The sequence below is a fragment of the Sarcophilus harrisii genome, chromosome 2 (genome assembly GCF_902635505.1).
Source record: "Sarcophilus harrisii chromosome 2, mSarHar1.11, whole genome shotgun sequence".
In the NCBI taxonomy this organism is placed as follows: domain Eukaryota; kingdom Metazoa; phylum Chordata; class Mammalia; order Dasyuromorphia; family Dasyuridae; genus Sarcophilus; species Sarcophilus harrisii.
Window position 1 is genome coordinate 560,165,073 of NC_045427.1, and position 221,565 is coordinate 560,386,637.

Consider the following 221,565-nt stretch of genomic DNA (forward strand, 5'->3'; position numbering starts at 1 on the left):
TCAGAATTATTTGAAGAGGGTGAAAGCTAAACCCCAAAGTAGTCATGAATGATCCTCTAGGCCGTGATATATTTGTAGTTTATATTTAAAATGCTGAGATGTCCTTCAGGAATTCTGGGATGCTGGAAGGGATAGACAGATTGCAATAGCATGCACTTATGGAAGGTCTGCTCTGGGCTGTAATGAGCACTGAGTATCAGCTCTGATCCATTTTGGCACCAGAAAAAGCTGCTAGACCCTTCCCAAGTCTTGGTTATTTTATCTCTAAAATGAAAATAGTGATACTTGCACATGGCTATTGTGAAAACCAAATAAGAAAATGTATGAGAAGTGCAGTTCCAAACTTTACAATGCTATGTAAATGTAAGTTTTTATTATTGTTATCATTATTAATTTCCCTATTAGACAATTGACCTAAAGCTTTCAGAAAAACATTACTACAAACCTAGAAACAGAATTCAGTCTCATTGAATCACAGAATCTTGGAGCTAGAAGGACAAGGGAATCCAAATGGTGTCTCAACAAGAATCCTTTCTGCAATCTTCCCCACAAGCAGGCATCTAGCCTTTGTTGGACGCTCCCTGCTCTCCGAGGCAAGCCAAACAGTGCTCATAATTAGGAAGGTTTTCCTACATGCACCAAATCCGCCTCTTCGCAACCAGCACTTCTAGTTCCTCTGGGACAGATAGAACAGGACTGATCCATCTTCCACAAGACAGCTTATTGCTTCCCTTTTTTGTCTCCCAGATGTTTGTCTCTACAGAATAAACAGAATCAGTTCATTGTAGAATTTTAGAGTAGGAAGGAACCTCAGCAGGCATGGCTTCCAACCAGACGCCAAAGGAGATAGTCACTAAAACTTAGTGTTGAAGTGTTGAAGACCTTCAGTAGAGGAACAGAACCGACTGCTTCCTGATTCTCCACATACCTTTTATGGACAGCTGTAATGATTGAAATGTTTTTCCTTGAATTGAGCTTAAATTGGTTTCTTTGCTGCTTTCAGTGTTCTTCTCTTTCGATAGCTGTTTAAAAACTCTTAGACAGCTTATGTTCCTCTGGAATATTTCATTTCATTTAGCATCCTCTGTTCCTTCAAATCATTCTCATGTGGCAACTTTCTGTGTCTCTTCCTCTTTCCTTTGGTAGATGTCAAGGTGGGAACAATTGGCTTCTGTGTTCCCTCCTTACCAGGTCATTAATAAAATAATTAAGTAAAGCGCTCTGCAAACTTCAGAGTACTGTAGAAATGTCAGTGGTCACTATGATCTTTAGGGCAACACAGAGGAGAAACATTGGTGTTATAATATGGGGAACCCATCGGCACCTCCCAGGTTTTAGGGCCAGAATCTGGGTTTATTATCTATCTGTACTCCTGGTTTCTTCCTCCTTTTCTTCCTCTTTTTCTCACCAGAAGCTTGAGTAATGCCCATGGGTTGATGGGCTTTGATAGACAAGCTTTTGCCATATCTTGTCTAGCAGCAGGCCTCCACTTCAATTCCCAACCATTTCAAAACTGTTCTGCCAGAGCAGGTACCCTGAACCTTCTCTGACTCCCCTTTATATGTTGTCTTACTGAATTAGAATATAAACTCCTTTGAGGGTAGAGACTGGCCTCTTGTATTTGTTTCCCCAGCACGTCACACAGTGGTTGGCACATAGTGTTTGATAAATGCTTTATTTTGTTGTGGAATATTACTGCTATATTATAAGAAATGATAAGCAAGTTGATTTGATTTTTTGATTTTTTTGTTTTATTTTGTTTTTTGAGCAGGGTGGTTTTAGAAAAAACAGAAAGATGAGTGAAATAATGAAGAGTGAAATGAGCAGAACTAAGAGAAGAACACAATACAGCAAAAACAATATTTTTCAAAGAATAATTGTGGACTAAGTTATTCTGAATACTATAAGTATTCAAATCAATTACAAAGGATCTTTAAAGGAAGATGCTATTCACCTTCAGAGAAAACTGACAAACAGAAGGATGCATAGTATAGTTTTACACACATTACATTCGCTCTCTCAAAACACTTCTGTATTTCTATATATATCTATGATAGATGGTGGCCTTGCTAGTGCAGGGGAGGGAGTGAGGAAGATAGCTTGGATTTTAAAATGTAACAAAAAATAAATAAAATCAAATTTTAAAAACTACACCCTTTATCATTCAGTATTCAACGTGGAGCTTTGATGGATTTGTGATTTTAGCAGATTTGTAATTTCAGCAGTGAGCATACTTCCCTCCATTTACCATCTCCTACTAGAGATTCTTGTTTGTGTTTTCTCATAAATTGCCACTGGAGGACATATCCAACATGCTGAAGGTCTTTCTGTGACTTTTATTATCACAGTGTTGCCAACTGCCAGTTGGACTGTCCCTTTTTTGTCAGTCTATAAAGTACTTTGTAAACTTTAACGCCTTCTAGTAAAAGTAAATGATTATGTCTTGGGTACAAACTTCAATCTGTTTAATTCACTATGTGACTTTCCATTGTCACCCGAGATGTAATTTTAATTCTTCTGAGATTATGATGAACCATGATTTATATAGAGACGTACACCTTCCAGGAGAGAATATTAGTGTCAAACAGATGGTATTTTATAATAGCTAATATCATGTTTATAATAAAGTTAAGTGTTTTACATTGATTGTCTCTTGATTCTCACAACAACCCTGGAAGGTAGCTGCTATCATTTCCATTTTTCAGATGAGGAAGCAAATAGGCTAAGTGACTTGTCCAAAGTATTGAAAAGCTAGAAAGTATTGAACTCAGGTCCTCCTGATTCCAGGCCCAAGGCTCTCTTTACGATTACTCCCATCTGGAAGCACAGCCCCGTTTCCCATATGTAATCCAGACCACCCCCTTTCCTGACTAATTACAACTCCACTGATTATTACTGACCTGCTGAATCTATTCAAGATACATCTACCCATGAGCTAAACATTTTTGTCTCCCAGGAAGCCCTGGACCAACTTGTACTGGAAGGTTCAATTTTTGAGCCTGAGAAAAAGCTACCTTTTGGGGAAAGGAGATTTGGAGATTATAGATTTAGAACTGAAAGAGACCTCTCGACATCTAGTCCAACTTCAGGGACAGGATTTGAACCTACTTCACTGACTCCAGAGCCAGTATTCTTTCCATCCTATCATGGTTCCTCTGAGAGAGAATGACTATGTCGTGGCTGGAGTAAGTAAGATTCCATGCCATAAGAAGCCAGAAGAGTTCCTGAGCTAATCATATTCAAGAGGCTGGGCAGGAGGCAGGAAAGGAGATCCAGTAGCTGCTCAATATTGAACAAATTAGCCACAAAGGGGAATAGTGGCCATCAGTGACACCACAATTTACCTTATACAATCTCTTTATTTACTAAGTAGCGTTCTTTGGTCAGAGCATCCTAGTCAGGCTCCAGTCTCCTGGCCCTATTGTCCCAGAGGCCATTCCCCTCCTCAGGGCTCCTCTCTAGAACTTGAGGCTGTTCGGTTTTGCACCAGATCATTCTCTGTCTGCATTGATGACTCTAGATCTATACACTAATGTGCTAAATCAGCAGGCTGCCTATCTAGCTGCAGCAAATAGTCCAAACCACAGGCTTTCCATGATACTAGGATTTTCTGGTATTATCAGGTCTGTTTCTTTTGAGCGTTTGTAAATCGTCTACAGGAGGATTTGGGAATATTCTGACTGCATCAGGGGAGGACCCTTCCACTTGAATCTGAGTAGGAAGTCTTTCCTGATAATAGTTACTACCTCCAGTAAGCATATTTCTCTATTTTATTTCTCCTTTGACTCTCATAACCTGAGGGCTGTGAAATAGAATTATCTCTGTGGCTGCACTAATCAAGGATTTGAGTATGAGAGTATGTATGAGTGACTTTTTGTTAAAGGAAAGCCCTGAAGGCTGTGTTCTGTTCTATCAGGTGAAATGCTTTTCTTAAATCGACTTACAGTAAACACAGCAGGAAGTATCCCTGTCATTCACATGACACTAAAGATGTGATCTAGGGTAGGAAATAGGAAAAACACTTGCTAAAACTTGAGTATTCTGTTCTCATATATTCATCAGGGAAACTCTCAATATGTGTATTTTTCCGACATTTTCAGTCATGTCTGAATGAATGTTTGTGACTCAATTTACACTTTTCTTGGCAAAGATTTGGAGGTGATTTATCATTTCCTTCTCCAGCTCATTTGACAGATGAGGAAACTGAGGCACACAGGGTTAAGTGATTTGCCCACAGACACACAGTTATTAAGTTATTAATCTGAGACCAGATTTGAATTCAGGAAGATGAGTTTCCTGACTCCAGGCCTAGCTATCTACTCTATTATCTGCTCTATTTACTCTGTCTAATCTCTCTACTGTGTTATTGTACTACCCACAATGCATGTTATATCCTTGTCATAAAGATTTTATGAGAAAGCAGGTATATGGGCAGTGATTGATTTTTTTCTCAAAAGCCTCTTTTGAATAATAATATTTTCTATGACATTTTCTCCTCTCTGAACTATCTTAGAAAGAAATGTTTTCAAATTTTTGTCACTTCCTCTCTATTTGATCAGTACTGAATATAGTAAGAGTGAGATAAGTTTATTTTTGAAGACTATATATTAATAATAGCAAAATGTCCAATTGTTTCTCAGTCCCTTTCTGAATTCTTTATTCTGTGAGGTCTTTCAGTTTTTGTTGCTCAATTATTTTTCAACATTATTATATTCACTATATATTGTTACCACTTCATATGTCTTCCTTTTTCTTTGTATTCTTTATGTTTGCCATTTCTTATTATGTAATGGTATTCCATTATACTCATATTCTCATATTATTGGACACACGGGTTATATACAGTTAGGTTTTTGCAATTAAAAACATTGCTGTACAAATAAGCTTTTTAAAAACATATTTAGGTAGCATCCTTAGAATACCACTTCAAAGAATATGAGTGGCTTTGGTCACATGAGTTATTTATTTTTTTCTGATCTCAGTATACATATTTCTTTAGATTTACATTCAGTTATATTCAAGCAAATTTGATATATATTCAATTATTGTGTTTAATTAGTACAGAGACGTTGGACTAAATCACTCTAGCACATTTTCTAGCTCTCTCAGGTTCTACAGTGGTAAGTGAAGTCCACTTGTGTTCACTTTGCTACATAAAGAAAGTTACTGTATTATAAACTGGAGGGTAATGTATAGCTGAATAAAGCAAGGTATCTTATGACCAAGGAAATAAGAAAAAGTCTCATAGGTAAATTAAGACTTTGCCAGTTACAAATTATAGAAAATACATATGAAAAGTCCGGCATTATATATCTATCTATATATCAGAGGAGAGAAAGATCTCTCTCTCCCTGTAAAATGAGGTTAATTATGGCCTTAATATCCACCTTGCAGGAAAGTGCTTTATAAACCTTAAAAAAGTACGGGTGTGATTTATCATTATTAATAAATTTTAAAGTCCACTCTGTTCCAATGGTATTGTTAGTATGTTAAATTTATGTTTATAAGAAGTTTGGAAAGAAAGATCTCAGAAAAACAACTACAAGAGCAACAAAGCACCACAAAAATGGATTTGGGAAATGGCAATGACTAAGATACCGGAAAGGTGGTTCTTCCTTTTTGAATGAGGAGCTGTGCTGATGAGTCACATTCACCAGTTTTTGACTGATGGCCGGAAGGAAGATTTCTTTAAAAGGCAATCCGGGGTGAAATATCTACCCAATGGTGTGTCGGAATCAGCTTGGGGACGACTTTAGGGAAGGGCTGTCTGTGGAATCTGTGAGCCATCTTCAGAGTCTTTGCCTCCAAGGTATTGCTCACGTGGAGCTCGGCTTGGTAGCATGAGACTAAAAGTTTTCCTTTTTATGGGGCAAAGTGAACACAGGTGAACGTCAATTGACATGATAGGAGAATGAGAACAGAGAGTCAGAGGTAGAAAGAATGATAGAGATCATCCGGTCCAATCCCCTTACGTTCTAGCTTGGAAGCAGAGGCTTAGAGAGGGGTAACGCCTTGCCCAGGATTACACAGTCAGTAAGTGGCAAGGTGGAGATTTAAACCAAGGCTTGTGACTTCAGATCCAAAGCCCTTTTCACCTCAGAACAGATCATAGCTTTAGAGCAGGGAGAAACAACACAAGGGGTCATCTTCTTTTACAGATGAGGAAACACACAGGGGTGTGAAATGACTGGGACATAGAGATTAACTAGAACAGGTCATTTGACTAAACCCCCTATGCTTTCCAATGCACGGATGCAGAGTTGCAAAATAAATTGAATTGGACTCCCCCCAAAAAACTTGTGATCCAAAATTTGGTTATTAAAGTATATTTTTAATGTTGAAGAAGATAGTTTTTTTAAAATCTTATGGAGAATTTTTTTGTAAAGTGAAGAATTATCACCAATTCAACTATTTTTTAGTAAACCCATCTCCTTACTCCACCCCCAGCCCCCACCCCAATGTTAATTAGACTTAAATAAAGTATACATCAAATAGATTTCTATCCTTCCCACAAGTCATCATTATCACTGTTGGTACTTATGGAAAAGTAGTTTTGGCCAGAGCCTTTTCAGCTCTGGGATTAAACTTTAGCCTTTCTTTTCCCAATAGTCAATGGGAGCTAACTCATCTTCCTGGTTTCAAATCTGGTCTCTGACTCTTACTTGCTGTGTGACCCCGGGCAAGTCACTTAATACTGTTTGCCTCAGTTTCCTCATCTGTAAAATGAACTGGAGAAGAAAATGGCAAATCACTCTGACATCTTTCACAAAAAACAAAAACAAAGACAAATGGATTATGAAGAGTTGGACATAACTGAAATGATTGAACAAGAAAGATGAAAGGAAATAGGTTGAAAAAAAAATTTGCCTGATTTTTTTTTTCCCTATGTAATGAGAAAACCTTATGATCCAAGATAGTCATTCCAATATTTTGAGTGGTTGGTAAATATACTAGGACTTTAAAAATGAATAGGCTTAATTATATGAACTAATAAAGATAATATCCATACTTGTATGTTAAAAGGTAAGAGACATTATTGATAATGGATACACTTTTCATTAAAGTAGATCACTACTTTTCTATTTGATAACTGCTTATTAAGCATCTACTTTGCAAAAGGCTTTTGTGAATGATAAAAAACCTAATGATGAATCCTACTAAATGTACTAGTTTGATACTCCAATGACAGGCACACAATCCCTCAACAGACCTATATGTTGGTCATCAAGTCAACAAGACAAAATGTAAACAATTATAGTTAACATATATATAGTGCTTCTGTATCTGGCACCATGTAAGTGCTTTACAATCCTCACAACAACTCTGGGCTATTATTATCCACATTTTACAAACTAGGAAACTGAGGCAAACAGGGTTAAGTGACTTACTCAGGGTCACACAGTAAATATCTGAGGCTGGATTTGAACTTAGTTCTTTCTGATTTTAGGGCAGGAATAACCATTGTACCACCCAAAACAATGAGATAGATATAAAATATTTAGAGCAGATGGAAGGACTGAGAAATTCCTCCTGCAGAAGATGGAATTTGACCTGAATATTGCAGGAAATCAAAGAAACTAAGAGGCGAGGTGAGAGGAAAGCACTTTGGATGTGGAGAATAGTGCAAAAGATGGGAGATGGAGTATTATTCAGGAGGAACTATTAGCAGGTCAGTGTTGCTGGAAGCACATAGTAGTTAGAGTCCTGGGTCTGCAGTCAGGAATTTTCTAAGGGCAAACCACCAGGATGTGACAAGGGTTGTTATCTGGTTGTCTAACCTCAGAAAATCCAGAACTGCTCTTGTCAGTCAAAATCCAACTTTAATAGCACACTGGAAGAAAGACAAATAGAAAGCATCAGTTCCTCACTGCTGTTTCCTGCCACAGATCTGAAACCAAAAGACACCACTGCTCCCACCTTTGCTCAGGTGTCCTCTTATAATAATAATAGCCTGCATTGTCATAGAACCTTAGAGTTTGCTAAGGATTTTATGTACATGGTATCATGGAAGCCTCATAGCAATCTCATGAGGTAAGCATTATAGGATTATTAAGTGTGTCTTGCAGGTGAAGAGATTGTGAATTTACATTCATATCACTTTTAAGTATCAGAAATAAAAGGTACATTTAGGGAACAGCATATGTAAGACTAGAAATCTAAGTTGGACTCAATTTATGAAAAATCTTTTACATTAAGTTAAGGACTTTAGCTTTGATTCTATATATAATAGATTATTTCATAGCTATGTATTTCATAGCTTATTATCAAATAAGATGATATCTCTAAATCTCTTAGTACGCTACCTGGAACATAGGTGCTTGAAATATGATTATTACCTTCTCTCTCCTTTCCCAACAGGGAGCCATTATAGGTTCTTAAGCTGGATATGCGTCAAGATTATTCTGGCAATGGCATGTGGGATGAATCAGGTATGAGGGAGACCGGAGGTGGGAAAAGCAGATACCAGGCAATTGTAGAAGTTCAGATTTGGTTGATAAGAGCCTGTGCTAAGCAAAAGGTGGGAGAAAATAGAAAGCAGAGGTGATACAGAGCAGATATCGTTCAGGAAATTGATAATATCTTTTTACTAATTTGATATAGGGAACAAAAGAGAGGAAGAAATCAGGGACAATTCTAAGGTCATATTATACTGTATCTTGAGGCCAAAATTATTCCTTGCCCAGCAATTTTTTTGAAAGCCCAAATGTTGGGAAAAATCATTCTTAGTAGATGACTAGATGGCACAGTGAATAGTATGCTGATGCTGGAGTCAGGAAGATCAGAGATAAAACTCAGCCTCAGACACTTCCTAGCTGTGTGACCCTGGGTAAATCACTGCTTGCCTCAGTTCCCTCTTCTGTAAAATTAGCTGAAGAGGGAAATGGTAAACCACTCTGGTATCTTTCCCAAAGAAACCCTAAAAGAGGTTAAGAAAAATCAGACATATTTGACAATTACTAATCAACTTAAGATGACATAAAAAGATTGTTTTCTGTATGTTTCCTTGTATTATTTTGTTCTTTTTCCCCTTTTATTCTGAGGGAGTAGGGAAATTTTCTGTCCTTGATACTGTTAATATCATAAATGGGATGTTCTTTATAATAGTCCATATTTCTTTGTTAATAAACCTATCCTATCCCTAGTTACCTATCCAACTTTATTATATTATTCATTATTCTTCTGCATTCTACACATTAGTCACATTGGTCTTCTTGGTTCCTCCCATATAACATTCCATCTCTCATCCCACTTCCCACTGACTGTCCCCCATGCCCAGAGAGCATTCTCCTTATCTTGACCTCTTGAAATCTTTTGTTCCCTTCAAAACACTAAAACACGCTCTACATGAAGTTTTTGCCAATCTCCTCAAGTAGGCTAGTGTCTTCTTGCTCAAAAATATGTTTTGTGTGCATTGATGTACATGTTTTCTCTTCCAGTAGAATGCAACCTTCTTGGTGATAGAAACTCCTTCATTTTTATTTCTATCTGTCCAGTATCTATCTTACAGGAGGAGCTTAATACACGTTTGTTGAGTGACTTATCTTGAAAAGTAATTAATAAGGATTCATGACAATACAATACAGCTAGGACCCGTTGCTTATAAATTTGACGTCTGTGTTTAACATTACCTGAAAACAACAAAGAATAAAAGAAAGGGATAGGAAGTGGTATCCTGTATTCACTCATAATTGCCAAACACATATGTCCACCAAGTTACCAAATTACTAAATACACACACACACACACACACAAATCTTCTAGATTCCAAGGGATTTTCCTAAAGAATGTCTGGAGGGGAAATTTACATTACTAAATTTGGGAATGTTTACCCCTAGCCCTGGAAGTATTCAGCCTCTCTAAAAAGTGGGTGGGTCAACTTGTTTGATTATGAGAAAAATATGGATGTCATCCAGGAGAGGAAAAACTCAATTTTTCCCACAGAAAAGTGTTGGAATCAAAGTTAGAAATGATCCAGTTATGTTCTGGGATCACCACCTGCTTTTGATCTTGCTCTTTGTGGGCTTAAAGGCAATTGATATGTAGGGAATTTAATTTAAGGCAATACAGTTTAAGAACAAACACACAAACAAATATTGGAAATAAATCCTAGGAAACAGGCCATACTATGGTTTGGTTCTTTGCAAAGAGCAATGTGTCTTTGGGCTAAGAGGTGGCTTATAGGCCAGAAAGCTGAAAAGTCTGGTCTCCTTGGGAATAATTTTCTTTGGGCTGTGTAGACCATGATTCAGGATAGCCTTGGTTTTCATTTAACATGTTTGTACAAAGACTACATGCATTTCATTTTTTTAGGAAGATCACACCCAACTTTTGTGTGGAGAGTACATCTTTCATGGGCATATCTAATACTCAACCCAACCTTTTAAATCAGATCAGATCCCAGTGGTTGACTAATTCATTGACTCAGTCTTCCCTTGAACCCAGCACTTACTCTAGAGACTGTGAAGTATTCATTGATGACCAAGACTCACAAATATAGTAACTATATACGAGTCAATACTTTCAGCATAATTTCATGGATCCATTTATACAAGTGACAATAAATTTATAATTAAATGAATGATCTTTGAGAAATTCTCTAACCCAAACTTATTTATAATTTCATCTTCAACCAGGCAATGAGCCTCTCAGAAATTAGCCTCCTCCTTCAACAATAGAAAAATAGTCCATCACCAAGCTTGTATTCAAAGCATTTGCAATTTAGTAGGACCTTTTAGAGTTTGTGTTCTGTGAGTATGGTCTTTGAGAGTTTAGAGTCACTTCCATGCCCCATTGAAAGTAATAGCAAAATTCTAGTGGGCTCAATATTCCCAGGAATGGCAGGAAAGTTTGAGGAGCATTTGATATCCAGAGAATTTTTCTTGGGTTTAAATTCTTGGATTTAAAACTATTCTATTATGGAATATTATTGTTCGGTAAGAAATGACCAACAGGATGATTTCAGAAAGGCCTGGAGAGACTTACATGAATTGATGCTGAGTGAAATGAGCAGGACCAGGAGATCATTATATACTTCAACAACAAATACTATATGATGACCAGTTCTGATGGACCAGGCCATCCTCAGCAAGGAGATCAACCAAATCATTTCTAATGGAGCAGTAATGAACTGAACTAGCTATACCCAGAAAAAGAACTCTGGGAGATGACTAAAAACCATTACATTGAATTCCCAATCCCTATATCTATGCCCACCTGCATTTTTGATTTCCTTCACAGGCTAATTGTACAATATTTCAGAGTCTGATTCTTTTTGTACAGCAAAATAACGTTTTGGTCATGTATACTTATTGTATATCTAATTTATATTTTAATATATTAAACATCTACTGGTCATCCTGCCATCTAGGGGAGGGGGTGGGGGGTAAGAGGTGAAAAATTGGAACAAGAGGTTTGGCAATTGTCAATGCTGTAAAGTTACCCATGCATATAACCTGTAAATAAAAGGCTATTAAATTAAAAATAAATAAATAAAACTATTCTAATCTTAGTAATGTAGGATAATAAAAATGTAAAACTCCTGCTTTTGTTGTGCTTTGAAGTTCAAAGTTTTATTTCAATCAACAATCCTGAAATATAGGTAATGTAAGCATTATTATTCCCATTTTACAGATGAAGAGCCTGAGGCACCCCTGTAATGAGTTGTGGATCTGGAATCAAACCAAATCTTTTGACTTCAGATGCAGAGCTCTCAATGAATACTAAGCTACTCATGTGGTAAAGAAAATGCAAGAATAAAAGGGTAGGATAATGGTGTTATAGAATACATTTTCTTTAGTCTTATATGCTAGATAGTATCTCAGCAACACTAATAAACAAATAATACCAAGAACAAAGATGAATTTCTAAAAGTTAGAAGAAAAGAGAATAATATCTGATGACTCAAAGATCATGAGATTCAATCAGAAGATGTGAGTTTTAATCCCATTTCTGTTATTACCTGTGTGACATTAGCCAGGTCACTTGACCTGTTTCAGCTTTAGTTTCCACATCTGTAAAATGAGGATAATAATAGTAACCCATCTCATAGAGTTATTATGAGTATCAAATGAGATAAATATAAAGCACTGTGCAAATCTTAAAGTGTTAAATGTTAGGTATTATTAACTTATTTGGACACCAAATTCTTATTTGTAAAACAGGATTGAATTAGGTGGCCTCTAAAGTCCTTCTGATTGTAAATCTATGATCCTATGATTTATTTCTTTGAATAATATCCTGAAATTTAGTAATTAAAATCTAGCAGAAACCTTCTCCATTTTCCAAACTGACAGAACTTTCAATCACAAATCGGAGACAGATATTTTACAATAATTCTGAGAACACTGAGACTATGAAAATTAAAGTTCAAGGTGGTATTAATGAATCTGAATAATACTGAGATCTTGTGTAATTTTCATAGATAACCCTAGAAGAAAATAAGACAAATGAATGAAAATCATAAAGAATAACATGGTTCAGTAGAAAGATAACTAGATTTATTGTCAGAGGGACTGAGTTCAGATCTCAACTTTGTCACAGCTGCCTATGAGTCACCCACATTTTGGGCTTGAGTTTCCTCATGTGTAATATGGGAGGGTTGGAATAACCAACCTTGAAGGTTCCTTCCATTAGCCCTATCCAGAAATAGAATTCTTAAGAGTTAGAAATGATCATTAAAAAAACCCGAAAATTTTAATTACACAAAATTTTAAAAAGAATAATCAATGAAGATAAAATTAGAAGAGAGATGGTAGAGGGGAAAATATTTGCATTAAATGTCATTGATAAAAACATGGTGTGAATGAGTAAAGTATTGATTAAGAGCTTAGTGTTTGTAAGGTACTATGGTAATCACTGGGGATTCCCCAGTTCTTGGGCTTGCCTGCCAGATGATTACAGTTGATCAGTGGTTGACTTTGAGGATTGTGAATCTATTCTCCTCCTTTGATGTTGGCTATATATGTAGGGTTTACATCAGAAGCAGAGGTGGTAGTCTGAGAGTAACTGCTATTTCCAGGACTTGGATGTTAGGGCTCTGGCTGTCTCAATTGGTATTTGCAGAAAGGTGGTGGACTAAGGTATTGGTTGTGCTTTAACTGGTGTGACAGAGCCCTCCACTTGTTCCCCCAGGGTGATATTTAAACTATATAGGGAAGAGGAACACAGATATAATATCTAGAGCCATTCCTCAATAGACAAGTGGTCAAAGTATATGGACAAATAATTTTCATTTTTTTTTTTTTTTGCAATCTAAAATGATCACAAAAACTCCTAATTACCAGTAGCAGGAGAAATGCAAATAGAAACAACTTTAAGGTATCACCTCACACCATACTAATTGACAAAAATTTACAAAAGAAGAAAATAGCTGATTTTTTATTGGAAATGCTATTATATGACAATCAATTTAGTAATGAATCTGTAAGTTCTTAATGTGTACCAAGCACTGTGCTAGTTTCTGGGGATGTGCTAGGAAAAGGAAGAGTTCAGAGGCCGCACTTTGCCCAGTGCTCTCTGCCATTCAGGGGGAACTTTGCTGAAACATCCCTCTTTAAGCCTGAGACACAACATTAAAAATAATATCAGAGCTTTTTCTTCCGAAATATGTATTCATAATTTTTTTTTTTTTTTTTGCTTTCTTCTTTTTTGCCTTGAGTAAATGAATGGACAAGATCTTGCTTGTATTTCTGGTACTGTCATGTGTGTGTGTGTGTGTGTGTTTTCCTTCCTTGCAAGTCCCAGCAATCCTAAACAAATGGGAACTTAACTCATCTTCAGGGCTCTGTATATAAAATGAACCATGGGTACTCAATATGCTAAACGTTTTCTTTGGGGGAGGGAAGGAATGTGTTCCATTGCTAGCTCACTTCTAGTTTGAATCTCCAAGCTCTTTGTGTGCTGATATGTCATAATTGTAACCCTAAGTCATTTTTTTTTCAGGCAAAGACAAGATGTAGGCACTCCTTAATTTTATTTGTGGGAGGTGTAATCTAGCCTGCAGGGAAAGAAGGCGCTGAATGTATTTGATTGCTGTGATGGTTTGGGTACAACTGCAGCTGGATCTGCTTACTTTGGTGTTCAGGATGTGTGGGGGAAGAGAAGAAATCTATAATGAAAAGAATATTTTGCAGAGAAATAATTTTTTTGAATACTGATTTTTAAAAAAAGCCTTAGTTACTGCTTCCCCTTGAGGCATCTGTTCCTACTTGTTGAGTATGAGTGTCTCCTCCCAGCTCTATTCCACCCCATTTTGAGACACTCCTCAGGAAGAGATTATACCATAGGAACAGAGAAAGCCTGCCATTAGTGAATGGGAAAGAATCTGTGAATATGCTCTCCCACTTAGTACAAAGGATAGGATATCACCTTCTTTTCTGTGGGTCTTTAGACTACCTAAGCCTTTGAGATATGCTTTTGGACTGATCACCTTTCTTGTTATATGATTTTCATGTTATTTTAAATTATATAATCTATTATATATTTAATAATCAACACAATATAACTTATTAAACTTGCCTTGCAATTTTTTCCTTCTCCTCTTCCTTTTTCTCCTTCTTCTTTTACTCCTCCTCCTCCTTTCTTCCTTCCTCCTCCTCCTCCTTTTTTCCCTCCTCCTTCTACTTCTCTTTTCCTCTTCCTCCTATTTTCCTCCTCCTCCTCCAAAATCCATTTGGGAGTTTTCTTGGCAAAGATACTCAATTGTTTTACTATTTCCTTTTCCAGATCAATTTTACAGATGATGCAAATAGGGTGAAGTGACTTGCCCAAAGTCTTCAAGTGAAGAGACTTGCCCAATAGCAGGTGTCTGAAGCCAGATTTGAACTCAGGAAGAGAAGTCTTCCTGACTCTAGTGCTGGTACTCTATCCATTGAGCCATCCAGCTGCCTGGAAAGAAAATTAAGGATTGTCTAATCCAACCCCTTCATTTTACAGATGAAGAAACTAATATCTAGAGAAGTTAAGTCACTTCCCCATTGTTGGTCAAGTAATAAATGGGTTTGAAACTGGTAGCTTTGTTTCCAAATAACCTTAATAATATATAATTTCTTTGGGTTTAGAATTATAATCTGTTCCTTTAGGCTTTGAAAACAAATTTAGCTATGATTGTATAGTATTTCCAGGCCAACTCAACTGGAGAAACAAGAGAGATTGTAAGCAGAAAGAATTTAATAATTTAAATCTAAAGTGAATCAAAAATCCCTAGATCAGGGACAGGTTCTTAATCATTTTAAAAATGTAACTTCACTTACATTTTTGAGAAGCTTCACTTCTCAAAACAATATTTTTAAATGCAAAACCCCCCAAAGAAAACAAAACAACCCTCTCTGCCCAAACCCAAAGGATTACAAAAGAAACCAATTTTATTAATATATAGTTATCAAAAATATTTTTAAAAAGCAGACCTGATCTCAGGTTAAGAGTCCCTGCCATAGACTACTGAAGATAAGCCCAACAAGGATGGCAGTAGAGAAGTTTAGCACTATGTGGATTCTTCACAGGTATAGAGAGGTATATTCCCTTCATCACTCATTTCTGGTCCCCTACTTCTCTTGTAGACAATAGAACATAAGGAGTCAACTCCTACCACATTACAATTTATCTGTGGGTGGAGATTTACTCCACCCAACTAGTCTTGATTTGTGGCAAACAATGGATTCAAGAAGGGTGGTCTTTCACTTCATGAAGGGGCTTCCAACACCTCTGAATCATCCCTAACCCGCTACCAATACTTAGACATCTATATATTACATAGCATTAATTCTACAATTTTATAACTATCTGCATTGCTATCAATAATAATAACAATACCTAGCATTTATATAGTGATTTAAGGTTCACAAAGAATGTTATAAATATTTCATTCTCACGACAACCCCCAGAGGTGGATGCTATCATTATCCCCATTTCAAGGACGAGGACACTGAGTTAAAGAGAGTGATTTGCCCAGGGTCATACAACTAGTAAGTGTCTAGAGGTCACATTTGAATGTGGGCCTTCTTGACTCCAGATCCAATGTTCTATTCATTGCACCACGGTTAGGATTTCTCTGAAATATTGCTAGATCTTGTCTACTCTGGAAAGATTATTGATTAATTATATCTTCAAATCAAACTTTTTTCCTACTACCTTCTTAATGTACAACCTTATTAGGGATTTAAGCAAGATTCATCAGAAAAATTAGTGGGAAGAGGGGATCTTGCTGTTAGCCCTCCCAAAACATATCTCTACAACTCCTTTTTCCCAATTCGGGATTGTCTTTGAGATTTATGTCAAGATTTTCACACATATAGGTAAAAGGTGACAAGATCAAGATAATAATGTAGATGTTAAGTAAATACAGGACATCTTTAGGAGTAAGACAATGTGCTTTTTTTCTTACTTTAGGAAAAGCATCCATCTATACACAGAAAAACAAATAAATACATACAAATTCTGTCCATGTAAGTCCAGAGCCAGGAATGCTAGGTCATAAATTACACAGGTATAAAGAAATTGAGGTTTAAGGTCACTCAACTAGTAAATACCTGGAACTCAGGTCCTTTCACTCTTAACAATTCCCCCACTGGAATTGGGGGAGCAAGGAAGGTACAAAGAATTATAAATAGAAAACAGAAGAGAACTGGGTGAGAATGAGGTTGGTTGGCCAGTGCCAGTCACCTTCAGTGCTGATGGTGGTTAACAACCATGGTGGGGCTGCCCAGCCAAGAGGCACATTTGGGGAAGTTCACCGGACAGGGATAGGAAGGTAGCCCAGACTGGTTCCCTATGGGAGTGATTGGGAATTAATAAAACTCAGAATCTGGAATTCCCCAGCTCAGTCAGCCAGCTCATAGCTCATGATTTTAGGTATATGCTGAATCCCAACACCAATCATCCTGGAGACATTTTGGCATTTGAAGGGAGTGACAATAAGCTCTGGTAGTCAGTCAATAAAGTATTTTTCACAAATGTGAGATCTGAGCTGCAAGTGGTCTCTGGATGGAAAATAGTTTCCTTATTCATACTTATAAAATAAATAAGTATAGTAGTTTTGTAATTATTGGTGATATTGTATCATGGTTATATATTCAGTGAAAGTCACTTTGAGAAACAAAATTAAACCATTAAATAAATATTTGCTTGTATCTTTGGGTCTTTACTAGAAGATTTCCTTTAAAACTGAGACAAATATGTCAATGAACACTAAACTGCAGTTTAGTGAAGAACACTAAAAATAGTGTTGGATTTTTTTTTTTACTTTAAACAAAACTTTTAAAATATTATTATATTACTGAGTTTTATTATCTATGAAGAAAACTTATTAAGTAAAACAAAATAAAACAAATTCTATCCTATCCAATTATTTAAATTAGTAAAACAAAGCTTCTTAAAAATATGATTATACTACTGATTTATATCATCTATGAAGAAAGCTCTTATTAAGTAAAACAAAATGAAGCAAAACCCAGTCCCTATCCAATTATTTGAATGAGTGAAAGAAACAAAGCTTCACAAAATGTGATTACATTGCTGACTTTTATCTACAAAGAAGGAACTAATTAATTGAATAAAATAAAGCAAAATTCAGCTCCCGTCCAATTATTTGAATAAATGAAACCTGAAATGTCTGAGGTTGTGCAAGAGTTGTTAAGAGTTGTTAGAGTTGTTTCAGCCATCCTCTCTATTTAGCAATAGAGATCTTCTTGGACCTTTGTATTACTTTTGCTATTTTCTATCATCCACCTCTGACTTTTTATCATGCCCCATTTCAAAGTTGAGCTCATTTGAGAATGGATTCCTTTTAAATCATATTTCACATTTATATATATATATATATATATATATACTTTTTTTCTTATTCTAACACAAAATAGCCAGCTGTCTCTATTCTTCCTTTTATTTTTCCCTGCAGAGAAAAGTAGGCTAATTTCCTAGCCCCAAGCCCATAATTATATAGTAAGGGAAAATCACTTTAAGAAATAAAATGGAACTATTAAGTATTTGCTTTAGATCTTTATTGGAAGCAACAGATTTCCTTCTTCAGAAAAGAAATAGGTAAGAGTAACCTCCCCTTCTTGTGTTAATGTTTAAGTCACGTCAGCTGCTTCAGAGAAAAAATGCATTGAAGGGAATAAAAATAAAACAAAACAAAACAAAACAAAAAGCACCAGTCTGTCTGCATGATTCTAAACTCCACAATTCCTGCCTCCTAATCTTCTCTCTTTGTCTCTTCAGCTGTAAACCTGTTCTTTCTTTTTATCATGATCTCTGGTCCCCACCCCTATCCCCCCAAATCTGGTCTTGTAGCCTAGCATTTAAAGCTCTCCACAATTGGCTTCCACTTACCTTAAAACAAAACCTCTCATTCCAAGTTCCTCATAATCTGGTCTCTTCTTCCCAGTCTTTTTGTATCTTAGCACCAAGTAAGATCTGGTGACATTGGCCCTCTTGCTTCACTTCCTGACTCCTTGCACTTTCCCTGGAAGTCCCCCAGACCTGGACCTCTTTTCCCTCTTGGCTTTCCTGACTTCCTTTAAGTCCCCACCTTCTGCAAGAAGCCTTTCCCAGTCATCCTCAATGTCAGTGCCTTCCCTCTGCTGTTAATCTCCAATTTACCCTAAATATTGCTTGTTGGTATGGGGTTATTATCATGTTGTCTTCCCTTTCAGATGGTGGGCTCCTTGATGGTGTGTTGTGTCTTGCCTTTCTTTGCATCTCCAGGGCTTTGCACAGCACCTGGTACAATAGTAGGTACTTATGGAAGGCTTGTTCCCTGAAGGAGGAGAAAGAAGAGACAGAAAAGGAAAACAGGAAGGAACAAAGCGTTTATTAATTACTTAGCATGTGCAAAGAAGTGTGCCAGATACTAAAGACACAAAAATAAAAACTAATAAATAGTCCCTGCCCTCAAGGAGCTTATGCTCTAAATTCTTTGAGGGAAACTATTGCTCTTTATTTCATATTTAGATCCCCAGTGCTTACCATACTATCATGTACATAATAGATGCTTATTAAATTCATAATCTTTGTGTTACAAGTACTCATATAACATTAAGTATTTGGATATATGTTGGGGGATTTCTTCACTATTTGGTTCATTGTATCTACCTAGAAAATCTGAGAACTTTATTATATCAATTAAAAATGGCTAGCATTTATAAACTACTTTAAGATATGTATATATACATATATATATATATATATATATATATCTTTTGTTCTTTACAATAACCTGAGTAGATAGATGTGTTATTATTGCCTACATTTTAAAGATGAGGAAACTGAGAATGAGAGAAGTAAAGAGATTTGATCAGAATTACATAGCTGATGAGATTTACCCATTGTACCACTTAGCTGCCCAAAGAATCAACAAGTACTTATTAAACTCTTACTATGGACTATGTAATACAACTTAATGGGTTGTTATTCTTTGCCAGTTCACAATTCACAGTGCTAAAAATAAAATAATTTCTTGGTCAAAGAAAGCAAATAGTCACCCACTAATGAACTGTCCTTTCACAAAGATCTGCCAAGCTTCAGTCACTTGAAATCATGAAGGGCTTCTAAAAGACCAATTGCTTTTTGAAATACCTCAGAGTGTGAGGCTTCCTGTGGCTCTTCATAATTCACTAGAGGGGATGTCTATTGTCCCTTCTCCAACAGTTTTCAGCTAGTTGAGTTGATGATTATTTCTTCTTACTGTTCTCCAGTTCAATTCCCTCACATTATTTATAAGTGGTATCTTCTGTGGCTCCAAATAGTTGGTGATGACAGCCTATTTCCCAAAGGAAAAGCTTCTCTGCAGTGGTCTCTCTCAGCAGGGCAGAGAAAAGTTACGGAGCTTACAAGTCTTGGCAGTCTTCTGACTCACATGCCAATCAGTCATCCGACTCCAGTCTGAAACTCTTCATTGCAGTATATATGGTTTTTTATTATCTTTGGATCCATATTGAAAAAGAACAGCTTTTGGTAATATAGCCTCTTTCCTCTCATGTGTAAATGAATTTTGTCATGGATACCAGGTTGGATCAGGATAAATGCAAAGTTGGATATTCTCTTCTCTGTTTCTGTATGATAAGTTACTGCCAGTGTTAGGGCCTCTCATGAGTATATATATAAGTTTGATAGTTTTTTTTCCCAATTATCTTCCAAATTTTGCAAGTCCATCTGCATCCATCTAGGTTGAGGTTATTCCTAAGGCTGCTTTCTGATGAGAATGAGAAACAAGATTAAGCTTCTGCCATAAATATTCTTTGAATTAATAAACTAATTATATTTAGCTTTATTCTTTGTAGAAATATTCTGCGGATCAAAGTTTTTTTTCTAGCTATATAAAAGCTCAGTTAATTATGAAAGATCAAGGTTTTCTAGGGAATTTTTCTTTCTGGTAGTTGTAGGAGGATAGTATACAAATTCTTTTTTTTCTTTTGGATTAATATCAACTATTATGTAATAGTTCAATCATATGAAACAATGTAGGAAGAAATTAAAATATAGGATCTTATGTCAGATTCAAAGTCAGAAGTTCAAATCAACAAATTTAGACAAAACAATTTAAGAATATAAAAGCAATTAATCCCTTGTTAAGAAAGTAAAAGCAAGATAAACATTACTCCTTGAATAAAAGGTCTTATTGATGACTACAGGGTTATTGATTGGGGGCTAAATGGTACTTTAGAGGATATCCAGTCCAACTCTCTCATCTTATAGAGGAAGAAACTGAAGTTGAGAAAAGCAAAACTACTTTTTCAAGGTCACATTGGTAACAGGTGGCAGAGTCAGGTGCTGTGATTCCAAATTTAGCATCTTTCTTTTGCATCAGAAATTTTTCTGTTTGCTCTAACAAGGAAGATGAAATCTACAAAACTTCCCTGACATTTTTCAGGAACCTCCAGTTTTCAGATTCACACATAATGCTATGGAACCTTTTGCCTGGATGCAAAGGTTTTGTTGTTATTGTTGTTGTTGTTGTTGTTTTGGGGGGGAGGCAGGGAATGGCAAAATCCTTTTGCCTGGGTATAGTATTTTTGGAAATCTATATGTAACTCCTTTAATGAGTATGAAAATGGTATTTGGATAAACCTCACGAAGGTGGTACCAAACTGAACCATGAGTCAAAATCTCATCAAGAAAGGATGCTCAGGGCTCCTAGACAGGAGCAGTCATTCCTGCCATCATCATGGAACAGTCACGTCGATCAATCTCTAGCAATGCTAGAATCACTGAGTAGGAATAAGCTATGGACAAGTTGCTCCAAGATTCTTCTGAAAGGAAGGTGAGTCAGAGCTTAATCATCCATATTTCCCAAAGGTTGAACATTCAGTTTATTGTGGTGATTACTAACACTCTTTTCTTGTCCATAACAGAGCTATAACAGGACATGGTAAAAGCAGCGCATATTTCCTTAACTTCTTCTATTTCCTTCTAATACCAATTCATCCAACTTAGTCACCTCACTGGTATCCTCAGAAATACAATAGTCTATACATCTTTATCTCTATCTTTCATTCATGGTTTACTCCATCCTGAAGAAACCCAACGTGAGATGGTATCAAAAGAAATGTGGTTTCCCAGAAGATACCTGCTTTCCATAAAGAAGCATTTCCTTAATTTGGATGGAGTTTAAGTGATTCAAAGGAACTCCTTCAGATTAGTGTGGTACAAGGGAAAGAGGCCTTGAAGGAGAGTAAGAGATTCTATTTCTTGCTCCTAATGTGCTGTATAGCTTTAGTTTCCTCTTCTATCAAATGAGGAGTTTCATTTAAAGCATTTTTAAAGTCCTTTCCAGTTCTAAAGTTACGAACTTCCTATAAAACCATGCATATACTTTGACCTAGCAATAGCACTACTAGATTTATATCCCCAAAGAGATAAAAAACAAAAAGGAAAAGGATATATATGTATGTGTGTATGTATATATATATACACAAACATACACACACATACACACACACACACACACACACACACACACACATACACACAAAAAATATTTAAAACAGCTCTTTTCCAGGGGCAAAGACTTGGAAATCTAGGGGATGTCCATCAATCGGGGAATGGTTGAACAGGTTGTGGTACATGATTGTGGTAGAATACTATTGTGCTCTAAGAAATGATGAGCTAGATGCTCTCAGAAAAAAAACTAGGAAGTCTTACATGAACTAATGCAAAGTGACATGAGTAGAGACAGGAGAAAATTGTACACAATAACAGCAATATTGTAAGATAATCAGCTATGAATGATTTTGCTCTTCTTAATAACACAATTATCTAAGACAACTCTGAAGGACTTATAATGAAAATTCTATTCATTCCCAGAGAAAGAATTGATGGGATCTGAATCTAGATCAAAGCATATTTTAAAAAAAATTTTTCTTTATAATTTTGGACTATATTTTCTTTTACAAAATGACTTATATGGAATTATGTTTTACATGACTACATATGTATAATCTTTATCTAATTGCTTGCTTTCTCAGTGAAGGGGGATGAGGAGAGAGGAAGAGAATTTGGAACTCAATTTTAAAAACAAATGTTGGGAATTTTTTTACGTATCATTGGGGAAAAATAAAAGACTAAATAGAAATTTTAAAAAGATAAAGTTATATGCCTAATATATTATTTGGTTATTTGGTAGTGGTAGTAGTTTTCCAGGAGAGAAAAGGATGATGTGAACCATTTTTACTCACCAAATAAGTTCTTCCCTCCCCAAACACTCCCCTTTTAATTTTTAAGGTCATCTGTGCTGAGAAGGAGATGAATGATGAGTATTTTATGGGGAGGGGTGAAATGCAGCATCAGGGGATATGGGAGCCCTCAGGTGGCCATAGGGAGAAAACAATTTAAAAATCATTGCCATTAAGGAAAAATGTCATGAAGGAAAGATTTATTTTATGACCAATATATGATAGAAAGGGTAGAAAGATAATACTACATGTTAATTACACGTCTATCAGTTATTTAGTTAGGATTTAAAAACTGTTCTAACATTAAATTTATTACTACATTAATCCAAGAGAGATTTGTAGGCCATTACCAAGTTAATAACCTTTCTGATATAGAGTTCACATAATTTATTTTATTGCTTCTAATTCTGTTGAAGGATTCTTCAAGGATTATCATTAATGTGGGATGCATCTTTCACTCAATAATCATTTATTTATTAAATGTCTACCACATGAAAAGTGTTATACGAGGCTCTGAAAGAGGAACATAATTCTCGTCATCAAAGAACTTACAGTTTAGTAAAATGTAAGAATGCAATACTAGGTAATGCATATCTAATAATTACATGGAGACCATAATGGGAGCTTAAGAGAAATACAAAGTGAGATGTATAGTCCAAAAAAGGAATTGAGGAACAATAAAGGGAGGTGGTGACATTTGAACTTGGTATTGTAGAATAGCAGGATTTCAATAGGTAGAGATGGGGAGGACAGCATTCCAGATAAAGAGAATAGTAAAAGCAAAGGAATGAAAATGGGAAAGACCTGGACGTATGTGAGACTACAGCAGTCCAGTTTATTTGGATCATTACTATTTGAGATAAGATTGAAGTTATTGGGAGATGCTGGCTCTGTATGACTTGGAATGAAAGAACTAGAAGTCAGGATTTTTTTCAATAAGCAGTGAGGAGCTATGAAAACTTTCAATCAGAGACATGATATGATCAAATTTATATGTAAGGAATTATAATCTAGCAACAGGATGAAGACTGGGTTGGGGGAAAGTGAGACCAAGGACAGGAGAGTTTAGGAGGCTGTCAGTATCATCTAGATATTTGGTAAAGTCATCCTGTATCAAATGAACTAATAGGAAGCTATTAGCAGAATGCAAACAAAAAATCTTATTTCAATTTAACAAATAAAATTTAAAAATATTTGTAGCCTCAAAAACTTTTATTGCTGTTTCCATGGACTCTAATAACCAAATTTTTAGTTTTTTCCTCTTATCTTTGTTAATTATTTATACAAATAAAAAAGTGCCAATGCATTTTTTTGATATTATGGAAAGTACTTAGCAAACTTCATATTTATATAGCTTTTTAATATTTACAAAGTACTGTATGTAATTTTATTTGACCCTCAGATAACCCAGTGGGTATTATTATCATCCATCCCCATTTTGCAGATAAAGAAACTGAAGTTCATAGAAATTAAGTGACTTGAGCAGTGTCACCCAGCTAACTGGTGTGTTCCAGACTCTAGATTCAACCCTATCTCTTTTCTAACTCCAAGCTTAGCACTTCTTTTACTATACTACAAGTTATATAAATGTGAATTCTTATTGTTACTGTTACTATTATTATATTATATAAAGCCTAATCTTTAGCTTTTCAGTCAATTAGCTTTTACAAAGGGATATTTACTTTAGATATGACTATAGGCTGGGCATGATGTTGTGTACCCATAATCCCAGATACTAGGGAGGCTGATGGGTCTCTTGAGCTTGGGGATTCTGAGGTGCAGTAGGATTAAAGCTGATTGGGTGTCTACAGTAAGTCTAGCACCAATATGGTGAGCCCTTGGTAGTGCGATGGGCCACGCTATACCTATAATTTGGTTCAGGTTAAAAATGGAACAGGGCAAAGCTTTTGAGACAATTGGTTAATGGGATTGGGCCCACAAGTAGACATCATAGTTCCAGTTTGAGTGAGATAGAGTGACCCAATCTTTAAAAATGATTATAACAATAATGAAGGAATAAATATCTCCCCCCAGCATCTCAAGGGACATACTCTACCATAATCTACCTCAGTCTCTAGGGAGGGTACATTCAGAATTAGCTGAATCTTTATATTTCATTGGTCCCATCAAACTTGTATTCAAATATGACATGGATCCAGCTAAATCTTTTTCTTCTACCACTGGGCTACATACTAAAAGTCCATTTTTTTTTTTTTTTTTTTTTTTTTTTTTTTTTTGGTAAATAGGTGCTGAGCTGGCTATAAACCCTGGAATGTACTTATTTCTGCACTCCCCAACTTTGTGACACTATGACTTTGGGGTGATGTAATACTCCTAAATGTCTAGAAGTTCCACTTTCTTGATATTTTGAAACTCAAAAGATTACAGTTTCCAATCTCATTCCATATAATGAAAGTCACCGAGGCAGACAAAGAACCAAGACCTAGATAAAAAAATCTGTCTGACAGCATGAGAGGGAGTGAGCTTAAGGTGTCTCCCCTACGGAATTGTCTCTTATCAAATGTCATCACCAAAAAAGTCAGAGCAAGAGCAGAGATTCGCTGGTGTTATCAAAGAGAAAGGGGCTTTTTGAAGGTGCCCCTAGTCCTAGTTCCATACCTGCACCAATGACAAAGGTTACTATCTTCCATGTGGTCAGCAGACCAGGACCAGTGATGGGGATCTCTGTGTATCCCATCACACTTCATCATGGCCTTCCCAGGAGCAGGCTGCCCTCCCTTCTTCCATGGAGGGAATTTGCATCAGAGACACTACAAGTGTGCAGCCCTTAATTATTCATGAAGTGAGTTGTTTGGGATAGTGACTTCTAGGTCTGGTCTAGTTCTCACCTTTTGTGCAAGGCAGTATCATGAAATACAAAGAACACTGAACTCAGAGTCAGAACACCCAGATTTTGGGTCCATATTTACTCCTTATTAATTGTAGGATCTTGAGTAACTCATTTCTCCGAATCTCAGTTTTCTTAGCTTTAAAATGGGGAGAAAGCTACTTGCATTGCCTATCCCACAATTTTGTCATCATTTTCTGATGAGATAATATATTTAAATGTATTAAATTAATGTATTAAAAAGTAGTCACTAAGTATTATGTAAATAGCAAGAGTTTGCATTTATGTATAATACTTTATACTTCACAGTTTTACTCACAACTATAGCTACATATTATTAAGTTAAATGTTCTAAATATGATCCAGTTATTACCTATAAATGATATAACCTTGGAGAGATCATTATAACTGTCACATTTATACTTAAGGAAAAGATAATTTTCTAGGTGGCGCAGTGCATAGAGTGCCAGGTCTAGAATCAGAAGACTCATCTTTCTGAATTCAAATCTGACTTCAGACACTTTCTTCTCGTATATTCCTGCTCAAGTCACTTCCTCCTGTTTGCCTCAGTTTCCTCAAATGTAAAATGGGCATGATGAAAGAAATGGCAAACCTACTGTCTTTGTCAAGAAACCCCAAATGGGTTTGTGAAGAAATGGACATGACTGAAACAACTCAACAACAACAAAGATGAGTATAATCATTATTAATAAAAAAGTGGCAGTGTGGAGTAGTAGATAAAGAGCTAGCCTTGAAGTCAGGAAAACTTATAATCAAGCCCTGACTGACATATTCCCTGTAGGATTGTAGTCAAATACTTAGTCCTCTAGTGCCCAAGGCAACTTCCTAAAACCAGTCTTTTCTGAGTAGTCAGAGGAAGTTTTCATCTAGTAGTTTCTTATGTCAATGAAACTATAGGTCCAATCCCCTGTAATAATATAATCCCCTATTCCCTCTAAACATCATAAATAAAATAAGCCTTCTTTTCAACTGGCCCATCATATATGTCTATAGACCCCTACATGATTTACATATCTGAATTTGTATAACTGATTTTCCTTTTAACTCTGTGGGTCATAAAACTACATATTTAGGTTTCTCTACTTCTGGTTCAATGCCCTTTGAGTTAAGCGGCAACGATGATTTATTTTTAAACTGTCTCAGAGATGGCTCTAATTCGAACTAAATTCTTAATATCTGCCAGTATTTTGGCTATCTCTCTTAGATTACAATTCTCTAAAATATATTACATATAAATTTAACAAATTTTCTATAGGTCAAATGAGATAGTATATAAAAAGTACTTTTTAACCGTGAAAGCATTATATGAATTTCAACTACAATAGTGCTCATCAAAATGGTGATCTCTACAAAAATATTTTACTGAATATTATTGAAAAGTCTCAGTAGGAAGAGATCGTTTCAGAAGGCAGACTAAAAAGAAACCCTCACTATGCCTACAAGGAACAGAAAGGCATTCCAGTATATCATCAAAAGATCAAAGTAGATCATCATTCATGAAAGTGGGGGAAGGTTTAAGTGAATTTCAATATAAAATGCCTCAGGAAGAATTCCCTAGTATCTAATCTGCACAGACAAATGTTCAGAGTAGGGAGTGTTTAAAATATATAGAGTGGGAATAATAAAAGCTGCTTTGGAGGTTGCTTCTGGGAGAATTATGTGATAAATAGAAACCATGGAACATGTGGAAATTCATTTGGGTAATAGTTTCTTTTGGCTAATTATGAGGAAAATTAGACTTTTTTTGTTCACTATGCAGACATTTAAAATACTTTAGATGTCTTCATTTAACATTTGGATATGGTATGAATTTAGCTCCTCAGGGAGCAAGATGATGTAGGGTATAGTATGCCCCAAGAGATGCAATGATCCAGGGACTCATGATGAAAAAATGCTATCCACCTTCAGAGAGAGGACTGATGAATTCTGAGTGCAAAGTAAAGTATAATTTTCTTACTTTATTTTTCTTCCCTTTTTGGGCCTTTTGGGCCTAGTTTAAAATTGTTTTTTACAGTGTTTGGACCAGTTCACTACTTCACCAACACTTCATTAATGCATCTAGTTTTCCCTCTTCTCTTCTAGCATTCATCATTTCTGATATGTGTGAAGTAGTGCCTGAGAGTTGTTCTAATTTTCCTTTCTCTAATCAACAGTAATTTAGGGCATTTTTTCATATAACTAAAGATAGTTTTGATTTCTTCTTCTGAATACTGCCTATTTATACACCTTGACCATTTATTAATTAGGGAATGGCTCTAATTTTTATAAATTTGCCTTAGTTCTATACTCAGTATATATTTCAGAAATGAGTTCAGAGAAACTTGCTAGAATTTTTTTTTGATATTCCTTCATTGTCTATGGTACCATTTTAGCAAAGTATGGTTTTCCTGATTATTCTTTTTAATTAGTTCTACCTTTTGTTTTTGTTTTGTCTTATATCATGATTACTACTTGTGCCTTTTTTTTTTTTAAGTTCAATGGAAACATATCAGATTCTGCTCTAGCTCTTTATGTAACTCTGTGTATCTTTTTCTGTTTCAAGTATGTCTCTTGTAAACAGCACATTGCTGGATTCTGATTTCAAATCCATTCTGCTGGGGCAGCTAGGTGGCATAGTGGGTAGAGCACCAGCCCTGAAGTCAAGAGGACCTGAGTTAAAATCTGGTCTCAGACACTTAATATTCCTGGCTATGTGATCCTGGGCAAGTCACTTAACCCCAATTGCCTCAGTTAAAAAAAAAAAATCCATTCTGCTATCCATTTCCATTTTATGCATAAGTCCATCCCATTCACATTCATAATTATAATTACTGTATTTCCTTGCATCACATTTTCTTGTTTCTTTCTTTCCTTCCCCCTCTCCTCCTCTTCCTCTCCTTTTCCTTCCTTCCCTCCTTCCTTCCCTTCCTCTATTCCTCCCCTCACCACTGTCTCCCTTAATCTGTCCTTACTTCTATCACCCCCTTCACTTTTCTTTTATCCCCTTCCTCTCCTATTTCCCTTTTGGAAAAGTTACATTTCTATATAAAACTGAGTGTGTGTATATATCCTTCCCTCTTTGAACCAATTCCATTGAGAGTGAAGTTCAAGCATTTCCTTCACTCTTCTTTGCACAACTCATTCATGTGAGAAAATGTTTGCTATTCTACTTCTCTCTCACTCCTTTTTCCTGCATATCTCTCTCACCTCTTCACTTTTTTTGAGAACATTCCCACATAATTAACTCATACCCATGCCCTCTGACTATAAAAAAATGGGAGGAAAATTGACCAAATGGAAAAAGTGGTGCAAAATCACACTGAAGAAAATAATTCCCTAAAAACTAGAATTGGACTATCCTAATTATGATAAGATTCTTAGGAGTTACACATATCATCTACCCATATAGGAATGTGAGCAATTTAACCTGTTATGCTTATTCTTTCATGCTTACCTTTTTGAGCTTCTCTTGAATTTTATGTTTGAAGGTCAAAATTTATATTTAGCTCTGGTCTTTTCATAAGGAATACTTAAATATATAATATATATAATATATTTATATAATAAAAACATACTTAAAAGCTTCTGTTTCATTAAATTTAATTTTTTTCTCCTGAAGGATTATATAATCATTTTTTTGGGTAAGTTATTCTTGGTTGTTTCCTTCCAGAATATTATCTCCCAAGACCTTTGTATCTTTAACATAGAAGCTGCTAAATCTTGTGTGAGCCTGACTGTGGCTACACAATGTTTAAATTATTTCTTTCTGGTGGCTTAAAATACTGTCTCTTTGACCTAGAGCTCTGGAATTTGGCTATAATATTCCTGGGAGTTTTTTACTTTAGAATTTCTTTCAGAAGGTTATTGGCAGATTCTTTTAATCTCCTTTTTATACTCAGAGTCTAAGCTATTAAAACAGCTTTCCTTGATAATTTCTTGAAATATGGTGTCTAGGCTTTTTCTTTGATAATAGATTTCAGGTAGGTCAGCAATTCTCAAATTATTTCTTCTGGATCTATTTTCTAGTTCAGTTGTGAGATATTTCCCATTTTCTTCTATTTTTTTCATTCTTTTGATTTTGTTTTATTGTTGTCTCATAGAGCATTTGCTTCCATAGTGCAATTCTAGTTTTTAGGGAATTATTTTCTTCAGTGTCATTTTGCACCACTTTTTCCATTTGATCAATTTCCCTCCCATTTTTTTTATTCCATTTTCTTTTTAGGTAATTCATAATATTTTCTTTTTCTAATTATACTTAAAGATAATTTTCAACGTTCATTTTTGTAAGATTTTGAGTTCCAAATTTTTTTCCCTGTTCCCTTCCTTCCCTTCTCCATAAGACAGTAAGCAATCTAATATAGGTTATACATGTACAATCATGTTAAGCATATTTCCATATTAGTCATGTTGTGGAAGAAGAACCAAAACAACAGAGAAAAACTACAAGAAAGAAAAAACAAGCAAAAAATGTGAAAATAATGAGCTTCAATCTGCATTCAGACTCCATAGTTCTTCCTCTGGATGTGAATAGCATTTTCCATAATGAGACTTTTGGAATTGTGTTGTATCATTGTATTGCTGAGAAGAGCTAAGTCTATCATAGTTGATCATTGCACAATGTTGCTGATACTGTGTACAATGTTCTCCTGTTTCTGCTCACTCACATCAGTTCATGGAAGTTTTTCCAGATTTTTCTGAAATCCATTTGCTTTCTTACAGAACAAGAGTTCATTACATTCATATACCACAGCTTGTTTGGCCATTCCCCAATTGATGGGCAACCCCATCATTTCCAATTCTTTGTTACTGCAAACTATGATAAATATTTCTGTACATGTGGGTCCTTTTCTTTTCTTTTTTTTATGATTTCTTTGGGATATAGAATCTAGCAGTGATCCAATAAGGAGTTCTTTTCTTTGGTGAATTTTTGTGCCTCCTTTTCCATCTGGCTTATTCTGTTTTTTGTTTGTTTGTTTTTTTGCTGATGCAGTTGGGGTTAAGTGACTTGCCCCAGGGTCACACAGCTAGGAAGTGATTTGAACTCAGCTCCTCCTGACTTCAGGGCTGGTGCTCTACCCACTGTGCCACCTAGCTGCCACACCTATTCTGTTTTTTAAGGAAAGCTTTTCTTCAATGAATTTTTATGCCTCTTTTACCATTAGAAAAATTCTGATTTTTAAGATGTTATTTTCTTCAGTATTTTTTGTGCTTCTTTTACCAAGCTCTCAGTTCTTTCCATAATTTTCTTACATCACTTTCATCTTCTCCCACCTTTCCCCCCAGCAATTTTTCCATGCTCTCTTTAACTCTCTCAGGAATTCTTGTTGGGTTTAGGTCTAATGTAAATTTTTCTTTGAAACTTTCTTTGTGGCTTATTTTAAATCATTATCTTCTTCTGGATTTATTTTTTGGTCTTCCCTGCTACCATAGTAGTTTTTTATGATTAAATTCTTCTTGTTGTTGTTTGCTTATTTCCCAAGTCTGTTTCTTGACTTTGACTATTATGTTAAAGTTGGGCTCTGCTCAATTGAGAGTGGGGAAACACTGTCCTCTGTTTCCAAAGAGGTATGATGGGGGAGAGGTATATGGTGATCTTCTCTTCTGGTCTTCAATCTAGTCTTTACTCAAGAAATGTTCCTGGTCCACAGAAGCCATAAGAGCTAGTGTTCTCTTTTTGCTTTGGAATTATAATCAGGGCCCCAGCTCCCACAACTCCTACCCCCCAGGACTTCTATATCTTCTAGCACTATGACCCAGAACTGTGTATGGGCAATAGTTACCAGCCATTGCCAGTTGTGCTCAGTGCCAGCAAAGGGTTCCATGTAATCTCTTAGCAATTGTCCAACTGCCCCATCTCTCTCTAGACTGCTGCTACTGCTGTCACATGTGCGGGTTTTTGTAAGATTTCTACCCTGATGTCACAAAACTCTCCTGCCAACCTCCTAAGTTTTTTTTTTTTAACCTCCTAAATTTTTTAAAGCCAGAAATGAGTCTTTTTGACCCTTTGTTGATTCTCCCACTCCAAAATTAAATTCAAGATGTTATTTTAGTTTTTTTGTTTTTTTGTTTTTTTTTTTGCAGAGGAATGTTGAGGAAGTTCAGTGGGGTCATCTGTAATCTGCCATTTTGGTGCTGCCCCCTCCAAGAATCAAAAAAAAAAAAAAAATCAAATGAGTAAAGTCTTTGACCTTACTTTAAATTTGCAAAATTATTCATTTAAAATTTATTTCAGTTCAACAAATATATTTATTATAAGTTTACTGTGTACTATATACTAGAAATATTGTGTAAGGTGCTATCACTTTATATAGAATATAACTTTTTTGAATGAAAAATAAATATGTAGTTATTATATATTTATTACTATTACTACAGTACTTTACTTTATAAGTATATTTCATCCCATGAAAGTCTTTCCACTTAATAATAAAGCTTTCAACTTCTGTTATCATTTTCATATTAAGTTTAGATTACCTTAGGAGCACACTCAAATCAAACAGATCTGGTACTCTCTTTGCATCCTGGAATACAAATACATAATAGCATCATGGCTGATTGGAAGGAATAAACAGAGTTATGACTTTAATAGGATAACCTTTTTTTTGGTATGATTTCATATGTCTGTGCAGCATCCCTCTACCTCTGTAAGGAAGGAAACTCCGTCTATCAATGCAGATGAGCAATTATTTTGCCATTTATTGGCCCAAGATCACACAGTCAGTATGTGTCAGAGGTAAGGACTTGACCTGACCCCAAGGATGTCTCTCATTTCACTATGCCGATCTGCTTGTCAAAAAACACCCATTTTATAATCCATATTTTTGGAAGCATGTTTCCCTAACCCCCTTTCCCCACAACAACAAAGGAATGGTAAAGAAAAAAGGTTTCTACATCTCTATTTCTAATTGACTTTCTCCCCTTTCTCTAGGCATTTATGTTGCTAGGGCAGAAATGTTTGAACAACTTAATTAGGCTGACTTTAATTACTAATATGATGACTAGAAAGTGAGTGATCTTCCTGGCATTCCAGATGAATTGGTTATTACTATGCAAATGTTTAATTTTAGCATGCTAAGGACTTTCAGTGAGCATGATCTTTAACTGTGGTCTTTGAAACCTCTGATAGATAACAGACTACCTTCATCTAAATCAAGCCCCCTCAGGCTCTCCTTGGATTTGCATACTGTTACATTTCTTCTCCTATAATAATTTCTTTTTAATGTCTAGAATCACTGAAGCAATGCCATTTCCACCTTAGTAGGAGGATATATTTTTCTTGCAACTTGGAATAATACTGCTCAGACTGAGGAAGTTTGATGAGACCAGGGACTGATTTTTTGCAAGTAATCATAATTAAAGGTATTGATAGGAGACTTGGTCACTTTGCTGGCTTTAGTGGCTGGACTCATACCACAAACTATTTCCTGAAAATAAATAGTTGTTCATATAATCATCTAACAGAAAGAAAGAAACTTGGTATTAAGACTCTAAATCCTTAGAAGAAAAGCTTTGAGGGGAAAATATAAACTAAAATGAATTGATTTTAGTTTAAGAAGCAAAAGAAAATCTTGCCAAAGATTTCAACTTCATTCCTTTCTGGAATGGCTTAATTGCACAAGGCTTTGTGCTAATTACTGTTTCGATATTAAAGCTTTGGCAGTCTTACAAAAATATCAAACTTGTGCTTACAGGTTCCAAATACCCTGCTTCAATGGCCCAAGGGTTGACTATGAAAGCGTTACAGACTAAGCCAAACTGTTGTAATGCTCATTTTCCTTATTTTTGGATAGCTTTTAACTTAAAACTTCGTGAATGTTTGCTTAACAAATGTGAACATGATTTATTGTCAACTCTTTAAAAACCAAACCTGTGTTCTTTGTGGGTCTTATATCATGGAGTACTGTCTGCCAAATAGCAAGGACTGCCAATTCTTAGGAAGATCCTTTCAGCTGATGGATGTTGATTTCCCACTGTTTTTGAATTCTGTACCCAGCAGATTCCCCAAGATGGCATACAGCAATGATGAGATTGGCCTCTGCCTCCAGTTCTCATAACAGGTGAGAACTAGAAATTCCCAGGTTTTTAACAAGCTTCAACAAGTAATATTGTAATCAAATGTAAGAAAGAGAAACTGGGAGGGCAAAAAGATGAAATGGAACAAACCCTTATTCTTACACTTCAGGGTGTATGGCAAAATCGGAATTGTTAAAGACTTAGGCAGTTATGTGGTTCACATGATGCTCGAATAAAAGAATCCACACACATCCTTGTAGTAGAAGTTGGCCAGGTTCTCTTATGGTCCCCAGTAAATCCCAGTTGTGAAAGGAGACCAGGGCAATAGAAACATATGCTGAATCTGATAAAACAAGATTATTAAGACAAAAAGGCAGAAAGTCCAGTGATGGGGAACATAAGGACATATAATACACTATTTTAATGACTATGTTTAGACCATTCCCAAGGCTTCTGGGAGATTGGGAACCTGAGGGGTATAAAAGCAATTGCTTGCCCCAAGGGATATCTACTCAGGTTGAGCAACCTGACAGGAATCTCAATTCCATGCTGGCTATTGTGACATGGATTGCAAGAATATCCATGAAGCGTAGTGAGGCATTTTGGATTACCACTCAATTTTCATCATACATCCTTAAATGTCCACGATTCTTTTATACTGACGATAAAAGGGATAATAATAGATTGTAAGTGCTCATTTTCTCCAAATCTAACATTTAGTGGGCCTTCGTGTCTAATCCAATTCCAGAGTAGTGGGCATCCTACCTTTGCTTGAAATATTCTTATAATGAAGAGATCATATCTTGGGCCAGTACATTCTATTTTTGAATAACAATTATTCTTAGGAATTTTTCTTTTAATCAACACTAAATTTTCCTTTTTGCAACTTCTACCTACTAATCTAGTTTTGCCTTTTGAAGTCAAAAAGAACAAATTTAATCTCTTCTCCTTATGACAGTCCTTTAAATACTTGAAAGCAGCAATTATTTCCCTCCTAAGCCTTCTCTCTTCTTTGCCAAATACTCTTAAAGAGCATTTGATGCATTATTTTCTTGTCTATTTCTAAATATTTTTTGTCCATTTTTGTAATGAAAAACCCCTCAAACTCTGTAGATTTGCAATAAGTGAGATAATATTAACCAATGTTATACAAAAGAGGAAGAAAACTGAAAGGAATTTGATTTAAAGATTCATATCAACAAAGGAAATATCTTCCACATTCTAATTGTTTACTGAACAATTACAAGTAACTGGGTACAGTAATCCTGTATCATTCATGAGTCCTGTTACATTCTCATTGTCCCTATCTATGCCAGCAGGTTTCCACTGCTCAGGAATAAAACATCATTTTTACTATTAAGGACCATAGTCACCATTATTATTAAATACATACAATACTAATTGAGCATTTATGCAGATATAATATCTGATTAGGAACTCCATAATGTTGGAATCATTAATAATTAGTCTAATAAGTTTGGGTAAAAATGTGCTAAGTATAACCCTGGAAACTGATGATACAGATAACTTTTCTCAGGACCATCAACCACCTTTTGTATATCATATCTCTCTCCACTAGTCCATTGGTTAGGCATTCTATTTTGGGGTACTATATCTTAGAAAAGATATGTACTATCTGGAATACATTAGAGGATGATGGTTTGGATGATGAGGTGACCAGATACTTTATAAGAAAAGCCTTAGTTATAAGAAGTGATATTCAGCATGCAGAAGAGAAGCAGGTAGACACTTATTACATGCAAGAGGGATCAGTTTTGTTCTCTTTGGCCTCAGAGGATAGAACTGAGAGTAATGGATGAAAGATTTTGAGATTCATATTTGGGCTCATTTAAAAACAAAACAAAACAAAACTTTTCAACAACGATCTCTGTCCAAGAGAAATGGATTGCTTTAAGAAGTAATGGGCTCATGTCCAGGGGTGGTTTTCAAGCCTCTGTCTAATAAACTCTTGATGTGTTTACTAGGGAGAAAATTCTTTTTCCAAGTATGGAATGGATTATGTGACTCCAATGACATCTCTTTATTGTGAGATCACAATATGTATCACCACTATGATGAAGTTCTTCCCTGAAATCCCGAAGGATAAATGGCTTTGTTATCTTTTTGTATGGAATTCCATCTCATATCTGTTGTTTTTTGTTTGTTTGTTTGTTTGTTTGTTGCATTAGATTTGTGATTTTACAAATAGGGAACTTCCAGTGAGGAAATTTAATCTACCAAAGTAGAGAAGCAGATCAGCACATGCTATGAAACTTATAGTTTTAGAGAGTTGTTTGGGTCATTGAAAAATTGAGTGATGAGCCAATGGTCACATAGGCAATATATGCCAGAGGTGAGATTTGAAACTGGGTCTTTCTGACTTTAAAGTCTACTTTTCATCCATTAAAACATGCCATCTTTTCTACTATCGTGCTCCATACACAATGGCTTTTAGGAAATACCGATAGCACAGGAGTTCAGGATTCCTTATTTAATTTTAGGGAGTGGGAGAAGTATTATCTATTGTTTGGTTCTGTGAATTCAGGAATGATGGTGAATAGTGTCCATTTATTATTTATTGACTGGGCTCTGGAATTCTTAGCAATGTAAGTCACTGACATTCTCTCATCCCATCCTAACTCTCTAGACAAAATCAAGAAATAGAAGTGGAGTCAATAATATTCTAGGACATGACATGATGTTTATTTGTATAAAGCTTTGTAGGCTATACATATCAGTAGGCTTCATTCCTCCACTTATCAGAAAGTTTAGGAACCAAAGAAAATCTTTTAAAAAACACCCTAATACTCATGGGTAGATACAATTTGTTTTGGGATCCTTCAAGTTTAAGACATGTTTTGTTTAATCACCTTTTTATCTCCTGCATAGTCTAGCAAAAACATTGCATAGAATACGTGCTCAATAATAACTTGTTGAATTTAAAAACTGGGATAGAAGACTAATTTTATTTTTTTCAGGGGCTCTAGATAGGAACAGGTGAGTTCTAGCAGCCATAAAATATCATGGGAGTACTTGTCTTCAAAAATTCAAGATAATTGATCACAGGATTGGTTCTATGTTTAGCCTTAGTTTCCTCATCTGCAAAATGAAAGAAATAAAATCTTAACCTACTAACTTACAGGGTTGCTTTGCATGAATTCACTTTGTAAAACATAAAGGATTAAATAAATGAATGATCATTATTTTTAAGTGATATGATCCTGAACAGTATTTTTTACATTTTTTTATTGCCCTATCACTGTTATATTTTGAATCACTCTATTTTATGATATTTACCCAGTAACAAGAGGTTTAGGTAAGGGGAATTGATCAGGCTCTTGCTTAATATCCCACCCTAAAACTTTGATTTATGATACGTCATATTTCCAGTTTGCCTCATATAGAAGGGTTCATTCATGAACAAACAATCTTTTCCCCATCTCCTTATGATGACTGTCCCACCCAGAGAATATAGCAGGAAATGATATCTTGTGGTAAAAGTTCCTCATTTTGGAACTGTGAATCAAATCTCCTAGCTTAGATTGAATAAAGAGATCCAAAAGTCTACTCATAAAAGAGATGCTTCAATAACATGCTTTCAAGAGGCCCCTGAAGGCAGAGCTGTAACTAGGGTCAGGTGGTAGGTTTTGTTCTGGAACCCAGAGCACTGCCTATATTTATTTATACTCCTTTAGCAGGTAGAAACAATAGAGTTTAGTACCATGTTATCAAGAATATTGTAGGAATCCTCAGAAGCTGTATCTCAATTAAAACTGTTCTATCTTTTTCCTTTCCATGAGGCAGCCTTTCCAGTAGAGACTAAGATGTCTTGTGTATCATCCTCCATAGTGTCTTGTATCTCACATTTTTGGGACTTCCCTCTTTTCTTAAATAAATTTATCTTTAAAAACAGATTCATTTTGAGGGCACTTTTTGTATTGCTTGTCCCAGAGGCCATAATCGCTAGTTATGGTTCTGCCTATAGGAGAGAGGCTTGATATGTAATACAAGTGAAAATATTTATACATACAATGATATATAAGATTTGTAGACTACAAATCAACAAAATACATTGGATCAATGACTCTTCTTTGAATGGGAAAGACTGCAAAATGGAATATGATCTGGGATTTCAGTAGAACCTTGAGAAGAGCTTTGAAGGGTAACATCTATCTGAAGTTTGGGTATGTGTAATGGGGATGAGGGGACATGAATTTGTGGGGAATGATTGAAATGCACAAATAAAAGAGGACTGACAAGATATAAAATACATAGAAGGAAGAAAAGAATAGCAATTTCATTACTATTCAATTGAATATATATGGTTAAAAAGCTAACAGAATTTAATAGTTTCATATATAATCTACCTTTTTGTTCTTTGTATATGGAAATGCTTGTGTTTGTTGATAATAAATTCAATGATAAAAAATACAATTAAGAAGGGAAGCAAGAGATATGTGCATAAGTGACACAGCCAGAATTATATGTAGCAAGTGTGAAGAATATAATAAATTCTTCCATGATTGTGCATAAAAACATTGTCAAATGGAGCCAATTTGTTATGGTTATAACAGTATCAACTTAAAGATGGGGTCCTTAGAAGCAACTTCAAAGATCAGTTACTTTTTTTATTTTTATTTATATTAAATATTTATTATAAATATTTATTTATATTATTATAATAACTTTCTTATTTTACAAAAGGGGAAACTGAAGCCCAGAGTCTAAATTACTTGCTCCAGATAATATAGGCAGTTATTGATATAGCCATAATTAGCCCTTCTAGACTAGATAGGGCAATTTTTAAAAATGTGAAAAATACTGCTTAGAGCCACATTACTTAAAAATAATGATGGTTCATTTATTTAATCCTTTATGGTTTACAAAATGAATTCATGTAAAACAACCCTGTGAATTAGTAGGTTAAGATTTTATTTCCTTCATTTTGCAGATGAGGAAACTAAGACTGAACATAGAACCAATCCTGTGATCAATTACCTCGAATTTTTGAAGACAGGTACTCCTATGATATTTTACAGCTACTAGAACTCAACTGTTCCTATCTAGAGCCCCTGAAAAGAAATTAGTCTTCTGCCTCAGTTTCTAAATTCAAGAAATTATTATTGAGCATATATTCCATGCAATGCTTTTGCTAGACTAAATTTTATTCCAAATCTAATATTCTCTCTATTCCACCACACAATCATTAGCTTCTCTAGAGAAAAGAAGACAATCATTTAATTAAATCATGATTATAAGAGTAGATAATCCTAACCAGTGGAATTTGGAAGAGATTAGGAAAAAAAACTTTTATATTCTTAAATCTTCAACTGAACATTTCATTTCCTTACTTCACTTGAGTGTGTCCTAACACAACTTAAGAAATTTCCAATTTCAGTAGTTAAAGGCTTTTATTAAGATTAAAAACAAAGCAATGTTAGAATTTTCTTTAAAAAAAAATCCAAACTAAACCCTAATTGCCTAGTAGGGTCATAAGTAAAGAAACTTATAAGAACTACTCATTATGTTCTTCTATCCTTTTTTTATACTACTTTTCATGAAGGCATTTAGGCCTATGTCATCATTGTACCAGCAATGATCATAGACATGAAGGAAAAGAATTTTGCCACTCCCTGTTAAATAACATAGTGTCCTACACTAATCCACCTAGTTAGCTTTGTGTGTAAGAAAAATTAAAAAAAAAAAAAAAAGCCTGACTTAGGTTGATATGAATTACTATTATCATTAGAATTATATTACATAATTTTTGTTCTCTTTATAATTAGGAATCTTTGCCTGCCCCCAACTGCTAATGGTTTTTTCCCCCTATAAAAATGTTAAGAAGCAGTATAGTATAATGGAAGGAAAAGAGAGGGGAATAGACATTTATAGAGCACTGATGATGGGCCAGGCAGAGTGCTAAATGTTTTTATAAATATTTTATTTGGTCCTCACAACAGTCTTGCAAGATAGGTGCTGTTAATTATCTTCATTTTACAGTTGAAATTAAGACAGAGAGAGGTGAAGTGACTTGCCCCGGATCACAGATCTAGTAAGTATCTGAGGTTAGATTTGAAGTCATATCTCCCAGATTCCATTCCCACTGCTCAATCTATTATAGTACCCAACTGGCTTAAAAGCTGTCTTGAGAGCCAGGAAAGCTTACATTCCTATGTCTAGGAAGCTGAATGCACTTGACCACAGTGACAAAATCATTATGTGTCCTGTAGGACTATAATTCAAGATTTTCTGACTCTAAGGCCAACTTTTAAGCCATTAGGTGGTAAAGTGGAATGAAATCTGGAACTGGAATTGCCACGACTTCTCTTCTTGAGTTTAAATCCAGTCTCGAATACTTACTAGCTGTGTGATCCTGGGCAAGTCAATTAATCTCTATCTGCCTCATGATTCTGATGATTCCCCATATCAATGACATCACAAGTCTGCTTCCTATGAAAAAGTTATTTTAGCTTATAAAAACAAAATTAAGACCATTCCATACATTTCAGTCTACCAGTCTATGGAAGTATGCCCAAAATATTTTATGTAAATAAACATACTCTAAAAACTATAGGTTCTGGCTAAAATCCCAGCATTTGTAGGGTTATAGATTCAGAACAGAAAGGAAACTTATAAATGATCAACTCCAATTCTCTAATTTTTCTAGATGAAAGGTTTAGTGATCTGTTCAGGGTCACACAGTTAACATGTTTGTAAGACGAGACTTGAAATCACGTCTCCTTGATTTCAGGTCCAACAGCATAGCTACCTTAGTAGCACACTAATTATTCCCATATCTGGGATATGTCACAAAAGGGAGTGATGGGAAAGGTCATTTTCTATCTGGCAAGATCTCTGAAAATCTAAGTTTTATTAATAATATAATTTCAGTTAATTTGTTCCTAAACTTTCCTTCCCTCATAGGTGAAGATAATGAGAGAATCCTGTACTGAGATATGGAAAGAAACGATGCAGACTTTTGAAAGGCAGCACTCAGTTTCAGTAGTGTAGAGAAGTAGGTCCAAACATGCGAATCTTTATGAAATACAGGTTTTTCCAGCTACATTTTCTGAAAAGCTTTGAAAATTTGGCCAACAAACTGAAGTTTATATACCCGCTCACACAATAACAAGCATGTCAGAACACTTGTTTGGAACAAAATGCTATTTTCCCTGGTGCAGCCAGCAAAAACACAGCCTTAGGCCTAGGCTACAATGTTAAGGATTTTGCAGCAGCTGCTTTTGGGAAGCATAAAAACAATCCACCTTTCTGCCCTAGGCTAGAAAAATATGCAGAGTTTGCATTGTGCTTATGTGTCAGTATAAATCACGCTGTTTTTTCATTGAGATCAACTGATGTCACTGGATGAGTCAAGGGAGAAATAAATGCAAATACTCAGTTGGATCTGTGGGCTCAGTGAGTGAATCAGATCTGTATCACAGATTCAGAAGTTTGACTTGTGGGGACAAAAAAAAATCTAATTTTTCACATGATAATTATAAAGCTAGTGAATATTTTAGAGGGAGTAGAATCTGAAATAATAATCGTATAGACTTTAAAACTCAAACTCACACCAGGTTTGAGACAAAGCAAGTTTATAACTAAACTTGGGTCCCCTGCTATTTGAGGCTTAACTTTCAAGAGATTCCAAAAATTCCCCATATTCTGATTTAAACAAAATTTGGTACTTTTGGGGGATGGGATTGAGGTCAGAAAAAAAGAGGAAATTGGCAAGAAAGTTATTAGATGATAGATTCCTCCAAGCAAAAGAAAAAATAAGAATTTATTTTTGCCTAGTAGCATGAACTGCTGTTCAGTCTTGTTTGACTTTTCATGACCCCAAGGAGTTTTCTTGGCAAAGACAGTGGAGTGATTTGCTTTCCTTCTTCAGTGTGGTCCCACTTCACAGTTGAGTAATTGAGGCAAATAGGGGTTAACTGGCTTACCTAGGATCATATAGCTAGTATCTGAGAGTGGAGTTGAACTCAGATCTTCCTGACTCCAGCTACAGCGTTCACTACACTACACCATTAACTGCCCCCAAAGGGTCGGTTACCCTTTATTTTATTTTTTTTTGGTTACTAATGCCATTTAACTTTGGGATCCTTTCTCACAGAGAGTGAAACATTCATTGGTAAAGAATTTGCAGTAAAAGTATCAATATCAGTCTCATATTTTGCCTTAAACACCAGATGAACCAGAGTTATTAAAGAGCTAGATGCTAGCAAAAGGAGATTGTCAGAGGTTTATATAGGAATGGGAACTTCTGCTGGCCCTTCATTTTAGGAGAATGAAAACACTGTTCCCTTAACTTCCACGTGACTTAAGTATTACTCAGCTTTGTCAACTCATATCCCCACCCATTTGAGACCTAAGTCTGTAAGTCCAATAAGTTGAATGTTTTCTCTTCTGTATTGCATAGCAATAAAGCATCATCATTAAGACAGGAGGTACCAAAGTTTATTGGTGCTGACTAGGGATGCTGATGCCCTAAGAACAATTATATCTGGATTTTTTTTTTCACCTACAGAACATGAAAACACAAGCATTTAGGGTTGTTTTCATTTCACTAAATTAAAATAAATATGAACTTAATAAATACCAAATAAAATAATACTTTTCATATACAAAATAGAACAGGAAAGAATTGCATACAAAACTGCACATTTCTTTTAAGTATAGCTTACTTTTCTTTTTAAGTATATATAACTTTCAAAATTCTTCTGCTAATCTGTATTTCCTTTGAGCTTTCTTTTGTGCTCTCTCTCTCTCTCTCTTTCTCTCTCTCTCTCTCTCTCACATTTCACTAATAATTTTTTCCTTCCTTTCCCCTCTCTTCTTTCCCCTTCTCTTCCCTTCCCTTCCCTTTCCTTTTTTGATAATACATTGTTAGACTCCCTTTTCTTCTCCCATTCTTTCCAAAAAAAGAAAGCAAAAACCCTTGTAACAAATATGTGTAGTTAAAAGCAAATAAATTACCACCTTGGCCATTTTTGAAAAAAAAAAATCAAAAAGGAAAGGTGCACACATAATAGACATTAATAATAAAAGCCATGTGATTATAAATCTATCTACAAAGCTTTATACCCATTTTAAAACACCTAAAACATAGGAATACATTGATTATATTTTAAGTATTTATTTCATCTAAGATATCAATTTTGTTGTCATATCACACACAATAGTTACTAGTTGTTTAATCATCTTCAATTTTAGCTACTTTTGTGTTTTTTTTTTCAATTTTCATACTGTCAATTTGTTTTTCCCTTTTTTTTTAAAGCAATTGTTCATATTCATTATTACAGAAAACAAACAAACCAGTTACTACTTTTATTTGCCAATTCAATGGGGCTTTTATGCTTTACTTCTGTTAATCTCTTCTTTGATTTTGAGAATTTCTTATTTAGTGTTTAGTGGGGATTTTTTGCTTAGTTGTTTTTCTAGTTTTTTCCTTTTTTTTTTTTTTTTTTTTTTAAGACTTGCATGCCCAGTTCATTGATGTGTTTTTTCCCCTCTTTTGCTGATAAATTCAATATTTTTTTCAGGATTGTTTTAGCAGCATCCACAAAATTTAAATATATTATATTATTGTCATTTTTTGATGAAATTTTCTATTGTCTATATAATTTTTTATAATGTCTTCTTTAACTCTATAAATGTTTCTATAATGTCTTCTTTGACTCACTATTTCTTTAGGATTTACTTATTAAATTTCCAAATAACTTTTAATCCTTTCTTCAAAGCACTATTTTTGAATATGATATTTATTGCAGTGTGGTGAAGAGAATATGTTTAATATTTATGGATTTTTGCATTTATTTTTTAGGTTTTTATGCCTTAATACATGATCAATTTTTTGTAAAAATGCTATATGTAGCTAAGAAATAGCTCTATTCCTTTACATTCCCATTCACATCTAACTTTTCTAAAATTCTATTCATGTCCTTAACTTTTTTCCTATATATCTTTTTGTTACATTTGTCTGGACTTGAAGGACACTTTGAAATATTTCTTCCTTTGTCAAATGAAAGGGTGGGGCTAAATGACTTCTGTAACCTTCTAACTCAAAGGATAATATCCTATGAAACTGAAATCTGAGAGATGAAGTGATTTGCCCATGATCTCATAGCAAGTAAATTTCAGATTTGGGCTTTAAATAATGTTCTCCCAACTCTAGATACAACACTCTTTTCATTATACCCAGTTACTTCTCACTTGAAATAATTTTCCATTTTATTCTTCTGTGACATACACTACATAATATACATATGTATAGTACATATATGCACACTATACATGTATGCACATATGCATATGCATATATATGTATGCACATATGTGTTCATTGTTTGGTATGTTATAGTGGAGATTCCTTTTTTGTGGGCTCTACTGGTCACTGAAGTCCATTCCAATACTTAAATTTTGTGATTCTACAGACTCTACAATCCCTTCCAGTTCAGCCCTAATATTCTATTTCATCTCTTTCAGTCATAAGTACTCTCTCTCCTTTAGAAAATGAAAAGACTCTTAGCACTATTGATTTTGAATTGTAAGAGATCTTAGAAGTGATCTAGACTAAATTCCTTACTTTATTGAGAGGGAAATTGAGGTCCGGAGCTCTGTAAACCTTCTTAGTAAGCACTGTTATACCCCTTCTCTCTCATACTTTCCCTCAGCCTTTTAGCTAGCTCCAGCAATGCCTGTATCAACCTCATTCTGTATGTTTGCATCTCTGGAAAGTGCATTGCCAAGGTACGTGAACTTATCTGCAACATTCAACATTTCTCCATTTGCTGAAACCAATGATTCCATATAAAGATGGTGTGATGCTGACTGATGGAGGAGCTCTTCTTGGTGTTGTCAGGCCAAAATTTGTACAAGCAGCAGAGAAATGATCTGTACTTTGCTACGTCTCAGCCTCAGAGGCTGCATTGAATACATAATCACCTGTGAACAAAAGATCATGTGCTGATTCTCTCTTCACTTTAGTCTTCACTTGTATCAAGTTAAATAACTTGGTGTAATAGCTGACGATGCCATTTTTATTTTCTTTGAAGATAGCTGACAACACTGCTGAAAACATCATGCAAAAAAGCTTAGGAGCAAACATAGAACCTCGCTTCATTCCATTGGTGACTGGGAAAGTGTGCGAGCATCATCCCTTATCCAGAACCCAAACACAAATGCCTCTATGGTACTGCCATACAATACCGATGAACTTCTCCAGCAACCTGTTTTTTGCTAGGATCTTCCACAAGTCCCTGACTGACAGCACTTGGTCAGAAAGATGTAAGTTGTGTACAAAGCTCTGTATACACAGACTACACACACATGTACATATGTACATATACACACTTATGTATACACAACACACATGACTATAGTATATATTAACATATGTATAAATATATGCTATATACATAAGGGTGGTGTGCCTTTTAGAGCCCCCAGGCTGGGGTGCCAAATTACACTGTCCAGACTAGGGAGGACCTCAGGACCAGCCCGAGTCCTTAGTCTTGTGGAGTGTAGAGGGCTGGAACTCTGGAAAGATGTACTTGAATCAAGGACATCAGGGTGCTTATAGTACCCTGTCATTGAAGGGATAATGGTTCTCTAGTTAAACAAGAAAAGACTCCAGACTTCAAACTCCCGACTCCATCTTTGACCAGCCTTGTGGTGGCTCTCATGCCTTCATCACTTCTCCACCTAACTGTCCAGAGGTCCTCCAGAAAGCTAGCCCGGACATTACATTTTGGCGCCTAAATATGAGGCACTGAAAGAAACACATGACATTTTGAAGCTCTGGACATAAGGACCTACACTTAGCTCAGTGGAGTAGTCGCTATGACCTGGAAATAGGGTGAGTATAAAACTAGAGAAGTGGGAAACTTTGGTAAGGGCTAAACTAGTCACTTTTGTTTTTTAGCTGAAATGGGGCAAATATCAAGAAAAGAGCCTCCCCCATCCTGAGGGGAGTATGTAGCATGCATAGTTAGGTTAATAGAGAAGCAAGATTTGTTGGTAACTCAGAGGCAGATTGCTGGGCTCTTAAATATATTAGAATGCACGTCTCCTTGACTCTCTAAGGAAGAAAAATTAGGGCCAGATATGTGGGAAATAGTGGGAGAGAAACTAATTGAAGATTACGAAGCTCTGGTTCCTGATTCAATTCCTAAGGAAACATTCCTTATGTACAATATAATACAATTGTCTTTAAAGAATCCCAGAAGTTCTAAAAAAAGGAAAAGTTTTAAGGTGGACAGCCAGACAAGGAAGTGTGAGGAGAAAGAGCAGGAGGGGGATGGTACTGACAAAGCAGCTGAAAAGCACGGAGAATTGGACAAAAACAGTGCTGATGAACTTAAGGGTTGTGGTGCTTCTCACTTTTACAACTCAGGTATACCCAAGCAGGCACCCTAAGGGTATTCCCCATCTCCTGACCTTCCTCCCTCAATTTGGCCTTCATGGGTGAAGGGAGGAGGAGGAGGGAGAAGGGCAGTGACACCATCAACACCAACCATGCAGCAGACTTGTCCATCTGACACGATTACAAATCGTGTCCAATGACACAATTACAAAAGGCACTAATTAAAGACAAAGAGGAAGGACAGGATACATCTGATTTGAGAATAGAAGCATACCATGTGATTGAAGAGCTTGACTCTTCAGGTCAAGAAAGAAGATACACTCCTTTTAATCAGGAAATTATCAAAGATCTGAAAGATCTGAAAAAGGCTTGCACTCTTTATGGGTCTACATTGTCTTATGTTAAGATGTTATTAGAGAATTTGGCTTATGAAGTTCTAACCCCTAATGATTGGAAATCTATAGCAAGGACATGCTTAGAACCAGGACAAAACTTGTTGGGGCTGAGTATAGTGAACTCTATAGAATACAAGCTCAACAAAATAGACAACCTGGAGTTGATATACCAGTCACCTTTGATCAGCTAACAGGTTTAGGTCCTTACGTAGACACTTTAGCACAGATTAATTATCCTTTGACAGCATATGAACAAATTGCTTCTGCTGCTATCAAAACATGGAGCACCCTCCCAGGAAGACAAGATAGAGGGGAGGACTTCACGAAAATAGCACAAAGTCCAAATGAACGCTTTGCTGATTTTGTGGGACTTCTGCAGACAGCTGTCATACGAACTATTGGTGAAAATGCAGCAACAGCAATAATGATAAAACAACTTGCTAGAGAAAATGCTAATGAGGTTTGTAGAAGAATTTTACTAGAACTACACAGGTATGCTCCTTTAGAGGAGATCATAAGACACTGTGCCACAGTGGACACAAATGCCTTTTATACCCAGGCTATGATACAGACTTCCCAAGATCTGAACATGGGAAGATAGGAGCCCTTTTGACAAGGGACTTCCAGAGAGACTCGTCAATGCTTTCAATGTGGTAAAGTAGGACATTTGAAAGCTCAATGTTGACAGAGAAGACAGGGTGGGAGAACAAGACCCAAAATCCTATGTCCAAAATACAACAGAGACTTCCATTGAGCATCAGAATGTAGATTGACTCAGGGAAATGGGACTCAGGGCTCTGCTCCAGGGCCCTAGGCAAAAAACACTTGGGGCATGATGGCAGCCACTGTTATACCCAGAGAGTCTTTAGAAGTTCAGTATTCAGACATGACCAATCGGCCAAGAAACAATCTGATGGAAGAAAGGGTTTACAGAGGATAGAGTTGTATGCATCTGGGACTGAGATATCTCCTGGAGAGGTGAAATCTGTCCTGTCTGGCCTATGGATCCCTTGCCTCCAGGCACAGTAGGCTTAACTATTTCACCTCCTGAGAGTGCTTACAAAACAGTGTCTATCCATACACTGATTTGGGAAACTGGGGAATGTGTAGATAATATCCCAGTCACTAATACAGGTAGACAATGTGTGACTTATCAATCAGGAGAAATAGTAGCATCAGGTTTACTGATACAGACTCCTAATAGGCAATTTGGTGATATTTGCCCAGATTTTGACTCCTAACAACAGAATTCAGGAATATTTTGGACTGCAACAGTTACAGCTAATCGACCTATGCTCCCTATCTATGTAAATGGCATACCATTGGAAGGATTGGTAGACATGGGTACAGATCGTATATCCATTAGAGGTGCCAGTTGGACCAGTCATTGGCCAAAGATTAAGGCAGACACCTACATGTCTGGCATAGTAGGATCAATAGCAGCTGAAATTAGTGCTACCCTTTTGAAATGGATATTTGAAGGTGAAACAGTAGTTTTTACTCCTTTTGTAGTTGAAAAAATCCCCATCAATCTATGGGGAAGAGACATCTTACAACAGTTAGGATTACAATTGAGTACTTCGGATTTTTAGGCAGGGCTGTTGTTGAAAGCCTGCCAACATTTTCACCTATTCCCATTCAATGGAAAACTGATACACCAGAGTGGATAGAACAGTGGCTCTTAGGTAGCAATAAAATTCAGGCCTTATTAGATATAGTACAGGAGCAACTTGACCAAGGACACTTACAACCTTCTCTAAGTCCTTGGAATTCCCCAGTATTTGTTGCAAGAAAGAAATCGGGAAAATGGAGGATGTTGACTGATTTAAGAAAGGTAAATGAACAGATGGAAACCATGGGAACTCTTCAGCCTGGGTTCCCATCTCCTACTCAATTGCCTAGAAAATCGCCCCTGGGTTATAGACATTAGGGATTGTTTCTATTCTATCCCTCTAGATAAGGAGGATATGAAAAGATTTGCCTTTTCAGTGCCCGGTGTTAACTTAGCTGAGCCTTATAAAAGATATGAATGGACAGTTTTGCCACAGAGAATGAAAAATAGCCCTACTATGTGTCAAAGTATGTGGCTGCTGCTCTTACTCCAGTAAGAAAAGCATTTCTAAAAGTTATGTTATTACATTACATGGATGATATATTGGGATGTGCACCTGAGGAACAAATGTTAGAAGCATGTCTACAAAAGACCATGGAAACACTAAGATACTACAAATTGCATATAGCTCCAGAAAAAATTCAAAGCTCCAGAAAAAATTCTTTTTATTTTTTTTTTTATTTTTTAATTTTTTAAATTTTATTTATTTATTTATTTTTTATTTAATAGCCTTTTATTTACAGGATATATACATGGGTAACTTTACAGCATTAACAATTGCCAAACCTCTTGTTCCAATCCAGAAAAAATTCAATGAAGTATATTCATAAGGTGCTCACAGTACAAAAACTTTCCTTAAGAACAGAGAAGTTAAACATCTTAAATGACTTTCAGAAATTGATAGGAGATATCCAATGGATGCTACCAGTGTTAGGCTTGACTACCTATCAATTGCAACTGTTATATGACATTTTAAGGAGAGATAGTGCTTTAAACTCACCACGTCAGCTTACAAAAGAAGCTCAAGAGGCTTTGAGAAAAGTTGAAGTGGCTTTATCCAATGTGGTTGAAAGAGTCACTCAAAAACCCTTGGAAATATTAGTTTTTGCTACACAAGAGGCACCCACAGCAGTCCTTCATCAAGGAGACAGTGTGATAGAGTGGGTGAACCTCCCGGCACAACCAGAACAAAGCCTTACTCCTTACCCAGTGCTTGTGGCTAGAATTTTATTAAAGGCCATTAAGCAAGCAGTACAATTATTTGGTATAAGACCTGACAAGATATACACCTTTTATACTAATGCACAAATTAATGTATGCTGTGAAACCATCCCAGAGTGGCAAATTTTATTGGCCACAGCTCCAAATCTTACACATGAGTCTCCATTAAAGATAACCCCACTATTACATAATTGTCAATGGATTCTTGAAGAAAACATTTCTAAGATTCCTCTTAAAGGACCAACTATCTTTAGAGATGCATCCAAATATAACATTTGTGCTGTATACTCTCATGACTTAACTATAAAGAGAGTAGTCAGAACTCCTTTTCAATCCATTCAGCAGAATGAATTATATGCAATCATTCTAGTTCTTACTTATTATCCAGGAGATGTAGATATAATATCTGATTCAGTAGATGTGGTACAACGAACTGCCACAGCCCAAATAAAATTTGTAGCTTCCAATATATATCAGCTCCTTAAGGAATTTCAAGAGCAAGTGAGAAAGCATCCAGGTAAGATTTATAACATGCAAGTTGCATGTCCACTCTCATAGTGAACTTCCAGGTCCTATTTTTGATGGAAATTCAAAGGCAGATAGCCTTCTAACTATGTTGGTCAATACTCCTTTATTTCAGGCAGCCCAAGAATCTCATTCTAAATATCATCAGGCTGCTCGAGCTTTATGTTTGCAATTTGGGATAACAAAAAAGGAAGTTAGGAGCATAGCTTGTCTTCCTTTCCGCACTCCTATGCTCCCTTCAGAGAAGAACCCTTGTGGTTTGAGACCCAATGAAATTTGGCAAATGGATGTGACCCATTATAAATCTTTTGGTTGTCTGTCTTTTATCCATGTTGTAGTAGACACCTTTTCAGGATTTACTTTTGCAATACCAGCAGCAAAAGAGACAACCTGAAAAGTCACTGAATTCCTTAAACAAGCTTTTGCAATTATTGCCATTTGCTTGCAAACACAAGCAATAAAAACAGATAATGGACCTGCATGCACTTCTAAACATTTTGCACACTTTTGCACTTTTGTACACAGTATCAGATTTCACACACCACTGGCCTACCCTTTAATCCTCAAGGAAACAGAGACATCAAGACGCTCCTCCAAAAACAAAAGGGGAGCCTCAGGTAACCTTAGAGAACTTTTAAACTTAGCTCTTTATACTATTAACTTCTTGATTTTTGACAGAGATGCCACTGGCTCCAGCAGACAAGTTTTATAACCCACCGGAAGGGCAGTGTCCAGTGCGAGCAGCTCCAGAAAGTGGTGAATGAAAGGGACCAGATAGGCTAACTGCTTGGGGGAGAGGGTTTATTTGTATCTCTACAGATGGAGAAAGAATCAGATGGGTGCCAACGAGCCATATTTGCCTTGTCCATCGGAGAAAGATGGAGCAGACTCTTGAAAAGAAGGAGAAGGCCCAAAAACCATTTGGTGGTACCATCTCTGACTACAAGTGCCACTGAAAGAGCCTGGCAGTTAACCCTATGTGTATGGCAACTGACTCATGAACATAAAAAATTGTTGATGAGACTGTTGCAGGACTTCACAACCTGCAGAAATCATTGGATTCCCTGATATGTGAAGCAACGGACAATAGATTGGTTTTGGACTATCTCTTGCTGCTGAAGGAGGCTTTTGTGTGATTGTTGTTTACATACCCTCCTTCTAGGACTTATGGACATGCAAAATTCCTCATGTTGATTCATGTTGTTTGTTACGTCACTATGAGCCTGTGAGTTATTACTATGTGCTTGTGTAATACCTCCCTTGCCAATGGATTCATGTATACCTACCTGTTTCAAGTAAGACCCTTCAGCCCAAAGGAAACCTGCTAACAATACCTAGTTTCACTCCCCATTTCCCTTTGGTGTTCTCACCTCCTTTCCTGAGAAGTCAGAGAAGTTGTGATCACCTCCTTTTTGGGGTTCTCACCTCCCTGAGAAGTCAGGGTGCTTATAATTAAGCACCTACTCCGTGTGATTGATGGGATAATGGGTTTCTAGTTAAACATATGCTTAATGTGATGTAATGAGGTAATTACTCTAGCTGGCATATACTTTTGTGTGATTTGATGATGTAATAGCTACAGTTGGCACATGCTCAGTTGCTGTAGTGATGTAATTTAGGTATTTAAGGGCTGAGAGGCCTGGGAACTGAGAGTCTCAGACGCAGACACAAGAGAAGACTCCAGAATCCAGACTCCAGACTCCATCTTTGACCAGCCTCGTGGTGACTCTCCTGCCCTCATCACTTCTTCGCCCGGACATTATAGTAGAGGAGTGAAGGAGGCAGGAGAATTACCAGGATGGTCAAAGATGGAGTCTGTTTATTTCAAGTCCTCTCAGCCCTTAAATACCTAAATTACATCACTACAGCACACTGAGCATGTGCCAGCTGTAGAACCATTACATCACACAGCACACAGCAAGGCTAACTCTAAGCCCCCTGCTACTGATATGTCAGTTCCTCTTAGTGCAAGTCTCCCTTGCTTCCAGTAGAACACGGGCGGTGAAGCCCTCCTTGAGTTCTCAGGCAGGGGCAGAGACACCACGGGGAGGTGGGGAGCCAGACCAGACGTTGTCAGCAGGCTCCCTCCGATACCTTATCCAGAGTTCCCCCACTATCTGCGGCCCTCTACACACACACACGTCTATCTATTTATATATCATGGCCAAAGTAGAAATTGCTTTTTCCTGATTTGTAACAGGGTTATCCTCTTTTCATTCTTCCTTATTTGGGGAAGGCAGGCAGGCAGATTTTTGCTGACTGAAAATAATTTTTAAAGGAGGAAAATCAACTAGAGGTACAGAAACCACCCATGAGAGGCTTATTTTCAGAAAGATCTGGAGCTTTAGGGATGGTGGCTTGCACTCAAAACAATCTTTGGACCCACATAAGGTGTGTGCGCGTCGGCTCTGCGATCGCGCACGCACGCCTGGGAGGGTTATGGCGTTTGGAAATGAATGTTCTCGGCTATACCCCACCCCCACCCCCAACCTCCCCCACCCCACCCCCCCCCAACCTCCCCCACCCCCCCCCGCGCGCCGGCGCCTCTCAGGGAGGAGTCCTTAACGGCCACCATTGCGCGCGTGCGCACAGCGAACCGCCTCTTAGGTCTGGAGTCCAGGAGGAAGGGGGTGGGCGGGGCGGACTTTTCTTCCCGGACCCGCGCTCCCTGGAAGCGGCGCCTCTGGCTCAGGTGCGGACCTCGGTCTCTAGGGGGAGCGCGCAGCCTGGCCCAACCCCGGCCGAAAGCCCTAAATCGCCGGGGTTGGGGATGTAGGAGTCCCGGAGAATCCTCTCGCGCTGGGCTCTGCCTTCGGGGTAGGAAGATGTGTGTCAAAAACAGAGCAGCTCCGGGCCGAGTCCTGAAGACGCGCCGCCCAGCGTTCAAATTAACACCTCAGACGCTTGCTGGCCGCCCCTTAATGTATTAGCCTCGTTTCCTCCTCTGTAAAACAACTACAGAAGGAAGTGGCAAATCCGCAGTGCTTCCGGGTCGCGCAGGCGCCGCTCGCTGAACAAGGAACGGGGCCTGGACTTGTCATTTCCCGGCGTCGCGCTGGGGCACGTGCGCCTTTTAGATGGCCGCCTGCCCCGCTGAGGGCCGCTGGACGCCCTGGGCCCGGGCCTCTTGCGGCGCGCGGGCACTGCTAGTCCAGGCCGCCTCCCAGTTATCGTAGTCCTTCGTTTATCAGCGATCTATTTTTGTTTTCTCTTTGTTTCTACAGCAAACGTGTCGTTCTCAAAGGGGACTGCCGACAGAATGGCTAGTTATTACCTGTCTCCTTCCCACGGCCTGCGGAACTTCTCAGAGCTCGGGGAAGCAGGTATGGCCGTCTCAGTGGGCTATGATAGATCGATTCCTCGCGCCCTCGGGTAGGGGCGGTGCTACAAAGGCATGACGCCGAAAAAGTTAGCTTCCCAATAAACTGGGAAAATATTTTTACAGTCAAAGGTTCTGATGAAGGCCTCATTTCCAAAATATATAGAGAATTAACTCTAATTTATAAAAAATCAAGCCATTCTCCAATTGAAAAATGGTCAAAGGATATGAACAGACAATTCTCAGATGAAGAAATTGAAACTATTTCTAGTCATATGAAAAGATGCTCCAAGTCATTATTAATCAGAGAAATGCAAATTAAGACAATTCTAAGATACCACTACACACCTGTCAGATTGGCTGAGATGGCAGGAAAAAATAATGATGATTGTTGGAGGGGATGCGGGAAAACTGGGACATTGATGCATTGTTGGTGGAGTTGTGAAGGAATCCAACCATTCTGGAGAGTAGTTTGGAACTATGCTCAAAAAGTTATCAAAGTGTGCATACCCTTTGATCCAGCAGTGTTACTACTGGGATTATATCCCAAAGAGATTATAAAGAAGGGAAAGGGACCTGTATGTGCACGAATGTTTGTGGCAGCCCTTTTTGTAGTGGCTAGAAACTGGAAACTGAATGGATGTCCATCAGTTGGAGAATGGCTGAATAAATTGTGGTATATGAATATTATGGAATATTACTGTTCTGTAAGAAATGACCAACAGGATGATTTCAGAAAGGCCTGGAGAGACTTACATGAACTGATGCTGAGTGAAATGAGCAGGACCAGGAGATCATTATATACTTCAACAACAATACTATATGATGACCAGTTCTGATGGATCAGGCCATCCTCAGCAACGAGATCAACCAAATCATTTCTAATGGAGCAGTAATGAACTGAACTAGCTATGCCCAGAAAAAGAACTCTGGGAGATGACTAAAAACCATTACATTGAATTCCCAATCCCTATATTTATGCCCACCTGCATTTTTGATTTCCTTCACAAGCTAATTGTACAATAATTCAGAGTCTGATTCTTTTTGTACAGCCAAATAATGTTTTGGTCATGTATACTTATTGTGTATCTAAGTTATATTTTAATATATTTAACATCTACTGGTCATCCTGCCATTTAGGGAGGGGTGGGGGTAAGAGGTGAAAATTGGAACAAGAGGTTTGGCAATTGTTAATGCTGTAAAGTTACCATGTATATATCCTGTAAATAAAAGGCTATTAAATAAAAAAAAAAAAAAAGGAAAAAAAAAAAAAAGAAAAAGAAAAAGTTAGCTTCCTACTGAATCCAAGCACAAAACAAGCCTGATAGTCAAGGCTTTCCGCCCTCTGGCTTCAGCCCGCCTCCCCATCTTTACACCGCTTCCGTTCTAAGACGCGTAGGTTGTCTGAGACCCAGTTTCTTAAACGGGGTTTTGTGACTGAATATGGAGCTTGGGAAATTGATTTATTATCAGCAAATGTTTGGTTTATATATCTATTTTATATACCTGAAGTCATGTGAAAATTTCTTGGGCAAAAAGAGGTTGTGAGTCTGGAAAATTTCAGATTCCCTGGTCAAAATGCGGGAAAGCTGAACTATTCCCGAGGAAAGGAGAGCCAGAATGACAAATTTGGCGGGGAGGGGGGAGCAAGAGCAGGCGTCTCCCCAGAATTGCTATGTCCAGTTTCAGACAGAGGTCCTAGATCAGATTTATATTAATCCCCTAAATATTGCTGATGTAGGGGTATAGTAAGTTCAAAATAAAAAAATTCCTGTCTTTTAAAAAGGAATATATACTAATGGCTTGGATCCTTCCTAACAAATTCTGGTTATACAAAAGGCCATTACAAATGATTAGTAAAACTATCAAAACATACAATAATAAACAGAGAAGGGACATAAATTGGAATATATCTGAAAATACACAAAGGATCTTTTTAGATGAGAGAGAGGTAAGATTTAGTTCATTCAAGAGACAGTTAATATGACCAAGGGAAAATTCCCCTAAATCTCTTGGGACACATTGAAAAGTCTGTTTTCCTTGTTGGTTTGCAGCTCCCAGAGTATCATTCTCATATTACATGTCTGGAGTGGTCCTAAAGATAATTATCTTTAAACTCCATAAGTCTCCTGGAAAAAGGAATCAAGAAGATCTCTCCTCTCCAAAGTTTTAGCATCAGTTCCTTTGTTTCCTCTCTTCTTTTGCTCTGTGTACTCTTGATAATAATCTGGTGTCACTCATACTCAGGATGCAATATGCTTCTAGCTTGTATTGAAACTGTATTATACACCTTCCTATGTGCAAGTTTTAAAGGTGTGGCACCCTCGATCTGGAAAATTCACATAAAATTTTGTGGCCTTTTCTTACCAGTGAATAAATATGAATTATTATGGTATTAAAAAGATAAAATGTGTTGATATTATACAATGCTACATATACATATATGTGTATATAGTGCATTTCTGATTTTCTGAACTTATTTCTTTGTTGTCTGCTTCCTCAAAACTCCAAAATCCCTATTTGCTTTCTTATGCTGATCCACATTATATCAAAAGTATGATAGGGTGAGAAAGGGATAACCATATATATCCTTATGTGATAGTAGATCTAGATTTGCAAGGGAATTTCAAAGGCTATTTAGTTTAACTCTTGTTATTCTGCTGGTGGAGAAAGCAAAGCACCAGGAAATAAATGACTTTTCAGGATTGTATAGGTAGTAGCAGCAGAGGTAAGATTTGAACCCAGTGTGTCTGAATGGTTCCTATAAATTCTGTGTTCCTACAAGACTGTTTTCCTCTTTGACATGGCTCTTGTCCTAGTCTTCTATGACCATTTTTGAACAGTCTCCCATATCTGGACAATTGTATTTAAGGCCCTTCCCCCCCTTCAAGGAGGCTTTATTGGCATTTTTCCAAGGAAATAATTTCAGATAGAAGAACCTAACTCCCATTCCTCCTTCCCAATATTCTTTCATTCTAATTTCCAAGAGCCACAAATATTTTTGTAAATTCCTAGGTTGTGGTGGTTTTCTGGAGGCAGCCTTATTGAAATAAATAATTACTCCAAAATCGTAGCCAGCCAAATTAGCCTGGTTAGTTGAGGCCTATCTCTCTGCCTGGCTCCAAGAGATCTTGCAGCTTTGTCCTTGGCTTCTGCCGTTGCTTTCTTCAGCCTCCAGCCAGCACCAAGTTGGAAGATGCAATGGATCTCTCTTGCCTCCAGGATAGGGCTTGTGGGCTTTCTTCCAGAGTCTCTCTCTCCTCGGTCCCACAAGAAGAACTAAGCCCAAGCTTCAAAAGCTCCCTATATATGTGATCTCCCAAAGGTTAACTCCGCCTTCTGGAGGGAGAGGGATTCTGGGTTATCTCCCAGAGTGCTCTCTGGCCATAAGAACTTCAAGGGAGGTGTGAATTCGGACTAAGCCCTACACATGTGAACTCCATTGAGTACTTATGAGCTCTCTAAAGGTGTGAACACAAGCATTATTCAATCAGTTCCACTTAGTACCTTGTTTCAAGTTCTGGCCCAAAATATCTTCTTCTAAGATCAAATCAACTCCAGTGTCTTAACACTTTGTAAAGAAATGTCTTAACACTTTGTAAAGATTCCAACACTAGGTTTCAAAACTGTTCTCTCCCTTAATCTACCCTTCCTATAATTTCCTCTTCTCCCTTCTCTTTTCTCTCATTTCACTGTTGAATGAAATGTTTTTCTGTACCCAACTGTGTGTATAGAATTCTTCCCTTCTTTGACCAGTGTAGATGAGAGTGAGGTTTGAGTGTCAGCTGCTCCCATCACTCCTCCCTCTTTGTCTAATTGTCTGTCGTTATGTGAGAAAATTTTCCCTTCCTTTTCTCCCTCTTTCTCCCCCAGTATTCCTTGCCCCCTCCATTTCCCTCCTTTTTAAGATCATCAAGGTATAACAGAATCACTTACATATCTTCTGATTAAACTCCCTCTATGATGCTAGATGATTCAGAAAAGATATCTCTCCATATTTGAATGTAAACAGAATCATGGCTTCTAAATTTTATGTGATCCTGTGACTTCTCAATACTTGAATTCTTAATGTCTTGCAGTTTTGCTTTCTTTTTTCTGTTCTTCCCTCCCACCCTTCCTTCCTCCCTTTCTTCTTTTCTTCCTCCCTTCTTTTCTTTCTTCCTTCCTTCCTCCCACCCTTCCTTCCTCCCTTTCTTCTTTTCTTCCTCCCTTCTTTTCTTCCTTTCTTCCTTCCTCCCACCCTTCCTTCCCTTCCTCCCTTCCTTCCTTCTCTCCCTCCTTCTCTCCCTCCTTCTCTCCCTCTCCCCCTTTCCCTCCCTCCCTCCTCCCTTTACTTTCCTCCCTCCCTCATTCCCTCCCTTCCTTCCTTCCTTTCTTCCTTCCCTTCCTTCCTTCCTTCCTTCCTTCCTTCCTTCCTTCCTTCCTTCCTTCCTTTCATTAATTAGCACTTCTTGGTCTCATGGGAGAAGAATGGGGGGTTGTTGCTAGCCCCCATTACCAAACTTCTAATCAATCATGTTATTTTCTGTGCCTCATCTTTGTAATCAATCATGTTGCCTTCAGTCCCAGGATAGATGTTATCTACCCTGTTCTGTTCTTTGTTCTACACTCCTTTAACCCTGTAAAACCCTGTAAAAGGGGAACTGTCTTTTGGTTCAGAAATTTTGTCATAGAGGCAGCAGATAGCTTGCCCCTATTAATAAATATTATCTTGCATAAAGATTTATCTCAGTTTACCCTTTTGCCAAATTTCATTTGGCACATTACCCAGACCATGGAATGAAGCAGCCAAACTCTTATTTTAGGGGTGATAGGAATGTTTTCTTGGGTATCTGCCAGGTGTACTTCACCAGAAGAGAACTCCAAAAAGCTCATTTTGTAAGCCTTTTCCTCTCAGGCATGGATTTCCCCTTCTTTCCAATTGACTCTGTTCACAGTATCTTCTCTGCCCCTTCCTTATTTTCTACCTAACGTACTTTTTCTCCCTGCCAGAATAGCAGAGTAAAAAAATTGTCTATTTCACTTCCATGATGTGACAGTTTAGAAGTCATTAATTCTAGCTCTTTAAATACAGGCTTATCAGGTAATTTGCAGTGGGCTTGTGGGCAACTCAGAGTGGTTAAAAAAGTGGGATTTCAATTCTGTGATTATTTCAGAAAGATTCACCTAATGTGGAGGTTTGCTTCTTTTATTTCTGTTGCTATTTCAGTCAATAAAGATTTGTTATGTTTCTTGCTGTTTTAAGGAATAGGGATGTTATTCTGAAAATAGCTACAATGTCATCTTCCCAACTGTGAACTATCCAGGTCATGATAGCTTTACCAGCTTATAAGTAGACTCTCAACTGGCTAAGAGCTCAACATTCCTTTAATTTAAGCTGTGTCAGAGAAACATAAATCCCCTTCTCAGGTGCCAACTTTTTAATCACTTATTCACTCAGACATTTTTCTTTCATTGTTAATTCCATCTTCATTTGGCTTTGGCATCACTAATGAAAACACTACCATTATCCCTAAGTCTCCACCTTCATTATCCCTATCAATGCTTCTGGGGGTATGATTTGTCCTCTTCTTGAATTGCCAGTCTTGGGAAGTACACCATCATCTTTTGGATTCTTGCTTCAGTAAGACTACATGTGAATGCCTCTGTTGTAAATGCTAGGTTTATAGAAGGCTCCTTTAGAAATGAAATATCAACCACCATTATTCATCAGTGCTTTTTAATCTAACACATATTTATTAAGTGCTCATTATGTGCCAGGCTTTGTGCTAAACACTGGGAATACAATGAATTAAAAGACATTCTAGCTTCCAGTGTAAAAGAAGAAAACAGCAGGGAAAAAGAAATTGGAAAGTGGGCAGGAAGCATAGAATGACACACTAAGTGGTACTGTTGGGGAGGTATCTTTTTCTATGGAGTTGAAAGAAGTCAGGGCAATGGATGAAGAGAGGAGTGAATTTCTTCCTATATTTGCTATATTTGTCAAGGTCTAAAAAGGTACACTCAGGACCCTTACTACAATAGTGTTAATATTTATTTTCCCCTCTAATTGAATAAATTTTTCCTTTAACTATTTAAAATGCTATGCTATTTGGTAATACATTAAATATTATCTGTGATGCCTTTAAGCATAATGTAATAATTTTCCTGTTTGTCTTTTTTTATCACGTCTATTTTTACTAAAACTTTATATGAAATCATGTTAATACCCCCATATTATTGCAATTTCTGCCTCCCATAAAGGAAGGCATTGAGAGGAATTTGGTACAATACTTTCCAACCCTTCAATCAAGAGGAAGAGGAGGCTGAGTGATGAGGTGATGTCAGTCAAGCCTTGGGTTGGCAGGATAGTGAGATTAGAGGTCCAATTCCAAAGTTGAAAGGACCTTCTCTTGCTTTGTTGAGCAATTGGTATGTAATGCTTAATTGATAAACTTGAAAGTATGAATCTTTGTTTCCTCAGTCATTTCATCTTTCACTTACTACAAACCTCACAATAGCTTGTGAGGTAGGTGCTATTATTATCCCCATTTTAGGCAAGCATAGGTTAAATGATCTGGCCCAGATCACCCAGTTAGTAAGAATAGAAGGACAATTTTGAACTTGGGTCTTCCTGACTCCAGGCCCAGAACTGTTATTGGTTGCACTATCTACCTACCATGGGAGCAAAGAGAGGAAAAAGTATAAAAAGAAAAGGTGGAATGAAATACACAATCAACAATTATAGCCATGAATCTTAATGGCATAAACTCACCTAGAAAATGAAAAATGATTGCAGAATGTATTAGGAAACAGAATCCAAAAGTATTATAGATTCACATAGAGTTAAAAAAAAGAGGGGTTATAGCAATTTCCCTGAATTGAAAAATATGGGAGTATTAACATGATTTCATATAAAGTTTTAGTAAAAATAGACGTGATAAAAAAAGACAAACAGGAAAATTATTACATTATGCTTAAAGGCATCATAGATAATATTTAATGTATTATCAAATAGCATAGCATTTTAAATAGTTAAAGGAAAAATTTATTCAATTAGAGGGGAAAATAAATATTAACACTATTGTAGTAAGGGTCCTGAGTGTACCTTTTTAGACCTTGACAAATATAGCTAAAAGATAAGGCCCTGAATAGAATTTTAGAAAAATTATAAATGATAGTTTTTTGGTGCTTCTTGAATGGAGACAGGCAGTGGTGGCACCACTTCTTCAGCCTCCTGACAGATAGGTTCCCTCTAAATTTTCTGTGCAAGCCCAAGATCAAGAGCAGGACCTCAAGAACTTGGGGAAGGCTAGTAGACTACATACATAGTCTACAAGTGGATCCCTGGGTCCTGCAGGACTTAGGAGATTTTTTTTTTCTATACAGGGCCAACAGGTAGTTATCTTCATTCAATCTAATAATAATAGAGTTGCACTGGAGTTTGAGCAAGAATGACAGACCTGACTGCATTTTAAGAAAATAATTTTGTCAGTTTTTGGTAAATTGGAGTAGAATGAAGAGGGAATAAATAGGGGCATCATGTGAGAGGCGATTACAGTAATCAAAAGGAACAATTGTCAAAGCCTGAATTAGGATGGTGACTAAGTGAGCACTGACAAGACTTGGTAACTGATAGGTGAAATGAGTGTAAATAGTTGAGGATATTGCACTGAGATTGCCCACAGAGGTAATTGGAAAGGTGGTTGTGCTCTCAACAAAAAAATGAAAGTTGAGAAAGAAGGGTATGGGTTTTTTGAGGGGGCATGGGAGATATAAAAAACATCCTGTTTTAGACTTGTTGAGTTTCTGATATTTCTGAAATGTCTAGTTAAGAAGTGTCTAGCAGGCAGATGGTGGTATGGATTTAAAAACTCTGAAGAGAGACTAATATTGGATATTTATTTATATTTGAAAATCGGTAGCATACATATAATAATTAAAACCATGGGACCTGAAGAGGTCACCAATAGAGAAGGAAGAAGGCCCACATATATTTAATGCTTTATTTAAAAAAAAAACAAATATTGTCAAATCTATGGGTAAATTAATAAAACAGACCTTTTTTTAAATTTTTATCAGCATATAACACTTTTATTTGTGCAGGACAAAACTTAATATTTCTATAACTTTTTGGGAGGGGCCAAAGAGTTTCAATTAAGAGACAGTGACAGGGGAGAGTAAATTAAGAGTATTTAAGTTTTCTGTCACTGGAGAAAACAAATCTTAAGAAAATGAGAACAGAGTTTAAAATATGTGATGTGGTATGTGATGTCTTCATGTTTTCTATCAGTGTTTTTACATTTGAATAAGTGCAGGAAACGTTTTCATTCTTAATCTTTCAACTTCTGCCTCTAAAATTACAATCTCTTCAGCTTGACTTCTTGAAATATCTGTTAGCTTTTGTTGTTGCAACATGGCCTCATATCGTTCCTTGGCAATCCTTTCATAAGTCAACTTAGATCCTATTAAAAAAAAAACCCAGAAAATTAGTGGGACCACTGTCTAAAAGTATTGAAGAAACATAATTTATCTTAAATGGATTAATAAAACCATTGAATTAGGGAAAACATTTTAAATGCTAAGAGTTTTGTGAATTGTTGTACTAAAATTTTTTGATATGCAATTTCTGCCAACTTTTTAATTGTACAAATATAAATTGGCTTACCAAGTGAATTACAGATTTCTCGCCTTTCATTAACAGTCACCAGCTCGTCTTGTAGTTCACAACTTAGAGTATAATTTGCTAACTCTCTTTGATGGACAAACTTTCCTAGTTGCTTGAGTAATTTTTTGAAGGCTTCCACCTCTCTTTTATGAGTCTGGCAATTATATAATTTCAAAAAAAAATTGATCATTAAAGATGCTATTAAAAATGAACAATTCCTAGATGTATGAATTATTATTTTTGATAACAAAAATGACCAGAACACTTTATATGACTATGGATATAGCAAAAAGAAAAAAAAAAGATGGTTTTTATCAGCCCAAAATAAATTTGTTGTAATGAACTTAATTTTCTAATTAATCATCAAAAACTTAGCATTTACTTAGTGCAATACATATAGAAGAAACTACAAATATTTCATTAAACAGATAACTGATTGGTGTTTTCTAAATTAGCAAATTTATGTGACCCATTTAGTAACCTCTGAAGATATAAATTATAGTTGCAGAGAGCTGCTAAGGGACTATAGTTTGTTAGTGTTTTCTCATATTGGTAATGCACTATAATTGCAGATTTCTAAGATTTTTTTCTGATCATAATCTCCTGTTCTTCAATCCTTCCATTAGCTACAGCTCCTCTCAGATATATTCTTTATCCTTGCTGTGAATTTCACTCCTTTCTTCCTGATCGCTTCTCCCATTTCATCAACTCTGCTCCAGCTTTGTGACTATCCTTTCTTACATTTGATTACAATTAATCCAGTTCAACTCTGCATGGTTTCCCCTCACTCAGTGCTTTATAATTATGCAATTCTTTTTTGTTTTTCATTCCTTGCTAATGTTCCAACCTGTGGCTGCACAAGATTCTTCTTTTTTGTTATTCTTCCTGATAACTTGAACCTTGCTGGTAGAAGATTTGCAATATTCCTGAAAATTCATAGTGTTCTCAATTGGACCCTCAATGATCTCACTTTTATTCTTCAGACTGATTTTTTATCGTGCTTTAACTTTCTTTTTAAAAGCTTTTCTTTAAAAAAAAAAAAAAAAAAAAAAAAAAGCTTTTCTTGCGTTAAACCCCTAAAGTAGTATTACTAAAAAAAAAAAAAAATCAGCCTTTTTTGCCAAATCCTTCTACCCTAATCTACATCTCAAATTCTACTTATTTATCCATCCTCTGCTCCTTTTCTCAAGAAAAATGTAGCTCTTTCCAAAGATAATCTTTCTCTTTGTGACCTTGATTTCTTTCTTCTCTGTCACTTCTAGTAATTTTCCCCGTCATTCATCTTATCTAGAACCTTTTCTTATCAAGTAGCTCTTCCCTGCTGCTTATAGCATGCCATCCATTCCCTCCTAAATGTGGGTGTCAACAAAGTTCTACCTTGGATTCTTTTATTTTCTCTCTCTGTATCTCTCTTTTGGTTTTCCCATGTCCTTCAGACTTCTCAATTTTTGTGGAGCATGCTGCCATCCTTCCTGTCAATCAGGTTAATCTTCTCTTGGGAATTCTGTTTCTACTCCACCCTCTTTATGAGAATTATCAAAATAATCTTCCTTAGGCACAGATCTAATGATGTCATTCCCATACTTAAAAGCCATCAGGACTTATTATTTCTGGGACAAAATATAAACTCCTCAGTCTGTGCTAACCTGTCTTTCCAATTCAACTTAAAATTATTTCCTTTCATATAGACTATTCTAGCCAAATTGGATTCTTTGACAAAATTGATAATCAACTTTCCTTCTATGAATTTATATATTTTCCATGTCTAGAATGCATTCTTTAAAAAAAAATCTCTGTGACTACTCACATACTCAAGGCTTCATTCAATTGTTCTTCCACAAAGCCTTTACTTTTCCTTGAAGTTGTTGGAACTCTTTCTTTTTGCAAATTACTTTGTTATTTTCTGTATATATATTCTGTTGCCTACTTCTACCTTAATGCCAGTGGAATATAGACTCCTTGAAGGACTATTTGAGTTTTTTTCTCCCCATTCTTGTCTTCCTAGCACTTAAGACAGAACTTTATGCATAAAAAGTGTTTAATATATATATTGTTGAATGAATTGAAATTTCAGATAATTAAAACCATTAATTTTACCCAGAAACTTACCTGAAACATTTTAGAACTTTGATGTTAGATAGATTTGGGATAGAAGTAATGGATCTGTAATTTTACTGACATAGGAAACTCCAGCTATTGATGCAGGTTTGCATTTTCCCTGCTATTTACACTCTTAACCCTGGTTGGGGACAAGTCCTGCCTTTGACACATATGTTACACTGGGCAAGTTACTTAAAATTCTTGGTGCTGTAGGCAATTTTTTGAAATTATAACACTTTGATTAATAAGACTGAAGCTTACTTTGTCCATAATAGCAATATTCTGTTCCATCATAGCCATATGGTAGCCAATCAGAATCTCATAGTTTGGTTCATTTAGGAACTAGGGAAGAAAGATAAGATTAATATATATGAAATCTCCCATTATTTTGTTATTTTGACTAATAAATTGTTAGCATTTCATTTACTTTATTTATACACACCAGTGCTAAATCATTAATTTGACTAGTGTTTGTCATTTATGTAATTAGTATACTACAAATTTTTATCATCCGATCATTTCCTGTACCTTATGCTCTTTCCAAACTTATTCTTTGTCCTCATTGTGATCTCTAATTTCTTCACAAGTCAATACTTTTCCAAGCAATCACCCCTGCTGTGGTTTCAAATTACCCTCTTCCCTATACTTCCTTTAGGTAATCAGTTAAATCAGTTTAACTCTTCTTTATCCTCTGCTTTCAAGTTATTTCCTTTGTCCTACTGCTGCTCATACTTTGCCAAACTCTCACTCTGTATCCCTCCCACCATCTTCCTTTTTTCCTCCTAATCAATCACATGTTGCTGAATGGAGCTGGAGAAAGTCACACATCTGAACTGAAGCAAGTCCAATACAAATTTGTGTTATCTAATTTCAACTCTATACCTTCTCTTTCCTATGCAATATTCTATTGGTATCCCTCTTCACCCTTTCAGCTAATAACCTGAATTTATAATCTGAGAAAATAGAGGATGTTTATCTCTTTTCTCCTTTTCATTTTACAAGCCTTTGGCATTATTCTCATTCTCTCTTCCTTTATTCCATTATCTCTGATGATGAGATGGTACTTCTCTTTGTCAAGGACAATGCCTATATTGTTTCCTTGATCCCATCCTTTTCTGTCTTTTCCCCCCACACTGCCCCCACAATCCTTCTCCCTTTCCCGGTTAATCCCTTTTAATCGATGAATTTGATGACTTTTGGAATCCTCTTTCTTCTTAACATTTGTACAGCCTTTGGCAGTGTTGAGTACTCTTTCCTTCAAGATATGATCTCCTCTCTGAGATTTTTGTTGACTGTTTTTTCCTGGATCTCTTCCTGCTACTCTGACTATTTTGCTGGCTTATCAACATGATATGTCTACCTCAAGTCTTTCCCACTTATCTTTTCTATCTTCCATAGAGCTTCCAGAATACTTTACTAAAGTTCAGGTCTGACCATGTCATTTCTCTTCTCAGTAAACTCTAATAGCTTCCTATTACCTTTAGGATAAATTATGTAAACTTTTATGGCATTTAAATGCTTTCACAACTTACCTCGATCTGTATACGTTTCTACTCTTCTCTTCTTTATATTCCTTTTGGCACATTCAACCTAATCTCTTTCTTGTTCCTCATATGTAATATTATATTCTCTCTTGTCTTGCCATGCCTAAAAGACACTTCCCTCCTCATTTTAGCCTCTTGGAACACTTAGTAGTTTCCTTCAAAATCCTGCTCAGGTATCCTTTCTAGAAGAAACCTTTCTGATCTCCCTAGCATTAGTGCCATCAAAATGTTCTATTTGATATATATTTCCATTTATTTTTTTCTGATTCTCCTGATAGAACATGAGTTCTTTGTGGGCAGAGATTGTTTGACTTTGCACTTTGTATGTCTACCTACCAAACTCACTGCCTGCCATATAGTAGGCACTTAATGCTTATTGATATGTGTCAGTGTCATTTATATTCAAAGATAATTTTCAATGACAGATTTCTACCTACTTTAGATGTTAACTTGTATGTATAATGATGATGGTTTACATTTAATACCAACTCACACTATCCCATAGACCAGGGATTTGTAGAATGAAGTTATATAATCAGAAAATGTTTTGTAAAATGATATTGACTCTACATGGATGGTGAAAAACACCATATGTGCAAAAGAATAGTTACCTTTTGACGATCTCTTGAAAAAAACAGCATTTGAATATCCCAAGCCTTCTGGTTTAAATCTTCCATTTCCATTTCCATTTTCTTATGTTCCCATTCAATCTGATATATTCCTTTGTGGACATCTTTACTTTCTATCATTCTTGTAACTTTCTTTTGACCTTGGAACTTATATAAAACAACAACCAAAAACATAATCCAATATTTGGCATACATATTTATGCAGATCATAGAAGTTATTTCTTATTGTTAAAATGTTATAAAACTTTAAAAATGTAACTTTTTGTGAAAAAGCTCTAATCAATATTATAATACAATAATCATTACAAAAACAGATACCCTTAGAAACAGTATTGCAGTTCACATAGTACTATTGCTCTCAATTATACAGCAGATCCCTTTTGGATTGGTATACTAAATATGAATATAAAATGCTGAAAATTTTTCCTGAGACTTCACATTATTCACAGTATTTTAGTTTCTCTAATCAGGATCATACATCAAAAAAAAAAAAAAAAAAAAGCCCAACAAAAAAAACCTATTCCTGTCCAGACCACTTTATTATGTCATCTCACCTTTTCTTATACCTCAATCTGAGGGAAAAAAAAGATAGAAAAAAAGGAGAGGCAAGCAAAAGGTAAGACAGAAGGGAGGACAAGGACCAGGGAGGGAATTCTTGAATAGCTTTCATGAGAAGTAGTGAAGACCTTCTGGAAAGAATGGAATACTTTTTTGATGGTTCTACCAATTCTACCTCAAGCCTTAGATCCTAGACCTATAATTGTTATCACCTATTTAGAAAAAATTGTCATATGAGACTTAAATTCAGTTTTCCTGATAATATAAAAAACCTTTCCTTCAGTGACAAAAAGAATAATTGAAGGAAAGAAAACATGAATCTTAAGGGTTTGGAGTAGTTCTTGCTTTCCTAAAAGCATAGACATATCATGTCTTCATATCATCCCAAATAGGCTGACCCAGAGGGACACGTATGTAAAACAAGTTGAAGGGTGGTAGATTTAAAGAGTTAAAGAAGCCAGGCTTTTCACATATGTACAAAAGAAACATTCTTTCCCCCCCCCCAAAAAAAAAAAAACTTAACAGAAATTCTATGGAGAACAAAAACATGATTTTAAAAACACACCTTAAAAAAATCCCAAATTTTAATATGAGTAGGTCAAGAATTTGGTTACTATTATTAATAATACTCTAGAATAGATGAATAAGCTAAAGTTTCAGAAGCAATAAAAAAAGAAATTATGTAAGATATCCTGAGAGAATTTAACATGTCATATTCAAAGAAATGAAAGAATCAGTATTACTCTTAAAAAAATAACCTCAAGTAAAAGAAGAGATTATAGAAAGTAAAAAAAGAATGCATAAAGAATTCAAGAAAGATGAAAAGATACTAAGAACATGACCAAGAAAAACATAAGAAAAATATGATAGAAAACTTAAGGAAGTCCACAGAAGCAATGAACAGATATACTATAGCAGAAAAATAAATTATGTCCAAAGCAACATGACTTTTAAAACTCAAAAAATTGTCTAAGTTATTGGAAAGCCACAGAATCAATGACAGATCCAGAGAACAGATCTTGATATAGCAGTCTTCAAGTTAGTTATAGCTAAGAGAAACAAAAAAACCAAAAGAATCTAGAAAGAATTATTTATGAAGTCATTAAAGAAAAAATTCTAGAATTAATATGCAGCAAAATATAAATGGTAGTCATAGGATACTGAAAAGGAAGGACTCAAGATTCAACTCTCTTATTATTTCAAAATTATAATAAGAGAAAATAATACAAATTGCTAGAAGTAGTTTAAAAATCACTTACCAAGGAATAACATAATCATATAAAAGAATTTTCAAGGCATATTGAATGTACAAAGGAGCATAGGCAGTGGCTCCAAAATGGTCTACTCAGCAAAATCTCTTCCTGATATTCTTGTCTATTTTGCTGGCTTATCATCCATGATGTCTCTGCCTCAAGTGTTTCCCACTTTTCTTTTCTATCTTCTATAGAGCTGCCAGAGTACTTTCCTAAAATTCAGTTCTGACCATGTCATTTCTCTTCTCAGTAAACTCTAATACTCCCTATTACCTTTAGGATAAATTATGTAAACTCCTATAGCATTTAAATGTTTTCACAACTAACTTAGGTCTGTGTACTTTTCTACTCTCCTCCTCTTTATATTCCTTTTGGCACATTCAACCTAATCTCTAATCTCAATTCCTCATATCTAGTACTATACTCTCTTAAGACCTTACACTGGCTTGTCTTTCCTTGCCTAAAAGGCACACTTCCCCCCTCATTTTAGCCTCTTGGAATAGAATACTTAGTTTCCTTCAAGATCTTGCTCAGGTATCCCTTCTAAATGAGACATGATTTATGATTTATCATAATAGGAGATAAAATACTTGAGAAGCAAACAGACTTTGTAGATTTACAGAGATACATTGGATAAAAGGAAGTTTTCATGGAACAAACAAGCATCCCAGCCAAAAACAGAAGTATTTCAAACAATCACTGTCAAATAGTTGCTAACAGCATATGAAAATTCTCAGAACACTTTGTTTTTTGGATTAGGGGCTGTCACTAAGTTTTTTTTTTAAAAAGTTATTCGGAGAAATGAATGGGGGTAGGAGGGGAGAAGGCTAAAAACAACATTAGGAAGATGAAAGAGAATATAATTCCAAAGCAAAGTTTCTATTCTTTGATAAAAGGGGTGGCTCAATGGATAGATTGTCAGGCCTAAAATCATAAAGACTCATCTTCCTGAGTTCATATCTAGATTCAGATACTTACTAGCTGGGTGACCCTGGGCAAGTCACTTACTTTAAATTGGTTTGCTCTCAATTTCCTCATCTGTAAAATAAGCTGGAGAAGGAAATGCCAAACCATTCTAGGCTCTTTGCTAAGACTTCAAATTGGGTGACAAAAGAGTTGGATACAACTGAAATGACTGAACAACTATGTAATTGATTATTACTTTAAGAAGAACTTTATTTAGAATGGTTTTATTAAGTTGAGGTTAGTACTATAAGAAAATGTATTTTTCCTTCGAAAATAATGACTAAAGAACAAGCATAACAATTAAAATTCTAAATGCAAAATAATTAAACCTACCAATAAAATGCTAAAGTCACTAAATAAAAAAGATACTCTTAAGAGTAAACATTTCATAGAGAAAGACTTAAATTGGCTAAAATGAAAGTGTGTTCTAAAATTACTATACTACTGCCAAACTATAGGAAGTAAAAGAGATATTGATGTAAGCCAAAATTTAATTCAAAACAAAGTGTTAAAGATGACTGACATGTATATTTTATTACTAAATTGGTCTATACAAAATGAAAATATATCAATCTTAAGTATATGTATAATAATTCTGTTGCAAAATTTATAAAAGTAAATCTTTCTTTCAAGGAAGAAATTGAGAACAATTTTAGCATCCTAAATATAGCATTACTGTATACTAAAACAAAAAGAACACAATTAAAAGTATTAAACAAGATAGATATAACAGATTAGCAGAAAAAACTTAGTGGGAAAGCAAAGACTAGGTCTATTTTCTTGCTTAAGTACCTATATTGAGTACAAGAAAACATGGATAAATGTTGAAAGCAAAAATTCTGTTCCCGAAATATGGAAACCATATTGTAACAGAGTTAGAACTGAACCAATGATTTCATTTATATAGGAAGCTTCTGAATGAGGAAAGTCTGTACATAGGTCAGAATTCTCTTTACAACTTATAGAAAGTTGCCTATAACACCAAGACATTTGCCCAGGATCACACAGCCAGTATGTGTCCAAGGGAAAATTTGAAATATAAGTGATCTTGACTCCAAGGCTAGCTCTCTTCATTACCATCCCACACTGTGGATCATTGCAACAAAAATGATAGTTAATTATGATTTGATGAAAAGGAGGTATAAAAGAACTGAACAGTGATTATTAAATATTTGGGTAAAAGAAAAACTACAAAAACTAGACAAAGATAATGATAATAGATAACACTATGTTTCAAAACGTATGAAATTCATCTTTGAGGCAAATTCATAGTACTTATTAAATGCCTATGTAAAATGGAAAGAGAAAAAATTAATAACCTGAAGCTATATTGAAAGAACTTAGTATAGAAACAAATCAATAGAAAATACAAAAAAGACCAAAATTAGAAAAAAGATTAATAAAATTAAAAACCTGCGAGTTATAAGGTAAATGCATTTAATTATTAGGGACAAAAGTATACATTTAATTATTAGGGATAAAAGTAGAGGTTCAGGCTGGTAGAAAAATAAGATGCTCTTCTTTTTCCTTTTTTTGTGAATTTCTGGAGTACATCTCCTAAATTACTAATGATCATCCACCTTCCTATGCTAAATTGCTCATATTAAGAACAACCTCACTCAGATGTCTCATGGAGGTAAACAGGTAACTATGAATATTTGAAGAATATATCAGTAGAGCACAAGCTCTGAGAAGCTCTACTATTTCAGAAAGTGTTCAAATATTTTCACTAGCAAATGATTCTGTTTTCTTTGGGGGGGGGAGTGGTTTGACTAAATATGGAGAAATTTATTATCAGAAGGCTGATTAACTTAGTCATAGTAACCCATTAAAGAAAGGAAATTACAGAATAATTGTCAGTGCTGCTCTTGCTTTTGACAGAGTAGTGAGGAGAAAAAAAGTCATTAATTTAGCTGTTCTTTCTCTGAGATCCCTGACAAGTTCTTAGTGAGTGAACAACATATGAATTATGTCAATTAGTGGTCTCCCTATAAATGAAACCAAAAGATAAGAAAATTGTAGCTAAATGGAAGGAATAGATCATAAGTTATTCTTGAAGAGGAAAATAAAGAAGTTGGCAGTGTTAGCTTAATTGTGTCCAAAGAAGCATTTCAGGGTATACTTGGTCATGTTGTATTATAGTGCTCATGATAAAAATGACTAATAAGAATTTAATTTTACCCTATATGTCATTAAATTGCAGAAGATAAGGAAGGGAAGAAATTCAGAAAGAAATCCAAATTAAGGTCTTCTAAATTGAATTAGCATATATTTGAATATATTTCAATTTCAAATTTACATTAAACATAGGGAGAGGATAGATTATCTGAAGGCATTTCAAATTCAACATGCCCAAAACAATTTTTATCTCCCTTTCAGCTCCTCTTTCAGCTTACCTGTGACCATCAAAGGCAAGTTACCTAAATTTGCCATCATAATGTTAGCTTTTTCCTGATTGTCCCCAGTTCTTAGCTCTCTCTTCCAAACTACCTTGTATTTAAATACTTTGTGGATTTTGCATTTATTAATTTTATCTTTGGGTTGTAAAATCACTGTCCGTGGGGATTTTTTCATTATATTTCTATCTCTAGCTCCTAGTATAGTGTCTGGTGTATATAACAAGTACTTAATAAATGTTTGTTTACTATTTAATCCTTCACTTTCACTTATAGCACATATTAGTTACAAAATCTTGAAATTTCTGTGTTCAAAATATCTCTCACATAGGTTTCCTTTTCTTCATTCACATAACCATCATGGTAGATCAGACCCTCTTTACTTCTCAGTGATTGCAGTAGCCTTTTAAATTGTTCTCCCTGCCTTCAGTATCTCTCCACTATGCCCCCATGCAACTGCCAAAGGGGGTTTTCTCAAGTTCATTTCTGACTGTTTCATCCACTTATTCAAACTCTTATTGTCTCTAGGGTTAAATGAATATAACCTGCATTTTTGTCTTGCTCATGGATAGTGTTGAAAAAATATTGAGACATATTGCTACTTGAACTTATGGATGCTTACTTTTCATTCCTTAGACTTCTGGGTTCTTGCCCTTGTCCTTGAACTTGAGTGTGCTTTTGTCAGAGAAGCCCTTACGTTGGTCTGGCCCAGGGAAGTCATATTATAGTTGCTGGTGGCAGAGGAGTAGCCATCACCTCAAGGGTACTCTCAGATAAGTCTCCATCAATTCCTTTATCTTCACAGAAATAGTCATACTACAGTGGCTTCTCCTCAGCCATTCTCCTCAGCGATTTCCCTAAATTTGAGTATCTCAGATTTCTCTTGAACTACTGCAATTCTACCTCATTGAGCATAACACTTTTTTTTTTTTTTTTGATGCTGACATACCATGGTGGATGGTCTTTTGACAGTCTTCCATGTCACACCTAAAGTTCTTCAGAAAGACCTTGAGACTGTCCTCTAATTCTTTCTAAGGTTCCCCGTAGTTGACTGCATGATTTCTACTTTCTTTCTCAGAAAGCTGTTTAAACTCAAGATCAGGGCAAGAACCCCAGAATTTAGGGAATACTAGATAAATGCCTGTCAAATTGATTTTCTTAAAATATCAATCTATGTCACTTTCCTGTGCAATAAACTCAAGAGACTATTACCTCTGAGATCAAATATACAAAATCTTTTCTTTAAAACTCTTTACAACCTAGCTTTTTAAAAATTTTTTCCTAGTCTTCCTACACATTATTCCCCTCCTCACATTCCACAGTCTAGCAAAAGAAAAGCAGGCCAATATACTTGTTGGTGGAGCTATGAATTGATCTGGCCATTCCAGAAAGCAATTTAGAATTTTTTAAAAATAAAATATCTTTACTTTTTGATTCTGAGACCTCAAAGAAGTCAAAGATAGAAAGAAAGGTCCTGTATATAATCAAATATAGCAAGTCTTTTTGTGCTAGCAAGGAATTGGAAACAAATTAGAGGCCCTTCAATTAGCTAAACAAATTGTGGTAAATGAGAGCAGTATTATTCTGTAGGAACTAGTATGAACATTTCAGAGAAACATGGAAAGACTTATATAATAGCTGATGAAGAGTGAAATAATTAGACCAGAAAAACTGTATCCATAATTACTATAACAATGTTAAAGGAAAGAACACAAAACGAAACTGAATGTTATATAATTATGATGATCAAGAATAAAAAGAATCGAAAAGAATGTACCTTGTTTTACATAGGTGAACAGTGCATATATTTGTTAAACTTGGTTAATGTGTAGTGAATAAACTTCTCTTATTTCCTTTTTTCCCTTATTCTTTGTTACAAAAGATGCCTATGCCTCACTAGGTCAGGGAAGGAAATAATATGAAAATAGAGGTGACGTACAAACAAGTAAAAAAAAATTTTAGTGGAAAATGGGTGGGTATTAAACAATGGAAAATATACTTTTACCCTTATTTTTTATAGCAGTTACTATGTTTTTTCTTTTTGAAAATTCATAATTACCCGGATTATACTATTAATATCTTCAATTATAACTCTGTTAATGAGAATGGAGTCTGCAAAATCCAATAAAAATTGATAATTTTCCACTTCTACTTGCCCTTGTGTAAGCAAGAGTTGAATTGTCAAATTCAGCTGATAATTCATTTTCTCTTCTTGAAATCTAAATTGAAAAACAATGAGAAGCTTAATTGTACTCTATGTATTTTATATTTTGTTAATTTAATATATTAAAAAATTCTAAAAAGCAACTCATACTAAAACACTTCAAAAAATTATACACTAAATGATATATATATGTATATATATATATGTGAAACTTTTTCTAATGACCAACTTTACATGGAAATAGATACAATATTTCTTCTAATTATACTCATTCTGGTTAAAGTATTGTATAGAGAAAAATAAGTTCACAGGATTTTGCTCTAGGATTAAAAAAATTAGTAATTCAATTGTATCATCACATGAAAATAAGGTTAACCTGAAGAATAGAAAAAAATGCTATGAAGTATAAATAGAAAAAAATGCTATGAAGTATAAAGTATACTGAAAGCTTTGCTTTTATGTTTTTTCCAATATATAATATTACTGATAACTGCAAAATCTGGCTAATTGAATTATTTTTCTTATAGTGAAGCATGAATAATTAATTTGGGGATCTCACATTAGTATAATAATTAGAATTATGTTTACAGATAAAAAAGGAAGAAGGAAGTTGAGATAATAATCATTAATAATTCAGGTCCACAAATTTATTTTAAAAAGAAGCTAATTTGACTTTAATTCTATTGGCAGTCTACATTAAATTAACTAAGCATCTAACTATTTACTGTATTTTGTAAATATAGATTGTTATTGTCTGTAAAATAGGAATGATAATACTTGTGCTACTTACTGCAGAGAATTGTTTTGAGAAAAATGCTTTAAAGTGCTATTTAAAATGTCATCCCTCCCTTAAAAATCTCTCATAAGACCCTGTCATCTCAACATATATCTTATATCTCTCCTTCTTTTCAAAGTCAAATTCGATTGAAAAAATCAGATTCATTGTTTAGTTTGATAGTTTTTCCCCTTTAAAAACCCATTGCCTATAGTTTTATTTTTAAAATAAATTGTATTTTTGTTTTCATTTTTTCTTTGTTTTTCAAAATTCCTGCTTTGGTGTTTACTTGAATTTTTTAATGTGTTGCTTTTCTAGTTGTTTTAGTTGCATGCCCAATTCATTGATAATATATTTTTATTGATAAAAATAAAAATAAATTTCCTCCCTAAGACTGCTTTGACTATATCTCAAAAAATTTTGGTATGTTGTGTTGTTGCTATTTCATGTAACAGAATTTGGTATTGTTTTTATGATTTTTACTTTGAACCACCAATTCTTAAAATATTGATTAGTCTCCAATTTTCATTCCTTTCTTAAAAGACTTTTTAATAAATATAGTGAGCTATTTACCAGTTATCTTGACTTTTGTCTTGACACTGGATTTCAAAGACTCTGGATGAGTGAGGCTGATGACTTTGTATAGTATTGCCTTGTTTAAATTCAATCCACAAGCAAGTCAAGACATCATCCTTGTGATTTCATTGGACCTCTTTGAGAATGAAGGGTGAACAACAATAATTGTATTGTGTTCAATAAAGGATGTATTTAATATATATGGGTTTTCTACATTTGTTTGTGATGTTTTCAGGCCCCAGTAATTGGTCAATTTTTTAAAAGTTTCTTTGTATAGCTAAGATATTCATTTCTATTTCAATTCAGAGCTCTAACATATCCAACTTAGCATTTTATTCAGGTTTTTCTTTCTGATTTATATTTTTATTAAATTTGACCAAGATTGAAAAAGATATGTTGAGATTTTGTTATCTGTGTAAGCATAATATAGTTTTTCTGTTTATCATTTTCTATAATCATTTCTAATTTTTTTTTTACTACTGGGTTGGATGCACTTATGATTGCTACCTCTGAAATTTTTTTTTAGATCTGAAGCATTTTTTTACTTCAGCTTCTTATTTTGTAAATTTCTTGCACACAGCATATATTCTGTTTTTTAATCTCTTCTGCTATTTTTTAAATAATTGAGTTGGTGCCATTCACATTCATGGTTATGATTGTTAATTGTGTATTTTCCTTCATCTTATCCTCTTACACATTTTTCTCCACTTCTCCCTTTCTACTATCCTCTTTACAAAGGAGGTGGTAAGAGATGAATATGCTCGACACTAAGGCATCTGTTTCTGCTCTACTGTTTCTGTTCTTGCCCAAATCTTAATTACAGGTTTTTACACTTTATTTCTTCATGAACTACTCTCCCTAGTTGAAGTTATTTTGCTTTTGATTATTCCTTTTTATTCTTCTCAATCTCCTCTTTCCTTCTTTCAGTTCCTGTTTCCTTTGTTGAATTTTATGTTTTTCTGCAATAACTTAATATGTTCATTTCATGGGATGTCTACTTCGGCTCCTTCCTCCCAGTTCATATAGTCTTTGTTCCATAAACCTCAATCATGTGAACTAGACTAGCTCTATTCCCTTTCTCTTTGTTGGTTGTTGTCCATAATTCTCAGAGAGGGCCAAAATTACATTACTATGTTGGAGTTAAGTATAGTGTGTCTAGCTGTGATTGATCAGACCAGAATGATCTCAGAAGCCTCTACCACAGGTCAGGCACATATAGTTTATATGAACATTTGGAGTGGCAATTTCCCTAAATTTGAGTATCTCAGATTTCTCTTGAACTACTGCAATTCTACCTCATTGAGCATAACACTTTTTTTTTTTTTTGATGCTGACATACCATGGTGTATTGTCTTTTGACAGTCTTTTGACAGTCTTCCATGTCACACAGTTCTAAAGTTCTTCAGAAAGACCTTGAGACTGTCCTCTAATTCTTTCTTCAGACTATCATGTGATTATTTGCTTTGTGTAAGTTAGCCATAAAATAGTCTTTTGGGTAAATGCATGTTTGGTATTTGAACAGTTCATCAGAGTTGTGCTTTCTGCAGTAGAGTCTGAATGCTTGCAAGTTCAGCCTGAGAAGGGATCTCAGTATCTAGTACTCTATCTTGCTAGGTGATCTTCAGAATCTTAAACAATTCAAATGAAAGTAATTCAGTTTCCTGTCATAGCACTGGTATACTGTCTCAGCTTTTAGGAATACAACAATAAGATTAGTGCAATGGTTTTGTAGATCTTCAGTTTGGTAGGCAGCTTAATACTTCTTCTCTTCCATACTTTTATTTGGAATGTTCTAGACACTGAGTTAGCTCCTGCAATGTTAGTGGAAACTTCATGACCTATGTGTACATCCCTGGAATATTCTAAGATAAGTGCACTTTCCACATCATTCAGTATTTCTTCATTTGCTGTAACTAATGGTGCCATAGATGGACCAATGGTATAATGCTGCCTGGTGGAGAAGCTGTGTTTTCTTGGTGGTGTTAGGCCAACATTAGCATAAATAGCAGACAATCCACACTTTGTTGCATCTCAGCCTCAGAGGCTGCATTGATTGCACAATCAATTGTGAACAAAAAATCATGTACTAACTCTCCTTCCATTTTAATCTTGGCTTTTAACCTTTTCAAGCTAAATAATTTACCACTAGTGTGGGTAACTGACCTCGTTGCTATTTTCATCTTTTTTGAAGTAAACTGACAACATGGCTGAAAATATCATGCCAAAAACTTAGACGCAAACCCAAAGCCTTGCTTTATTCCATTGTGAAGAAGAAAGCACAAGAGCATCACCCATTATCCAAATTCGTGCCAGCATGCTATCATGAAACTGATGTATAATACTAATGAACTTCTTTGGGCATCTGGCTTCTTTGGGCACCTGAATTTTCCCATATTTTCCCATAATTCCTCAAGACTGATAGTATCAAAGCTCTAAATTAGATTGATGAATGTTATATACACACCTTTGTTTTGAGCCTGGCATTTCTCCTGGAATTTTCAGGTTACAAATACCATATTAATAATTTCTTTGCTCTTTCTTAAGCCATACTAGCTTAAAGATAGATGTTCATCTCCTAGGTGAAGGATAAGCCTATTAAGAACAACTCTGGCAAGAATCTTGCCAGCAATGACTGAGAGAGACAACTTCCTATGGTTGTTACAGGAGATAATCTGTTTACTTTTCCTTTACCTTTATAAAGATGGATAGTGGCGGTATCCTTCAACTCCTGAAGGACAACCTCCTCTTTCCATATAACATAGAAAATGTATGTCAGCTTTTATATGAAAAAAGGAACATCCTGCTTTGTAAATCTCTTCTGGAACAGAATCAGGACCAGGTGCTTTGTCACATGAAAGGAGCCGAATAACATTCAAAATCTCTTTAGTTGAAAATTTGACTAGAGAGTGATTGACTCCAACCTAAGTATACAGGCAGTAACTTCAGCATTAACTAATTAGATTAATGAGATATTCTATTGAGAGAACTCTCCAGCATCATGTCCTTATTACTAAACAAAGTGGCTCCATCAACACTGAGTAGTTGAGATATGCCATAGATCTTTGGCCAATAAATAGCTTTCAGAAAATTATAAAAATGCTTTGGATTTTTACTAGTAGTATAAAACTGAATTTCATCTGTCTGCTGAGCCAAGATTCTGCATCTTTCTAATCTTTGATTGTACTTTACTTTTAATATATTTAGATAGTGCCTTCTTAGAGATGAATATCCTGCTGTCAAACCCTGTGGAGTCCTCATTTTTCATTTAAGTAGCTTCTGAATTTCTCTATCATTTTTGACAAACCAGTCTTAATGTTTATGTTGTTCCAGAAGAGTAAATGCAGTGCTGTACTCCAAACTCTCAAAATGACCTCATTCTTTTCTGCTCCACTATTGCCAACTGTATGTATCCACGTTAGCAATAACAAATGCACTCGCTGAGGGTAGCTCCCTTCTGTGACATTCAGTGTTCTGGAGATCCTACTGTCTTGGGGCTGCTGCTTTTGTTGAGTGTGAATATTCAGCTTAGAGAGGCTAAGTCTACTGTCAGTTTGGCCCTCTGCAGCACACATTGTCTTTGTTGCTCTCCTCTGTCTCTCCTCCTTACAATGACCTGTATATTAAACGCCAATGATTGCTATGAGGGGACTTCCCCGAGATTGTATTGTATTGCAGTGGGTGGGTGTCGAAGTGGCCATGAGGTGTAGTAAGTGACCTTGGTTGTTTGTTTCTAAATGCTTTCTTCCCGGGACTCCCAGCCCTGTCTGGTAGTCTGGGTCTACTCTTGAATTACCGTCACCCAGAATTATAAGATTGTCCTCTTTTGGCACTGATCATGAGGGTCTCCAGATCTTCACAAAATTTTTCTTTAATCTCATCAAGGTTCATGATAGTGAGAGCATACATGTTGATGACAGTGACAGAACACTTTCCCTGCAAATGGCAGTTGCATGGTCACGAGCCTACTGTTCACTCCTTTTAGTAGGCATACAGACTTGTTGAATAGATTAATTTGATTGCATATCCTACACCAGCTTCACGGTGCTCTCTTTCACTGCAGTCACTACAGAAGAATGTGTATCCAGTTCTGACTACTATAAGCTGGCTTTTATTTTCCAGTTTGTCTTATTTCACTCAGGGCTGCTATTTGGGTGCAGTATCTGCTGAGTTGTCTTGCAACAAGAGCCATTCTTTCAGGTTTATTGGATTTTGTTGTTTATAAGTGTGAGCACATCTTTGCAAAAGTTTTTGCACTTTTCTGTTTTGACCTCAAAGTGGGATGCTTACCTGCCATGGTAAACAAGCCAGGGTTGGGTAATGCAGAGAATTTTTAGGGCATCTTTTCTATTCCCTTCCTCATGCTAGATGGTGAGTAGTGCGGTTCTTCAAGGTTGCTCAGACACCCAGGCGACTGCTGAATCCCACTCCTGCTTTAGTCCAGTAAGTAAGAAGATGACCCTGTTGCCTGGGCTATCTGTGTGCAGGGTTGTGATTACAGTTCCCAAGGCATCCACACCTCCTGCTTTGTCATTTGCCTGTTACCACAGGATTTTGAGGTAGGGAAAAATGGTAAAATGGGATGGGTGATGTTATTTGATTTGCGCATAAATCAGACTTAGGGAAGGCAGAGTTGTGGGAAGTTGTCTGCTGCACTCTTCCAGAGTAAGAGTCCAGTGGCAAAACAAAGTCAAGATGACTGATACTGACTTGGGATGAAATGGATGATCTTGGCATCTGTGATGTGTAACCAAGCTCTAAGCACCCCACAACACATGCTTCCACTGCTTTCATGACTGTTAAAACAAATTGTTCTCATATACCAATATACCCCCCCCCCCCAACTAGTTTTAGTTCATGTTTTAAAATGGTTTTCCAGGATGTGGCTCCTATACATGTTGTAGTTTTTTTGGAGCCACAGGTGAGTGTTGGGTCAATCAGATGGATCCCAAGGTGGAAAGCAGCCTTGAAAAAGGCTTGGCAGCCTTTATGTCAGAATTAAAATCTTCCTTGAACGTATCTTACATTTCCTAAAGGGACAAGTGGCATTCAGCCATTCTAGCTTCAGCAACATTTCTGTAATGTCCTTAGATTTTCAGGGCTGTACATGTACTACATTGACTGTCTCATCATTGCCTACCTAGCTGGGCAGATATCTCATTTAACCCTGTTTGTGATGGGGATTGGGGATTGCAATTATTCCTTATGAAGTGAGGTATTCCTAATAAGCGTATTAATAAGTTTCTCTTGATTAAGTCCTGTCCTAGTTAGTAAACATTGCCTGTCTACCCAATATGAAATCCTCATATTGGTACTACCAGTTTGGCTCATGGCCTTGGGAAAATGTTGAGAAGATGTTCCACCTTAGGTATATAGAAGAAATAAAAATTGTAAAAGGGTTTCCATAGATGGACCTGTAGAAGGATCATTTTAATTCCCTTTCTCCTACGTTGTTCCCAAATATTTTCATTTTCTTCCCTTTTCTTGCTTTACTTGAGATCCTAAAAACAAGGCAAAATTACCTTTAAGTTCTCTTTGTTATATTTAATTTCCTTGAGAAATCAAGATTCTGCTTCTTTCCCCCCCAACAGAATGTAAACACATCCTTACAGTCTTTTTCAGTTATTTATATCTTTCTTAGTTTCACTTAGCTCCTATGTTTGACTTTCAAAGTGTCTGCTCAACTCTGAGCTTTTTATTAAGAATGGTTGGAAAATATTCTATTTTATTAATTGTCCATTTTTCTTTTAGAATTATACTCGGTTTTTCCAGGTGAAGTATTTTTGTTTATCTTTATCTTTTGTATTTTGGATTATTATATTTCTAGATCTTTTCTCCTTGGTAATACTAGCTGCCAAGTCTTCTGTTAGCCTAATTGATTCTTTTCTACTTTAACTTCCTAGCTATTTAAAATATTTTAAAATTTTGACCTGAAAGCTCTGAATTTTGGCTGTTACCGGAAGTTTTCATTCTAAGTTGGGTTTTTTTTTTTCAGAATATAACCAATAGATTATTTCTGCTTTTACTATACATTCTATTATTAATAGGTCTGGTCAGTTTTCATTTATGATATTTTGAAATATTGTGTCCAGTCTATTTTTTTTGGGGGGGGCAGGTGTCTTAATTTGCAGGTATCAGATGAGTCTTAGATTCTGTTTTCTAGTTCAGATCTTATTTACAAGAGATAAATGCCTCTATACAAAAACATCCATCATTTTCTCAATACTTTGCTAACTCAGATTAGAACCTGGACTACCTGATCTTTTATAATAACATACCCCAGTTAGTTTTCCTGCCTCAAATCTCTTCCATCTCTTATCTTCCTTACAGTTGCCTAAATAATATTCTTGAAAAATTAATTCCTGGAGATTGAGGAGAATATTGTCACAAAATCCAGACTGTAGTTAGTACCCAAGAGAAAAGAATGATTAGTATTGTCAAATGCTGCAGAGAGGTAGAGAGGAAAAAAGATCTTTGGATTAGGTAAGTAGGAGGACAATGGAAACTTTGGAGAAAGCATTTTCAGTTGATTGATGAGAGTGGCAATCAAGATTGCCAGAGGCTTAAAGGAGTTAGCACTCTCTTTGTCTCACTCCCCTGCTCAGTAAATTCTATTGTCTATTACCTCTAGGATCACATACTAATTTTTCTGATTGGCATTTATAGCCCTTTATCTCTGGCTGCCTTTCCAGCCCTATTTTATTTTACTTCCTTTATGCACTCTGTGGCCCACCAAACTGGCCTTCTTGCTGTATATTACACATGATGTATTCTATTTTGTCACTATGCCTTTGATCAGGCTGTCCCTAATAATTAGTATATACTCGCTCCTTACCTTGACCTTTTAAAATTTCCAGTTTGCTTCAAAGTTTGGGTCAACAGTTCTGATGGACCTGGCCATCCTCAGCAATGAGAGCAACCAAATAATTTTCAATGGAGCAGTAATGAACTGAACTAGCTATGCCCAGAGAAAGAACTCTGGGAGATGACTAAAAACCATTACATTGAATTCCCAATCCCTATATTTATGCCCACTTGCATTTTTGATTTCCTTCACAAGCTAATTGTACAACAGAGTCTGATTCTTTTTGTACAGCAAAATAACAGTTTGGTCATGTATACTTACTGTGTATCTAATTTATATTTTAATATATTTAACATCTACTGGTCATTCTGCCATCTGGGGGAGGGGGTGGGAGGTAAGAGGTGAAAAATTGGAACAAGAGGTTTGGCAATTGTTAATGCTGTAATGTTACCCATACATATAACCTGTAAATAAAAGGCTATTAAATAAAACAACAACAACAACAACAACAACAAAAACAAAGTTTGGGTCAAAACTCAACCTTCCATATATGATCTTTCCTGATCACCACAAAATTATCATATATTACTTTTGCATATAACTTCTTTATGTACATTTTATCTCCTCAAAAGAATCTTTTTCAAAAGTTACTTTTTCCAGGTACTATTTCATTTTTGTTTTTGTTTTCCCAGCACTTGAACAGTGCCAGGTATATAATAGATTCTTAATAAGTGCTTATAGATTGATTATTAGTTTTATGAACCAAAAAATGTAGGCAGGGAAATTTCATTTCCTTCTATAAAGAACAGAGGTGGGCATTTGGGAAAGTTTCTAATAGTCTCTATCTACTAAAAAACAGAAGAGGAACAAAAGAAAAAGTCTTGACCTTGTACATATGATTTGTTTTGTTTTTTACAATGGGGTCTCAGGTTTTAGAATTTTCAAAACATTCCCATAATGATGAGGGATAGTTCAAGAATAAGCCTATTGTAAGCTGCTGTCAGTCTCCTTTATATTAGAGACTTTCCCTCAGTTTAAAAACCCTGGATTAGATTGCAAATAAGACATAAATGAAAGTAAATTAAAATAGTGATATTACACGTAGATTTCCTGGCAAATTTTTTCAATGTCCACTTGCAACTTCTCATCATCCTCAGTTCTCTTCCGGATGAAGGCCTGCATTTCCAGCATAATAAGGGATTTTTGCTTTACCTGAACAAATCAAAGCATAACCTCTTAGATTATAAGGAGAAACATTAGAACAAACCTGTTTCCATGATTTAAAAGACATAATTTTCACCAAAAGAACCCAGTTCATCAAAGATCAATCACCCAGTAATATCAGGCATAAAAAGGAACTTAATCCAGTACTTTAGAATATAAAAGTTCCTTACTATTGAAAATGAAATATGCGGGCTCCTGATTTTTAGATTTGTTAATAATAAATTGTTAGTTGAATAGAAACATAAATTTCAGGATGCTAGGTCATATGTTGGTGGCACTGCATTTAAAGATATGGGGGAAATTTTTTTTTTTGAGGCAATGAAAAAGGAGATGTGTCCTTTCAGTGTGTCTCAAGTAAAGTACAGTACTGTGCTTCTCATTTGTCTTACCCTTTAAAAGATACAATCCAGCTATAGAATAAGTCTGGGTATGCTGAAGTAAGTCATAGTTTTATTCTTTGTTGCTTCCCGTGAAGAAAGGGAAGAGACAGATATTGTATTGTATAGCTGCAGACCTACCCTGTTCCCCACTACCATGAAAATTAGAATTAAAAAAGAAAATAAAATTTTAGAGGTCAAAGGGAACTCAATGGCCAAGTAGTCCAATTTACACTTGAAAAAGAGTCCCTTGTATAGCATATATGTCAAGTGGTCATATAATAACTTAGTGCATAAATATCTCAAATTAGGGGGAATTCACACTCCCCTTATATAGCTCATTTTAATTTTGTATAGCCCTAATTTTTAGAATGTTTCTCTTTGCAAAAAGCTTCAACTTGCTTTTCTACATACAACTTGTAGTCTTTATTCCTAGTTCTGCTCTTTGGAGCCACTCAGAATAAGTCTGATGCCAGTTCTCTCTTGCAGTCTTCCAAATACTTGAAGAAAGCCATCCCCAATTATATCAGCTGATGCTCCTAAGTCATTCCCTCCATCATGCCCTCTGGTGGTGATTATCATCCCCAGGAGGATGGTTTCCTGCTTATCAAATATGATTCCCTAGATCTGAATATATTCCAGATGTGGTCTGACCAGGGCAGAAAGAGCAGTATTTTGATCTTTTTATTCCTAAAAATTATGCCTCTCTCAAAGCAGTATTTTGGCTACTTATTACACTCATTGTTCAACAAAACACACAGATCTGTATTTACAAAATTGAAAGTCTAAGGCTTTACATTTATGCTGATTAAATTTTATTTTATTAGATTTTGCCTAGCATTTCAGACTGGTAAAATCTTTTTTTTGGATTCTGACTTTAATATCCAGTGTTTTGGTTATCTCTCCCAGAGCAGGTTTTAAGACTCAATATCCAATATAATACTCTATTACTGCCAACATTTGTTACATAATTAGAAAAACAGAGTATGTTTATCCTAAAAAACCTTTCTAAGCTTATTCAACTTGTAATTTATTTGTAAAATTTTCAGATTTTTTTTGTTTTTACATCTTGTATATATAAATCCACTCATTGATCTATCCCTCATAACAAACATTAAAAAGAGAAAAAAGCATTTTATCCCAACCAGCCAACCCTCTATATTTAAAATTAAGAAAAAAACCATTACTCTTTGTTCACTTTCTATTTTTGTTCTTCTTAGAGCACAAAAATGTGTCCAGGATGGAAGTTCTAAGCCTTCTGGCATATTATTTGGATTATCCATTTCTTCCATGGCATTCATTACTTCAGCAAAGTACTCCTCCTGCATTTGGGCAGATCCTTTACGTTCCCCAAAAGGGCCAGGAACCTCTTCTTGCTTAGGCTTCAGCTGCCTAGCATTATCCAAAAAAAAAAAAAAAAAAAAAAAAAAAAAAACCTCAATTTTCCTGGACAAGTTAAGATCAAATTATCATTTGTTAAAAAGTATCAATATTAATTTAAACAAGATATTTGATGTAGCTTCTTTTGCCAGAAGAGCTCAAGAACATAACGCTTCTGAACTTGATTCTCTGCAGAATAAACAAATAACAGTCTCTAAACGAGACAGCTGTTGCTAAGAAGACTCCTTTGCTCCCATTCCTTTGCAATAGCTTGGCTGGTCCAGAAACTACTTAGATTTCAAATTCAAATAACATCTATAAAACATTTAGTATAGGACCCTGCACAAAGCAGGTATCTAATAAAATGCTTATCTTCTGACTCTATCATTAATTAGTACCTAGGAAGATAGCTGGGACCCTCTCTTTTTTGAGTACATACACAATTATATTGATATTTAAAATAAATATAAGATAAAATTCCCCTAGGGAAGAGGAGGAAGCACTGTTTTGTAGGCGTTCAGCCTGAGAAAAATTCTATAGCTTCAGACATTCTATCTTACTGAGAAAACTGAGGCCATCCAGCATGACTTCCTTCTTTTCCCCTTATTTTCATCTCACAACTCTCTCATCTGCTCCCTCTTCACCCCCATTTTCTTTTTCATTCTTGGTTGAGGAAGTAACCTTTTAACACGTCAAATATTCTGTAAATTCTCATTATCCCTTCTCCCATCTTTGGTAGGTTGCCCTCATAGTAATCTCAATCTCCAATCCTCCTATTGTTCAGGCTCTTATTTACTGGTTTCTCCTTTGTTGCTTATAAAAATGCCCTAGTCTTACCCATTTTCAAGAAACCCTCACTAGAATCTAAGAGATTCCCTCAATTTATCATTCTTTATCTCTCCTCCCCCTTTCAGCCAAAATTCTTGAAAAAGCTATCGTATATTCAAATATGATCTCAACATCCTCTCCTCACTCTCATTTCTATACCCTTTACAATCTGGCTTTCATTCTCACTCAACTGAAACTTTAAAATTGTAAATGATTTATATTAATTACTAAATCTAATGGCCTTTCCTCGATAATAATTCTTCATCTTTTTATAACATTCAACACTTTTGATAATTTTTTTCTTGAATATTCTTTCTTTTCTAGGATTTTCATGACATTTTTCTTTTTGTTCTCTTACCTGATTAGTCCTTCTTGGTTTTTTATTCTGTCTTTATCCTGCTTCCTAATTTTAGATAAATCCCAATCCTTTTTTCTATTTATCATCTCTATGCAGATGACACTCAGATCTATGTATCCACTCTAGTTTTTACCCCTGTGCTCCAGACCTGCCTTGCAAACTGATTATTAAACATTTTGTACTGGACTATCTTTAAGCATCTCAAACTCATTATGTCCAAAACAGAACTTTCTTTCCAAACTTGCTCCTTTTCTGAACTTGCTTTTTTTTGTTGTTGTTGTTGGGGACATCACTATTCTTCCAGTCATGCAGGTTTGTGAACTTAATGCTATTTTCTACCTTCGTTTTCATTCCACAAAACTAAGTAGATGCAAATCTTGTTTGACTGCATCTTCACAAGAACCTCTTCCAACTACTCCATTTCTCCATTCACATAGCTACTGCGCCTTCACAATCTCTCATAGAGAACATTGTAATAGCTTGCAACTTTGTTTCTTCACGTCCTCACTCCCCTTTCTAATCACCCTTTAAAATGTTGCCAGTGATTTTCCATGTCACTTCCCTTATTTAAAAAAACTTTAGTGGCTCCCTGTCACTTAAAACAGTGAATCAAATTGAAATTCCCTTTTCAAATCAGACTGTTTACCTTCTCATCCTTTATGTATGTTTACCTATAATACACACTGTAGTAAAGACAAACTGATTTCCTTATTATTCTTATATGTGACATTCTGTCTCCCATATCTGTATCTTTGAATTTACTGTCTCCCATCCCTGGCATATTCTCCCTTCCTCTTCTATCAGAATTCTTAGTTTTTCCTATGATTCATATGAGAGACATCATCTACATCAAGCTTTTTAGCTACTAGTGCAACCCTCCACATTCCCTGATATTAATTTAAATATACTGAGATACCTACTTACCTATCTATCTATCCAGACATTCATATGTCCCCTAATAAAATGTAAGTTCTTTGAATCAGGGATATCACCTAGTTCCTGGTACATGATAAAGGTCTCAAAAATGTTTGTAGATTGAATGATTTCTACTTTGACTGTTCTCCCTTGTTATACCCAATATAGTGCTTTCTACTTTATTGCTGAGTCAATTTGGGATATTTGTACAGTGCTATGTGTGGGGAGGGAGGAGTGATGCTACTTATCATTTTGGCATATTCTTATATTTTTCCAATTCCTCTTCTTAAAGGAAGAGAAAATTGACCTCATCAGTTAATTGGAGGAAAAAATATTCTTTCAGAAGTGGTTTTACTATGTGTTATATGTATGTGATTCCATTTTATACAACAAATTTATTATAGCACTAGAAGTGAATTTCTAGACCCCTAGAACCTATAATCATTAGATCATATTCATTTTGATTTAAAAATAATGGTAATTAGATTTAATAATTACAGAAATTAGTAACAGGTACATTCAATGCACCTTTCCTTAACGCAAAATTAGACTTACTTTTATGATTATTATTTTCAATAATTTCTTAATCTGTAGTGGAACCTTATATATAACTTGAAAGAAGGAAAGGTTAACACACAGAATTGAACATAAATATGTAATGTACATAAATATGTGATTATCAGGTTTTAATGATTAAAAGAATTAACAATCTATACTTTTACTCAAGATTTTGATGTAATTTCAAGATGCATGTTAGATTATTATATTTTATCTGAATGTAATAGTAATAATAATGATAGCTAACTAACATTTATATAGTGCTTACTCTGTGCCAGGTACTGTGCTAAGGCTTTTACAATTACTATCTCATTTAATCTTCATAACAACACTAGAAAGTAGGGCCTATTATTATCCCTATTTTGCAGAGAAGGAAATTGAGGCAAACAGAAATCAAGTGACTTACAGCTAGTAAGTATGTAAGGCTGGATTTGAATTTAGGTCTTCCTGACCACAGGCCTAACACTCTTATATGTTCTGCCTCCTGTCTGCCCCAATCCCAAATTGCTTTACCTACTATGTGTTTTACTATAAATTTCTCTTATGTACTTAGCCTATTGACCAAAATGGGGTTTTTGTATTAATATTTTGGCTAAAGAGTGTTATACTGGTTTTTTTTAATTCTTTTTTTTTCTTTGCTGAGGCAATTGGGATTAAGTGACTTGCCCCGAGTCTCACAGCTAGGAAGTATTAAGTGTCTGAGGCCAAATTTGAACTTGGGTCTTCCTGACTTCAGGTCTGGTGCTCTATCCACTGCGCTACTTAGCTTGCCCCTGTTTTGGTTTTTTTTTTGTTTTGTTTTTATATATTGGGAAAAGAAATCCTGAAATTTCTTTATTTTATAAATAAAAAGTAATCAGGAATCACCTGTCCTTGATCTTGCCATCACTCAAAGATCCACTACTCCTATATTCAGGAATTCTGCAATCCCTTTTTTGATCATAATTTATTGACTTTCTACCTTTTCCTTCTCTTTCCACACTGTTCTTCATTTTCCACACTATTCTTCATTCCGTAACCACCAATTCCTTGACCTTTCGTTTTTCTTCCAGGGTATCACTTCTACAAAAGTTTCCCCAACTGAACCCCTTTGTCAACCAGTTCAGCTCTACATTCTTCTCTTTTATTGAATCCCTGGCCCTTTCGTCATATTTTTCATTGCACCTATACTTTCTCTTATGTTAATTTGACTATACTGAGATACCTACTTAACTATCTATCTGTCTATCCAGACATTCATATGTCCCCTAATAAAATGTAAGTTCTTTGAGTCAGGGATAATTTTACTTTTGTCTTTTATATCCCTATCACTTAGTTCCTGATACATGATAAAGGTCTCAAAAATGTTTGTAGATTGAATGATTTCTACTTTGACTGTTCTCCTTTGTTATACCCAGTATAGTGCTAGGTATATAGTGCTTCATTCAGCTGTGGATCACTGCTGCCTTTGTTCCAAACACGGCTGAACAAAGTTTGGAGAAAATCATGTGACTATTTTGATTGGGCCCATTACAAATTTATTTTGCACAACTTCATTTAGACCCTCAGTGCTGCTAGACAACCTTATATACTTCCATGATCCATTTACTATTTCATTCCCCACAGTAAGTCTTCCAAATTCTTTTATTCCTTCTCATATCTTTTATTCCTTTTCAAAACTCCCACAAATCACTGCTATGATCCTTTTATCTTTTCTTCCCTAAGTGGCTAAACTCCTTTAGAAGACCATCCACAATAGCTTCCTTCACCTTTCTTTCTCTCTCTTTTTAAAAACCTCTTACAAGTTAGCTAATGATCAGTCATTACACTGAGAGTTCATAATTATCTCCTAAAGGCCAAATCCAATGACCTTCACCTTTGCTACCATTGACAATATTGGTGACCCTTTTTTTCCTTTTGATATTCTCTTCTCTCTAGGTTTTTGGAGCGTCATTCTTGACAAACCTCCTGCTGTCTATCTGACCTTTCCTTCTAGGACTCCAGGACTCATCTGGACCATGCCCACTAACTTCAGGTGTTTCACAGGGCTCTTATCTATACTATTTCAGCTGGTATACTCACCAGCGTTTTTATGCTAATAATTCTCAAATTTGCCTTTCCAACCCTAATCTCTCTGCTAACCTCCAGTCTCACATCTGTGACCTTCGGACATTTTGAACTGCACTGCTAGCACACATCTTAAATTTAGGAAAGCAACTCATTATATTTCTCCCTAAAACCTTCCCATGCTGTACTTTTCCTATTACTATTGAGGGCCACACTATCTTTCCAGTCCCCCAGGCCTGAACTCTAGAAACGATTTTTCACCTTCCATATCCAGCATGTTTGACTTTTGGAACATCTCTTGCATCTATTCGATTCTCTGACACTGCTACCACCCTAGTAGGGCCCTCATTAATTCACTCTTGGACTACTGCATTACATTAGTCTGTGGCTAGGTCTGCCAGTTGCAAGTCTCTCCCAACTTTAAACCATTCTCCTGGACTCAACTCTAGTGGCTCCCTATCACATATAGGATCAAATACAAAATTTCCTGTGAGACCTTCAAAAGTTCTTTATTATATTTCCAGCCCCACCTTTCCAGTTTTCATTACTCTTCCTACTTACACTTTTTGATCTAGTGATTTGTCCTCTTTGCTGTTCATGAACTTCATTGCTTGTTCTGTTTGAGCATTTTCTCTGGCTGTCTCCCATACTTGGAATATTCTTCTTCATCTCTGTCTAGTGCCTTCTCTATTTTTCTTCAAGTGGCAGCCTCTTGTGACCCTTCTTAATTTTAGTGACTTCCCTCTTAATTATTTTCTATTTATCCTGTATGTATTTTGTTTGTACATATTTATTTGTTGTTGTCTTCCCTATTAGATTGTGAGCTACTTTGGGTCAGGGACTATCTTCTTCTTCCTTTTGTATTCTCAGTGTTTAGCACAGTGCCTGGTACATAGTAAGTATTTAACAAATGTTTATTGACTTATTGAGTGATAATAATAAAGAGATATTGTCTAAATAAAAGTGAAATCAACCTGGGTCGACGCTTGAACAATTTGTGGAGTATGTCAGTCAGATGACTCTGAAGATCAGTAAACTCTTTTTTAAATCCCCGCTCAAGAACCTATAGGAAAAACATGCTATCACTAGAACTATAACTTGATTTTGAAACATTTTGTTTATTGACATCTCTGCTTCAAAATTCTGTTGGGTCCCATTTTGAGAAATAACTATAAGAAATGTATTAAGAGTTTAACTGTGTAGGAGTGCTAATTCATATTGCAAAAGGAGTCACTAAAGTTTCCAACTGGTCAACTACTCAGTGCATTAAAGTAGTTCTTGGTAAAATTATACATCTTAGGACTTTTTGTGATCATTTCATGTAGTGGTTCCAACATAGTGGTTTGCAAATCACTTGGGACTTTGTGGTAATGGATCAAGGGGTTTGCACTAATATTACTTTAATGGCTTCTTAAGCAGTAAATAATTGCAGAATATAATAGTATACTAAATTGCTCACCAGATTCACAACATATTTTTGTTGAAAAGGGTTTGTAGAACAAAAAAAGTTGAGAACCATTAATCTGCTCCAACTCTTTCATTTTAAAGAGGAGGGCCTTGAAGGCAAGACAAAGGCAGCAATTTCCCAAAATTCTGTTTATGTCCACTTTTTGAGGAATGCATAGTGGCATAAAGTTAGATGGACATATATTTAAGAATCAGAGTAAAAAACTAGCCATAAAAGAAAATCTATGAGGAAATTCTACTTCTTTAGGTTCTTTCCAACTCTAGATATTCAGAGATAATTACTTATATACATACATAGATAGATAGATATAATGCACACATATTCACACAAATAGTCAAGAATAGATTACTCTTACTTTGTCATCTGAAAGGAAGCTGTCATAATGTTCTCTATATGATTCAAGTTCGTCACGAGCCTTGTAAATTTCATATGCCGCAAATTTCTGTAACAAAATCAAGATTAGCAGAACAGAACAAGAAATACTTTGAAGACAAGCACACATTTGGGGAACATTATTTTTACTGTTTCCTAAATGTGTCATTGGAGCATTTTTTTCTTTTTTTTGCTGAGGCAATTGGGGTTAAGTGACTTGCCCAGGGTCATACAGCTAGGAAGTGTTAAGTGTCTGAGGTCAGATTTGAACTCAGGTCCTCCTGATTTCAGGGCTAGTGCTCTATCCACTGTACCACCTAGCTACCCCAACTGGAACATTTTTTAAACACTGATGAGATAACATAAATCAAAAACAATTTTCTGAAATGAGTCTTTTAATAGTTGTCTTAACATTTCAACAAAGCCAGGAATCTACAAAGAGTCTGAAATGTACCACATATAAGTTCATATTCAGATCTAATCTCTATTGTAGAGAAACTGCAAAAGTTTTCCTATTCCAAAAAATTAGCCAGTCTATCTAATTCCTGTTCTTATTTACATGTTTAGGAAAACCTGAAGATGTTAAGTGATATGAATAGGCAAAATGTCTGCTGGTGAAGAATTACTCTTCTAGAAGCGTTAATGCAGCACCATGGGCAGGATCAGTTCAGTACATAGATATTATTTAAGGCGGTGCCAAAATTCTGGAAATTTATTATTTTGCCTGAAGACATTGTGTTTGAAAAAGGCCCTTGTTTAGTTGAATTTTATAATTTAGGATTATCAGGAAGCCTAGAAATCTGTTTTATGTGGAAAGAACAGTATCATAGGTTATTATCAGTAACGCAATCATGCTTAGAGTACATATAACTCAGTTTAAACTGCAGTTTACAAGGCTTTTCATTTCTGTGTTATGTCATTTTATGTATCATGTCTTATCACCTCAGAGTAGTGGACAAGTAATCTTATATCTCATTTGCTTAATAGTAATTGCAAACATGATCCAGTCACAGAATTGTGGAAACTATTATATTATTACATAGATGGGTGCTGTCATGTATCATAAAGAAAAGTCTAAAGGCTATGGATTATAGATTCAAAGAATTTAGAGCTTGAAGATACTGAAGAAATATTATAAATCCACTGTTGTTATTTGATAGATGAGGAATGTGAAGTCTAGAGATATCAAATGATTTGAGATGAGATACAGATTGGTACATGGGGAAAGAAGCATAGAGTGAAAGGTTTGGAACATTTAAGTGAGTATAGATTGTGGTGACATTTCAGTAAGAAGGTGGCTGTTATGATTACTTTTTCTTTTTTTTTTTTTTCAAGGAAGTCATTCAGTTCTATTTCTCTTGTTTGTAGTTCTTCATCTAGCAGTAAAGAGAAAGTAAGGTTGGCTATTTTTAATTCCTCCTGTGGAAAAATTACAATGGAAAATAGATTAATACTACTACTCAAGGAAACCTCTCAATCCTTAGATAAAATAAACCAAGAACCAAATAAAATTAAAATATTTTATTGTAAGAAATGGGTAAAAAATACTCCAGTAGTTTTTTTAAAATGGGGAACTAAGCACTTAAAACCATGTTCACTATAATATAAAGAATTTATTTCTATATTAGCACAATTAGGGGTAGTTTATAGAATAGATGGGAGGAAGAAGAATTAGAGGGAACTATCACTTGGAATACCCTTTCCTGTGCTTCTTTTCAAGGATTTAAATTCTACCCAAACTTCAAGCTCTAATTTAAGGTTAGCATCTTCCATGAAACCTACATTCCGTCAGATCTTATTATTCATTCAGAGCTTCTACATCATTTTATTTTAGGCACATCCATGGGAGTGGGAATATACTTTACATTTCTTTATCATCCATAACTATGCCTCTTCTATGATCTTGACTTCTAGTATTCTCTTCTTTGGTTAAAATCTGTCCTGTTTTTCCCATGTCTCTATTCTTTCTTCACCAGTCCTTTATCCTCCCTGTGACTGCCAGTCTCTTCATCCCTGGTTCAATTCATCTCATTTTCCTTCCTTCCCAATTTTGATTTTAGAGATGATTAGCTGAAGCATAATAGTGCTCCTTCCTTTTGAATCCTTTATTTCCTTGTTTTAATACCACACATGTCTGGCCAGTCCATAACCCTGGTTAATCTCCACCAATTGCTGTGTTGTGTCATGGTGCTAAAGAGAGTCAAACAACTGTGTCAGCTACATTCACAACAATTTTATGATGACTAACCTCCACTGGGCCCTCATTGCTTCAAAGCAATCCTTTCTTTCCTCATTCCCCACCTCTTTTCATCTAACAGAATCCATCATGCATGCTGTTTTATCTGTTTCAATCTTCATCTCTTCTCAGCATTTTCTGCCAACCTAATCCTCTGTTTCTCAGTGAAGGATTTTGTCTTCCACTTTATCATCAAAGCCATCTGCTTTAACATTTTTTCGTCTCCTGTTCATATTATTACTCAATGAGTAGAGGTTGCTCTTTTCTTTGTCAAGGCTAACTTGTCTATTGATAATATCTTAGCCAGCATATGTATCCTTTTAAGTTTTACAAAGTATTTTATAAATTATAGATCACTTAATCTTCAAAACAACCCTAGATGATAAGCTATGTTATCCTGATTTTATGCAGAAAAATGGGTGACAGAGAGGTTAAATGAGTTGACCATGATCAAACAGCTATCAAGTGTCTGAGGCAGTATTTAAACTCAAGTCTGCTCTATCTACTCTATCACCCACAGCCTTTATCTCTCATACAGCTTGCAGCCAAAAAAAAATGCTCATTTATTCCAAGTTTTCACTTGTCCCTGCCATTTCTTCAAACTACATTTCTTTTCACAGACAAATTCCTAAAAAGTTGGCTATTCTCATTACCTCCACGTTTTAAAAACTACTCCATCCTTTTTCAACCCATCAAAAGTACCTCTTTTCCCCCTTACCACTTGACTAAATGTTACCAAGTGATGCTACCAGTGATCTTTAAAATGCTAAATTCCGTGGCACTGTTCCCAGGTTCTGATATTGTTATGAGATCCCTTAATAAGTTTTCCCTTAAGAGAGATTGCAAACTTATAGAAAATACTCATGGAAAAAATGTTGACAACATTTTTGAAGGTTGGTACAGCTATGTCTCCCAAAAATCATCAGCTTGCTTTCCTCTCTGGTAACAAGCTCCCCCTTCCCCCAATAATATTTTGCCCAATATGCACATTGACCAACTTTAGGGAGGCCATCCAATGTGATAATTCTCCTCTTAGAGCACTTTGGAACATATCATCCCCGTCAGTAGGAGTCCCCTGATTTCTGCTGAATGGGTCCATTTCTCTGTGCTCCCCAACACAGCCCAATCCTCTATGAGTTATGATCCATTAGTGTGTGTCTTGAGTTTTGTGTTGTACTTTTTCTTTTTGCTTTCACTGAAGCTTTGTGTTCAACTAGCTCCTGTTGTTTTACATGTTACTTTCAGCACCCTAATTTATGAAGGGGTTGTTTTCTCCTATATCTCTGGCAGACACATCTTTCCTTAGACATAAGCTGGGTACCAGCATAAGGACTTAACTTATTTATATTATTTATAACTGTACCTCCACTGGGGCAGTATGGCACTGTGAACCCAGTTGTAAAAAGCAAGGATCAGTGGAGGAAACCTATGTCTTTCTCATCCCTCCAAGCAAGAGGATTGCCACCTGCCCTATTTGCTTGTCCACATAGACACACACACACAGACACACACACACTATTTTGGTCCCATTAACTCCCATGATTTCGGTTATCATTTCTTCTCAGTTGACAAATCTATATATCTAAATAAAAAGTTATATCTATATATAAAGGTATATCTACTCGAACTATGATCCTGTAACACCAATCACTTGCTAGCTATCTCCAACAAACTATCCCATAAGTATCTTAAAAGTCAATATCTCCAAAACAGAATTTATCTTTCCCCCTAATCTGTTCCTTTTCCAAACTTCCTGTATCTATTGAGGCTATTTTCATCTCTCTATTATCTTGTTTACAACCTTGGAGTCACTTGACTTTTCCCTCTTAATCCCTATCTTTATTTTTTTTCAGTGTTTTATTTTTTCAAACACATGTAAAGATAGTTTTTAACATTCATTTTTGTAAGACTTTGTTCAGCTGCTATTTTTAATCAAATCTAATGCCGAGTCTTGTTATTTCTACCTCCACAATAGTATTTTAAAAACCCAGTCCCTTTTTCTCCATTCACAGCCTCCATTGTAGTACATGACTTATTCTTATTTTTCTGGACTATTATAATAATTTCCTAATTTTTCTTCCAGGCACTCTTCTTTGCAATCCATCTTCTTCACAACTGCCAAAATAATCTTAAGGTACAGGTCTGAGCATGTTTCTTAATTCTTCAAAAATGAGTCCCTGTTGTGTCCAAGATAAAATATAACTCCCTGCCTTGGATATTAAAGCCATTCATATCCTGTCAGGTAATTCTAAATTTATCCCATATCATCTCCTACACACTTTTTGAATCTGGTGAAACTAGCCTCCTAATTGTTTTCTGAAGTCAAGCATTCTTTTTATCTTTTTTGTTTTTGACTTTGCATTCCTAAACTTGGAATTAAGCCTCTTCCTTTCCTTTCCATTATAGAATACTAGTTTTCTTCAAGGCTCACTTCAGAGGTCTCTTTTTATTGTACATGTTACGTTATGCAAATATAATTTAAATATTTAAGAACAGGGACTGTTTTAATTGTGCCTTTGTATCCTCAGCATCTTTAATTAAGTACTAGTAGTGGCATACACACATATATGTGTAAATTAATTAAATTTGCTAAAAAATTGAATTAGTGCTCATTTCTCTACTTCAGACATCTGGATGAAAGGAATTAAGTTAGTGTAACATAACTACATGTAGTTTATGGTTAAGATTCCCTGTCCTTGGTTTGAGGCTTACATGCATGCATCAACTTTTACTTTACCTGGAAGATAACGTTATCACATTTCATCTTTGATTTAAAGAGTGTTTTTAAACGATCATCAAAAAGTTGTGTTGTTTCTTGAATAGAGTTCTGAATCTTCCTTAATTCAGCATCCAATGACTAAAATAAAGATATCAATAAGGTTAAATTCTAGCAATTTACTTGTCATAAGATAACAAGAGCCCCCTCTCATAGTCAGCTTTAGCTTAGTCTTCTAAATGGACAATGTTGACTGAACTGCCATGGTGATTGATTTATTACAATTGAACATTACTAAGGCTAACTTTTGGACTTGGAACGTCTGATTTTTTTTCTCTCAAAGCATAAAATAACAATTCAGTTTTATAACTTTACAATTTGCAAAGTGCTCGCAAATGTTACTGTATTTTCAGGTTATCAGCAAGTATTTATTAGGTATCTACTATGGGAAACCAAAAAAGGTCAAAATATCATTTGGTCTTATTTAATGAACCAGTTTTGAGAAGTTGTTTTGGATTTTATGAAAAAGTTATGCATGCACATATACCTATAAATATCTTGCATTAATTCATAGAATGCTTTGTAATTATTCTCTAGTTGTTTCATGCTATCATTCTATCTAGCTTGTAAGTTCCTTTAGGACAAGAAATAAAATATCTTTTAAATCTCTGGCACCTCCTATTACATAACTGAGCACCATGTAGTGAATAAATGACCAAGACCGATACAAAAACCAAAAATTTTGCTTTTATAAAGCCACAGACTAATCATAGTGGGTTTTGAAAGTGTTGTTACTCAAAAAGGATGTAATCTCATCAATTGAAATCAATATCTCTCATTTTACTTACTACAAAAATAAAAATTCACATTCATGATTACATTTGAGAGGATAAAAATCTCTTCTAATATATTATAAACTTCTTCAAGACAAGAACTATTTCATTTGTCTCTTGAATATTGAATGTCTAGTCCATTGGCTTTTACAAAGTAGACACTAGATAAATGCTTACTGATTGATTGATAAATTAGCTAGACATATTTACATAACAATGATCTCTACTCTAGTATTTCTTCCATAGTAACAGAAAATTCATGTGACAAATGTGTTATGAGTGCAAATTCTTTTGTAGTCTGTTACAAATATCTCCTCTATCAAAAAGAGTAAGCATTTACCCTGGACGGATTTTTTAATCTGCCAATCCATCCATTAGGAGAAAAGACAGTAAGAAATGGATGGTGCTGATAGTAATTTTTCTTATGTTGAGATATAAATTTATTTTATAACATTGTTTTATTGCTCATAAAATTATTTTATTGCTTATAACTTGATTTTGGATACCCATAAAGAGGTTTCAGTTCTTTTACTTCTGGATTTAAGTGGTATTGTGCCTGAACAAAGATTTACAGAAAGAAAAAGAACCATGGTCTTCAATGGAGTTTCAGAGGATTTCAGTTTTTAAGGTGGGAAGGTTCTTTATTTCTTCATATCAGGAGTTTTCTATAATATAGAACTGTGCAATACTCCTTTTCTTCAAATGTACCTAAGTACAGTTATAATTCTGAGTATAAAAATTTCTGTTAAGATCTTGATGTCATGTTAATCAATAGCCAACAGAAACTAGTAGTGGGATCATATGGCTTTAGCTTGCAAGAGCTAATAAGATTATTCTGAATGCCACCAAAACGACTTTTAGATACCCACCAGGTGTGTCATGGTAACTGCCTCCATTTTTTGTCATTTAGACTCTCACTTACTATTTTCAATGATCATTGCTGCCCTAAACTGTTGTTTATCTTTTAACTTCATTACAAGCATCATCTTATGATCAGATACATCAAAGTAACGTCAGAATGATAGAAAATATAGAACAAAATTAGATCAGTTGTTCCTAATATGCATTAGCTTAAAGCTGACAACTTGGCATACCCTATTGGGATAGTTCTTTTATTTTACTACTTTCTTTTTTTCTTTTAAATGGCATTTTATTTTGTTCCCCCCATCCATCCTGAAGCAATTGGGGTTAAGTGATTGCTTAGGATCACAGGGCTAGGAAGTGTTAAGTGTCTGAGGTCAGATTTGAACTCAGGTACTCCTGACTTCAGGGCTGGTGCTCTATCCACTGTGCCACCTAGCTGCCCCAAGCATTTTATTTATTTTACTACTTTCACAAAAGAATGAACACTTGCTATTATTTCTGATTAACCTCTGGTATTCAGTGTTAAACATTTTCATTGTCAGCATGTGTATTTCATTCGGAAGGAAGGAAATAAAGCCAGTCCCATTTGTATTGCAAAAAATATCATCATCATCATTATCAACAAAAACATTTAAATTCAAGCCATATAGAGCGCTTGGTTCAGTGGATATATTCCTTTTTCTGCTTGTTTTTAGTTGTATTCTCCTTCTTCTTTTCCTCCCCTCCCAAAAGCAGTAAATAGGGTATAAAGTAAAATAAATATTTTATTTTCCTAACTTTTGCCTATATACTTTTAGGTAACTTTGTTATAAATAATCTAAGTTGTCAAATTTTTTCTCATAAAAGATATTTAACTTCTAATTTTCAAAGGATAAATATAAAATATCTCTAGAGTGCTAAATAACGCTAAAGTTATTAAAGTTTACAATCTGGAAGACTGCTAAAAAAAAAGACAATACATTTCTAATTTATTCTTTTTTCCTCCTGACCCTTTTATACTTCTCTTTTTCATCATTTAAATCTTTGACTTTTTTCTCATATTCTTTGATTTGTTTCTTGTCTTCTTCATTCCATAAAGTATCAGGTTTAGCCATGCAGGCAGGCTGAGGAATTACCTAAAAATAGAAAAGAGAAACACACAATACACTAAACATAGTACAGTGATGTCATTATAGCAATAAGAAAAAAATTAATAACAAAAAACTCAATCTCTAATTATTGCTGAGGCTGGCAGGCAAAATGGCACAGAACTTATATTAACAAAAACTCAAATTTCAAAGGGAATTTTCAGTGGAAACTTATTAGTAGAACTCTCCTCAATGCTGCTAAAACACATATACTTCTTTTTGTTAAAAAAATTTCTATTAGTTTGAAAAGCAGTGCCAAAGTAAATATGTTGGAAGTTGCTAAGTTATAAAGGAATGTTTTCTATTTTTTTAAAAGTAATTTATTCTCTTTCCTCAATTTATTTGTTTTTTGGGTTCATGACCTAGGCATAAAGAATGAAATTATTAATAAATTAGAGGAACACAGGATAGTTTACCTCTCAGATCTGTGGAAGGGGAAGGACTTTATGACCAAAGCAGAACTAGAGATCATTACTGATCACAAAATAGAAAATTTTGATTATACCAAACTGAAAAGTTTTTGTACAAACAAAACTAATGCAGACAAGATTAGAAGGGAAGCAATAAACTGGGAAAATATTTTTACAGTCAAAGGTTCTGATAAAGGCCTCATTTCCAAAATATATAGAGAATTAACTCTAATTTATAAAAAATCAAGCCATTCTTCAATTGAAAAATGGTCAAAAGATATGAACAGACAATTCTCAGATAAAGAAATTGAAACTATTTCTAGTCATATGAAAAGATGCTCCAAGTCATTATTAATCAGAGAAATGCAAATTAAGACAACTCTAAGATACCACTACACACCTGTCAGATTGGCTAAGATGACAGGAAAAAATAATGATGATTGTTGGAGGGGATGTGGGAAAACTGGGACATTGATGCATTGTTGGTGGAGTTGTGAATGAATCCAACCATTTTGGAGAGTAGTTTGGAACTATGCTCAAAAAGTTATCAAACTGTGCATACCCTTTGATCCAGCAGTGTTACTACTGGGATTATATCCCAAAGAGATTATAAAGAAGGGAAAGGGACCTGTATGTGCACGAATGTTTGTGGCAGCCCTTTTTGTAGTGGCTAGAAACTGGAAACTGAATGGATGTCCATCAGTTGGAGAATGGCTGAATAAATTGTGGTATATGAAAATTATGGAATATTACTGTTCTGTAAGAAATGACCAACAGGATGATTTCAGAAAGGCCTGGAGAGACTTACACGAACTGATGCTGAGTGAAATGAGCAGGACCAGGAGATCATTATATACTTCAACAACAATACTATATGATGACCAGTTCTGATGTACCAGGCCATCCTCAGCAACGAGATCAACCAAATCATTTCTAATGGAGCAGTAATGAACTGAACTAGCTATACCCAGAAAAAGAACTCTGGGAGATGACTAAAAACCATTACATTGAATTCCCAATCCCTATATTTATGCACACCTGCATTTTTGATTTCCTTCACAAGCTAATTGTACAATATTTCAGAGTCTGATTCTTTTTGTACAGCAAAATAACGTTTTGGTCATGTATACTTATTGTGTATCTAATTTATATTTTAATGTATTTAACATCTACTGGTCATCCTGCCATCTAGGGGAGGGGGTGGGGGGTAAGAGGTGAAAAATTGGAACAAGAGGAATTACAGGTCTGGAACCTGTAAATAAAAGGCTATTAAATTTAAAAAAATTATTTATTTTTGACTTAAATTTAAAAAAAAATTTAGTTCTAAATTTTTCCTCTTCCTTCAGGCCCTCTTCCATCTAGTGAGAACACAAGCAATATATCAATTATATATGTAAAATCATACAAAACATATTTCCATATTAGCCATATTGCAAAAAAAGCCAAGAAATATAAAATGAAAAAAATACATTCAATTTGTTCTCAGAGTTCAGTAGTTCTCTTTCTGAAAATAGTTTTTTTCATCATGAGCTTTTTTTGTCATAAGTCTTTTGAAATTGTCTTGGATGATTGTATCGAGTATAGTAGTATATATAGTATATTTAAGTCTTTTAAAGTTGATCATCATTACAATATTGCTTTTATTATATATAATGATCTAGTTCTGTTCACTTCACTTTGTGTCAATTCATATAAGTCTTACCAAGCTTTCTGAAATCATCTCCATCATTTGTTATAACACAATAGTATTCCATCACTATCATATACCAAAACTTGTTCCCAATTGATAAGACATCCCCTCAGTTTCTAATTCCAATTCTTTGCCACGATAAAAAGATACACTATAAATGTTTTTTGTACATATAGATCCTTTCCCCTTTTCTTTGATCTCTTTGGGAGACAAACATAGTAGTGATATTGCTGGGTCAAATGGTATGTATAGTTTAGTAGCCCTTTGGGCATTGTTGCAAATTGTTCTCTAGAATGGTTGGATCAGTTCACAAGTCTGTCAACAGTGTACATGTCCCTATTTTGTCCATATCGCATCCAACATTTTTTATTTTCTTTTTTGTTGTATTAGCCAATCTGATAGATGTGAAGTAATAGCTCAGTTATTTTAATTTTTACATTTCTCTAACCAATAATGATTTAGATAATTTCTTCATATGAATTGATAGTTTTAATGTCATCCCTTGAAAGTCTAGAAGAAGAAAGCATTCTTTTGCTTCTTCATATTCTTTGATTATTTGTCTATTGGGGAATGACTCATATTCTTATAAATTTGGCTCAGTTTCCTATCTATTTGAGAAATGAAGCCTCTTTTGAGGAATATTTACTTTTGAAGAATTTCCTAAAATTCAGGCTTATCCAGGATAATAGTTAATTTTCTATTTTTCTCACTCTCATCCTTCCTATTCTACTTTCCAATGTTAGATAAAAATATTACCATCCTCAAAATATCTTCTCTCCTGACTTCTAGAACTCCACCCATCATGTCCATCAATGCGCGACGTCTTGCATTATCCCTCTGGAAAAATAACCCAAAATTAGAGGAAATGGTAGCTAGAGGTTAAAGTATTAAGAGTCCATCAGTATTACTCAAGACCACAGATCTAAAATGTTGTTGGGAAGATACCAGGAACAAGCTATAATAGTAATGATGGTGAAGGCAGAGGGCATGTGCATATTTATATTTGTGTGTACATATGTGCTTGTATGTGTGTAATTAGACTCATCTCTTAAATGTTTCTCATTGATTACAAAGGAACATGTTTCTGTAATATAAAAATACAACTAATAAATGTAAGAACAAATGTATTTATATAAATATATATCAAGATTTAGTTTTTAATATAATACCTGACTTAAAAGAAGTCTTTCCCGTTCAAGTTTTTCAGCTAATTCGGCTTGTTCTTTTTCCCATGGCGTAAGGATTCTTTCAACTTTAATCTGAAAAGCAAAAACTTCAACTTCATTTTTTCCCTCTTTTTTAAAAAATTCAAATGAAACTGACTTGTAGGAAATTGAAAAAGATCCACAAGAATGTCAAAGAATTGTCTGGGTAGCAACTCCAAATTCAGATCCCTTCTAAGGGGAGTTAATTAGTACTTTATATGTTTCTATAGCTGTTTCTGGGCTTCTGTAAGTATTTTTCATCTTTCTTATTTTTTATGGAGGTGAAAATATAGGCTGATTTTCATTTGCTACCTTGAATTTTTGAATAGAAGTGACAGACCCTCTTACACATATATGTAGGAAACTATATTAAAAGATTTTCCTGGGATAACAACAAGTAAAAGAAATAAACAAAAGGAGGATTCAATGCTATATCTACATATTTATGTATCTTTGTATCTATGTACCTATTCATGACACAAAACAGTCATAGCCTAATGTGGATCAGCCTTTTTAGACAGGTCACAGGCATAGCAGTGGTATTGATGGATGAAATGTTATGCACTATTGTATAGCCCTTTCATGATAGTTTCAAATTGTTCTCCAGAATGGTTAATCAGTTCACAACTCCATCAACAATGCATTAGTGTACCAAATTTCACACATCCTTTCTAATATTTGTTATTTTCCTTCTCGGTAATACTAGCCAATCTGTGAGATGATACCTCAGAGTTGTTTTAATTTGCATTTTTAATGGACAGTGACTTAAAGCATTTTTCATATGATAATAGATAGCTTCACTTTCTTCATATGAAAATCTGGTCATATCATTTGACCAAATATCAATGATGGAATAACTCATGTTCTTATATCTCAGGAATCATTGGATTCTCTGAGGCATAGGACTCGAAAACCCTCAGACATGGGACTTGAAAACTCTCAGGAATCATTGGATTCTCTGAGAAATGATAAGACTGTTACAGAACTTCAAAATCTGCTGGAATCATTGGATTCCCTAACACATAAAAAGACTTTTGCAGGACTTCAAAAACTCAGGGGGATCATTGGATTCCCTGACATGTGAAACAATGGACAATAGATTGGTTTTGGACTATCTCTTGGCTGCTGAAGAAGGTGTATGTGTGATTGTTGTTTACATATCCTCTTTCTAGGACTTATGGTGATCTTTTCCAACACCATGTTGATTTATATTGTTTGCTATTCTGCTACTTGCGTGTACAATTCATGTTTGTTACACCACATCGAGCCTGCACTGACTGAGGGGAAGGTCATCCCTAATAGCCTCTACGTTATTGCTATGTGCTTGTGTAATACCTCCCATGCTGATGGGTTTGTGCATAATAAGACCCTTCAGCCCAGAAACCCACTAGCAACCCCCATTTCCCTTTGGTGCTTTTCATCTCCCTTCCTGAGATGTCAGGTAGGGTGTGATCATCTCCTTTTTAGTGCTTTCACCGCCTTTTCTGAGAAGTCAGGGAGGCTGTGATCACCTCCTTTTCGGTGCTTTCACCTCCTTCTCTGAGAAGTTAGGAAGGCTGTGATCACTTCCCCTTGGGGGCTCTGACCTCCCTGAGGAGTCAGGGATGGCATGACTACCTGTGTTCTAAAATAAAAGAAAGCGGGAGATGTAATGGGCTGAGGTTTGAGTTGATGCACTGAGGTCCCAAGTACATGAGGCTAAATAGTAATTGGGCTATACTCTATTAATATACATGATTGGATAAAGATGGTCCCTGCCCACTCTCCATGCAAGTCCTGATGTGTTGTATAGGAAATGACGATTTTGGTGGGTGGAGGCAGAGACAGAGAGAGGAAGAGAAGCTGGGAGAGATTGGGCCTGGGTTCGATACTCCTAGCTGCTGGATGTGTGGCTGCTGGTCGAGCTAGCTTCTTGACTCAGCTGCACACATTGCTATCGCCGATTCTCTTCCACCTCCTATCCTTCTTCACTAAGAATAAAGACTGACGATTTTCCCCTAAGCTGAATTCCTGACTCCTGTTGATTTAAAAATACACGATCTTCACACTTATAAATTTGACTCAATTCTCTATATGATTGAGAAATGAGGCCTTTATCAAAGAATCTTGCCCTCATTCCCCCCTCCCCCTAGTTTTCTACTTTTCTTCTAATCTTATTGGCATTGGTTTTGTTTGTATAAAAATGATCCCTTTTACATTCTGTAATGCTGTGTATTTCTCATTTGATCATAAAGTCTTCCCTTATCCATAGATCTGAGAGATAAACTATTCTGTGATCTCCTAATTTGCTTATGATATCACCCTTGATTCTAAATCATGTATCTATTTTGATCTTGGTATATGAAGTGAGATGTTGGTCTATATAGAGTACAAATTCTTATGTTCACTATAGTGCTTTTTAATAATCATGTCTTATTTTAATATTGTATAGCTTTATAGCTTCTAAAGTACATTCATATACATTATCTCACTTGAACCTCACAACAAATCTGTGTATTACCCCATTTTATAGATGAATAAAATGAGGCTCATTAAAGTTGGATGAATTGCCCAATAGTATGTCAAAGTCAACATTAAAACTGTGAGATCTTTTTATTCTAAATAATGGAATTATAAACATTTATAATGGTTTGTTTCTGTCAGATAACATATGCTATGGTAACAGAGCTACTAGTCTAATGGATTAAGTCTAGTAGTCTGGCCATGTTATTTGAATGACAAATGTATGCTTGTTTAAAAGATCATTTTACAAAGAATTTACCCAAGTCACATGATGATCAGAAAAAGTGATACCAAGATATTCTCAAAGTCTCTCAAGAACTTTGGAATTGATTGTTTGATATGAGAGATGCTGGCAAAGGACGCCCAGCATGGCATACTTTCATCAAAGAAAACACTGTGCTCTATAAGCAAAGCAGAATTGAGGTAGCTCAAAAAAAAAAAAAAAAAAAAACCAACCAAACAAAAAAAAAAAAACACACACACACAAGATGCACAAATTTAGAGAATCTCCTCCCAAGATCTTGTTCACATGCATTATTTGTGTGCAATTGTGGCAGAGCATTCTGAGCTTGTATTGGCCCAATCAGCCCATTGGACACACTCTTAACAACCCTAACATAGTGATGTTATTTTGGTCCTCTTCTAGAATGAAGGACAACAATCCCTGGTCACTAAACCCATTGGGTATTGAAATGGATGAGGACACTTACCTTCTCTGAATGTCATTTTTGAATTTAAAATGAGTGTTTGAAACTACTCCATAAAATAATTGTGAGAAAATGCTTTGGAAACTCTTAAGGCATTATCTAAAGGTGAAACTCATTCGCTCTGGCTCTGGTTCTGTCTGTCTCTCTATTTCTCTTGTCTCTATTTCTATCTCTCTGTCTTTCTTTGTCTGTCTGTCTGTCTGTCTCTGTCTCTATCTCTCTCTCTGTTTCTTTTCCAGCAACCAATCCAAGGAAGCAAAGGGAAGCAGGAAAGCAGCCTTAAAAAGTAAGGAAAGCATGTACCTCATGATCTTCTACAAATAGAATCCGCTCTGGCTTCTCAGAGTCTTCAAATACTGGCTGCCATATTTGTTCCTCAATATCTAGTTCTGTAATAATTCCTTGAATATTTTTGTTTCTTTCATTTACACGTAATATTTCAATTTCTTTTTGTTGATATACAGAATTAAAGTCCTTGTTAAATTGGATTTTGATATTGTAAATAATGTCCTGAAATATATATATATATATATTATGTTATAGATTACTTCTTTACTGGCAGTATCATCCCACAGTCTTAACAATTCTTCATTCTATCCCTGCTCTAAACCCAGCTTGGAAATTATTATCAACTTAGTCTTTCTAAAATAATGTTTTAAGTATAATACTATAAGAAGACAATATACTGAGAGTTAAAAGACCTCTATTCCATTAGTAATCATGAGTTTAAGCAAATCACTTCATTCTCTGGACTTGAATTTTCTCATCTATAAAATAGAAATTTGGACTAGATAATCTCCAGAGTAATTTCCGACTCTAAAATCCAAAGATTCAAATATATTCATTTTCTTGCTCAAGATCCTTCAGTGGCTTCCCATTCCTGTAAGATTAATAATTGTATTGTATTGGATTTTAATTGAAAGTTTAATATGTTGAATTTGAATTAGATATAGTCTATTATCTGTTATAAGATATTTTATGGTTTGGGGGAAAATGACAAAAGTACTTTATAACTGGAATGAAAAAAGAATTCTTTTCTTTTACCATTGGAACCCTATTTGTCTTTCTGTCTAATCTTAAAATTGAAGTAGTTCTTTTGGGAGAAAAGAATTTAGGACAAAAATGTAAAATGTAATAATGGCATCCCAGGACTCTTTATCATTATTTATTGTAATAATACAAAGCAGCTAATTGGTACAGTGGGGTAGAGCACTGAACCTGGAGTCAGGAAAACCAGAATATAAATCTAACCTCAGATACTTACTACCTGTATGATCCTGGACAATTAACTTTACTCAGTTTTTTCAACTGTAATAATGGAGATAATATCTCACAGGGTTTATATTAAGATCAAATGAGAATTTTTGTAAAGTGCTTAACTATATAAATACTTATTCTTTTCCTCCCCAATATAATATAATCTTATGTTTCTTAGTAGAGTACCATACAGGAGGAAGATACCCTCATAAAGACAACCCTAGGGGAAGAATGGTTTGGGAGGATATGGAAGCCAAAAGTTGAGTTATAATATGTGTCAACATTTTTGAATATATAAAAGCATGCAGTACTCTCTGTATCATACTCTAGTCTGGCTTAACAAAGCACTTACAAGAGAGCTTTACTGATTTGGAATATAAAAATAGTTTACCTTCAGTAATATAATCTGGTTGATTTTCTCTTCTCTGGTATGAAGTTCTAACTGGTTATATAACATATTTGTTTCTATGCCAAGCTCATAACTTAAGCTGCCAAGTAAGTAATTGGGTAAGTTGCCTTCTTTTTTTTCTTTTTCCTCTTCTTCTTCGTCATATTCATCATCCTCTTCCTCATCATGAACTTTTTTACTTAAAATTGTGGGTTGAAGTTCTACAATTTCTTTTCGTAGCTTTGTATGAAAAAACATAATACATTCATTATTAAGTAATTATTAAATCTTAATTGTGCTTCTACAGGGCATCCTGGCAACAACATAATTATTTCAAAAATAATTTTAAGTCTTTAAATTCTGCTCTTTACATTGATATTCAAAATGGTGGATGGACCTTAAAATTTTCGCAGAAGAAATTAAACCTGTATACTGTAAATATATGATAATAGTAAAAAATTGTATTCAATTGTGCATTATCTTTGAAGTAGGTTAACAGAATAATTTGTCTGTGTAAATATTTTAAGGTGAGCATTGGAATTTAAATATGAAAAAAACACACCCTGTTTGTATTTTACATAGGAATTCACATGATGACTGCTATGTCAAATTATAGGTATTAATATTAATCTCATTTTATATTTTAGAAAACTATACATGGAATGTATAGAAAACTATACATGTGAGATGATGGAATATCTTCTCAGTAGCTTACATTACATCAACAAGTGTGGTGCTTTTCTGGGTCTGACTTTATTCTTTTGTAATAGCAAGTTTGTAGGTAGCTAAAGGATAATTCTAATGAGATCATGGCTATGTATTCTTAACTTGTATAGGCCAATTGGTTCTGCCTGGGAAAATGTATTTTACATTTGGTCAGTTGTCTTGAAAATGCTTAATTACCAGTCTGATCATAAGAGGAGTATGTATGGCCAAAGGTAATCCCTCACCATGACTAGGGAAATAATTAAAGGCTCATTTATCTTCAATGTGAAGGACAGATATGAATGTTTTACAAGTTATATTTTTCATTAGAGGTGATACAGCAGCTAAGTGGAACAGTGGATAAAACATTGGTCCTGCAGTCAAGAAGATCTTAATTTAAATCCAGCCTTAGATACTTATTAGCTATGTGATACCAGGCAAATCATTGAACCTTTCTACTGTCTTACAGTATTTATCTGTAAAATAGGGATAATAATAGCACTGCCTTCCAAGGCTATTGTGAAGATCAAATGAGAAAATATGTAAGGGCTTTGTAAACCTTAAAGCACTATATAAATGTTAGCTATTATTATATGTATTGAACTTGTGATTTTATTGATAAAGTAACGTCCCAATTACGAAACCCATACTATTACAAAATATCACTTCTGCAACTTAGAGTCTTAGAGCTTTGGGTGACTTGCCCCAGATCACACAGCTAGTCTATGTGGGAGGCAATACTTGAATCCCAAGTCTTCCTGACTTTGAGACTACCTCTCTACTATACATCTCGTTTGTTGTATTTCAATTAAAATCTGTATTAAAACTTGAACTAGAGTATATGACAGAAATATTCAAAACCATACTTTATATCCAGTGTTTTCAGTTTTCCTTAGCTGCAAAACTGTCTCCAATTCTCTCAGCTCTTCTGGAGAACGTGTCTTCATTGGGAAATTTTTAACCTCCAAAAGACTATGAAATGACTTGACAAATATAGAAATAACAGAATAAATGGTTTTTAGTAAAATTGTGAAAAGTCTAATAAGTGTTTTCAAGATAATTCTTTGAGTTAATTTCGTTAATACTAATATAAAATATCAGGATCTAGAAAAACAAATAGTGAAGTTTTTTTAAAATAAGTTTTTGTTGGTGTTTCTTCTGTTTCTTACATTATCATAGTTATTCCAAATATCCCTCCTCTTTCTGAGTATATCCAATATAAACAAATAGTATTTAAAAAGGAAAAAAATCTGCACAACTGATTCATATATTTAAAAAAAATCTGAAAGCATGTGCAGTGTATAACACCTGTAGACCTCCCATCTCTATGAAGGGTTGGCTTGGGAGTTATTTTTCACATCTTTTTATTCTAATTAATCTTTTACAGTCCTATTTCTTAATTTTTGATTTTTCAGTGTCTAGGTGTTCTCTACATTTACATTGTTATATTACTGTTTTTTTTTGTTTTTTTTTTTTTGCTCTGCTTCACTCTGCATCAGTTCGTGTGGATCCTTCTATGCTTCTTAGTATTCATCACATATCATTTCTCACAACGGTAATATTCCATTATATTCATCTACCACAAATTGTTTAGCCATTCTTCAATTGATGGGCATCTACTTTGTTTCTAGTTCTTTGCAGTGACAAAAAGTGATGCTATGAATATTTTGGCATATATGGAGAATTTCTTATCAAAAATTTCCATGAGCTGTAAGTTCAGTAATAGGTTTTCTGGTTAGATGGTTCAGTCACTTTATTTGACAAAATTCAATTGTTTTCCAAAATACTCATACCAATTCACAACATCACCAGCAATAGATTATCATGCCTATCATTCTACAATCCCTCTACCATTGATAATTGCCATTTTGGGGAGGAGGTTATTTTTTGTAAATTTGCAGAGCGTGAGGTGCAACTTCTGGATTGTTTGATTTGAATTTCTCTTATTACTAGTGAGTTGGAGCGTTCTTTCACATGGTTCAAAGAGAATACTTGGCATTTTTTTCTTTTTGAGAACTATTTTTTCATATCATTTGAACATGTTTCTAGTGGGGAGTTGGTATTGTCATCACATACACAGAATGCACATACAAATGTGTAAATATAAATTGTGTATATATCTTAGATACCAAACCTTATCAGAGAAATATTATTACAGAAAGATATTTTCAGAGCATCTAGATATAGAGCAATGGATATAGCACCAGCCCTGGAGTCAGGAGAATCTGAATTCAAATCCAGCCTCAGACACTTAACCCTTCCTAGCTGTGTACCCTGGTCAAATCACTTAACTCCAATTGCCTACCAAAAAACTCACAAGACAAAGATATTTTCCCTATTCAACTACTTCTTTTCTTATCACAGGTACATTTTGTTTGTATATAGGCTTTTAAGTTTCATGTAATCAAAGTTACTTTATGTAATCTTTTGTTGCTGTCTTTATGTCTTATTTGGTTAAGATTGCATAGGTGTGAGAGGTATATGATCTGCTATAATTCTGGTTTTTTTTAAAGAGTAGAATCATCACTATTAAGGCCACATCCATTTAGAATATATTGTTGAGTATGGCATCAGGTATTGGTCTAAGTTTGATTTCTACCAGATTGGTTTTCAGTTTTCCTAACAATTCCCCCTTTTTAATGTAATAAGGAGTTTTTTTCTAGGTAATTATATTTTCTACTTTATTAAACATGGTATTATTAATTTTTTGTTATTGATTCTCCATTGTCTAGCCTGTAATTTATTTTGTGCTATTCCCCCTTTGTCTTTAATCATTTTCATCATTTCCTTTGATATTCTAGAACTTTTGTTTTGCCAAATGAATTTTATTATTTTGTTATGTTCTATGCAGTATGATCTTCATAATTTAGTTGATGTAGCATTAAAAGTGCCAATTAGTTTTTATAGTATTATAATTTTTACTATATTGGTATGACCTATCCATGAGTGCTGAATAAAGTTGTTTCTTTAAGGAAAAGTTAATAATTGAGACAATACAAGTTTTTTTTGGTGTTTTGTAAGTTTTCCTCAAATATTTTTTGCATTTTGCAGTTATTGGAATGATATTTCTCTTCCTATTATTGCTTCTTGTGCTGTTACTATATAGAAATGTTATTAATTTTTGAGGATTTATTTTGCAACTCCACTGAAGTTATTGTCTGAATTAGTATCTTTGTTGATTCCTCAAGATTTTTCTAGTACACCATCACATTATCAGCAAACAGGGATCATTTTATCTCATCTTTACCTACTTTTATGCCTTGATTTTCTTTCTCTTATTGTTAACATTTTTAGAATTATATCAAATATTAATATAGAAAGTGAGAATCCTTGTTTCAATCCCATATTTACTGGGAAATTGTCTAATGTATTGTCATTGAATACTATACTTGCTTTTGATTTTAGATAAGAGGCTTTTTATAATATCAAGAAAGTCCCTCCATGTCTATTCTCTATAAGTGGTTTTTATGTCATAAAAGAATGTTGTGTTTCAAATTTTTCTTCCTTCCCCCCCAAGAGAGCAAGCAATCTGATATAAGTTAAACTGTGCAGTTCTTCTAAACATAATTCCATATTTGTCATGCTGTACAAGAAAAATTAGATCAAAAGTAAAAAAAATACAAGAAATTAAAAAAAAGAACAATAATAAAAAGGTGAAAATTCTATGCTTTGATCCACATTCAATTCTCTCTCTGGATGCAGATGACATTTTCTATCACGAGTCTGTTGGAATTGCCTTAAAACACCTCATTGTTGAAAAGAACCAGGTTCATTAGAGTTGATCACCACATAATTTTGTTGTTGCTATGTACATTGTTTTCTTAGCTCTGTTCAATTCATTAGTATCAGTTAATGTGAGTCTTTTTAGGCTTTTATGAAATCAATCTACTCATCATTTCTTATAGAACAATAATATTCCATTACATTCATATACTATAACTTGTATAGCCATTCCCCAACTGATAGGCATCCATTCAATTTTCACTTCCTTACTATTACAAAAAGGGCTGCTACAAACAGAAAAATGAACTTTAAAGAAATAGAAGACTTCAAGGACTTCTGATAAAAAGACTAGAGCTGTGTATGAACGTTGAAGTTCAAATACAGGTGTTAAGAGAAACATTAAAAGATATACACAATCTAATTTATATTTTAATGTATTTAACATCTACTGGTCATCCTGTCATCTGGGGGAGGGGGTGGGAGGGTAAGAGGTAAAAAATTGGAACAAGAGGTTTGGCAATTGTTAATGCTGTAAAGTTACCCATGCATATATCCTGTAAATAAAAGGCTATTAAATTAAAAAAAAAAGATATACACAAATGAAGGAAGACTCATAAGGGACTAAACAAGAATAAACTGTTAAGATTCTAATATAGGGAGATGTGAGTGTATCTTATATTCCTTTAGAATATGATCCTTAAAAGAGATGATAGGAGGAGTCTAATTCAACAGAAAAACTGAGATTTATGTTTTGATGATCAGAAAAGAACGGAATGAGAGCAAAAGAATAATGCACTGCAGGGATTGGGGCTTTGAGAGAGAAGAAAGATGGGGGAAATTATTTTATGTATTTGGGTTGTGCAGATGATTGTCTATATAAATAGACAAAGGGATGGAGAGGAGCAGATGATACTTTAACCTTACTCTTATCTGAACTAGTTAAAAGATTTGAAGAACACAGGAATTGTGTATTAAAATGTACTTTACAATGCAGAGAAATTAAGAGGATAAGAGATTAAAGGAAAGAGAGGAAGAGAAAGGTAGCATGGATTAGAAATCAGAATCCAACAATATATTATTTACAAGAAATATACTTGAAACAGAACGATGGACATGGAGGTAAAATAAATATTTGGAGCATAATCTATTATGCTTAATTTAAAAAGGAAGAGATTTGTAATCATGATCTCAGGTAAGAAATGGCAAAATAAACCAATTTAAAAGAGGGACTAGGGAAATTTCATTTTGCTGAAAGATATCACAGATATAATTAATGTCAATACTAAACACACATACAGACACATGCCAAATGACATAGCATTTAAATTCTTTAAAAAATTAGAGTTCTAGAGAGAAGTAGACAGCAACACTATAATAATGGGAAACATCAAATTTACCCGTGCCAAAATAATAATTTCATTAAATATAATGACAATGAAACAATATACCAAAATATGTGGAGTGGTGCCAGAGTATCACAAGAGGCAAAATTTATATCCAAACACTTTCATCAGTAAAAAGAATAAAGATCAGATTAGTGTATTGGCTATAAAAAAACCTAGAAAACCAACAAATAAAAAACTCAAATAAAGAAAAGAAATTCTGACAACTAAAGTAGATATCAAAATTGAAAGAAGCCTTGAATTAATAAATCAAACTAGAAAACTAATTTTTTAAAAGACCAAAAAATGGATGTCATTTGCTAACTTGATATTACCAGTATTAAAAACGAAAGTTAATTTCATAACCAATGAAATTAGAAAGTTATTTTGCCCTCTTAATTATATTGTCAACTTCAATTAATTTGATTAATATTTATAAAAATATAAAATGCAGAGATTTAACAGTATAAAAAGAGGACTTGACTCAATATTAGAAAAATAAACTAAGTAAAAAATAAGGCCAATAATAGATGGATTTATAGGCAAATGTTTTCAAACATTGGGCATGTGGGATTTATGTCAGGAACACAAGGTTAGTTCAATATTGCAGAAAAAGCTTTTGACAAGATATAACAACTATTTCTATTAAAAACAAAAACAAAAAGTACTTGAATGAAGATTTTCTTAACATGATAGTGTCCATCTGAAACCAAGAGCTAACATTATTTATAATAGGGATAAACTAAAGGCATTTCTATTGGGATTGGTGTAAACTATGTGTGCCTATTATCACTATTACCATTGAATGTTGTTGTTAGACATGTTAGGTATAGTAATAAGAAAAGAAAAAGAAAATGAGGGAATGAACATAAGGGAAAGAAGAAATAAAATTATCAATTTGTGCAAATAACATGATGTTTTACTTAGAGAACCCTGAAGTTAACTAAAAAACTAATTGAAACAATCATCAGCTCCAGCAAAGTTGCAGAACATAAAACAAACCCATGTAAACCATCCACCTTTTGGTATATTGCCAATACCAATACAAACATCCACAAAATCCAATTCAAATACATTGGAGCCACAATTAGAATCACACATGATCTCTCAACAGCTACAATAAAAGACCACAGGTCTTGGAATACTACATATCAAAAATCAAAAGAACTAGGATTACAGCTGAAAATGCTATAGCCAGTAAAATTAAGCATAATCCTGAATAGGAAATAATGGATATTCAATAAACTGCCAGACTTTCAGGATCTTGTTGCCCAAAAATCCAAACTTAATAGAAAATTTGACATATAACAGTCAAGAGAAATATAAGGAAAACATCAAAGACAATTTCAAGGAACTTAATAAGGACAAATTATATTTTAAGATGAAAGTATTAATCATTTGTCTGAAACTGTCATTAGTAATTGGATAGTTCAAAAGAATGGTTGACTAAGTATGAATATGATATAATTCTAAAAAGCAAAATCATGTAGAAAAAGGTAAAAACAGTAATGTTTGAATTGTATTCATATGTCATATGAATGAGGTGCAAGAGTAAGAACTGACACAAAGGAAATAGTTGAGGGAGAAGGGATGGTAGTTTTAAATCCTACTCATAGGATGTATTCTGATGGAAGTGGATTTCTTCAACAAAGACAAGATCTAACTTAATTTCAATTGATCAAGATGGACAGAAGCAGCTACACCCAAAGAAAGAATACTAGGAAATGAATGTAAACTGCTTGCATTTTTGTTGTTCTTCCCAGGTTATTTATACCTTCTAAATTCAATTCTCCCTGAGCAACAAGAAAACTGTTCGGTTCTGCACACATATATTGTATTCAAGATCTACTGTAACCTATCTAACATGTATAGGACTGCTTGCCATCTTGGAGAGAGGGTGGAGGGAGGGAGAGGAAAAATCGGAACAGAAGTGAGTGCAAGGGATAATGTTGTAAAAAATTATCCTGGCATGGGTTCTGTCAATAAAAAGTTATTTAATTAAAAAAAAATAAAAAATAAATCCTACTCATATTGGCAATAGATTAAAGAGAGAACAATCCATAGGTATCTAGAAAGGTATAAATATAAAATTTTTCAAAATTTATAAAGAAATAAGAGAGGAAGAAATAGAATAAACTGGTGAAAGATTAAGGGAAATGAGACAAGATGTGTAAATAAATAGGAATGGGAAAAAGATGGAGGAAAATGGTGGAGGGGGAATGGATAAAGGAGAGATCCTTGAGGGGAGTAGGTTAAGGGTGACTTCATAAACATATTAGAAGAGCAAAATAGCAGATTTAAATTCTTCATAGAGACATTTCTCAATTGATAAATTGTCATTGGATATGACAAAACAGTTTTCTAATAAAGAAATCAAAGCTGTTAATAACCATATGATAAATGCCCCAAATCACTAATAATTAGAAAAAAAATTAATGTTCCACCTCATCCCCACAAGGGATAAAAAACAAAAAGGAAAATAAAAAATGTTTGAAGGAATTTAGGAAAAGAGATACTTTACTGTACTATTGGTGGCATTATAAATTTGTCCTGCCATTCTGGAAAGCAATTTGTTATGATGCCCCAAAAGTTACTAAATTATGCATATCCTGTGATTCAGCAATATCACCATCTACCAGGTCTTTATTCCTAAGTGATCAAAGAAAGAGCAAAAGATCTATGTACAAAAATATTTATAATAGAGTTTTTTGTGGTAGAAAAGAACTGAAAACTAAAGGGTTGTCTATTAGTTGGGTAATGAGTGAATAATAATAGCATATTAATGCAATACAATACCATTGTGCTGTAGAAATCACCAGAAACAGTTTGAAAGAAACCTGAGAAGGTTTATATGAACCAATACAGAATGTAGTAAACAATAGAGAAAACAGTTTACTCAGTAACAGAATTGCAAATATAAACAATTTTGAAAATGTATGAACACTGATCAACATAATAGTTATTATTCTAGAAGAATCATAATGAAATCAGAAACCTTTTCTGATAGAAAGCTGATGGATTCAAGGTACAAATTGAAGCATTTTTTTTTTTGGACATGGCCAATATTGGAATTAGTTTTGTTTGACTATTTGTTACAAGTATTATATTAGTCTTTTCCTTTAAGGAGGGGAGATGTGTGAGAAAGAGAAAATAGATTTTTCTTGATTTTAAAAAATAAAAAAATTATTTTTAAAGAATGAGCCACAAAAGAGGGAGGAAATTAGTTTGCATCAGTGTTGGCTTAGTTGAGATAATATAAAATAAAATTTTAGTGGATCAGATAATGAATGTTGCATTCCAAAGAAACTGGCTTAATTTGTATTCCTTAAGCATAACAGTTCAACCTTATTCTCTATGCCTTAACACTGGCGGAGAATGCCTTCATATTGGGAATACTCTCTTTCTTCACTACTTGATTTGGAATCTCTAGTTTCCTTTAAAGCCTAAATTAAGGTCATCTTCTACAAGAGACCTTTCTAGGCATACCCAATTATTAGTGCTCCCTTTCCCTCGAAATTACCGTATTTACTTATCAGTAGTACATGTGTTATTGCTCCCTTGTAAAATATAAACTCCTTGAAGTCAAGGATTATTATGTTTTTCCCTTTTGTAGGTCGATTGAATCATAAACTGAGTCCCTTCTGGAATGCAAAGGAACTAGCACTACATCCAAGGATCTTTTAGCCGGCTAAATTAAACACATTATATCAAGGGGAAAAATGTTCATTCAGTGAAATAGAAGGATGTCAAGCTTTCTTAAGAAGTAAATTGTTCTCTTTCTTCAGTTTACTTGACTTTGTATTGATTCATATAAGCCTTCTAGGTTTCTCTCAAACTGTTTCTGGCATAAGAATTAAACCAAAAATTTGATCTCTAATATCAAGACCCAGGAAAAGTATAAACAGGTAAAAAGGAAAAAGAAAACATAAGTATTTGAGCTAAACTATTTAAATCTCTATATTGGGAGATAATAAATGTAATTCTTAAAACAATTTTATCACTAATAGTATAGCTAAGAGAAATTTAAGTGGATGACAGAAAAAATAAAGGATAAGAAAGGAGTAGAGTACACTGTAGAAAGAAGGCAAAAGATAGAATTGCTAAATTTTTATTTCACATGAAGAGATATGAAACACTTGTTACAGTGGAGGGCAAGATGGGAAGTTGGGTGATGTGCACCACTTGAACCTTACACTTATCAGTATTGGCTCAAAGACGAAATAATATATGTAATCAGTTGAATATAGAAATCTATTTTACCCAAAAGGCAAGCAAAGTAGGAGGGGAGGATTTTATGTAAAGGACAGGACTGAAACAGGGAGAGCAGTTGAGTTAGGTGGTAGACAGAAGCAAAACACTGGTGAAGAGGCAAGGGGGCGGGGAGAAGAGAGAGAGAGAGAGCGCGCAAAAGAAGGAAGAAAAATAGGATGGAAGGAAATACATAGTAATTATAACTGTGAATGTGAACAGGATGAACTCTCTCATAAAATGAAAGCAAAGAGAGTATGGATGAAAAAACCAGTAATCTGCAACATGTTTACAAGAAACATACTTGAAACAGATAAACACATATGTTTGGAAAAGAATCTATTATATTTCAGCTGAAGTAAAAAAAGAGATAGCAATCCTGGTTTCAAAGTAAAAGCAAAAATAGACCTAATTAAAAGAGATAAAGAAATTACCTTTTGCTAAAAGATACCATAGATAATGAAGCAATATCAGTACTAAACATATATGCACCAAGTGGTATAGGATCCACAGTTTTTTAAAAAAAATAATTTTAATAGTATTTTATTTTTCCAAATACATGCAAAAATAGTTTTCTACATTCATCTTTGCAAAACCTTGTGTACCAAATTTTCCTTCCTCTGCGCCCTCCAAGATAGCAAGTAATCTAATATAGATTAAACATATGCAATTCTTCTAAGCATATTTTCACATTTATCATGCTGTGCATGAAGAAAAAAATAGGGAAAAATGAGAAAGAAAAAAACAAGCAAACAACAAAAAAGATGAAAGATACTATGGTGTGATCCACATTCAGTCCCCATAGTGTCCTCTCTGGATGCAGATGGCTCTCTCTCTATGACAAGACTGTTGGAATTGCCTTGAATCATCTCATTGTTGAAAAGAACCAAGTCTATCACAGTTGATCATTAACCAATCTTGACCCTATGTACAATGTGTTCTTGGTTCTACTCATTTCACTTAGCATCAGTTCATGTAAGTCTCTCCAGGCCTTTCTGAAATCAGCCTGCTCATCATTTCTTATAGAATAATAATATTCCGTTACAGTCATATTCATATAACTTATTCAGTCATTCCCCAACTGATGTGCATCCACTCAGTTTCCAGTGAAGAAAAGCAATCTTTACAGCAAGTGTCTCTGATAAAGATCTCATTTCTCAAAAGCAAAACTGAGCCAAATTTATATTTATATTTAATACAAGCCATCCCCACTTGATAAATGATAGTCAAAGGATATGAGTCTTTTTTCAGATGAAGCAATCAAAGGCATCTATAGGCATACGAAGGAGTGCTCTAAATAACTTTTAATTAAAGACATGAAAATTAGAACAACTCTTGAGATACCACCTCACACCAAATAGACAAACTATGGAATATGACAAGCATGGAAAATTATACATGTCGGAGAGGATGTGGGAAAATTGGAACACCAATGCACTGATGATTGTGAATTGATCCAGCCATTCTGGGGGAACAATTTGATACTATGCCCAAAGGGCAATCAATTTTTCTGAAATTTTTGAAATGAAAACCAATATTTTTGCATGTATTTGGAAAAATAAAATACTATTAAAATTTTTTTTTTAAAAAAACTGTGGATCCTATACCACTTGGTGCATATATGTTTAGTACTGATATTGCTTCATTATCTATGGTATCTTTTAGCAAAAGGTAATTTCTTTATCTCTTTTAATTAGGTCTATTTTTGCTTTTACTTTGAAACCAGGATTGCTATCTCTTTTTTTACTTCAGCTGAAATATAATAGATTCTTTTCCAAACGTATGTGTTTATCTGTTTCAAGTATGTTTCTTGTAAACATTATGTTGCAGATTACTGGTTTTTTCATCCATACTCTTTGATCCAGCAATACCACTACTGGATCTGTATCCCAAAGAGATCATAAAAAGAGAAAAGGCTTCATGTGCAAAAAATATTTATAGCAGCTCTTTTTCTGTTGGCAAAATATTGGAAATTGAGGTGATCCCCATCAATTGGGGAACGGCTGAACAAGTTGTGGTATATGAATATAATGGAATACACTATTGTGCAGTAAGAAATGATCAACAAGCATATTTCAGAAAAATATGGAAAGACTTGAATGAATGTTAAGTGAAATGAGTAGAAGCAAAAAAAAAACATTGTGAACAGTATCAGCAACATTGTGGGATGATCAACTATGAATGATGCAGATCTTCTCGGTCACACAGTGATACGATACAAGTACAAAGTACTCAAGAAGAAAAATGTTATCCATGTCCAGATAAGGAACTGATGTATTCAGAAGAAAATCAAAGCATATTTTTTCATACACTCTTTTTTTTGTGTGTTTTTTTCTTTTGATTTGTTCTTTCATAATTGTTTCTTAATTTGTTTTTTCATAATTCTTTCATAATTTTGACTAATATGGAAATATATTTTACATGATAGCACACGTATAACTGACATTAAATTGCCTACCAGTTTAGGAAGGGGGAAGGATAGAGGAAGGGAGAGAATTTTGGAATTCAAAATCTTGTAAAAATGAATGCTAGAAGTTGTCTTCACATGTAATTGAGGAAAAAAAAATACTATTAAAAAAAGAAACTGAATCCCAAACAAATTAAATGACTTGTCCATAATCACAGGGCCAGTAAGCATAATTTGAACAAAGGTCTTCAGCATTTTTAATTACTATACCATGTTGCTCTTAATAATAAGTTATATTTTATAATATAACTTTATATTCCCTTTTGCTTTATATTGCATTGAATCTATAACTATTGACCTATATAGCTATGTTCTAATTTTTACAAAAAGCTTTATGAAAATGATTCTCATAAAAATTGAGAGTATTGGTGAACATATGAAAAAGGAAAAGAAGCAGGCAAAACGTAGAGTTCTGGTGTTAACTGTATGATTTTTCCCTACATGTTTCAGTGTTGTCTGAATTCTGCATCTTATACAACAAACTGTGTTGCAAGTTACCCAGATTCTTAGAAATAAAATATATCTATAGGTCAGATGACAATATCATAATCATATAATACCAACAACTGCATCCTGGGTGAATCCTGCTGAGTGCTTCTTTTCTGGGTATGTCTTTGTCAGATATGGATTTATGAGAACGAGCCACTGTAAATAGCTTCTTAGTGTACATAGGGATTGAAATAGTTTTCTGAGGGATGGGGAAATTTGTTAAACAATCTGTCCTGAAGAAGTAGTTGCATGTGTTATCATGGAGAAGAAAAGAGAAAAAAATAAGGATATGTTAAGAGAGAGGTCCTAATGAATCAAAGGTTAAGGAGACAATGAAAAGGGCAACCATAAAAAGTAGTACAAGTGTAATGTAATGCTCTGATGAAGTAATGTTTTTATGATTCCTTTTTTTTTTTTACAAGACAATTGAAGTTAAATTACTTATCCAGGGTCACATAGCTAGTAAGTGTAGAGGGCAGAACTCTAAAAAGGTGTACTTAAATCTAGGTCAGGAAGGTACTTGCTAAATATATATTTAGTACTTAGTATGATGATGTAATGGCTGCACATGCTCAGTGTGCTGCAATGATGTAATGTTCTACAGCTGGCGCATACTCAGTATGATGTAGTGACGTAATCGTACTGGAGTATTTAAAGGAAGTCTCAGACACAGAAGATTCTCTCTCAGCCACAGACACGAGAGAAGACGCCAGATTCCAGGCTCCATCTCTGACCAGCCACATGATAGCTTTCTTGCCTCCTTCACTCCTCCACTAAGACCAGGACTCGGGCTGATCCCAAGGTCCTCCTTCAGAGAGCTAGCAGGGACATTATAAGTAAGTATTAAGTATCTGAGGCTGGATTTGAATTCAGGTCCTCCTGACTTTAGGGGTGGTGCTCTATTATGCCATGTAGCTGCCCCCAATGGAGTAATGTTTTGATTTTGGAGGGCAAATCTTTTCAACAGTGAAAAGATTCTTACATTTTAAAACTTCAATGAATATGTATTATTTGTCATAACTGATTCTATTGATTGCAAAGATAACATGTTAAGATTAATCACCTTAAGTGATCGTCCTTTTACATTCATGGAGTGCCAGCATTCTTCTTTCAAAAGATGACATAAATATTTCTTAGCTAAGTTTTCCATTTGTGTTTCCTTTTTTATCTTTGAGAGAAAAAGCAAAAAAAGTTAATATTTCAAAATGGTCTAGCATGTAAAATTCACTATTTTTAATTATTTGTATGAATACATTTTTAAAAATGATATATAAGTAATCATCTATAAGAATTATTTCCGTTTTTTAAAAGTGTTTCTGTAGACAAGAAATTCTTCATTTTATTGTTTTTGATCTTGTTCCGTTATAAACTAATGATTTAAAAGTCATGTTTGACAATGGCAAAGATCCTGATTTGCCCTTTCCTTTTCTCACTCATTTTTCACTTGAAGAGCAAGGCAAATGAGGTTAAATGCCTAGGGTCATACAGCTAGTGTCTGAAGCCAGATTTCAATTGATGAATATGAGGAGGAGTCTTCCTGACTTATGATCTGGCACTAATCATTGTGTCACCCAGCAGCCCTTTCTTAGCTAGGCTGGGTCTTAGGTGACAGCATTTCTGGACCCACACCTTATAGACTTGCTAGTTCGATATGATTTACCTAGTCTTGTGCTTTGTTGCCATTGTCTTCAAAGGGTATGCTATAAAGAGTTATTGGAATAGGACTTTAGTGAAGGTCTAATATAGAAATTTTAAACACATATAGTGGGAATATCTTTTGAGACCTTATACTGACTGGCCATGTTAAGTGAATAATTCCAGATGTGGAAATGCCTTCTTCCCATGTCATCCCAGTAGTCAGTCACATTCTTGGCATTGTATCATCTTAAAAGTGTTGCCTACTGGAGCTCTAGGAGGTGAGGGGATGTGCCCAGTCATAAACCCAGCATACATCACAGGTGTACTTTACTCTTAGCTACCATGTAATGCTGCTACAGACCTCATACTTGATATTTTTCTTTTTAGAAGAGTATGCCTTATCCACAGGGCTTTTATTTTAACATGCAGTGAGACAATCCTTTGTTAGAGATTCTTAAAAACCTGCCTATATGAAAGCTCGTATATGCAAAAGTGGGTTGGATAAAAGGAATGCACACTGGTGATCTGCAAGTCCTTCAGCACCATGATATATATGAACATAATTTATGACCATAGATTATGCGTATTAGTTGAGTCCTATGATGTTATCTCTAAGTTCTTCCTAAGTTAAAATTAACTGCATTTTATGTGCTTTTTTTTTTTTACTTTTCTCGCAAAACAATGAGATAAAAGTGATGTATTATTGATATTTTAAAATAACTTTGACTTAGATATTCTAAAAAATAAGTAACAAAATGCCCCCAATTGACTATGATTTGTGGAAATCTACAAATATATGGGAGGTTTTAACTGAACTGGCATCCACTAGATCATATTTGTTGTTTTTCAGTCATGTCCAACTCTTTATAACACATTTGGAGTTTCCTTAGCAGAGATACTAGAGTGGTTTGCCATTTCCTTCTCCTGCCATTTTACGGATGTGAAAATTAAGGTAAAGAGGATGAAATAACTTGGCCAAGATCACACAAGTAAGTATCTGAAGCCATATTTGAACTCAGGAAGATGTCTTACTGATTATAGGTCTAGCACTCCATCCACTATATTCCCACGCTGCTCCATTTTATCATATAGCACACATATAAACCTTCGTCAAACATTTAAGGGCTTGGTTCAGGATGCAATATGTGGGAGGCATGAAATTTAGGAGAGATTTTACCTTGTCTTTAAGGAATTTATTGTTTGATGGAGGGATAAGATATAAGTATAGGTGACTATAATGTACAATATTATATAAGAAGTATTTTCAGAGAGTTGCAAAGCATATTAACAAAATGAGGTCCAAGGGAAAAATTCTTGCTAATAATCCCAGCATTTCTGTATCATATTAAAGTTTATAAAATGCTTACTTTGCCACAATTATAAAATAGGAATAGCAAGTATTATTATTTCCATTTTATAGATGAGGAAACATATTTACATAAAATAAATAACAGGCCCATAGTGACAAAACTGTTGTCAGAACCTGCATTTGAATTTTGTTCTCTTGACCCTAAGTCCAGCACACTTTCCACTTCATTACTTTGCTAGAAGGATTCATGGAAAAGGAGGAGCATTTTTAAGGAAGAATAAAAATTCAGCAGGTAAAGAGAGTAAGAAAAGGCACCTGAGGCATAAGAACCAAGACACAGAGGAGGCAGAGGGCAGAAACTATAATTAGAGCACAGATTATACATTTAGGGATGATATAAAACCAGAGAAGCAGAATAATGACAGACCCTGGAAGGCCACGAGCCAAGGAAAGAAGCTCTAACTTTAGTCAGTAGGCAATGATAAATCATTAACGTTTTGTGTGTATGTGTTATTATTATTTTTTTTTTTTGCAGATGAATGATGTTAACATGTGGATAATTAAGAAATATTATTCTGGCAGAAGTGTGAAGGATGAACTAGAAGAGGCAGAATAGAGAAAGGTAGAGTGAGTAGGAGCCTAAATATAGCTAGCAGTGTGCCTTTATTTTTCTATATACATTTTAAATTCCAATACATTTTGAGATATTCAAATATATAAATGAGAATAAGAGAATGAAATGAATATACAAAAAGAAACAAAAATAGTTTTATGTATATGTCTGCAAATTATTATTTATTGATTATTAATTCTGACCCAAGAGATGATGTTGATTTTAGCATAGTATCACCTACATTATCCGTATGAGATTTTTTGACTTTATTTTGTCTGTAAGTTATACTTGTTGCTGATATTGTCTTTAGTTATAAATCATACTTATAGTCGATGTATGGATTGTTCTTTTCAGTCCTGCTTTCATGGCTCTGAATAATTTAACACTAATCTTAATGTATTTTCTTGAATTCATCATACAATCTCCATTATTTCTTACGGCACAATAATAGTTTGTTACATTCCTATAATGTAACTAATTTAACTGTTATTATAGTAACTTGATATTTTTTGATTCTAGATTTTACTATTATAAATAATGCTACTCTTAATATTATAAGATAGGTCTTTTTTCTTTATTAATGGTTTCTTTTGGCTCCTAGTTCCTGTGTCAAAAGTACATACTTTTTATATCTTTTATTATATGACTCCATATTATTTTCCAAAAAAGGCTGGGACCAGTTCACATCTCCACCAATAATACAATACCATGCTCATTCATTCATTCATTCATTTTATTTATTTTTTACCACAGTCACACCAACAATGAATTTTTTTCAACTCTTATTATCTTAGCCAAAATTGATGGCTTTTAGGTGAATTTTAATTTCATTTTATGTCATCTGGCATAAGCAGGAAACTTAAAACTTGTTGGAATTTCAAAGCTTGAGAGTCTTTGGATTCTGAACCTCTTTGGATTTACATATTCTAAAATCAAATGGTCTCTTCCTCCCTGCAAGTTTCCACCACTTTATAGTAGAAACCAGTTCTTCCCTGTTAGAGACAATCAATTCTAGAAAATAATTCCCCCCTGCCTCCCGTGTTTCTCTACCTTTTGGAGGATGAAATTATCATGAAAATTTGCCTTATTCTGCCACCATTTAGTGCTGATTACCTACTCAAAGATACAGAGAATATCCTATTCTCTTTTGTAGCTTCTCTTGCATTGTCCAGTATTATACACAAAGTAATGCTTAGTAAATATTGACTAAATAAATGAAGCAATTTTTACATCATATATTTGCATGTATGCATATATATGAGAAAAGCTCTCATTTCACACTTTCTTTTTTTATATCTATGAATTTAAACAATGCTTCTTCAAGCAAATTCTCACATACCCTTTCCACTTCTTCTTCACCTTCATCAAAAAGCTTTTGCATTTCTTCAACATCCAGACTGAATTCCTTTTGCTTTAGTTGTGAAATCTCAGGTACCTTTTCATTTTCCTCCATCATATACTGAATCTAAAGTAGATAGAAAATTAATGAACAAGTAAATAACATCAGCCTCAAGCAGTGCCTCAACCCTCAGATTCACTGGGCAAAAGTCAATACCAGTACCATTTCCTACTGCCAGGATCTAATCATTAAGGTTAGTTGAATTTTAACTTTTTTTTCCTATTAAAATATAAAACAAACAAACAAGCAGGATAGATAGAACAAAGGAAGACAGAAAAGGAAAATAAAAGTAAAACAGAACAAAACAGAAGAGAATACTTTTATGTGCCCAGTAGAACACCAAGGAGTATTCAAAATGTATAACAATAAATTTCCATTTCAAGAATGGATATATCATAGTAGAATAAATTATATTCATAAGTATCCATCTTTTATTTGCTTCCTTGTAGGTTGTTCTTTTGTTCTCTGCTGTGCACTTGTAAAACTTTATTCTTTTTTTCTCCTTTCATCCCTCTCCATCTCCCCCAAACAGGCTACAGTTAAACAGATATTTATATATACATATATAGATATATACATACACATATGTATACACTTATGCACACACATATACATATACATTCTCACACATATACACATACATTCACACTCACATACTCACACTATATACATACATACATAGAGCTACATATATCCATATCTGCATATAATCAGACACATATATATCCACATGCATTTATCCAAATGTCAACATGCATCTAAAACAATATTAGTATGGCTCATATGTAATGTAGATTTCTCTTTTGATTAAATCTTTTAAGTTTGACTTTATCTAAGATCAGTGACTACTAGTTGTACTTTTTTTTCTAATAAATTCTGCTCCTGATCTTCTGTTGTAATGTTTGTGTATATCTCGTTTTCTGTCCCTGCTAACTCTTCTATGTTAATTCTGCTTCTTAACTTGCCTTACAATATTACTTAACTTCCTTCCATCTGTGGATTCCTTCCTTGTCCTCTCCCACTGTTTGCTTTCTCCTCTCCCCATCCTTTCTCCTTTATTTCTTTATAGATTTTGGAAGGTGTTATACCCTACATGGTATACCCTACATGTTGCCTATTTAACCCATTCTTGATGTAAGTAGGTTTTCAGAACTATGAGCCTTCCTCCCTCCTCTAATGCCTCTGTGTGTCTTCTTCCTCTGCACCTCATTTGTCTAACAATTATTATTTTTATCTTTTCCTAGAAGGTTTTGCATGTTAGAGTCAAATAATACTCAACACTGCCACAATATTTCTTTTGAGCTACCAAATTACTGGTGTCAGTTTTAAACATATGGTACACATTACCATGTAAAGAACATAAACAATCTGTCCATGTTAAGTTCCTTAAAATTAATCTTAGATGTTGATTTTTACATGTTAAATTTTCTATTGAGTTTGGGTTTGGTTGAAAGTTAGTTCTGAAAATCTGCAAGTTCGTTGAATATCTATTTTTTTATTCAATGTAATAAATAATTTTTCTGGATATATTTTTGGCTATCGGTCAGTTCTTTTGATTGCCAGAATATATGACTCTAGGCTCTATGGTCTTTTATTGTGGCTGCTGCTAAGTCCTGTATAATTCTAATTGTAGCTCTAGCATATTTGAATTGTTATTTTCTTATTTCTTGCAAAATTTTCTCTTTGATCTCTGGGGCTTTTGAAATTTGACAATAATATTTCTATGTGTTTCTCACAAAGTATCTTTTTGAGGTGGTGATCAGTGGATATTTTCTATTTCTACTTTTCCCTTATGTTCTATCACTCTAGTACAATTTTCTTGGATTATTTCTTGCTTTATTGTATCAAGGTTCTTTTTTATTTTGGTCACAACTTTCAGGTAGTCCAATTATTCTTATATTTTCAGTTCTTGATCTGTGTACTCTAGATCTGAGATTTTTCTTATAATATGTTTCACATTTTATCTATTTTTTCATTCTTTATATTCTATTTTGTTATTTCTTGATCTCCTATAACGTCCCTAATTTCCCCTTGCCCAATTCTAATTTTCAAAGAGTTATTTTTGTCTTTCAAATTCTGTATTTCCTTTTCTAGTTGAGTAACTTTCCTCCCCACCCCCACCCCCCAATCATCTTGTTTTTCTTGCATGGTTTTTATTTTAATTTTAATTTTATTTTTTTAGCTTTTCTTCAATGTCTCTCATTTGAGTTTAAAATTCTCTTTCGGGTTCTTCCATAAATTCTGGGCAGGGAGCCATTTAACATCAGAGTTTGGGATAGAAGCAGCTTTTTTGTTAAACTTCTATGTCCTCTAAAGATGAACCCCAGTTTTCCCTATTCCCATAGTAAGTTTCTACGGTTGGGTTCTTTCTTCTTTGCTGGTTCATTTTTTAAAAATGAGAAGTATTAGTGTAAGAACCTTTGTGGGGTGAGGGGATGGCTTCTCTCAATTTCAGCTCTCTCCTCTGACCAGGAACCCCAAACCAAGAGCTCCCCCCACAAGTCCCCACAGCCAGCAGTGGCTCTGCCCCCTACCTCTGCACTTACAGGGTGTGTGGTTCCTTCTCCCCCAAGGTCCCATCTCTGCAGCACAGAACGACCTGGCATTCCCAATCAGCTGAGGTCCCTCAGCCTCCACACACTGTACAGAAGTGAAAGTTCCTGTGGTTCTGCAGAGGCTCCAGCCACCCCAGCTGGCCGGAGGCTCTCCACTGGGTGTTTCTACTGAGCTGGCCTGGAGGTGTTTCACTTCACCCAAATTAATCCCTACCTGGGGGTTATCTTTGGGTTCTTTTGGGTTGTGCCCGGAGGACCCCTTCTATCCCAAGTCGTCTTTGTGTTAAACCAGTCTATGTTCGCCCCGAGGCACAAATTTGTTCTGTTTGTGCAGGAAATCTGGAGAGCTTGAATTTTACTGATTTTCTCCTTCATTTTTTAGAATCCTCCCCTGAATTCTAATTACTTGAGTTTATCACTGCCTGTTAATTACAATACGTCTATCTATGACTACACATGTTCAGTTTAATTGCCAAAGAATCTTTTAATTCTGCTATATTTCTATGTGTAGCATGTTGATTTTTTTTCCCTGGAGGCAATTGAGTTTAAGTGACTTGCCCAGGATCACACAGCCAGGAAATGTTAAGTATCTGAGGTCAGATTTGAACTCAGGTCTTCCTTACTTCAGCGCTGGTGCTCTAACCGCTGCACTGCCTATCTGCCCTTATTGATTTTTTTTTTTAAAGAAAATTTTTTCCCAGCTTTTAAAAGAATCTTCTCCAATAAGGAAACCTAGAAGACAATATAGTTTAATATATTTGTTCCAGAGAATTCCTCTAAATACTTTACTAAAAAAGTATAACCTTTTCATTTCCCCACATATTTTGCTCTTTTTTTTCCTCTCATCCTTGATATTGATGGAGCACTCATTGTGTTACATTCTAGGCTAAATGCATTGTAACTTACTTAGAATATAGCAGAAAACTGAGTTTGCAAACATCAAAGGGAGAATAGCTGAGTAGCATACATATCTACCACAACTAAATAGAAACTATCACTTGAGACTATAGGCATATTTTATTAGAGTATGAAGCATAATACTTACAGTTCTACTCAAAATTTTGATTCCTTCTTTTAATATCTTCTTTTTTTGACTAAATTCTTTAGTCTCTCTTATGATGGCCTGAAACATCAATCAATCAATTAAAAGCATTTATCAAACACCCACTTACTATCAACTACTTACTAGGGGCCAGGGATACAAATAATTAAATAATCCTTATTCACAAGGAGTTTATGCCCCAATGTCAAGACACAAGTACATCTGTATAAGGTTGTATAGAATCATTATAAATAGAATGCATGTAACTAGATATAAAATAGAGAAGGAAGACACTATCATTTGGGGTACAGGGAATCAAGAAAAAACTTCATGTAGATTGATTTACAACTTTTTTGGGGGCAGTGGGCAATTGGGGTTAAGTGACTTGCCCAGGGTCACACAGCTAGGAAGTGTTAAGTGTTTGAGGCCAGATTTGAACTCAGGTTCTTCTGACTCCAGGGCCAGTACTCCATCCCCTGCACCGTCTAGCTCATCCCTTTGATTTACATCTTGAAAGAAAAGAGAGATTCTTAGAAGTGAAGGTAAATACATTCCAGGCACGGGCAACAGCCAGTACAAAGAGACACAAATAGGAGATGGAGGGCTATGGGTAGGAGGTGAAAGGGGCTTCAGTTAATCTGGGTGAGTAGAGAAAAGGGGTCAGATACAAGCAATGTTATGGGAAAATGGCAAATTTTGTATTGTATAATAAGAAAAAGTGGGGAGGTAAGGATAATGATGAGGTTACATACATGGGAGAGTGGAAGAAGTAGCTCCTTCAACAGAAATAGAAACGTTTGGAAGAAAGATGAGTTTTTGGGGAAAAGAAAATGAATTCTGTTTTGGCCTGTAATGTCTGAAATATTTCTGAAATTCTTTTTGATGTTATCTTCTTCAGGTTTTTGGGACAGTAGTCTTTCCTGGTTCTTTTTCTACTTGTCTGACAACTCATTAGTTTTATTTGGAGGACAGGGATTTTTTTTAAACCTTTCTTTGTATCCCTAGGATTTAGCATGAGTGTTTAGCAAATAGAAGTCACTTTGTTCACTTGACTTCCAGAATGCAAGGTTTACTAGAACTGAGGAAGGTATATAGTTAAACTGGTCAACTATAGGATCAAAACAGTGAAAGGAAGGAGGTGAAGTGATAATGGATTAGAAGAGAAGAAAGGCATACATTCTAAGTAACAATTAGGATAAAGATAGAGGAGGAATAAGACAGAATTAAGAGAGAAGAAAAGGAGACTGAACAAAGAGGGAGATTGCAGAATTCAAGGTCATAGAGGTGACAGTGATAGATGATGATGAAATCCAAAATATGGATTTGAATTGAGAAGGCTGATAACTTAGAAGGAGACATTAACATGAATACTGAAAATTTTCAAGTTTCATTACAGGAGAGGAAGACTATTAAATATTAAAGACTCAATGTTCTTAGTGAACAGTGTTATGTAGGAGGTGAAACGTTGTCTAGGATACATAAATTCTTTGTCTTGATTTCTTGGCACTAACTATAAAACTTATACCTCTTGGTTTTTCTGTTGTAACCAGCTAATTTCACCATCATAGATTCTGTCTTTAGAATCAGCTTGGGAAGATGCCTCCTTTTTGAAATATGTCTGAGAAGAAAGGATAAACATTTGTATTAAACTAAATTCTCTGGTCCATCAAATTCCCTATCCCAATGTTTAAGAATTATCCTAGAACCCTGCTCTGTAAACTTTATCTGATTATTTTAGAGACAGTCAATAATTCGATTGTCTCTTAATACAAAATTCCTTTGAGTAAATTTTCAGTTAAGTCCATAAAACCCAATTAATATTTTGGCCACACATAATGTTATATTTAGCTTAAAAATTAATATTTAACTTAAAAAAGTAATGTTATATTTAAGTTAACTCTTGATTTATTTGTACATCATGAATAGGTTATAGATTCATAAAGGGCAACAACTTTTTTTGGATAGCTCTAATCAAAGGATCATAGAATTATGGATGGAAGGGTCTTCAGATCCCTCTAGTCCAACCTTCTCATTTCAAAGATGAGGAAACTGAAGCCCAGAAGCATGTTAAATAACCTTTCCAAGGTCACACTGCCACTACAAGTAAGGGTCATAATGCTATATATAACAGGTAATCTAATATATGCTTTTGATGATGGTCATTCTGTCCTATATTCTCTAGATTTAGGGATTAAAAATAATTAAAAGAGTTGAAAAAATGAAAAATGATGCTTTAACTTTGCATAAGCTGTATGCTATAAACTACAGTTAAAGTTTTAAATGTTTCTGACTACTTTACTATCTAAGGAAGCAAGAAGAGAGACTTTTTATATAATAATTAGAAGCAAACAACCATGTTCTCAGCTCTATTCTGGTTGGCTTCTGGTTATGTTCTTCCAAAGTAATGCCTGTAGTCTACATGAAGAAATATTTTAAATCCTATATTCATATAATTTTTCAGCTAGATGGCACAGGGATAGGGCCCTGAAGTCAGAAGGACTTGAGTTCAAATCTGGTCTCGGACACTTAACTCTTCTTAGCTGTGTGACCTTAGATAAGTCACTTAACCTCCATTGCCTCAACAAAAACAAAACACCTTATCATCTCAACAGGTACAAGAATGATGTTATATCTTTGTTAAATCATTACATCATAAGTTAGTTACAACATAGTTAAGAAAAAGAACTCAAAATCGTAGTTAAATAACAATACTAAAAATGGATTATTATACGATTGTGAGATTTTTATTTTTTAAAAGTTGTGTAAAAACTCAACTGTATCTTCAGGGAGTGAATCCAAAAAGAGCTGGACATCTTGCATGTGGTATAAAGAAATATTTTGTTCTAAAAGGTTCTTATTCAAAATTCTAACAAGATTCTGAAAATATTCATTAATGTTGTGAATGAGAAGTCCTTCTATACTCCTGTGGGTTGAAATGGATTGAAAAATAATACATATGTATTATAAAATGATGTCAAAAGCAGTTTACCTTTTATACATTTTCTCTTAAATCAAATTTTATAATGAATTAAAATATTTAAATAATTTTCCATTGCTTTAGTTCAGTTTTTATGTAAATTATAAAATATTATTTACAATTTAATAAAATTCATCATATTGACTTTAGCAAAATAACAAAAATATTCTATATCCTTTTCTGCTTTATTTCAAGAAAAGTTAAATATTGTACAAATAATATATTCTCAGCTTGTACTTACTTCCATTTCAGGCAAACAAGGGCACCATCTTCTTGACCATTCACTAGTATCGATTGGCCATCTAATGAAAATATCATTGATTGAATTCCGTTTCCCTGGAAAGAGTGGCACTGTATTCGAGCAAATGGTTCCTGAATAGTTAAGAAACAACATGAAGGAAGCAGAGTTGCTCTGTTTCACTAAATCTGACCACACATGCTTTTATTTTGAAATAAAGCAGCTATTAACATAATAAATGATTAACATTTAATAAGGAAGTTATTATTACTAAACAAGTCAAATGTAGGTTCTTGAAAACCAATACTTTAATGCATATGTAGAAAAAAGAGAAGCGTGAAGAAGTTTAAGTGACTAGTTCAAAGTTATGCTATATATTAGTTAATAAATAAGGACTTGCGGTCAGGACTCCTTGTTTCCCAACTCAGTGTTTTATTTGCTAGACTGTATTTCTATTACAAAAATAATTTTAAAAGTGGAAATAATAGTGGTCTTGAAATCACAAGAATCAGGTTTAAGTTTTGCTTCTGCTACTAATTAATTTTTCATGGCTCTCTTCTCTTCCCTTTATATATTGCGTCACTCAGTAATCTTATCTACTCTTTGGCTTCAGTTACGACCATTATACAGAAGCCTCCAAGTTTTTATTTCCATCTCTATCACTCTTGAGAGCACCAATCCCACATTTCTGAATACTTCTGACTGCTTCTGACAATCCCCTTTAGTCTTTTGTTCCTCCATGTGGCTTCTTCATTTATATAAGACATAATCATCCTCATAATCGTCTCAGTTTATAATCTTGAGACCATCTCTGACTCCACTCAATCATCAAATCCATTCTGTTCTCAAATATCTCCTATAGACATCATGTTCCTTTCCACTTCCACTGCAATTGCCCTAATGACAAAGGAATTTGTCAAAAGTACAGTTCTAAGCAGAGAATGGAATACTATTACAGAGTGTTCTTTTCTTATTCTGGGGATTCTAGTATTTTGGTAATAATTCTGAGATTCCCAGGTTAAAACTTTTGAGATATATTAATAGAAGTGTCTGACTTGAAGAAAATAATAAAACAATTCAGAGATTTTCAGGTTATGTGAGCAACAAGATGGCAAAGTAGACATTTTTTCCCAATCCTCATGATCTCTTAAACTTCTCAAAAGGTTTTAGTATGTGGTCTCACTATCATTATTCTCTTTAAAATAGTTCATTGTTTCTATGATTTGTTCTTTAACCCACTCACTCTTTAAGATTAGGTTATTAAGTTTCCATTTAATTTTTAGTTTGTGGTTCCGTGGTACCTTAATTAACACTAACTAATCTTGAGCTTGCCTAACACTCTTCCCCATCTTCCCATGCTATTATTAGCAAAGCTGCTCCCACAGATCCAAGGAGATGACACAGACTTGTATAAAAACCTATCTTATACCCTGTCCTTTTCCCATTATACAGAGATTCTATATATACATATATATATATTGGAATCCTTATAAAGTGTTAGCTCACTAGAGTTGATAGAGACAATAATTATCTAATTTAGCATGGTTCAGTATAATTGATCTGATCCTATGAGGAGATGTTATGGGCCAGAACTTGAAACAAGGTACTAAGTGGAATTGAGGAGACAATGTTTAAATCTAATTTAGCATGGATTTAATCATACAACAAATAATGGTTTCCCAGTGATAATGATTGGTGTATACTCAGTGAACAGCATATAAGCAAGAAACTCTCAGTACCAAGGAGCACTCTGGGAGATACAGAAGCCCACAAGCCCACTCTCAGAGGCAAAGTCAGATTCATTCCATCTTCCACCTTTGTGCTGGCTGGAGGCTGAAGAAAGCAGAGGCAAAGGACAAGCTGCAAGAGCTCTTGGAACCAAGCAGAGAGATAAGCCTCTAAGAAAGCTAACCAGGGCCCAAGGAAAGAGATAAGAAATAAAACATTTGGATTTTATCAGCTATCTGTATTTGGGATAATTATTACTCTGAACCGAAACTAAGGCTGCCTCCAGAAAACCTCCCTAAGACCCAAGAAACCTGCTCAGAGAGAACCATTATATTTTAAAGAAGAGAACACAACATATAGTATATATATATATATATATATATATATATATATATATATATATAAAACTATATATGTAATATAGAGATTCTAGCTCTGGTCTGAGAAAGTTTACTTGAACCTCAACAGCCAGCTTTACCATAGCCCTTTAGAAACAAAAACTTCTCAGGGGGACTACAAGCCAAAAGCACTGTACCAGGGACAGCATATTCATCCAATATCAGGGAAAATAGGGTCTGAACACCTTCTGTTGGTTAGAGAACAAAATTGAGAAACAGAGGGAGTGAGAGAAGTCACTAGGACAAGACACGATACATACGGAGAGCTGTGTAGCACTCTGTCACACCTACAGAAACAGCACTGGTGCTGCTTTTCACCACCCAGAGTCAGTTGTGGCAGAGATCCAGCTCCCAAAGGAACCATGATAAGAGGGGAGGGAGTCAAGAAATAAATGACAAAGAAAATAAGGAGGAAAAAAAGATTGAAAGTACCAAAATTCCCAGGAAGAAGAAATCTCAAAGACCTTGAAGATAAACAGATAAACCAATAGGAAAAACCCTCATAAGAAGGAAATATGGCTTCTGGATGCAGTAAACAAATTGGGAAATCTATGAATAAACATTGAAAAATAAAGGAAATGAACCATCACTTGATGATACAGAAGACTATTGAATTTGAAGAGAACATGGAATCACACATGCTATTCCTATGTGGTTTAAAAGAGAACTAAGAGTAGAATTTATATCCTGCACAACAAAAATAAGAAAAACTTAAATCCACAATGACAAGCCTCACCAAAGAAACAATAGAACTGAATAAGAGAAAAAGAAGCAAAAGACAAGAATATTATAAGAAGATATGTAGTACCTTTTAAAAATTGACCAGAAAAGCAGAAATATTAAATGCATAATTATCTGACAATAATGAGTTAAAATTATGTTTAAGAAGGGACCATGAAAACACAAACTAAAAATTAATTGGAATTAATCTTAAAAAGTGAGTGCGTTAAACAAGTCATAGAAACAGTAAATAATTTTAAAGAGAATGATGTTAATGAGACCACATACCAAAACCTATGGGTTGCAGTAAAAGCAATATTCAGAGGAAAATTTATGTCTTTGAATGCTCATATCAATAAAGTAGAGAAAGAGCAGATCAATAAATTAGACATGCGATTTTTAAAAAATAGAAAAAAACAAAAATTAAAAATCCCCAATTAAACACCAAATTAGAAATCCTAAAAATTAAAGGTGAGATGGATAAAATTGAATGCAAGAAAACTATTGAATTGATAAATAAAACTAAGTTAGTTTTATGAAAAATATAATAAAATATGCAAACCATTGGTTAATATGATTTTTTTAAAAAAAGAAAAGAAAACCAAATCAGTAGTATAAAAAATGAAAAAGGTGAATAGCCACTAATGAAGATGAAGTTAAAGCAATTATTAGGAGTTATTTTGCCCAATTATAGGCCAGTAACTACAACTTAGATAAAGGGGAAAATAGTTACAAAAAATAAACAGCCTAAATTAAGAGGAAATACAGTATTTGAATAAATCTATTTAAGCAAAAGAAATTGAATAGGCCACAAATGAACTTCCTAAGAGGAGGGAGGGGGAACATCAAAATTAGGTGGATTTACCAGTGAATTCTCCCAAACATTTAAAAAAATTAAATAATTCCTATAATAAATTATTTGGGATAATTGGCAAAGGAATCCTACCACAATCCTTTTTATGAAACAAATATGGTACTGATACCTAAGATGGGAAGAGCAAAATCAGAGAAAGAAAATTGTAGACAAATTTCACTTATGAATATGCATATAAAAATCCTTACATCAAATACTAGCTATAAGGAGTACAATAGTGTATCACAAAGGTTATATATTGTGGGATTTATGCCAGTAATACAGGTTTAACATAAGGAAAAATACTAATATAATTGATTATATCAGTAAGAAAATTAACAAAAATTATATAATCATGTGCATTATTATTAAAAGCACTTAAAATAGGTATAAATGATTTTTCCTTAACATGGTAAGAAACATCTACCTAAAACTTTTGACAAGTATTATTTGTAATGGGATAAGCTAGAAGTCTTCCCAGTACGACTGGGAGTGAAATGAGGATGTCTGTTATTAGCAATATTGTTCAATATTGTATTAGAAATGCTAGGAATAACAATAATAGAAGAAAAAGAAATTGAAGGAATCAGAATGGGCAATGAGGCAATAAAACTAGCTCTTTTTGCAGACAATGTGATGATATACTTGCCTAGAAATATAATTGAAAAGCTAATTGAAACAATAATTTTAGCAAAGCAAGATATAAAATAAACCTATATGTTATAAGCAGTTCTATAAACCACCAACAAAACTCTGCAAGAAAAGAAAAGATAGTAAGAGATACCTCATTTAAAATAATTGTAGACAGCATAAAATACCTATGAGTATACCTGCCAAAATAAACCCAGAAACAACACAATCATAATTATAAAACATTTTTATACAAATAAGGTCAGATTTAAATAGTTGGAGAAATATTAATTCTTCATGGGTGTGCAGAGCTGATATGGTAAAAAAAAAGTATTATTAAAAATGTTTTGTCCTTAAAAATGACAATTCTATCTAAAATAATCTACTTATTCAATATCAGCCCATTTAAAAAATCATTTTTATTGAACTAGAAAAAGTAATAACAGAATTCATTTGGAAGAACAAAAGGTCAAGAATATCAAAGGAATTAGTGAAAAACATTAAAGGAAGGAGATTTGGCAGTATCAGATCTGCTACTGGCTAAGAAATAGAAAGGTGAATCAGTGAAACAGAATGGACATAAAATACACATTCCCCAGTTGATAGAGGATATAAACAGGTAGTTATGAAAAGATCAAAGCTACTGACTAAAGAAAAAAAATTTTATTATTATGCAAACAAAACATCTTTAAGTCAGGATGCGTAGAGACAACTTAAAGATTATAAGTCATATAGAAGTATACAACAGGATAAAAAATCTTTACATCAAGAAGAAAACAATAGAAGAGAACAGCCCAGAATTTCTAAATGTTGAAAATAAAATTCCAATCAAAAGAATTTACAAATCACCTCCAGAACAAAAACTCAAGACTTAGAATTCCAAGAGATCTAGTGTTTGAATTTAACAATTCAACTAAAATAAGTTTTGCAAGCTATTAAGAGAAATATCTTTAAATATAAATGGATACCACAATAACAAAAAACTATTCTGCACTCACTAGAAAAAGGAGGAAGAAATAGAATAAGGTGTTCCCAAAGAACAATGAAGTTCAGGATGCAGTCCAGAGTAATTAATCCTGCAAACATGAGCTTAACTGTACAAGATAAAAGATAGATTTCAATAATAAATAGTTGGAGACATTTTTAGAAAGAAAATCAGAATTTTAAGAGGGTTTTTTTTTTGTCTGACACCCCAAACAACCAAAACGCAGGAGAAGTGAATAACTATATCAAGAAAGGATAGCAATAACAACAAAGTGACAACAGATCAGTAAAACACTTCTTACTGGAACACAAGGAGACAGATGAAGGTAGAACCCTGGTAGAGCTAACGATGAAAGGTGAGCAGAAAGAACATGAAAAGGTGCAGGGGAGGGCAGAGGCTAGAGAAGAGAGATAGGCTCATCAAGGCCAGCTTTGTGGTCTCAGAAGGAGAAGAACCTACAGGGATATAGGAGAAGAGAAAGGGATATAGGGGAAAGGAAGGAGGACTTACTATGAAGGGGGTGACTATTCCTATAAGTGAAGAGATATGAGCAGTGAAGAGAGAGAAAGTTGGGATTGAAAATTCCACTTCTCCAGGGGAATGTGCACAGTTAGAAAATCTGGGGCAATTGGTACTTGTGTGAGGGGAATAGCATGGATACAAGGACATTTCTAGGCAATTATGGGGGGGGGGAGAAGATCAAAAAGAGAGGGAATAAATTAATAGTGGGTTGCATAATCAGGAACATGGAAGGGAACCCTCTTATGGAGACTGCCAAGTTTGGAGTCAGAAAGACTTACATTCAAATGTGACCTCATTTGCTGTGTGTCTTTGGGCAAGTCACTTAACCTCAATCTCTGTTTTCTTCAGGTTTTTTAAATCTCTAAAATGGGTCTAAGACCTAATAACACCAAAGTTGTGGGAATAAAAGGAGATAATTGTAAAGCACTTAGCACAGTGCCTGGGCACAAAGTAAAAGCTATATGAATGTTAGCCATATCATTATTATTATAATGTTCTGGAAATGAAGAAAAATGGAAAAGTCTATGGGTGTGAATTCTACAAGACAATGGCAGAAATCACCTTAAGAGGGGGTCTAGGATAAGTCAATGGATACCTTGGAAGCTTTAATAGCATGAAGAATACAGAGAAAAGAGAGATAATTCTAGATAATTTTAGAACCAGAAAATAACAGACTAAAGTAAACAAAAAATAATGAAGAGAGTGAGAGAAATCTTTTTTGGAAATGAATGCAAAAAACAAATAAGAAAATTTAAAACTAAAGAATAGGACTAGTGCAAGAGGAGAAGAAGGGGAAAAATCAAATGAGATGAGGGTATTGGGTGAGAGAAAAGAGCCAATGAATACAGGAACATCTATTAAAAAAAGATTTTCTTTAAAAAAATTTGTTACTTTTTAAAAGTTATTGAAGAAACATAATATTGTTTACATAGCAAAAGAGAAGCCTTCAGTGTAAAAAGCTTCTGCACAGACAACATTAATAAATTTATAATAAGAGAAGGGGTCAAATGGGGAAAAATCTTTTATCAAATTTCTCTATTAAAGGCTTAATACCTAAGATATACACATTTTACATATGTAAACACATCCACACATATACACATAATAGCCATTGTTATTTGATATGAACAGATTAAAAAGAAGAACTGAACGATTTTGGAAAGCAATTTGAAATCATACAAATAAAGGTACTAAAATGCCCATAACCTTTAAACCAGAGACTCTATTACTTAGCTTATATCTCAAGAAAGTCATTGATTAGGGAAAAAAAAAAACAGTCCTTCTACTCTGTAAAACATTTATACTAGTTCTTTTTGAGATAGTTAAAGACATGAAGTAGATGTCCATAAATTTGGGAATGGCCAAACAAATCGTAGCATATAGATGGAATGGATTATTTCTTTGCTGTAAGAATGTGTGCAATAAATACAAAGAAGCATGGAAAAATCTACATGAACTGATGCAGAATGAAGTAAGCAGAACCGAAAAACTGTACACACAGTAACTACAAGAATGTAAATGAAAAAAAGAATGACATCAAAAAATTAAAAGTAAATGTAACAGAATTGTAGAACAGGGCTCAAATGAAGAGATATGAGAAAACACTCCCAATGGATTTTTGGAGTGGCTTTCCAGGAGGGAAAGGAGGAAAGATGCATGGGACACTATGGTGATAAAAAAGAATATCAAGAAAATTATATTTTAAAAAGATTCAATATATTTCAGAATATAAAGGCATCAATAAAGTTAAAAAGTACAAGTCCAAGATTTGGAGGTTATAAAAATCATTTTTTTTCCTTTTCCAAACTTCTTAAGGATATATTTTTTAGTTTAAATCCATTCTTACTTCCCATAGTGCTATTGAGGGCTTCATATTGAAAAAAATATTTACCATATTACTGCTATCACGGATGGTCAGTATTCCATCTTTGGCTATTGATGCCAGCCATTGGCCATGATATGACAGATACAGCATTCCAGTTCCATAATGTTTACTTGGAATTTTGATCTCTGGCTTGAGAACTATGTTTTTGCTATCCTGTAAACCAAGAAGAAAATATCAAACTGTATTCAAGGTTATGAAAATAATTTTTATTTCTAATAAGAAAAAAAGCAACATTATATTGGTAATTTGAAAAAAAACTATGTATTATGATAGAAAATAAATGGGTACATATGGTTATATAGGCCAGTGGGTTTTGTCCCTTTTAAAAATAACACTATTTTCATCTTATTTCTTAAATATTTGATTCTTCTTAATGACAGGAATTTTCCCAACAAAAGCAGGTTTTTTTTTAATTGTCTGTTTGTGGTAGATTCTGTCATTTGAGGATGATAGGACTAGATTGATCCCATCAAAATTCTCCTCTACTTTATCTTAACTACCAGGGACTGAAGACAGAAAATGAAGACTGATTCAAATAGCTCTTCATGAATTTAAACATCGCTGACAGAACCAAAAAGAAATTCAAAATGACCACAAAACAGATCATCTAGTGAGTTCTTAAAATAGGGATGTAGCTGTTTTTGCATATTCTATTAATATAAGCAAAGTTATAAAATTAAATTTTGGTGAAAATGAGATTTCAGCTTTAATATCTAAACTGTAGATAACAAAATTTCAGAAGCCTCCCCAGCATGTGGGAGAGTAACTTGTTCTGATTGTAGGCACCTGGCTAAAAAGGAGAAAATCTCCTAAGCATTTCATTAATTACAAATGCATTTGTCTTAATAATTGTCTCTTTTAAGTTGTACATGTTTATCTCCAACAGCAACTGGTAATTTACAAAGGTACATATATTTTTTTTAGTGTGTCACTTTGAGCTGTCTGTCTCTCTCCTCCTATTCTCTTCCCAATTTCTTGAGATTCACAATATAGTGTATAATGTGGTTTGGGTTTTTCTGAGCTTTTTTGTTTTGGAAGGGAGGAGGTGGAGAGAAAGAGTTATATGATTGGAGACATTTCTGAGGATGATAGGACTGGATTGATCCCATCAGTTAAAAGCTTTGGGCAGCTGGGGAAGATCTGGGAGTGTAAGAAAGAGGAGGGGGGGAGGAATGTGGGAGATCGATGAAAGGAAGGATAAACGTCAGCAAAGACAAACCTGACTTAGATTACAATTTTACTTATGTTCCCAATGGAATTTGCCACCAAAAGTTATCTACTGTGATCCTCTCTGTCTCTTAACTTTTTGCCATCCTGATCCCTGAGACCTTTGCCATAGTCATCCATTCCCATATTTGAAATACACCCCTTTATCCTTTCCATCTCCATCCACCTGTCCCAATCCCACTGTGCCTATTTTATCCCCTTAGTAGAATGGAAACTCCATCAAGGCAAGGACTGTTTGACTTTTATCCTTTTATCTATAGCACCCAGCACAGTGCCTAGCACAGTCATTTCTTAAAATGATTGTGTATATTTGATTAAAAAAAAAGGGGCTAGTTGTAAGATCCTGGAATAATAACAAAAGAACCAGACGAGATCATGGAGGACAGGAAGTTCTACTACTACCTCATTTTACAAATGAGGGAAGCTGAAGCCCACAATCTTCTGATTGTGATTAGTCCATGGTCATACAGCTAGTAAGTGTCTGAAGTAGAATTTGAACCCAGATCTTCTTGATCCCAAGTCCAGAGCTCTCATCCCTACGTTATACTGCCATATGTGTGTGTGTCTGTGTGTCTGTGTATTTAACATCATGAAGCATTTCCTTCTCCTTTTCTTTCCACTAGACATATAGCTTGAGATCCATAGTACAATCTTAAAGTCCCTTCCCCTTATTGGTTTCTTTTTTCCTTCTCTACCTGTAGGCAGCTTTCAGCAAATCCCAGAGGGAATCAAAACTAAATATCTTTTTTGCAATCCATCCAAGCCATTTGGGGATTAGGAGGAATGAATTAGGAGGAAAGTGAAATAAAATAATAAGAAGGAACAAGTTATAAAAGCATAAATATGTTTTGTTGTGCCATCCTGTTTGCCACTCTTCTTTCCTTCTAAAGTGAAAATCCTTTATCATTCTTAAGCAGTTCTCCTTTCTTCCTCCTCTCCCCCCCCTCCACTTCTTTCCTGGTAGTAAGAAGTAATGAAAGGAATGGGTTCCAAGAAACCTACAAAGAAACCTAGAACTCATGTGGAGTGAAATGAATAGAATCAGCAGAATAATTTATTTATACATTGTAAAGATAAACTCCTTGAGAACATTTAACTCTAAACAATGCAATGAATTACCAATAACAGGAAGACTCATGCTTATCTATGCTATCCACTTCTGGAGAGAGAGGGAATGGATTCAGAATTCAGAATGAGATACACTATTTTTATTTTTGGACATGGATAATATAGAGATTTGTTTTACTTTACTATATATACTTGTTACAAGGGTTTTGGTTTTATCTTGTCCTCTAAGATTCCAAGTTGGAGGGTAGGAGGAGGAAGAGAAAATAAATGATTGTTTTTAAAAAAACAAGTTTGTTTTCTTAAAAATATTGTTAACTTGTTAAATTTCTTTATCTAAAATGGGACTATTTAATTTATTTTCTCCTCTGTTAATCTGGGCAATCTATTATGTTTTAGTAAATATTCATGCATTTCACTTAAATTATCAGATTTATTGGCAAACAGTTGGGCAAAATAGCTCCTAATTATTGCTCTAATTTCCTCTTTATTGGTGTAAAGTTCACTTTTTTCATTTCTGGTATTAGCAATTTGATTTTCTTCTTTCCTTTTTTTAATCAAATTAATTAAAGATTTATCTATTTTGTTGATTTTTTCATAAAACCAATTCTTAGTTTTCTTTGTTGGTTTAATAGTTTTCTTACTTTCAGTTTTATTGATCTCCCCTTTTATTTTCAGAATTTCAAAGTTGCTATTTAATTGGGCGAATATGTCCTTTAATGAGTTCAGTGTCTGTCTCATAGGATTTTTTTTTTTTCGGGGGGGGGAGGGAGGGTGAGGAATCCAAGGTTAAGTGATTTGCTCAGGGTCACACAGCTAGTACTAAGTGTCAAGTGTTTGAGGCAGAATTTGAACTCGGATCCTTCTGACTCCAGAGCTGGTGCTCTAACTGCTGTGCACTATCTAACGGCCCTCCTCTTTTCCCAAAGATCCTTTATTGACCAGAGTAGGGTCACTTGACTACACACACACACACACACACACACACACTCACACACTCATGTCTAAAAACAAACAAGCCAAGTTTGATAGCATTACAAGAATCCCTTAACCCACTCCCTGCCCTCCCTGCCAGACCCTCTAATTTCCATGAATATTGAAGAGAAAGGGCTCCTCACTAACTCTTACTGCACTCCCTTTAGGAGAGAGAAAGGAAAAAGGGTTCCATTGAGTTTGCATTGACACAGATCATAGATCTGCAGAGAAAGTTGGGCAAGAGCGATACAAAGGGGCCACACACACTGTCGTTATTTTGTTTCACCACATCTGGAAATAACCCATCACTGGTGAATCCTCCTTCACTGCCTTAGCCTTAATAATATACTTAGGACACTCACATAGTGAGTGACCACTATACTTCCAAGGAAATAGGGTTTGGTAGGAGCTCCTTATAGAAGATATCCACAACTCTAATCTCTGACTATATATTAAGAGAATTCAATAAATATTTTGATGCACCCTCAAATATCCTAACTTTCCAGTTCTTCAGTCTACTCATTTCCCATAACCTCCACCTTATCTCAGCTAAACATAGAATAGTCTTCACCCTTGATCTTTTCTTGGCTAATATATTTATGGATTATTTTATGATAAACTTCACATGAAGCTAATATGAATCCAAGATCAGCAAAGAATACGTCAATTAAAATCTTTTGGAAATGAGCCAAGAAAATACAACCTAGTCCATATATTTTACTTGATTTTCTTATTAACAAAATGATATATTTATATTTTGCTATATTAATGGTAATAGAAGAATACCTTGTGAGGAATTCCATAGATACAGATATAAGGGACATGGCTACAAAAGCCAAATATTTTTTCACAACTAAAATCCAAAACAGCAGAGCTTAAGGGATGATCTATTTCATACAGGGTCCTTGCAAACAATTCATTTTTCAGTTTCCCTCTTTCATCACTATATTTGGCAGCATCTATAAGATTTGGGGAAGAGAAGAAATCACTTTTGTTATATTTGGAATTTAATTTTTAAAGCCAGTAAGGATATTATATAATGTACTGTTTATGAAAAATAAAAAAAGTCTGAAAAAGGTCAGTTAACACTTAAAAGGACCAGACACGACACATCAGATGACAAAAACTGGTCCTTTAAGGTCTTCCCAAGTTCTAGTCCTTTAAACAACACTAGTTGGCGAAATAAATCTCAGTCTTTTAGAATTATTTATACATTCTGTTTTCTTCTCCAGTCTTACTTTTAGAAGGACCAAGTGCATCAATTGACAAGAAAATATATTTGATAAGTTTTTTCCTATCAATGTAAATGTACTTTAAATACAAATAATTCTAAGTAGATATTATAATTTTCCTTTGAAATACGAAAAATTCATCTTACTATTTCAATTTTCTTTGTGAATAAAATAAACTGTATTGTGCCAATTGATAGAGATTGATTCTTTTTGGTCATGTAAAAAAAAAAAAGAGATTGGTTCTTTCAAAAGGTATTCTAGTGGTTAACAAGTTGATGCAATTAGGCAGATTACTTATGTTCTTGGGATTTAGAAAGCTCAATAATTCAATAGATATGTAGAATAAAATAATTTATGGGTATACAAAGATACCAAAAACAAATATAAAAGCTGTCTTATACTACTCTAGCTATAGACATCATCTATAAATATATATAGTTCTAGTTATACCTATTAACTTCTTTTGCATCTACAATAAATCAATTTGGAGAGTTTATTTTTTAAACCATTTTTTTTGTTGGAAAAGCTTTCCTTACATCCTTGTTATTAAAGATAACTAGCATCTAACTGAACTTCCTTAAAGTACATTTAAGGCTATGAAGAAAAAAATAACAGAATAATCTGATAATTTGGCAGGAAATTCAGTTCTTCAAACTTTTCCAATAGACTGAAAGAAAAGGCCCATAAGGAAGTTAGTAATAGTATGCTTACTACAAAATAGTAATATTTAATAATTTGGTACTTCTAAATAATTAAACAAATCAACTAGTAATAATAAAAACTTGTTATTTTCCTTTATTACCTGTTGACACTTTATCAGTCAGAGTGAACATTTCTATCTTGCTTTTTTTATTTTCTGAAGATTCTGCAAGGACCATTACTTGAATCATATTAGTTTCCCAATTATAAACTGTAGTTATTTGTAAAATGGTACCACTCACAACTGAAAATAGACATTAGTAGACACACACAGAAATTATCATAAAAGATCATTTAAAAAATTTGCTTATTCAAATTAAAACATTACACTATTGCTATACTTGATTAAAAAAATACTTGATTAAAAAGTCTGAAACTTCTGGGTGGGATGAATAGGGTTTTATTTTTACAGGAACTCTACAATCCAAAGTATATATTTTATTCATAAAATAGCATAATCTTTTAGAAAACCTCTAAGATTTTAGATTTATTTTTTGATATTTCACATTTTGAAGACAGTGGTAAAGGGTATGAAAGAAGTTTTCATTTGTGTGACCTAAAATTATTTCTATTTCCATTATATCTGAAGCTTAATATAATTTCAGTGATTTATGTAGGGACAAATAAAGAATTTGTGTGTAACAAAACATGAGGTAGAGATCTTCATTAAATGTCAAATATTAATATAATCATATTCAAGGAGGAATGAACAAAACCTATCATTTGAAGCCAATAAGACATTGGCTGTTGAAGGCAACTTGTCTCAAAATTTCTGTGTTTGAAAAACTTTTTATTTATAAATATGTGAAAAATGTTATAAACGTCATTATCATAGTTGTTATGCTTAGTCATAGTTTATTCATTTTCAAAACTTTGACCTTTTTTGCATGAATGACACTTAAAATATTTATATTAATCAATACTACCTTGGTATGTATTTTACCTGTAAATCCAATTATTTTGAATGCTTCTGAGGCTTTGGAACTTAATAAGAAGATGTGTTTATCAGATGTTCCAACGATCAAAAATGCACCATGCTGGTCAAAACTGGAAAAACATAAATTATACTGTAGTTTTTTTCTTATTATAAGAAAATAAGTGAAAGGAACCTTAGAGGTAATCTAGTCCAAAGCTTCCCATTTTACAAACTGAGGTCCAGAGAGATTAAGTGATTTGCCCAAAGTGATAGATAATAGGGGGGCATTAGTTGCAGACCTGGAATCTAAACTAAGGTCTTCTGACTCCCAATTTGGTCCGTGACACTATGCCACATTTCATTTCTTAGATTCTTGCTTATTAAGAAGTCCGTCCTTATCCTCAAATGGATCTGTCAATCTGTCATCTTGTGTAGATGTTCTTACAATCATATACCTGAACAATGCATCCAGACTTGAGCAGCTTGAGCCATTCTTTGTCCATGTCTTTACATAACTACCACTGGTAAACACTCAATGTTTTGGGAGAGTTTCTCATTTGCTTTTGATATCAATAGAATACCGGTGGAGCTCACAGATTGTCCATCAGTTATTGCTTTTTCTCATTATTATTTTCTTTTTCAATCATACATTTCTTTGGTGATGTCATTTACTTCATTTCTTCTAAGTAGTTCTTATTTATTAAGTATCATAGGCTATTCCCACTGCCCTTTGCTTAGCACAGAGCTTGGCTCGTAGTAAGTGCATAATAAATATTTGTTTATTGACTGACTGATTGATCAAATGACTTTCCATTGCTTCAGAGATTGTAATTTTCCATGACTTAAAGAAATACTAGAAGAAAATTGTTATTAAAATATTATTGGAGGGAAATCGGTATTAAAAAGATGGACCTTTGTTTCAGAGAAAAGTTTGAGAGTAATTAAAAGAGTTTAAAATTTTTCAGAGTCAAAACTCCCCATTTTTTTCATTCCCTGTTTAATTCTGGGAACAATTGTCCATTTGTAGCATCTTTCTGTGTATATATATGTAATATATAGACTGATGGAGCATTTATTAAAAGCTGCCTATGTGCAAAGTACTGTATTAAACTCTAGTAATATAAAGAGGAAACTAAGACAGAGCTTGCCCCCAAGGGTATCACATTCTAACAGGAAGACAACCCACATGGAAGGATCAGCTGTATGTCAGAAGGAAAGGCCCCATGGTTCTTAGGGTGCAGTGCCAAAAAAACATCATAATACCTCCACTTTAATATTATTTCCAATGCTAAGATCTGCCAATTTCACCTTTACGGAGTGTTATCTGAGAGATCTTGCGAAGTGCAGGAGAAGGTGAGGTGGTCAGAGCAGCCTTTTAAGAGAACCACCAGGGCTGAATGGAGGAGAGAGTCAGGAAGCAGGCTGATGCAAGGGACGCGGTTGGATGAGGCCGTGCTCCAGCAGGGCCGTGGTGGTCCAGAAGGGAGTGCTTTTGAGAGATGATGCAAAGGTGACATTGACAGCTCTTGGCAATAGAATGAATGGTGGGGATGGGCTGGGAGATGGTCTGGGCGCATGGGAAGTGCTTGACAGTAATAAGGAAGTTGGGAACACGAGAAGAGTTACCAGAAAAAACAATGAGATCCACTTTGGACATGTTGAATTGAATGTGTGCTGGATATCCAGTTGGAGATGTCTGAAAGTCAGGTGGAAATGTGAGATTGGAGGTTAGCAGAGAGAGGTTAGGGCAGGATAGGTAGATTTGAGAATCAGCATAGAGATGGTAATTAAATTCATGAAAGCTGATGAGATCCACCAAGAGAAATAATATAGAAGACAAGAGGGCACCCAAGAGAAATTTATAGGGAGCACCTATGGTTAGAATATGATTTGGATGGGGATCAAGGAAAAGAGACTGAAAAGGAAAGGTTAGATAAGTAGGAAGGAGAACCATGAGACAATGGTGTCCTAATCTTCAGAAAAGAGAGTAGCAAGGGGAAGAAGGTACTCTGCTATGTCACAGGCAGCAGAGAGGGTAAAGAGAATGAAGAGTATGGAAAGGCCGTTGGATTTGGCAATCATTGGAAACTTTGGAAAGAACAGTTTTGGTGGAATGATGAGTTTGAAAATTATATTGGAAGAGCTTAAGAAGACAGTGAGGAAAAATGGAGGCACCTATTGTAGATGGCTTTTTTGAGGAGTTATTAACTAAAAAGAGCAGAAGAGATTTGATGGTACCTGACATAGAAAGATCAAGTGAGAGTTTTTTGAGCATGGGCAAGACATGGGCAAGTTTGTGGGCAGTAAGAAAGGAACCAATATACGGGGAGAGATTGAAAATATATGAACAGAGAGGCAATATGTTGGAGGAGATGAGATGGAATAGGATCGCTTGTTCAGGTAGAGAATCTAGCCTTGGTAAGGAGTATGGTCACCTCTTCTTATGAGATGGGACAAAGGGGAAGATAGTGGCAGAAGGCCTATGAGTGCTATGAGATGAGGAAGAGGAGAAGAAGAAAATCATGGAAAATAGCCTCAATTTTTTCTGTAAAATATGAGGCAAGGATCACAGCTGAGAAGGGGAAGTCACGAGAGCTTTGAGGAGGAAGGAAAAGGTTTGAGGCATTGTAAATAGTGCAATAGTGAACTGATAAGCAGCAAACATATCAGGACCTAGTTAAAGTTGTATAACAGATCTGTGGTGATTTTAATCATAATGGTCATGTGGTTTTCTCTACCTTTGTTTCCACATGTGAAGGACAGAAAATGAAGAGGGGATCCAAGGCTGAAGCTTGGCAGGATACACTGGTGAAATAAGGGGGCAAGAGACTTAGAAGGACAGGGTAGAGTTGAACTGGTTCACTGCTATGGGCCAGAACTCTGAACTTGAAACAAAGGTTTCTTACAAGGTACTAAATCAGTGGAATTGATAGATACAATAGTTACCTAATTTAGCATGGTTCAGTATGATTGATTTAATCCTACAAGGAGATGTTATAGGCCAGAACTTGAAACAAGGTACTAAGTGGAATTGAGACAGTGGTTAAATCTAGTTTAGCATTGATTTAATCCTACAACAAATAATGATTTCCTAGTAATATAATGATTGGTGTGTACTCAGTGTGGAGCATATAAGGAGAAGCTCTCAGGGCCAGGAAGGACAAGCACACTAGAAGCTCTTAGAGGCTGAGACAGATTCATTCCATCTTCCATCTTTGTGCTGGCTGGAGGCTGAAGCAGAAAGCTTTGGATTCAGAAAGATTCAGAAGGCAGAGAAGGCAGGTGGGAGCTCAAACTCTCAGAACCAAGGGGAGAGATAGACCTCTAAAAGCTAACCGCCCCAGGAAAGGAGACAAGACTTTGAAAGAGATAATAAAGGATTTGGACTTTAGCCCCTGGCTACTTGTGTGGTGATTACTGAACTGAAATGAAGGCTACCTCCAGAGACCTCAAGAAAACCTCAACAGAGAATATTACATTTTAGAGAGAACACTACAATTCACCAAGTTGGCAAGATAAGGAAAACGGGAGAAAGTGAGTAAGTGCAGGGGAGGTAGCCTGGGACTCCTCATTATGTGGGTCAAGGAGCTCCTCATGGTGGGGTTGAAAAGTAAAGGTGAAAAAGTAAAGGGGAAGGCAGAGGGAGGGGTTGAACACAGAAATGGTGCATTTGTAAGTATTGACCAGATTAAGAGCATGACAATCTGTTTATAACTGAGATATGGAGGAATAGATCATAAGAAGTGAATAGGTTAAGAAAATGAGTGGTTACAATATTTGAGATACCTTGTGCCCAATACACATTGGGTACATAAAAGACATATTATTGGAAGAGAACCTTTCAAGGAGAGCACTTTGCTCTACTAAAACAATTTTTAAAAATCAACAAATAATAAACAATGGAATCTCTAATTATGAATAACTTCTAGCCAATTTTGTGATGGCAAAGTTGTGTCCTACTGTGGAATACCATGTACAAAACCCTAAACATTTCATTCTAAAGAGCCTCATCAAGTATGACCTCAATGCATATATGTTATTTTCATGAAAAATTTACTTAGATGACTTTTATATGACACTTTAAAATTTACTTCACATATATTGCCTCATTTAATCTTTACAACAATCCTATAAATAAAGGAGGTGCTATTATTATCCCTAATTTATAGATGAGGAAACTGAAGCTGAGAAGTTAAATTACTTGTTCAGAGTCACACGGCTATTAAGTGTCAGTAGCAGATTTTGAACTCAGATCTTCCTGACTCTAAGTCTATACTTTTAATAACCCTTATGCCTCTGCCTGGAAAAGTAGACATGTAAGTCAATAGCATAAATCTCTTCTGTAGACAATTAGATTAATTCAACTACTTTTTCTTTTTATGGTCTCTTTAGCTCCATTCTACATCTTCTTAATTACATCTGAGATATGATTACACATTACAGAGTTAATTACAAAAATCTTCACAGATCTTTTCCATTCTTCTATTTTCCCATTTTGATTTTTAAATGCCCATAAGATAAATTTCTTTACACTAGTTTTACATTTACATTTCACTCTTCTCTGCTTTCTGAAGTAATCCTACTCAATCTTCTGCTGTCTTCTAAAATTTTACAAGTGAGTTTACCTTCTATATTGATATTGCCCTTGTTAGCCAGATTTACCCACTTGATAAGTCAAATATTTGCTAAAGTTGTTTTAGTCTTTTTAGGTGTCCTCATTATGACAATTGATTTAAATTAATTAAATTTCTATATAAAATTATTGTAATTGGTCCCTATGTTCTTTGTTCTATCCATATCCTATTTTTGTCATCAGTAATATTTAAATAATTCAGAATTTAGTTGGTTAGTTACCCATTACTTCTTTTCTCAAAAGAATTCATCATGTACAGGTATAAAATTTTCATGGAGACTGCAATTATTTGGCCTCTCTGATCCCATATTCCTACTCTTAGCTTTTCTAGCATGTTATGTGCCATCCTCATTTCTTCCCATCTTTGCAATGAAGTGATTGAGTATCAAAGTATATATTTCAATTGGTAGGCCAAGTTTCTCTCCTGTTCATTCTCTATAATAAATATTGATTCATAATCTACAATGATTTTCATAGTCTTTTTGAAATACTTATCATGAATCCTGCAATATAAGACAATCTAATAATCTCTGAAATGATGTTTGTTGCTGCTTTTGTTTACACTGTAAAACCAATTTCAACAACTTCTTTTGTCTCTCCATTGAGAACTTATGAACCAGACTTCTATTTGAAAACAATTTCATTTTTTATTTCAATTTGTTTACTCTGAGAATGTTGAGAATGATGAAATTCAGTTATTCCAGTCATTCAAAAGCTAAGCTATTTAAATTTGTAGGCTGTCTTAAAAAATGTAAACTTTGTGATTTTTTTGCTGCACTTTCAACTGTTGTAAAAAAGAAAGAAGTCTCTATAGGCTTGAAGGCCATTTTTGTGTTTTTCTTCATTGCATGGATTACTGTGACCAAAGAATTAATATCTGGATGAACAGAAAACCTAACATTGCAATCAGCTAGTTATCCTCCTCAGAAAATAGAATAGTCTTTTTCTAAGGGCATTATTTATAGCCAGTATGAACTTGCCAAAGTATATGTTCTATTGGCATAGCCTTTAAGCAGCCAAAGTTACTTAGGATTAGGGCTTTCTGTATCTTTTACCCACTGGTGGTAGTTCTATGCCTTTGAGGCCACATAGAGCATATCTAATCCATCTTCCGTGGAAATAGAAATCAAAATGGACTTTTACAATTAATTCTAAATAAACATAGTAAGTCTAAGAGGATAATATGTTTTCAACATCAGCCTCTCTTTGGGATGTTAATTTTAAGTATTTTCTTTAATAAAATATATAAATTTATTTTCTATGATGGAATTTAATTTGTGAACCTTTAAGATGCTATTATATAATGTTTTTGAGGTGATGGGAAAACCATCATAACCTGTCTTCTTTGACAGTGAAACTTTATTTGAGAAGACAAAATATTATTATTAAGTTATTATTAAAATAGATTTCAGGAATTTGTTCTACCTAACCAAGAAAGAATCAGATAAAATATTATTGACTGATTTCTCTAGAAATGCCTTACTAATTCAGATTTCCCTTGTGGAAATAAGCATCATTTTGATAATGATACTGACAATAATAATTTCCAAGTATAGTTGAATAGTAAGTTCTGAAGCATGAACAGAACCCAAATTTTTTGGACTTCAAGTCTAACTCTCTCTTTGGCATGCTACATGACAATGAAGTTCGGAGAAGTCAACTGATTTTCCCTGGTCACACATCTAGTCATTGTCATACTTTTAGATCTAGTCTCTAAAGCCTTTCTTCTGTTCTCTGCACCAGATAAAGTTTTGTTATGCTTTAAAGTCAAAGGGATACTGGGGATGTGAAAAAACATCCTTAGAAAAGAGGGGCGTCAATTCACCTGCCAATCTGATCTAAATCAAGTTTGAGAAAGATGAAGACATTTTCAGATTAGGTCAGAAGATTTTGCTTCAGAGGCCCAGAGAATGATGGTGTCTTATGAATTCAACCCTATTTTATTCCAGTTTATTATTTCTGAATTTATAATTTTCTTTTCTCTTGCAAATTAGCTCTGCTTAGCCCCAAAGTGACTGGGATGTAACAGAAGAATTGAGTATTATGCTGGGAGCAATAGATATTCTTAATGGCAACTTTGGGGAAAAGGGGATTCCACATCCCTACTTTGGATCTCAGAAATAAAAAATCACTGCAGCCTGAGAGCCACTCAGAGATTCAACCAACAAAGAAGAAGTCTTGCTACATGCTAATGGCTACCTCTTTTAATGACCAAGATACAAATTATATCAAGAACATGATAAACTTATTACTACATTAAAAGTATTAAAAATCCTTAAAAGAAGTATATACTTTTTTTTTGCCTAGTCAAGATATTGACATTATCTTGAGAAAGAAAAATCGACAGGATTCAGAGGAAGGAGATGGATAATCCAAAGACTCAAATTCTATGTAGAAGATTAGTTCAGTAAGTGCTTCTTCAAATATTTGAAGGGCTGTCATATGGAGGAAAATTTGTACTTGTGTTTGGAACTAGAGAAGAGAAGTAGGAGCAATGGGAAGAAGTTATAAAGAAGGAAATTTAAGCCTGATGTTAGGAATAATTTCCTAATAATTAAGGCTAACCAAAAGCAGAATGGGCTACAGCAAGAAATGGTGGATTGCCCCTATGAAGTTTTCAATAAGAGACTAGATGATTGCTTGTCAACCACTTGTCAAGTACATTATAGTCGAGATCCCTTCACTACCTACCTCAAAATAAGTCTTTTCCTACTTTCTATTTCTTTTACTTCATTCCTATGATAAAACATCAGCCTATAGTTAATATTTCATTCACAGAAAATGTATAATGTCAATGAACAAAAAAAACGGCTGTTCATTTCCTTAAGAGAAAAGAGGGTAAAATAGTCATCTAATAATTGAGCCATTAATTAGGCCAGTAATTAAAGAAGTCAAAAGTTATACTTACAGTATTACTTTCAGGTTATACTTACTGCACGTGCTGTATAGAAGATCTGGTGAGAAGGATTTTGTGAACAACACGAGGGGATTTGATATTAGAAATGTCAAGGAACAGCACATATCCTGCAGTGGTCCCCACAGCCACTGAAAACGCAGAGGGGCAGCAAGCCATACCACTTACCTAGATAAAATTAACTTTTAACTTTAGTATAAAAGACTCACTTAAGAAGGTGAATGAATGAACAAATAAGATATCACCAGGTTCTCATATAAATTAAAAACATGTGTTATATAGGATAGGAATTGGGATTGGACCAGTGGTTTTATTGGAATAATAAAACCTCTCAGAGGAGGAGACTCCCTCTACTATGGTACCTTTACTCTCTTAAGAGAATTTCTTAATGGACTGAGAGATAAAGTAACTTGCCCAACTTTATGCAGTTGCGATATGTCAGAGGCATGCTTGAACTTGTCTTTTTGGTTCCATCTCTTCATACTACAATCCATTAGTTCTCATGGAAAGTAGGAAGACCACATAAAATCATTTTAATTATTAAAGCTCTTTGTAAATCTTATGCATCATATACATATCAATGATTATTACTCTTGTTATTTTTATTTCTGATATGTAAAGCTATTGGATGGCTAAGAATACTTAGAAATATGTAACTTTTAATGGCCATGTAACCTTGTTAAAAATTGAACCCATGAATATATTAATAGTCTATGAACTATAAATTATAATTGTGATTTACTTTTAACTATAAAATTATTATTAAATTTAATCTAATCATACTATAATAATGATGTAAAAGAAAGTATTAAATACTAAATATGAAATCTGAAATCAACTGTTCAACTTAACCTATTCAAAATTCTTAAATCTTTTAGGGATAAACAGTATCACATCTAGCTTCTAGGGACAATTTGATCACTACTTGCTTTCTAATGAGAGCATTTATAATAGTTGCAGATCCCTTTTTGCTTTAGAGCAGCCATGTCATTGAATGAGGACTAGTAAGGACTCTAAAAAGCCATAATTAGTTTAGGATAAGGATTGTACACTCTGTAAACTCATCTGTTTATTTCCCTTTGTAATCATTTGTGTTATATTTACTCCCTTGTTTCATTGTTCTTGTTTTTTGAAAAACCAAACCAAATCAAACCTATCCTTATGTCAGTTGAAGTAAGAGAAACTTGTATTCAACTTAGTCCAAGGACACTAAGGAGATCTGATTTTACCCCCTTAGAAATTACATTTAAAGCTGGGAAAGACCTAAATTCAGTTGTGATTTCTTATCTCTTCCTAACTGGATTAATTCTCTCCCAGAGATATTTTAGAAAATAGTATAAATCGGACTATAGATAGGACATTCATTTAATTGGATTTTAACAGTAGCAAGGATATTATGTATTTACTTGGATCAGAGGAAGATTTACCATGATTGGTACAGACCACTGAAATCATACATAATTGAATCACTGCAGGAAAAGTATATAAACCTTGCAAAAGTAAATCAATTTATTTTTCTGTCATACTTTGTGATTATAATCATATATCAAGAAAGTGAGGACTGAAAAAATGAATTCACTTAACCATCAAGTGAATTCATAGAGCAGCAAAGCTCTAACTAAACCAAAGTCCGATTCCTAGGCCATTGCTTTTTCTATTATACTATATTGCTTGTGAAGTATAAGTTTTTATTTACTGTGAGAGAGTAGGGAATCTTCCAGCATTGCAAGGTCTAGAAGCAGGCCCAATATGTGTGGTTCTAGGAGTCTTGTAATACCAGTAAGGCTACATGCTTGTGCCAACAAAGGAAACTTGGATGAAACAGAACTGACCCCTACATCTCTCACATCCCTTCACTGATGCCTTCTGCTTTTTCTTTTCTTTTTCATGAAGCTAACTGGCTTATTGCTGTTGTTAATTGTTTTTACTATTGTTTCTCACTCCGATTGGGTCAGAATCTTCCTATCCCAGACATATACTGTTCAGTGATATGAGGACTACATATTTACCCCAAGCTTCTTTTCAGTCTCGTACAGGGAACCATGGGATGAAACACAGCAGTGCTTTCTCCTCTCCCAGTTTCCATGAAATGAAGTTCCTTCAAGGTTGTTAAGCCCCAGAAACTTGAAGAACTATGCATAATACCTACAAACAAATACATTCCCACTCTCCCATCCCCATGCTCATTTCATTGTAAGCTTGACTGTGCGACCAAGACTTAGATATTTCTGGTTTCATATTTTTTGTCTTATTTCCTCAAGTCACAAAAAAGGCAAGAGCCATGTCTTCTACTTCATTTGAATTTCTAATAGCATATAGCAAAACTAGATACACAGAAGTTTATTGTACACTTAATGAACAGATAAGATAAATGAATTAAAAAGTATTTCTTAGTCTTGTCCAAGCTGAATTCTTTCCAACATGAAACTGGAAAATTAATTATTCCATTTTAAAAAATATTATTTTAAATTATTGTTCTCTTCATCAGTGGTGGTCTTTATCAAAGATAAATGACAATACCTTGCTGGGTTTTTGACAGCCTTATTCTTCAGTTATGACCAGGCATTGTGCCAAGTGCTAAGCTAAGCTTAGGGAGTATCATGAAGTATCCAAAGGTGGGACTGTTTCAGAAACAATAAGGAAAAGTTGATACTAGAACTGTTGTATCAATTCACCTACCTAGCAGGTAGGGAAATCAAAAAGGGAAATAAGTACATTCTATCTTTTACAATTTTAAGGTTAGATTGTATAATAAAATTTGTTCTTATTATGATTTGTCCTCTGTTTAACTTTCTTCTCTATTTTTTTTATACCTTATAATTCTTATAATTAAAGTATAGTGCTTAGCGTCAGAGTCTTCAGAACTAAAATTGTAATTTCATTAAAGAAATGGGCCACATCATCTTTACACAACAGTAGAACTTCACAATGCCTAGAATTGCTTCACGTATCCATTTAACAAGTAATAATATTAATGAAAATTATAAGAAGCATAAATAATGCTTTTACCATTCTATGACTTTGCCATGATGTGATATTTTACTGTATTGCAAAATATAAAAATGCTTTACATTATAGTTATTTTCACATGATAATCAACTATAATTTTATATAAAAAGTCATTTTACACACCAAAGTTAATATATATTATTATAATATACATATTATATGTATAATATATATTACTATATATATTATATATAAAAACATATATATACACACACACACATATATATATATATATATATGTTAAAAGAGAAAGTCATTTCTAGGGAAGATTAGTTCATGTGAAAATGAAAAGGGGGGCTGCCATAGCATTCAGCATGAAAAATACCTACTTCTTATATACATACCTCTGTATAAAGGCATAATCTACTGATAAGATATCCATCTTCTGTCATCCAAATATAAAATTCTCCTAAAACGGTTATTGACTGTAAGAGGATTAAATAATAAAAATCTATAGTTATCAATATGGAAATTACTTTTTATGAAAAATGAACTTTTCCCATATTTTGTTAAGACACGTCAGCCTCTACTGGTTTATCTTGAAATGTAACCATTTATACAAAGGAATGATTGTTGAGTCAGGATGAAAATTTCAACATCAACATATGTAATTTAAAGATGAATTGATTATTACCTTTACTGAGTAAAGATATATGTTATTTTTAATTTTTAAATTGACTAATAAAATTGATTAGAGGTAATTCTATCTGATGTACTTGCATGGGACTTTGGAAAATTCACCATAGTTGTCTCTATATTTGTGTCATTTCATAGATTTAATGCTTAAAACAGAGATTTCATGGGATTTTTGTTCTGATACCTCTTCTGGATAAATATGAAGAAAAAAAGGCTGAAAAGAATGACTTTTTGGCTAGTGTGGTAAAAAGAAGGATTAATTATGTATCACTTTGATTAAGATCTTGAATAAAATTTTATTGGTTTGGACATTTCTTGAGAATGGATCAGGTTTTTTCTTCAGAAAGGAAATTAGCTTGAAATTCAAAACTCTTTATATTGTTTTATAGGATTTACATTTGGAAGGGACCTTAGATTTTATGTAGTCTAACTTCTGTCTTCTGTCACCTCATTTACAAGTGAAAACACAGAGGCAAAGAAAAATAAAATGATTTCCTGAAGGTCAAACAGGTAGCAAATTATTGAACATAGATATGACTTCGTCAATACTTAAATTCTATTACACCAAATTTAAGTTCCCCCTGATTTGTTATTTATTTTAAACATTATTTTCTTTTTAAATTTGAGTTTCAAATTTTCTTCCTCACCTCCAACCCCAAGACAACATGCAATATGATATCAAGTACACAAGTGAAATCAGGAAAAACATATTTCCACATTAGTCATATTGCAAAAAAAAAAATGAAGTGAGAAAATTATACTTCAATTTGCATTCATCAGTTTTTTCTCTGGAAATAAAGAGCATTTTTTTTTCATCATGAGTTCTTTGAAATCATCTTGAATCATTGCAGCAGAGTAGCCAAGTCTTTCACAATTGATGATTATTGCAACATTGCTGTTACTGTGCATAATGATCTCTCGATTCTTCTCATTTCAATTTGCATCAACTTGTATAGGTCTTCCCAGGTTTTTCTGAAACCATTTCCCCAATCATTTCTTATGGCACAATAGTACTCCATCATAATTACATGCCACAACTTGTTCAACTATTCCCTAATTAATGAGCACTTTTATCAATTTTCAATTCTTTGCTAGTATAACAAGATCTAATATAAATATTTTATTTTTCTTTGATCTCTTTGGGATGCAAACCCATAGTGATATTGTTGGTCAAAGAATACAGTTTCAAAACTCTTTGGGCCTAGTACCAAATTGTTCTCGAGAATGTTTGGACTGGTTCATTACTCTACTAGCAGTTCAATGATGTATCTATTTACCTTCATCCCCTCCAGGATTTGTCATTTCTGATAGGTGTGAGATAGTAGCTCAGAGTTGTTTTAATTTGCATTTCTCTAATAGTGATAATAGATCTAATAATTGTAAATGGTTTTGAATTCTTCTTATGAAAATTGCTTGTTCTATCCTTTAATCATTTGTCAATTGGTGAGTGGCCCTTATTTTTATAAATTTAACTCAATTTTATATGTATTTGAGAAATGAGAGCTTTCTCAGACAAACTTGCTATAAAAATTTGATAGATGTTAGTCTGCCGTGCCTTTTAGCAAAATGTAATTTCCCTGATTATCTTCTTTAATTAGCTCTATTTTTGCTCTTGCTTTGTCTGAAATCATACTTGCTACCACTACCTTTTTTACATCTACTGAAACATAGTAGATTCTGCTTCATCTCTTTATTTTAATTATGTGTCTTTCTGTCTCATGCGCATCTCTTGTACACAACATATTAGTGCATTCTGATTTCGAATCTATTTTGCTATCCAATTCGATTTTATGGGTGAGCTCATCCCATCCAAATTCACAATTATTATCACTTAACTGTTTCCCTCTATTCCATTTTCTTCTTTCTCTTTTTATCCTGATCCTCCTTAAAATCTTTTACTTCTAACTACTACCTCCCTCAATATTACCTTCCTTTTTATAATTCCCTCTTCTTTTTCTTAACCCATTCTCCTTTTAGTTCCTTTTTGGATAAGATAGATGTCTACACAAAACTGAGTATATATCTTTTTTCTTCCCTTTTTCAACCAAAACTGATGAGAGTGAGATTCAAGCATTGCTTTCCACCCCATCCCATGCTTCTCTTTCCATTGTAAAAGTTCTTCTTTGTGTGCCTCTTTTATGTGAGAAAATTTCCCCCATTTTATCTCTCCTCTTCTCAGAGTGCATCTCTCTTTCTCATCTCTTCATTTTTTGGGAAATCATTCCAAAATATTTGAGTTACATCTATACCTTCCATATAAATAAATAATTCCTCTTAACGGCTCTAATTGTGATTAAGTTCTTAGGAATTACATGAAACATCTTCCCATATAGGAATTTAAGCAGTTTAACATTCTTGAATCCCTTAGGATTTCTCTTTCATGTTTACATTTTTATGCTTTTCTTTAATCTTCTGTTTGAATGTCAGATTTTCTATTTACTCTAGTCTTTTCATTAGGAATACTTGAAAATTCTCTATTTCATTAAATATCTATTTTCCCACTGAAGGATTATACTTAGTTTTTCTGGGTAAGTCTTTATTGGTTGTAATCCTAGTTTGCCTTCCAGAATAACATATTCCAAGTCATCCACTACTTTAACATAAAAGCTGCTAAATCTTGCATCATCTTGACTGTGGCTCCATGATATTTGAATTGCTTCTTTCTAGATGCTTGAAATATTTTCTCCTTGACCTGGAAGCTCTGAAATTCAACTATAATATTCATGGGAGTTTTCATTTTGAGGTCTCATTCAATAATAGTTTGCTATCTGGATATAAGATATCAGGGCAATTTTCTTGGTAATTTCTTGAAATATAATGTCTAAGCTATTTCTTTATCATGTTTTTTTTGGTAATCCAATAATTCCTAAATTATCTCTCCTCAATCTTTTCTCTATGTCAGTTGTTTTTCTAATGACATAGTTCATATTTTTTCCCTTCTATTGACTTTTGAAAATATTGTTTCTTGTTGTCTCATGGATCCAGTTGCTTAATTCCAATTTTTTAAGAATTATTTTCTTAATAAATCTTTTTTTTTTCTATTTGGCCTATTTTGCTTTTTAAGGAGTTTTATTCTTGAGCAAATTTTTATGTCTTTTTGCCATTAGGCAAATTCTGTTTTTGAAGGTTTTCTTCCATTTTTTGTGCTTTTACCAAGCTGTTAATTCACTATTCACAGTTTTACCACTCATTTATTTCCCCACGTTTTCCTCTACGTCTCTTTTTTTCTTTAACTCTTCAAAGAATTCTTGTTGGACTTTATATCCAGTTATCATTTTTCTTTGGGATTTTGTTATAACTATTTTTATGTTGTCTTCTGAGTTTGTGTCTCTTATTTCCTGCTACCACAATAGTTTTTAAAGTTAAGTTCCTTTTTTTATTGTTGTTTGCTCATTTTTCTAAGCCTATTTCTTGACTTTGAATATTGGTTAAAATCGGATTCTGCTCCCTTGGGGGAGTGGGTGAGGAAGCACTATCCCAACATTAGGCCTTTTTGTGCCACTGTTTTCAGAGCTAGTTCTAGAAGTCTGCAAGCTTGGGTGTTTCAGAGGTTGGTGTGATGTGGGGAGGGTCCCTGGTCCTTGCAGCCATAAGCATTAGCACTTCTCTTGACCCTGGAACTTTGACCAGGTTTCCTGTTTCCCCTCCACTGCAAGATCGAGCCCCTTGGAGGCCTCCTGCTCCTTCGTGGCTGATCCCACATCCTCTCCACGTGGAACTGATAGAGGCAGTAGAACTGCCAGTCAGCCCCAGCTTCACCTCGTGCCAGCCACGGCTCATCTCTTTCTGTCCAGCTGTCCTACCCCCTGCTGTTCTTTGGGCCACTGCTGCTGCCTCTATCTGTGTGCCTTCCAGGTAGCTTTTTACCCTGGAGTCACAGACCTCCCCCTTAGACTGCCTAAGTTTCCTTAGGCCAGAAAAAAGGTCTCATCTAGAACCCTTGTTGCCTCTGCCACAAAACTTGATTTGAGGCATTATTTTAAAAGTTGTTTGAAGAGGAATGTTGAGAAAATTCCACTGGGTTGCTCTCACAAATCTGTCATCTCGGTTTCATGCCCCGGCTAACACAATTTTTTAATGAACTTGTTGGTAAAGCATTTCAATAAAAAAGTTAGTTTCTTGAGTTAATCACAATCTTTCCATCAGAATCAATGAAGGGAAATCTATTGCCTAAAATACATCTGGGGCAGCTAGGTGTCAGAATGGATAGAGTCCTAGGCCTTGAGTCAGGAAGACTCATTGTCATCATTTTAAATCTGGCCTCAGACATTTACCAGCTGTGTAACCTTTAACAAGTCACTTAACCCTGTTTGCCTCAGTTCTTCACTCATAAAATTGACTGAGAAGGAAATGGCAACCCCCTTCAGTATCTCTGCCAAGAAAACCCCCAAATGAGGTCACAGAGAGCTAGACACAAAAGAAAAATGACTTTCAAACAACAAAATAATCTAGATCCTAATGGTTTGAATAGAATGAAACGAATATGTCAAAGGATGTTTTCTCCTTTTTCATATGATATTTTAAAATATTTGATATAAATATCTCAAATTAAAGAAAATACCAGTCCAAATCACTAATAATTAGATAGTAAATGTAATAATAAATGATAAATCACTAATAATTAGATAATAATAAAATACAAATTGAAACACCTCATGTACCACCTCATATCCATTAAATTGGCAAAGATGACAAAAAAAGGAAATGAAAAATGTTTGAGGCATTGTGGGAAAACAAGCATGTTAATGCATGATTCACAGAATTGTGATTGGTAAAGCCATTTTGAAAGCACTTTGAAATTATGCTCCAAAAAGCTGTTAAACTATGCATACCCTTTGACCCACATATACTACTTGTAAATCTATATCCCAAAAAGATAAAGAGGAAAAGGATTCATAGATATGAAACCACAGCAATTATTTATATTGTGTCAAAGAACTGAAGAAAAGGGTGACTATTGATTGGATATGAATGATCAAGGGGATGATTTTAAAGAAACCTGAGAAAACGTATGAACCTTTGCAAAGTGAAGTAATCACAACCAGAAGAACAATGAATACATTAATATTGTAAAGATAATCATCTCTGAAAAACTTGGGAACTCTGATTAACTTAAAGAACAATCACATTTCCAGAGGAAGCATAGTGAAAGGTGCTGCCCACTTCCAGATAGAGAGGTAATGGGGGACTCTTAAGAATGAGGATTATGGAATTTTTTTATCCCTCCTTTTTGTGCACATGGTCAGTGCAGAAATTTGTTTTGCTTGATTATATATGCTTATAATAGGTTTTGTTTTTCTTTCTTAATGTGATGGAGGGAGAGCAGTGAACTGGAAGTGGGAGGTAGAGAAAGAAATTAAATGAAATTAAGGCTTTTTTTTTTTTTTTTACCAGTATTGGCACATGTTTAAATTGATATGCTTATAATAGGTTTTGTTTTTCTTTCTTAATGTGATGGAGGGAGAGCAGTGAACTGGAAGTGGGAGGTAGAGAAAGAAATTAAATGAAATTAAGGCTTTTTTTTTAACCAGTATTGGCACATGTTTAAATTGTATATATTTAGGTATTCACAGATTAGAAATTTCAATGCCACTACATCTCTAAATAGAGCAGAAAAAATTTTCTCACCATGCAGTATTCATTTCCAAATGTGACAAAATCAATTGCCTGTATTTTGCCACCAGATGCATCCAAAATTGTTTCAAGTTTTGGCTTTTCATCAAAAATATAGGAAAAAACAGATCCCTGTCAAATACAATTTAAGTTAAAAAATCATTTGAAAATAATGTTTGTTGCAAATTCTTGAGGAACTATAACTTCTTGCATTTTCTATTTGAACTCTTGAAATAAATCTTTGAAGAAAATAGTGGTGAATTCACATATTATTCTACAAATTACAGATTCAATTGCTAAAAGGTTAATTTACCTCTTAAAGAGCTCTGCCTAAAATGTGCACAAATGTAGTTACAATGATAAAGCCAAGCCTGAAGTCTTCTGGTTTCCTAAAAGACCAATTGACCAAATTTAACCATGAATTTCCTCTTTTAAAAAAACAATATGATAGCAGTTGGAGCAGTGGTTTACATCTGTATAACATTTAAGTTTTGCACAGCTCTTAACACACAATCTCATTTGAACTTTATAACAATTCTACTTTGCTGCATCATCGTAGTTTGAAAGTTCATGAAGCTATGACAGTGAGTATAAATTCTGATACATCCTACAAAACCAGAAAACTTCCAAATATAGGCACAGAAATGGTTATTTGAGCACCAGCTTACTCAAGTTCTTCACTAGAAGGTTTAACACCATACAATTTACTTTTCATTTGTACCAATTCATAGAAGACAAAGAGGCTATTATCTGTATCGATGGAAGAAGTATCTACACTAATTTGAGTCACTGGTCTTTCAAATATATATTCATGACAATACTTATTTCAAAGTTTATCAGTTGGGAAATAGAAAATTAAGATGAAGATTCTTCTGGACCAAAAAGGAAAAAACAAACAAATAACCTTTTTTAAACAGACTTCAAAACTGAGCCATGACCATGTGACTAATGAGATTGAAGTGAGCCTAGGGCAAGGGATAGAAACTACAATAATATCAAGATCTCATGTCACTACCTTATTGAAGGTAGAAAGGGGAAATGTTGAAGGAAGGATGAGGTAAAATGTAGAGGACTGGAACTTCAATCAGAACCGGGCACTTAAGGCTAATTATCTATTTGCTGTGAGATAATGACTCTATTAGCATATATTTGGATAATGGCTCTTCTCACCATCTGTGCTTGCTGAATGGTGTTAAGATAAATTGTAGTCAAAGACTGGGGGGAAGGGAAGAGGGAGAGGCCAGGATCACTTGGCGGCAGGAAGAGGAGGAGAGAGGCTGGTGAAGCAGGACTCCAGAATCCAGGATTATACTTGTCTGCCTCCTTCACTTCTCCCCATAAAAACCAATTATCCTGACTCTGGCTAACCTGAGGCCCCCAGGGAGAGAGCCCGTACTCTACAGTAAGAGGCTCTTGACAACTATTTAGTTTTCCCTATGCTATTTAGAGGAAATAGGATGCAGGAAAAGGCAATTCATGGCAATTACCAAAGGATATCTGAATAATTCCAAATAAGAGTTTCTTCCATTGGAAAGCAGACTATTTAAATACCTTTCATCTGAGGTTCTTGTTCTGGATCTTGAATATTTATTCTCCTCTCTAATTGGCTGTTTTATTAATAATCAATAAAGCTTAAGTAAAAACCTAGAGTGCCTATGGAGTTAGTTATTCATGATTCTCTAAGTTGCTAAGATTCAATTTAGTATGAATTGAAACTTATTGGTGTTTATGAGCTGCTTCTGCTTGGCTGTTATTAAATGGAAGTCTCAGCTCATGTCTATCTCCTGTGGGAGACCTGTTCTGGTTCCTCCGCTAGTTACTTCTCTTTCCCTCCTCACATGTTTACAGATATTTTTGTGCTTATCCATGTTTACATAGTTAGGAGCCCTTCTAGGCCACTTGTTTGCAGCTTGTTTCCAAGGTTAACCACTTTCAGGTTTAAGGTACTCTGTCCCCCTTTCTGTATTCCCCAAACTATGGCTCAAGAGCTCCGTCATTGGTACCTTTTGTAGTCGGCCAAGCACCTGAGGGGTACTCTCCACAGCATCAGTGGGAAGAAAGGGCACAGAAAAGGGAAGTGCAGACATAGAGAACACTAGTAGAGAGGCACAGACTTTAGGAACACTGGCGGTAATTGGCCCCTGTAGTGCTCCAGAACTCCATGACCTTTCTCTTCTCTTGTCTCTGAAGGACAGACTACCTTGCTGAGTTCTCTGAGCTATGGTTCTCTGCAGCTCAACTTGACCCTTCATGCTTAGCTAATTGTGACATCTTTTAATATGATAAATAGGTTTGGCATTTCCCAGCTGTCATCTCCACCTAAATGTTCCATTAGCACCTGACTCAACAAACTAAACTGTACTCTGCTCACTTATATTTCCTTTACCCTGTTTCTTTCAAGGCATTACCACCTTTCTAGTCACTCACATTTAAAACTTCAGAGGCATCTTTAAATTTTTCTTCTCCCTTCTATCTCACATATCCATTTGCCAAAATCTTTCAGCATTGTCAAATAATAACCTCCTTGAATTTTGTTCTCCATTCAGATTGTCCTATCCTGTTTCTGACCTGTCTCACAACTCTGCTCTTCACGTGGTCTATTCTTCATGTCTAGAATGTATTCCCCACTATCATTCCCACCAGTTGAAATCCTTTTTATTCAAGAGCCAGTATAGCTGCTATCAAGAAGGCTCCAATAAGTCTTCCTTAGTTGTTCCTGACATTTCTTATCAGAAAACTCTGTTGAGGTCTCACCTTTGCTGTTTTTTCGTTATGTCATTTATAAAAACTTATTTGAAGTTATATCACATTCCCTCAACAAATTTCATAAATCCTGAAACTTTACTGCTTTTCATTTTTCTGTTCTTAGTAGGGAGCACAAAGGCTAGAAGTGAGTATGCATTTCATAAATATTTTAATCAAAAGGAATTAATTAGCAGACTGATCCAAGAATGGGAAAAACATAGCTACATGTTGAAAAGACCTAAGGTGTTTGGGTGATTACAAGCTCAGTAGGTAACAATCTGATCTATTTCCTCAAATCCTCTCTTCAGAATTTTTCTGTTTCTGTTGTTCCAGTTACACCATCTTATTCTATCTTATTCTTATCCAGGGCTATCTTATTCTCTCAAACTAAAGTTCAAGAACAAAATATGGACGAAGACCAAAAAGTATGAAATTTAGGTGGGCAGACTCAGTTTTGTCCACAGAAGAGAAGGGCGATTCAACAGCTAGGAGCAAAAAGGATGGTCTCCAGGGTTTGAAGAGAGAGAAGATTTGGAACAACCTTGAGGAATGTCAGAGGGAGTCCCTTAAAGATGGCAAAAGAAATTAGAAAATGTGGTTTTTCCTATCCACTTGTTTTCTGATTTCTTCTGGCTGCATCTAGCAGGTTGAAAAAAGAAAGCAAATGTTGAGAGTGGCCTGAGATTTTGATGGGATGGGATAGAGTGCATTGCTGAAGTACCTGACTGGAATCAAGTTTGTTTATGATAATGACCCCAAAACAATAATAAATAGCCTGAGAACACAATAACATGTGACACTGGTAAAGTATAATAAGAGAGAGGCAGCATGATGTCAGTCAGTCAATATATATTTAAATGTCAACTACATGCCAGGGAATAAATTAAGCTCTGGAGATTAAAAATTTTTTAACCTAATTAAGAAGGTTACACACAAAAGAAAGTTTAAAAGGGGAAGGGAGAAGGAAGAGAAGGTTCCTGGCTCTCTACCCTCTATTCATATGATGTGATGATTTTAGAGCCCAAAAGACCAAAAGATTTGAACCCAGGTTCAAATCGTTTCACTGACAATTACTACCTCTATAACCCTGGGTAAATGGTCTAATCTCTCATTCTTGAGATGTACACCTAGACTACTCTTCTAAGTCATAGATGGCCTATAATGTGCCTTAGTGGAAGATTTCCTAATGTGGGAATTCTCTAAGTGGATAAATTAATATATCGTTACAGATTCACATGTGATTACAATAAGCACCTCAATAAAAGAATTTGTTCTGTGATATACAATATTAGCATTTTATGACAGGAATTCAAAATCTTACTTACATTTTCTGTTTGAAGTAGTATTTGTGTATAATCAGGAGAAAATACAATATTCTTCACAGAGGTTTGTAAATTAATGTGGTCCTTTATGGTATATTTATTTTCCTTGATATTAATAGAATATAAAATGCCATCCTAGATGGAAAAAGTAAAAAAAAAAAATAAAGAAAGAAAAAAAATCACATGCTTGCATAATGGACTTTCTCTACTAACCTGGTCAAATCAAGGATTTAACAATCCATTTCAGGAGATACAAATTTCTTTCCCACCTTAATGAAATTCTATCTATTTTCAAGGGTTAGCTTAATTCCTACCTCCTCCAGAAACCCTTTCTCAGTTCTCCCAATCTTTATTGCTCTTCCTATTTTCTGAATCTCTGTAACACATTTTAATCTTTTTAAGACTACTTTTTTAAAATTATAGCTTTTTATTTACAAGATATATGCATGGGTAATTTTACAGCATTGACAATTGCCAAACCTTTAGTTCCAATTTTTCCCCTCCTTCTCCTCTCCATCTCCCCCAAATGTCAGGTTGACCAATACATGTGAAATATGTTAAAGTATAAATTAAATACAATATTAGTATACATTTCCAAACAGTTATTTTGCTGTTCAAAAAGAATAGGACTTTGAAATAGTGCACAATTAGCCTGTGAGGGAAATCAAAAATGCAGGTGGACAAGGGTAGAGGAATTGACAATTCTATGTAGTGGTTCATACATAGTAAGACTTCTAATTAAATAGAATGCTATTTTCTTTGAAATAATTGAACTCTTATTTTCTTCTGTGTCTCATGGAGATCGGTCTTATTCATACTCAGATTATCTCTGCTGTTTTGAACTAATAAGTTCTCATTGTCTCTTTATGTTCTTTGAGGGCATGCCTAATTTTTTGGGGGGACCCCCCATAATAGAGCTCAACACAAAGTAGGCACTAAATACTATGATCAGACCTAGGCAAACTTAATTGACCTTTAGTATATTTACTTACTGCTTGATTTACCTACAGAAGATTTTGAAGTTGTTGTTCCAATAGATAAATTAGAGTTGGAAAATTATTGGAAAATTAGTCCATGTTCCCTTAATTAGACTCACTTGAGATTAAAATATTACTAATTTAAGGTGTTTGGGTTTAGGGCTTTCTCAGAAGACATAGATTTAAAGCAAATTATAACTACACCCCACTCAGCCCCACTCTTTATATAAATAGGATGAAATGGGTATTCAAAAGTTTTGAAGGAGGAAATACATTATCAAAATACCCAGTGGGGCAGGTAGGTGGTGCAATACGAGAGGATCTGATTTCAAATTTCCCTTCAGATCCTTGACACTTATTAACTGTGTAACCTTGGATAAATCACTTAATACTGATTGCCTTGCCAAAAAAACACAGAAAAACAAGTCTGAAAAGGGGAAATGCAGAGTCCTGGTTATGTTTGGTTAAGGAAGTGTAGTGTAGACTGACTACACCTCAGAAAGTTTTGTTTTTGTTTTTTAAAGCACCAAGTGAAGGGGTCACCTATTTTTCTTTTGGTTCATTCCCTCATATGTGTGTGTGTGCATACTTGTGTGTGTGTGTGCATGTGCATGCAAGTGCACACCAAAAAAATTAACTTGCTGGGCTACAGGTTTAGTTTATGGCTAAGGAAAAGAGAAAAGCTCTGGCCCAATTAGAGATAAATATATGACCTTGCTACCTTGATCAGCATAGATTAAGACCACAGCACTAACTCTGGTGCTACATTTTTGCAGCAATCTCTACAGCTGTAAATTGAAATGGATTATCATAGTAGTTGGGAATAAAGCAGAAACAGACCAAGCTCAAGAGATGACTTAGTTTACCTTCTGTTTCATTTACTAGCTACCTATGTGACATTGGGTAAGTCATGACCCCTCTAACACTGTTTCCTAACTTATAATATGTATTAGGTGACCTCTAAAATGCCTTCCAGATCTAAATCCATGCCTGAATTACCTAAGGCATAGTTCATGTCTAATGCCCAGAGGCCATTAAAGAATGATAGATGTGCAATTTATGTTGTTTTGGTGGAAATCTACATTGAAGATTTCTCTAGGGCTCGTTTAAAATGTGATCATCTGGAATTTCTTTTCTGTATTTTCCTCCCCCTTCCTCATCTTGGCCCCCAAGAGATTGGAATTTTAAAAATTCACATTCATTCTTAAAAGACAAATGACAGAAGTGAAAATAATAGAGAAAAAAGCTTACATGTCCAGAAACAAACACTCCTTCAGTATGCATCACCATGGTATTGATGTTCTTAATTTTTGAATAGTTTTCTTCATTTTTTGTGAAAAACATAAAAAATAAATCATAAAAATGTTAAAGTGGAATCAATCATCTTTATATTAATGATATATTACTTTTAATTTTCTCTAGAAACTTTCATCCAGGGTTATAAAGTTTATGAAACAGATGTAAGGTCTTTTAATTTTTCTAAAGCACTTTCTAAAAATGCATAAATAACTTTATTTTCCAGATATTCCTATATAAAAATTTGTTCTCAAATCCTTGATTAGCTGTATTATAATTGGAAAATCTTTAAACTTTCAGAGATTTAGTTTATCCTCATCTAAAAAATGGGGTTAACAATACTTACACTAACTAATAGAGGTAGTAATTGATGTGAGGAAAGCATTTTGCCATTGGCCACTAATGAAGATCAACTTTACTATGTATTATTTTAAATGTAACAAAAAAGACAGAACTATAGCTTTTTTAGGATAGAGGAAAGAAATTCAAAAGGCCTTTAAGGTAGGACTAAATGTAAGCCATTCAACATGTACAATTTTCAGTCACTAAGTCTTTCAACCATTCTGTTAGCAGATCAACAATCATTAAGAGGATTCAAAAGACATGGACTAAGTGGACTTTTTTGTATTTTAAGCATTTAGAAACAGAAGAGCTGAAATGTGCATATGAAGCAACTGAAGAGCACATTTTTAGAGCTATAAAAAAATCAAATTCTATTACATTTGCCAAGGATCAAAATGATTGAGGGAATTGGAGCAAGTAATTAGGATAATACATGATAAACTATCTTTTTGAGAAAAACAATAGCCCCTCAAACACTGGGATTCTGATTGCTTTGGAGGAAATTGTCCAGGCCAGCTACAAAGGTATTTTTCTGCTTTTCCCTGAAGAACCTTATAGTGCTTGTCAAGGGGGGTTTCATTGTCCTACACACCATAACCCAGCCTACATGTGTACATGATGGTTTCTTTGTGGAGACCTGTGGTATCAGTGGTGTAGGGAGATTCCAGGTGAGGAAACTCCACCAATGCAAATCCCCAACCTGTGATACTTCAGAGTTGTCCTGGGCATTGAAAGATATACTTTCCCAGTGTAAAACAGCTAGAATATGTCAGAGAATGGACTTGAGCCCAGCTACTTCTGACTCTGTGTTTGTGAATGTGTCATTCTACTACTTTATGCTTCCCATGAGGAAAGGATGCTCATCACAGTAATGTAGTTAATTATTATTAACAATTACATAGTCCTTTAAGCTTTGCAAAGCTCTTTGCATACATTATGTGTGATCATCACTATAATCCAGTGAAATAAGTATTCTTTAAGTAGTATTATCTACAGATAAGTAACTTAGGAGAGGTTAAATTATTTATCTGTTGTCATAAAGCCATTGTAAGAGTTAGTATAAGTTCATACTGAAAGGATGCATACTGAAACCATATTTCAGGGTGCCTACAAACTGCATATTGACTTAGAAAATCATATATTAGTATTATCTATGTTTTGGTGTGTGTTTTATTTTATTAGATATTTCCCTATTTCATTTTAATCTGGATTAGGTCTCACCAAGGGGCATTATGATGCTTCTGGTGTAAATCTTTAGGTTAGTTGGCCAATAAAGTCCCTTCCAACTTGCAAATTCTGTGATTCTATGATTATGAAATACTTTGGTTAAGGTAGATGCTTTGACCACAAAGTTTTCACTGAAATAAATAGCACTTCAAATTGGTTTAGTTATCTTCAAAGTGATATAAAAGTATAAAGTGGGTTATCGTCTTAACAAATTCATATAACTACACAAGTACTAAAGGGAAATTAATCAGGAGAAATTAGGTAAAATAAATCATGGAAGACATCCTTTTTTGGAAGAGATGATTTTTGAGTTACGTTTTCAACAATGTTATATAATTTTCTTTAGTAACTTACCTCAGTATTTAACTGCCCTTATTGATAACATTTCCATTGGTTATCAAGAAACTAAAGAGCTAAAGGGAATAAAAATTTCTGAAAAGTCTATTATTGGAACAGGACTTTTTCTTTAAAGAAAACTTTGAGCCACTCAAAAGATTGTTCCACATTTCAGGGAAAAAAAAAAAAAAACACTTCTCTAAAAGAGGGCTTATCTGGTAATTAACATTAAAAGTCATTCTAAATGTAGACTTGTCCTATACTATTAATTTGCTTTATTTTTTAAAATGCACACCTCCTTTTCTTAAGTACTCTTCAGAAGACATCATGGTTGGAGATGTACAGCCATCCTCATATACTGTGGAAAAAATGAAATATTTTAAATTATAATGTATACCATACTTTATGCTAAAAAAAGAACTGTTTCTCCCTCTCATTGCTAACCAGCATCTACTTATAGGCTTAAAGGTGTCTGAAATGCTGAGTGGGGAAATAATGTTCCGAAAATCAGACAATTATTATGTGTCAGAGGTCATATCTTCCTGACCAGGTAATAAGATCTGCCCTCTGTGCCAAGCTTCTTCTTTTCTTGTACAAAAGAAATAATAAATTCTTACTGAACGAAATTCATTCATCTTGTCAGGGAACTATACTTTAGTAAGAAAGGATCATTTGAATCTGAATGACACAGAACCATTTACTATGTTCACTATGGCTTAATCCTAACATATTGTAGTCCTCAGAATTTGTAGAGCAAGTTGGTTTGCCATAATAATGCAATATACAAAAATAGTGAAACAGAGAGAGGATTTCATGAAACTGAAATTCCAAAGGCTGTTGACTCATGTCATATGGCCCCCAAATGAAATATGATTCAGTGTTTTCTATGTGAGCTCACTACTACAGAAATAAAACACCCGCTTTTCTCAAGCAAGCTGAGTAAACTGATCTATCAAGAGCCACTAAGGCCTCCCTCATTATCCATAACCGGCCAAGATAATGTCACTACTGTCTGAGGAGCATAGATCCTGCCCAAGGTCAATGAGGGAGTTAGCTATGAGGTAAGAAACAAGTATGAGTGCCTAGTGGGAGGTAGTTGGTATAGGAGATAAAGAGATTAATAGTTAAAATGAGCTTGTAGACAGGAAGTCTGCCCTGAGAAAATAAACAGAATTAATAGTAAAATACTCAGGGGAAAATCTATCAAGAAATAAAAAACTAGATTTTTTTTTTTTGAAAAGTCAACTAAATGGAGTACAAAGATGCTCAGAGATACACAGAGTGCATAGGTTATTTACCAGTATGGGTAATGAAGATAAGTATAGTCATGCTCTATTCCTTTCCCCTTCTTGTTTAATATGCTACAACTGTGCTATGGGTTCCATCTCTGCTATGATGGAAACTCCCTTCATTCAGAAGCTGTTAGAGTTGTCCTTCCTTCTAGAAAAGGACCAAAGACAATACGAGTAATGTTCTGATGAGCCTGTGATTGGGACTTAAGTGAGACAGAGTGGCAAAAAGTCATGGCTTCACTCTCTCAGTCATCAGGGATGATTGGGAATGGCCTGGGATGCAGTGTGGGAGCCTCAGTGCTGTTGGTATTTGACCGAGGTGTAAGCGCCCCACAGCGTCTGCTCAGCCCCTTTTGTGGCCATTAGACAAAGGGTTCTCGCTCACCCAGTCTGCCTGGAGAAGTCTCACACGCTTGGCCCTGCTTTAGTCCATCTGACAAGATGGTTTGCCAGCTGTGGCCTTGGGTGTGCTACAGACTCTTGGTGCTGCAGATAAGAGTTGAATGACAACTGGACAAACACCATGAAATAAGTTTGGCAAGCCCTCAAATCAGAGGTACATGTCTTCCCTAACACCCCATACATCCCAGAGTAACTGCAATGAAATATTCTCCTTCCAGAAGAAGAAAGTTATTAGGCGGCACACAAAGCTTTTTTCTTAATTCATATTCTACCAGTTCCTAAATATATAAACATTTTTTTTAAAAGTTAGGAAACTGAGGCCCATGAAGATTAAGTGAGTGGGTCAAGGTTACACAGGTTATACATGTCAAGAGACAGGAGTGTTCCTTATATTTGCAGACTCCAGTTTTGTACCAAACTAAATGGTTGCAGTTATCTAAATTCTGCCAGTGTGTCAGTGACTGCCATGATGGTATTCTGGCTTGGAGTGATGCTGAGTCTGTGATAAAATATTAAATTATTATCCCTGCAAGACAACAAAGCATTGGAAGAAATATCAGCATCCATGAGAGTTTTCTTATAAGACAAATTGGCAGAGGTTCACACTTAACTTATTCTCATATTTAGATCAATATCTCTGATCCATAATCACTAAATTCTGAGTGACTTCTTGAAGGACTTTTAAAAAATCCATAGTTGGGCTATCATGACAAATATGGAGCACTTTCCCTCAACATTCTTCTGAGAGATCGATTGTATATTCAGGCACCCAATGGAAACTTATTTCTTCAGGGAAGGGGATTGTATTCATTTGAAAGGTAATCTTTGGGATGTGTTTCAAACTTGCTGTTGATCAAATCTAGGAAGTACAAGTGTCATTGGATGGTTGGGAAGTTTGTTGAGGGTAGGAGCCATCATAGTGGCTAGAGGAAAATCTACAATTCTGTTTTCTGGATACCCTAGTGAATGCTACAACCTGAAAATCAGTGGTTCTGAATCACCTTGACTTGGTATGTTTGAATCTAGTTTGGGACAGAAATCTGAAAGACTTAGTGAGTTCACAAATACTTCTCAGTTTTTCAGATGGTTTTGTCCAGCAGGTTATCTTGTTGCTGGCTAAGAAGGGAGCAGCTAGAAGGATTAGTAATGCTGTGGAACTCAGGGACTGCACATATGATGGTCAGAGAAGTATTTCTGCTTAGAGCTGTGAAGATGCAAAAGCATGCTTCAGATACCCCAGTTGTTAGAGAAGTTCATCTTTCATTTTCTTTCTTTTCTTTTTCTTTTCTTTTCTTTTTTCTTTTTTTGAGGCAACTGGGGTTAAGTAACTTGCCCAGGGTCACAGATAGGAAGTGTTAAGTGTCTGAGGTCAGATTTGAACTCAGGTCCTCCTGACTTCAGAGCTGGCACTTTACCCACTGCACCACCTCACCACCCCAATGCTTCATTTTTGAAGAGAACCAAGAGAATCAAATTAGTCACCAAATCTTTTCAAGTTTACTTCCACAATCTTTCCATTCATCTCACCACTATCCAAGTTCAGATCCTTATATCCTTGCCTAAATTATTGCAATGACCTCCTAATTAATGTTTCTGATTCCAGTGTGCTAAGTTTTGGTATATTAAGAATTGGATTTCAAATGTGTATGTCTAAAAAAGTTTAGCAAAGTCATTTCTTACCTGGTGATGGTGACAGGATAGTGACAAGCAGACTTTCTCCATTAATCAAAAGAATATGACCTTCTTCACAGCAAACATAGAGCTCATTTGTTGAATTCCAACAGTGTACAACAGGATGAAGCAAGGGACGAAAATGATCTTTTGGCTTCAATAAAACATTAAAAATCCTTTTTTGGTAAAGATTCCTAAGTGTATTATAGACTTACAAACATAGCTTCTCTTAGAATGGAGGGGAGGACTCAACCATGGTAGCAGGTGCCTGAGAAAATAAGCATGCACCAGATTGCTTCTTCTGCAAAAGATGGGGACAACATATACCAAGGACCAGAGATAAAGCCCTTGGGGTAGGAAATACATCGCAAAATAAAGATATGATCTCCAAGCCTGAGGCCAGGCAAAAAAAAAAAAAGAATGCATTTCCTACCTTGAAGGACTACAACTCTGGCCCCTGGCATATGCTGCTTGGGTTAAGGGAGAAAGCATGAGCAAGAGTGGGGCTTTCCACGCTCCTCAAAATTTCAATACCCCACCCTAGTTATGCTTATGTTTTCAAATGCACTTCAAAATTCCTCCCTAAACACACACACACAAAGATATTTTTTTTGCACTGGACCTAACCTTTTGTCAATGTCACCAGCATCACATTTAACCATCTTTCTATCTCTTCTGTCTTAAATTTCCTCCTGCTAAAAAATACAAGTATCTACTTATAATTATTCTAAAAACCCCTTGCCTGTTGACTCTTTTTGGTTCAAATATATCTTCAGAGCTAAGAAAATTCTTAGCCTGAGGTCACCACTGTTAAACATCTAATTCTATCTTGTTTCTCTAGTTGCATGCTGTATAGCCACATGTCCTGTGTGTTGTGGAAATCCTAGATTCCCTACTGAAATTTTGTTTTTATTTCACAGAAAATAATCAAAGGAACAGGTATAGTGCTGATGATTATACTCTTGGGGGTTGAGGAGACACTCCGATATCTGAACTGTTATCATTATGACATATATTTCCTATAGTTTTGCAGAGGAGAGAGCCATTCTCCCTTCCTCTGTTACCGAAAGATCATAGGTAACATAATATAATGGAAAACACATTATTGTCCTCTAAATTAGGAGATATGAATTCCAGTTCTGCCTCTGGTACTAGCTGGAGGTATGAATTTGAATACATCATTTCCCTTTATTAAATTTCAGTCTTTGAGTATAAAATCAGGTTGAAAACCAAAAGGTCCTCTCTGACATTTTAAAAAACTAATTTTAGGGAATTCCCAAAAGATGTTGCAAAAGTAGAATCAAGACTTGGCAATGGGTTAGATATTCAAAGTTGGGGGTGAGGTGGAGTTGAAGAAGACATCTATATTGTAAACTTGAGTGACTGGGAGGATGGCACAGAGTTTTGTAGTAATAGGATTAGGAAAAGGGGAGAAATTGGAGGAAAGATAAGTTTTGGACAAATTGGATTTCAAATATCTATGAAATATTCAATTCTAGATTTCCAAATTGCATTTGGTGATTTAAGGAAGATAAGAGAGAGGTTAGGGCTGGGTTAATTATGTAAGAAAATCATTTTTGTAGAGATAATAACTGAATCCTTGAAGCTAATGAGATCACAAAGCAAGACTATAAAGGAAGAAAAGGAAAGGGCCTAGGACAAAGAAGGACTAGTCAGATGGGTAGCAGGAGAACCTAGACAGAGCACTGTCACAAATACTAGGAGAAAAGAGAATATCAAGAAGGGATAGTTGACAATGTCAAAGACTGAATAAAAAACAAAAAGAGTAAGGATTTAGAAAAGGCTATTAGATTTGGCAATTAAGAGTTCCATTAAGGAGCATAGTTTCAATTGAATGATGAGTTCAGAAGTCATATTTGAGAGAGAATTTAAGAGAATGGGAGGAAAGAAAGTGCAGAGACAATTATGGATAACTTTCTTTAGCCATGAGAAGGAAGCAAATAATAGGCAAACTATTGCAGAAGAAAGGATGGTTTGGGGTTAAGGATACATGTAGATGGGTTTGTCTTCATATGGAGTAAAACAACTTCTTCATGGGAAATAGGGTGAAAGAAGAAGATAGTGGGGGGAAAAACCATCAGAGAGATGTAAGCTGAGAAGGGATGAAAAAGGAGCTCTTGGCAAATGATCTCAATTTTTTCATTGAACTATAAAACAAGCTTTTCAGGTTAAAAAGTAGGTAGAGGGAGGGGACTAGTGGAAGTTTAAGGAAGAATAAAAATGTTTGGAAAAGCTGCTGTGGTAAGTGAAAAAGTGAGTCAGTTGGGGAGGTGTAAAAGGACTGTCTTGATGCAATGAGGGTGTGGTAGATTATGTATCAAATTTATAGTGGATCCAGTCAGCATAGTTTGATGAATTTTCTTTAGTTTTATTGAAAAGTACATGAATATGAATGAAGTTACTGGAGGGTGGGAGTAATTCAAGAATGGAGCTCCTCAGGGAATTGTTGGAGATAAGGTAAAGGAGCAAGAAACTCAAGAGAATAAGGTAGAAATGGCTCACTTGGGTATCAGGATAGGGAAAGGAAGAAAATATAACAAAATCCAGGGATCGTGATGACCTGGAAAAAAACCAAGAGGCAGAGAGATTGAGGTCAGAATGATAAGAAATGAATTTAGGAATCATAAGACTGAGAGAAAGATGGAATGATAAAAGATTGAAGTCAAGGAAAATTCAGTGTTTTATGAACTCAGGAGCAAAATACTTGTAGGTAAAAAATCAAAGGTATAATCATCTCTGTATATGGTTGAGATGGAATGGAAGAGTAAAAAATGAGAAATAAGAAATTGAGGAACTAGGAAGTTAGAGTATTTGAGGGAGTATTAGTTTTTATATTGAGGGCCCCTACTGTGTTGGTAAGGAAAAAACATGAGTCAGGCACTCATTGAGTAGAGAAGAACGTATTCTAACAATTGGTAGCAAATAGCCACCAGAATCTTGATTAAAAATATGCTTTGAATTGGCCCTGGAGGAAAAATAATTATGGGGAAAGAGAATTTGAAAGTAGCAATTGAGGATCAAGGAACATTTCAACATCCCTGACCATTCACTTGGGAAGTGTTCATGGAAGAAAAATCGTATAAAAGATGATGGCTAAGAGTTCTGTTTTATTGAAACTTAAGTTTCATTGTGTTCCAGAAGATAGAGGAAGAGAAAAGAAAAGCTTTGAATGAAATTAAGTTTGTTAATGGACAAAACATTCCAGAGAGCAAAGCAGAAATGCTGATAGATCTGGAGGGTAGGGTTGAGGAAAATGGGATTGGCCATTGGAGAATGGGGAATAAGATTTGTATAGTTATAGAGGTTCAGAATTACTGGAATGTAGAAAATATAACAATAAAAGTAAATAATACAATTAAGAAAAGAATGTGTAATAAAATAAATTACTCTTTGTCTATAGATTTTTTTTAAAGAAAATAAAAAGATAAAAGACTGACCTATAGAATTAAAAAGATATCAAGGGATTTGTAAAGTATACTAGGTAATAAAGACATAAATGGGGTTTTAATAACTAAGAAAAATGAAAGAAGAGTGGAACCAAAGTATAGTGAACTAAAATCTATAACACCTTACAGATTATACAATATAATTTGTAGTACTAAATCATGAAGTTGAAGGGCAAATTAATGGAGAGAAGGAAGGTAAAATTTTAAAAAAGGAATGTGTGGTAACCTGTAAAGATGTTGGAATAGAGGCAGCAACTCAGAAAAATTGTCTCAATATTCTCCTCCAAACAACTTTAAAATAATATATCAAGTCAAATTCTGAAGCCATATAGGTAACAAAAGGTTAGGGTGAACCATTTTTTGCCCAAGACAACTTAGGTGATTGGAAGGAGAGATCTGTGATACTGGGGTGGGGCACAGGCTGCAGAAACAACAAACTAGAACCTTTGAGGAATCTGTGATAGCATCAGCAGCAGCTTAAGGTATTGTCTATCCTGAGACAGAAAGGAGATGGGACAACTGGTCAGAAAGATTACAGGAGACCTTGCACTGTAAGACGAGGTGCTGTTTGGCAACTCCATCGCCCGCAGGCAGTTCCAGGGCCAGAGGAGTGCTAACATTTGCGATAGGAAGGGGAGCAGGAGCATTTCCTGGGTACAGAGCAGATCTCAAGTCAGGAGCATAGTGACCATACCTTTTCCCAGATCACACCACCTTAGAAGTCCCCCAAACTTACAGAACCCCAGAAATAACTTTGAAAATAGCAGTGTGAAAAACAGCCCCTCACACCAATCGAGCAGAGCCCAATTCCAGAAAAGTTCAAAGTCAAGAAATATGCTGGAAAAATGAGTAAACAAAAATAACTTGATCATAAAAAGCTAGTATGTTGACAGGAAAAATTTACTTTGGGTTTGGTAGAAAAAAGGCCAGATGGAGCAATCATGATCTCAAAGTAAAAACAAAAATAGGTTTAAAAGAAATAAGCAGAGAAACTACACTTTGCTAAAAAGCTACCACAGACAATAAATAATCAGTACTAATCACATATATATCAATTGGCATCCAAATGCTTAAGGGAAAAGTTAAGTGAGTTATAGTAGGAAATTAAGTAAAATTATACTAATAAAGGAATTCTCTCTCCTAAATTTCCCCTCTCAAAAAGAAATTAATAAATAAGAAAGACATTAAGGAGATGAAGAGAAATTTTAGAAAATTATATGATGAACTTCTGGAGAAAACTGATTTCAAATAGAAAGGAGTATATCTTTTTTTCTCAGCTGTACATAGCACCTTCCAAAACATTGACCATGTATGAAGGAATGAAAACCTTGCAAAAATGCATAAAAGCAGAAATATTAAATACATCTCTATAAGGCCATGCTACAATAAAAAAAATTATATTCACTTGATAATCTAATCCAAAAGATGACAAGTGAGACAATATGCCAAAATTTGTAAGATGCAGCCACAACAGAAGCGGAAAATTTTATCTCTAAATGCTCATGTCGGTAAAAAGATAAAGAGAAGATGAATTAATTGGGCATACAATTAAAAAATTAGAAAAGGAACACATTCGAATTCCCCAACAAACAGCAAAATAGAATAAAATTGAAATTAAAAAAACCAATTGAATAAAACTTGGAAATGGTTTTTAATGAAAATAAACCCAATAAAATAGATATACTACTGCAGAAAACTGCTTGAGTATAGAAGCTCCAGACAGCCTTGACCATGCCCCGGGATGTCGAGCTGTCCCTCCCTGCTATAGAAAGGGTTCAGTGGTGGCTTACTGGGGGGAAAAAAAACAAAAACAAAAAACAAAAAAAACGTGAATGGTCACCAAATGGGAAATCAGCCATCACTAGAAAGACCGAAATCCTTGACTTGTAGGGAAAACAAAGCTTTAGTGTCCTCCAATCAATAGCTCCTCGCCTGACTCTAGACAGCGTCCAGATTCTATAACCCCTCGTCCTTCTCTAGAGAAGGAGAGCAGCAAAATGCTCCTTGAGCTGTAATGCCAGAGAAACTGAGGCAGAACTATGGCACAACAGAGCAAAGGAGAATCTGTCAGGGACCAGCTATGGAAGAGAGAACAAGTCTAGAGACTCCACAGGAATCCCCACTAGGGAATTCTGCAAGCTAGAGAAAAGGCAACAGGAAAGGCCTCTTTCCTTTAAAGGTGTTGACCAAATTGAAAGTAGTTAAGGAATTTTCAAATAGTTTCAGTCTCTCCCTCTAACTGCTCATTTCCTGCTGCAGTCAGGGAATGAGAAGAGAAGAGTAAGAAAGAAGCCATCTTCATTCTCTTAACAATTTAATTAAATTGCTTCGGAATTTTATTCCCCAGCCATCATTCCAAAGGTCTTTCTTGAAGCTGCAACCTGGCCAGGGTTGGAGCTTAGAAAAGAAACCTTTAATTGCCGGCAGGGGCCTAGAATGCCAATGCAGAAAAATAGGAGGGAGTGTGCTGAGAGCATAAGGCCTCGGAACTGAGAAACTTAGGTGCCTGCTTCTCCCAGAGTGGTATCCATCCCTCCACAAGGAGCTAAGGAAGGTTTAAGCAAGTGCCCTGAGGCTAGGGGAAAACCGAGAGCAGTTTGGGATCCCCTATCTTTGTAATAGGCTGAGGTGGGAGGAGGCCTTAAGGCAGGATGGATAGAAACCAGGGAAACCAAGTCCCACGGATGGGCTGGAAGCTGCGGCTCCTGTAAGAGCCAGGCAGAGTCTGGGAGGGCGAGGCCGGCTTGTCCAGATTGCCAGGAGAAGCTTTTCCAGAGATTTGAGATGAGATGGAGTCCCCCGTCTCCCCACTGTGCAGTACCCAATAAGGGGACAGGTCGGGAGCATTTAAATGGCAGGTTGCCAGCCATGTGGGATTGCTCTGAAACAGGCCCTGAGTTCTGGGACCCCCCCACTCCGTGGGGGAGGGGAGGAAAGACCCTAACGAGGGTGGGGGAGGAAGAGATGCTGTCTTTCCAGCGCTTCCCGAATAGCGAGGGCTCCTGTCCCTTCCATGGCGGGGAGCCGACCCCCAGCTCGCTGGGAGAGCAAGAGCTGAAGGAGTCGGCCCATCCCTGTCCAGGGGGCAGCAGCCAAGGTGGGGAGAGATGTCTCCAAAGCTTGCTTTAGTTCCGGGACCTTTCTCCTTGTGGCCTCAGCCTGACCATTAAAGACCCCAGGAGCTGTAGGTAACAGCAGAGTGGGAGAAGGGCTCGAGCGTGGCTTCTCAAGTTTCTCGGGTTATTCCCCCAAGACAGATCACAGAGAGTGCTGGCCTGGGACCCCCGAGAGGGTCCCCAGAACAGCCATGAGTCTTCTTGGTCTGAGGGGTGTCCAGCTTTCTTAAAGAGACTCTGAGGGTGGGGCTTTAAAAGCAGACTCCTGGAAAAGCTGAAAAGCCTAGGATTCAGGCCTGGTGAAAGAAAAGGGAATTTAGAGGTACCTTTTTTTTACTGCAAATCCCTCCCAGACTTAGGCCTTGAACCCCAGAGGTTTGTACTGTAGGTGTCCCGGAAACTGTCCGCGGAGATCCCTGGACCTGCTGAGTTTGTGAGCAGGAGCAGCATTGGAGGAGCTGCCTTTCGACGGCCACAGCGAACACCGCAGGGGTTGAACTGTGCCCCCCACCCCCAGCATCCTACTCTATAGTAGGAATTTGGGGTCTGGCCCTGCTTCCCCTCTTATCTGCAAGGATAGCCCCAACACCTCCGGGCCGGTGAGCCGGGTAGGTAGTGCTACTACTTTGCACTGCCTCTGACCCTTTCCATCCCTCCCCCATAAAGAGTGGAGATAGTGGGGGGAAGGCTCAGGATCTTTGTCTAAACCATTTTGTTGATTTTATGGTGAGACTGAGGGACCAGCTCTCTCTAAAAATTAACCCTGGGATAGCCATTACCCCTGGGGAGTCAGAGCATTTAAAAAAAAAAAAAAAAGCCTATGAACGTAGCCTATTAAACCTAATAGGTACCAAGGCCTGAGTAATCCCTGCCACTCTGACCCCACCCCAGAACCAATTAGCTTTATCGGAAATTAGAGTGAAAGGGCCAAACTCTAGGCTATTTAACACCTTTACTATAGACAAAGAATCTTTTTGCTCCTTATTTTCTCCTACTTTTCTTTGGCAATCGGTAGTGTTGATGGGCCATCAGCATTGTAAAGGCAGCCCACAGAAGGCACCTGAAGCATTTCCTGCAAAAGGGCTCCATTCCTAAATATCCTCATTTCCGCCCTGGAGGACACCCCACTTTTAATCTGCTCCTGAGATCTGTTTTCTCTAAGCTCCAAACTTTGGATTTTCAACTGCCCTTCAGCTGGGAGAACATGGGACGACTGACTGGGGACGACTGACCAGGACAAACACCCCTTAGATGCCCTGCTGCTGTTTTCAGACCTCACACCTCACGCCTCACCTTCTGGCATGAACCCCCCCAAATCTCTACCACCCTTGCCAGCTCGAAGCAGTTATGTGAAGAAGAGATCTTCACCCCTTTATCCCAAATGCATTTGGCGTGACTGCTTGAGGGGGGAATGAAGAGAGGACTCCAAGACTCTAAAAATCCTTGAAGGAGAAAATCTCTTTCAACTCTGCCTCAGGGAGGGACCTTGCCCGAGGAACAAACAGTTTGATTCTATTATCTAGCAAAGGAATTCCAATCCTATAGAATTGAAGAAACTCATTGGATTCAAATTCAGCTCAAGCTGAATCCCAGATTGTAGAACTCCACCCACAAGTTCCCTTGAGCTTGTAGCTAAAACTGCTATTATAAAAGAGCCAATCTAAAACCCTCTTTTTGCAGAGGGTGCAAACATGCCATGCTATGCCATGCTTGCTGTACCAAGGAGCCTCTGCCCACTGGATAATATTTTTTCCCAGTGCCATCCTCTCTTTACCCTCACCTATTTCCCTAATCAGACTTCATGCCTCTCTGTCAGGATTTCTAACCTTACTTCCCAATCCCTATTATAAACCTCTTTTAGCAATCTAGATTTTCAGGTCTATAAATTCCTTTACAGAGAATCTCTGTGCCTCCAGAAGGGAGTCCCCAAAACTCCTATGCTTGTGCCGAATCCCAAGGGGATCAATTTGGTTCCCTGAACCCCGGACCTATCTCTAGACTTTATCATTTAACTCCCTGACCATCAGAAACCTTAATCTCATTTTGGTTCCCTAAATCTAAACCTTATCACTACTAGTTAATTTGTTTTCCTAAAAAAGAAAAAAAAAAAAAAAAACCAACTACCAGTACCAAAAATAAAAAGTGATGGCACCATCAATGAAGATGAAATTAAACCAATTATTAGGAAATGTAATGCCAATTTTATGCTAATAAATCTGACAATCTAAGTAAAATTAACGAATATTTAGAAAAATGTAAGTTGTCCAGATTAACAGAAAATGAAACATAATACTTAATACTTAAAATACTTTTTCTCAGAAAAAGAAATTGGGGGCATCTAGGTGGCACAGTAGATAGAGCACCACCCCTGAAGTCAGGAGGACTTGAATTCAAATCTGGCATCAGACACTTAATAACTTCTTAGCTGTGTGACCCTGGGCAAGTTACTTAACCCCAATTGCCTCAGCCAAAAAAAAAAAAAAAAAAAAAAAAAAAAAAAGAAAAGAAATTGAACAAGTCATCAATGAGGTCCCCAAGAAAAAATCCCCATAACCAGATGGATTTACAAGTGAATTTTACTAAGCATTTAAGGAACAATTCCAATACTATATAAACTGTTTGGGAAAAAATAGTTAAGGTGTCCTATCAAATTCCTTCTATGACATAAACATCATTTTGATACCTAAACTAGGAAGAGCAGAAAGAAAACTACAGACCAATTTCCCTAATGAATATTGAAGCAAAAGTTTTAAGTGAAATACTATGGAGGATATTAGAGCAATATACCACAAAAATCATGTACTATGAATCAGGGCTAGTAAAATATTAGGAAAACTAGAAGCATAATTGACTATAACCAATAGCAAAACTAACAATAATCATGTGATAATCTGGATCCAAAACCAAAAGATTTTGACAAAATGTAATACTCATTCCTATTAGAAAATACTAGACATCACAGAATAAATGTAGAGTTTCATAAAATGATAAGTAGTGTCTTATCTCAAACAAACAGCAATCATTATCTATAATGGGGATAAACGAGAAGCCTCTCCAATAGGGTGAAACAAGGATGGCCATTATTAGTCAGTATTGTAATAGAAGTTTTAGCTATAGCAATAAGACAATAAATTGAAGTAATAAAAATAGGCAATAAAGACACAAAACTATCAGTCTTTGCATAATATCTTGGTATATTGAGAGAATCCTAGAGATTTGACTAAAAAACTAATTGAAAAAGTGTGCAACTTTGGCAAAGTTATAGGATACAAAATAAACACACATAAATGATCAGTACTTCTAAACATTATCAACAAAACTAAGCTGAAAGGAAATCTACCTATCAAGACAAACCCAGGGATTACATGAAAGCAAACACAAAATACTACACATTAAAAAAAACAGATCTAAACAAATGGAGAAATAGTAATTGTTTATGGCTAGGCTGACCAATATAATAAAAATTACAGTTCTGCCAAAATAAATTTATTTAGTCCCATGTCAATCAAACTGCCCAAGAATAAAAGATAAAAAATAAAAATGTAAAAGAAATGTAAATGAAGAAGGGAGAAGGTACTATAGTTCAAACAATATTTCAAAACAGTAATCATCAAAACAATCTGGCTAAAAAATAGAATGGAGTATCAGTGGAGTAGATTATGTACATGATACACAATAGTAAATGATCATAGTAATCTAGAGTTTGATAAACTTAAAGTCCAAACTTTGGGCTAATAACTGACAAAAATTGCAGGGCAAACTGGAAAGTAGTTTGGCAGAAACTAGACATAGTCTAATATCTCACACCATATATCAACTTTAGGTCAAAATGGATTTATGATTTAGACATAAAGGGGTAATATCAAAAGAAAATTAGAGGAGCATGGAAATTACTTGTCAGATCTATGGATAAAGGGAGAATTTGTAACCAAATAAGAGAGAGAATCACAGGAGATAAAATGGATAATTTTGATTACATTAAATTTTAAAAAATTTTGCACAAACAAAACCAATGAAACCAAGATTAGAAAGAAAGCAGGAAACTGGGGAAGGAGAATTTACAGTATGTTTCTATGATAAAGTCAAGTTTATAAAAATAAGCACTAATTAGTCAAAGGCCATGAACAAGCAGTTTTCAAAAGAAATCAGTTATCTATAGTCAAATGAAGAAATGCTCTTAAGTCACTACTGATTACTGTTATTATTGTTTACTCATTCAGTCATGATCAGATCTCATGGTCTTTTATCCATGGGGTTTTCTTGGCAAAGATACTAGCGTGGTTTGCCATTTCCTTCTCCAATGTGTTCCCATTTTATAGATAAGAAACTGAGGCAAATAATAATAAAGACAATTAAGAATATTGTTATTCTTATGCTTCTATTTTAGTAATCAGTAGATTACTATGATCATTTACTATTGTGTATTATGTACATAATCTACTCCACTGATACTCCATTCTATTTTTTAGCCAGATTGTTTTGATGATGTTATTAAGAATAACAATATACACAATTAAGAAGCATGGGCTAAAAACCCAGAAAAAAATCAACATCCTAAATAAAGACACAAAAAGATGGTTATTTTTGAAGACCTAAGATCGCAAGGTCCTCAAACTTTTTAAATAGGGGGCCAGTTCACTGTCCCTCAGACTGTTGGAGGGCCGGCCTATAGTAAAAACAAAAACTTTTTTTTGTGGGCCTTTAAATAAAGAAACTTCATAGCCCTGGGTGAGGGGGTGCCCGCGGGCAGTAGTTTGAGGACCCCTGCAAGAGTATTTATGTATAGCAGGCCTAGGTATTATATAGAAGATCTAAGTAGTATTTATATAGCAATTAAGCCTCCATTCCTAAAAGATAAATATTTAAAATATGTTTAACTAGTTATTAAAATAAGCTTAAAATTATAATAATATACTTAGGTGAAGGTTTGTTTGTTTTTTTTTTTAAACAAAGTTTCATGACCAATGAATCATACTCTCAATGAAAAATCAACAACTAAAGAAAAGATCTGTTCTTTCCTATTCTTAAACCATAGAATATACTCCTTTTTCCCAAACTAGTATATAACAAATAATGACAGACATTTATATTGTGACTTGTGGTTTTCAAAGAATTTTGGTATCCACTATACCATAACAGATTCTCAAGGTAAGTGGTTATTATTCCCATTTTATAGAATGATCTAAGAATAAAGAATAAAGAACTGGTTAGACATTTCGCCTCAATGATGTCACAGCTTATTTTCCTCTTGTTACTTGCCCAGTGCTCTACAGAGAGAAAAGAGAGATTTCACAATATGTATTGAATTGAATTGAATTACATCTAGAGCTAAAGTGAGAACAGGTATATTCTGTGTCTAATGACCTGTATATCCAGCTTCACGGTTTTAGTTCAAGTGCCCCTTTATTAAATATGTGGATTGGATCACTGAGAAAAGAGTGTGTTAGCAATTACCTTGAAAGTTTCTGCTTCTGTACCAACTAACCCAGCAACAGCAGAAAATGGTAATATGGGTCCATAGGAAGGATCTTTGAGCCCTTGAGAGAACAGTCCTACATGCTCTTTTATAAAAGTTCCATCTTCTGTAGGAAGATTTACTGACCTAAAGAAACAGAAATGTTAAAGTAATCAGAAATATCATTAATAGAAAAATATTTCTCATAAAAAGGAGATTTTTAAAAAATTCCTTGGTCATTTCTATATGAATTGTAACTTTGCATTACAATGAAATCAGCTATCTAAATCAGAAGTGTGCAAAATAGGGGTTCTAACCTCTTGAGAGGCTGTAGCATAATCTCAGAGGGGTTTTGGCATGGCTTCATTAATCCCTAATATACCCTCCTTCTCCCTGATCCTACATCTGTACAAATTCCTAATTTCTCCCTTTCTATTCCAAGGCAAAACCTAATATACAGTTGTACTACAGACTGTTTCCCAGATCAACATAAACTTTCCAGGCCCTTTCAGAGAGCAAGTCCTGTAGCAGTCACCTGTTGATTAAGGGGCCTCTTCAACTGCCAAAAATATAGATGGATTTTTATTTGCTTTTAAGAATTTTCTTATAGTTATCTTTTCTTCAGTGGTACCAGTGTTCAACTTTCACCACCTAGTCACTCAGGATCACAGTCTCCTATACAATTCCTCATATTCATTCACTCAAATAATCAAAGCATTTTGCAAATCTAATCACTTTTATCTCTGCAACTTCTCTCCCATCTGTCCTCTTCACTCTATTCAGATAAAAATCACCCAAGTTTAGGTCCTCATTCGCTATTACCTGGACTTGTAACAGCTCCCTACTTAATTTCCCTCCTTCCTCCAGTCAATCTTCTCTATACTTCCTAAGGTGCAGGTCTGACTGCCACTTCACTTACTCAGTAAACTGTGGCCTTTGTTATCTCAAGCCCTGCCTTCCCAGACTTATATTTCCCCAGGCTCCTACACTCTACAGACCAGTCAAACTAACCTTGCTTCTCTTCACACTGATATAAAACCCCCCAAATATCTAGATGTTATTTAGAAATTAAGTTTTGCTAGTGTTGTGCAAAATCATGTAAAGAGAAAAAAGTGGGTTTATGAAATCAGAAAATTCACTTTTGTTTATTTTTCGCATTGTCTATGATGAATTTCTCCAGAGAAACATACCTCCTGCTGAAAAATTGTTAACTTATTGACTTTTCACATCCCCCACAATACTGACAAATACCTTTGACGAATACACTTTTTTATGATTGCCATAGAATTATCAGAAGGTTTTGGAACAGAGATCTCTACCAAGGACTCTTGTATTATTTTAATATTATCCTAGAAACTTTAAGGCTCCATTTTAAAAATTATTTTTTATCAGCCAAAGTGTACGTTAATAACCTTTAAATTTCAGGATAAATGCATGTAAAAATATGGTCTGATATAGAGAAACATTCATTAAACATGCCTATTCTCTCTTCATGTATTCATCAGGTATTACTTTTGGTATGTGTGTAGATTATAAAGATAATAGATACAAGATTACCAGTTACTGATATTTTTTCAATTCCTTTTTTGGTTAGTATTACTATCTTTTAAAGATTCTTTTGGCATTTTGGCATGGGAAAATGCCATATCTTGAGATATTATAGAATCATATAAACTGTGCTCTTGGTGCTTCCAAAATTATGTTGCTTCAATGATGAAGTTTGTAAGAATGCCTGCTGTATGCCAGACATTGTACTAAGCACTAAGGAAACAAAAAAAGACAAAAGGCAGTCCCTCACAAGGAAATTACAACAAATAGACCTAAGTGTGTACAAACTATGTACAAGATACAGGAGAAATAAGCACATGAAGGCAGTAAAAGGGATTTGAAGGAAATCAATGGGTAAAGATGAGGGAGAGCATTCCACACCTATGGGACAGCCAGAGAAATTGCTTGTTGCGAAGAGATGGAGTGTTTTGTTCATGGAACATTGAGAAGGGCAGCGTCACTGAATCAACATCATCCTCATTTTATAGATGAGGAAATTGAGGTTGACGGAGATTAAATGTCAGTATTCAAATTTAGGTTTTCCTGATTCCACATCAATCAAATTCATGTTATAACAAAAATATGTCTCTGAAACTTTCATATTCCATAGACCTTTTTGGAAAAAAATAAATAACCAATAAAATTATGCAAAGTCCTCATTATACTCTGATTCAGAAAGATAAAGTACTTATGAAAAAGTTATTGATAAGTTTACAAAATTATATATTTTCTCTAATTTTAAAAATACTTTTCCTTGAAATAAAAAAAAAATCTGCTTATTAGTTACCTGAATGGTCTTTAGGAGCACTTTTTATTTGATTTTAAAGATTAGATATTTTAAAATATAGATGGAAAAAATACTCATTTAAAATATATTTAGTCTTTCTCTATTTGTTCTAGAACAATTAACAGATTTATCTAATGCTAAATAATATTTGAATTTGAAAATTTCATTATATTTTAACTACAAGCAAACAAAGAATTTTCTAGTTTATTAAAAGTGTCACAAATTTCATTAACAATTGTAAAATCTTATTTGTGGATTTTTTTCTGTAAGTGAACAAAATATTAATCTTAATCACTAATTGAAAGAGCATTATGAAAAACAATGTCATCACTACATCATTGAGAAATTTTGCGCCAAAAAGAGACCATAGAATCACATCAAAACATTATTTTATGGTTGCTATTACATTATTAATATTAAAATAATCAAGGACTTTATAGGTACATGTTATATATTTTATTTTTCTCATGTGTTTAAGATTTGTATGAGCTAGAAAATGAATTACTTAAATTGTTTTATGAAATGTTTGGGTGGTGCAATTAAAAAAAAAAAAACAGGAAAAAAGGGTCAGCTAGGTAGTGCAGTGCATGGAGCACCAACCCTGAAGTCAGGAGAATCTGAGTTCAAATCTGATCTCAGACACTTAACCCTTCTTAGCTCTGTGAACCTGGGCAAGTCACTTAACCCCAATTGCCTCAGCAAAAATAAAAACAAAACAACAGAAAAAAAGAACAAATTAAAAATCAGCAATTAAAAACTAAAATGGAAATCCTGAAAATCAAAATAGAGATTAATAAAACTGAAAGGAAAAAATGAAAAGGGTGAATGAACATGAAATAAGTATTCAATGCCAATAAGTCTAACAATCTGACTAAAATGGATGAATATTTATAAAGACATAAATTGTCAGACTAACAGAAAAGGAAATGCAATACTCAAATAACCCTATCTTAGAAAAAGAAATTAAACAAGCTATAAATGATTTCCCCTAGGAAATATTCTCAGTACCTTATGGATTTGCAAATGAATTCTGTAAATAATTGAAGAACAATTGTCAATATTATGTAAACTATTTGAAAAAAAATAGGTAAAGAAGGAATCCCACAAATTCCTTCTATGTCACAGTGATAGCCAAACCAGGAAAAGAAAAACCAGAAAGAAGACTATAGACCAATTTCCTTAATGAATATTGATGCAAAAATTTTAAATAAAATACTGACAAGGAGATTCCAGCAATATATCACATAGATCATACCCACTGATCAAGTGGGATTTAAACCAAGAATGCAGAGCTGGTTCAATATTAGAAAAACCTAGAAGCATAATTGACTATATCAATAGTAAAATCATATGATTATCTCAACAGCTGCAGAATTTTTTTTTTTTTTTTACAAAATACAACATTTCATATTAGAAACCTTAGAAACCAAAGGAATAAATGGACCTTTTCTTAAAATGATAAGTAGTATCTATGTAAAACTAAAAGCAACCATTATCTATAAGGGGATAAATAAAAGCCTCCTCAGGAAGATCAGGGGTAAAGCATGGATATTCATTTTTATTTAATATTGCTAGTTTATTATTATTATTCAATGCTATTATTATTTAATGCAAACATAGCAATAAGACAACAAATTGAAGGAATAAATATAAGCAAAAAACCACTATTGTTCTTTGTAGATTACATAATTGTATAGTTAGAGAATCAACTAAGAAATTTAGTTGAAAAAATGAACTTTAGCAAAGTTTCATGATAAAAATAAACCTATAGAAGTCATGCGCACTTCTGAATGTTATTCAGCAAAACCAAACTGAGTTAGAAAATTTTCATTTAAAATAATTGAATACAATGTAAAAGAGTTGGAGGTCTAACTATCAAGACAAACCCAAGGACTATATGAAAGCAAATACAGAACCCTTTTCACACAAATAGCATAGTTCTTAATAAGTAGAGAAATAGTCACTGTTTTTGGGAAGGCTGAGACAATAAAAATAATAATTCTACCAAAATTAATTTAGTTCCATAGCAATCAAACTATCCAAGAATTCATTTTTAGAGTCAGAAAATAAAATAAAAGGACAATGTTATCAAAAGAATCAGTAGGGAAAACTGTGAAGGAAGGTACTGTATTTCAAATTACATTACAAAACAGTAATCATTAATCATTAAAGCAATCTGGTACCGGCTAAGAAATAGAAGCTATATGTGCAATAGGTTAGGTTCATAATACACAGTAGTAAATGCCTATATTAATCTAGAGTTTGATAAACCTACAGATCCAAGCTTTAGGGCAAGAACTGTCTATTTGACAAAAATTGCTGGGAAAACTGGAAACAGTTTGACAGAATTAGGCAGAGACATCTCACACCATATATGAACTTTTGGCCAAAATGAATAAATCATTTAGACAAAAGGGCAATATAAGCAAATTAGAGGAGCATGCAAATTTTTTACCTGTCAGATCTATGAATAAAGGAAAAAATTATGATCAAACAGATAGAAAGGACCGTGGTGGGAGGAGGGATGGGGTTAAATGGGTAACCTTGGAAATCAGATAGCTGAAGAAGGGAGATTTACAGCAAGCTTCTCTGATAAAAACCTCATATCTTAAAATATATAATGAGCCAAATCAAATTTATAAAATAAAGAGCTTTGTCCAGTTGATAAATGACCAAAGGCTAGGAATAGGCAATTTTCAGAAGAAGGAATCAAAAGCTATCATATAGTCATGTAAAGAAATGCTCTCAATCACTAATGAATAAAGAAATGCAAATTAAAACAACTTTAAAGTATTACCTCACATCTATCAGATGGACTAACGTGATAGAAATGAATGACAAATGTTAGCGGGGATGTATAATAATTGAGACACTGGTGCACTATTGGTAGACTCTGAGCTGGTCCAATCATTCTTGAGAACAATTTACTATGTGCATACCCTCTGACTCAATAATATTACTACAAAATCTGTATCCCAAGAAAATTAAAGAGAGAAAGGATGCTCTTTTTATGTGGGCAAAGAATTGAAAATTAAGGAGATATCCATCATTTGGAGGATGACTGAATGAATTGTGAATGAATTGGAGAATGAATAGTAATATATTATTGTGATGAAATACTTTTGTGCTATAAGAAATGACAAACAGGATTTTTTTTTAATCTGGGGATCCTTATATGAATTAATGCAAAGTGAATTGAGCAGAACCAGAACCATATTGTAAACAGTAATAACCCAATACTATAATAATGATCAGCTGAGAAAAACTTAACAATTCTGCTTAATACAGTGATCTAAGACACTTCCAAAGAAATCATGATTAAAAAAAGTGATCCACCTTCAGAGGGAAAATTGATGTGCTCTGAGTACTGATTGAAATATAATTTTCTTCACTTTGTTTTTCTTGCTTTTGGGGGGCATCATGCCTGGTATTGAAATCTACTTTGCTTGATTTTACATCTGTAATTGATATCATTGCTTGCCTTCTCAATGGGTGAAAGGAAAGGAAAGAACTCCATTTCTTTTAGAACTCAGTATTTTTAAAAAGAATGTTAAAAGTAAATAATAAATTTATTTTAAAAATTAAATGAGGGGCATGACATTTTTAAGGGGGGATCACTACATAAAATTTTGAAATTACTGACAATGCTGATGCTCATTATAAATTGATTCAAAGAAATGCCATTGTTTTATTTTTATTACTTACTTTGGTTTAAAATAATGATCCTTGTTAAATCTTTCAATATTCCATACACTTATATAATTTGTATTAGATAAGCACAGTTGGCGCCAGTTCTTGGGGTTAAAAGTCATCTGTCCCACTGACAGACCTGGTTGTGATCTTCTACACAAAATGACGTTTTTTTTCCAATCCCTTAAAAAAATAAAAAATCATTTTATGAAATAACAACAATAATTATTGTAGTTAACATCTATATAGTTCTTATTATGTTCCAGGAGCTATGCTAATCATTTTACAATTATTACATCATTTGATCTTTATAATAATCCTAGGGAGGTACCTGCTATTTTTATTTCCTTTTTATAGAGGAAGAAACTGAGGCTTAATTATAGTCAAATGTCATAAAAGTATTGTTTGATTTTCTCTCTCTCTCTCTATATATATATTAGGCTAATTACATGACAATAAGTTTACAAATATTTTATATGTAAATAAAAATAAAAAATGTAAATAAAAAATAAAAATATATGTAAATAATAATAATGCCAGAGTAATCCATACTACCTATTAATTTTCATGATTAAAATCTGAATCATATTTGTAATCCAAACTGGTAACTTAGCAGACACTAAGAACAAAATGTCACAGAAAAGAGACAGATTTACTGATATGATCATGCTGATTTTTTAAATGTTTAAGCACTGCCTTTATATGTGAAAAGAGAAGCAGCATAGAACCTGGTATCTCCCTCAGTGGAGAAAATTTTCATAGTGGTCTAGATTTTTTTAAAAAGGCAGGAGAGCAAAATGACTGACTACCCATCATGACAAGGTTCTAAAGATGCCTAATGATTTTTCCTTTATTTTTATCAATCTCCAGAATTTTTTAACACAGATTTATTCATTATTTGCTCAATAAATATTTATTGAATACTTAGAAAGCTCAAGGCTTAAAAGTGATACAAAATCATATAAGCCAATATTCCTGTTGTATTGGAGCTCACAGTCTAATAATGCTTGTTCATAATGAATTTTGTTAATTGCTTCTTTTGCTCTTATTTACTTGCTATTGAATGAACTTCAAGATCACAGGAGCAACAAGATAGTGGACTAGATATTTTCTACAATCCCCGTTATTTCTTGGCCTCTCCATAACAGAAATTGTACACCAAAGAAAATAACTTCAACTGTTTCCAGAGTTTAGAACACCAAGCAGCCAAAAGGAGTTTTTTAAAAAAGCAAACAAACCCTAAAACCAAGAACTGGTTCTCACTGACCCTGAGCTGGCTCTGCACCCTTTCCACCAACAGCAGCAAGGCTGTACTAGCAGACCCACAGATGGGATGCAGACATCACTCCTACGCCCTGGTCCCACTCTCCCTCTTTCCAGTGCAGGAGAGACCTCAGCTTCAGGCAGAGAAAGTTTCCTCCTGCCTTGACAATCAGTTTAGCAAGGCCCTTCAGGAGTAAAAGCCTGTGGGGAGGGGCAACCTCCAAGCATCACTTCTGCAAAGCCCTGACTTGTCCATGGCTCTGAACCACCAGTCAAGGGAAAAGAGGCTTTAAACTGCCAGTGCCGGCCAGCAAGCTAAAGCCCAGAACGGGTGAATCAGGTCACCAGGACGAGAGGATGTGTCTGTGGGGTGTTGTGTGCACTCCACCAGGCCAGAAGGAAGAGCACAATATCCAGCTGGGGCCAGTTCTGATAGAGACCTGGGAGACCTGCCTAGTGTGGAACACACTGGATTGTGTTCCTTACATAAATTTGTGTTATTTAATCTTAACTGGGCCCTCCCTGCAGCAAGGTAAACATTTCCTTTTATATGAAAATTCTGAATGACAGAAGAAGGGGAAATTATTAGTGACTGCATTCAGAATCTTCCATTTTACTCTAGTCTACATTCTTCTATATGTACCCTCAATCCCCTTCCCTCCCAATTTCTTCAGCTGATTGCATCTACATCTAACATCTGTATCTTTTATCTCCATTGTAAAATTTAAGGTCTTTGGAGTCAGGTATGCCTTGTTTATTCATTAATCCAGAGTTTAATAAAATGAATTGTACTTAATAAGATTTAATGTTTGTTTGTTAATAATTATAATAGCCTAAAATTGAAAATTTAAATTTTGGTATTTTCCTCATGGTTTGCTATTCTTCTGCTTTCTCCTTTGTTCCTTTCAATGACAAAGAATTAAATTAAATATTTTAAAAAATCTATAACTTTGTTCTTTAAGAGATATTTGGCTTTTTAAAAACCTAGATTATATAATATTCCATTCCCTGAAAATAGTTTTAAATTCTTGAGAACAATTAACTTTTTGTTCTCTCTCCTTTAGTAAATAACCAAATTAGGAAATATATTTCATAAACCAACAATGAAAAACATTAAAAAACTATTTTCTACTAAGTAAAACACAAAAATGTGCTAGATACTGAAACTTACCAAAGTGTCACTTCATGTTCTGGAATTTCAGAGAAACTTGCCAGATATATTCCGGAGTAATTAAATTCAAGTAAGGTATAGTCCAAATGAGCATTTCCTAATTCAGAAAATCAGATCCATTTCAGTTAAGTATTCAGATAAGAAAGTTCATTTCCCCCTTTTAAATGTTAAATTTTATTTTTCTTTTCCTATGTCAAGTATTCTCACATGTTATGTTTTATTTATATTTTCTCCCTTTCTCAGAAATGTCTTAAGAGTAAAAATGTTAAAAAAAATTTTTAAATAGACACTAGTGATAATAGAAATATTGTTTATTGTAATGATCTTGGATGTACATTTGCTTTCCTTAAATTGCTACTGTAACTTCCTTTAGTGCCTTCAAATAATGGTTATAAAACCTAAGATCATCTTTTAGTCCTCAATTTAGTTTCCTGATAACCTATAGGATATGAATGAAAAGGTTAGGAGGTGACATGGAATAGTGATTACAAAGCTGCACATTGAGGCCAGAATTCAAATTCCACTTTGGACACTTATTAGCTGTGTGAAAATGGGGAAATAGCTAAACCTCTTGATTCACAGTTTCCTCACATATAATGAGAGGTTGTAGTGTTGGATTAGATAGCTCCTAAGGTTCCTTTCAGATCAAATCTAGGATCTCTATTTATGCTTTTACTTGTAAAATACTTGGCTATAATAAAAATTTTATATCAGCAATATCCTAAACTGCATAGGATGGAAATAATTCATTAGAATGTCATGTCTCTGTGTACCATTTCTTCTCAGTATCTCTATGTTTTATAGTCACTATCCTTTTGTATGCTTCTATGTATATCTTGATCTCTTATCATCCCTGCACTTGACACACACACACACATATATATATATATATATTTATACACACACATATATGTTTCTTTTTTCCACTCTCAGCACAATCTCAGAGAAAAACACACATATACACATGTTTATAATGTGTATACACTATATGAATATCTATATTCACATATTGGATATATTTAAAATTGTCTATTGAATTATTTATTAACATAAAAATTTATTAACATTAACATTAAAATTTATTAACATAAAAATTTAATATAAAAATATAAAAATTCATTTAAGAATTGCTTTTTCAACTTAATGTAAAAGTCAAATGACTTTTAAATTACTAACCATTTAGCACAGCAAGAAAGGTACTAAGAATGAATTATGGGGCCATGAAGGCAATGATTTTAGCCAAAGGAAGGAAAAAAAAACAACAAAAAAATCTTTCTCATTCTTTGCCTCATTCTGTGTTCTCTGTGTTGTTATCTCTCAATATCTACCTCTCTCTCTGCCTCTTTCTCTTTGTATCCTTGTCACTGTGTCTCTTTCTATTTCTCTGTCTCTCTTTTTCTGTTTCTGTCTCTGTCTCTCTCCCCTCCCTGTTCCCTCTCTCTTTTCTTCTTCCTCTCCCCACCTCTCCCTCTCTCCCTCTCTCCCCCTTTCTCTCCCTCCCTTTACCACCCTCTCTCCTGAGCTTGCAAATATAAAGGAGGAAAAATTTATGGTCCACTGCTGCCATTTGGTAATGAACCATCATACTACTGTTAAAAAAAAAAAAAAACTTATAAAGTTTAGAAAGAATACAGGAGTCTTCCTCTGAAGCACAGAAATGAAGCCAATAGGTCAAGTATTCTAGGATGTCTTTTCTGTCTTCTACTACTTTCCTAAGTAGGGGCAGGGGAAAGTCTTTTGGGAGAGTCTCTTGCATAATTCTTGTTGTCAGGTTGCCCCTCTCTTGGAATGCCAAAGATAGTTAACTTGGTGGTCCCTTTAGGACCATTCCCACTCTTTTAGGATGTGCCTGTGTCAGGGACCATAAATCATCAATAAGAAGAAAAGTTCCCCAATACTGCTTTAAGTATTTTCTCCCTCTGTAACTGAGGATAGTTTATCCTAAAGGATCATCACTCTATAGCTGGAAGGGAGCTCAGAAGCCTTTCTCTCCCCCACCCCAAATCTTTCACCTCAGAGATAAGGAAACAGATGCCTACATGGTAAATGACTTGTTCAAAACCACAAGTTGGAAGAATCAGAAATTGGATTTGAATACAGGTCCTCCAAATTGAGATGCAGGGCTTTCCCCACAGCCCCGTACTATTCCCGCCTCAAAAAGGGGCTAATTAAATTTTATAATACAAATTTACTCCTGAAATTTTCATATTTTGTGGCTATTCTAATACCTCAAAACAATAAAGTTTTCATAAAGCCAAGTCCATAAATTCTTTCCTCTGATCTGGGAAGATGAAGTGGCTGTGTTTATGAAAATTTAAAGCTTTGAACAATAAATTTAAAGCATATTTTAGATGATTTTTCCCAATTAAAATGTCAGTCTTATAAATGAATCAGAAGACCTATATATTAATGACACAAATTATCTCTAGAACTAATACTTCTAGTATTTTAAAGACCTAGATATTTCTAAATATAAATGTATAAGGAGACATTTTTCCAAGAACAAGTATGATACATTTAGTCTTATTGTATCTGGAAAATAAGAGTAAATTGAATTGTCTTGTGATAGTATGCTGAAACAAGTTGTTGAACCTGAAAATTATATAGTTTGGCTTCAGGTGAATAATCAGTTTTCTGGTTTTCTAAACAAAGTGGTGCAAATTTTAGTACTGGTTCATAACATATTTGTGTAAAATGGGTTTCTGCTATTTTAAGGATGAAACTTAATCTTGATTAGTGTTTGAAAAAGACATAATAAGCTCTCAAAACTTGAAAAAGTATTGCCATATTGCCAAATTATGTACAATTTATTCATTTAAAGATGAGCATAAAGTGTAAAATATGTCATAATTTAAGATTAGGTTGTGTTTCAAGTTTCTTTGTAAGCTAGCTGTAAAAAATGAATTTTTCCCCAAACAATGTCATATCTTATCATTAGGTTACCAAACTAGTCTACCAAAACTTCCTTAGTTCAATACAGTTCAGATAGAAAGACATATAGACATATTCATATACATATCTCTATGCTTCTGTAGACATCTTAATTGTATTGTTCTAATAGTAACTCCAAGACTTTACTGAATCCCTTTGAGACTTAAGTCTTTCTTTTTCCCAAAGAGAAAAAAGTAGGATTATTTAGAGAATAGCCTTTGATAACAATAAGGAAACAAAACATTAGCTATTTTGTATATATGAGTCACTTTTATGTTGTATGACTTCATCTAATTCTTTTTATCAGTAACTTTGGATAGTTGTACAAATAGCAATCCACCTACATTTTCAATAAATCATAACAAAATATCACCACTCTGAAAAGGACATTTCAACTGAACATAAGACTTGCCTTCTCTAGTCATTAATTAATCAAATTTCTAATGTCTGGATCTTATTTCTAAGGATATATTTTTGAAACTTATTATTTAAAAAAATAGATTAATCAGTTAGATTTTATGATAACGTATTCAATTCCAGAATGAATAATTCTCATAGAATACCTCTTAATTTTGCTTTTTTGGTCAATGAAGGAAAGTTGTATATGTGGATAAAGGGTTGAAACTTCTGATCTGAAAAGGCCACCACTTTGAAAGGAATATTAGTTGCCACAGAACCCACTTTTCCATCCATACACCGTAGAACAGTCTTCTTCTCTTTTTCAATATTCATAAAAACTACAAAATTCCCACAAGGGTAGCAAATTGTGTTATTGTTGATAAAAGCAATCTTCTTCACAGGGAATCCATGCACCCATCTTTGGGAAAGGAAACATTACTATCAATAATTAAACAGATTGAATCATTTTTTTAAAAAAGAAAAGAAAAAGATCATTAAAAATTGTGAAAAAGTTAATGCCATTCCCCTCCATGATATCGTTATTTTTTTTAATCTGTCAAAGTTTTCAGCTTATTCAGATTGTATCATGAATCACAGAATTTTAAACACATCTTTAAAGATGAGCCTCAACAATCTTATTCCAAGAATACATTTATATCATTTTGTGGTCACTATGAGATGGTATTAAGGACTGAGGAGCATTTAGAGATAAAAAGAAAAGGGAATACAGAAAGCTGTGTTCTAATTGTAAAGTATAATGCACCATTCACCCTTTTTTACAGTGTACTTTCAAAAACAGACTTTTTTTTTTTTTAATAGCATGACAGTGTAGAAGATTTCTATGGTAATAGAAAGAAAAATGATTGTTACCACAAGTTGCACGAAAAGTTAACAAATACGGTACACGTGAAACACGAATTCAAAGAAGAAATGAGGAGCTTCGTATGAGAATGAACTGGGGTTGGGCTACCTAAGCTATAGTGTCTTAAAGAACGGGAAACAGTGCGTTTGATGGTAGGAGAGCCATTAAATATCAAAGTTATGGATTGTCTTGATTGAGCAAGTAAGTAGCAAATGAAAGCATAGCAAGAAAAAAAATCGGATATGAACTAACCGAAATTGGCTAGATTGAAAGTATGTATCCTAGGGATAAATGGAGACAATTTTAAAAGTCATTTTGCATTGGTGTAGTCAAAGATTGGCGGACGGGAATCCCCGGGAGCAGAACAGAGAGCCGGGTCGGTCTGACTTTAGTTTATCAGGGAGTGGGAGTCAGCGAAAGGGATCTATGGAAGACTGGGACGCGCATCGCAGCAACAAAGCGATGATGAAAGGGCAATAGTGCAACGAAACGTTATCAAGCAAATACAAGGTTACAAGGGGGTATCAGAGGAGAGGGAACATAATCGCTAGGGAGAAAGCGTCACAAGAGAGAACGGCGTTCGGAGAAGGCGGGGGCCAGCCGGAGCACCTCACAGACAGGGTTGCGCTCAGGGTGTCTGATCCCTCTTTGTCTTTGGCACTCATCGCGGTCGCGGGTGTTCAGAACAATGGAAAACTTCGAGAAATCCTGAGTTTTCTTCTACAAAAATGCAGCGGTCCTACGCCTCTCCTTTGGCTTCCAGCAGACGCTATGCCACTGTTGGCATCAATATCCAAGAGACCGTAACCCTGGCACCCTTTGATTCGTCCCGTCTCTGGAGCGATCGTCACTGTGGGGGGACGGGTGGAATATCGAACCTCGGGAGCCAAAAGGGAAGGCAACAATGGGCGATCGGGAAGGCGGGGCTCGCGAGGAATAATGGGGATCAAAGGGAAGGCGGCAGGGGTCGCAAGGAACAACGGAAGGATTGGGCTACAGGAAAGGACGCGGCCAAGAGGGCAAAGAATATTTTTTAGACAAAAGCACTGCTCTCCCCGAATTCTGGTTTCGTATCCCAGCAGTGCGCCCTCGTAGTCAAGGACGCACATTTGTTAGGGGGCACAAGCTCTCTTCCCGGTTACTACAAAGAACAGATAGATCCTGGGAAGCCCGGACATCCCAGCCAACTGAGAGGCAGATGATACTGAGGATGCTGCCCGGGAGGGGACCAAGCGGGGCGAGGGGCTCCGAGCATTCACAAGCGCCCGGGGTGTGTGCGGGGTGAAGAGCCGGGGAAACGCAACAGGCAGCCAGCTCATCTTGCCGGATCCCAGCGCGTGAGCTAAGGGGGGCTCGGGATTTGAGGTGAGAGAACAGGATCTCGCAATCAACGGATTGGCTCGATCGGACATGCGCAAAGCCAAGGAGAAGGGGGGGTCAGAAGCGCCGCCGTGGGAGCCACTGCCCGGGTGCGAGAGGGGCTGGTTAAGGCGGCAGGAGAATGGAACCGCTTTCAGCCCTCGGGTCATCTCCCAGATAGCCCCCCGCGTAGCGGTTCTCCTGCCACCAACTGTCCTATGGAGGTAGGGGAGCGGGACCGGGAAAAGAACAGACAAGGAAAAGAATTGCCTTTTCCGGGGATAAATTCCTTATCCGAATTCCCCACGGTCGCCGCCATCTTCCAGCCCAAGAACTCGGATTTTCTGGCTGCTGCTCTCTTCCCCGTCCCTCCCGCAGCCATTCCTCACTGGGGTCCGCGCGTCCTTCCCGCAGTCAGGATTGTCCCGAGCCGCCATTGGGAGCCCCGAGTCTCCGCTCCCCCCCTCACACGCGGTGCTTCAGCCCCGGCCCCCAGGCTGGTTCTCTGAACCCCCGGCTTCCCGCAACTTGGACATTAGCATTCATCTCCCGAAGTCAGGAGGGCCTGAGTCCAAATCAAACCTCAGACGCTTAATACTCCCTGGCTGTGTGACCCTGGGCAAGTCACTTAACCCCAGCTGCCTCAGGAAAAAAAATTTGACTTTACGAGAGTTAACTGAGGAGGTCTCCAAGCTAAGAAAGGAGTCCCCCTCCCCTTTGCCTTTGCTTGGGAGAACAGAAGAGGCTCTTCTTTACCTCTCCCCCACCTCCACCCCTCCCTTTTTTCTTTTGCCCTTTTCTCTTTCAAAATTCTCATCCCCACTTTCTTTCCACCCCCCCCCCCCCCCCAGAAAGTCATAGTTCCTTTGGGCAGAAATGGGAAGAGCTGTATTTGCTCTAGTTAATGTGGCTCAGGAAAATTCCTGGACCCCATCTATGTCTCAGCCTGCCGACAGCAGCCTTTTGGTCCAGAGGGGGCAGCAGCCCAGGCGATTGCGGGATCCCACCAAAGCTTCATGTGAGATCGCGCGCTAATTACTAACCTAGAATTTGGACTCCAGCCCTGCCTCCGGTACCTGCCTTCTCTCTCCACTGACTTCCCCCCTGAAAACAGGATTATTTTCTCTGGTAATGCTGCACGTTTTATGCACGTAGCATTCTGAGATGGGGTTCTTGGGCTTCATCCGAGAGCCAAAAGGTCCGTGTCACAAAAAAGATTCAAGAACTCCTCGGGAACTGGGGAGATCCTGAGCTCTCTGCCTCTTGGATAAAGAGGTTTGTCCACAAGGTCTACTGAACCTGCAGCGAAGTGACAGATAAAGCCATGAGAAGCAGAAGGCCCATGCTTTGCCCCCTCATTGGCAGTCTGAAAAATTCAGTCAGGGTCTTTACAGTGGGAAGGAGATGGCCTCTCCACCACGTATGCTTCCCTTCTGGGAAGAAGCCAAACCATAGCGCCATTATGAAGCCTCAAATGGAAGCCCTGATACGGTTGTGAATATATTTTATAAAAATCCCTAAAATATCCCACTTATCTTCACTTTATAAATAAGGAAACAGATTCAGAGTCACTTAGTTTGTCCAAAGTTATCCAGATAGTATTTGGTAGAGTCAAATCTTGCTACTTAAGATCATCTTAGTCTTAGCATAGTAGGTGTTTTAAAGTTTAGAGTTTAAGTATTACTCAATTTATATCATGATGTACTTATCTTTGTTTCATTTACCACAGGCAAGTTTATTACTAATTTATCATGCAAGTTTATTATTAGGACAAGTTTTTACATGTCCCAAATTATATATATATATATATATTTAATGTTCCAGGTTTTTGTAACCCTAAAAAACCACTTGTCAACATAAACTATTACTTGCTTTTCTGTCTCCTAAAGAATGGTGTTTCAAAGAAAAGTTAAAAATTCGCACCTTCGATATCATCTGCCTTTCAATTGGCTGAGATGTACGGGTTTTCCAGGATCTATCTGTTCTTTATAGTAACTAGAAAGAGAGTTTGTGCCCATTAACAAATGTGGGTCCTTGACTATAAGGGCGCACTGCTGGGATACAAAACCAAGAATTCGGGGAGAGGAGTGCTTTTGTCTAAAAAATATTCTTTACCCTCTTAGCCCTGTTCTTTCCTGTAGCCCAATCCTTCCATTATTCCTTGCTCATTTCAAAACATTAGGTATCAGAGAAAATCTACTACTGAAGTCTACTTCTAAGAATTTTCACAGAAAGAAGCAATAGAGTATTTTACTGGTGGGTTTATAGAAAAACTATTTGGGTTAACTTAAAACTTTAAGGATAGCATAGAGCAGTGCAGTGATGCATGGAGCAGCAAAGGAAAGATCCTAGGGCAGCATCCAACCATCCAAAAAAATTAGGTAAACTGATACCCCACAACTACTACCAAAAATATGAATGCTTAACATTAAAGCCTGTAGTTAATATAACAACAATAATCAAATGATGATCTGTACCAGGTTCAAGATTGATACTTTTTTTCCCTACTGAGGCAATTGGGATTAAGTGACTTGCCCAGGGTCACACAGCGAGGGAGTGTTGTGTCTGGAGCCAAATTTGAACTCAGGTCCTTCTGACTTCAGAGATGGTCCTCTATCTACTGAGCCAACTAGCTGCCCCCTACGATTGCTACTTTCAAAGTGAAATAGGGAAGAGATATGACCAGAGATGTCTTGAGAACTTCTGGCATGGTGGTCTTCAGGCTAAAGGAGGGAGAGGGAGACTGAAGAGAGTGAGGCATTTTATAAAAATGCCCTCGGAGAGGATCTGATTTCAGTCTCATTCCTCTCAATAGGAGACCCTAATCAGGAAACAGAATCTAGCAGAAAAGGAATAAGGTAAAAGAGAGGGAGCACTACATGGAAGGAAGCTGTCTCTTTATGATGTAAAGTCTGGGGAGTGTTTTTATAGACTCCAAGTCTTGCTACAGGGTACAACTGTCATAATTACTAGAGAGTTTCAGCAATTTTTAATCACCTAATGATATACCGCTTTTACAAAATAAAATTCAATTGCATTTCAGGTGGCAGAAAAATTTCACCCAAGAATAACCCAATATTTAGAGAATCAGAATCAGAAGGAATTTCAAATTTAATAATCTTGTTTCTTAACAAGACAAATCTTATATCACTGCTAAATTATTTCAACAAATTGTTAAACAGAAGAAATTCTTTGTGGTCATCCATTTTCTGCAACTATCTTTTGAGGTAGTCTAAAACAGATCTTTTATCTTCCTAAAACACTTCTTGTCAAGCTTTCCCTGTTTTCATTGTTTTATCTGGAATACTAAAAATGATTATCTAATTGGCTTTTCTCCAATTCATCTTCCAAACACAGCTGCCAAAAGAATTTTTCTAAAGCATAGGTCTGACCATGTCAATATGACATTCAAGAATTGTCAGTGATAGAAAGCATTACAAGATGTGAAATGGATAATTTTGATTATATTAAATTAAAAAGCTTTTGAAAAAACAAAACTAATGTAACCAAGATGAAAAGAAAAACAGAAATCTGGGCAATAGCAAGTTTCTGATAAAGGCCTCATTTTCCCAAATATATGGAGAATTGGGTGAAATTTATAACACAATTTATTCCCCAATTCATAAATGGTCAAAGGACCTTAATGGGCAATTTTCAATGAAGAAATCAAAGCTATCTATAGGCATATGAAGAATTACTCTAAATCACTTTTGATTAAGAGAAATGCAAATTAGGACAACTCTGAGATTCTATCTCACATCTGTCAGATTGGCTACTGTGACAAAGAAGGAAAATGATAAATGTTGGAGAGGACGTGGGAAAATTGGAACACTAATGCATTGTTGGCAGAGTTGTGAATTGATCCAAACATTCTAGAGAGCAATTTAGAACTATTCCCAAAAGGCAATCAAACTCTGCATACCCTTTGATCCAGCAATAATAGCATTAAGTCTGTATCCTAAAGAGATAATAAAAAAAGGAGAAAGGATTTATATGTGTAAAAATACTTATAGCAGCCCTTTTTAGAGAGACAAAAATTTGGAAATTGAGGGAATGCTCATCAAATGGAGAATGACTGGACAAGTTGTTCTATATGAATATAATGGAATACTATTGCACAATAAGAAATGATGAACAAGTAGATTTCAGAAAAACCTGGAAAGACTTATATGAAATGAAGCAAAATGAAATGAATAGAACCAGAAAAGCATTATACACAGTACCAGCAACTTTGTGTGATGATGAACTATGATTGATTCAGTTCTTCTCAAAGGGTTCACACAGGGAAATGCTATCATAACCAAATAATGAACTAATGGACTTTGAGTGCAGATCAAAGCATATCTTTTTCACTTCAGCACATGTATGACATATATCAAATTGCCCACCATTTTAGGAAGGGTATAGGGGATGGAGGGAGAAAAATTGGGAACTCAAAATATTCATTAAAAATGAATGCCCCAAATTGTCTTGGAATGTAATGGAGGGCAATAAAATACTACTAAAAATAATATATCAATATCTTAAAAAAGAATCATGAGTAGTTCCTTTTTTTGCCAGTAGGGTAAAATACAAACTCTCTAACTTGGCCTTTGAGAGTATTAAGCACAACTTCAGTCCATCTTTACAAACTTTGAGTTATTGATAGCCCATCATCCACTCTATTCCAAATTTTCTTTCCTACTATTCTCCAAATTGGCTATTCTATCATGTTGGAAGAAAAAAATGTGCACTCTTGAGTTTAGCTAAAACCTGAGACATTTTATTTAAGTAAACTACAAGCTTCTTTCACCAATCTTCCTTCTAATTAGAATCCCACTCTTATTCCCAAACCATATCCACTCATGTTTTATAATCATGGGATAAAAAATGAATTATGCAGCAAAGATAAAAATACATGCTTTCAGTATTGGGCTTTGAATTATTTACTAAAGGTCACAGGACTAATGTTCACCCAAAATTGGGGAAGATCTATCTCCTCTATACTAAAGACATTCTCTTTTTCTGACATGTCAAGTATAAATAAAAGGGGCATCTCTGCCTTGCATTTTATTCTCAACAAACTTCTCAGGAAATTAAGATCATTCTCTAAAGTAAATCTTTTATTCAAGAGTAATGAAATTGTAGATTAAAAGATAATTATATTAGATGGAGGATACTGTAAAAACATTCTTAATTTTGATGTATAAAGAGGCTATAGTGCTGCAGGCTTCCATCTCAACTACATTCCTTTAAGGCCCAGGTTGTCCCCAAATCCTAGTCTGTATTCTTTTCTCATGTTCATTGATTCAAAACTTTACCTTCAAGTTCAACTCAGGTACCACTCTCTTGTGAAGCCAATTGTTATATTTACTCCTTTCCCAAATTACCTTACATTTGTTTGTCCATATTGTCTCTGTAAAATACAAGTCTCCTGGGGTCAGGGATTGTTTTCATATTGATGTAGTATCCCCAGATCTGGCACATAGTACCTTGTATATAGAAAGTGTTTAATAAATGTGTATGTAATTTAATTATCTTCCTTAGGTTGAGCCAAAATCTGTGCATGTAACTCCTACATATTGGTCCTAGTTCTGACCTCCGGAAACACCCAAATTATCAAATTACCTTTGCACAAGATATCAATAGTACAATATATCAAATTCAGTCTTTCAGTGCTTTGAAGACAACTAAGCTAAACACCCTCAATTCCTACATGATATGATTTTCATGGCCAATTCCCATGGCCAAATTATATCTGATGTGGGCCCTGGACCGAATCTTAGCAGTTAAATGGCTCATGTAAAGAGCAGTGAGCAAGCCTCAGATCAGAAGACACAGAAGGCAGAAGAAAGAGACATTAGAGTCAACAGATTTTGTTCCACCACTTTGAGGCCTTGGGCAATCCACCATGATTCTTGTAAAATGGGGGTGATGGTACTTCATGCTCTCAATAATTTTCTCCTGGAAGGGTAGCCCAAGGGTCCTTTTTCCCCTTTTGGGTCCTGAATCCCTTTGGTCACAGTTTGGTAAAACCTAAAGACTACTTCTTAACCATGTATTAAAATAATTGAGTTTAAGTAATTTAGCAAATGTTAAATTTCACTTGAAGCTTAGAGAAAATTCAGATGTAATTTTTTTCCCATCCAAATTCACAGATTCTGTATAGACCTGTGAGGGATCTTGAGTGGCGGTCTGTGGTTCTCAAACAAGCACTGCGGTCCAGACCAACCTTTTCATTTTACAGATAAGGAAACTGAGGGAACAGCAAGTCTAAGCGATTTAAACTCACCTGGGAGTGAGTGAGTAGCAGAACTGGAACTGCAACCAGCACCTCATACTCCTAATCCATCCCTTGTTTCCCTATAAATTTCCTATTTTTCACTATTGTGAAGAAACCTCCTGTGGGTTCAAAATGAGATACACATTTGCATATCGCTTGATACCTGTGGCAAAGAAAGACTTCAATCTGGTGGTGGGGTTGGAGTGAATGTGGTTGTGATGCAAAAAAAAAAAGAGAGAGAGAGAGAGAGAGAGAGAGAGAGAGAGAGAGAAAAGAAAGAAGCAGGGAGAGAGGGAAGGAAGGAAGAAAAAAAGGCATCATTAAAATATTTAAAATATATAAAAGAATAGAAGGGTATTCAGATGGAGACTCAAATAAAAATGGAAGTTTTGTTATATCAAATTTAATCTGCCCTTAAAAAAACTGTAGGTAGTAGAAAATCACAGTTTCATATGCAATTCTCTTTTTTCTGTTTTTTGTATATTGAAATTATTGAAATACGTTCACATTAAAAAGGGAAACATAGTTGTAATATTGCAATTTGTAAATGAGAGGGAACATAGACAACTGGCTTAAAGCTGATATCTATAATTAGGAAAGCTAAAGTTAAAGTCTTGCCTCCTACATATAGTAGTTGTGTGATCCTGGGCAGTTTAAAATTGTAAGATACATGGTTGTATTGCAAAAGAAATTAGCACTTAATAAATGCTTCTCCCCCTTCATTACTCCCTTCCTTCCTCCTTCCCTCCCCCTCCCTTTTCTCCCCCTTTCTTCTTCTTTTCTTCTTCTCCTCTTCCTCTTTTTTTTTTGTTCTTATCTCTGTCTCTCTGTGTCTTTTTCTCTATCTTTCTCTTTCTCTCTTTTCCCCTATTCCTCTTACCCCCTTCTCATTCCTTCTGCCTCTCATTTTCCTCCCCAGTTTTGTAACTTGGGATTTAGCTCTATTTTCATTCCCCACCCCCCCATATGAACCTAAAGTCCACCCATCAATTGATTTTGGGGGATGGTGAGGGAACACGTTGTTCCTTCCTGAGTAAGCAGTAGAACCAAGGGCCTTCCGGGGGAAAAATTCTGCACCGCAGCAGCAAACATGTCCCAAAACTCAAGTAGGAGCCTGGGGAAAGGTGAGTCCTCAGCAAAGGCCTTAGAAGCCTGGGGTGAGCCACTATAAATAGTCTTTTATGACTTTTCCTAGAGAAGAGACTTGTGTTCCTGAGCCTAATGGAGGAGAGCAGGGATGATGGGTCCCAACAGGGTCCCCCTGCTCCAGTTCCTGGAGAAGCTCTAGAGCCAGAAGGAAACTCGGAGCCCAACTAGTCTAACCCTCACATTGGACAGAGGGTCCAGCTCAGCTCACAATGCTCCAAATTCTTCATACTTTCCACTGTCCTGTCACCTGTTTTAGCTCCTTAGGGGACAGAGTGAGGGGGACTTCTCCCAGTAGTCAGACAACAAACACCTAGCATTTATTACATGGGTGGCACTGAACTAAGCCCTGGGAGTACAAAGAAAAGCAAAGAGCCAATGCCCTTCTCCGAAGGGAGACAAGATGCAAACACAACTCTACACAAAGAATGTATATGCGGAATAAATCTTAGAGGGAAGCAGTGGGGACAAGGGAGTGGGGACTGTAGATGAAATGTCTTGAGGAACAACAAGATTACTATTTCACTAGATCTTACAGTATATGATAAACACCCACAGAGAGACTAGAGAGGAAGGAACCCAGTTGTGAAGGGCTTTGAGGGAAATTCCATGTTTGATCCTGGAGGTAATAGGGAGCCACAGGAATTTGTTAAACAGGGGAGTGGAATGGTCAGAGCGAGCTTTCTGAAGACCTCTTGGGCATTTGAGTGGCTGGACTGGAGAGGGGAGAGACTTGAGGCAAGGAAACTAACCAGCAGACCCTTGTGATAGACCAAGCTTGAGGCAATAGCCTCAGTCACAATAACAGTGTGAGTAGAGAGAAGAGGAGTTGAATAAGGCATTCAGCAAAAGCCAAAAAGTATGAGGGACTGATAGGGCTCTTCCCAGAATCCTAACTGGTCTGACGTTCTTGCAGGAAGCTCTCCCCCGGGTCCTGTACCAGCTGGAATCATCCGTGTTTACAGCATGAGATTCTGTCCCTTTGCTCAGAGAACTCTGCTTGTCCTGAAGGCCAAAGGAATCAAGTGAGAACAAAGATGTCTTTAATTGCTTAATAATTGCCTTAAAGCAATAATGGCACCAAACACTTAGCACTCCAATTGCTTTTTATTAATTACAAATTAGATTAGAACACTTGGGATAACTGGCAAAGTTCTGGCACTCTGTAAAATTACATAACTTACTTAGGTCTCACAGCAATCCTGAGAGTGTCATTCATTACTCTTCTCTTAAAGTTGAGTAAACTGAGCCTGACCGAAGGGAAATAAATCACTCATGATGTATAAGATGATTTCCAAAGGGACTCTAAGCTAATATTTTCTCTATTCTGCTACTCTACATAAGGGCAGGCAGATAAAGGTCCTTAGTAGTCCTTTAGTATAAGCCCCTCCTTTTATTTTTAGTGTTTTATTGTTGATTTTTATTTTTTATGTAGTAATTTCTGACCAATAGCAATTCCCAACACCCTCACGTACAAAAAAGAACAACAGTTAATCACACCAACAAAAGGCAGTGACTTTCTGGCACCTTAGTCCACTATTTCTTTTTCAGAGGCAAGAAATAGGTTTCATCTTTGGTCCTTTAGAAACAATCTTGGTCTTACATTTAAATCTAGATTCTGATGCTTTTTAGTCTTATTTTCATTTACATTATCATAATTGTGTGTGTTGTTTTTCTGATCCTCTCTTTTCGCTGCATCAGTTTATAGTTCATATAAGTTTTCCTTTATTTCTCTAAATTCCTTATATTGGTCATTTCTTAAAGATATTCTATTACAGTCATGTAACACAATTGATTCAGCCATTCTCTAGTCAGTGGGCCCCCATTTTTTTCCTGATTTCTTTTTTTTTTTTGCTATTACAAAAAATACATTTATGATTACTTTCTTATATATTTACCTCCATAGGATATGTAGTACTTTGTGAATATGATTTTTGAGTCAAAGAGTTTGAATAACCAGTATTTTTTCTCACCTAATTCTAACTTGTTTTCTAGAACAGTGAAACTATGTACAACTATAAAAAAAAATGAATTAATGTGCTTGTCTTCCTATTGCCATTGACTTTTTTCATCTTTTATAACTTTAATCAGTTTGAAAAATATGAAATAAAATCACAATTGTCTTAAATTACATTCTTTTATTATAGTAATTTGGAATATTTTAATGGCTATCAAATTGCATTTCTTATTTTTGAAAGTATTTCTTTGACTGATATTGGGAATTATTATAATCATGTGTTTGTATCATTTTCCTTTATATCTTTAATATTAGAAGGTTCCATGCTCCCACTTTATAGCTCTTCTTGTTTTAAATTCATTGCTTTGTTTTTCATGTAAAAGCTTTTAAAATTTTGTATATAAATTTTTTCTATTTCCTGTTTGATTCCACTATTGTTGAAAAGTAGTACTTCCTTTCTTCTCTAATTTTGTTTTAGGATTTTTTTATTTTATTACTTATGTTATTTTTCACTTAGATTACATCTATGTGAAGTTTATTATTGTAAATTGTGCAAGAGATACTGATATGAACTGTTTGCTGTCAAATTTCTTTCCAATATTTCTAGTAGCTCTTAGTAAATTAGGGGTCTTTGCTCCTATTGTTTGTGTTCAACCATCCACTTCTAAAGATAGAATGGAAGTGCAAAGTCTTGCTTTACTGCATATCTGGAAATAGAATTCAGGTCTTCGGACTCTTTATAATTCCCTGCATGTCTATTTCTTCCTATGGCAGAGGGTTCCCATCATTTTATGGATCTTTTCTTTGTTTCATGAATTATTTCCCCAATTATATCCTTTTTGAGGACAAGAACCATGTCTTATTCTTTTGAATCTTCCACAATACTGAGCAGAGTTCTAGTAATGTAACAAATGTGAAGAAAGTCTGATTCTATGATTGTCATTCAAGTCTCAATTCTGACACGTACTGGCACATACTATCATTTTCACTGAAATAACTTCCAAATGTGGCTGATGTTCTAATTTTCAGTTCACTATAAAACTATATTATTAAAATGGATATCTTAAATTTGTTTTCCCCTTAAATCACAAAGTAAAATTTCTTTCTTTTTCAGGCACTCGGGCATTCTGTCATATATTTGTAGCTGGAATGAATTTAAGTATATTTAGTCCAACTTTAATTTTGGAGTTGAGGAAACTTGAGATCCAATAGGTGATTTATTTATTATGCAGATAATAATGTTGTTTAGTTATTTCAATCTTTTTAACCCATTTCTTGGGGCCAAGATACTGGAGTGGTTTGCCATTTCCTTTTCCAGCTCATTTTACAAATGAGGTAACTGAGGCAAACAGGGTCAACTAACTTGCTAGGGGTTACACAGTAAGTGTCTGAGGTCAAACTCAAGTGTTCCTGAAATATTCTATCCACTATACCATGAAGCTGCCCAAATGTATTATTAACATCAGTATAAAACTTCAATTATTATCCAAATCTAACTTTCTCTTACTATCTGTAAAAATCCCTTAGGCAAGATAATAGGAAGGTGTAATTGTGTTTTGAATAAAACAAGGACTTCATATACTTCTTTTCTTCCTTTGTTGGAAACTCAGAAAATTGAGCCAAAGGAAAGGAATTTAATTGAAAGAAAATTCATCAAAAAAAATGGATTTACAAAATGATTCTTTAACATTCTTAATTTCATTACCTCAAATAAAATAAACTTTTATATAGTTGGTTCCTTTTCACACTATTAAGATTTATGGTAGGAGTAGAAATAGTTTAAATGTATACCTGAATAGTATATGACCTAGAGCTAACTTAGTAGACTTTCATCCACTAGTGAATAAGCTGTCTTGACCTACATATCTCTGGATGTACATAAAAACACATAGGTAGTAAAATTTGGGGTAATATGCAAAATGATTTGCAAGCATTATAAATTAAATAAATAACAAAAAATGCTAGTTATTGTTTTCTTTTTCTCTCTCAGGCATGAAATTATCAACATCAATCTGAAAAACAAACCTGATTGGTTCTTTAATAAGAATCCCTTTGGTCTAGTACCAGTTCTGGAGACCAGTCAGGGTCAACTAATCTATGAATCTGTTATCACTTGTGAGTACTTAGATGAAGCCTATCCAGGGAAGTTGTTTCCAGAAGATCCCTATAAGAAAGCTTTTCAAAAGATGATTTTGGAGTCGTTCTCTAAGGTATAGTATATAAAGAAATCCCTACTTTTTTTTCTTTTAGTCAAATCAATAGTAACATTGATTGCCCAGATATCTGGAAGCCAGGTGAGGGCTAAAAATATCAAAATTTCATTAAATTATATTTATAAACCAACAATTTATCAAGCATTTAAAAGAATGCAAAAGGAAATAGCATAAATATAATATAGATGCGCCTAAACAATATATGACTGATAAGCATTTATTTTATACTTTGAAACTAATGATCTTAGATGACATTTCTAAAGTGTTATGCCTTAATTTGGTAGTTTATATGCAGTAAATATTATAATTAGGTAATTTGTATCTTGAGAAAGGAATGTTTCAATCTAATAATTCAATAATTTATCATATGCAAAGTTTTATGTGATGTGAAATAAAACTAGAAGATATAGATTTTAAAGTAAATATTGTGATCAGACAGATTTAGGAACTATATTAAAAGGGAAAGACCATGGGGTTAGAGGAAGCTTATGAAAGGGGAAGAACTACCCTTTATTGGGAAGCTACCTGTTAAAGCAAGATGGGAATGATATGATAGACGGTAGAAGGGAATGGAAGGGGAAAAATGAGAAATTAAAAGTTGTAAGGTAGAAAACCACTGTTCAGTGTGGCAGAAATGAGGTCAAAACTAAAGTCACATTGAAAAGACATCTTGCTATAAAATAAAGCTGCTTATAACAAAAGTTGTATTTCTTTTTTTTTCCTCAGGAATATAGCACATTTCTCTCGATATTGTACATGCATATGATGTGTCCATTAATATCGTTCCCTTAAGTTTAAGATTAAAAATAGGGATCTCTATATTGAGATGAGAGAGTAGTGCATAGATACCTTAAATCCATAATGAAAGATCTTCTGCCTTCATTGATATTTGTTCAAATACCGCCTTTAATTGTAAAATGTAGTTCTGAAAACAAAGTAATACTTAAAAAGTGTTTGTAAAAATCTGTAAATTAGATAGTATACTCAAGGATCAAGATGAGAAGAATACTCTGCTATGTTTTTATGTTAAAAATGAATATATATCCATCCTTGAACAGTATTTGCAAACTTTATTTAGGTACCACTTTTGTCTAAGGAATCTTTGGTAGCTGTAAGGAATGGAGAAGATTGCTCTGCTCAGAAAGCAGAACTCCGTATGGTGTTCAGCAATCTGGAGGAGGTAAATGGAATGTTTCTTATATCAAACATAATCAAATAAATAACATGCTGGAACCAACTTATTCCTGTTTTCTTCTTGCAAAGACTTATTTTCCTCTTGATCTTTCCTCCTTTTTTTTCTGCAGGATAGTTTTATAGTACTAATTTCAGTAATTAAATTTTTTCTTTTAAATTTTAATGTAACTTTTTTAATAGGGAAAAATTAAATCTTTTCTGATTGTCTTTTACTCAGTCAGGGGAAATTTTAAGAGTTGTGCAAAAATGTGATGAGGACTTGATTTGCAAAAAGAAAAGTGTGATGACCGCGTATTTTAAAATCAGCCTGAGTCAGGAATTCAGGTTAAGGGAAAATCTTCAATCTATTTTTTGTGGAGGTGAAGAGGGATGGCGATAGCAATGCGAGTAGCTGCTACAGGACCTGGCCCGCTGTGTCTGTCCCCGCCCCTCTGCCTCCCCTCTGCCTCCACCCACCAAAATCGTCATTTCCTATACAACACATCAGGACTTGCATAGAGAGTGGGCGGGGGCCATTCTTTCTCCAAGCATGTATATTAATAAGAGTATGGTCCAATTACTATTTAGCCTCACGTGCTTGGGACCTCAGTGCATCAACTCGAGTTTCAGCCCATTACAGAAAAGTATTTCATAAGTGTTTATTATTTTTACAAATTAATTATAATTAGTATCAGATAATTTTAAATGAAATTCTACTGACTATAAAGAATTGGTGCTAAACCCTTCCTTATGTCTACTAGAAAAGGCAATATGACATTGTGTATAGAATACTGGACTTGTATTCAAAAGGCCTGTATATCAAGAAGATCCAAGCTATTTGGCCATATATAAGTAATTGATCCTCTCTAAACCTCACACAACTTTCAGACTTACCTGGCAACTTACTTATAGACCAGTTGTGATTTGTGCTGAAAATAAGAGCTAAATGATGTATTCACTAGAGTTAAGTTTATTGTTATAAATTAATAATTTTCCAAACATTCAATTTATATTTTAAATATATTTTAGAGTTATTAAGAAAAGGCAATGATCTTACAGTATCCATTTAGGGATTCAAGATTCTTTAATTTTTAGGTTAGGAGATATCTAATTTAATTCAATTGAACAAACATTAAAGGATATAGTATTTCTAGAACAGTTTACCAGGTAATGGGAAAAATGCAAAACTTTGGTTAAGCATATTCTTTTCCCTAATAGAGCTTATAATTTATTGTAGAGAGGCTAAGATGCATACACAAAGAACTACACAAACTCAAATTAAAAGTAGCACAGAAAAGCATTGAAAGGGTGCAAATGTATTAAGTTTAAACAATCAGAAATGGATCACATAGTATACCAATGGAAAGAAATGGGACTGAAAGATAAACTACTTAAATTTATCTTTTAGACTTTCATTTAGAGAAACTCTTGGAAAATAGTTGACTTTTTTGTTCAAGTACAATAGCTGAAGTTGTCTTTTATTAACTAGCCTAGTTTATTACTGACATCCCTTATTAGCTAGCTTATTTAAGGAATATCTGGAAATTGGTCTAACTTAGCAGTGGTTTATGTTTAATGGCATATTTACAAATGAATAGAACTTTAATAGCCTTGCTAACAATTTCCATCTGTGAATTCTTTGGGCCATAATTCTTCATAACTCTGTGCTCCACCCAATTTCCCTTCTCATCCTTTCCCTGGCCCCAGGCCATCTCTACAGAACTCTTCCAAGCTGAACTCTGAATGGGAAGATTTGTGACCACCTGGCTTCATCTTCCTATGGTCCAAGCCTAGACTTGATATCGTCCTCGTTCTGTTGTGTCTGATTCTTCATGACCTCAACTGGATGTCTCTTGGCAAAGATTCTAAAATGATTGTGATGACATTTTTATCCCCTCAATTCCTGGTGGTGCTGAAGTTAATGGGAATAAGAGAGTTGTTAAAAATCCCCCTTTAATCGGCCACAGGTTTAAAAGTGAAAGAATTTACTTATTCCCGAATTATTAGTTGCAAAATGAAAGTTTATTGTTGGATAGAAATCTGTTTGCTAAGAGACTGACTTCTATGGTGGCAGATCTATTGGGAAATGGAATTTTATGCTGAGAGAATCAGCGGGCAGGATCCTAGCAAATTGCTTGGGCCATCTGTGAAGAATGAGTCCAGATACTGCCCTTTTTAAGGGGTCTTGGGGCTTCAGAAGCCAAGGTTCCCAGGCTTAGATTCTTATGTTTTCAGCCCGGATCTCCTATTGGAATAAACACTTCAAAAGGGTACTTTTTGACCAGGATTTCTCATTGAATCAAAGGCCTTGGCATGCCGGAAAGATAACTTATCTGGGGGGATATGCCTTCCCAAGCAGGGTTCAGACTCTGAAAGGGGTCACAGATCAAAAGGAAATACAGTTTCATAAAGGGAACAGAACTTCAGTAAAGGGAACAGTTTCCCTCCTGCTTCAATTGGCCATTTCCTTTTCCAACACATTTTACAAAAAAGGAACTGAGGCTGATGCGGGTGTGGTCCCTTTAAGAATTGACATTCCTTTCTTTCTGATTCCCAACCCCTCCTAGTTAATGTAATTATCAATCAAGGACCTTTTGATTCACAAATCCTGGTCCCTTTGAATTCCAATAGAAGATCCGGGCCTGTCCCAATCCCACCAGGATCTGAGCCAATTTGGGACTACATCCACAGGCCCCTTTAGCTAAATCTCTCATTATAAAAGGGGCCAAGCTGGGACCCCCTCTTTGCAGGTGAAAGGCTGGCATGTCAGGACCCTCTGTCCACTGTGTCCGGTACCCTTCTTATCTCTACCTTTACCTATTTCCTTAACTATACATTAACTTTACTTCCAAACCCATAATAAACCTCTTTTATCAATCTAGCTTTTCAGGCCAATAAATTCCTTTATTGGGGACTCGTGCCCGCCACTAGACCTCATTTAACTCAATATCCTCAAGCTGAACCCAAGGGGGTTGCAGGGGAGCTCTATTTGACTCCTATACCCCGAACCTGCCACTAGACCTCAATTAAACCCTAATTTCATTTAGGTACCCCATATCTAGATCTCATCAAGGCAAATAGACTTGCCCAGGATCACACAACTAAGTGTCTGAGGCCAGATTTGAATGCAGGATGATGAGTCTCCTTGATTCAAAGTGCAGTGTTCTATCCAGATGCTCCTAATTGATTAGTGATTGAGTATGGGCAAACTAGCCCACTTAGCCCACATATGTACTTGACTAGCTCTGAAATCAGACCATGTTTCTGCTGCATGTCCCATTTGGCTAGCCAGCAGGCCCCCTCATTTTCTGTATGTCCTCTCTCTTGCTTTCTCTCTCTTTCCTGGTCATCTCTTATGTTTGTTGTTTCCTCTTGTTAGTATTTTTAAATCTGTGTCCCTTAGTGCTTAGCACATTGCCTGGTACACAGCAGGCATTTAATAAAGATTTTATCATTCATTCATTGAAGATAAGAGCCTTTAGAGTGGTTCAAATGTCCTGCTCAGTACAGTGTCCATCTGTTTTGGTTACCCATCTTGTGAACAATACCTGTTTTTCTGCCTTGTTCCCTGGCAAATGATCTTTGTTGACTTGTGGACCAGACAGGCTGCCTTAGGAAAAAGAGTTACCATCATATCAGTTTAAGCAAATATACACAGAACAGGTTGAGACTTGGTTGTGTCAGAAAGACCTGGTTTTAAGCACATACTGGCTTTGTAAGGCTGAGCAAGTCATTTAATATCTGTTTGGGAGAGAAATATTCAGTTTGAGCATCTATATTTCAGAAACCAGCTAACATCAAACTAGGGCTTTATTTACTTTTGATTGTCTAGACAGTGATGGAGAAAATGTTTATAATGCAGATTAAACTTGTGGATAGTTGGTTGTTAAACATTTATGGGCACCCCATTAGCCCTGAATAACTAAGACTTCAAGGTAATAGAGCAGGAACTAATTAACATTAATTAACTACTTTAATGCAATGTTCTTTGTTCAGTTTCCTGGAGGTCTCTGGGAGCAGCCTTCCTTTCAGTTCAGTAATCACCACAAGAGTAGCCAAGGGTTAAAGTTCAAATCTTTTATTATCTCCTTGCCTGGGGTCCGGTCCAGCTTTCTTGAGGTCCTCCTGAATGTGTCTTGGTTTCTGTGGGGGAGGCAGGAGGACCATCACCACAGTATCTGTCTTTCCTAGTTCTGATTCTGGCTGAGTTTGTCTGAGCTTATATGCTCTCTTATCATAGGTGTGAATCTTGTAGAACTATAGTAAGTACTAAGTACATGTACTGAACTACCAGTGTCTTTATCAATTCCACTCATTTTGTAAGAATCAGAATTTCAGAGTTCTGGCCCATAACAGTTTAATAGGAAATTCTTCACTAGGGAGACCAGTGAAGTCAAAGATCTATTAAAAAAACAAACAAACAAACAAAAAAAACATGTTGAACAGGGGACCCCAAAACTCTGAAAATCCTTAAAGGAGAAAATCTCCTTCAACTCTGCCTCAGAGAGGGGACTCCACCCCTGAGCACGAACAGTTTCATCTTTGTTATCTGGGTGGGGTCAGCTCAGTCCTGAAACCCATTGAATTCAATTCAAATTCTAGCCCTAGCTGAACCCAGTGAGGAGCCAACTTGGGACTCCACCCACGAGCCCCCTTTAGCTTGTAGTCAAAGCCCCCTATTATAAAAGAGCCAAACTAAAACCTTCTCTTTGCAGGGGTTCCAAACATGCCAACCCTATGCTTGGCCTGCCAAGGGCCTCTGCCCACTGGAAGACTGTTTTCCAGTGCCCTCTTCTCTTTACCCTCATCTATTTCCTTAACCAGACTTTAACTTTACTTCCAATCCTCATAATAAACCTCTTTTATCAATCTTGGTTTTGGGGTCTGTAAATTCCTTTACAGAGAATCTATGCTTGCTCAGAATCCCAAGGGGATTGTAGGGGAAACAAACCCCTGCATTTGATCCCCTAAACCCTGAACCTGTCACTAGAACTTATTTAACTCCCTGACCACCAGTAACCCTAATTTCATTTGGGTACCCCAAATCTAAACCTCATCAATGTCACATAAGCTAAAGTGTTTTTCTTTTCTCAATTCTCCCATTTTGGTAGAAAATTAGCAATATCATGCTTCCAAATTAACTAATCATTTAACTTTTTAAATCTCAAATATGTCATGCTCCTGTTATTTTAACATTCATCTCACCATTAAATCAAATGCTACTTCACCTGCTTTTGTATTTTCCTTGTCTGATAATATGGGCTACTTTGTACATTTGAAAATTCAAGGATTGTTTACTTTTAATATGACTGACCATTTGGGCAGTCAACAAATCCTAAGGTCAGAGGGTTCAACTGGGCAAAAAATATAACAAAAAGCTAGTCCTGGTGGGACAATGAAAGCTTTTTCTCTCTTTGCTCTGGATTAAATTTATTAGAACTGGTTTGAAGTCTCTAAGTAGCTGAATAGGAACAAAAAGAACTTATTTTTTGTCTGCCCAACTTTTCAGATTCTTTTTCGTCAGAAGACAACTTTCTTTGGTGGCGACACTGTATCCATGATCGATTACCTCATTTGGCCCTGGTTTGAACGTCTGGGATCATTTGAGATAGCAGAGTAAGAAAACATTTCCCATGTTGTGGTAAAAAGTTCTTGATCTTCTAGAGGATGATTTTTGAAATAATTTCATCCCAAATTATCTAATCTTTTTTCAGCAGGAGGAAAAGGTGGATTAGGGTGTTAGGAAGTAAAGTCAACTTTTAAAATAAGTTAGTATTCTTCTGGTAAAAAAAATGCCATTGTATAATGCCAATGATCACAGGCTTTAGGCTCAGAGCAAGGCTAAATACTATGCAACTTTGCCTTACTTAAATCCATGTGTAAGTCAAGACATTGCTGTGATGTACGTAGTCCTCTTTGAAAACATAAGATGAACAACAAAAGTTTAGTTTTCCAAAGCAAGGCTAATTTGCTATTTGATTCACTCTTTGATAAAATGTTATATTTAAGTTTTTCATACCACTCCATCCAAACAGCCCAGATTGCAAAGACTGATTGAAAATCAGCACATTATGACAAACTGTGATACTGGGGGGTTTTCCACTGTTTTCATGGAAATAATTTTAATATATATTAAAATATATTAATAATATATAATATATATTTATATAATAATAAAAAATAATTTTAATTATAATACTATTATGTGATCTTTAAAGATGGGCCATATTTAATATACTGGGTGGTCTTGTGCATGTTTCTAAGAATTTAGACACACAGACATTTGTCTCTGACACTAGTTATGTGATCCTTTTTTTTTTTTTTAATAGCCTTTTATTTACAGGTTATATGCCTGGGTAACTTTACAGCATTAACAATTGCCAAACCTTTTGTTCCAATTTTTCACCTCTTACACTCCACCCCCTCCCCCAGATGGCAGGATGACCAGTAGATGTTAAATACATTAAAATATAAATTAGATACACAATAAGTATACGTGACCAAAACGTTATTTTGCTGTACAAAAAGAATCAGACTCTGAAATATTGTACAATTAGCTTGTGAAGGAAATCAAAAATGCAGGTGGGCATAAATATAGGGATTGGGAGTTCAATGTAATGGTTTTTAGTCATCTCCCAGTTTTCTTGTTTGTGGCAGCCCTCTTTGTAGTGGCCAGAAATTGGAAACTGAAGTGGATGCCCATAAGTTGGAGAATGGCTGGATAAATTGTGGTATATGAATGTTATGGAATATTATTGTTCTGTAAGAAATGACCAGCAGGATGATTTCAGAAAGGCCTGGAGAGACTTACACGAACTGATGGTGAGTGAAATGAGCAGGACCAGGAGATCATTATATACTTCAACAACAATACTATATGATGACCAGTTCTGATGGACCTGGCCATCCTCAGCAATGAGATGAACCAAATCATTTCCAATGGAGCAGTAATGAACTGAACCAGCTGCGCCCAGAGAAAGAACTCTGGGTGATGACTAGTTATATGATCCTGAACAAGTTCAACTCTCTCTACCTTAATTGTAAAGTTCTTTTTAGTTTTCACATTCTAAATAAATCTATCATTCAATTAAACTCAGCAATCATTTATTAAGCACTTACTGTGTATAAGATCATCACATAGCCAAGATGGGATGAAAATGGAGGTTATGGAAGTTGATTAGTTGAGAAGACTGAAGAATTGAGAGATCTGAGTATTTGTGGGACATTGATACAAATCAACGCAGGGGATTGCAAACATCAGGGCAGGATTTGGATTTGTAGTCCAAAGGAAGACTGTAGGAAAAGGACAATTTGAAAGTGAATGTAAGGAAGGAATATACCTATTTTTCTTTTGTGGAGTCAAAAATTGTCCAATCTGCAAGAAAAGCCATTGAGGCAGAGCTCCAAGCCACTAGCATTTTATTATGACCCCCTCTAATGGAGGGGACCTGAGATTTTCCTGAGACATGTCTGGTCCCCCAGATCCTGTTTTTATAATATCTGGTGCCATGTTGAATCTGGAACCCAATGGAGAGGCAACACAAAAATCTCAATTGGTTGATAGGTCTCGTTTTGAGAGCCAAAAAAAAAAAAAGAAGCATCAGCTAAAAAAATAGTATATAAGTAAGGCATGCATTGGGTGAAGCATGAGATATATCCACTGGCTAACTGCTCATAGGAAGGGCAAGGCAGTGGACAGCTCTGGTGACTAAGTGGCCATAAGACAGTCACCTGCTCATGTGGGACATCTATGGGTATAAAAGCAAGTTGGGAGACTTTCCAAAGAGTTAAGGCATTCTATCCATACTGGGGTTGGATGGAGATAGCTTTTTCAACATTCTTGTGCTTGTGCAAGTAAGCTTCATAACTGGTAAACAAGTGGTAAACATTGAATTAAAGTTTGAAGCCTACTATTAATACCTTTCTTATCTAATTATATATTATTAATATAAAATATCAAATTGATTAATGCTGATTGAAATAGAATAAGGGTCTAAATGAATCATTCCTCATCCTTCCTAGCGCAGTGTTAAAAGTTCTCTGGAGAGGATAAGCCAGAGGTAAAATATATTCTATTTAGGGTGAGTAAGCATTTTTTAAAAAGGTGGTAGTGAAAAAAAAAAAAAAAAACTGCAAAGTAAAAACACTAATAAATATGAAAATTTGTGGTGCCTTCCTATTTCATGCAGGTAATACATTTTTTTTTTTTCTTTTTAAATTTATTCTCCAGCTGTGTGAACCACACCTTGAAACTTAAGCTCTGGATAGCAGCCATGAAGAAGGATCCTACAGTATCAGCCCTCCTTGTAGAAGAGAAAACTCTTAAAAATTTCATACATCTCTATCTGCAGAATAGTCCTGAGGCCTGTGATTATGGTCTATGAGGGGAGAGTGATCAGTGAAACAGGTTCTATACTTCCATCTGAGTTTTTTTAATACTTAAAATTATATCCTATATTATTTTTTAAGCAGATTGTTCTCATATCCATGGCCTTTGTTTGTACTCATTTTCTTTTCTTGATGCTTCCTCTTTGCAAGTCTTATAAGGGGAGCTTTTCTCTGGCTATCTTTATTCCTATAGTGAACTTGCACTATCAGCTCTATGCTGATTGGTCATAATCAGCATAATCAGCATAAATATTGTTCACTTTGTGTGGTGTTCTCTTCTTTTTTATAATATGATCGTTTCTTTCGGAGCAGGTTTCTTGAGGCAGCCTTAGTTTCAGTTCAAAATAATAATCATTTCAAACGTAGCCAGGAGTTAAAATCCAGTCCTTTATTGTGTCCTTCAAAGTCTTGAGCTTCAGCCCCTAGCTCCCTCCGAATGTCTCCAGCCAGCACAAAGGTGGAATATGGAATGGATCTATTTCTGCCTCTGAGAATGGGCTTCTGT

General features: G+C 35.1%; 2 protein-coding genes across 5 annotated transcripts; one reads left to right on the forward strand and one right to left on the reverse strand.

Annotated features, from left to right (window-relative positions):
• The first annotated feature begins 52,229 nt into the window (after positions 1 to 52,229).
• Positions 52,230 to 221,324, forward strand: LOC100913363 (glutathione S-transferase omega-1-like). Of its 4 annotated transcripts, XM_031955795.1 has the most exons (7): positions 52,230 to 52,340; positions 52,873 to 52,971; positions 208,246 to 208,354; positions 211,277 to 211,496; positions 212,578 to 212,679; positions 218,182 to 218,288; positions 220,903 to 221,324. In XM_031955795.1, the coding sequence occupies exons 2-7, from the start codon at positions 52,908 to 52,910 to the stop codon at positions 221,054 to 221,056; spliced, it is 756 nt and encodes a 251-aa protein (XP_031811655.1). In that variant the 5' UTR covers positions 52,230 to 52,340; positions 52,873 to 52,907; the 3' UTR covers positions 221,057 to 221,324. The 4 variants fall into 4 exon arrangements, with proteins under 4 accessions (XP_031811655.1, XP_031811656.1, XP_023351859.1 ...); XM_031955796.1 differs by lacking the exons at positions 52,230 to 52,340; positions 52,873 to 52,971 and adding an exon at positions 199,841 to 199,927; XM_023496091.2 differs by lacking the exons at positions 52,230 to 52,340; positions 52,873 to 52,971 and adding an exon at positions 199,977 to 200,145.
• On the reverse strand, positions 61,004 to 199,254 carry LOC100919281 (cilia- and flagella-associated protein 43). Its single transcript, XM_031955793.1, has 39 exons — positions 199,172 to 199,254; positions 197,865 to 198,118; positions 194,371 to 194,467; positions 191,952 to 192,119; positions 185,911 to 186,058; positions 173,883 to 174,027; positions 170,804 to 170,866; positions 168,559 to 168,629; positions 166,334 to 166,465; positions 162,279 to 162,395; positions 156,359 to 156,439; positions 153,025 to 153,173; positions 145,486 to 145,589; positions 144,646 to 144,786; positions 143,398 to 143,570; positions 139,351 to 139,497; positions 131,627 to 131,757; positions 131,184 to 131,331; positions 129,934 to 130,026; positions 128,412 to 128,489; positions 124,752 to 124,877; positions 120,916 to 121,020; positions 108,410 to 108,526; positions 106,842 to 107,078; positions 105,497 to 105,703; positions 101,949 to 102,038; positions 101,536 to 101,616; positions 98,542 to 98,667; positions 95,877 to 95,996; positions 92,215 to 92,322; positions 90,887 to 90,973; positions 90,038 to 90,126; positions 84,166 to 84,370; positions 82,477 to 82,589; positions 73,120 to 73,279; positions 65,870 to 66,034; positions 63,976 to 64,056; positions 61,615 to 61,768; positions 61,004 to 61,411 (listed from the first exon to the last, which is right to left on the reverse strand). Exons 1-39 carry the CDS (start codon positions 199,225 to 199,227, stop codon positions 61,245 to 61,247), a joined length of 5,034 nt encoding a protein of 1,677 aa, XP_031811653.1. The 5' UTR covers positions 199,228 to 199,254; the 3' UTR covers positions 61,004 to 61,244.
• Positions 221,325 to 221,565: the final 241 nt, after the last annotated feature.

What these genes read in the sequence shown, in the direction of transcription:
- LOC100913363 (XM_031955795.1), top strand. Translation starts at nt 52,908, where the DNA reads ATGGCTAGTTATTACCTGTCTCCTTCCCACGGCCTGCGGAACTTCTCA. An exon ending in TTTTGGAGTCGTTCTCTAAG is followed by an intron (nt 211,497 to 212,577) that starts GTATAGTATATA and finishes AACTTTATTTAG; the next exon opens with GTACCACTTTTGTCTAAGGA. An exon ending in TGTTCAGCAATCTGGAGGAG is followed by an intron (nt 212,680 to 218,181) that starts GTAAATGGAATG and finishes CCAACTTTTCAG; the next exon opens with ATTCTTTTTCGTCAGAAGAC.
- LOC100919281 (XM_031955793.1), bottom strand. Translation starts at nt 199,227, where the DNA reads ATGAGTGCCAAAGACAAAGAGGGATCAGACACCCTGAGCGCAACCCTG. An exon ending in CAGAAGCAGAAACTTTCAAG is followed by an intron (nt 174,028 to 185,910) that starts GTAATTGCTAAC and finishes GTTTTATTGAAG; the next exon opens with CCAAAAGATCATTTTCGTCC. An exon ending in GTGAAGAAGAAGTGGAAAGG is followed by an intron (nt 121,021 to 124,751) that starts GTATGTGAGAAT and finishes TTTCTCTCAAAG; the next exon opens with ATAAAAAAGGAAACACAAAT.